This window comes from Raphanus sativus, chromosome 7, assembly GCF_000801105.2.
Source record: "Raphanus sativus cultivar WK10039 chromosome 7, ASM80110v3, whole genome shotgun sequence".
Classification (NCBI taxonomy): domain Eukaryota; kingdom Viridiplantae; phylum Streptophyta; class Magnoliopsida; order Brassicales; family Brassicaceae; genus Raphanus; species Raphanus sativus.
The window spans coordinates 6,793,476-7,063,840 of NC_079517.1; the positions used below are offsets into that span (position 1 = coordinate 6,793,476).

At 34.4% G+C, this 270,365-nt stretch overlaps 51 protein-coding genes, 2 long non-coding RNA genes, 1 other non-coding gene and 1 pseudogene across 71 annotated transcripts; 21 read left to right on the forward strand and 34 right to left on the reverse strand.

Annotated features, from left to right (window-relative positions):
• Window positions 1-191: 191 nt before the first annotated feature.
• On the reverse strand, window positions 192-977 carry LOC108814639 (protein OXIDATIVE STRESS 3 LIKE 1; the record flags this gene model as incomplete). Its single annotated transcript, XM_018587254.2, is given in 2 exon segments — window positions 192-479; window positions 574-977. Coding segments are annotated over 2 exon segments (503 nt in total), but the record flags the coding sequence as incomplete, so codon positions are not given.
• Window positions 978-2,813: 1,836 nt separating this feature from the next.
• On the forward strand, window positions 2,814-5,250 carry LOC130497449 (uncharacterized). Its single transcript, XR_008936435.1, has 2 exons — window positions 2,814-4,955; window positions 5,061-5,250. It is a non-coding gene; the product is annotated as an uncharacterized LOC130497449 (long non-coding RNA).
• Window positions 5,251-7,049: 1,799 nt separating this feature from the next.
• LOC108817141 (ethylene-responsive transcription factor ERF016) lies at window positions 7,050-8,169 on the reverse strand. Its single transcript, XM_018589752.2, has one exon. It carries the CDS (start codon window positions 8,027-8,029, stop codon window positions 7,340-7,342), a length of 690 nt encoding a protein of 229 aa, XP_018445254.1. The 5' UTR covers window positions 8,030-8,169; the 3' UTR covers window positions 7,050-7,339.
• A 1,912-nt stretch (window positions 8,170-10,081) lies between these two features.
• On the forward strand, window positions 10,082-11,979 carry LOC108835065 (protein WHAT'S THIS FACTOR 1 homolog, chloroplastic). Its single transcript, XM_018608369.2, has one exon. The coding sequence runs from the start codon at window positions 10,536-10,538 to the stop codon at window positions 11,874-11,876; it is 1,341 nt and encodes a 446-aa protein (XP_018463871.1). The 5' UTR covers window positions 10,082-10,535; the 3' UTR covers window positions 11,877-11,979.
• Window positions 11,893-13,667, reverse strand: LOC108835066 (uncharacterized). Its single transcript, XM_018608370.2, has 2 exons — window positions 12,615-13,667; window positions 11,893-12,161 (listed from the first exon to the last, which is right to left on the reverse strand). The coding sequence occupies exons 1-2, from the start codon at window positions 13,334-13,336 to the stop codon at window positions 12,092-12,094; spliced, it is 792 nt and encodes a 263-aa protein (XP_018463872.1). The 5' UTR covers window positions 13,337-13,667; the 3' UTR covers window positions 11,893-12,091.
• A 10,363-nt stretch (window positions 13,668-24,030) lies between these two features.
• LOC108817113 (outer envelope protein 61) lies at window positions 24,031-27,476 on the forward strand. The gene is made up of 10 exons (XM_018589719.2): window positions 24,031-24,303; window positions 24,846-25,133; window positions 25,214-25,342; window positions 25,481-25,558; window positions 25,651-25,721; window positions 25,860-25,915; window positions 26,036-26,201; window positions 26,282-26,759; window positions 26,849-26,992; window positions 27,078-27,476. The coding sequence occupies exons 1-10, from the start codon at window positions 24,208-24,210 to the stop codon at window positions 27,222-27,224; spliced, it is 1,653 nt and encodes a 550-aa protein (XP_018445221.1). The 5' UTR covers window positions 24,031-24,207; the 3' UTR covers window positions 27,225-27,476.
• A 348-nt stretch (window positions 27,477-27,824) lies between these two features.
• Window positions 27,825-30,377, forward strand: LOC108817115 (E3 ubiquitin-protein ligase RHF2A). Its single transcript, XM_018589721.2, has 9 exons — window positions 27,825-28,040; window positions 28,146-28,298; window positions 28,379-28,425; window positions 28,573-28,635; window positions 28,727-28,835; window positions 28,933-29,285; window positions 29,357-29,461; window positions 29,550-29,915; window positions 30,030-30,377. Exons 1-8 carry the CDS (start codon window positions 28,035-28,037, stop codon window positions 29,881-29,883), a joined length of 1,170 nt encoding a protein of 389 aa, XP_018445223.1. The 5' UTR covers window positions 27,825-28,034; the 3' UTR covers window positions 29,884-29,915; window positions 30,030-30,377.
• A 79-nt stretch (window positions 30,378-30,456) lies between these two features.
• On the reverse strand, window positions 30,457-32,494 carry LOC108817114 (protein STRICTOSIDINE SYNTHASE-LIKE 3). The gene is made up of 4 exons (XM_018589720.2): window positions 32,070-32,494; window positions 31,451-31,726; window positions 31,176-31,343; window positions 30,457-30,918 (listed from the first exon to the last, which is right to left on the reverse strand). The coding sequence occupies exons 1-4, from the start codon at window positions 32,411-32,413 to the stop codon at window positions 30,519-30,521; spliced, it is 1,188 nt and encodes a 395-aa protein (XP_018445222.1). The 5' UTR covers window positions 32,414-32,494; the 3' UTR covers window positions 30,457-30,518.
• A 144-nt stretch (window positions 32,495-32,638) lies between these two features.
• LOC108817112 (ubiquitin carboxyl-terminal hydrolase 8) lies at window positions 32,639-38,549 on the reverse strand. Its single transcript, XM_018589718.2, has 13 exons — window positions 38,259-38,549; window positions 37,568-37,828; window positions 37,156-37,297; window positions 36,721-36,780; window positions 36,501-36,593; window positions 36,100-36,417; window positions 35,859-35,999; window positions 35,549-35,719; window positions 34,851-35,108; window positions 34,580-34,728; window positions 33,778-34,320; window positions 33,241-33,514; window positions 32,639-33,153 (listed from the first exon to the last, which is right to left on the reverse strand). Exons 1-13 carry the CDS (start codon window positions 38,354-38,356, stop codon window positions 33,034-33,036), a joined length of 2,628 nt encoding a protein of 875 aa, XP_018445220.1. The 5' UTR covers window positions 38,357-38,549; the 3' UTR covers window positions 32,639-33,033.
• A 1,673-nt stretch (window positions 38,550-40,222) lies between these two features.
• Window positions 40,223-42,417, reverse strand: LOC108818166 (chaperone protein dnaJ 2). Its single transcript, XM_018591061.2, has 6 exons — window positions 42,146-42,417; window positions 41,681-41,858; window positions 41,467-41,605; window positions 41,096-41,372; window positions 40,803-41,001; window positions 40,223-40,715 (listed from the first exon to the last, which is right to left on the reverse strand). The coding sequence occupies exons 1-6, from the start codon at window positions 42,296-42,298 to the stop codon at window positions 40,393-40,395; spliced, it is 1,269 nt and encodes a 422-aa protein (XP_018446563.2). The 5' UTR covers window positions 42,299-42,417; the 3' UTR covers window positions 40,223-40,392.
• Window positions 42,418-43,370: 953 nt separating this feature from the next.
• On the reverse strand, window positions 43,371-46,167 carry LOC108814848 (J domain-containing protein spf31). The gene is made up of 9 exons (XM_018587478.2): window positions 45,989-46,167; window positions 45,610-45,700; window positions 45,429-45,489; window positions 45,268-45,345; window positions 45,078-45,151; window positions 44,296-44,409; window positions 44,092-44,199; window positions 43,786-43,824; window positions 43,371-43,688 (listed from the first exon to the last, which is right to left on the reverse strand). The coding sequence occupies exons 1-9, from the start codon at window positions 46,075-46,077 to the stop codon at window positions 43,602-43,604; spliced, it is 741 nt and encodes a 246-aa protein (XP_018442980.2). The 5' UTR covers window positions 46,078-46,167; the 3' UTR covers window positions 43,371-43,601.
• A 2,485-nt stretch (window positions 46,168-48,652) lies between these two features.
• Window positions 48,653-50,578, reverse strand: LOC108816547 (protein FAF-like, chloroplastic). The gene has a single exon (XM_018589118.2). It carries the CDS (start codon window positions 50,357-50,359, stop codon window positions 48,992-48,994), a length of 1,368 nt encoding a protein of 455 aa, XP_018444620.2. The 5' UTR covers window positions 50,360-50,578; the 3' UTR covers window positions 48,653-48,991.
• Window positions 50,579-70,268: 19,690 nt separating this feature from the next.
• Window positions 70,269-72,210, reverse strand: LOC108816881 (uncharacterized). 2 transcript variants are annotated; one of them, XM_018589444.2, is made up of 4 exons: window positions 71,944-72,210; window positions 71,604-71,860; window positions 70,770-71,188; window positions 70,269-70,664 (listed from the first exon to the last, which is right to left on the reverse strand). In XM_018589444.2, the coding sequence occupies exons 1-4, from the start codon at window positions 72,063-72,065 to the stop codon at window positions 70,383-70,385; spliced, it is 1,080 nt and encodes a 359-aa protein (XP_018444946.1). In that variant the 5' UTR covers window positions 72,066-72,210; the 3' UTR covers window positions 70,269-70,382. The 2 variants fall into 2 exon arrangements, with proteins under 2 accessions (XP_018444946.1, XP_018444945.1); XM_018589443.2 differs by having other exon boundaries at window positions 70,737-71,188; window positions 71,944-72,208.
• Window positions 72,211-72,939: 729 nt separating this feature from the next.
• LOC108816542 (uncharacterized) lies at window positions 72,940-75,485 on the forward strand. Its single transcript, XM_018589112.2, has 2 exons — window positions 72,940-73,553; window positions 74,910-75,485. The coding sequence occupies exons 1-2, from the start codon at window positions 73,032-73,034 to the stop codon at window positions 75,366-75,368; spliced, it is 981 nt and encodes a 326-aa protein (XP_018444614.1). The 5' UTR covers window positions 72,940-73,031; the 3' UTR covers window positions 75,369-75,485.
• Window positions 75,486-77,302: 1,817 nt separating this feature from the next.
• Window positions 77,303-78,019, reverse strand: LOC108815101 (uncharacterized). The gene has a single exon (XM_018587760.2). It carries the CDS (start codon window positions 77,956-77,958, stop codon window positions 77,332-77,334), a length of 627 nt encoding a protein of 208 aa, XP_018443262.1. The 5' UTR covers window positions 77,959-78,019; the 3' UTR covers window positions 77,303-77,331.
• Window positions 78,020-78,238: 219 nt separating this feature from the next.
• On the forward strand, window positions 78,239-79,365 carry LOC108817555 (uncharacterized). The gene has a single exon (XM_018590275.2). It carries the CDS (start codon window positions 78,474-78,476, stop codon window positions 79,176-79,178), a length of 705 nt encoding a protein of 234 aa, XP_018445777.1. The 5' UTR covers window positions 78,239-78,473; the 3' UTR covers window positions 79,179-79,365.
• A 710-nt stretch (window positions 79,366-80,075) lies between these two features.
• On the forward strand, window positions 80,076-81,768 carry LOC108816325 (NDR1/HIN1-like protein 12). The gene is made up of 3 exons (XM_018588904.2): window positions 80,076-80,476; window positions 80,809-81,171; window positions 81,415-81,768. The coding sequence occupies exons 1-2, from the start codon at window positions 80,171-80,173 to the stop codon at window positions 81,124-81,126; spliced, it is 624 nt and encodes a 207-aa protein (XP_018444406.1). The 5' UTR covers window positions 80,076-80,170; the 3' UTR covers window positions 81,127-81,171; window positions 81,415-81,768.
• A 413-nt stretch (window positions 81,769-82,181) lies between these two features.
• LOC108817561 (uncharacterized) lies at window positions 82,182-83,188 on the forward strand. Of its 2 annotated transcripts, none has more exons than XM_018590283.2 (2): window positions 82,182-82,336; window positions 82,694-83,188. In XM_018590283.2, the coding sequence occupies exon 2, from the start codon at window positions 82,725-82,727 to the stop codon at window positions 82,965-82,967; it is 243 nt and encodes an 80-aa protein (XP_018445785.1). In that variant the 5' UTR covers window positions 82,182-82,336; window positions 82,694-82,724; the 3' UTR covers window positions 82,968-83,188. The 2 variants fall into 2 exon arrangements, with proteins under 2 accessions (XP_018445785.1, XP_018445787.1); XM_018590285.2 differs by having other exon boundaries at window positions 82,193-82,336; window positions 82,717-83,188.
• A 636-nt stretch (window positions 83,189-83,824) lies between these two features.
• Window positions 83,825-87,634, forward strand: LOC108814955 (transcription factor E2FB). Its single transcript, XM_018587611.2, has 14 exons — window positions 83,825-84,230; window positions 84,631-84,757; window positions 84,944-85,000; window positions 85,091-85,176; window positions 85,262-85,350; window positions 85,441-85,495; window positions 85,970-86,022; window positions 86,092-86,142; window positions 86,222-86,270; window positions 86,369-86,434; window positions 86,517-86,593; window positions 86,673-86,901; window positions 87,060-87,129; window positions 87,251-87,634. The coding sequence occupies exons 1-14, from the start codon at window positions 84,045-84,047 to the stop codon at window positions 87,382-87,384; spliced, it is 1,329 nt and encodes a 442-aa protein (XP_018443113.1). The 5' UTR covers window positions 83,825-84,044; the 3' UTR covers window positions 87,385-87,634.
• A 3,991-nt stretch (window positions 87,635-91,625) lies between these two features.
• On the reverse strand, window positions 91,626-93,553 carry LOC108817556 (agamous-like MADS-box protein AGL62). Its single transcript, XM_018590276.2, has 2 exons — window positions 93,248-93,553; window positions 91,626-92,132 (listed from the first exon to the last, which is right to left on the reverse strand). The coding sequence occupies exons 1-2, from the start codon at window positions 93,551-93,553 to the stop codon at window positions 91,722-91,724; spliced, it is 717 nt and encodes a 238-aa protein (XP_018445778.1). The 3' UTR covers window positions 91,626-91,721.
• A 2,076-nt stretch (window positions 93,554-95,629) lies between these two features.
• LOC108816594 (transcription repressor OFP10) lies at window positions 95,630-96,345 on the forward strand. The gene is given in 3 exon segments (XM_056990229.1): window positions 95,630-95,680; window positions 95,683-96,050; window positions 96,052-96,345. Coding segments are annotated over 3 exon segments (555 nt in total). The 3' UTR covers window positions 96,188-96,345.
• A 436-nt stretch (window positions 96,346-96,781) lies between these two features.
• LOC108817554 (probable CCR4-associated factor 1 homolog 11) lies at window positions 96,782-97,802 on the reverse strand. Its single transcript, XM_018590274.2, has one exon. The coding sequence runs from the start codon at window positions 97,720-97,722 to the stop codon at window positions 96,859-96,861; it is 864 nt and encodes a 287-aa protein (XP_018445776.1). The 5' UTR covers window positions 97,723-97,802; the 3' UTR covers window positions 96,782-96,858.
• Window positions 97,803-100,288: 2,486 nt separating this feature from the next.
• LOC108816305 (PHD finger protein MALE STERILITY 1) lies at window positions 100,289-103,349 on the reverse strand. 2 transcript variants are annotated; one of them, XM_018588882.2, is made up of 3 exons: window positions 102,870-103,349; window positions 102,207-102,489; window positions 100,289-101,763 (listed from the first exon to the last, which is right to left on the reverse strand). In XM_018588882.2, exons 1-3 carry the CDS (start codon window positions 103,168-103,170, stop codon window positions 100,344-100,346), a joined length of 2,004 nt encoding a protein of 667 aa, XP_018444384.1. In that variant the 5' UTR covers window positions 103,171-103,349; the 3' UTR covers window positions 100,289-100,343. The 2 variants fall into 2 exon arrangements, with proteins under 2 accessions (XP_018444384.1, XP_056846144.1); XM_056990164.1 differs by having other exon boundaries at window positions 102,874-103,007.
• Window positions 103,350-105,754: 2,405 nt separating this feature from the next.
• LOC108816366 (protein salt-induced and EIN3/EIL1-dependent 1) lies at window positions 105,755-107,028 on the reverse strand. 3 transcript variants are annotated; one of them, XM_018588937.2, is made up of 2 exons: window positions 106,899-107,028; window positions 105,755-106,194 (listed from the first exon to the last, which is right to left on the reverse strand). In XM_018588937.2, exons 1-2 carry the CDS (start codon window positions 106,981-106,983, stop codon window positions 105,914-105,916), a joined length of 366 nt encoding a protein of 121 aa, XP_018444439.1. In that variant the 5' UTR covers window positions 106,984-107,028; the 3' UTR covers window positions 105,755-105,913. The 3 variants fall into 3 exon arrangements, with proteins under 3 accessions (XP_018444439.1, XP_018444441.1, XP_018444440.1); XM_018588939.2 differs by lacking the exon at window positions 106,899-107,028 and adding an exon at window positions 106,448-106,850 and having other exon boundaries at window positions 105,755-106,217; XM_018588938.2 differs by lacking the exon at window positions 106,899-107,028 and adding an exon at window positions 106,448-106,845.
• A 550-nt stretch (window positions 107,029-107,578) lies between these two features.
• LOC108816131 (NAC domain-containing protein 89) lies at window positions 107,579-110,372 on the reverse strand. The gene is made up of 5 exons (XM_018588703.2): window positions 110,158-110,372; window positions 108,993-109,218; window positions 108,581-108,852; window positions 108,256-108,480; window positions 107,579-108,076 (listed from the first exon to the last, which is right to left on the reverse strand). The coding sequence occupies exons 1-5, from the start codon at window positions 110,236-110,238 to the stop codon at window positions 107,726-107,728; spliced, it is 1,155 nt and encodes a 384-aa protein (XP_018444205.2). The 5' UTR covers window positions 110,239-110,372; the 3' UTR covers window positions 107,579-107,725.
• Window positions 110,373-111,725: 1,353 nt separating this feature from the next.
• Window positions 111,726-114,310, reverse strand: LOC108814776 (uncharacterized). The gene is made up of 3 exons (XM_018587402.2): window positions 113,278-114,310; window positions 113,099-113,191; window positions 111,726-112,785 (listed from the first exon to the last, which is right to left on the reverse strand). Exons 1-3 carry the CDS (start codon window positions 113,692-113,694, stop codon window positions 111,823-111,825), a joined length of 1,473 nt encoding a protein of 490 aa, XP_018442904.2. The 5' UTR covers window positions 113,695-114,310; the 3' UTR covers window positions 111,726-111,822.
• Window positions 114,311-115,443: 1,133 nt separating this feature from the next.
• TRNAQ-CUG (transfer RNA glutamine (anticodon CUG)) lies at window positions 115,444-115,515 on the forward strand. Its single transcript has one exon. It is a non-coding gene; the product is annotated as a tRNA-Gln (tRNA).
• A 143-nt stretch (window positions 115,516-115,658) lies between these two features.
• LOC108814952 (protein phosphatase 1 regulatory subunit SDS22) lies at window positions 115,659-118,061 on the reverse strand. Its single transcript, XM_018587608.2, has 10 exons — window positions 117,906-118,061; window positions 117,754-117,825; window positions 117,586-117,678; window positions 117,418-117,499; window positions 117,279-117,335; window positions 117,129-117,193; window positions 116,945-117,040; window positions 116,772-116,858; window positions 116,589-116,669; window positions 115,659-116,503 (listed from the first exon to the last, which is right to left on the reverse strand). The coding sequence occupies exons 1-10, from the start codon at window positions 118,011-118,013 to the stop codon at window positions 115,865-115,867; spliced, it is 1,380 nt and encodes a 459-aa protein (XP_018443110.1). The 5' UTR covers window positions 118,014-118,061; the 3' UTR covers window positions 115,659-115,864.
• Window positions 118,062-118,299: 238 nt separating this feature from the next.
• LOC108814804 (ruvB-like protein 1) lies at window positions 118,300-121,047 on the reverse strand. Its single transcript, XM_018587436.2, has 11 exons — window positions 120,826-121,047; window positions 120,351-120,539; window positions 120,104-120,235; window positions 119,870-120,019; window positions 119,612-119,767; window positions 119,350-119,484; window positions 119,200-119,265; window positions 119,013-119,119; window positions 118,807-118,906; window positions 118,569-118,730; window positions 118,300-118,485 (listed from the first exon to the last, which is right to left on the reverse strand). Exons 1-11 carry the CDS (start codon window positions 120,913-120,915, stop codon window positions 118,396-118,398), a joined length of 1,377 nt encoding a protein of 458 aa, XP_018442938.1. The 5' UTR covers window positions 120,916-121,047; the 3' UTR covers window positions 118,300-118,395.
• Window positions 121,048-122,722: 1,675 nt separating this feature from the next.
• LOC108818511 (mitochondrial fission protein ELM1) lies at window positions 122,723-128,639 on the reverse strand. Of its 4 annotated transcripts, XM_056990825.1 has the most exons (20): window positions 128,308-128,639; window positions 127,711-127,934; window positions 127,486-127,582; window positions 127,155-127,304; window positions 126,938-127,064; window positions 126,690-126,802; window positions 126,543-126,606; window positions 126,354-126,447; window positions 126,153-126,261; window positions 125,114-125,973; window positions 124,944-125,002; window positions 124,634-124,861; window positions 124,467-124,558; window positions 124,297-124,374; window positions 124,099-124,237; window positions 123,889-123,933; window positions 123,685-123,791; window positions 123,478-123,586; window positions 122,934-123,226; window positions 122,723-122,832 (listed from the first exon to the last, which is right to left on the reverse strand). In XM_056990825.1, the coding sequence occupies exons 1-10, from the start codon at window positions 128,491-128,493 to the stop codon at window positions 125,872-125,874; spliced, it is 1,266 nt and encodes a 421-aa protein (XP_056846805.1). In that variant the 5' UTR covers window positions 128,494-128,639; the 3' UTR covers window positions 122,723-122,832; window positions 122,934-123,226; window positions 123,478-123,586; window positions 123,685-123,791; window positions 123,889-123,933; window positions 124,099-124,237; window positions 124,297-124,374; window positions 124,467-124,558; window positions 124,634-124,861; window positions 124,944-125,002; window positions 125,114-125,871. The 4 variants fall into 4 exon arrangements, with proteins under 4 accessions (XP_056846805.1, XP_056846806.1, XP_056846804.1 ...); XM_056990826.1 differs by having other exon boundaries at window positions 122,723-123,226; window positions 124,099-124,207; XM_056990824.1 differs by having other exon boundaries at window positions 122,723-123,226.
• Window positions 128,640-129,275: 636 nt separating this feature from the next.
• On the reverse strand, window positions 129,276-130,702 carry LOC108818517 (vesicle-associated membrane protein 714-like). Of its 3 annotated transcripts, XM_018591510.2 has the most exons (5): window positions 130,326-130,679; window positions 130,059-130,252; window positions 129,813-129,976; window positions 129,588-129,702; window positions 129,276-129,489 (listed from the first exon to the last, which is right to left on the reverse strand). In XM_018591510.2, exons 1-4 carry the CDS (start codon window positions 130,543-130,545, stop codon window positions 129,612-129,614), a joined length of 669 nt encoding a protein of 222 aa, XP_018447012.1. In that variant the 5' UTR covers window positions 130,546-130,679; the 3' UTR covers window positions 129,276-129,489; window positions 129,588-129,611. The 3 variants fall into 3 exon arrangements, with proteins under 3 accessions (XP_018447012.1, XP_018447013.1, XP_018447011.1); XM_018591511.2 differs by having other exon boundaries at window positions 129,276-129,702; window positions 130,068-130,252; window positions 130,326-130,702; XM_018591509.2 differs by having other exon boundaries at window positions 129,276-129,702; window positions 130,326-130,659.
• Window positions 130,703-132,084: 1,382 nt separating this feature from the next.
• Window positions 132,085-133,372, reverse strand: LOC108816295 (NAC domain-containing protein 90-like). The gene is made up of 3 exons (XM_018588875.2): window positions 133,121-133,372; window positions 132,636-132,922; window positions 132,085-132,543 (listed from the first exon to the last, which is right to left on the reverse strand). The coding sequence occupies exons 1-3, from the start codon at window positions 133,278-133,280 to the stop codon at window positions 132,283-132,285; spliced, it is 708 nt and encodes a 235-aa protein (XP_018444377.1). The 5' UTR covers window positions 133,281-133,372; the 3' UTR covers window positions 132,085-132,282.
• A 4,194-nt stretch (window positions 133,373-137,566) lies between these two features.
• Window positions 137,567-138,531, reverse strand: LOC108816091 (protein FANTASTIC FOUR 1). The gene has a single exon (XM_018588662.2). It carries the CDS (start codon window positions 138,463-138,465, stop codon window positions 137,800-137,802), a length of 666 nt encoding a protein of 221 aa, XP_018444164.1. The 5' UTR covers window positions 138,466-138,531; the 3' UTR covers window positions 137,567-137,799.
• Window positions 138,532-140,457: 1,926 nt separating this feature from the next.
• LOC108816039 (glutamate-1-semialdehyde 2,1-aminomutase 2, chloroplastic-like) lies at window positions 140,458-142,286 on the forward strand. Of its 2 annotated transcripts, XM_056990514.1 has the most exons (4): window positions 140,458-140,753; window positions 140,895-140,996; window positions 141,255-141,399; window positions 141,543-142,286. In XM_056990514.1, the coding sequence occupies exons 1-3, from the start codon at window positions 140,574-140,576 to the stop codon at window positions 141,357-141,359; spliced, it is 387 nt and encodes a 128-aa protein (XP_056846494.1). In that variant the 5' UTR covers window positions 140,458-140,573; the 3' UTR covers window positions 141,360-141,399; window positions 141,543-142,286. The 2 variants fall into 2 exon arrangements, with proteins under 2 accessions (XP_056846494.1, XP_056846493.1); XM_056990513.1 differs by having other exon boundaries at window positions 141,255-142,286.
• An 8,042-nt stretch (window positions 142,287-150,328) lies between these two features.
• On the forward strand, window positions 150,329-157,648 carry LOC108816410 (putative fatty acyl-CoA reductase 7). Its single transcript, XM_018588987.2, has 10 exons — window positions 150,329-150,486; window positions 150,607-150,710; window positions 150,809-151,014; window positions 151,124-151,224; window positions 154,631-154,823; window positions 154,942-155,103; window positions 156,274-156,355; window positions 156,509-156,778; window positions 156,858-156,985; window positions 157,221-157,648. The coding sequence occupies exons 1-10, from the start codon at window positions 150,411-150,413 to the stop codon at window positions 157,372-157,374; spliced, it is 1,476 nt and encodes a 491-aa protein (XP_018444489.1). The 5' UTR covers window positions 150,329-150,410; the 3' UTR covers window positions 157,375-157,648.
• Window positions 157,649-157,788: 140 nt separating this feature from the next.
• On the forward strand, window positions 157,789-160,223 carry LOC108814506 (uncharacterized). The gene is made up of 2 exons (XM_018587093.2): window positions 157,789-159,507; window positions 159,705-160,223. Exons 1-2 carry the CDS (start codon window positions 159,369-159,371, stop codon window positions 160,085-160,087), a joined length of 522 nt encoding a protein of 173 aa, XP_018442595.1. The 5' UTR covers window positions 157,789-159,368; the 3' UTR covers window positions 160,088-160,223.
• Window positions 160,224-160,340: 117 nt separating this feature from the next.
• On the reverse strand, window positions 160,341-161,900 carry LOC108814505 (60S ribosomal protein L10a-3). The gene is made up of 6 exons (XM_018587092.2): window positions 161,783-161,900; window positions 161,663-161,690; window positions 161,170-161,392; window positions 160,926-161,091; window positions 160,622-160,827; window positions 160,341-160,531 (listed from the first exon to the last, which is right to left on the reverse strand). The coding sequence occupies exons 2-6, from the start codon at window positions 161,665-161,667 to the stop codon at window positions 160,478-160,480; spliced, it is 654 nt and encodes a 217-aa protein (XP_018442594.1). The 5' UTR covers window positions 161,668-161,690; window positions 161,783-161,900; the 3' UTR covers window positions 160,341-160,477.
• A 2,803-nt stretch (window positions 161,901-164,703) lies between these two features.
• On the reverse strand, window positions 164,704-171,095 carry LOC108817671 (uncharacterized). 3 transcript variants are annotated; one of them, XM_018590428.2, is made up of 17 exons: window positions 170,918-171,095; window positions 170,262-170,571; window positions 169,926-170,166; window positions 169,455-169,720; window positions 168,840-169,007; window positions 168,597-168,736; window positions 168,002-168,515; window positions 167,797-167,885; window positions 167,424-167,486; window positions 167,257-167,345; window positions 167,103-167,168; window positions 166,387-167,010; window positions 166,221-166,286; window positions 166,073-166,143; window positions 165,936-165,993; window positions 165,574-165,829; window positions 164,704-165,296 (listed from the first exon to the last, which is right to left on the reverse strand). In XM_018590428.2, exons 2-17 carry the CDS (start codon window positions 170,537-170,539, stop codon window positions 164,863-164,865), a joined length of 3,423 nt encoding a protein of 1,140 aa, XP_018445930.2. In that variant the 5' UTR covers window positions 170,540-170,571; window positions 170,918-171,095; the 3' UTR covers window positions 164,704-164,862. The 3 variants fall into 3 exon arrangements, with proteins under 3 accessions (XP_018445930.2, XP_018445929.2, XP_018445926.2); XM_018590427.2 differs by having other exon boundaries at window positions 164,704-165,302; window positions 169,932-170,166; window positions 170,918-171,094; XM_018590424.2 differs by having other exon boundaries at window positions 164,704-165,302; window positions 170,918-171,094.
• Window positions 171,096-171,569: 474 nt separating this feature from the next.
• Window positions 171,570-173,833, reverse strand: LOC108814380 (uncharacterized). The gene is made up of 5 exons (XM_018586937.2): window positions 173,625-173,833; window positions 173,264-173,533; window positions 172,555-172,766; window positions 172,206-172,473; window positions 171,570-171,987 (listed from the first exon to the last, which is right to left on the reverse strand). The coding sequence occupies exons 2-5, from the start codon at window positions 173,516-173,518 to the stop codon at window positions 171,697-171,699; spliced, it is 1,026 nt and encodes a 341-aa protein (XP_018442439.1). The 5' UTR covers window positions 173,519-173,533; window positions 173,625-173,833; the 3' UTR covers window positions 171,570-171,696.
• An 895-nt stretch (window positions 173,834-174,728) lies between these two features.
• On the forward strand, window positions 174,729-178,572 carry LOC108816703 (protein ADP-ribosyltransferase PARP3). Of its 2 annotated transcripts, none has more exons than XM_018589272.2 (15): window positions 174,729-174,861; window positions 174,943-175,175; window positions 175,254-175,452; window positions 175,534-175,644; window positions 175,734-175,861; window positions 175,940-176,114; window positions 176,197-176,568; window positions 176,659-176,786; window positions 176,857-176,933; window positions 177,027-177,187; window positions 177,253-177,462; window positions 177,545-177,647; window positions 177,716-177,798; window positions 177,881-178,207; window positions 178,288-178,572. In XM_018589272.2, the coding sequence occupies exons 1-15, from the start codon at window positions 174,808-174,810 to the stop codon at window positions 178,360-178,362; spliced, it is 2,436 nt and encodes an 811-aa protein (XP_018444774.2). In that variant the 5' UTR covers window positions 174,729-174,807; the 3' UTR covers window positions 178,363-178,572. The 2 variants fall into 2 exon arrangements, with proteins under 2 accessions (XP_018444774.2, XP_056846197.1); XM_056990217.1 differs by having other exon boundaries at window positions 174,733-174,861; window positions 174,946-175,175.
• A 1,684-nt stretch (window positions 178,573-180,256) lies between these two features.
• Window positions 180,257-181,716, forward strand: LOC108815100 (thiol protease SEN102-like). Its single transcript, XM_018587759.2, has 5 exons — window positions 180,257-180,304; window positions 180,482-180,563; window positions 180,906-181,111; window positions 181,220-181,366; window positions 181,456-181,716. Exons 1-5 carry the CDS (start codon window positions 180,257-180,259, stop codon window positions 181,666-181,668), a joined length of 696 nt encoding a protein of 231 aa, XP_018443261.2. The 3' UTR covers window positions 181,669-181,716.
• Window positions 181,717-182,423: 707 nt separating this feature from the next.
• Window positions 182,424-183,716, forward strand: LOC108814600 (uncharacterized). The gene is made up of 4 exons (XM_018587204.2): window positions 182,424-182,849; window positions 182,939-183,106; window positions 183,185-183,391; window positions 183,526-183,716. Exons 1-4 carry the CDS (start codon window positions 182,505-182,507, stop codon window positions 183,559-183,561), a joined length of 756 nt encoding a protein of 251 aa, XP_018442706.1. The 5' UTR covers window positions 182,424-182,504; the 3' UTR covers window positions 183,562-183,716.
• Window positions 183,717-183,906: 190 nt separating this feature from the next.
• Window positions 183,907-188,738, reverse strand: LOC108814675 (uncharacterized). Its single transcript, XM_056990897.1, has 17 exons — window positions 188,608-188,738; window positions 188,149-188,289; window positions 187,677-187,721; window positions 187,428-187,468; window positions 187,214-187,295; window positions 186,977-187,021; window positions 186,765-186,821; window positions 186,503-186,562; window positions 186,292-186,419; window positions 185,924-186,194; window positions 185,780-185,846; window positions 185,625-185,695; window positions 185,452-185,541; window positions 184,865-184,973; window positions 184,595-184,686; window positions 184,396-184,501; window positions 183,907-184,184 (listed from the first exon to the last, which is right to left on the reverse strand). The coding sequence occupies exons 2-17, from the start codon at window positions 188,275-188,277 to the stop codon at window positions 184,090-184,092; spliced, it is 1,488 nt and encodes a 495-aa protein (XP_056846877.1). The 5' UTR covers window positions 188,278-188,289; window positions 188,608-188,738; the 3' UTR covers window positions 183,907-184,089.
• Window positions 188,739-190,065: 1,327 nt separating this feature from the next.
• LOC130497564 (uncharacterized) lies at window positions 190,066-191,948 on the forward strand. The gene is made up of 3 exons (XR_008936541.1): window positions 190,066-190,217; window positions 190,623-190,815; window positions 190,985-191,948. It is a non-coding gene; the product is annotated as an uncharacterized LOC130497564 (long non-coding RNA).
• Window positions 191,949-198,150: 6,202 nt separating this feature from the next.
• On the forward strand, window positions 198,151-202,019 carry LOC108814213 (fatty acyl-CoA reductase 1). The gene is made up of 10 exons (XM_018586732.2): window positions 198,151-198,445; window positions 199,437-199,540; window positions 199,673-199,878; window positions 199,966-200,066; window positions 200,152-200,344; window positions 200,431-200,592; window positions 200,736-200,817; window positions 200,954-201,223; window positions 201,403-201,530; window positions 201,723-202,019. Exons 1-10 carry the CDS (start codon window positions 198,370-198,372, stop codon window positions 201,880-201,882), a joined length of 1,482 nt encoding a protein of 493 aa, XP_018442234.1. The 5' UTR covers window positions 198,151-198,369; the 3' UTR covers window positions 201,883-202,019.
• A 7,774-nt stretch (window positions 202,020-209,793) lies between these two features.
• On the reverse strand, window positions 209,794-210,610 carry LOC130497776 (protein phosphatase 2C 3-like). Its single transcript, XM_056990939.1, has 2 exons — window positions 210,416-210,610; window positions 209,794-210,314 (listed from the first exon to the last, which is right to left on the reverse strand). Exons 1-2 carry the CDS (start codon window positions 210,608-210,610, stop codon window positions 209,814-209,816), a joined length of 696 nt encoding a protein of 231 aa, XP_056846919.1. The 3' UTR covers window positions 209,794-209,813.
• Window positions 210,611-215,306: 4,696 nt separating this feature from the next.
• On the reverse strand, window positions 215,307-217,751 carry LOC108818053 (alkaline/neutral invertase E, chloroplastic). Its single transcript, XM_018590905.2, has 5 exons — window positions 217,063-217,751; window positions 216,813-216,978; window positions 216,021-216,726; window positions 215,890-215,938; window positions 215,307-215,804 (listed from the first exon to the last, which is right to left on the reverse strand). The coding sequence occupies exons 1-5, from the start codon at window positions 217,651-217,653 to the stop codon at window positions 215,478-215,480; spliced, it is 1,839 nt and encodes a 612-aa protein (XP_018446407.1). The 5' UTR covers window positions 217,654-217,751; the 3' UTR covers window positions 215,307-215,477.
• A 1,757-nt stretch (window positions 217,752-219,508) lies between these two features.
• LOC130497777 (protein phosphatase 2C 3-like) lies at window positions 219,509-220,320 on the reverse strand. Its single transcript, XM_056990940.1, has 2 exons — window positions 220,126-220,320; window positions 219,509-220,024 (listed from the first exon to the last, which is right to left on the reverse strand). The coding sequence occupies exons 1-2, from the start codon at window positions 220,318-220,320 to the stop codon at window positions 219,524-219,526; spliced, it is 696 nt and encodes a 231-aa protein (XP_056846920.1). The 3' UTR covers window positions 219,509-219,523.
• A 4,696-nt stretch (window positions 220,321-225,016) lies between these two features.
• LOC108818051 (alkaline/neutral invertase E, chloroplastic) lies at window positions 225,017-227,989 on the reverse strand. 2 transcript variants are annotated; one of them, XM_018590902.2, is made up of 6 exons: window positions 227,846-227,989; window positions 226,773-227,443; window positions 226,523-226,688; window positions 225,731-226,436; window positions 225,600-225,648; window positions 225,017-225,514 (listed from the first exon to the last, which is right to left on the reverse strand). In XM_018590902.2, the coding sequence occupies exons 2-6, from the start codon at window positions 227,361-227,363 to the stop codon at window positions 225,188-225,190; spliced, it is 1,839 nt and encodes a 612-aa protein (XP_018446404.1). In that variant the 5' UTR covers window positions 227,364-227,443; window positions 227,846-227,989; the 3' UTR covers window positions 225,017-225,187. The 2 variants fall into 2 exon arrangements, with proteins under 2 accessions (XP_018446404.1, XP_018446402.1); XM_018590900.2 differs by having other exon boundaries at window positions 226,773-227,430; window positions 227,846-227,982.
• Window positions 227,990-228,776: 787 nt separating this feature from the next.
• Window positions 228,777-229,148, forward strand: LOC108816835 (uncharacterized). The gene has a single exon (XM_018589396.2). The coding sequence runs from the start codon at window positions 228,840-228,842 to the stop codon at window positions 229,146-229,148; it is 309 nt and encodes a 102-aa protein (XP_018444898.1). The 5' UTR covers window positions 228,777-228,839.
• A 2,397-nt stretch (window positions 229,149-231,545) lies between these two features.
• LOC108816430 (UPF0481 protein At3g47200) lies at window positions 231,546-233,060 on the reverse strand. The gene has a single exon (XM_018589001.2). It carries the CDS (start codon window positions 232,927-232,929, stop codon window positions 231,583-231,585), a length of 1,347 nt encoding a protein of 448 aa, XP_018444503.1. The 5' UTR covers window positions 232,930-233,060; the 3' UTR covers window positions 231,546-231,582.
• A 721-nt stretch (window positions 233,061-233,781) lies between these two features.
• LOC108815097 (UPF0481 protein At3g47200-like) lies at window positions 233,782-236,873 on the reverse strand (annotated as a pseudogene).
• A 4,638-nt stretch (window positions 236,874-241,511) lies between these two features.
• Window positions 241,512-242,979, reverse strand: LOC108816235 (probable WRKY transcription factor 38). Its single transcript, XM_018588806.2, has 3 exons — window positions 242,658-242,979; window positions 242,334-242,453; window positions 241,512-242,212 (listed from the first exon to the last, which is right to left on the reverse strand). The coding sequence occupies exons 1-3, from the start codon at window positions 242,918-242,920 to the stop codon at window positions 241,723-241,725; spliced, it is 873 nt and encodes a 290-aa protein (XP_018444308.1). The 5' UTR covers window positions 242,921-242,979; the 3' UTR covers window positions 241,512-241,722.
• A 6,275-nt stretch (window positions 242,980-249,254) lies between these two features.
• LOC130497703 (uncharacterized) lies at window positions 249,255-253,324 on the reverse strand. The gene has a single exon (XM_056990725.1). The coding sequence runs from the start codon at window positions 252,888-252,890 to the stop codon at window positions 249,606-249,608; it is 3,285 nt and encodes a 1,094-aa protein (XP_056846705.1). The 5' UTR covers window positions 252,891-253,324; the 3' UTR covers window positions 249,255-249,605.
• Window positions 253,325-255,148: 1,824 nt separating this feature from the next.
• On the forward strand, window positions 255,149-258,588 carry LOC108827214 (zinc finger BED domain-containing protein RICESLEEPER 2-like). Of its 3 annotated transcripts, none has more exons than XM_056990624.1 (4): window positions 255,149-257,161; window positions 257,251-257,578; window positions 257,673-257,779; window positions 258,429-258,588. In XM_056990624.1, the coding sequence occupies exons 1-3, from the start codon at window positions 255,227-255,229 to the stop codon at window positions 257,747-257,749; spliced, it is 2,340 nt and encodes a 779-aa protein (XP_056846604.1). In that variant the 5' UTR covers window positions 255,149-255,226; the 3' UTR covers window positions 257,750-257,779; window positions 258,429-258,588. The 3 variants fall into 3 exon arrangements, with proteins under 3 accessions (XP_056846604.1, XP_056846602.1, XP_056846603.1); XM_056990622.1 differs by having other exon boundaries at window positions 257,673-257,774; XM_056990623.1 differs by lacking the exon at window positions 258,429-258,588 and having other exon boundaries at window positions 257,673-257,920.
• The last annotated feature ends 11,777 nt before the right edge of the window (window positions 258,589-270,365 follow it).

Sequence of the window (270,365 nt, forward strand, 5' to 3'; positions counted from 1 at the left end):
ACGATCTCCACGCACAAAAACCCGTCGAAGACGACGACGACTTAGTCGACTTCAAGTCCCCAAAAGACTCTCGACTTCTACTAGGATACAGCGGAGGAAGCATCATACTACCATGTCTCTGCCTCGGAGGAGATCCCGATGTCGTCGGGCTCGACGATCCCGGCGAAGAAGACGAATCTCCTCAGGAGGAAGAAGAAGAAGAGCCTTCTCTCGCCATCACACCAGCAGCAACCGCCATGGCCAGCGTCAAAGCGCTCCTGCTCGAGCTCATGACGTGTTTCTTCGAGATCCCGCCACGTGGAGTCGTTTTGCTGTTCTCCCAGATCTGATGGCAGAGGAGGTTCCTCCTCCGACGGCTGTATGGATTCTCCGGCTTCGCCAGGTCTTTCATCGACGAGGAGGAAGTCAACGCCGACGCAGCCGCCGCTAAGTTCGTGAAAGACTTCGACTTTCCGCTGTAATAGTTCGATATCCCTTTCCTACACAACACATTCACACCAAATCAGAAAGTTTCCAAATTTGTACCAGATTCAGACAGGAGTTTCCAAATTTAGAAAGTTTTTGTGAATTTACCTAACGGGCAAGACTTCTTCGAGAGATTCCATCAGATCAAGAGGACCTTTGTAGGAGGACTCAGCTTCGTTGTTCTCTTCTCCGTCGCCGTGAAACTCTTCTTCATTGTCGTCACTGTTCCTCCCAATGGAAGAAGACGCCGAAGAAGAAGAGAAAGACTCAGAAGAAGACTGATCACCGTTGAAATTAAACATATAAGATTCAACTCTATCCATCGCGCAATGACTTAAGCAGAAAACTTTGCAACTTTTGTGATATTACTCTCAAAACTCACAATACATACAGATGGGAAATGAAAGAGAAGAGAAGATGAGATGTTTTTATACTAGGTGCTCTGGTGGTTTTCTTATAAACTTTAAATAATAAAAACAAAAAGCAATAATTATTATTTTATCACGTTGTCATTAATTGTTTGAAAAGATTTTAAAATTGAAAAGAAAAAGTGAGGAAGGAAAGAAGAGGATAAGTTAAGTATTTGAGGGGAAGGACAGAGAGGGGACAGAAGAAACTGTTGGCTTAACCTTATCCTCATCCACGCACTCTGCATGCACTTCTCACATTTTTTTCTTTATTTCCAATTTGGTTCTCCTACTTTTCTTTTTCTCATATTTCCAACCCTAATATTTTTCTTTCTCTAGGAATAGGAATTTCTGGTTATTCAATCATAATAAGTTCTTCGTGTAAACTAGTTTAAGTTCTAAAATTATTTATTTATTTTACGAATAAAATTTCTTGTTTATCTGTGAATTTTTACTCAGAATTTATGTATATCTCATGTTTTGTTTTTAATAATTCAGATTTCAGAATGCATCTTTAATTTATTTTGTTATAAAACATTAACAATAATAATATTTAAAGCCTTAGTCAGTGTTTAATCTTTTTTCTCTTGCATTATTTCTTTTCAAAATATTTTTTCAATAATCAGTACATTTTGATAATGTTAACTGCATAATTTTTTATAGTATAACATATGTTTGGTTTGGCGATTAAATCTCATTTTGACACAGATTTTAACTGAAGAGATTTGGTTTTTCTTTTAATCGATAATTTATTTCTGTTTTTTTATTGAGTTACTGATTGGTTTTGATGTTTTTTTTTCTCTTTTCCTTTATAAACCATTGTAATTTTTTTTATAATCAATCATTTATGTGATGAATAGTGTTTATCAACTCAGTTAATTTTTATGTTAGTTTTTTCCGTCAAAATTAGATGTAATCTATTTTTTCATAAATTTTATTTTGAAACATTTAACATTCGTGTGGATTATGTTCTTTCTAAAGTATATGGTGGATATATTGATTTAAATTTGTCAAAAAATAGAATTTGGTCATTTGATTTATTGATTGTTTAACGAAGGCATTTTATATAAGTATTTAGTTTTAGATATGTAGTTTCGTGCTAATGTGAAATCTTTGTGGGTTATTTTAGATCCAATCTACTTTGTTTATTTTTGTTTGTTTTGTGTTTGTTGATGTCTTTTGCTTAAATTTAATTATTAGGATCCATGATATTTGTTTTTTCACTTATTTATTAAATTTTATTTTATTGTTTGTCAGTTTAAGTATTGTAAAAATGTATTTCATCTTGTTTTTCTTAGATTTTGTATAATAGATTAGATGATGATTGTATTAAATAAATATATTATTTAACTGTTGAATGATTATATTAATTGTGTTGAAAATTAAAAAAATGTAAATTCAGCAGAACCGAATAATTCAATTGATTATAAGGTTAAAATATGGAATTCACATTAATTAGATGATCTTTTGTATCCAATAAAGAAATATTTATGTGTTCCAAGCAGATTTAAAGAAATGAGCTTAGGCAGTTTTTTCTAAAAATAATCAAATAGTGATTGGTATATGAGCAAAAATAGATCATTTGTTTCTCCGAAAAAAAAATAAACTATTTGCAGACATTCCAATTAGTTGGAGGACTATTTGAAAAATTAGCCTCGTGAAATCAACATTGTTATCTAAACGATATTCCATTAGTATTTTTTAATTCGTTGAAGATAGAGCCATGAACCTTGAACACGTGGCTATTTCTTGACCGTTCCCGCTGGATAGGCACTGGGATGAATGTGACGTGTCGATGACGAGATGGGTCATCTTTTCTTGTCTGAAAAACGGTGAGGCTTATCCACATATGAACGAAGAACCACAAAAGAAAATTCTATTTAAGCCGACAGTCTTTCCTCTTCCGCTTGATTTTATTCATTTTTATTAATATTAATTTATTTTTAAAGAATTGTTGATATTTTTCTTGGAAAAAAAGGAACTGCCGAATAGGATGCTTTCAAAGTTACCACTTTTAGAAGATTTTTATGTTTATCTTCTTCTAGATTCCTTCATTATTACATGTCTAAATTTTCAAGATTTTGTCATTAGTACTTTATAGGTAGAACGCCATTTCTCATAAGTACTATACTTATCGCAATAGCTAAAAAGGAAAAAAGATTGTCAAGAACATTTTTGAATTATACAAAATAATTACTAAAAGTAGTACAAATCTCACACTGCACGAGAAAGCTCAACAAAATTAGATCCGAACGTATGAGGTTAATTACTCGGTAATGTCTGTTTAACGTTATTATTTTTTGTTTTAATTTGCTTCCTCCTCCTAGCTTTTCCTCTGATGCCTCTTCTGGCACTGATTGATTATTATTTTCGGTTTTGAGGCACCGTAATTATACGACACTCTTTAAAAGTGAAATTTTACAAAACAACTAGCCAGTATCATAATATAGTTAATTATTACCTTCGTGGTGCATATAATTAAACGTCTAAACAGTAACACAATATACATGTTTGACATGTATAAATACAGATAATTTGGCAAAACAAAAGAAAGAAGACTAGTAGGTTGCGTAGAGCATTAAAATTCAATCAAAACCGCGTATCAACATAGGATCTCATCTCATCAGGAATCAGGATCATTGTCATGGGTCCTCCTTTAGCCCTCTTCTATAGACCCACTCTCATTGCACTTTTCTCTTTTCAATTACATTTCTACGTGTCCGAACCAGTTAACCCCACTCGATGTTGTTGCCTCCCCCCTCATCGAGTGATCCATCCGATCATGTGGCGTTGCTTAATCCCTTCATCCAATCTGCTCCACGTCATTTATGCTATCCATGATCCACTCCGTAGCTATTTACAATTAAATACCTAAAGTAGTTGAGGCAAGTTTGATAATTTGGTTGCTTATATCTTTACACAACCAACTTCATCTTCAACAACAGCTTGAGAAGGAAGCTCTTCTATTAGACATCAAATTTATTTTAACTCTGGTTCTGCCTCATACTTCGTTCCTTATTTCTCAAGTCTTAACACATTTTCGCTACCAATGTTATCCTGGCCATGTCTAATTAAGAAATATATATTTCGGGGGAGTGTATTTGTGAAAGGAGAAAAATTAGTGTTCCCCGTCACTTGGCATAAATCAATTTCTACCATTTGTTGTTAGATAAAAGCCTTCTAACATGTTAAAATTGCGATTATTTTCTTCAATTCACAAGCAAGATTATTAAATATTTACATAAATGTTTTGTGGTTTATCTTTATGAAGTTACTTGTGGCTTTGAGATCAATTTTTTTTTTATATATCCGAACATTCTTGATATTATATTGGATGCTCAAGATGTTTGACAAAATTTATACCCTATTTTAACCTATAAAAGATTGAAAAGAACGAGCATTCATGACATGTACATGCCATAGACATGAAACCACCACAACAATACTGGCATATTAAGCATAACATTTTACATACTTCGGTTTTATGTCATATCAGATATAATTTTTATGTTAAGTAGCTGACTAGCCTTATTTTTTTCATTTGATAGAGGGTTAGACAGTTCCTTTATAAATCTGCATTTGAATTGCAAGAAGAAGAATTCAATGTGTGTTTTCCATTGTCCAGTGTGGTTGTAATTTTAACGTAAGGGTTAAATTTCTTAAGAAGTCATAAATTTGGAAGAATGGAACTATCCGTGCGTAGCACCTTGGGTAATACTAGTAACCTATACTATAGCTGTTTTCGTATCAATTATTGAAAATTGATACCTATGGCCTATCCGCTTGAATCGAGCTCGATCTTCTGTAGCTGCCTAATTGATTCAAACTACTCAGGTCTTGGGCGACTCTGGTCGTATGATTTACTCGATATTAGGTTCTAGAAAGAATTTTTACCAGATAACTTACGCTCACCCATAATTAGTTAGGCACTCTGATAATCACATGGTACTAACTGAAAAGACTTTTGCCGCCTAAACATGCATTTTTCAATGTCTCGAGAAGAGTTTGTTGATATCTTTGAATGTAAAGTTCTGGCCAGACGAAAGGGAGGAATTACAGACGGTTAAGAAGACCTCAACTAGAGTAAGCTCGTTAGTACTGATCTGTCGTATTCTTTTTGATCACGTGGGTTTCATCATTAGCTACAGAAACTATACATGAAGTAAAGAAATTATCCATATATCACAGGGATGCTTTAGCTAATTAGCTTGTGGACCATTTTCACGACGGGTACTACCTTTATCTTTTTCTTTTGTAACCACTATGAGAGAGTAAATGAGATCTTACAGAAGAAACGTAAGAGTATATGCATATCTTAAAATTGCGACGCCGACGTGGGCATTGTATGTTGGATTTTGTAGTAAAATGTTGTTTTTGATTTTCTGGTCGTCAAAACTTGACAATAGATTGTATAGAACTAAAGGGTATGGGAGCAGGCCCGACTCAAAGTAAATCTGGGCCTTGTGTAAGCTTGTTTTTCTAAACCAAATTTAAGGTCCATATATAGCAAACATGAATTTTGGACCTTTTATTACAAAAATCAAAAATTCATGACCCTAAAGTTCGGATCGAATATTTATAATGCATATTAATTTTGTTTTTTCGTATCAGTTTTTTCGGATATTAATTCGGGTTTTCGGTTTTTGGATTTTTCAAGCTGTCTGTTGGGGTTCGGCTAATAAATATTTTATAATGCATGATTCAAATTGTCTAAAAGACATTTCACTAGCAATGTAAAAAAAAAAAAAAACAAACTATATATGATTTTGTAAGCTATTTTTCATTCAAATATGTTTTGTCCCAACTCACCGCAGTGTAACCGATCTCTCTGTACTAGAGGCTCGTAGTCTCCTATGGCCTATCTAAGGATTTTTGTTGGTAAAAAAACGTAAAAAATCACATTTTAAATTTATTTCTCTTTGTTTCCCTCAGAGCATTGGCTTTGGGGATCAAACTTTTAAAAGTTATTTCAGTGACAAAAATTTATATAACTCTATGGTTGCTATTTTCGTCCTTTCAATGCCATTTGCCATAATAATATCAACTGCTCAGTAACAATAACGTGAACAACAAAGACATGGAAACATTCGATCCTAGCACGGGTATTGATATCTGGTTTATGATCTTTTTAAATCAAGTCGATCATAGTTGCGAAGGCTCGACAAAGCGTAAATTATCTGTGCTCTATTCTAATTAGAGGTGTTTAATCCGAATATCGGTTCGGTTTTAAATTTTTCGGTATTTCAGTATTTTGATTAGTAAAATATAACTATCATTCTAAATCCATATGTGCTTCGTTTAGTTTATATATTGTCGGTCTTTTATTTATTCGGTTTTATACCAAAAGTATAATTATTTAATTTGAAATCATATTATATGAATTTTAGAATCATGTTGTCAATGCAGTCATTTATTAAAAATATATTACATGTTCAAATAAATGGACAAAAAAGTAAAAATGCTTCTACCATCAAATAAATAATCAAATATATAGAATTAAATTCAAAGCTCAAATTTAGAAAATAAAAATAAGAAACAAAACAAAAGAATAAAAGAATTTTTTCCCTTCCTCCATATTTAGTATTCTTCAAAATCATTTTTGATTGAATACAAAACTTTGTCATTTATAGATAAGAAAAAGCTGTGAAAAATTCTACTAACTATTTTCCATAAAATTTATAACTTTCACTTCCATTTAGTCAATGCTAAAATAAAGCAAAAAATATTAAAAACAATATTAAGAAAATAAGAAGTCTAGGTTGTGATGTATTGTTATTTAAATATAGTTTAAGTATTTTACAAATTAAAGTTTCTTTATTAATATAAAAATGTGGTAATGGTCATTAACAAAAAAATAACTTATATAACAAATAGATTTTCATGTGTCGTTATAAAATAGATACATACTTACATGTTTCTAATTTTGATCGGTTTTGTTGGATTTAATCGGTTATAAACCAAACCATATCCAAATCATACGGTTTCTGTAAAATCATATACATTCGATTTATATGGTATATACCAAACTAAACCATATTATCTATTTCAGTTGTTTTGCAATATTGAACAGTCTTAGTTATAATGGAACTTAAATTATTAGTTTTGAAACCAGTTGAACTGCTATTAGTGCATTATATAATATATTTTTTTGTTATGAAAATATTACATACAGATCTATAACGAAATATACTGTAACACACACAAATCCCAACAAGACATGAAGCACTTATAGAAAAAAGAATACGGACCAAAGAATAGGGGTCAAGATTGGCTTGTTTCAAATAAATCAAACCAATCCTGAAAAAACTATAATGGAAGTAATGTGCAATGTAATACAAAGCACATAGACACAAACCAAAAAAAAAAAAATGTGAAATAGATTGATTTAAAAATGACTAGTAGCTTAGTGATTCACCTTGAGTAATAATGGAATTTTTGTTCCAAGATCACTGATAAAAATATGGATCTCAGAAATTCCAAAGGTTAATGCTGTAATGAGAGTAATCATCTTCAGCAACATATGCTCCATCGTAGTAAAAATCAGATGAGAGCTCGTGTTGTGGTTCTTGTGCCGACGGGAAATACAAATTCGTATAATCATCGTCCATGAAATAAGTAGGAAACTCTTCCGAAGTTGTAGGAACCATAAGATTTTCTTCCCACATAAACGGCCAATACGGCGTCGTATCGTTACTATTGCTATTGCAATTACCCTCGTGGTTGTTACTATCTCCCCCAACTTGTCCTAACGTAGGCCCACCACTACCACCACTAGTTTCCCCACGTGCTGAAATTTCCCCTTCTTCCTCCTCCATCCTATCGCCATGTGTCGACGGTAGTTGTTCTTCTTGTTGTTGTTGCTGCGGTGGTGGTGGTAACGGTTCCTCGCAGCCGAAACGGTTAGCTACCACCTGAATCTGCTGCGGCGTCAGAGAACGTCCCCCAGGTATCTCCGGAGGATTATCCGGGAAGTTAAAACGTGCACCGGGGCCGCGGAGGCAGTAAAGAGCCGCGTCGAAAGCACGCGCCGCCTTCTCAGCGGAGTCGAAGGAGCCGAGCCAGATCCTCTCGCGGCTGTTGGGGAGACGAATCTCAGCCACCCATTTGCCCCACTTCCTCTTCCTTACACCTGTGTACTTGGGCAGTGATGCTTCCATATCTCTCTATACAAAACCAAATGCACAGGTAACAGTTTTAGTTATTACAGTTTGGTTCAGGTACTTTTTGGAGTTGACAATATAGTGAGAGTGGCGGCTTGTTAGTTTATTTATATGTGTGTTTGATAAGTAGAGTGTGAGAATTACAGCAGAGCTCTCGTGTTGTATGCGCGTTGACGGAGATGATTTCGTGGAAACACGGATGAAGAAGCGGTCATGTTTTTCATTTGCCCCACGTTCCGTAACTCCTCGTTCTTACTTTTTTCTTCTAGATTATTAGTTTTCACTAACCAACAAAATTAGGCTTTAATTCTATACAGTATAATTTTGGCAGGAGATTGGAGCATGTAAGATTAGACTATATATTAATATATGTAGTTTTTAACACGTATTAATTTATAAAGTGTTTGGTTATTACATTTTTGTTTGCCACACGTGCCGTAAATCCTCGTTTATACAACCATGTGCTTACTTTTTTTTCTTTCACTAACCTAAAAAAATTAGGGCTTTAGTCCTGTATACAATTTTGGCAGGATATAGGAGCATATTAAAGTAGACTAACGGATGTAGTTTTTAAAATGAATTTAAATTCTTTGATTTTTACTTTTCTTTTTGCTTATATGGTTTACGTTTTTCAGTCTTTTCATAAATATATTTTTTTCATAAATATTGTAAAGCCAAAAAAATATTGAAGAAAAAAAAATCTAAAACGTTGACAACAAATAAGAATTAAAATTAAAAACCGGTAAATGGAAATGAACTTTCCTAGTTAATGAAGAAACAAATTTATGAGAAATAAAAAAACCAATAACTCTTATAAAACTCAGCTCATTCAATACCTTGATTAGCTCTTTTGCCGCTGTATTATTCGAACTCATCATTATCAAGAAAACTTATAGTTAATTTCTACTTAATTTACTTTCTTTGTTCGCTTTATTTTTGAACTGTTTTCTGGTTAGTTTCTACTTAATTTACTTGTCGATACAAATTATATTTGGTTGGTTTAAAATTTGCATCGACAAGTGTGGTTAACGCACCCAAATATAATTTACACTACACATGTACTTATTTACTAATTGTCAACTGCTTTTAAACTAATTTTACGAGCATTGGCGATATTTAAAACGGACATACTGCTATGTTAGTAGGATTTTACAAAGATGAATAATTTATAATAGTAGAGATCATAAACCACTTCAATTGTAATGGTCATCAAATGGTGTTACCGTGTTAATATAATCGGTAACCCTCTTTTAAATATTTCCCTTGCGTACCGCAAAGCAAAAAAAAAATGAAAGGCATGAAATTTTTAAATGGATAGGTTGCTAGATTTAGAGTCATTTTTTGCCATATATTAAGTATTTTAATTCACTATATTTAATAGATAGACATGTGTTTGGTCAACACCCTATCATATCATTTTGTCGCGTTTCCTGAAAGCTACACTTGTGAAGGAATTTGAGTTCTTCCCCCTTTTCTACGCTATCTATATATGAAAAATATAAATACTTCACTTAATGCTAGTTGGCTATGTTTGTTCATTTGAGAGAAGGAACCAAACTAGGTTCGTGATTTCCTTTATTTACAATAATAATCATTTGTTTTAATGCTAATTGCTTTCATTATTAGCTAGTTTCTGTTCATCTATTAAATATACTTGGGACATTAATTAAATTTTTCGAATCAGCTATTCTCGTGGGGAAAAACTTTCAATATACTGTATACTGTACGTAAATTAATGGATTTATTTTCAGAAAATGGGGAGTATTAAATTCTTTCTTTTTTATTATTTTTTGCTATTCTTTTCAAAGTGTTAGCGCAGATGTTAAAATATACAGACAAAACAAAATTAATTGAGATAAAAGTGCCGCCATCGGATTTAAATTAGAGTCTAATAGTTATCAAAACAAACTTAACTACAAACTACATTCTAAAAAAAAAAGATTGTCTTTTATAGAATATCGTTTTTGATCATAAGCTAGAAAAGACCAAGATAAAGTAATTATCGAAGCGAAAAAATACAAAGAAAATTCGTTTTCACCGTTGCTCGTGTCAACCAACTGTGAGTGACATTGACGAGAGCAACACCAACGGACGGATACATAATGATGGCCGTTTTGTTGGTTTTTACAAAATATCTTCCTCGGACATGACATTGCTCAAATTAAAAGACAAAACAGTTCAAAACCACGAGTCTAAAAAAAAATAACATTAAGACAAACAGTTTATTGCCCACGTGTCCAAAATAAGATTAAGGTTAGTGATCTGAAAATTTGTAGACACAAAAGAAAAAACCCGCAAGAAAACTAAATGGGCTTAATAAAGCCCATTTACAAAACAACAAGAAGACGACACACCTTTTCTTTTTTCTCGTCGCCGTCGGACCTCCGTCGCATGGATTTCTCCTCCTTCCTCCCACTCACCATCCATTTATCGTATTTAAGTCGGCCGAGAAGGAAAAAAAACTGAGCTTTCGTTGCAATACAAACTTCTTCAACGCTTGTTCATGCGTTTCAAAGCTGAGATTTTTATGGGAAGTGTACGAAGTAAGCGTTTCCACGGGAATGCCCACAAGGTGTTCGCGATAATGCCTGAGAGAAGCGTTTTATCTAGAGAGTCCCCTTTCGGGCGGGTGTGGGTGAGGCTAATGACGAGCAGCAAGCGTGTTCAAGATAGGAGCAGGGAGAAGCGTGTCCGAGAGCTCGAAGTAGCGACGGAGAAATGGAAGATAGCTAACAAATTGATGTTCTTGATGGAGCTGCTGAGGAGTGAGCCGGAGATGATCATGAAGGTCAGGCTGTTGGAGCAGTACAGGCGTCAGATCAACTTGCCTAAACCGCATAAGATGAGCGATTTCATCAGAAAGTCTCCGAAGTTGTTTGAACTGTACAAGGATGAGAGGGGAGTGTTGTGGTGTGGAATGACGAAGGAAGGGGAGGACTTGTTGGACGAGCATGATGGGTTGGTCGAGGAGAATGGGGACAAGGCGGCGGAACATGTGACTAGGTGTTTGATGATGTCTGTTGATAAGAAGCTTCGGTTGGATAAGATTGCTCATTTCAGGAGAGATTTTGGGTTGCCTCTTGATTTCAGGGTCAGCTGGGTGCACAAGTTTCCTGATCTTTTTAAAGTTGTCAAGGTTGAGGATGGTGAGGAGTATCTTGAGCTTGTTTCATGGAATCCAGCTTGGGCTATCACAGAGCTGGAGAAAAAGACTATAGGTTTAACAGAGGAGAGTGATCACAAGCCGGGTCTGCTTTCACTGCCTTTCCCTATGAAGTTTCCTCCTTCGTACAAGAAAATGTACCGGTACAGAGGGAAGATTGAGCATTTCCAGAAACGAACTTACTTGTCTCCTTATGCTGATGCAATTGGACTCGAAGCTGGTTCGAAGGAATTCGATAAACGGGCGATCGCGGTTATGCACGAGCTGCTTAGTTTTACGCTCGAGAAGAGACTGGTGACGGATCATCTGACCCATTTCAGGAGAGAGTTTGTGATGCCGCAGAAGCTGATGAGGATATTCTTGAAGCATTGTGGTATCTTCTACGTCTCTGAGAGAGGGAAGAGGTTCAGTGTGTTCTTGACAGAAGGTTACGAAGGGCCGGAGCTGATTGAGAAGTGCCCTTTGATACTTTGGAAAGAGAAGTTGCTGAGGTTTACTGGTTACAGAGGAAGAAAGAGAGTTATTCAAACTTATAGTGATACATTGGAAATGGAAGAGACAGAGTTGCTCTATAGTAGTAGTTCAGGAGATGACGATGATGATATGATATCGGATGGTGATGGTGATGATGATGATGAGATGGACATTGATGAAGTGAATGATGCATATGGGGAGAATTAGCAAAGTCTAGAAATCATTTTTGAGCAAGAAAAGTTTTAGTTTCATTCATTTGTGACTTTTGCCAAACCGAACATCTCTCCGCAGGCATGTTGTTATTCTTAAATTCTTGTGTCTCCAAACAGAAAAAAAAAAAAGGAGAAAAAATAGAAAGAAAACAAATAAATAAGAAAATAACCAAAGAGTTGATTCAACATGTCTGAAAAAAAAAACAGTAATCAATCTTTGTGGCTCAGCCAGGCAAGCCAATCGTCTCCATCCATGCCTTCAATTTCTTTAAACTCCATACTGTAAAATAAATATCATACGTTCGAATTGTTAGGTTAGATAGACAGATAACCAACCGGTTACCACAAAATTCTGAAATTAAAAATATGAAGAGCACTGAAGAAAATGAGTTACTCCCCTAACAAGCAAGCTATTTAATAATTGCATGCAATGATATAACACAACAATATATAATTTTCGGACACTAACATATAATCATTGGACCAAAAAGAAAACAAAAGGGACAGCTTGAGATCATGCAATAAACAGATGTGGATCCTTGTCATTCCACAAGTTTCACTTCTCTCTTCTTCATATTTTTCTAATTAATTAGTCCCATTTAATAATCAGAAAAATATTAGTTAAAAAAAAAATTCTTGTTTTTGTGTTCTGCCGCAACTCAAATCACAGCACCGATAAAAATGTTTTCAGCTAAATATATTGAATAATAAATAAAAAAGAAAATAATTTTACCAGGACAAAGGAGGATTGTGAGGGGAGGAGTAATGAGTAGAGAGATCATACGGATGAAACAGTTCTTCATCTGTTGGATTCAACCACGAAGGAAACTCCATGACGTCACTGAACTTCGGGAAGACGTCATCCTCGACCACCACGGCTTGTTCCTCCTCCGACTTTGTCATCTCCGTCTCCGCCGTCTTCATCATGAGCTCTGACCACCAAGCTGACGTCCCCACGTTGTTCTCCGGTTCCATCACCTGCTTCTTGGGAAGTGGAGGTGAAGGGGAGGAGGAGTAGATATGAAGATTCGTCGTCGGAAACATCGCTGAGGATGATGAAGATGAGTTTGACGACGACGAGGATGATGATGACGACGGCGAGGAGGTTTGGATGAAGTCGTTGAAGTCATGGTAATTGAGGTTTAACCCTAAAGGTTGGTTAGGGAGGAGGAAACTGAGTTGTGGATTCAACCAAGAAAATGGATCCGGAGGTGGAGGAGGAGGCGGTGGAGAAAGAAGATTCTGCGGTGGAGGAGGAGGCGGTGGAATCTTGGCGGCTTGTCTCATGGAAGCGCGATGTTGTTTTAAGGCGGTGACGATTTCGCGGCGAGCTTCGGCCATATTAAGGAGACGTTCTTGGTAAGGACGGCTTGTGTGGAGTCGTCTTCTCACTTGTTTCTTGTGCGTCTGCGTTTGCGTTTTGCCGCCGTTGTTGCTATCTGTGGTTGTAGTCATGGTGGTGGAAGAACCAAGTTGTGGCTTCACGAGAGATTGGATCTAAGTAGCAGATTCTCGCTTGTGTGATCTGACCATCAAAAATAATTATGATTTTTTTTTTCACACTGAGAAGATACTGATATTATTAGGACATGCTTCTTCTTTTGGATTGTTTTTTTTTTTCTTTCTTTCTGAAAGGATTGTTTGAGTAGTTGTGGTTGTTGATGATGAGATCAGACAAATGACTCCGGAAAGAAAACAGATAAGAGGAGAGGTGGTGTTGAAGGAAAAGCAAAGGCTCGTGGGTGGTGATATAAATACTCTGCTCTAGCCCAATATTGTAGACAACTCTTTTATCTTTGTTTATTTTCTGTTCAGAAAGAAATGAACATTTTTATCTTTTTTTAGTTTCTGCATGTGTGTGGGTTTTCCTTTCTTATTTTGGCAAAAAAAAAATTCATTAAACTTTGCCGTAAATGGCTATCTTTGGATGGTTGGCACTTGGCAGTAATTGACCAAAGTGCCCACTAACTCGACAAAACTGAATAACTGATAATGAAAACTGGGGGTTTCTTTTTGTTGTGTGAAGCAACTCTCAAGTAATTGACCGAAGTGTCCACCAACTCAACAAATCTGAATGGAAAATAAATCCTTTTGTTGTGTGAAGCAATATGTTTTAATTTATAAACATTCTAAAATTGTTGAAAATACCATCTTTAGGATAACTTGTATGTTGGTAACTATATTCTTTTAATAAGCATTATCAGACGACTTCCAACAAGACAAAGAGTTTGTTTTCGGCTGATTTTAAATAGACAAAGAAAATGAGGTTAATTAACAATTTGGAAGATTGAGAACAGGAGATTGACTAAAAAATGGGAAAATCAAATAAGATAGAGATCAGAAAGGGGGAGGGTATTTTGGGGAATAACGGAAGAGAATCCATATGACACTAGTCCTCTCTGTTAAAAGCTTTTGTCTGAAGTACAGTGGGGCCTCATCTACATGAAGATCAACAAATGCGTCACTTAAAAACTGCTGCTTTTTTCCTTTTTTTTCAAATCTACTCATAGGATGCAAATGTTCTACCGTTCTCTTTTGATATATTCTATTCACTGACAAGAGAATCAGGTAAGTTTTTTTTATTGCTCGAATAGTTCAATTTGCTTTCAAACTAGCTCGAGGATGGTAAAAAAAGGTAGCCAATTATCTTTCCCATTCTATTATTGCACGTAGAATTCGAATTGTAGTAATAGCTAGTTATGTATTTCACAAAAAGTAGCACTTTACAGATTTAGATTAATAGATTATGACATCACCAGACTATGATAGAAGGAGAGAGGTATGGTGAAAATGTGTTTGCATGCAACAGTGGGGATGCATACGCAGACAGTCCAAATTCGAGGCTTCTTTCAAATTCAGCTATCCCTCTTCTCTCTCCCCTTTCATTGTCAATAAACTCAATACTTATATAAATTTCCAATTTTAGTTTCATACACTAACTCGTTACAAAAAAAAAAAAAAAGTTTCATACACTAACTATTCAAGTGGTAAATATCGAGCGAGAAAATGCAAGTCTCTTATTGATCAAGGATTCAAGATTAAAAATTGGTTTCTCTTTCTTGATTAGAGAGTCTGTCTCACTCTAAACTAGGTTTACTCTTTATTAAGTTTATGGTCTAACCCTGAGTGAATTATAACAGTGTAACTAGACCTTGACCCGCCCGACCGGGCGGGTATTATTTTATGTTTTTAGTTTTTTTATTATACTAAATGATATATTTATAATATTTAGATATAAATTTAGATTAGAAATTAATATTTATAGTTATAATAAAAATTAAGACTAAATGTTTAACAAAACATTTTGATATAAATTTTAAATTTTCTAGTTAAAATAATATAGAGATTGGTCAATAATTTTTTTCAATTCCAAAATCTTAACATTCTTTAAAAAAATATAAATGAATAAAATATAATTTTGCGCTGTTGTTGTTTATGTCTATAGCTTGACCTGTGGCCGTATAAATATTTGTTTTTCACTAAATTTTTTCTTTGTACTACTGATAATATATATATATATATATATATATATATATATGTATTTGTAAATTATATGTATTATATTAATGTTAATATAACATTTTAAACAACAATTTATTTATTACTTAGATATGGAAAAAATATAAAGATAATTTATTATTCACCAAATTTTAGAAGTTAGCGTAATTATAGGATAAGTTTCGGTGTTTTATAGGTATATTAAATATCTGAGAGTGATTATAGGTTAGAACTTATTGTCAGCAAAGATATTTTGTTTAGATATTAAATTTATTTTGGCTAAAGAAAAAAATTAATAATCATCTATTAGTATAGGTGATTTATCTCTATCATTGATTAAGTCACTAAAAATAAAATAAACAACTTCCTTCTTTGTGAAGATGTTGTTTCCGATTTTTAAAGAAAAATCAGAGTGAAAAAAACATGCATTTAATAATCTGAAAAGATAAGATTTTTTTTAGGAATGTTAATTAATAGGTTCAGTAGCATGAAAGTGTAATTAACATTGAAAACTCAGGGACATTTTCTAAATGTACTTCTCTTTTAATAATAGAGATGAATTTCAAAACCGTGTAGTGAATTAATTCATCTTTACATTTCAAAATTAATACATATGGTTGAAAAGTACATATGGGCAACGGGCCACCGATGAAGTCAAATAAAAGAATTGCGGCTTAAAGAAATAAGTGTGGATCATCTTCTACAATATCTCCTAGTCTATATTTGAGAAGTGATTTGCCACATGTCTTTTCTACAATCGTTTTCACAAAAAAAATTGTGACGTGGCTATTAAGATTGATGACATGTCATATGGTTAAATATGACATGGACAATTACATTTAATGCTAATATATATTTTTGGAAATCTTTTTAGAATATGGCAATAACTCATATATTACATTTAATATTGATTTATATTTTTGGTAAACTTTGTAGAATATGGTAATAACTCATAAATCATCACTAAAATAAATATATTCAAATATAACATTTTGAATTTCGAAATATTATATAATCTTACTTTTATAATTATAAAATTTTTATTATCTAAAATTTTCTGAATTTAAAAAAAAATCGTAATATCATTAGTTTCTTTTAGATATCTACAAATTATATAAATATTATTTAGTTTTAATTTTTGATAACTATACAATTTTATATGATTTTTAGTAATTTTGTACAAGTTCATTTAATACATTTAACCAAATGAAATAAATAATTTTTTATCTAAGATTTTAACTTTATATATGTAAATATATATTCTTAAATATAATTTAAAATAAAAAATGTTTTCTCTTAATTTTGTGTCTAACTAATGATATTTATATTAATTATTGGCCAAAATAATAAAATGTATAATATTAATAAATTACATTTTAAAATATAAAATTTAACTTTTAAAAATTCATCACTACACATGGTGTAGAAAAACACCTAGATTAATAATTGTGACTTGACTACTAAAATTGATGACATGTCTTATATATTAATATGACATGGACAATTATATTTAATGTTAATTTATATTTTTGATAATTTTTAAAAATATAGTAATAACTCATATATTATATTTATTATCGATTTATATTTTTGGACTTTTTAAAAATATGGTAATAACTCATAAATCATCATTAAAATAATTATATTCAATTATGGCATTTCAAATTTCGAAATATCGTTTAAACTAAAAATATTTCAAACATTTATACATATTTTTAGAAATTAAAAAAATTAAATCATAAGATCAAATTAAATCGTAAAATCATTATTTTCTTATATATATCTACAGATTTTATAAATATTGTTTGGCTTTAATTTTTGACAGTTATGCAATTTTACATATTTATTTAATATAATTAATTAAAATAAAATATATAAAAAATCTACCTAAGATTATAATTTTAAACTAGATTCTGACCCGCTCGACCGAGCGGGTGTCAATTTTCATTTCTTTATTTTTTTTGTACTAAATGTTACACATGATTTGCAATGTGTATACTAATATAATATTTTGAGAAATAACAGTGTGTTTAATTACATTGATTAATTCTTTTCTGCGTCTACTGTAAATCCTATGAGCGATATTTATTGGACATCATATAAACAATTCCAAAATTTGTATAATTAGATTTATGTATAAATTATCTGAACTAAAATTAATAAAAATAGATAAATATGACTTAGTATGGTATTAAAAATTGATATATTTGTTGTAACATCTGTAAGAAAATAAAAATATTGTAGGAAATTTATTCCATAGAATATCCAATTTGTATAGTTATATCCATAGTTTCAAAATAGAGAAGGTATATGTACTGTAAAAATATTATCATGTTAGGAAAGATCGTAACTGTTTTGGCCGATTGTACATGTCAACTTAATTGATTTATGAGTATGATATTTAATTTTTTATTGTTTCTTGGTTAACTTTTTAAATACTATTGTTATACTAAAGATTATAAAGATACTGAATATATGGATTTAAACTTTGGTAGCAAGATTTTCAAAAAGTATAGTTTTTTGAAAAATTAAATTGCTAAATAGCTAATAACGTGATCTAAATTTGTAATAATTATTTATTTTGCATAAGTGATTTAAAATTTAACAGATTAAATAATTGTTTAATATGACATTTCAAAACACAATAATTTATAGTTTATATTGAATAATTTTTATTTTGTCTTGTAAACCATCATTGATATCATTCATACTATTTAGAATATGACCCGTATATCCGCAAAAATGTATTTTCTTATGGGTCAAACTTTTATGATAATGTATAATAACATTGTTGTATATGTTATTTAAAATAAATGGTGCTGTATATTTTATATTTTCAACATTTATCATACTGGACTTACATAGAAGTATTATTTATATGAAAATCTATGTAAGATTATAAATTTATATATTATATAAATGATTTTTTATCTGACATTTATTTGTTAGTTATTATAAATGATAAAAATGTAAGTACATAAATCTAAAAACAATATTGTTCATTAACTATTTAAAGCTAGGTTTATTAATTATTCTTACCATATATTTTTAGTTAGAATTCGATTTTGGAAATGCACTAATTAAATATAAAAGACAAAGAATCATAAAAGGAAAATTAATTAATAACTTCAGTGGCATACCATTGTAAATAATTGTGAAAACTAAGGGGTAATTTATATTTGTACTCCTGTTTTAATAGATTAGATATATACATGCATATTCTTAAATATAATTCAAAATAAACAAAATTGTTTTGTCTTAATTTTAATGTTCAGTTAAATCAAATTTATATTAAAATATTGATAAGAAAAAGAAAATTTATAATATTAATAAAAAATTAAATATAATTTAAATTTATCTATTAAAAAATATTTTAAAATTCTTTTACTGCACATGGTGCAGGAAAACACCTAGTTGATATACATATCAATAGTTTTAAAACAGGAACATGACTTATTAATATAAGTGTGGTCTAATTATTTTAATATAATTATTAAAGTCTTTTATTAATTATTAAAAAAATATTACAAAAATAAAAACACAAATATAATTAAAAAATAAATATAAAAACTAAAATTTTAGAATAAATATAAAAAGTAAATATGCCTGCTCTTTAAAAGGCGGGTCAAAATCTAGTTTATATTGTTAAAACATAGACTGATTGAGAGAGGTGTGGCAAAGTTTTAACCAAATTCTTTTTTTTTTGTTGGTCAACATTTTTTTAACCAAATTCTTTTCTCCTTTTTTCCGCTTTGGCAGTATTAATTTTTCCAGGCAACAACAAGTATGGAAAGTAATTTCTATATTACAATAATGTTTACTATTCATATTTGCAATCATAATCCACTTTATTTATTTATATATACAAATCGGAATTAATTCTCCGATTTTTAAGTTTGTTTTAAATTGTTATTTATAATTTTGATGTAAGTTTTTCAAACTGATCATTATACATTTGCACCTTATTCGAAGTAATAAAATCGGAAAATTCTTAACACCCTATATAATAACATACTCGAATTTGATTCGGCTACTCAAAATCTGAATACATTTAATAGCAAATGGTTAGATCAAAATTTTAGATCATTCTCCTTGTATGCAGATTAGGTATGTATAAGAGAAAGAAAGAGTCAATGGTATTGGTAATATTGGGACAAAGAAATAATCAACGGTAGACCAAAGAGAAAAAAAGTGTCGTAGTTGGTAAACACGTAAACTTAAGATAGTCAATAATAACTGCTTCGGATGTAGGTATTGGATATAAACCTCTACCTCTCAGTCTCCTATTCATTTAATTAATTGAGTTTTGTCCCGGCGAATATAGACGATTTGATCTTGCGGTAACTAAATAATTAGATCGCAGAACTGTAGCTTTAATTCAAAAAACGAATTTTTGAGTTGTAAATTTGTAATCTGACATATATATATATATATATATATACCGAGGCGATAACTTAGCTATTGAACAAAAATTTGACTTATAGAAATTTATGGCTTTCTGAAGAATAACAGATGGATCTAAACATCATTATAATATTTCACTTCTACTATTTTATACCTTTAAAAAACATATAAGGTGTAAGAATATTAGGAGTTCAACGTGCATGAACTATATAGCACGTGGATATTTACTAAGTGCAACCAAAATTGTGCCTCAGACCCCGATTATTATAAATTTATTTAAAGCTCCAAAATTTAAAATAATTTCTAATCTAATAGCTTAGACTTATTTTAAAAATCTTTTCTACTGATGTTTGACTAACTCACTTTCTGAATTTTTTTTTTTTTTAGTTTTATATAATATAGTTATAGCATTTATCGTGATAAACTTATTCTTTTACAGTTTTAGATTTATATATTTGATAAAAATAATATCTAATTTTTTAAAAATTGTTTCTGTTATAATTGTAAATAAATTTATTTTTAAAACTTGTTTTTCACTTTTAAAATCCTTCATACGACAATGCGTGCAACTACATTACCTTCTTCTCATTCGACTACAGTATCTTGCTGCGCATGAAGTTTGAGTTTTAGGGAAGAGGTAAAACTTATTTTTCCACATGTGGTAATATTATATTGTGATACATTTTATTAGATATTGACGATCATGTAGAAATTAATCATATACTATATAAAAAATATCGAGTCAATTACAGAAAAAAATATTATCATCTTAATAGTAATAGTACAATCTTAGGATAACATCTATCAAGATATTCTCAGGATAAAGAATAATAGGACTCTGGGTCCTCATGGGTTTCCTCCTGATTTTTTCAGAGCTGCTTGGTCGATTTTAGAAAAGGAATTTACGGAAGCTACTTTCCATTTTTTTTGATCATCCTTCATGCCGACTTCTCTAAATTCCTAGTCATTGGTTCTTCTACATAAGAAACCATCGGTTCCGAAAAGATATATGAGCATACATACATTATGGGTTTTCTGTTTTTTTTTTTCCTTTGGTCCCCAATGGTAAATTACTTATACACTATATATGTTTTCAAAATATCTTGCCGTGGGATATTAAAAAGGACGAAGGATACCCCGCTAAAAAGAAAGAAAACAAGATAAAATGCAGATATAGACGAGGGATATGAATAAGTGGATAAAGATGCAAATGATTTTGGTTTTAGTTTTGTTGAGAGGCCACCATTTCATCCAATCAGAGCCTCTTCTAATGGATCCCGTTCACACCAATACAGAAGTGAACATTATTATTTTGGTTGTCACAAATCTGGATTTGCATTTAAATATCTAAGAAAATTCAGTTTTGCTAAACACATAAGCATGCATTTGTGCGTAGTTGCCAACTTGCTATGTAAATACAGAAACAAAATAAAGTTAGACACCACGTTTTACTAATCTATTTAATGTGAAAGTGTGATGTCATATCGACCGTTCCCTCTTCCCTGAATCAAACTTATTAAGAATTCATAATTTAATTCGAAAATGACATTTGATAAACGTCAAATTGATAGTGTATATAGGACCATTCGTTCTAATGTCACAACAGTTTCCGCCAAAATCTATATGAACTGTTCGTTCATTGTATTTGTTGGTGTCACATATGTTTGATATGTGAGCTTCATAGTATGGAATACAAAAACCTACATGCTCCTTTCATTGCTTAGTTCTATGGAGAAAATTTGTTCGCATCGGAGAACATATTCCCCGTAATATATATAAATATATATTTATTTGTTTCCTGGCTATTTGATCTAGACAAGAATCGAGCTCGTGATATGCTTAATTGAAGAACTTGTATTCACAAAACGGCCACACGCACACACACGCTCATCTCAGCTCTGATATCTAGCCTGAATAGAATCGAATTCTCCAACTACTCGTAAATGAGGTTCAGTTTGTTTCTTGTTTTATCTCTTATGTTGTTAAATATTGTCACCATCCTCTTATTTAATCTCAAACCGACATACAACTTAAAGGAACAGAGATATTACACTGGTTTAATTAAATCGTATTAAACAAAAGCTATACGCGATTGATTACGACTGTAATCTTCATATTCCAATAGTAAGGGTTAAACGTGTTGTTAGTTCCTAGTACGAATTCATAGAGATGATCAGTAATCCTATTACTTAGGAGATGATCCTATAGAAACGTTTATTTTATTATTCTATCTAAACCCTTTGCAATGTGTTCAATCAAATATATATAAACAACATGTTGCTAAAAGACCTAAAGAATATAGATGATCTCCAATAAAATGGACATTTGATATGATCTCAAGAAAAACGGAAGAGTGCGTTTTCCCTCAATGGAAAGGTGGTGATGAGAACTGATGGTGACGCATCTTAATAATCAGAACGGCAATCGTACAAGTTGATGGTGTAAGAGAGAGTAAGGTTCTGATGACAAGTGGTATTCCACGTGTGCCGACGATCAAGGAACCAATAAGAGCGAAACTGCCACGTGAGATCTACACGTCCTGCCAACAGTCAAAGCTTTCTGTTTTCTTCCACTATTTCTTCTTTCTCCCTCTTTCTTTTGATAAAGAAAAAATAATTGTAATTATTGAAAAATTAGTAGTTTAGTTGATAAAGTTGAGTTTCACTTCAGGTCGAGAGAACTCGAGAGAACCAGAAAGAGAAAGTAGATCTCTTTTTTGTCTCCGGCGTACGGCCGGCGCGTGAGCGAGCGTGCCGTCACCGGAAACACCATCCTTCCGTCTAATTCCTTTTCCTGCTTCCCCGTCGTCTATTCACATAGATCGCCTTGTCCGAATTCTGGTCCGGACTCACCTATCGTCGGTTGTCTCTTGGAGCGAACCGTCGGTTGCGAGGGTTCTGCGTTTTGGAGTAAGGACGCGGTTGTGTGAAGGGCTTGGTGTTGGGAAGGTAGCCGTCAGTTTCAATAATTTTCGGGAGGCGGAGGCTTAGATAGCTCCGCCGACGCCGGTTCTTGCTTCCGGGAAAAGGAGGCTTCCTCAGATCCTTTGTCGCCGGCGTTTGTTCCTGGGGGGTGAAGGCTTGTTTAGCTTTGCGTCGCCGGTTCTAGTTAGTTTCCTTATCGTTTTGTTGTAGGGTTTGTGGTCTGATTATATATCGGTTCTAGTTCGTGGTTTTTGGCTTTGGGGTTTGCGTTTTGGTCTCTGTGGACAAAGCGTTGAAGTTAAGAGGTGGTTCCTGTGTCTTGAGAGTGGTTCGTGGATTGTCTGTCTAGGGTTTGAAGCTTTGCGTAGTCGGATTAGATCTCGAGTTTCGATGGAGATCTCCGACATGATGACAGTACGGTGATGAACAAAGATGGATTCGGTGGAGGCTTCTCTGAATTGGAGTTCCGAAGGATTGAGTGTACCTGTGGTGATGGTACGGTGGTGTTTAGTGACGGTGACGGTCTGGTGGAGGCAGGAGCAGAGCGTGTCGAGCTGACGGAGATGGTTCTCCCATGTGGCTAGCTTCCTGGACGCGTGGACCGGTCACTATTGCTAGGGTTTTCTTTGAGTGGGCCGATGGACCGTAGTAGCAGTTTTTTTGGTTGGTATATTGGACTTTTGGGTTTTGTCCCTGTATTTGTAGTTTTTGGACCTTGGTCTTTACTGGGCTTGGCCCGATTTATAATCTAAAACTTGACGGAAAAAAAAAAAGTTGATAAAGTATTAGCGTTACTGTGACTATGATGACCCTGAATTATATACAAAGACTGCCTGATCTGCGACTGCCATCATCTCGAGCTCGATCATCTTTATCCTTGACTTTGACTCCGATCACTCGGGCTTCCACGAACTGGGCCTACTTGGACTTTGATTTTGACTCAACAGTCTCTTGTAATACCAGGCTTTTTTGGGCTGAATTTATGTTAATACAGTTCGTATTTTTCTATTTGGGCTGGGTTTATAGTGGAACACCCAACACAAACAATAATGCATGTTTTTTTTGTGTGCGTGGGCGGCAGCAGCAAAAAGCAACTACGAAAAGGAAAAAGAGGTTGACAAGTTTTATTTAAAGAAAGCATTTTAATGAAAAACTAAAAAAAAAATAACATGAGAGATTGGGTTTCTTCACATCGTTGTTCCAACATGGACAAGGACATTGGCCACATAGATTCCATACTTATCGGACGCTAATTAATATTCCAACTAACTGAATTAACTAATACACGTCATTACGTCGTTAGAGGGGAAGGGCAAATATGTAATAAAGCAGCTCGAGGCATATTCCGGTCGGTCAATATGAAGAGGTGGAGGTGGTGGATTTGCGATTGCATTACTTACTATTAATTATAGAAACCCAATTCTCTCTCTCTCTCTCTCTCTCTCAAATTGCAAGGTTGAAACCGATCTGATCCAAGGAACCGCATCGAAGAAGAAGAAGATGTTTAACGGGATGATGGATCCTGAGATGATTCGTCTCGCTCAAGATCAGATGAGTCGTATGACCCCTGCTGATTTCGCCAGAATCCAACAACAGGTCCTTCTTTCTTCCTTTTTCCAATTCTTTGATCCTGATGCTTTAATTCAAAGCGTATTCCTGTGTCCGAATACAATGCACGCTTATTAGGACATAAAGTTAGTTTGTACTTTTTGTTAGGACAGGCATAAGTAGTGTACTTTGTATGTGTTCAAAAAACAAAACAAAGACAGAAGCTAGAAAGAACTGAATACGGCCTTGACAATAATTAAAAAAAGGAAAAGAAAAAGAAAAGAAGAGTTTATTTTGATGTATTTAGTTTTAGTTCTTCAAGGTGATATTCACTCTGTTTTTTTTATTAGGACCTAAAGTTTGTTTGTACTTTCTGTTAGGACAGGCATAAGTAGTGTACTTTGCATGTGTTCAAAAAAAAACAAAACAAAGACAGAAACTAGAAAGTACTGAATACGGTCTTGACAATAATAAGAGAAAAGAGTTTATTTGATGTATTTAGTTTTAGTTCTTCAAGTTGATATTCACTCTGTTTTTTTCTTTTTTTTTTTTTGGTATAATGAGGCTTTATTGTGAATTGTAAATAACAGATGATGTCGAATCCGGATTTGATGAAGATGGCAACGGAGAGTATGCAGAACATGAGGCCTGAAGATTTGAAACAAGCGGCTGAACAGCTCAAGCACACTCGTCCTGAGGATATGGCTCAGATCGGCGAGAAGATGGCCAATGCTTCCCCTGAAGAGATTGCTGCTATGCGTTCCCAAGCTGATGCTCACTTCACTTATCAGATCAACGCTGCTCAGATGCTCAAAAAACAGGGGAATGAGCTTCATAGCGGAGGAAATTTCAGTGATGCTGCAGAGAAATATCTGCGTGTAAAAGAACTACTTAATATTTTGAGTTTCTTTTGTTTATCAACAAAGAGTCTTTATATCTGTACTACTATATATAACAGGCGAAGAACAATCTGAAGGACATTCCATCCTCTAAAGGTGGAGCACTCTTGCTGGCTTGTTCCCTCAATCTCATGTCATGTTATTTGAGGACCAATCAGTATCAAGAGTGCATCAAGGAAGGTTCAGAGGTATGTATATGATACCACCCTTTTGTTTATCTTCCTTTATTTTCTTAACATTCAGCAGATATGCTAACATTGAGTCTAGGAAAAAAGAGCGATCTATTTTAGCTTCGTTTTTGGTTCATGTTCTTCTGATGAATTCAGGTTCTGGCATATGATGCAACAAATGTCAAAGCCCTTTACAGAAGGGGTCAAGCTTACAGAGATCTTGGCCTCTTTCAAGTGAGTTCTTCTGTTTCTTTCTTTATGGAAGTTTCTTGTGAGATTCCTTGTCAGTATATGTTTGCTCATTTGAGTTTCTAAAAAAATATAAGGATGCCGTCTCCGATCTAAGCAAGGCCCATGAAGTTTCCCCTGAAGATGAGACCATTGCCGATGTGCTAAGGTATGCACTTTAAAAAATAGTTATTTCATGCTTATTTCTAAATTTTATGTATAAGCGCATGACTTATCTTTATCTTTATGCATAAAAATAAATAACGAAAAAAATAAATATGACATAATAATCTTTGTCTTTATGCAGAGATGTTAAGGAAAAAAGGGCGGTTGAGGGACCTGGCAAGGCATCAGCAAGAGGAGGTATAATCTTTTCTCTTATGAAGTGTTCGAAATAATTTTCAGTGTATTTTCTCTCAGACCAGACGTTTCTTAGCCTCTGCATCAGTCAATGAAAGTTGTTACCTTTTGTTTGGTTACTAGGTGTGGTGATTGAAGAGATAACTGAAGAGAACAATGTTACTTGTGGAGAAAGCAAAAAACCGATTAAAGAGGTTACCGAGACCCAACGAGAAAGCAACGGTGGTGGTGGTCTAAAGACCGATCTTGATGGATTGCAAGCTCTCAGAGACGACCCCGAAGCAATCAGGTTTCAACACCGTTCCCAAACTACTGTCTAAGATATATTTTGTCTCCCTAAATCATTCACTCCTTTGCCTTCTCCTGCAGAACGTTCCAGAACTTCATATCAAAAACCGATCCCGACACACTCGCTGCTCTGAGCGGAGGAGGAGACATGTCGCCAGACATGTTCAAAACCGCCTCCAGCATGATAGGCAAAATGTCACCCGAAGAGATTCAGAAAATGGTCCAAACAGCCTCATCTTTCAAAGGAGACAACAACCCTGGAGAAAACGGGTTTGCACCAACACCAGACATGCTTAAACTTGCGTCCGATATGATGAGTAAGATGTCGCCAGAAGAGCGGGAGAGGATGTTTAACATGGCGTCGTCTATGAAAGCAAACGCTCCTCCACCAGTTTCGACGTCGTACAGCGATGCGCAAGGGTCTGAACCACCACGGGTTGTAGGAGAGTCTAGTTCCACCTTCGTGGCTCCAAGAAGCAGTATGCCTTCTGCTCCTCCACCACCTGGTGACTTGCAGGAACAGATGAGAAACCAAATGAAAGATCCAGCGATGCGACAGGTTCTCTGGTTTATAATACTATATATATTTTACATGAATGTGATTGTAGAAGATGTGTTCATTTATTGTGAATGCATTTTTACTGGTAGATGTTCACGTCAATGATAAAGAACATGAATCCGGAGATGATGGCAAGCATGAGTGAACAGTTTGGAATGAAGATGACACAAGAAGATGCTGCAAAAGCTCAGGAAGCCATGGCTTCTCTTTCTCCTGAAGCTTTGGAGAAAATGGTAAAGGAAAAAAAAGAATGTTATATATATATATATATAATAAAGTGTCATGTGACAATTAATTCGTATTGTTGTGTTGGTGCAGATGAGATGGGCGGATAGGGCACAAACGGGGATAGAGAAAGCGAAGAAAGCAAAGAAGTGGTTGCTAGGGAAAGGAGGGTTGATCTTTGCGATATGCATGCTCCTTTTAGCAATCATCCTTCATCGTCTGGGCTATATTGGAAGGTAGAAAAAAAGAAAAAAGTAACAATACTTGAACCACTACGTCAAGATCATCAGTCTTTTGGTTTTCGGGGTTCGTAGTTTGCAACACTGTAACATGGACTCTTCTCTCTCTCGGCTTTGTAACCCACCCACGCCACCTTTTTGTCTAGATTTCTTTCCATCATGTTTTTTTTCTTATGACTTTATAATGTTAAAAAAGAAAAGAATACGTTAAACTCTTATTAAGATGGAACTAATCAAAACCGTTACCTCTGAATCTAAAGGTCTTTAGCAAGAAAGAAAGACTTGTGTGTGTGTGTGTTTTAGATGTAGCAACTTTGATGATGCCTGAGACCATGTATGTAATGTATGTATAATTACGTTTCCTGATGAAGAATATGATATGAATGAAACTAGTGTCTCTTATCGAGTTGCTGCGCCCACCCAACTTGGTGTTGAAGCAAAAGCTGGTCCACATTTGTACAGAGATGTTCGAGGGAGAAAATGAACAGTAAGTGTGAACACCGAAAAGTACACGGAGAAAACTCAGAAACAACACGTGTCTGAATCTAAGACCCAGTCGTTGTTTCTTATTACAGTATTATTTAAAATGGGGGTTGCAATAAATAAATAAATAAATAAAAATAGAAAAAAAAGGGAACCCTAGATTTCTTCGATCGTGTCAACAACAGAGACGACGACGACGCGCAGAGAAGAAGAAGAAGAAAAGGAAGAGTCTTTGTAGTATCATATCATGAATCGAGGGTTTCGTTTTCTCTCTCAACCCTAGATTATATATTTCATCGATCGTCCTCTCTTCATCATCGCGATTTCAATGGAGGTTAGGGCTTTGAAATCGAATCGAATCCCTTTTTTAAAAATCTTAATCGTTATGAGACAAAGAGATAAGCTTTTTTTTTTTTTTGTATTTGAATTCAATTTGCAGGGAGTTGGAGGAGATACGACTACGACGACGACGACGACGTCTGAAGGGAATATGATATCAGCAGCAGCGTTTGTGGAAGGGGGAATCCAAGAGGCTTGTGATGATGCTTGTAGCATCTGTCTCGATCCCTTCTGCGATTCCGATCCTTCTACTGTAATGTTCCGTTACAAAAGATTACATTTTTTATTTTTGTAATTATTTTTGTTCATCTCTCTTCTCTCTTCTCTCTGCAGTTGACTAGTTGCAAGCATGAGTATCATCTCCAATGCATCCTTGAGTGGTAAGAAGCAAGCTTTTTTTGAGCCTCTTTCATTTGTACATCATTGAACAAAGAATGTGTAGTGTGTGTGTGTGTGTGTTGCCTTTTGTCACGTTCCCTTTTTATTAGAGCTTATCAGATAGATCCCTTGGCATTTTGCATTTTCAGGTGTCAAAGGAGTTCACAGTGCCCTATGTGTTGGCAATCTATTAGTCTCAAAGACCCCACTGGGTTAGTATTTTAGTTTGTTTTCTCTCCTTTTTAATACGTTTCTTTTTTCTTTGCTGTTGGTTTCATTTTATGTATGTGTGTGTGTGTACAGTCAGGAATTGCTTGAAGCTGTTGTACAGGAGAGGAATCTCCGCTTCAATCCATCTAGAAACGCCACCATATTTCGTCATCCTACTCTCGGTGATTTTGAATTACAGCATGTATGGCGGCGTGACTCTCCTTTATTATCATTTTTTTTTAGTTTGATTACATCTCTTTGAACAAAGTGAATTATATTCCAAACCTCCTTGAATGCAGCTCCCAGCGGGTGTGGATAATGCAGAGATTGAAGAACGCATCATCCAGCACTTGGCTGCTGCTGCTGCTATGGGCCGAGCAAGGCATGGGACTAGAAGGGAAGGCCACAGAAGCAGGTCATCGTCAACTCAAGGTGGTCATCCACAGTTCATGGTGTTCTCTCCTCCTCCGCCTTCTCCTCCTCCTCCCATGCTTTCCTCTCCATCTCAGAGAGACGAGAGTGACACAGTCACAAACCTTGCTCACAATGCTTCTGTAGGGGAGGGTTCTCTTCAGTCAAACATGCAGCCACCAGCAGCAGCTTCTTCTCATCCTCGCCAGGTTTCTCCTTCGGCATCTGATTCAAACAGCAGGTCTGTACCTGAATTCTCGCCTTGTCTCTTTTATAAATAAAGCCAATATGAGCCTTACTTTGTTTTCTTAGGTCTCCTAATCAATCTTCCCCAAGTGATCAAGATAGAGCTGGACCATCCGAACTCCAATCATTTTCAGAATCTTTGAAGTCTCGTCTAACCTCTGTTTCGACGAGGTATCATATCTCTATATAGCTAGCTTTGGTTTGTATCCGTTTTTTCTTTTAAATATCAATTCTAAGTGATTCTTGCTGCAAAATGTAGATACAAAGAGTCGATAACAAAGAACACAAGGAACTGGAAAGATAGGTTTTTTTCTCGCAACACCTCCATGGCAGAACTTGGCTCTGAGGTTAAAAGAGAGGTCAGCGCTGGAATCGCCACTGTGTCCCGCATGATGGAACGTCTAGAAACGAGAGAAAACACTAGTAGTAGTAGTAGACCTGGCACTGCATCTGTATCATCATCAAATGGCTCAGAGAATCAGACTCCTGCTGAAACAAACAATGAGCGTAACAGATCAGAAGCAGGTGATGAACATTCTTCGAATGAAAGAGGTGTGAAAGGAACATGTGCGGCTGGTTCTAGTTCTAGCTAATAAAAACAAGTGCCAGCATCTTGTTGGCAAAGGTATGTTTTGACCCTCCCCTCTTTGATTAACTTAACTGGTTTAACTTGGCTTATCAAGTGGTTTTCCTCAACATCTAAGATCTCGTTTTTGTTGTTTGTTTATTTTCTTTGCAGAGATGGGAAGATGTTTTCTGTTGTGCAATTCTGCCATATATATAATATATTACGGAGTCGGAAGTTCAAAAGTGTGGGAGCAGCATAAGAAGAGTTTCTGATTCTTAAGAAAAGAAAAATAAGAAAGGTTATATGACCAAAAGGAGGCTTGCTTCAGAGATAATAAGCCTTCTTATGTGTTGTGTTATGTCAAAACAAAAACTAAAATGAAAAGAGTAAAGACTGTTGTTGTGCATTGTAAATTGACAGTGTCGTTCACATTACTGTTCTCGACCAGTTCTACTTAATTGCCATTGTTATGTATCTTCAGAAATTTGGCCAAGTAAACCGAATATATTTGATCTAAAATGTGTTGGTGTTAGGTAGAACGAGAAGGCAATTGTGGTACTGATAATGGTGGGCAACTAGTAGCTAACTGATAGAAGGATAAATGAAAACTGCATTCTACTTGCCTTTCTACGCTGTTTTTACGTGTAAGTTTTAATAAAATCAAAGATCAAAGACAGCAACAAAATTCATCAACACACTCCCCAACCAAAGCTTCCCATCTTTTTCTTCCACTTCACTCACTGATCTCACAACTTTCCCTTCACTATCTTCCAGTACCTTCACAAGCCTCCCTTCGGGGCTATACTTCACCACCAATCCGTGCGGCCGCATCCCGATCTGGAACATGTAGTGTATTCTTGCGGTGATTGGGAGTCTCAGTATGAACATCCTTAGCTTAGGGTATCTTGCCATTATGTACGAGTAGTAGTTGCGCCTGCAGTGAAGCGCCACCCAAAATTCACCTTCTTTGTTTGTCCTTACGTTATCAGGATGCCCTGGTAACATTGCAAACACATCTGTCGTTCCAGCTTTCTCTCCTTCTAACCAGTATCTTCGCAGGCTGCATCCCCAAACATTCAAACAAAAAACGAGCATTGAGTTGCCCTTCAATGCTACAAAGAAATGAATCCTTTGATGCATACACACAAACATATATTTACAATCAGTAGGGCTTTAGCTTATTCACATTCCTATTAGTGAAGTGAGGGAACTGATTCAAGTGTCTATTTACAATTCAAGATAAGACTATATGACCAGCATTGGTTACAAGATCAAGATTTTTAAGCAGATTCACTACTAGTACTAGTACTAACTCACCTTCCAATATCACCCTCGCAGAAAACAAAGAAAGAACCGTCTTTGCTGATAGACACACCGTTCGGAAACTGAACATTTGAGACTAGAACAACAGCTTTCTTTGCTATTGGATCATACTTAAGAACCCTCCCGGTATTGTCTCCAGAGAAAACGAGCTGCAAAAAGTTCCTGAAAGATAATATCATAGTTACAAAAAAAAAAGAAAAAAAATCAAAACCATGATGAGCTTAATCGAAACGAAAAGCGTAAAAAAAGAGAATGAAGAGAAGCAAGACCTTCTCTGGTAATTGATGCTGCTATCAGTAAAGTAAACAGTTCCATCATCATCAATGTCAAGGTCGTTAGTAAACCCCAACGGGACGCCTTCAGCTTCGGTTACAAGCGGCATTGCTAAGCCACCTTCAGGACCTACTTTCAACAGTCCCATATATGCGTCGGCTATGTACAAATCACCGGTTCTCTTATCGAAACGGAGTCCCAGAGGACGCCCACATATATGCTCGTTCCTCAAGTAACTCATAGCAGAAGGCTTTGGATCACAAATCTCCGACCTACACTTGTTACCAAACCAAAAACAAAACAAAAACAAGTTAACTAATAGATAAAGAGATACTTAAGTGTTGGTAGTCTAGGGATACTTGTGCCCCCGCCTTCAAGCCAACTAAATTGGTACGGAATGTCATTTTTAAATTGAAATATCTAATTTTTTTTTTTTTTTATATGCTCTTGGTAACTGATAGTCTGTTATGGACCAAGTCGAAAACTAGCCAAATAGATAACTTAGTTACAGCAGTAATATCTAAAATTTTGACTGTATGAGAGATTATGAACGTAAGGTCAGGAACATTCAACAGTGATGAGAAGAGATGAGTCCGAGTCATAGAGTCCACTGACCTATTTCTTGACGTGTATGCGAAGTCAGTCCAGTTGTGGCCATTCCAGAACAAAACCCTACCATCAGCAACGCCGGTGTATGGACCGCGTCCTAGAGGATCAAAGGCGACGCTCTCAGGACCCTGGACTTGGTTCTGAAACAGAATCTCGGATCTCTGGAGCGAGTTCTGTGAGTCTCTCTCCCATGGCACTTGATCGGGGCGTGGAGAGACAACCTCGTGAGCTACGAAGTTTGGGAAGTCCGAGATGGCGCAGTGGTTGAACGGGTCGACGCTGCAGTAGAGGGCGAGGGAGAGGGTGAGGAATAGAAGAGCGGAGGTAGCAGGGGAGAAGTACAAGGCCATGATGGAACCGAGGGTGATGTAGAGAGAAAGTGTTAGGGTTTTAAAGGGAGAAGAAGAAGAAGAAGAAGAAGAAGAGTGGTAGGTGGATCCATTGAGTGGTTGAGCAATGCCAAGATAGCTCTCTCTCTCTCTCTCAACTTCGTTCTAACTCGTACAGATAGATACACAACTTTAAAAGTTTGTTAGGTATAAAATAGATTTGTCGTTATTATTCGGAAAAAAAAAAAGAAAAGTAGACATGTTTTAATAACTTTCTTGGTCAAGAACCAAACAGACACAAACTAAACAGAACGATCAGAAACATATAATCCCACAAGGGTTTTTGTTCAAAGGCATTTCTCTATGTCTTCTATTCTACTAATTGAATATGGTTTTAAATGAAATAATCAGACACCAAACAACTTCTGTAAAAATTAAATGAATCACCCTCCTCCCCCGCAACATGTCCTCTCCTACTTTTGGTTTTCTTCTTCTTCTTCTTCCCTACTCACTCTCCCGTAAACAAAGCCTCAATGCAACTGCTTTGATCTTGTACCGATGAGAATCAAGCCCAACGATGTTTGTAAACAAGCTTCCCTAACATTGGTAAAACTGCACGTACGTCTTTCTCAGCTTCTGGTTCATTTGTCTTCAACTAAACGTTTATAGAACAGAACGTAAGCAGCCGAGGTCTTGATCTTTTCTTGGCTTATCTTGTTCACCTGGCTATCATCAAAGTCGTACCATCGATCACCTCCATGCTGCAGCAAATGAAGAAGAAGAAGATAAAATAGATGAAACGTTTGGTAACATACAAGAGAAATATAGATATGCCTCTTATCACTTACGTGGACATATGCAGTGTAATGCCCACCTCCCATGCTCCCATAGTGATTGCTGATTGCATATAGCATGTAGCGATAAGTCGTCTCACCATTTGTGTAGGAGATGTAGCTTGACAGATCGAGACCATCTATCGGGAAGTCAACATAGGCCTCCAGCTTGTTCTTCATAAACCGGCTATAAGAAAACCTCTTCAGATGAATGACCAGTATCTCTGGCAACCTCCAGAGATCCAATTTCTTTATGGCTTGCCGGTGTTCCTTGCATCCAGGACAATACCTAAATTTTTTCACTCACGTCAGCTACCAAAGATCAAAGTAACCTAGAGAGCTAGTAAAAGAGCAAGCCATGCGCACAAGTCAAGGTAATGAAAAATTCAATGCTAAACGCCCCCAAAATTGCAAAGACAATAAAACAAATCACATATTTTATAACCTCGGAATCTAAACGGAATGAAAAGAAACGAAATCAACTGAACTAGGTGCACTATTGTCATAAGATTTGACGCATCATAAGTCTGAGAAAAGAAACGAGAAACTCACCACATGTCATCAGGACCAAGAGGCTCTTCCTTCAAGAATGCTTCAAGGCACTTGTAAAGCGAAACGGTTTCCTGGGGTCTCTTAGTTCCAAATTTGGAAACCTCAGGTAAGGAGCTCAGAAGACAAGTATCATAAACGTCCAGCTCTTTTACTGGCCAACGTGCAAGCACATTCAACCGCTTGGATTTAATGATAGGCTTTTCTTTCAATATTTCAGATTCTATTGAGCTTCCTCTGTCGTCGGTTAGGTAAAGCCTTAATACAGGGTCTGGATCTGGAAGAGACACAGTAGCCTCCTTCACATTAGTGGAATTTGTATCCTCAACTGAAGTAGTACCATCGGTAACTTCTTTATCAATGGCTTCCTCTTCAATAGGACTTTCAAGATTCTCTGTGAAGAGTTCAGTAGGCATCTTAAATGAACTAAGCAACTTCAGGTACATGTTCTCAACATCAACTCCATTTTCAACATCAGAAAGCCTCGAGACCAAGGGGATTCCAAATGCCTTCCAAGTTGGGCTTGATTTGCCAAGGATAACCTGCCTGGAAAACATTGAAACGGTTACACATTTGGTACCCCAAGACAAAATATCAAACTACAGTACCAGTTATCAATTGACCAATGGCATGTTAGAGATGCATTATACAAAGGCTACAGCTATATACATTTATTGCTGTGCATGTGATGAAATTTAAATTGCGAACATCAACAAACAGATATCTAAAACCCCAGTCAAAGAAAGCCGGGCTGGGCGCAATTTGCATTGATAAGAACCTTACGTAGCATTTAAGTACAACTTACTCTTCCAGCTTCTGATGCATAAATACAATCAAAGGAGAATTGTCAGCATCTTTCTTTAACCGATACACGACAAGTTTGTCACCATCTCTGATCAAGGTTAATGAATCAGTAGGCTCATCCAGGAAGCGAATAATCCGATTGTTGTATACCTACCCAGGTAAATACCAAATGAAGAGAATTTATATTGTATATATTAACAAATGCTCTGCCTAAGCACCAAAATGAGAATCAAATCAATGCATCAATTATAACATACGATATAGAAATATACCTCAGTAACCAGTAAAGTCTCATCCTCTGGTAAAGAACAGGCAGTGACAAGAGCCTTCTGCAGATCTTCAAATTTTCCAAACTTAGGAACGTTTACAGTCAATGAGACGGGCAGACTACCCCCGTTGGCACTCATGACTGTTAAATCCATTGTTCGCATTGACGTGCATGGCAAAGGCAGCGATAGGTACATGAATGGATCAAACATAACAGAAACCTTTTTGCAAATAGGACAAACTAATGTTGACTTGTACTGGCCCTACAACAAGAAAATGCATATTATTAATGTCTCAGTGATCGGTCAATGTCAGGATATTTTCTTAACGAATGCACTGAATCAAAGATGAGGATATCCAGGATGCTAAAAGTTCATGACATAGTCAGATACTTTAGTGCAAAGAGCGTTATACCAAACACAAAGCAATTTTTAAAACAATAGCGTACGGAGGACACTCTCATAACTTGACAAACTTATCAAAAGGGTGATATTTTCCCAATGAAGAAGATAAAATTGCCACTGACCAATCTGATGGAGGAGGTTTCAAACATATGCAGCTTCGATCAAATGATACCTAAAACCTAAAAACACTACCCAGCTTAACCCATCCAACATTTTTCAAGCTGAATTCAAACTAACTAAAGTTTCCTAACGTGCAGTCAAACCCAATCCTTAGATATTTAGGAACCTGAGATATTTACTTGGCAAACATCAACAATTATTGAATCATTGCGAGCCACATGATTTCGCCAATATTCATCCGCCACTTCTTCGTCTGGACGGCCATCTCCATCTTTTGCTTCCACATAAGGCTTGTTCTTTACACGGTTTAAGTCTTCGTGGAGTCCATCCAGCAAGAAAGCTAAGAGTTCCTGCAACCAAAATAAAATAAAACTGAAACACATGAATGGGACATTCCAATATGCGGTCTTTAATGCTGAGAGACCCGAAGAAAAACATCAGGAAGGCTCACTTAATTCAGATTCTATAAACTGAAGTGTATTTCCTGACCTGCGAATCGTGCTGATTAAAGCCAGTAAATTGGGGAGCAAATCGAGCAAGTTTTGCTTTAAATGTCCTTGGGGCCACTGTTGATGCACCTGGAGCCCACAAACTCCTTAACAAATCACCAAAAGCTAATGCGATCTCACCCTGCCAAAATAAAATTTGATTGGTAAGGCTAACCAAGAAGCAAGAACATATATTATTCAGTCACGGAGATATTTATACAGAAAAGCATAGATTAGCATACTTTCATCCCTAATGGGTTCTCGAGATTTATTTCTCTACTATACTCTCCAAGAAAGAAGTCAACAAGCTTTGGTGTGTGAGCCAAGCACTGAAGGGAGCTGTTCATGAAACACGTATTTCCTAGATTCTGTAAGCCTGTCAACCCCAGAGTTCCGGCTTCTCCCGCTTTTCCCAAAAAGCTCAAAGAATTACTCCGTCCAAATCTAAACATTGTGCCACCATTAATGCCATTGGTCTGCTGTGTGGAACCATCTTCCTTTTTCGATTCCTTCAACTTGATGGAGTCTGATAACCCATAAATCTGCAGCTCTAGGAGCATCTGTTGGACCAAAAATAATGATGGATATGAAATAGAGCATCAAGGAAATAGGAGAAAAAGGAAAATGAAGGCGTCACACTTACTTCTTGATCTGTTTGTTGTTGACAATCCTTGGAATTATTCACATCATTTTCGAAAAACAAGGTGGTTTTCCCAGAAATATCCCAAATGCGCAACTACAGAACCAAAAAATACCGGTAGAATTTGTAATTGCACGAATACATATGAAAATATCGCATGTTCGTCATACAACATGCATATCGTGTGCATAATAGGTAAAAGATCATGCATGGAACACATTACCTGCTCAGAATCCAAACTGAATATCTTGCATGCTCTTCTGAAGCACTCAACTGAATTGTCCTGCATGAGGTAAAATTAAACTTTGGAGCCAGAAACAAAGACTGAGAAGTTTAGCAAAAATTCAGTAGATAGGAAGATCAAGAAACTAAGTCGATTCTAGTATTGTTCAAGCATGAATCTTGACTGGAAGACGAAGTTCCGAGTTTAGGACTAGATTCTGTAGATGACAAAATTCAGCAGATGGGAAGTAGATTTTACGGACCTATAGTTATGCAATGTCACATCTGGTAGGTAAATTCAATTATGAAACTTAGTTCTAGGGAAACCAGGAAAACGATCCGATTTAGGTAAAGTCGATCACTGCACTGCTATAGTAGCAAGAAAATATGGGGAGCACCAAGGCACTAGATCAGGCAACTGCGAACTTGAAGATACCTTTTTGCAAATTTTAACCCCCAGTGAATTGGTTTCCTGCACGACGGAGAGCCTGAGTTGTACCGGATAAACATCACCTCGGTCAACTCCTCCAGCCGAGAAGCTTTTTACGCCTTTCTCGTTATTTTTATCATCATGGTGCCTGAGAGCAACGAAGTAATAGGTGACAAGTTAAGGAATCACCTTTATATATTTTTTTTTAAAAGATACAGTGTGCAGGAAACCCAAGTATGTATACTAGGTACCATGATCAGAGATCCTGCATCATAAAAATATTTTGTAATTTGCTCACACATCCTAACACAACTTATACTAAAGGATCTCAACTGACAACACTAAATCGACATGGATAGAGACAGATTGACTCATGTCATTCTAGAAGGAACCACAGAAGACAGACACAACCACTTACCATTTGAGTGCCTGGAGCCACATATCACTGGAGACCAAAGCAAAGTCCCTGCCTGAGACGCTTGCTTCTCCCGCTTCTTCTTCGCCATCACGTAACCCATCTCCATCTCTCCTCAGATCGAACAAGATATCAGAGTTAAAGATGTTATTAATCAACTTCATGGGGCCTCCATAAGACGACCCAGTTGTTGCTGCTGTATACAAGACCTCTCTCTTGTCAGGCGACTCAGAAGGCGTTGACTCTTGCGCATCTTTCCACCACCTGAGAGAAATTTCAAAAAGTTTCAAACATCGCTCACCAGGTCAACTGAAACGTATCCATAGTACTAGCATTTGGAGGAGTAGTTATATGTTGAATCTGGAATGAATGAATGAGAATCTTATTTTTCAGATCTGTCTCAATTCTAGTCTGCTGTCAGCTCAATCATCATCAATCAGCAATAAGAAGAATGGCTCTCATAGCTATTGTGGATGAAGCAAACGAGGACAGTCAATATCTGTTTTAATCAACGTTTAAGCTTACATTTGAAACTATAAGTCCTCTATTCATTGCAAAGGATCCAAGAATCTATAGATCAAAATCAAACTCCTCGGTTACTGCTGGGATGCGGTTCAGATTCGCGGAATATTCGATTTGCAATGAGAATAGGACGAATCGAAAGAGGAGGGATGCGATAGAGAGAGATAGATACCTAAAGGGGACGAAGTAGACGCTCTGCTCGCCGTTGAACGAATCGATCCGCGGAGTTGAATCGGGAGATTCCTCGGGAGATGCGGATGCCACGCTCATTGTTGCTCGGCACAGGCTTGGCGAAAGCAAAAGAAGATGTTATGTAAAGGAGGAGGAGGAGGAGGAGGAGGAGGAGGACCGATGTTTTCTTCACACAGTCAGCATCTCAAAACGCATGAAAACATATAGAGAGATTTGGCCCTCAGGTTCCTCTTTTTTTTTCTTTTTTTTTTTGTCAAAGCTTCGTCCCTCGCGAAGATGATATAGGGAAAGGAGGGAAATTTATATTAATAAACTTTTCTTTTTACAAATGAAAATAAATTGCAGATTAACGATTTATTTATAATTTGTATTACTATTGACTGAGAAAAACGTTATATTTATCAAATTTTTGTTCGCTGATAAACTACTGGTTTTGTATAATCTGGAATGTAATTTATAAATTGTAAAGTACATAATGAAAAAACAGTAATTCTTGTTTTAAACGGTTCAGAAATGAATATTTAATAACAAAAGGGAAGAAAATAGAAGAAATTACGGCTTTGCATTATAGAGTTGATTGAATTGGATGTTGAATCATACAGAACTCATATGGATAATGAACTTGTAATATTATCAATAAAGTAACTTTACTTTTACGAATAAGCATAGCCGTATTATCTTTAATTTGGATGTATCTGCATCCAAACTTTTTTAGGTGGGAGCTCTCTATCATAAGATTTGTCATTTGGGAAGGTTACATTCTTCTTTAACAAAAGAAAGTTGAAACACAACTTAGGACGCTTATTTATACAATGCTCTCATCAAAATAGAAACACAAAAATGAAGAATCTTTGGGCGGATTGTCCAAAACGTTTAACTGATTTATAAAAGCCAGAAACAAAATGTAACAATCCTATGTGGAATATCTTGTCTCTTTCTTGATAGATCTGCTCCTCGCATCTTAATAGCTATTGGGGTCGCAGCTCTCCACTGGTAGTATGAGTATTATTGTTTATTTTTAACATACTGATTAAACTAATAGAGGGAGTGAAAGATGATCAGCTCTTTAACCTCAGCATCACTTGCTAATCTTTAGCAGTAATTATGCACAGATATATTGATCTTTCAGTGAACTCACATAACATCATGCTGGATGAAAACTTCAAACCCTACAGTAAGTTGTAGGCTAGAATCTTATTATAGATAAAACTACTTTTACATAGCCTAAAATCTTCCCCTGATAGATCAGTGTCAAAAGACACACGAACAGAAAACCATCCCAGGACAACAACAAATGAGGCTTGCTCGAAAGGTAAAAACTAATTTTTCTTTTCCGCTTTACTAACGGTTATAAGAACGAGCGCTTCTTCCCTCCAAATCATATGCGGAGGATGTGGAAACGTGATATTCCAACTAGGAGTGTTGCTGCTGGAAGTGACCACCGGACAATCATCATATACTGATCCAGATCACAGTAACAGCTATAAGCTAATCAAAGAACTCCATTGATAAATGATTGATTCTGAACTCGGTTAACAAGTCATAAAGGAACTCCTAAGAGTTCTAGCCGCGGCTCGACTTTGTATAAAACGGACCGAGGTACGAACAACTTCCATTCTCAATGGTATCTACACAAGAAGATGGATGCCGCAACATAGATACTAGTCGTTGATTGTGAATTGAGAAGCTGTCGAAATTCAGATGACATGCGGTTTTATTACAGACGATTTTAAGTGTAGTAACAGCTAATAATGTGGTAGCAGAATAGCACAGTAAGCATGTCTATACATATTTTAAAGCATCATCATCAACGGTATACAACTTGCGAGTTGTGACATAAAAGCATTCTCTATAACTAAGTTGATAACCAATCTATATCTATATTTCGTAGCAATCAGCAACGCTATACAACTTGTGAGTTGGTGTGAGGACGTAAATCTCAAGAACTAGAAAAAAAAGTTTATTCTGAAAGGGACAAGAAAATGAATTAGGACAAGTTTCTTCCAACAGAATCGGGCAAAAGTCTATAGCAAGACCCAAAAATAATACATATAAAATTTAAAAAAAAAAACGCAAATGCTGAATATCACTACAAAGTGCGCATGTTGATAATATCACTGCTGAGCACACTGCACACGCTGAGCACCACCCGGGCCTTCTTCATCATCATCGTCATCATAAGCCTCTCTTTGCGCTTGAGCCTTCCTTCTCATCTCATCCTCCATGTTCACATCGTGCAGCGTCGTCTCCTCGCACTCGTCTATCTCCATGTCGCTCAGAGCCGCCTTCGGCTTCGGCAGAACCGCTTCGATGGCCTTTGTCTGGTCCAGGGTCAGCGATTCAGGGAACTCGACCGTGAAGTGGATGTAAAGCTTACCCTTCATGAACGGCCTTTGGTACATTGGCATTCCCTCGTCGCTTATCGCCCTGTATGAATCTATTCAACAAACCAAACACACACAACGGTGAGAAGGGGAGAAGCAAAAAAAAAAACAATGAAGAGGGACTGGATTTGATCACGTACCTGGCTTCACAACCTCCCCGGGACTGGATTTGATGAGGAGCTGTCTTTTGTCCAAATGAGTCAAGACAAACTGGAAGCCACAGAGGGCTTCGGTAAGAGAGAGGGTGTGCTCGACGAAGAGATCATCTCCCTTTCTCTTGAACTTTGGGTGATCCTTCTGCTGTATGACGAACACTATATCTCCAGTGACTGTATCAGGCTGTTATCCAAATCAACGTATAAAGTCAGCAAATAGAGGAAATAACATAACGATCAGAACTAGGGAATGAAATGAGTTAATCAAATCCACAAACCGCTTCGTCTGCTTGTCCATCGAATGTGATCTTCTGACTATGCTGCATCCCCTTTTCAACAGCTACTTCAAGCACCTTCTTCTCAGAGACAACCTTCTCTCCTTTGCACTGTGGACACCTGTCCCGATCATTGATGGTCTCTCCTGTGCCTTTGCAATCGTGACAAGGATGCTGCATCTGCTGAATCATTCCAGGTCCAAGCTGCCTGATCGAAACCTTCATTCCAGATCCCTGACATCCACCGCATGTCATTGAAGCTCCAGACTTTGAACCCTTTCTGCCATTTACAAAACAAAATAAAAACTCGTCAGTAATAAAACTCTTTAATAGCACTTAGGAGCAGATCTTAAAAGTGTAACTAACTAACTAACCCGTTACACTTGGAGCACAAAGCCTTCCTAGAAAGTGAGAGCTTCTTCGTTGTTCCGAGATAAAGATCCTCTAGTGAAACCTTCAGAGGGTGAACCACATCTTCACCACGCCTCTGCCTCCTTCCACGGCTGCTACCACCTAATAACCAAAAAAATATATAAAAAAAATTAAACCTTTATTATTTGTGAAATGAGAGAATACAAGGACACTAACCACCGAATGGGTGTCCACCACCACCACCACCGAAGAAGGACGAGAAGATATCAAAGGGATCGTGTCCACCGCCTCCACCACCCATTCCCTCCTTGAGTGCATCCTCTCCGTACTGATCGTAGATCTCACGCTTCTCTGGATCGCTTAGAACTTCATAAGCCTGAGCTAGCTCTTTGAACTGCACAATAGACAGAGAGACATCATGGTAAACAAGTCAAACCAATTGACCTAATGCTCGCAACTTTCAGATCGAATCCGACATCCAGACACAACTTTTACGAAGATTCTTACACGACCTCTACACGGTCGGAGAATCCAATTCAAAACTATAAAAAGAACCAACTTTATCGACACAGACTCAATTACACGACATCTACACGGTCGGAGAATCCAATTCAAAACTACAAAAGAACCACACAGACTCAATTACACAGAAGGGGGTGGGGGGGATCGAAAGAAGCGAACCTTCTCGGGATCTCCACCTTTGTCGGGATGGTTTTTGATGGCGGCTTTCTTGTAAGCCTTTTTGAGATCTTCGGGAGAAGCGGTCTTGGGAACGCCGAGGATCTCGTAGAACTTGGTGTTGTCGCTCTTACTCGAAGGTCCTCTTCTGAACATCTTTTCTCAACGTTCTTCAGAAAACCCTAATACTGAGAGAAGGTTAAGGGAAGAGTGCAAGGAGGAGGAGGCTTTTAACGGAGTTTTGTTGTGTGTGGCTGCTGTTGTTCGAAGAAGAGAAGACTAATTGGGTTTTGGTATATGTTCAGGTCTTTTGTAGGGACAGCCGAACACTCTAGAACTTTTTCCCCCTTTTTTATTTATTACTTCTTCTGTGAGAAAATGATAAAAAAATTTAGAAAAAAAAAAAGAAAATTTAGCTAAATAATCAAAGAGAAAAAAAAGAGAAAATAGATTTTTTTTTTTTTTTTTTTTTGATAACCGTGGTGTGATCCCAAAGGCTTTCTAGGCCCAAGGACTAATCACCACGAGGCCCGCAAGATCCGCGTTTTCTTACCACTTAAGGCGCTCCGGGTGGCCAAGTAGAATCGAACCCAGGGCGGAAGCTCCAGCCGGAGCCCCTTTACCACTAGGCCAAGACCACTTGGTTGAAAATAGATGAATCTGAAAAATTACATCAACAAGTTCATGTACTCAGTTAAAAAAAGCGATAGAAAAGATTAAAGGCAGAATTTTTATTTTATTAATATAAATCCAAGTTCGATTAATCTGCATTTATTTTAGAGAAAATAGATGAATTTGAAAACTACAACAAGAAAGGGTTCAAAGTCTGGAGCTGATGGTACTATCCTCCTGACTTTTGTGTTGTTGGATGCTGATGGTACTATCTCCGTAAGTCATTGGCAACATCGTGCAAATTACTGGGAAAAGTCGCAGCTGGGAGTATTCTCAAATGGGAATATTGCTTCTTCTTGGATTGACCTATTTTAAAATAATGGAACATCACTCGTAGCTTATATGAAATACCTGCAGCAAAAACAAAGTATAGTTGAAACATTTTTTCTTTTGGAGCTGGTGATGTAAATAGTTGCTATCTTTTTTCCCCCAAGGTGTGGGGTCTGTACCATTCTGGTTGTGTCGAGGAAATCTATTGAGAGAACATTCTACTTTTCATGGTCTTTCTAGTGAACACCTGTTCACTCTAATAGTTACACCACCAAACACACTGATATAAAAGAAAAGACTAAGTGTATTATATAAAGTCTAACACAATACATAAGGGTAAAAGGTCATAAGCGTTTGAGAAGTGAGATCATAAATCTATATATCTCTTCCATGTTTCTGATGTATTTGGAAAGACAAAGAAGTTGGTGATGTACAAAGAGAAACACAGACATGAGCAGAAACACAGACTCGAGAAGACCAATCTATCAATGGCAACAACAGCAAACCGAGACAGGGATCAGCCTTTCTTGACCGGCCTTTGAACGTATGATTTGTTTGGGTCCTCAGTCTTCAATTTCGGAGGACGTGTCTCTCCCTTTTTGGCCTGAAGGTTTCATGAGATAACAGAAGCTTAGATTGAAATTTGATCAAAGGAAAAAGACATAATTAACGAATGTAGGAGTTTTCCCTAGCTAAGTTACCTTCTTTCCTGCTTTCATGAAGTCTCTCCAGCTTGACACCTGCACATGGAAACCCAAACTTTGATTAAAAAGAAACCACTGACATCAAGGACAAAAAGCAATTGCGTTAAACCTGACTATATCCTGTCATAAATGTTGAATGGTGAAACAGAAAATGAGAAATTGCATATTTTATCAACATATGATGGAACAAGGACTTGCTAACCATACTTCATTGCCTAAAGGTGAGCTAAGTGGTTCTACTTCTAACTAAAGCATTCATAGGCAGGTTCGGAATCAAGACAATGGTTTTAAAGAAGCACAAACCCTGTTTTCTCTCGTTCCTTCCCACTGTTCTTCATGCTCACGCTTTTTCTTCCGTATCTCCTTTTGTTCTTCTTCGTCCTTCTTCAGTCTTCCCTCTTCTTCTGATATCTAAATGTCAAGAAGCAATAACACAAAAAATGAATGAATAATCTTGTGACTTCTTACGGATAAAATATAAGGCAATACTAAAGAAATTCTGCATACCCTCATAGCCATTTTTCGCCTACGCCACTCTTGGTCTGTTAATATCTCTCGGACCTTTAACTTAAGCTCCTTCTGAAACTCTTCAGATTGCTCATATAGTTGTTCATGCTTACCCTGTGTAAATAAAATTGCGTATCAACAGGTTCTGAGGAATATGAACTGGAGGAAAAAAAGACAAATAGGATTGACAAAGAAAAGGGGCATAAATATGAAACTGAAGCTATCAAGGATCTAGAAACATCGAGTTGTGATACATAGCAATCAGACGAAATAAAAGAAGAATAAAAACAAGAGTGGTTTTTCATTAATATATCCTTTCATCTAAGGCATATACATTTGACAAACATGAGCTACGTATTCTGTATCTTAGAATTCTTATGTCATGCGCAAATAATAGACACAAGGTTCTCCGAAGTGTAAGCAGCAAGGGGGTTTACACAACAACAATGTCAGGCCAGTTCATGTCAACATGCATCTTGAAATAACGTAATCTGGCAACTGGCAAACAATTCTTAAGACTTCGCAACATGTCAACAAAACATAGATATTATACTCGCTTAACAAGCAACATCAGTTGGTTCTTTCCAGAATAAGCCCAATTTTGACAAAAGCTAGCGCCCTAAAAAAATCTCGCAGTATCAGAATCGAATAAGTTTTATATCACTCGTTATGATGAGCCATCAATCACCCAACGTAACTGTAGATTCAATCACATTGGAAAAATAGAAAATGTAAAAAAACACCTCGGCTAAACCTCAAAAAAAAAAAAACAAATTCATTACCTCATCAACCAATGACTTTATTTTAGAGGCGGTATCTTTCTTCAACTGTTTCTTTCTCTTCATCTTAAGCTCTTCTGCACAGTTGAGAAAAAAAAAAGTTACTAAACGGTAAGCTGCAGATTCCGGTAAAACTTTTCAAATGATCTAACACAAATTGGTAAAATCCAAGAATTAAGCAATAAAATCTCACGTTTGGCAGCTTGGACTTGAGTGAGAATATAATCTCTTTCTTGGTCGTTCAGCAGCAGCTGCTGCGCCTTTGCCAATGCTGTTCAGTAAATCAAAACCCAAATAAACATGACAAATTCATCAAAAAAAAAAAAGATATCTTGCATTTAGAAAAAAACTAACCTCCAAAAGCCTCCTGTGCTTGAGGATGCTTGCATTTGTCAGGGTGAACCATCAAAGATATCTGGTAAAATGTACAAATTAGTCACAAAGTTTCCAAACGGTAACTAAAATCACTAAGAAGAAACCATAAAGAAAAAAATGAAAGTCTTCGAAGTTCAAGGGACAGAACAGAAGCATATACCTTTCTGTACTGTCTTTTAACGTCATCCGTGGAAGAATCGAAAGATAAGTTAAGATGCTCAAACGGGTTCAGCTTGAAGCATGAGAGAATCCTACAAAAGTTTCAATTTTTTTATAAGATACATATCATAAGAGACATGGCTGGCAACACTAGGAGCATACCGGTTAAACAATTTTAACAGTAAAGCTAAAAGTAATCGCTACTATACATTGATCAAATTTTCACAAGATCCGGTTTGTAATCAAAGTGCATAGTGAAAGTACACCATAACAAAACATTGACTGCAAACTCAATTGTAGAAACCCTAACGCACTATGAATTGGAAGATAACGCTTTCGGATCAGGAATAGGAGCTAAAATTAGGCTTAGAGAAAGAAACCTGACGACTTCGTTGTCCCTCTCAACCTCCCCGACCTCCGCAAGGAAGGATTTTAGAATCGCATCATCGTCTACTTTGACATCTCCCATCACTGATTGCTTCTCTTCCCCCCTCTCTCTCTCTCACCCTTCAAGTGCGGAAGAGTTAGGGAAGGAAGAAGATGGCGATTTCTATGGGAATAAAAGTCGGGTATTCGGGTGGGTTCAATTAGCCATGGCCATTCGAACTTGGTTATAAATTCGGTTTTATTTGGTTCTTTTGGTTTTCAGATTTTTCGGTTCTAAATTTTTTGGACCTGTTGGTTGATTATTTAGAAAATTCGGCTCGATTTCAATTTGGTTAAATTAGGTATCCGTTGATAACCGAGGTTATTTCAGATCTGTTTTAGTTTTGTTTTCTTATAAATTCAGATTAAAAATTAAAATTTATATTTTTGAATTAATATCGAATTCATTTGAATTTTTAGACCTTTTAATATAAATTTTAAATATTTTAAATTGTTTGATTGTAGTTAAACTAAATATAGTTAATATGTATAAATATAAACTATATTTTAAAAATTTCCATTTTAATATTTTGGTTCATTCAATTTTGGGTTCAGTTCCAACTCAAATTTTTATTTTGGTTTTGAAAATATATGATCTATTTAGATAATAGATCCAAACTGAACCGAATCTGTTTGTTTTTTGTTTTTTGGTTCTTGGATTCTGGATATAAATACGGCCAAGATTAATTGTGGATCTAGTCCGAGTTATATTGAGTCAGGTTTCGGGTCAAACACTCGGGTTTGGGTAACGAGAAAGAGAACTTATATTGTGGCCTATAATATATGGGCTTTATGGATTCGGTAAAGCTTAGGATTCTAGAAGAAGAAAGGCTTCGGGCTTTCTCAAAACGAAAACTTTCCATTACATATTTCAATATTTATTATTTGATTACATGAACATATATTTTATGCTGATCAAGAAAAAGAAAGAGAAATACCTTATGATAGTTCCTTTTTTTTTTCCCAAATTGAAATTATAAAACATAAGGTCAAAAGTTCAAAGTACAGAGACAAGCCCATTACAAACAAGCCAGCAAGGCCAAGATCACAACGGGCCCAAACAACCACAAAAACAACCCTCACCCAAAGGCCTAAAAGCACGAGCCCACCAAACCCGACCGACATCATTCCACGTGGTTGCATCCTCCACTCCCAGATTCCACGCGTCGCGCCCACAACGACGAAACACCGTCACCACGCTGTCTCGGCCGACCGTTGCGGCCGGAACTTCGAATCGTCTGGGTCGCCTGAATAAACTCCAAAGATCGCCGGAATCTATGGCCACTCCCTCCTAGACTTCGCATGGCTTGGTTCACGGAACTCTTCAAAGAGTCATACCCTAGATCTCATCCACCGCCATCGAATCCACCAACTTCGTCTTCTTCACCCTCACTTCCTCCGAGAGGAATCTCCGCTCGGCCGTGAGCATCTCCAGAAACGAGACCCCACCCACCGAAACAACCCAGAAACAAAAACCAGAAACAATTAACTACTAACCCTAGCAACGCCGCCGCCGACTATGAACAGGCTAGCCCGGAAACTTGATCCTACCGTTCACCTTTCCGAGAAAGGTGCCACGACGGAGGCCAAAACCGAACGCTCACCACGCGGAGGGTGACTCGCCGGACGCAGGACAAACTACTCAGACACAGCTTGGAAACAACGAGGGAACAACAGCATACTAGATTAGACTAACCGCCAAACTGACGGTGGCTGTGGAAGTCCACGCCGTTGGCCGGAAAGGATGAAAAACTCGATCTACTTTCTCTCTCTTTCTCTCTCTCGACTCTCGAGACCACTTACCTTATGATAGTTCTAAAAAAGCTTTTGTTACAAATATAATTTTTAAGAATTAAAATGATCCAAATTTCTTAGTAAGGAGATAAATATACATTTATATTTCGGATTAATTAATCTAAATTTTATGATTTTGGGATTGTGATTTAAAATGTTATAAAATAAAAGAATAAATATTGAAAATTGAAAATAAAAAATTTAAAATTAGTTTCAAATAGTATTTTCGAATTCCAAAAGGAAAATTTGAAAAAAGTAAAAACAAAATTGAAAATTATAAAAAATCAAATTTGAAAACATATAATTCGAAACTATAAATTTTTATTTATTTATTTATTTATTTGTATTTATATATCTAAGGTATAATGTATTTTAACTATTAAATGAAATATTTTTGTCATTTTTCTTTTTTAAATTTTTTTGTGACAAAAACTTGAAAATTATCTATTTAAGAGAATTGCAAAAAAAAAACATATACTTTAATAAATTTGGCTTAGGACCAACAAGCAAATTCACGTATATTTGGACCGGCAATGGGCATACTCATCCACATATGAATAATAGTTGAGAAAAATAACATGCATGCTGAGCAAATTTACTTCTCTTTTTTTGTGCACGAAGCAAATTTACTTCTCCTAAATTGTTAATATTTTCTAATTTATGGAAAATATTTCCTCTTAACTCTAAAGCTGAGACATGGATCTTATCTTTAACCATAAGTGTTTACACGTTTTTAACATAATGTGATGAAGTATAAATAAATAAAACGAGTTGTCGTCTTATTTGCAAGCAATATGGACCAACAAAAGTTTGCACAGAACATGAACACTTTCATAAATATGTTTTACTCCAACAAGGTTTACAGCCTCGTTAAAAACAATAACATTACTCTGTAATTTTCACTCCTCCTTTCTTCCCTCTCCTAATCTTGACTCTTTATTTTTTTTTCTTTCTTTTTTTACCCACAAACCAAAAGGTAAGTGGTAAAACTTACAGAGGCAGAAAAATAAGGTAGACAAACCATCAACAACAACAATTATTTGGTTAATATGCATATATATTCGAGTATACATATATACTCAGATATATATACACATAGATAGATAGATAGATATCATATGTTTTTGGTCTTGTAAATTACCCCTTTGTGGGTAGTCTGTAACTTATGAAGTGGCAATGCAAAAAGCCTCCATAGACAGAAGAGATCTCCTTCGCTCCTTGCAACCATTAGTCCAACTTTCCTGTCCAACGGTGAACGATTTCTGGACATAGTTTTGGGCTTGGAACTGGTTTTTTATGTTCTGACCGAAAATTTCAGTGTTAGTGGGCTTCCAAGAGTAGTCACATGTGTTGAAGCATGCAGCTCCTACTGTGTCATCCACCGTGGAGGGCGGCTTCATCGACCGAGCGAGCTGAGCCACCCTTGGCCTTGGTGGCAGAGAGTGGACTACGTCGGATTTGGTCTCGAACTCATCCGTCGCAGGCCATCTCGAGTTTCTCTTTGGTACTCCAATAGGCTTATGGGCCGCCACCAACCTATGAACACTTATAGGCTCACTTGACTTTTGTGGCAGCTTGTACTGAAGCCCACTGGGCCTGTAGGCAAACTCATCTTGTGCTTCCTCCTCCTCTTCTTCTTCATCTTCGACCCACTGAAGCTCATCAGTTTCGTCTTCTTCGTCGCTGATTTCTGCGAAAGTGAGGAGGAGGTGCCCGTCTTGGCGCTTGGCGGAGAAGTTGTTATGCGACGGCATAGAGACAGCCTCGAGAACCAATCGGCCATTGTCACGGCGAGTTTTCATGTGCAGAGCAGCCGAACCCGATTGGCTCGCGAGAGAACGAATCGGAGGAGGGAACGATCCTCTAGGCAGCTCCGTGACCGTGATGCATGGTGTGTGATTCGGAACCGTGATTGGTTCTTGTTCAACCTCAACAACCTCAGTCTCTTCTTCCTCTTTGGTCACTGTAACGCTGAGAACTTCGATCTCAGCAGCATCTTCTTCAGTCTCCGACGACGACGCGTGCCAAGAGAAACCTTCGCAACCCGTCTCGGATCCGAGACTCTCGGTGCAAATCTCGAGGCTTTTCTCGCTCAAGGAGCTGGCGCGTTTCATCAGAGGATGAACGTACGGTGGAGGAACAACGCTCGATTCCGACACCTTCTTCTTGTCGGAAAGAATCGAACTCCATACATCGGATTGCCCCGGCTCAATCTCCTCCTCCTTATTCTTGTCATCTTGAATTTGAGCCCAAATATCGAACCCTGATCTTGTCTCTTCCTCGTCGCCGGAGCTCGGCGAGTCAGCACCAAAGGTACGGAGCTTCTCCGAGGAAGAGATCCTCTTCAGCCCATTCTGGGATACCCAATTCTTGGAGGAGAGATCGGCGGAGAAAGTCCGCCTGAGCGAAAGTGCAGATGAAGTGTTCGACGGAATGTTACAGTCACCGGTACCAAGGATGGTCACTATGCCTTGCTGCTGCTTCAAGGAGGAAGAGAACCCAAGGCTCTTGCTTAAGCCACAAGCCATCATCTTTAAAAGATTCAAAACCTTTTATCTCTTACTATTACTGTCGGTGAAGATTGAAGTGTGTTTGTCTTAGGTGGTAGTGTTATTAAGAGAGGAAGATGATTATGTTTTGTGGATTGATGGATGAGAATGAGACATGATGAGAGGGGGAGTGAAGAGGCTCTTTTATATAGAGGTTCTTCCATTATGGAACCATGTACCGTGGGGTCCTCCATCAATTGATTCTTTGCTTACTGTTATTTGGATATTTATTAATGTTTTTAATAAACAAAAGAAAAACCTTTCAAGTTGTAGTAAGATCATTTTCATTTAATAAGTATCTGAAAACTATAATAAAATAATAAAAATATGAAGTAATTATTTTAAACAACATTCACCAATATTATGCAGTGTGAAATACGTATTGGAAACTAAATAACGCTGTTTATTAATTAATTACTCGCTGCAGGAAAATGATTATGTATCTACCTACATTAGAGTACTGACTTTAAACTTTGGGGTTGTGTATTGTATACATTTTGGTATGGTTATTGTGTCAGTTATCATCTCTTTTTCCACTGTTTTCCATTACTATATGTCACTAATTTTGAAAAACTATTAATTGCTCACAGTCTAAAATTTGCCTCTTATGATAGCGATGACAAACAAATATGAGAAGGATTAAGAAATGTGATATATATTCAGTTCTATAAGTTGTAAGTTGTAACTAACGCGTGCGTCGTGAAGAAGAAAGTAACGGATATGAAACTAAACATATATAATTATATAAAGAATGTACATAGTTATGTCAAAAGAAGAAAAATGTTGACGTATGGCATCGATACCGTGTTGAACCAATAACGTGGCACATTGTTGAAGTCACAGTTTTCATCTTTCTTTAGAGTTAAACGATGAGAAAATGTTCCAAAAACGAAAGCTGGATCACATTATTAGCTTTCTACGTACCACTTGGGTTTATTTTATACTGAAAACAACGCCGTTTTGAACCTTATCGTAAACCATGCCATACAAAATTTTATGTAAGATTCATAAATGTTATGTAAATATTCATTTTAATATTACCAATCAAAAGACATTGTATTTGTAGCATATATCTTTGGCGTCTGCGGTTTAATCTAAGCTTTGTTATGCATTTATGATTTAGGGTCCGATTCGTTCAAAAGGCGGCGGTTGCGGATGCGGATGTAGAAGTTTTCAGATACGGATGATTGCGATTTCCAACGTTATTTAGCGTTTTCTATGATTGTACAATGTTTAAAAATTATTTATATTTAAGGAATATTTGTGGTTGATTGATTATTAGATATTACAACTGTTTAAATTATCAATATAATCAATACAATAATTATTAATATAATATGATTAATATTAATAATAATATTTATTTATTTAATTTTTAATTAGTTATAAGTTATAGTTTTAATAATATTTTATGAAGATTCATATTAAGAAACTTTTAAAAGAATATTTTTAATTTTATTTTTATATCTATATATATGTATGTATAATGATTTTCTTAAAAAATCTAATGAATAGCTAGTTTAATTTTTTTATAAAACAAATTATGATACTTTGTGAATGTAAATTAATATATAAAATGTGTATATATTTTTATTTTTAATATTTTTATTTTTAATTTATAATTTTAAGTTTAAAATTTTAAATATTTGAAAATTTAATTTTATATTTATTTTTTGATCCATAATCGCAAATGCTAGCTAGAACCACCTTTTGATTTTAACATGGTCTGAGCGGATTGAAACAATTTGTAGCGGTTTCTATGATTGTTTTGAAACGCTGTCAACCGCTACCAACGGCAAAAACTGCGTTTGCAGATAATAGAGGAAAACTAGCGAGACCCTTAGTTAGTCTCCCTTATAGCATCTCAAAAAGACATTGTATTTTATAGTTTACAAATTTTCATTTTTGAAGTTTAAATTTTTTATTCTCCAAAAACAAAATTTTAAACTTAATTTTAAAATTATTTGTATTTTATATTATGGTTATAATTAATTTAAACTCATAAAACTTTTATAAAGAACTAGCACATATATAAAAATAATACAATAATATTAACTAAAAATGTTATACGAAAATATAAAAATTTACATATAAATATTAAACAAGCAAAATAAAGTTAACAAGTAAACTTTTAAAGAAGTAAAAGAGGTAAATAAAATAATGCTACATCTTCTATTACTAATATTAATACTCATGAATTTATTCCATCTAAACAAAAACAACAACCATCTTTAGTTAGAAAAAAAAATTAGGGGTTTCGTATCAAATTTACCTGACTATTAGTTGCAATATTTAAAATTTTGTAATGATTATTTATTTATATAACTTTAGATTTTTTTTTAAGTTTCCTTTGTGATATTATTGTTATCTAGATCTAGTTTTAAAATATTTGAAATATTATTTTAGTTTTTCATTTACTTTTATGTGTAAAACCTAAATTTATATAATTAATTTAAAATATTAATGATATATAAAAAATCAGGATTAAAATGATAAAAGATAAAATATTTAAGAATCATAAATGTAATGTGTATTTGTAAGGACAAAAATGCAAATAAAAATATAAAAAGAATTCAAATTTAAAGTTTTTAAGATTTTTAGAGCCAAAAACATCATAGTTGAAGTTAGGTTTGGCATTCAGAGTCCCAGTCACGTTTTGGTTTTTGTCAATCGGTGTCGGTTCTTTGGTTTTATCAAAATAGCCTCATTTGGGTTATATGAAAGTCCGGTTGGGGATTGGTTTGGGTTAGGGTCGGGGTTAGTAAATCTTCAAAGAACTAGTATAATACGCATTATTTTTGGGTGCGGGTCACAATCGATTTTTTGGTTTTGAAATATCTAATTTGTACATACCTTGTTACGAAAACATAGACAAAATCGGTTCTTCGATTTTAAAGTACTTGATTTGTATATATTTTGCAACCAAAATAGTAAAATCGGTTTAAAAATAAGAAATGAACATCAAACGTGATCACTCAAAATAAAACGAAAAATAAATATAGTTATTGAAAGAAAAAACCAAATAAATGAAAATATAAAACAAAAATTAAGTTTTCATTTAGGAAACATTATTACTGAAAACAAAACCAAAATTCAAAAACTTCAAGCTAAAACCGGTACATTCAACCATCAACTTTCATGTAATAGATAATTATTTTAGATGTTTAATAATATTTAAATGTATTTTAGATACATATTAGGAATTGATATCATGTTTGGTGAAAATTCTTTTCGGAATTTTGAACATTTTAGGTTCTATCGGATAATCATTTAGCGAGTTCGGTTCGGATAATATCCATAACTTAAAATACCATAATACAAAATCCGTTCGGTATTTATATCGAATTCGGATCGGTTTGAATTTACTTTTATCGGTTCAGGTTTTATTTATTTGCCCTGTCCTATTTGAAGTCATAGAATGTATTTTAGAAATGCTATTAGATAACCAAAAATTAGAACCAATCAAGTTTAGTTGTTTTCAAACAGAACAGTTATGATTCGAACCCATTATGATGTGTAGATGTTATAAACCAATAACTGAAAAATTAAAATATTTTTAAAACACCACAAAACATGCAGAGTATAAATTATTGTTTATCTCGTAATTTGGTGTTTTCATATATATATATATATATATATATATATATACTAGGTGTTTTCCTGCACCATGTGCAGAAATAAAAGTTTTAAAATATAATTTATTTTAAAATACAAATTTTATTATTTTTTTATTTTGTTAATTTTTGATTTTATTATTTGATTACAATATATAATCTTAATTTAATCATATGTAAAACTTTAAGATTAAAAAAATATTTTTATTCAATGTATATTTAGTAATATATATGTATATCTTTTTCTAAAATATATTCAATCAAATTTTGTAAATGTAAGAGAAATTTTTGTTAAGTGTATAATTATCAAAATATAAAACTAAATAATTTTCTAAAAGTTATGGATATTAAAAATAAACTAATAGTATTGGATTAGAAAATTACATTTAAAACTGTATAATTTTGAAGAATTGTTTTACTAATAATAATTATAAAAGATAATTAACTTTTGAAAAATCCAAAATAATATTATATTTCTATTTATAACATTATATTATTTATTGCTAAATTAATGATGATCTATGAGTTATTACCATATTTTCAAAATTTACTAAAAATACAAATCAATAATAAATGTAAATGTCTATGTCACTATTTAAAGAAAATTATATATTTTTTTAAAAATGCATAGTATTTTGAAGAATTTTTTTAGTAATAAAAATTATATACTTATAAAAATATAGCTAAATAATATTTCGAAAATTTAATTATTATTATATTTCTATTTAATTTATTATTTATTGTTATATTAATTATGATATATAAATTATTGCCATATTTTAAAAACTTACCTTAAATATAAATCAATATTAAATGTAAATATGTCATAATTATCTTTAAGTTATTACCATATTTTTAAAAAATTATCTTAAATATAGATCAACACTAAGAGGGGTGTATTGAATCTGAAATTTGAAGTGATTTGATTTCTAATGAGTTTTTAGATGATTGCAGGAGAATTAGAGAATTTGGTGTGATTTTTGTTAAAACACTCTAGAATCTCATCTAAAACAGTGAGATTTGTATTTTTATTTTTATAACTAAGGAACTCTCTTCAAACACTCTAAAAATACTTAAAGCACTCTAAAATCTCTAACTTAAATTTTGTTCAATAACAGTGGATTTCAGAGTGTTTTATAAAATGTTAAGTTCAATAACACTGGATTTTAAAGCGTTTTTTAAAATTCACATTTGAATAATAGTGGATTTGCCATTTTGATACAAATCACTTCAAACCTTTAGTTGAATACAGCCCCCTAAATGTAAATATCTATGTCATAATTTATTTCAAGTCATGTCATTAATGTTGGTGTGCCATGTCATAATTTTTCTTTCAAAATTAATATGGTGATGACACGTGTCAAAATCACTTCTCAAATATAGACTACGGGATATCACTTTATAATAAGAAAAATAATACTACATGGTAAATTTGAAAATAAGACATGCAAAGATACTATTTGAGGTTTTTTGTTTTCTTAAAATAAATCAATAACCCTAGACAAAACTTTGCATAAAATTGAGTCTCAACATCAACGTATATATCACTGAAAGGTGGTTCCAATAAATTGTCTGTAAGAACTGTAACCAAAGACAACTAATTAATGGAGTATAATATTTTTAATATCTAGGCTTATTCATTTTTTAAATATACATAGGCTTATCATCAGTGCATTTGGAAATTGGAAAGTAATCAATGTTACTTTTATCAAAGAAGAAAGTAATCAATGTTTTAAATTTTAAATATATTTCGCAGTTCAAGTACTTTCTAAAAGATTCTTATAAAAATGTTTAAACTACACGAGCATCAAAGTTTAATATAATAAAATTCATTTGGTTCTATTAGTATACGTACAAACTTTCCTAAAATAATATGGGTGTAAATATACTTAACCGAACTTTTTATCAATTTTGTTCGATACAGAAAGAAAAATATGCCGTTTGAATGTTATTTGGGGCAAACAAACAAGTGAACACAAGGTGGTGGGTAGGAGTAAGATACGGTTCGAAAGATAAAGACGTGTGCATGGGGGGCACGAAGACTGAATAATTTTTTGTTCTAAAGTGTACGTGGTTGTATGTTTACGTGCGTATATATTTGTGTATATATCGGTATATTTGATGTTGATTATAATGATGATGATGATATCATTATTGGTCCTATCCACAATACGATAATATGCTTTTAGAAGTATCAAAATGATATCAAGTACCCCTACGTACATACGTGTATATTGTTCTATTGCATTGATCGTAAGAGTTTTTAGTGGTGTTTGATCGCATCATATCTCTAGAATATTGGCCCGCAACGTCTAATCCATGTATTAGAGTAACAAATCAGTGATTTATGTGCTCTGTTCTACTGCAGCAAGGAACAGGCTTTAAAGGTGGGGAATGACTGTACCGGAGGAATGTGTGCTATGCTATGTACTACCAGTGGCGGACCTAGGATTGGTTTTTAGGTGTGTCAGTATTGGGTTTGGCCCAACTTAAAACTAAAATAAAGAGATAAAAACAGCAAATATAAGAGTTGAACTTGGGTTACTTGATTAAAATGGTGTCAGGAGGGGAATAATCAGACCAACTGAACTATGTATCTTTCGGTTACTTGGTGCAAACATGGTACAATATATTTTTAATCTGTGTCAATGTGACACCCCTTTGACCAATGTAGGTCCGACTCTGTGTACTACTGCAGCAGAGATACACCACCATTTATTATTCGAGTGTAGCTTCTCAACAGCTGTTTGGAACTACTTTGCAAGTAAGGTTTGGGAGAATCCGCTGCAAGATATTCATTCTGTAGCTGTCTGGATTAATTTGCCTAGATCATCTGTGCATCATTAGACTTCATTTTCCATCTACTTGATATGGAAAGAGAGGAACAAGAGGATTTTCACTTCTCCATCAAACCATCACCAACCTTCCAGCCTTTTCTCATGTAGTTCTTCTTTGCCTGCACAAGACCGCATTGATTTTTAACTCTATCTCGTTTTGTACCGGGTTGTTTATGTTTGTCTTGTTGCTCTGATAAGTTGTTAAGCAACATGTAAAATTTTAAAAATTGTATGAAATATTTAATATGATGGTCAATAAAAAATGTCAATTAATTGTTAAATAATTTTTTGTAACTTTATTTGTTAAATAATTACCCACTCATTTAGTATGTTTTTTTTTGCATTGTGTAGTTTTTTGTGCGCGCCAAAGTGTGTGTGTATATATATAAGCTATTCAGAAATTTGAACCACCTGCCCTTGGACTTGATTTATATTTTCTGCTCATTGTAGATAATGTTTGGTCATATCCGAAGAGACCTCCCACGGCTTAAACAAAACTGAGTCAATTCAAAAAGACTTTGCAATCACTAATTTGTGTGGATTACCTATTAAAGAATAATAACGCATTTAAAAAGAGATTTAAGTCACATTGTGGTCGAGTTTCAGAGAAAATGGCTTTGGACGCCCAGGACCGGTCCATACATTGTTAGATTTTTTTATGACCCTAAGCCAAAAGAGAAAAAAAATATTTTCATACATGTAAAAAAATAATAATATATACATATATATATTTAAATGTATAAAGGAAAGAAAAGTTTTACATCTCTGTGTACCAATCATTGGCTTTCATCCGCTGTGGGCCGGCGCCAGGGCCGCCAACACGCTAAAAATTCCATCTACATGTTACGTGAAACTAAGTTATACTATTTATGGACATCTATACGGATATGAATCTTTATTTACGCTCCATTTACATATGCAGAGAAAAGATGTAAGATTAGTCTCGAACATTCAATAGATTCAAGATATCCTTAAATTAATAAAAAATAAAAAGAGATTTAACTGAAATATAAAAAATGAAAAATATATAGATCAATTAATCTTTTATTATTTAATTTTGAGTAGACTAATCCATATTTTTAACTGCTACTCGTTAGATGTATGGCATTATTTTGATATCATGAAAAAAATACATTTTATATGTTTTAACATAAATCAATATTATTTAATTTTGGTTCTGACTTCTGACAGGAGAAGCTAATAAAAAAACAAATGTACCACTTATATATTTTTGTAAGAAAAAGTGTAAGGAGTAAAAATATCATACTATTCAGTAAGAGTACCTTCCTAAACCCTTGGAACGTTATGTTTTGAAATTATATTTTAAAATAAAAACATCAGTAATTTGGGAAACAAAACATCAAAATTAATAACTTTAAAAATTACCAAAAGGAGAAAACACAAAGGAAAAAACATCCAAAAGAACAAACATTTCCAATTAGGTTAAAGTAAGATAGCGAGAGACACTCATTGTGGGCAAAACATCGCTTAAGGTGGAAGCAAAGGAATCGCCTTTCTTCTTTATAAAGACCAAATACAATTGGACGGACCAACTAATTCACCCGAAAATAAAGTTGTCAAATTATAATTTGTCATGAGAACATCGGTAAATTTTGATTTTGTGGCAACCGACCAGCGTATCGGACCTTTCAGTTTGGTTTGAGAAGCTTCAAAGATAAAAAGTTTCAGCTCTAAGGGTTTTCTCATTTCATCCAGATTGTTTGCTTCACACAAGTTCCACATCTTGTATATTTAAAAATTCAATCCATCCATTCCTGTCTCAGCTGTTGTAAAAAAAAAAATTTAATCAGAAATGGTATCTTTGGTTAAAAAAAAATAAAGAAAAAAAGAACTACCAACATTTAGGATCCAAGATGACATAAAAGAAAATACCTAAAACGTTAGAGATAATCGCATAAGGGGTTTATTCGACAGATTTGGATTCCTGTTTATCTATTTGTATTGTTTTATTTTGTTATATATTCTAACTTTTTTTTTTTAATATACTCTAACTTCACACCATAAATATTCTTAGAAGTTCCCTCCATGTAGATAAACGTAGCATCATGATGTATAACAGCCACATATATTGCTCAGAACCGATATAGATCAATGTTTATGGAATTTATTCTCAATCAATATAACACAGAAATTCAGTTCAAAAAAAAATATAACACAGAAATTACCAAAACGCTGTTAGATACAATTTTGGATGATTGATTCGTTTCGTTGTGCTTCTAGCTAGAGACGTGTTAAACAATAGCATCGTGATCATAGTAAACAAACTCGCTGATTAGAGAAAGGCGACAAAAAGACAGTAAAAGAAAGAAAAACTAGAGCTTTTTTTTTTTAGAAAAACAAGAGCTTACCCAACATAAGAATCACGAAAGTGGAAAGAAACCGAAAGCTTGTATCTTGTTGTGTGCATGTTGGGTCCTTTTGTCTCGCTTTCTCTCTCTCTACGGATGCGTAGAAGATGCTTCGTATACGTAGCGTCGTTCATCAGAAATTCAGAATAAAAATATTTTTTTTTTCTTGAATAAAAACAATTAACAGTAATTAAACAAAAAAGTTTTCGATGTTGATCCCTTTCTGAGTATTTATAATATATGTATAACGTGGTAATTTTTGTAGAATATAAAAGTAATTATATATAAAAAAAGTTGCATGATCAAGAGAGGCTTTAGGACGTAGACAGAGATAGAGAGCGGGTCGCCACACATGAAGAGAAGGGAAAAGCCTAACGCTAGACATGGATGGTTTTGTCTCTATACCAAAGCAACACCACTCGATCTCAATTCTATCACAAATTACTCACCATAAAAATATCATTTTTCGCCATATATCAAACAACTGAAAAAAATACGCATCCAGTTTTGGCAATTCCAGTTTAATGTAACTTAATTTGACGAGACGCCATTTATTAAAACCATAATACTAATTTATGAAAAATTAAGGGTTTAAAATTTTTAATAATTGGTGATGTACATCGTAATTGAAAATAACTTATGGCACCGCACGTAAATTATCCTTCCAGTTTAGTGTAACATATATATTAAGTTTCGTCTAGTGTATAATATGTTTGTACAAACACGTGAGCATGAAAAAAAACATGTGAGCATGTATTTTTTTGTTTGACAAAGAATGTGAGCATGTACTGTGAATCTTAAGACAACATTAAGCACGTTATATATTCGTAAAAAAAGTGAAGCAATCAAAAAATTTATGTGAACAAATTTCAGATTACAAAAACTATGCCAAGTAATATGTAGTCCTTACCTATCGGAAACTAACGTCAGGTTTAAATTGTATGCATACCTACGTGAAGACTAGTGAGCATCGAACAAATGTATGACTTTATATAACAAAGTTTAAGCTTAAGTGAGAAAATGGAAATTGACGCATAGGCACTTTTCTTGTTTTTGTTTTGCATAACTGGATTTATAAGTTATTCAGAAAAGAATCAAAATTTAAATATACGCATTTTATAGTACCGTACTTAATTTTTAATCGACGCTTTCATAGTGCGATTTACATGTTTCCTGCAGCCACATGGATCGATTCCTTAGCTAGTTGACTCTTGTTTTAGGGCATTTAAAACGATAACACTTTCAAATTGTAAATTATTATTCTTAAAATAATAGTTAATCTTCTACTAATGATATATTAATATATCACTCAAGTAAACCCTTTCTCAAAAAACAAAATTATCTTCATTCTGGTCAACAGTATTCTTGAAAATATTTAGTACTTGGATTCTTTTGACCTATACACTTCAATATATATATATATCCTTTTTGACTAGCTAGTTGCAAGTATATATTATGATATTAAAATTAGTTATATAATCAGGAGATAATTAAAATGAAATTGTAATTTCCCCTTTTCTTGAAATGCATGAAATCCTATGTATAGAATTTAATCAGGGGTTTGTGACTTTTTAAGTTTCCTGTCGACAATGGGTTTTGTCGACACTAAATTCTACATTTAGTATTTAATTAGGGTTTATGCTATTTTAATTATATTTTCAACAATGGGTTCGTGAATCTTTTAAGTGGGGGTCTGAAACTATAAACAAACAAGGAGGCTAGGCATAGGCTAGGATAAAATTCCGAAACAAGTGCGAGGCCAATGAATTGTGAGGTTCCAACTTTTTATTCATTTATTAATGTTTTCTAAATAGAAAAAGATATTCTAAAGAGAGAACACCTATTTGGACGGCGGTATTGTTTTTAATTATAAAAATTCAATAATTATAAAAATATATAACAGAATAACATATATAGTTTCATTATGTGATTTTATCACAATTTCTTGTTACTATGCTATTTTGCTCATCAAAATTAAATTTGAAGATTTTTTTGAGTATGCAATTTATTGATATTTTATTTGATATTTTTATAAACAAAACTGTTCTTGAAACATTTACTTTGAATATTAGTTTCTCACTTTCTCTTTCATTTTATTTTCAAATAACACTGAAACTCTGATATAATATATGTTTTCATATAATATATGTATATTGCTGTCTTAAGACTCTTAACTACAGTTTAAAGTTTTAAACGTTATTTTTAGTGCAAATTATTTTTGTGAGTCCAACGAGTCACACGACCCGTTTCGCGGATAAAGCAGTCAAGTTCACACTAATAAGTAATTTTTTTTGAAAACACTAATAAGTAATTTTACACCGAAAATTTTCAATATATACTTTTATTTTCTTAGTTCATATTCATTACTCAATACTCATATAACATATATTTTTTTGTAGGAAAACTACAAATACATCAATAGCTCCAAAGCGTGAGAAAATACAAGGTCCCGTATCTAACCATGTGTCTTGCATTGCATGTGGATACTGTAATTTATATACTTTTTGCAAGTTTCATATCATTAAAAGTTTTTCGCTTATTTTTAAATATATGACTAAAATGATTGAAAACCCATTTTCAATATTTCTCCTTATAAATGTAGATTTTGTGTAGTGTCTGAAAACCATAGAGAAAGATTGGTTGCATGCACATGTTTTCATGGGATTAGTCGGTTGAGTTTCGGTCCACCGGACATCTTCGAATTATCAAAAAAAATTGGTTGCATGCACTTTATAATTCACAACAATGATGTAATATATTTATTTATTATTATTTTTTGTGCACATTAATATCTTTATATCATATAATAACTTCTAAACAGAAGGGATTTTCTTTCATGATATAACTGGAGTGGATGCTATATCCTGTGGCAGAGAAACAAAGAGATGGATGAAGCAAAAATTAACATTTACGAGCACATGTTTTCTTTATCTAACTTATTATTCATTTGTAGTAGAATAGGCAAATAAAATGCAATGGTGGAAATCAAAAAGCAAAGAAGATTGGGGAGACCTTTTCTTCTTTTGGATGGAATTTTTCCATCTTGTGTTGTCTGTTTCAGCGTAGCAAATTTGACAAATCATAGGATGCCAAGTATATATGCCAAATGAAAAATAACTTAATACGTCTAGGTTATTGTATTTGTAATACATGTTTTTTTTTTTTATCATTTGTTATACATGGTTGTGGACATATAAAATCATTCCATATAATTTTAGCAACCTATAATGCGTTTTCTTTACCAAAACTACCTTTATAATAATGCATTTTGATAGGAAAATTAGCATAAAAACTTTGAAAATGGCATCTATACTAACAGTTTAAACTTTGAAGTTTTTTGAGTAACACTTTAAATCTTCAAAATGATATTTCTTGTCATAAAAATCAATAAAAATTAAATAAATTAAAAAAATAAATTAAAAATCAGATAACTAAATAAAATTAAGAAATTAAATAAAAAATAAAAATATAACAAAATTCAGAAAGTATATAACTTAAAGAAAATTGAATAAAATTTCAAAAATAAGTAAGATTAAATTAAAAATATATAAAATTAATTAAAATTCAGAAAATTAATTAAAAATTAAAGAAAATCACAAAATTGAAATGAAAAAATTCATAATAATTTTTTCAAATCACAAGATTATTTTTAAAGAAAACAAATATAATCGTTGACAATACAAATTTCAAACATATGATTGATGACGATGGCGGTTTCTCACATAACCACTAACAGTGATGTTTTGACATATTTCTAACGATAGTTTCCTATATTATCGTTAAATGATGGTAGACATGTCAATAACTATGTTTTCGACAACCGTCATGTAAAACGTAGATATGTCAAGGTTTTTTAAAAAATGATAGATATTGTTTTAAATGATGGTTGTCAAAAAAATCGTTATGGACATATCTATCGTCATTTTTAACAATGATGTTGGAAACTATCATTTGAGAGATGTCAAAAACGTCATTGTTATTAGTAATGTGAGAAACCACCATCGTTCTCAGTGATATGTTTGAATTTTCTTTTGTCAACGAATATATGCTTATTTTCTTTAAAAATAATCTTGTAATTTTCAAAAATACTATTGTGAATTTTTCAAAATTTTAAATTATTTTTGTGATTTTTTTTTAAAAAAAAATCTGAGTTTTTATTAAATAATTTTTATTTTTATTTATTTTTATTTAATTTTATTTAATTTTTTGTTTTCTGATTTTTTTTTGTTTTCTGAATTTTTATTTAGTTATCTGAGTTTTATTTAATTATCTGTTTTTATTTAATTTTATTGATTTTATTAATTAAAAAATTATTTTTCGAAAAAATTGACACATCGTCACATTTACCTATACAACATGTCAGTTTTTACTTTATGGAAAAATAAGCTAAGTTAAAGGTTTTTTATGATACAAATGTCAGTTTAAAAAATTAAAATGTTATTCGGAAAATTTCAAGATTTAAAATGTGAGCATGTGCCACTCCCCATTCTGATACAAAGAAAAAAGAAAAAATTGCCAAAACGGAATAGAAAAACAAGTGCATTGTCCCTTTGCCATAATTTCATTTTTTGCTTGTTTTTGACTTTCATGTCCCTGATGAACTTTAAAAATTCATAACAATTATTTTAAAAGTCAGAAAAATATGAAAAAATATACAAATCGTACATGAACAAGAGACAATCATATGAAAAATAGTTTTGTTGATTAAATATAAGTAGATCATAATTCTATATTCTGGTCTACGGCTCGTAGACAATCTAATCTACCGTCTACGGGCTCGAAGGTAACTGGTTCTACTAATCACTTACATATCTACGGCCGTAGACGAGCAAATCCACTGTAAAATATAAATCTACGTTCGTAGAATGAACCACCTGCCATGTTAACTTAGTTCTGAACTACGGTAGATTTCATTTGAGCAAATAATCTGCCATTATAGAAGTACTCTACGAAAGTTTAACAAAGTAATCTACGAAAATGTATTTCCCTACCACAGTTGTATTACACAATCTACCCTCTTATCTATATTCTACGGGAGTAGATGGTTCCTTCTACCGACGCGGAAATGTTAATTTTCCTTAAATATCTCCAAAATCTGTTAAGTGTATATTTTTGAATCTAAAACTTCCTAAATTTTAGTGATTTTCATGTTTCCTAAATTAATTTTTTAAAAAAAAATTAAAAAACGTGATCTTCTTCTTCTCACACACGTTATTGAGATTTTTTTTAGAAATCAACCAAAAATTTTGAAGCTATTGTTGAAGATGCATATTTATGCTTCTTGTGAGGTGTGGAAATTCAGTCCCCTTAAAGGATGGGAATTTGCTGTTGATGAGAAGAAACGGGATAGAGTATTGGTTGTGGAGTTGACAAGTTCCTTTGAATATCTAAGGATTTTGGCTTTTGATGATTTTGGAACCAGTTAACGAGCATCGTTTCTTGGTTCGTGGAGATACATTTGACTGCCTGGTTGATTTGGACAGAAGAACTTGCTCATGTGGGAAATATGACCTGCTTAAAATTCCATGTAGACACGCCATCAAAGCAGGTTTAACAGTTGGCCGATCCCCATCCTCACTAACGGATGACATGTACACTACTTCCACATGGAGAACAGCTTATCAAGAAACTATCAATCCAATAGGTGTTCCTGAGGATAGTTGGGTTGTTCCAAATGAAGTTGAAATTGCTAGTGTACTACCGCCTGAATCAAGAAGAGGAGCAGGAAGGAGAAGAAAACGCAGATACGAGACAGTTGAAGACAAGCTTCGTTCGTCCCAACGAGGTCAAGAAAAAAAGAGGCGCAGATGCAGTCGATGTGGCGAAGAGAATCATAACAGGGCTACATGTGACAGAGCTATTTAGCTCTGATTTTCTACTTTTTCTTATTGTTGTTGGCTACTTGATTTACTCGTTTTGTTTGCTTTTGGATTTTCTTGTTCTACTTGATTTACTCGTTTTATCATAATTACTTGATTGCTTTTTGTACTCTACTTCAAACTGCAACTACCTGCGAAGACTCTTGCATAAAGTTGTAAAAAGAAGCTGAATAGAACGACCTATCAATTGTAAACAAGAAGCCAATAATGACCCAGCAAGAAGTTGTAAACAGAAGCTAATTATAATGAGCATCACTAGAACTAGTTCAGACAGTATGAGAAGTCCACATCACTGCGATGGCTCCGACAAGTACCATCGCCACTGTCGCAATCTTTAGCTTCTTTTGTATCTCTTCTTGGACTCTAGCAATCTCCACTATTACCTTCTCATTCATCTTCTCTGTCATCTCATGTTCTACTCTAGCAATCTCCAACATCACCTTCTCATTCATCTTCTGTGTCATCTCGTGTTCAACTCTAGCAAGCCGTCGAGAAACCCTATCATGTTTCGCATCTACTTCTCGTATCTCGTCAAGCAAAGCTTCATCAATCCATTTAAATAGATGATTCTCAGATTTTTTCTACCAGAAACGAAAACAAAAGTGGTTACATAAAGGAAAGCAAAGGAAGGACTGAAATCACATAAAGAAAAGCAAAGTAAGGACTGAATCGAGTTACATGTATTGCGGTAAGAAGCCTCCGAGCATAATGGAACCGCATGGAATTCTTGCATCGCAAATCTGAGAGGCCTCCGAGCATAATGGAACCACAACTCATGACGTTTTGCGGTAAGAAGCTGCTTACAAGCAAAGGTGTGGATCAGTCTCCCCGAATACTGAAGCTTATGCTCATAAATTGCCATAACCTGAGCAAACAGCGGATCAGCCAACACTTCTTTGTACTCTGCCTCAACGTACTTCTCCACCTCCTCAAGTATAGAAGTTCTACAAGTGTTGTTCACCTTCTCAACTTGTGTTTCGGTACCCTCTTTGAATAGGCATTTAGGCAACTGATCCACCGTCATACCTGTGAACAATGAGACAAATACAATATGAGTTCAAAAACATCAAAAAGAATTAAACTTTGATATCATATACAGCTAAATCATTAACACAACATAAATTGAATACCTATCAAACGCAAACTATTTAAAAAAAAATTAAACTTTTAAAAGGCCAGATAATGAACAATTAAAAATTAAACTTTTAAAAGGCCAGAGTTATACAAGCTTTTGAGATGTTAAAAAAAGACAGACAATAACCAATAAACAACAACACAAACGTTAACAGAGTGATACAAGCAATCCGTAACCACAAAAAGTAACTTTTAGCATAGAAAATAATGTAATGAACATGGTCATGTTACTTGGATGGTTTCATTACTCTCACGTTGATTACTCATCGTGCTAGTGCTACCATGTACTAGCAATCTCCAAAACCAAGCATACATTAATAACTTATAAACCCGTAGGAAACCAAAGAAGGTTCCACTCATATAGACTAAACTAAAGTAATCAACATAACATCAATTGTCTTATTTATAAGAAGAAAGTATTTTTTTTTTCAAATGAACAAAGTAGTTTTAGAGAGCAGTTTTTCTTCTTTAACAAAGGCTATGACGGGAGATGTAGACAATCACAACAACAATACAAGAGTTATACAAGCTTTTTAGATGTTAAAAAAAGACAGACAGTGACCAATAAAAAACAACACAAACGTTAACAGAGTGATACAAGCAATCCGTAGCCATAAAGCATGACAGATGCCAAACATGAAAAAGTATAAGAAACTTTGATAGCAAAAAAGAAAATTTCATAACATAGATACCTAAATAATTCTCAGAAACTAGAAACAAAACCTATCACACTAAGATACAAAGACATGCAAAAAATTCCCAAATCCTTATACAAACCTGAAAGTCTCGATTGTTTTGCTTGAAACTAAAGCTGAGTGTGTGAATTGCAGAGCGGTGAGGTAACAACTTCAGTTCCCGGCGAGGTACGAGCTTCTGTGTTCGGCGATTTAATTGACAACGAGACGCGAAGTGAGCCGGAGGTTCGATTAAGAAGAAGAAGACCACCAGCGGAGTGCTAGCGGTCAGAAGAAAGACCGGCGAGGCGGCGACGGCAAGGAGACCTCTGAGAAATCGAGGATCTGAGAATCCTCTTTTGCTCTGTATCGCCAAAGGAGAGAAACGATATTAGGGTTAAAACACGATTTGGGAATTTTCCCCCTTTTGTTTTATTTTCCCTTTTTGTTTTATTTTTTAATTAATTATATTTAAAAAATCGAAATCATTTTAAATCATTTTAGATGAGGGATATAATTGGGTTTTCTAAAAAAATTATACCAAGCGGACAATTTATGTTTCAGATTATGGCATAGGGACAATGTATCAGTTTTTTTGTTCCATATTTCCAATTTTCCCAAGAAAAAACGGCTAATTAGTAACCTAACTTCAACGCGTAGTGTCAAAAAGTTATGTGAACGTCCATCGTCTAGTAAGCCTAACCGTTCCAATGGCGGTGAGAACAATGGCTCATGTTGGTTTTGATTGAAGTGCAGGAATCATTGGAAACTAAGTGAAAGGACCAAACGCAACGTACATATAGCCACAAAGATATGCTAAATGGAGTACAACCTGAACGAATTTCATCTTTTCGTAATATTCTTTATTATCTCTTTGAGAAGAAACTAAAATTAAAGAGATGATATTATCACTTTATTGTTACTCTCAACCATCCAATTAAAACAAGGACATCATCTCATGCAAATTGTACGGTAACGTTTACGATATATTCCCACATGAGCCTTCGTTATGTCTGTAACGAACTCTATTTCAGGGGCTTAGAACCCTTTCTCGTAATGCAATGTTTGTTTGATCAAAAAAAAAAAATCCCACATGAGTCTTGTGGATCCCAAGTCATTTGCCATTTTTTGTGTGTCATGTGTGGATCGTATCTATGTTCTTGAGAGTTATCTTCACCATCTTGCACGATTTAGCTCGAGAGTAGCATAATTCAAATTTGGTATCTTTTTCGTTGCATTTTATTGTCATTTATACACGACTAATATCGTAGGAGTTTATGGTAGAATATATAGGTCTCACCTCTAAAACCAGGAATATAAACTACAGTTAGACATTTAATTTGATTATGTAGACTTTGGCTCGAGTATCTTTTCCTTGGTATCTAAGTTGACAATGGACATGATGACCGTCAAAACTTGTTTTTTCTCAGGCTAAATCGTACAATAATACATTTATGTATTTTAATTTCATCGAATGGTAGAAACCAAGCTTGTACCGAAAATGTATACCGAATTACGGTAATTAAGATGTTGCGTAGTGAAACCAAAAGAAATAGAAAGGTGGCCGACAACAAATAAGGGTTCAGAAGGCACCGATTCATATGAGACTAGGCATACAACAAAAGATGGAAAAGCAGCTTTCATTGTTATAAATGTATTTCGTATGTGGTTACAACTTATTTGTATCGAGAATAAAGGAGCAATGATCAAATTACACCTTACGCAAGTAGCAACAAACAAGAAGTTCCACGTCAGCAGTTTTTAGAACGTTTATTCAGAAAGAAAAACTCTAATAAAAATATTCACATAGGCTCATGATATTGTTTACCGGTTTAATTGCATTTCAGTTGTTAACTCAGTGCAAGGGTTTAACTATTTAATTTAACTGTGTATGCCAAAGAAAAGCTGAATGGAGATTTAAGAGTGACGCAGAGTTCTGCGAACTCTGCATATAGTCTGCATATAAATACATAATCATAACACACCATTCAGTCTATTGTCTGCATATAGCATCGCATTCTGCAAGCATAATAATGATATTTAATTGAGTAAACGCCACAAATGATGAAAGCCAATGTTATACAGGTCTCAGATTCCTTCTTTTGAGTGGGTTGGCGAAGTCTGTAGAGGAAAACAATAAACACATCAATATTTGGCTGTAAAGAACCTCTGTCTGATTAAGATTAAATCCTTCCTGGCTTCACTCGTTGGCAAACGGTTCTTTGATGCACGAGATGAGTGTACTACTGTGGAAAACCCATTAACCATAGACGTTGTCTTCACATTTAAGTTCCTTCCACCAAAATTCAAATTGACAAGTTTCTGTCACTCAAAGAATATCTCGAATATGATTTGAACCTAAGTACTGGTCCAACAATCGAGAGCAGTTAAATATGTGATGCCGCATCTTTTCTGGTCCAACAATCGAGAGAAGTAATGTAAAAGTGATACAAGGAATTTGAATCATGGTCTGCTAACAGTCAATGACACAGTCTACTCTATCCAGACATGAATACGAGGAAAGCTAAATTAAAAGATTGATCTAAAGTAACTAGCCGTTGCAACTCCAGAAGCTAATACTCCTGCACCGATAAGCTCAGGCATGAGAAGTTAACCATCGGAAGAGGAAAGATAACTCCCCAAATCCGACACGCATCATAGTGGTTGGACTCTGTTTCACCGCATCTTCTCAAACAGCCAAAAACGCTCTAAGCGGCTGCTCATTCAGCTCGTAAGCTTTGATTATAAAGTTCCATGAAATCAAATCCGTCACTACCATACTGTCAAAAAAACATTCTGGCAACCCAATCCTTCATGTCACCAGACTCAGCATACATATCAATCAGGTCGTTGGAAACAAACAATTCATAGTCCATCCTGTCAAAATAAATAAAAAAGACAATCCAAGTCCCACATTGTATATTATTGTATATTAGACAGAATAAAATCTAATATATATAGCTGGTCTAATGCCACTTAGTATGAGGCCTTTTGGGAGTAACGACCCAAGAACAGATCCGTGAGGCTTTGCCAGTTGGGCCCAAAACAGACAATATCATAATGAGCGAGGGATTGGACATCTGGTGACGGACGTCTGACTCTAGTTGAGCGTCTGGCCTCCAGCACGGGCATCCGGTCTGGCTCTAGTAAAACGTCTGGCCCAGGAGTGCGTCTGGTCCGTCACAACACATCCCAAGTTTAATAGAGTATAAGTGATACATAACTTCTCTAAATAAAATCGCTGGCCTCTGAGCAAGCTGCAAGGAGACTGGCGAAACTTCGTAAACAAATTTCTACAAGCTTTCAAGGCCGAAGGGAAAGTGTGGAACTTTCCACACGGACATACCAACACTATTAATAGATCATCAGAATCAGATACACAAATAACATAAGTAACAACCACAATCACTCCTCCACACTGAAACAAATGAGAGCAATACATAAACAAACACAAACATGATTACATCTTTGCAAAATATGAAACAAACACTAAGTGACTCAACCTTGTACACGTTTAGGGTTTAGCCCTCTTGTCTTTCTTGTCTTCCCCACAAATAGATCCTTGGACTTGATTAAACCAGGAAGACAACCAATGACTGTCACAAACGGAAACTGAGCCACTGACTCTTTTCTTCCTAATGATACAATGGCCATCTCTGATCCAGGCTTGTAAGTCGACATCTTCTTCTTCTTCTTCTTTTCCCCACCAGACATCATTGCCTTTATGTTCTTCACTGCCACATTAGCATGCATCTCCGCTATATATCCTTGTTTCATCTCCTATCATTAGAACAAAATCATATATAACCAAAACAAGATAATATGTAGAAAAAAAACTGAATAATGTTATACAGGTATATTAGTGATATCTCCAATGGCGAATACATTCTCTCGACCCTTAATCCTCAAGTGCTCATCGACCATGACCCTCCCTTTACCGTCCAAGCTATCTTCTAAAGCGGTTCCATTGAGCCATTGAGAAGACAGAGGCTTTCCAACGCAGAGGAAATGGCAATCTGCGTGTATTGTTTCACCTCTTGAAGTCTTGTACGTTTTGTTTCCATCTGAAGCTGAGTTGAAATCCACCGATTGGTTCAGTATCACTTCTACTTTCTTGGACTTTAACCATTCAAATGCTTTGTCAGCAGCTTTCTCTCCAATAAACTCGAGCAGTCTTGGTCCTTTGTGCACCAATGTGACTTTCTTCTCCGGAAAATCGACTGCGATCTCCGCAGCTAGCTCCACACCAGACGGTCCTCCACCAACAATCAGAACTGATTTAGAAGATCTGATCTTCTCATATTCTGCAACCAAAGATACATTCTTCATTAGTCTGAATCTTAAGTTTCATTACAAGCATTGACCAAATGATGATGATCAGGCCCATATCTAAGATTTTGGAGATTAAATATATATTTTTTTATTTTTTTATTTTTTATAAAAAAATATTCCTCCTTTTTAATATAACTAGTTTAGATTTGGGCATAGATTAAGAAAATAATTAATTTTTTTACATTTTCTAAACAAAAACATCATTATTTAATTGTTTACCTAACCATAATCCAACCACTAATAAAATGAAATATATAAAAAATGGAGAGAGTGTTAATTTATAATTTGGGAGTCTATGCAAATGTAAAAAACTTCAAAAATTTTGGAGGTGGATGCAACGTTTCATTAAGCTGTGACCAGATCCGACTCTGATCATAATAATTTTACCTGTTTGGTATTGTGAGAGCTTCTCTTGTCTGGTTTTGGGGAGCAAGTCGTTGTGACCTGTCGCGATCACTAGATAATCATATCCAATCACATCTCCATCTGCTGTCATTACATCAGTCTCCGTGATGTCGACCACCGGAGAAGTAACAACACGGCCTTTCTTGAAGTAGTTCTTGTGGTTGATAACTGTTCTCTCCGCAAAGGAAGGCTCCACCATCGATCTCAAGCTCGCCCATGTGATCTCAAAGTACTCCTTTCTGAACAATTTCAACAATAACTTGAGCTTGTGATTGATGATGATGATGATCTGAGATTAAAGTCTGTGTGTTTAAGAACTTACGGATCGATGAGGGTGACATCAGCATCGAACTGAAGCAACTTCGCGGCTAGGGAGCCGGCGATTCCGCCGCCGATCACCACCACCCTTCTTCCTTGTTTAGACTCAGATTCTATCCCTGCCATTTTAGTGATTCAGGCTCGAATGATCTTCTTCTTCTACAACTTCTTGTTTGCGCTATGTTTTCTTTTTGTTCTTTAAATCGAATCCAAGAGTCATTTATATATACAGAAAAAGAGTAGAAAGATTGTCAGAGAGGAAAAGGTAATACGTGTTTAGTGACTTCAGAGGAGCTGAAGAATCTCTCATTTGAAGCTTCCTTTGCGCTTACGTCATCGAATGCGTCAATGGCGGCAGAACGATATTTCCAATTTTCCTTCCGTGAGAGAATCTTTGGGCCTTTGACTTTTTTTCTTATTGGGCCGATGACAGACCTATTCATACACTTTTCAATTGACGCATAAATATTATCTAATAAATATTTTTAAACATAAAATATATACATATCCAAAATATTATTTTATGTTTCATAAAAGTATTAGAAAATACTTAACTTTATTTTCTGTATATTTATTTTCATAAATAATATATTATTATATAATAAAATTAATTTATTTAATAACATGCGGTTCATCCGCAATCGAACCGGTAATTCGGTGATCCGGAAAGTCATTAAATTCAATATCCGGATCGAATTTTTAAAAAATTGCTTTCAGCCTATTTGTATACTCAAAGATAGGGTTTATCTGTCGTTGCATCTTCTCTTATGGAGATCAATGATACTCACGTTGATAAATAAATAAAAGCAACAACCAAATTTATAATTATTTATTATTTAAAAGTTTGTTATCACCGCATAAAAACTGATTATATGATTTTTCTTATATCTAAATGATGATTTTCTTTAACTAATTCAATTATAATTGTGGTTACGATATTCTACTCAGGCATATCGTAGATTCGTAACAAACTTTCTTTATTCGCGCAGGCATTTTTATGGAAAAGATATATTAACTCTTAGATAGTCTCTATAATTAATGATAAACAACACCATCAGCATCAATCTTCTCTCTTAAACCAACAAAAACTATATGGATTCCCAAACCACATTCGGGTCTTCCTCCGACACTAGTCGTCGTGGCTGGTGGTCACGACCAATAGTTACAATACCAGCAAGTAATGATCGTGACCCCACTTTCAAGGAATCTGCGGTTGTATATTCACCCTTGCTCGCCGGCTTATCCACAACCGTCGCCATATTCTTGATCTTGTCATTCATCGACAAAGCTCACCCTCACCCGAAATTCTCCATCCAATCCGTCGCTGTCTCTCATTCTACTGCCACATGTCACGTCGACTTCCTCGTAAAAAATCCTAGCTCGAGATATTCTATATATTACGACACTGGTGATGCTTCTCTGAGGCTCGGTCATATAAACATCGATGTTTTTAACGTCACTCGTAAACGTAATTACAGAGACCACACGGCTTTCTCGTTGGACTTCACTGCTGGAGAGGTAAATGGAACCGACGTTGGTTCCCGAGAGCTTCATATCAAACTCGGGGGGAAGCACAAGCGTTGCGTAGCTTGTGATGAAGCTGGGCATTTTGATGTAATATGTCAAAATTTGACCCGAAGCCATGAAAATACTAAGAAGATTAAATGTCAATCATATTTTACACGTTTACAGAAGTTTGTTTAAATTAAGTTGAGCTTTTAGTTTCTTTATCTCCCTGTTTTATTTTATTTGTTTTATAGGTAATTGGTCTATGAAGTTTTATTTGTTCTTCTTTCCTACGTTATGGAGTAAGATTTTATGCGTATTTATCTAATAAATAGTGATATATATACATATATATATATATCACTTATTTTGCAGTTATATATATATTCTTCATAACCGTATCTATAAAATGCTTGATTTATTCGAGCCAAAAAAATAAAATAGGGTTAATTACTGCACAAACGAACTATATCACATAAAGAGTATAACTTGTTAATATTATAAATAAAGCAAACACTCATATAAAAAGTTCTGAAAACAAATATTAATTCTCTGATTTGTTGCTTAATACATTAGTAAATAGAAACAAATATGCTACATCGGTAAATAAAATAGTACACTACATAGAAAGAGAAATACTTTGCTACTCACTATTGTATTTAGCAAACAAAAAAAAAGATCTTTATATTTTTCATGGATTCGTTATGAAATACAAAATGATAGTTTATATGATGAGAAATCTGTACAAAATTGTAATCTTAGGTGGTTGTATGTATTTTCAAACTACAACCCGATGGAACATCTATGTAAACATTAACAAAATGGAACTGTTACACTGGTAAAGAAACAAGGGTATGATATTACGGAAAGTAAAACAAATAGCATGACCATTTTTGTTAATTTCATATGTTTTTGATCGAGTTATCTCATCTAAAATTTCAATAAATATATACAGTTCTAATTTCCTCTGTTTTTTCTGTCAATACAGTTGTAACTTCCTAAGTAGTTCTGATCTCAGTTTTTCCAAAAAGTAGTTCGGATTTTCTTTTGACCATAGTATCTTGCTTTCCGTAAAATATTTTTATAAAAAATAACCAACTAGATAAACAACAACTTCCCGTAGATTTGCTTGCGGATCTTTTATCAACAAAAGATATATTACGATATTAATATAAAAAAACAACATTTAATATACTTATCAAAACCTTAACTCAGTTAATCATTCCATAGAGATTTAAAATCATCATGGCTATTTCTCAATGTACCTCTTGTAGACGCATTCCCCAATATTGCCAATGCGGCCGGCAAGCATCCACCACCACATCCGCCCACCCCTACCATCCGCCCTTTGAGATTACTCCAGTTCGTTACTGTGCTTGCTACTCATGTTGGAGTATTGTATTCGTCCTTGTCTTTTTTCTCTTTTCAGGAAAATTTTTCTGCGATGATGGCTGTTACTTGGAGCTCTTTTCACATTCTGTCTCCGTCTCAAACGCAAAGGTAAATGCAAACATCTCAACCGCTGATTGGAGAATCGGTTTGGTTGCGAGGAGTCCGGTCACTGGCTGCGAAATATCTTTCCATGCAATCAAGTCTCGTCTCCTTCGCGGAGACGAGGTTGTGTCCGAGACATCTCCGTCGTTGGATGACTTCGGACAGCTTGTTACCTCAGAAGAAAACGATGGACCGATCACAAGTGTTGATTTCAAAGCGGTTGTAACGCCGGGAATTATAGGCGAAGTGGTTAGAGGTTACCGGGTGGAGATTGCTGCCGGAGTGAGTTCTGGTTTCTTGATGGTGGTGTGCGACGATCTACCGGTTAAATTCACGGCGGATCCAGCGGGAAATGTTATTGGATCATTACTAGGAAATATGAAACGGTGTGACTTTGTATACGGAGATAACTTGAATATTCGTGTTTAGATCTTAAACTGTTAATCCTCCGCGATCATGAATCTTTGATCTCTATCTACAAGTTATTGGCTTTATGTTATTTGTATTTTTATTTGTTATTTTAGTGATCCTCTATCTCTAGAAATTTTTTAACAGTGTGTTGTTGTATAGTTGTCGCCAGCGACTGCAATTGCTCGTCTTTTCCGTATTTCTATTGCCGCTGCAAATTGCAGCGTCTCCTACTCACGCATTACGTGTCGCTAGCATCCAATTATTGCATCTTCTAATTCTCTAATTTTATTGGTTGCTGAATTGTCATTAAAATTCCTTTGCATTTTCTGATCGATTTTGTTGACGCAGCACGTTCCGGAAACGTACAGTTTTCAGTGTTGCCGTTTGTGCTGTTTCCTTTCTTCCTTCATAACTTCTCTATTGTTTAATATTATTCATTTATTTTTTCTTTTCCATTAAAAAAAACACAATTCTATAACCTATTTTGCTAAAGATCAAAAACCAGCTTTTAAATAGAAAATCTTTTAGCAAACAAAAAAATTAAAAACCAGCAAATTTTACTAGCTAACATAATAATTTATCAAAAAATAACGCAGAAGATTTTTTTTTATAAAATTGCCTTTCGTAAAAATTAATATAATTTGGCTATAGGGTTTTTTAGTATTTAAGAGGATGAGTGAAATTAGAGTTTAGGGTTATTTAGTGGGGGATTAAGGTTTAAGAGTTGGAGTAATTCAGTTTCTTTTTTCTCTTTGTAAAATGAATGTTATTTTTGTAGATTTTTTTGGATAATCTTTTATGATAAACTTTAAGAAGATGTTATTTTAGATATTTCCCCAAAGATCAATCACAAAAATAAAATAATAAGAAAAATATTTTGAGTAAGAAAGAAAAAAACAAATTTAAAAGATAATTCCTGCTTGAAGCCTTATAATAGCTCAATAACTAGCAAAAATATACTGAGGCACGGTGCTAGCTGAAGTTTCTCCCAGGCACGGTGCTCGAGGCACAAACCAGATCTAATTCTCCTCGGCGCCGGCATCGGCTCATCTCGCCGGCGCTGGGTCCTCTGACGATACTACCATTCTCAATCACTCTCGTGGTTCCGTTTCACTGTTCTATGTATTGTTTTTCTGTTCGTGTTAGTTGGATGGTGGGAAGAAGGCAAACCCGACAGATGTTAAGACGGAGACGAGGACTCTTCGTTGCACTTCTTCTGGTGGCCCTCTCTTGCCAACTAGTCCTTCCTCCAGTGATGAGTCGAGAGGATTCTCTCGCCGTCGCTATACGTCGGTCGTTGGGTTCAAACTCCGACGTATTTTCCTCTGTTCGCCGTCAGACAAGTCACGATGTGCACTATGTCCAAGCAGTTCAATCGTTTTCGGAGCATCGATGTCAACTGACGAGCTCAAGCCTCTCGTCTCCGGCGAGACTTGAGTCCCACAAACCACCGCGGGTTGCTCCTATTCTTCAAACCGGCGTCAGATCTAGAAGTTTCACGGGTACAGATCCGGAGGTTCTACCGGGCTCGGTCCTCCTTCGTTCATCCTCCTCTTTTGAGGAGAAACTGTTACCACCATTAGCTTCCTCGGTCTTGTTACCGAGCGTTTGCTTCAGATTCCTCATCGGTTTGTTATCTTGCGTAGCGGTCTCTACGGGACCTGAAGATACAATCGGGATTACTTTGGTTTTTCTCGTAGATGAGGTATGGATCTCAACGTCACATTATGTGACTATTCTCCAGCTATCTGACTTTATCGTGAAGGCTACCTCGACGCATTCAAGCACCGTCTCGAATTCGCTGTCATCTTCGGTTGAAGACCTATCTTGCTTAGTTTATATATGTGTTGTATGCTATGTTTATGGCTATAGAGGATGGATAATTCCCTCTATCTATTGTAGTGTTGAAGTTTGAGTATGAATGAAAGAAAGTCTGTGATCAAAAAAAAAACTAGCAAAAATATAGCTATGAGCCTATGAGTTAGATTCCTTTCAACTTTTTGAAAGACGATTGGCATTTAATCTTGTCATAACCGAGGGTGAGATCCTGACACGTGATATAGAAATGTCCACAAGCATCTTCTCCCAATAAATGTTGTTTCATCCTCGCACTAAGTTTCATGTCCAGTTCGAAAGCCCTAGTAACGTCGGTTTGATTACCCTCCGTAGCTAAATCGACCGAGAAACTCGTGTGCCCAGGTGAACGACGCGTGTGTGAGGTCTTCAAAACGGCTGTGTTCAAGAAACCTAGCTTGGCGTACACGCCATCCGCGTCGTAGTAGACATGGCATGTCGACCTCGGGTGGTTCACGAGAAAATCGACGTGCCAGATGGCGGCGGCGGAAGAGGGAGAAGAAACGGAGATAGATTCCACGGAGAAACTGACGTTGCAAGGACGAAGTGCGTTGGGGAAGAACATGATAACGAAGACGATGGTGCAAAAGAGCACGCTGGTCAAGAGGCCGTGACAAAAGGCATTAATGGCCGATTTTTCTTTTTTTGTGGAAACCTCATGTCCAACAGATGACGACTGTAATTGAGTCCTCCTCCTTAAGGGAAGAGGAGGATCAGTTTCTCTGGTCACTATCTCCGGCAAGCTATTAGCCATTTTCTTTCGTTCTTTTGTGTGTGGGAGAATATATAGAACGAATGATTTAATGTGATCTTAAAATATATTAGTCATTAAAATTTATATTATAAGTACCAGGAAATGGTTGGCTATAATTTTTTCTGATAGTTTAATTATAAGTTATCCTGTTGTGGCTTTTAATTTTTGTGTAGATATGAGACTTTGTTATGATTTTCTGGAGATTATCATGAGAGATAGAATCAAAGTTGAACTAAATTCCAGTCATCAAAATAAAAAAAAATTCTTGTTAGATCATTAATTTTCCTATTTCTTTTATTAGATTATACTTTTTGATAAGGTTGATATACGGTTTCAGATTTTTCAAAGTACGGATCTAGACTGAATACAGTATCAGAAGATTTCTTTAAATAACTTGTAGATATGTGAATATCACATTATTCTTTGGAAAAAAATCTCGTTTATTTGTCCAGACTTATAGCTAGATATTTAACCATAAACTAACTAAGCATTTTCACTAATTTTTGTTTTACTAAATGGCTAGGGCTATTTGTTCCTCCTGTGGCCTACGGAGCCAACACTGCCAATGTCGCCTGGAAGTTTCAACCGCCGGAAACACAAACGGTGATGACGTAGAAAGAGCGTCCAAGCTTTCTCGAGCCTCCTTTTGCAGAATCTACCTCGTCACCGCTATCACGGTCTCAGGATTCTGTATTTCCGTTTTCTTTTGGGTCCAAGCCTTAACCTACGCCCGACCTAGCTGTCACTTGGAGGTCTTAGTCGACTCATTCTCCATCTCAAACGTTTCGAACGCAACCGCAGATTGGAACGTTAGTTTTGTCACGAGGAGCCCAGGTAACAACTGCAAAGTCTCTCTCCATACCATTAAAGCGCGTCTCATCCGCGGTGGCAATCTTATCTCCGAGTCATTCACTCCGGATTATTTCGGGAAACTCGTCAAAGGACAAATGAACGAACCGCTTTCGTATGCCGTTTTCAAAATGGTTGCAACAACGACCCAAGTAAACGGTTTGGTATGGGATCTTCGGGTCAATGTCGTATCTAGATTTTATGTCAGCGGTTTGTCATATCCGGATCAAGGTTTCTTGAACGTGAATTGCGACGGCATACCGGTGAATTTTACGGTGGATTCGACCGGAAGTGTGAAGGGGTCGTTGCTCGGACGTATGAGGCCCTGTGAGTATCTGGTACGGAGTAATTATACGGACACAACCTTTTAGAACTAGTTTTTCTTTCTCCGATCATCCGTCTATATTCTCCTTTTACGAGTTCTATTGGCTTTGATTAGGGTTAGTTGTTTTGTTTTCTTCGTTAAAAAATAAAAAGGTGTTTTGATATCCAGAATCATTTTAAGATAAGATGAGATTATACACACGGTTGTGTTATAAATTTTTTATTACGCCCAAATATTTACACCCAATGCATCAAATATTTTGGAACTTGCATGGGATTTGGAGCTATGCAAAGAGGATGTGTACTGTATCTAAGGACTATCTTGTAATTAGCTAGTACATATCCTTTTGTCATTTGTCAACAGTGAATTAATCAACATTCACATTTAATGCCATGAATAAGTTCTATCTATCTATAGGCATCTAAAGCTTCCATAATTCGTTCCAAAATATTTTATAATCGACACTCACATAATTTATACCATGTACTGTACTATCTTTTTTCCTTGAGCAACTACCATGATACTATCTTTTATATATATTTCAAACAAATTATAAAATGTAGTTGAACATAAAAAGCATACCTTTTATTCGTAATAGTTCAAAAGAGGAAAGCGTATATTGTTATGCGATCTATAATGAATGTAAATATGAAATTTCAATAAACTAGCTATAAGTATTGCTAAATCCTTACCAAAAATAAAGAGAAACGATAATTAATGATGGACTAAAAACAGCTTTTCCGAATTTCTCACAAAGTTTAAAATAACCATATATATTTAAAGAGTCCAGACTTTAGGTTTTTGACAATTTGATAATGTGGTTACAAAATGGAAACATAGGATATGCTTAATAAATTGTTTCGCGGAAAAGGATTAATTGAAAATGACGATATATTTCATTAACATTAATTACAAAGGCTTCATCTCACACAATAAGTAGCCCTCAAAACTCCATTACGGCTTAGTCCAATCTCTTCACCCACCAAACAACACATCTCTCTCTCTCTAACCAAAACTTGAACGCAACCAAACGCTACAATGACGGAAAAAAAGTGCGAGTTCCACTACCGCAAATTTGCGGAGGCGGCAACGAGCCGCGTATTGTACGTATTTCTAGGCCTGGTCGCTACGGTTGCTGTTGTGATTTTCTTGGTATGGGCCATACTTCATCCGCACAAACCGCGTTTTGTCCTGCAAGACGTTACCATTTACGAGTTTAACATCTCACAACCTAATTTTCTCAGTTCAAATCTCCAAGTCACTCTCTCTTCTCGCAACCCAAACGACAAGATCGGAGTTTTCTACGACCGCCTCGACATATATGCCTCGTACCGCAACCAAGAGGTAGCGTCTTCTGTTTTAATGCAATCTTTTGTGTGTCTATTATCTATATATTATTAGTTGCTAAGGAACGACCAATGAGATTATATCGAATTTTCACAATTTACTTAACAAAAAAAAAACAGAATTTTCACAATTTAGTAAATGTGTTAATATTGTTTTTCTATAATTTAGGAAATTATATTTACATAAATTATTGTAAAGTTTTGGTGTCATAGGTGATTGTTTCAGTTGCCTAAGTCCAGAACCGTCTATTAATGGATCAGCAAAATGTATTATATTTTCACGTTAATCCGCAAAACATGAGACACCTTAGAGTATGTTTTATTAATTAGGTGACTTTCGCGAATCTGTTGCCGGAAACGTATCAAGGACATCTGGAAGTGACAGTGTGGTCGCCGGTTCTGATTGGATCCGCCGTGCCAGTGGAGCCTTACCTGTCTCCAGCACTGAACGAAGACATAAACGCCGGGATGGTGCTTCTAAACATCAAGATCGACGGTTGCGTTAAGTGGAAAGTAGGCTCGTGGGTATCTGGATGTTATCGGCTCCTCGTTAACTGTCCGGCGTTCATTCCCTTCTCCGGCCAGTTAGTCGGCGCCGGTCCGGCGATCAAGGACCAGCTTGCTCAGCAATGTGCTGTTGACGTATGAAAAAAAGAAGAGGAATACTTTTTTAGACGAATAAAGGAGTTAAAGGTATGTTAGAGCACTTTACTGCTAATTATTCTTTTAAGATTGTTCAAAGAATGATTATTTTCTTAATTAAAATTTTGATAATTTTGAACTATATACTTTCCAATTAAATACCCCACGTCAAATTTATTTATCACCCGGGTTTTAGCATATTCATAATATATAGAAATAATTGATCAACAAAAATATAGAAATAATTGATCACATGAATATTATCATTAATTAGGTGACATTTTGACTCTGCAGCTTGCACAAGAACTGCCAGGATTGCGCAAAGCTTACAAGGGTGGTTTTATTTTTTAGTTGGATATAAGAGGCACATGAAAACGACTATGTAGCTACTGGATATTTGTGGAATGATTTTTTATTTTATTTTTAAAGTTAGTTAAACAAGTAATTTAAAGCTCATGAAGAATAGTAGGTATAGCCCTTTTTCAAAAAAAAGAAAAGAATCGTAGCTATATTTATCTCCAATATATAGATTGTATTGGATTGGAAATGGTTATTGTACCGAAGGTTTCTTTTAGGATCATGTTTCATGGAAAGGAAAATCATACAGAGTTTACATTGTACTAAATTTAAATATCAGTTCTTTCACTTTTTGTTGTTGTTTTGGATCAATTGTTATGTATATGTCATCGTCACATAATGTTAGTGATATTTGCACGCCTTAGGATATATGTAGCGTGAAACACAATACTTCTTACTTGTCCCTTTTAGTTACATTTTTTCTTTTGTGTGAAATTTTAAAAGTTAATTTTTTTAAAAAAGTTTAGTGTACACAAAAAGAAATTCGATAACTTTAGCTCATCAACAAACTTCTTACTAACACTTACACCAAAAAAAAAAAGACTTCTTACTTGCCGCGTGCTACTGTTGATTTAATCACGTTTGTGAATTGTGAGTAACCAACCTACGCATACACTTGTAAAAACGTGAGAGCTAATGGGCTTTTAAGAAGTTGGGCCTAACCAATAAAACAACATTCAGTTCTGTGTAAAGCCCACACATCTTAACGCAATATTTGTTCGACGAGGCCGTCTGGGTTACTTCTGTTCTCTGGATTAGAGCTAGTGGACAAAGAGAAGACAAGACTCTCTCTTGTGTCTGGTCGGAAATTCTTCAACTTCCACTATCGATTTCTGGATGTTTTCTCTCTAATTGAAAGGTAAACTGTTTAAATTTTCTGTGTTGCTTACTTTTACCTGTTCTTTGAGATTCCCGGTTCTTTGATCAAGCTACGATTAAATCTGCTTGCTAGGTTTTAAATTATCGCTGATTGGACTGTTTAGGACCTTGTTTTCGTACATATTAACAGAAATGAAAGAGCTGTCTTTAACTTGTGGATCACTAATACCATGTGATCTTGTTCAATGCAATCTATTTGAAATTTATAAGCTTTTTCAAAAACAAGATAGTTCTTGATGATTCTGATTTCGTTGTAAAGAAACGACAATTCCATTGATGTTGTTTTTAACCCTGAATTGCATCCTGCTAAAAGGTTGTGTGATAATACTCTATATAGGCCAAGTTATTTTTAATTGGTAGTTTTCAAGATGGGGAACAAAGCTACAACAACGGTGAAAGAAGAACGGGTAGAGATCCACTTGAAGGTTGCACCTTCGTTAGACAGGGCTTTTGTGCGTTGGCTTGCAAGAGATCTACAGAGAGTTCAAGGATTCAAACCGAAGAACACTCGTGCCATCACACCTCCGGATAACTACATCGAGTTCATGAGGTTGAATGGATCGCTTGATGTGGATTTGGATGACCCTGATCTTGCACATTTGTTCAAGTAAAACAAAAAAAAAAAGGTTCTTTCTTTTTCAGTGTCTTAGCGTCCCTGTTGATTACTCATAATTGAGCTTGTGTTTAAAAAAAGAAAAGGGATATAAAAGTGTCTGCAATGTGCATTCAGCTGTCTTGGTTTGTTTAACAAGTGTTTCTTATTAAGCTGTCTTGGTTTGTTTAAATCCACATAACATGTTCATTATATCTATCATTTCCAAAAGTTCCATGAGCTGGTTTTAATTTGGACATTTTATCAAGTCAAAAGCCAAAACATATACTTTCTGGGACAACATGTCAGTAGTGTTCATCTGCTTTGTTTCTTGGTTAGCCTATCACTTTTTATTAATAAAGTTTGACGAAATTAAGATCAATTCAAACTAGATGGGGTGATTCGTGGTTTAACCCCAGTCAGACGGGGTGTAATCAATAAAAAAATGTTGATTCATAAATCAAACCAAAATATTGGTATATTAATGAAACCTACAATGGTTACAGAACCTATAGTTCTTATACTCCTATTACATAACTCATATTCTCATTTTATCTATGTTTATGAATATGATTAGAAAAATGTATATGCTTGATAGTAGATTTTTACGATAACTGATCACGTTTAACGCGTGTAAATGGATGCGATAATTCGATGATAATTGGCTTCATTAAATTACACTTGAACAAAAAGAACCTTTTTAAAAAATTTATAAAACCGGAAATTCAATAATTATTATAATTAAATAATTAAAAAGAGGATTAATTGTAGGGATGGATATTTAGTTAAGAAGCAAAAATAAAAAAGAAGGATTTGTGGGCTTCCCTCCCACATCAGTTATATCTGAACCAAACGCAACTCATTCCCTCGTTTTCTCCTTCTCCTCTTCTACCCTCTCTTTTTTTTTTCCTTCCTCCTCCTCCTCTCCCGCTTTTTTTTTTTTTTATTTCTCGTTTAGCCGATCTCCTCACATCCTCTTCCCGCAATCTCAGCCGCAGATCTGCGTCCAGTAACCTCTCTCCTTTTTCCGGAGATCCGCAATTGTGGAGATTTGACGTTTCGTTTTTGATTTTTCTCTTTTCGAGATTCGCTTCCCATGTCGGACTCTCACCAACAACCCGAGAGGAATCAACCTTATAATCGGCAGCATCACCCTTCCGTGGCTTCTATGAAGCCTCCGTTAGTTGCTCCCGGCGAGTATCACCGCTTCGACTCGGCGGAGACGCACGGAGGCGGAGGTGGTCCTGATCAGGTTTCCGAGGAAATTGTCATTAAGTCTTCCGTAAGTCCACTGGCCAGTTTTCTCTTTGTCTCGGTTGTTGGTTATGATTCTTGTCCTTATTGAGATCATAGCGAAGAGAATTATTGTGCTGGAATCTGATTCCACGGTGTGTGTAATCGCTCGCGTTTGGTCACTCTAATTGCGCATTGCGAGTTATTAGTATAGTCTACGACTAGGTCTAGGGTTTGTTGGTGTTCCTTGTTCTTTGCTAATTTTTGAAGTAGATTTGCTAGGGTTCGCTTTGTTTGTGTTCACTATGCTTTTAGACTCAGTGGAGTGACAGTAGTATGATGGAGCGTGGAGTGTTAGCTTCAGTTCTTCATCTGTTTAAAGCTTTCGTTTTTTTTCTTCCAATTTGATGTGTTTAACTCTCTGTTTTTTTTTTTAATTCATTGAGCAGCTGAAGCGTAAGACAGATTTGGTAGATGAGCCCATTGAATTTAATACCGGTGTTCTCCAGACACCTGTACCAGGGAAAGGAGGGAAGGCCAAGAAATCATCTAGGTCGTATGTCAAGTCTAACGCAGGTGAGTTTTTTCGCCTGAAATTGCTCTGTCTTTCGTATCTACCTACACAGGCAACTAATAATATGTGGTGGTCATCTAAGCTAAACCTTCTTTATTTGATTCATCTAATAATTGTCTGACAATTATGTGAAATTGAATGGGAGGGACCCTTGTAATCTAGTGAGAAGGATCTTTTTGTGTTGGCAGGTTCTCCTGGAAATAACTTGGCACAGGCTGGTGCTTGTCGATATGATAGTTCGCTAGGTAATTACCTTATTGCATCAAAAAGTATTTGTTTTCAGTGATAATCGTTCCTTTTTTTGTTGTAATAATATATGATCTAATGTGCTTCAGCTCTTTTGACAAAGAAATTTATCAATCTGATAAAGCAAGCAGAGGATGGTATTCTTGATCTGAATAAAGCAGCTGATACTTTAGAGGTGGCATATTCATACTCCTACCTACCTACACCTCTTGATTTATTACTTTCTGTCAAATCTTAAACGCATGTTGCTGTTGTTGAAGGTACAAAAGAGGCGGATATACGATATAACCAATGTGTTAGAAGGAATAGGTTTGATAGAGAAGACACTCAAAAACAGAATTAAGTGGAAGTAAGGAATAGCACATCTTAGATTCTTTTGATTTGATGCATCATGTGCTGTTAGTCATGGTTTTCTGTCTTTTTCTTTTGTTTGTCTTAGGGGTCTCGATGTCTCAAACCCAGGCGAGACAATGGAAAACATAGCTAACCTACAGGTATAGAACATACGTATGTGTTGCTTTACCTGCTTTACCTGTCACATGTTCCACTGCAAACTATGTTCTGCATTGCTAAGTATATCACCAGTTTTAATAATCGTTCTTAAATAGTCACATTGTCTTTCTTGAACATCTTATAAATCCGCATTAGTAGAGTTCCTGTTATACCTTTTCTTCGCGATCTTAACTGTTAAGGAGGTAACTAGGATACTAGTAAATACACCACAAAGACAAACATACAGGTAACCAAAAGCTCTGTATTGTACTCCCTCACTAGTACATTTGAATGAGGGGCTTTTATTTTATGTTACTCATGTAGTCTTGTAAGTGAATGCTTGGTTACTGCAATTCCTTGGAAGTGTCAATCACTCGTTTATTTCTTGTTTCGGTTTTCTGTTTAAGAAACTATTTGGACTATTCATACTTCCATGAACTAGTTTGACATTTTGTTATCCTTCAATCCTCAAACAGGATGAATTACAAAACCTTGCATTTGAGGAGGCAAAATTGGATGACCAGATCAGGTATTCTCGATCACTTTCTTTTCCGTTTCTGCTATTTTTGTATTATATTGAGAGTCGACCTGGTTGCAGAGAATCACAAGAAAGATTAACAAGCTTGAGCGAGGATGAAAACAATAAAAGGTAAGCTTCCCGTGCTCTCCTTGCGAAATGTACATAACAATTACAATATCGATATTTGCTCTGACTCTCCACCTTTTAGGCTTCTGTTTGTTACCGAAGACGACATTAAGAACCTACCATGCTTCCAGGTCTGCTCTCCTTCTAGTAATTACTTGTTTCTCTTTCCCTTGCATTCTGTTCACTTGAGAAACAAAACTGATTTTGTGGTGTCTCTCATACCTTTTAGAATAGCACGCTGATCGCTGTAAAGGCACCGCATGGAACAACTCTTGAGGTGCCAGATCCTGATGAGGTAAAGCTTAAGAGCACATAGTACCAAATGAGTGAAACACTATCTGGTAACTATTTCCATAACTTATCCTTCCATTAAACAGGCTGGTGGTTATCCTCAGAGGAGATATAGAATAATTTTGAGAAGCACAATGGGACCAATAGACGTGTACCTCGTTAGGTAAATCCTATCCTCAAGGGTTATCTGCTTGGGTTTTATAAAACTGAATTGAGACTGACATTTTATTTTGTTATACAAGTCAATTCGAAGAGACATTCGAAGACATTCCTAATGCTGATGAACCTTCAAATGTTCCATCAACGTCTGGTCTCCCTGATAACCAAGATGTATCCATGCCAATGAAAGAGGACATCACTGTCAAAAACATGGAAACACAGGAAGTTGATGATACACACAGAGTTTCCTCCGACGTCGAATCTCATGACTTTGTTGATGGTATCATGAAGATTGTTCCTCCAGATTTGGATGTAAGTCTCAACTTCTTCTTCCCAAAAATGGTGTCACTTAATCACAGTCTAGACACTTCATAAGGCAACAATATAGCCAGGAATCGTAAGATCATATGCAAGTGTCAGATTTTCAAAGCTTAATTAATTAATTATCTGAATGTTCCATTATTGCACAGATGGATGTTGATTACTGGCTTCGATCAGAGGTAGGGGAAGTCAGCATCACAGACATGTGGCCAAACGAATGTATCCTTGATCCCGTCACTTTCTTTGCTTTGATCTAAATCTCTCTTTGAGCTGTGGGAGTTTTTTTTTTTCGTCTCCAAATATTAAATCTATTTAGAGCTCCTTGACTTCGAATGATTAGCTGGACCGAACTGGAACCAGATGGTTTCATTTAATCAAGGTGCTGGACCGAGCAACACAACCATGGAACAGGCACAAACTCTATCGAGCCCAACACCAGAACAATCCACTGCTACGAGATCGACAAGTAGCTGAAGTTACCTTACTACATTACAAGCACCACCACATATCTGTATATCCATAGTTGTGTTGTACTTGTATAGTAGCTGGCTGCATGCGTTATCATAGAATTAATTAGACATTGCAAAATAAAACTTGAGAAAGCAACCCTCTGTTTTTTTTTTCATTTTTAGCGTATCGGTTCATGTAGATTAGCCTTAACCCATTAAATTTCTTAAGATTCGTCTTATTCGAGTGAAAATGCCAAACTTTGAAGTGATTTTAATCAGGTCGTAGTAAACTTTCATATCTGCTATCTGAGGTCTATTTAAACGTTACTATGATAACTGTTATATCAATCAGCCTTCTGCAACCAAAAACTCTCCCATAAGAAAAGAAATATTCAAAGCTATTAGATTTTTCTCTTCGGTCCTCTAATTAATCTTATACTATCACTGTAGTAAGCTTGATATATGTTATGGTCTACAAAAGACTAGATCGATAAGATTATTTTATTCGCTTTATGCTTTTTCTGCAAATTTTAAAAGTTTGGATCATCGATCCAATATGACATTTCATCTCATGTTTTTTCTTGAGTATCTTAAAAATAAAACATTTATGCGCATCTTTGTATGATTCTGATTGATCATGTTTTCTACCGCCTTTCTCTTTTCGTTGTTCATACAAATGAATTATTTAACCAGAGATACTTTTCTTATCAGAGACAAGACTCAGAACTGTTTTACGTGGTCCATTTTGTTCTTAATCACTGCTATTAAAATATGAATGTGACCTATTGATATAGTTATATAAGTGTGGTTCAACTATTTTAATATAATTATTAAAAAAATAATAATCATTTTAAAAGTATTATATAAATAAAAACATAATATAAAAATATTTTTTTTAAAAAATGCATAAAAATATATACCGCTCTTTTAAAAACAGATCAGAATATAATACTCTTTAATCTTCTTAACTATATTTTCTGGACACAGAAATATTAAGTGAAATAACAAAGTATCAAATATCTACGAATTATGTCAATATGTCCATGCAATATAGTTCTAGTATTATCTAGTATGTTGTGTTATTTTGATATGTCATCATCCAGATTCAAAATGAATATAATAAATATTGTTGACAAAATAAATGAATTATGAAAATATTTATTCATAAAAACTGACTATGACAAAAAATGGCTTTGAATGAATCTATTTATTTTATGGGATAGTTTGCTAAATCTAAAATATAATTAAGTAAATAACATTGATTTTAACATATTTAGGTAATTATAACTAACAATCAAGACTCAACTCATCCTGTTATATTTTTCTTTGATACAAGTTACCGTGTAGAGAAAATACAAATAACATTGATAAATACTTTGCCAAATCTACAGTATAATTAAGTAAATAACATTGATTTTGACATACAGTATTTAGGTAACCAACAATTAAGACTCAATTCATCCTGTTATGTTTCACTTTTTGATACAAGTTACCGCGCAGATAAAATACAAATAACATCGATAAATACTTATCTGGTCCACAATTTTGGAATCTTACGGAAAAAGAAGCAAAATTATTATTGTATACTATCTAAAATGGAATAGAAACTACTCTTGTGAACATATTTGTGTCGCCAACCCATCTCCAACTAATCCACTTCCAATCCTAAACCCTACACACTTTCAAAACTTAAATACTAAACCCTAAATTCGAATTCTTAAACCCAAATCTAAACGTAAAATATTTTAGATTAAACTAAAATTTAGAAATAATATATAATATTTTGTACTATTAACTGTACTATATCAAATGGAAATGAAAAAAAACTTGCTAGAGAAATACATATCTGTGACTGAAATAGTGATGACGTCAATATCTGTAAATGTGAATAACATTACATCGATCTCTTTAACACAGATGTAAGGTAAGGCGTCGACGTCACATCCTAATTTACCACGAAAAGATTAATTGTGATAAGTACGTGTGCTATCCCATTTATACAAAACAGCATGTCTGCTAGCAATTACATCACCTCTTAATACTAAACGCTAACCCCACATCCAACCCTTAAATACTAAAATCAAACACTAATCACTATACCATAAATCTAAATATAACCCTAAACCCAAATATATTACCATAAATCTAAATATAAACCCTAAATTCAAATAGAATGGAACACAATCCTAAATACTAAATACTAAATCCTAAATCCTAATCACTACACTTAAACCAATCCTAAATACTAAACCTTTTAAGCTCGTCCACCTTCTAAATAATAAACCCTAAATCCCAATCACTAAATCTTAAACCCAAATATATATCATAAATCCAAATATAAACTTTAAATCCAAATAGAATAGAACAAAATAAATAGTATATAGTCCATATTTGTTAAATTACTACACTCAACCAAATCTTATATACTAAACCTTTTAACCTCATCCCACCCTCTAAATACTAAACCCTAAATCCCAATAAGTAAACTCTAAACCCAAATATAAATTCTAATAAATAGAATAATCTCCATTAGTTCATTGTATAAATAGATAAACAGTAAACACTATCATAAATAGTATAGTCTCCACTATCTACTATTTAGTTTTTACTAGTTCACAGTTTTGAACATCTCTGAGCCATGGACTTTCAATAATGTAAACATGATATGTTATCATCCGTAAATGTTTAATTTTGATTAATAATTTATAAACTGATAGTTTCATAAAAATAATACAACAACAAAACATAATAAATATTTATTTATTGTACATCTACATATATATTCTACTTTCATTAAATATAATATAGAACAATACAAATAGTATATTTTTTTTTTGTAAACTACAATACAAATAGTATATTGCGAATGAAATGATCTGATTTGTAAAAGAACTAGTTCTCGAATTGCTGAAGGAGGAGAATAAACCACCACAGAAAATGGAGGAAAAGAAGAAAGCTGAAAATAAGAGAGAAGATGTCGAGGAAGGAAATAGATACGGTGGCAACGATGAAACAAATGATGATAATAGTTGTGTCAGTTGTATATGTAAATGTAATTGAAGCTATATGATAGAGGTTTATGTGTTCATCGTATCAAAAAGAAACAAAAATCTAAGAGGAAGAGGACAAAACATCAAAGAAAAAAGAAGAAAAAGGAGAAGCAAAATTGTGACAGTATACATGACTTTCCAATAGACACGTGATATTTTTGGAACATATATAATAATTATTACTTATTATTATTTTTTGCAGGTTTTGCCGGTTACAATAGAGAGCAATATAGTAATATCACATAAAATACATTAGACACATGAAAAAAATAGGGCTTTTGGTTATAGATTGAGTTATAATTTTTTGGTGGTTATACAATGTAATTTCACTTACTTTACTGCACAAAGTATGTATACTGAGAATCAGTTGTCTCTTTCTCACCAGCTAGAAGCCTTTCCTCTGAAAATGAAGATTGAATCGCCGTAAAAGAATGGTAAGAGATAGACTGAAAGTTTGGCGCAAACTTGGTAACGGGAAATCAGTCAATAGAGGAGACCGACTAATATCTGTCTACAATGGAACCATTTGGTACCTCAGAACACTCGGTCTGCAAAAAACTTCATGAGAATGAGAAGTGAAAGCCAAAGAAGTTTTCAATGAAAAAGTGGGAGATGTAACGATCGGTTTCGGCATATTGATCTCCATTGTTCTGAAGCGTACTCTAGATGGTACGTGAAAGATAAGGTAATGGCATCGGCGGAGGTTTTCAAGGAACCGATTGCTCCATGTGTCGTGAAATTAATTTTATTTTTAGCATAAACCTGAGTCGTGAGGATTAGGTAGGAGGTTTGAGGGGAATACAAATTTCAAGGTTCTCGGTTGATTTTTCTTAAAATTGCATAGATCCATAAGAAGAGGCTGACAGAAAAGTTTTGCAGAGAAATTAATACACTGATTTTTTTTTTTCAAAAAGAAAAAATTAATTAATACACTGATTTTGAAGGTAGGAGTTGAAGCGGCTGGGTGTTCTGGTTTGTCCACTCCATTTTAATATGTCTATATGAGATAAATTAAAGAAAATGAAAGTCCAAACTCGTGAAAAAATACGTTTTGAGAAATGGTGACATGTCACTCTTTCATTCTTTACTTGTTCAGGTGGTAGCATTAGAGAAAACATAATTTATATATAGATATTATATGTATTAAAATTTGGAGATATAATTTTTTATTCATAAGCAAATATCTTATACAAATTAAATTATTGAAAATAGACAAACAAAATAACCAAGTCGAAGGTGATGAAAATCATGATTGGGATTATATTGCAGCTTCCTTCTTCCTTAAGACCTTGGTCTTGTATTGCCCATGGTTCTACTCAGGCATATTCAGATGGGATGTTGGACCGAACGCTTCAGAAACATTGTTGTTAACATTATATCCGAAAATGGGTTCATTATTAGGAATAATCATGTTGGGATTATAGTTGGACGCATTCCCATCGAACATTCTTGTTTGGTCGAAAATATCGACATTGCCACCACCAACAATGTTGTTGTAACTTCCACCATAATAATTCGGAGGATCAATTGCTTGCAAGTGTTGGGACGGTTGACTTACCAACTGCATTTTCAGATTTTCCAGAACACTAATTAGACAAGTGTTTTGACTAAAGTCAAGTTGACTCGGAGGTTTTTCCCACCACTTTTCTGTTTCTTCTCTCTTCTTCTGAATGTCATCCAACTCTTCCTTCCTTTTTTTCTCCATTTCAAGGTTTGTCAACTCCTACAATGAATTTTATCATGTGTAACAGTAAAACCAAACTAAAATATTAAAAACAGTACTATACAGATATAGTCTGATACTGTTCACTGTTTAAACAAAATAAACAACAATCGATTGATTAAAATATAATATATAGTAATAGTCAAACAGAACTATATGTATATTATACAATATCAACAATAATATATATAATAAGATTTCATATTGATATAATTATTATATTTTAATTTTATAACATTTTAACTTTATTGATATCAAATCAATGTAATTGATTATATGAAACATAAATTTCAACAAACATGTTGTTAAAAATAAAATTTTAATATTTTATTTTATTAGTTTATTATTTGCTAAAAGAAAATAATTTTATTGGTGTGATTTGAATACTTGTTTTTGTTGACAACTTATATTTTTGTTAGTTTTTTTTATTTGTTAATATTAAAACATCAGTAAACTTATTCTTATGTGCTAGCAAATAGTCATAATTTTTAATAACTATTTCTTTGTAATTAATAATTATTCGATTAACTAGAGAAAATAATATATTTATAATTTATAGAAATGTTATTATTGTTTTAATGTTTTAACAAACTCAATTTCTAACCATTTAAAATAAATTCAAAATAGTTCATGAAAAAACTAAATATAATAATGGGTTTTGACTAATAAACATATAAAGAAAAAATAAAAAAATATTAAAATCGAACCAAATAAAAAATATTTTTTAATACAGTAAATAAAATTTATTACTAGAAAACTAAACCGAAACAAGAAAAAACATTCAGAAAATCCGTAACAGCAATCAATACTTTGGCCTATGCATACAGAGTAAACCTAGTTTAACAATGATGGAAATTTACAATTAGAACATATCTATGTTTCTAAACATGAGCGAGATTCTTACAAAACATACATCAGTTTTTAATCCTGGCAGTCTAGAAAACTATTTGCTCTTTTTAGTTGTGGATAAAAATAATACAAGAAACTAAATTTCAATGATCGTATATCTTGATACGCGCATTGTGTAAGAAAACATCTAATATATATATATATACTCATTAATCATTATAAACATCTTATAGAAGCGTACAAAGAAGAAAATAATTGATGTTTACCTGAGTGAGTAAGCTGTTGAGATTTTGGATTGTTGGGTTCAAACCGTCTTCAGCATGTATAAGAGGATTATGGTTGTGATTTTTGAAATTATCGATTACAGATCTAATATCTGGATTGCCAAAAGAAAATACTTTTTGACCTGGTGAGAACACAATAACTCCCATTCCTACACCACATAAGGTGCAAAGTTCACTAGCTTTTTTAAAAAGACTTTGTCGTCTCTTTGAAAAAGTAACTTGAAGGTTGGCATCGTTCTCTATTTTCACAATCTGTATTTTTTTACTACCTCTTCTGTTTCTTGCCATTCTCACAAATATTTTTAACAATTAAATAAAAGATGATCTTGGAAATGAAAGAGTATATATTTGTTATTTATAGAGACCTGTTGCCTTTGGGTATTTAGTTTTGAAGTCATTTTAAGTATATATCTTTGACTGTATCAGATTTTATAGAATTTTTTTTATTTCCACTTCAAAACTTTAATAGTTATCCTCATACTTCATATGTAAGATATAATTAAGATATTTTAAATACAATATTATCTGTTACAGCGCACCATTATCCGTCAAAGTATACCCAATTATTTTCCAAGATTGAATTTTTACAAAATTTCCCAAAAAGATTAAAGAAAACTCTCTAAAAATTATCTTATCATGGAAATAAAATTTTACTATAGTTGTTACTTTTCTAATATGAAAATAGTATTTTGTTTAGGCTTGGGCATTCGGGATCCCAATCGGGTTTCGGTTTTTCGGGTTTATCAAAATCAGCCCCATTCGGATTATTTAAAAGTTCGGTTCGGGACCGATTCGGATTATATCGGGTTCGGGTCGGGGTCAGTAAATCTTCAAAGAACCGGTACAACCCAATGTACTTTCGGGTTTGGGTCCCAATCGGTTCTTTGGTTTAAAAATATCTGATTTATACCTACTTTGTAACCAAAACATAAGTAAAATTGGTTTGTTTTGGTTTCGAATACCTAATTTGTACCTTTTTGTAACCAAAACATAAATAAAATCGATTTAAAAATAAGAAAGGAGCATCAACCATGATCATTCAAAATCAAACGAAAAGAAAATCATAAAACGAAAACTACGACCTCATGAAATGAGAAACATTTTTTACTGAAAACAAATCTAAATCTAATCTAAATATTTCAAAATTCAACGGCCACCTTTAATCATCAATCTTCATGTATTAGAACCACCAACCTTTATGTAATAGAAAATATTTCAGATGTTCAATATATCTTAATGTATTTTGAATACATATTATGAATTGAGATTATATTTGATATAGATTTTTTTGAGGTTCTTTCGGATATCCATCTAGATTCGGGTTTGGTTCGGGTAATATACATAACCCGAAATACCAAAAAACAAGATCCATTCGGTATTTATTTCGGGTTCGAATCGGTTGGTTCGGATTTTCGGGTTCGGTTTATTTACCCAGCCCTAATTTTGTTATATGTCAGAAATATTTAATTGAGTAAACAAGTCTTTTTCTGTCAAACGTCTTCCGATTTTTGAATAACATTTTTATGTCTTTAAAAAAAATATGAAAGGATTTAATCTAGATTTCGACCATAACCACATATAAAAGATTTCTAAACCCTACAATAAAGAATGACCTGTCAAAAAAAAGAGGAGTGACCAAATATTCATTGTCGACACAAAAGTAGGTAGGTAGAACGTTGTGCTCCTCCTTTACTAATTGATAAAATACTATGTTTGAGCTTTTCTTTCAGCTTAACTTTATGTTTTATATAGTATCACGAAAAACACATTTTTATTTTACCCTGACAGTTTGACGCTCCAAGAAAGGTAACTAGTATTACATGAGAATGATCGGAAGTGAGCATAAACAATCTTTAGTCACCACAGTCGACAGTGGCATACAATCCCATCTCGATGCCTTACGGAGGCAAGTCATCGAGATGAATTCCAGCAAAGAACACATTAACACTCCCATGGGTGACACCAAAATCATCTTTGAAAATAAAACCTTAAACAAAACAATGAAAAGATATTCCAAACAGTTGAAGCAAAGCGTACAAGAAGCTAACGCGATTTATAGCTAAGAGTATGGTCTCCGAGAAAAAAAAAACTATGCCTTCAATACTACAAGAAGGACATACTACAGATTTCGAACTCGTGTTCAACCCATGCAACCCTTCAATATTTCTTCAGTATTCTAATACTGTTTGGTTTACCAAGTGGTTGTTTTACCAAGAAAAACACAAGATATAGTTTTCTCCAAATGATGTATAGGCAATAGCATGACGTACAAAAGTAACATTGATTTCAGAAATCATATCGAATTAATTTTCTATATAAGGAGCAATTCATCAAAATTGTTAAGCATCTCACAAGCAAAGAGCAATGCTGAATCTTGAAGCTAAGTTAAAAACAAAAAGAAAGGTTCCTCTTTTAAAAAAAGAATTCTCATACCAAACACCTCACTTAGTAATATCAACTTCTTTTTCTCCTCCCGTCTCTGTAATTAAAAAATGTCTTTGAAGAAGAAGATGAAACACTCACTCAAAACCATATTCAAGCCCATTTTTCTGGCTTGCAGTTGCGGCTCTACTACCGTTCGGCCTTCATGTCACAGCTACTACACCCCAGGACCACAAGTTTCTCCCACGGTGTTACGCAGCCCATGCCCTACGATTGACAAGAGCGTCGCAGTGGATAAAGAATCGATCAACCCATTCCAAGATTACAAGAACTCAATGAACCAGATGATTGACGAAAGAGATATCGAAACACAAGATGATCTTAAGGATCTTCTTAGGTGTTTTGGACATAAACCCTCCTCCTCATCACAATCTCATCGTACGTGCTTTTGTGGACGTGTGTTCACATCTTCGGCCACCACACGACCGGCGTGGAAAGTCACTTGGAAGATTGCTCCGTCTTTATGTTACTCCTCTTTGATAATAATGAATCATTATTAATGATGGTTGATTGATACCACTATTAGTGGGGAGAAACTGATCGTCCTCATGATTATATGTTACACTATTGTGAATAATTTAATTTTACATAAGATTCTATTTGTATCCATGTGTTATGATTCAACCACGGAAGACTATGTGCGAACAATTAAACAAAAAAAATCAAATGTGCATTATGCAAGCCGTTTTGCGACTAAATATTAAAAAGTTGTTTTATATTGTAAAATTAAATTGAGTAATAAATAAATCAAATGAAATGAAATACGATACGAGGGAAAGGTAAACGACATCGTAGAGGCCGTAGATACCATACTCCTTAGTGTTTTCATATCCCTTTCTTGTTTCACTAGGCTTGTGTATCATAAGCTTCTTTTTTCTGAGGTAATCCTTAGCTGAATATGAGGATTGTCTCATCGTACTTTATAAAACTTATGGTTTATAAGCTTTTTTTTTTAAGGTAATCCTTAGCTGAATATGAGGATTGTGTCATCGTACTTTATAAAACTTATGGTTTAAAAACTATATCTTGTATCTTTTATGTTTTTAAATTGAAAGCCTTTTTCAAAAAGATAAAAATAAATCAAATGTGTATTAAGCTGTATTATAAAATTTGAAGTTAAATCAGTTTAAATTCCAATAACAGCCTCCTCTTCAAAAAACCTCTAAACCGTACAAAACCCCCGCGTGTTTCTCCGGCCCATCCTCAACGAAGTACAAATCCCTCATCCTCTGAAACGCGTGCCACGTCAGCAAGCTATCCGAACCGGCCTGATGACATTTCCCAACCGCCCGGTTCACCTCAAGCGATCGAGCCAACCGGTCCAAACCGCCGTACAGCCTCCTCCCGCCGCAGAACCTCATCATGTGCTTCACGTCGTACACCCTCTCCCCGAAAAACGCCCTGAGCAGCCGGAGAAACTCTCCCAGCGACCCCGGGAGCTCCCGGCGCGTGAGGATCTTCACCAGGTATCCGAAATCGTACGCGCTGTGAAACGTCACCCAGCTCACCGACACCGACTCGTCGTCGCAGCAGATCAACCCGGACGACATCATCAGCTCCGCGAACCGCTCCGATCCGACGCCTTCGCTGCGGTTGCGCTCGAAATCGATCCCGTGGCGGCGGAGGAGCTCGACCGAGTCCGCCGCGTGGAGGTCGCGATCCACGTCGAAGTCGCGGAAGTTGAACTCCCAGATGAATCGCCGAGAGCCGGCGGTGCCGAGATCGGGGAGGTTTCCGTCGGCGTCGGAGAGGGTGAGGCCGAGTTGGACGAGGCTGAGAGCGTCGACGTTGGATTTGAGAAGCTTGTAGAGGTAACCGGGGTTTCCGCCGCCGCGGCGGAGAAGAGCTGGCTCCGCCTTGAAGATCACGCCGGGGAACTCGGTGTCCATGGAGATGAAGGGGAAGTCTTCGACGATTCGGCTAATCAGCTCGAACTCGGAGTCGAGATTATCAGCCCAGACCGAACGAATCACAATCGATCCGATCGTTGCATCAGGAGGATTGATCATCGTCATCGATTCAAATCGTAGCTGAAGTCTTCTTGATGTGCTTATTATTTCTAAGTTTGGTATCTGCAGTCTATATATATATGTGTGGCATGAAGTGTTGTTGTAGAGTGTGAGAAACGCGTCTTGGAGACGCTTTGACTCTCGTGTTTGTTACAAACGCAACTTCTGTGTATCTAGACTCAGTCCAACTTTTGGCTTTTTTTTCTTTGTATCCAATCATTGCAATTTGCTCACCTAAAGTTATAGTTATAGTTTAGATACATTTCATATCTATTCGTTACGAGTTGCGAAACAAGGGATATATGTCAGTGCGGTTAAGGTTACAAACAATGAATGTCTAACGCATTAAAAATTACATTTTGTAGAAAAGGTAACGTTTGGTATGGTATAATGATCATTCATCTCCTTTTTCTATTTCTAGGATGTACATTATAATAGTTTATAGGCTATGGATAGCGGGTTGGAGTTGAATTAGTTATGCATATAGAATTTTACTCTCTTGTCCAGGTAAAATGTGGTCTCATCATCACACGTTAGGCAGAAACGATCAAGTGGAAGATCTTTCCTAGAGATCCTTGGATTTATCAAAACTAAAAGTAGATTGACCATAGATAATTTACTGTTATATTTGGTTTAGGGGTACGAGTGTTACAAAAAAAAATATAATTATTTTCACATCCATTATAGTGGACGATGATCTTTGGATTACCTTTTGTTTCCCATATCCTCCGGTCAGAGCTCTTATATTTTTGGCTTCCAGGATCGATCTTCCATGTCTTTTAAATTAAGCTTCTACGTCTTCTCAATCATTCACTTTAGCACCAGAAGCCTCCATAATTTTACTAAGCTTCCTTGTATTTTGTTTTCTTTTAGTTCTCTTTCTGCTTTCATTACAGAGGGGTGGACAAAATATTCATAAATTTATTCGATCCAAAATATTTGAATATCCGTAACTTTAAAAATTGAATCAAATATTAAAATTCAATATCTGTCAAATAAAGATCAAATCACAAATAGTATTTAGAATATCCATAACTTTGTAATTCATACCTAGTGCGGTGCCAACATATAAGGATGTACTAAGAAAAAATGAAAAAATGAATCATTAAAGAAATATTTAGAATAACAAACAGTATTATTATATAACAAACAAATAAAGAACTAAACTAACAAAGTGTAATATTTTTGTGTTTATGCTACATTATTCAAAACAAATTTTTCAAAATAAAATTTTAAAATTATTTGTTTTTGTAGATAAAACAATCAAATGACTCAATTCGTTTTAGGGGTTCTTTTATTGACATACTCAAACAAATATAAATGTATTAATATAGAAAAATTAAATAATTGTAGAATGAATAAACCTGCAAATTTGAAGTAAGTAGTGAGCAAAAATATAGTTTTCTAAAAAGGAATAAGGAAAATGTTGAGGATAAGTTTATAACTTGTTAACTAAAGAGTCATGTTTGTCCTAATTATGTAAAGCTTTATTTTTTGGTTAATTATTAGTTGTTCCTCTTTAGCCAAATTGATTTATAACAACAGTATATAAAAATTTAATAGTGGAAATACTAAATGTAGCTAAATATTGCATGTATATGGACAAACTAAAGAATTAAGGACTTAATACATTTTCAGAAAATGATGTTCTAAGCGAAAATTTATTTTGTTACAAGGTAAACATGGATCTGTTCATACCAAAAAAGAGTACCATTTGCTTAGCTTGTATAAGACGTCTAACTTATCTTAATTTGTTTGTTAAGTACGATCCAATTATTCTTTTGGTTCTATTGAATGGAGCAAAAGGTATTGGTTCAGGGTATAGCATTGACATACCACAATATAACAAACAAGATGTTCTTGCCAATATAATACATCATCTCAGAGGTGAAACAATGAATCTTATGGAGCCTTGGTATTGAGACGTTGAATGAGAGATTGGAAAAACTAAGGATGTGGGTGAGAGAGGACAATATACACAACCTATGTAAAGTGTGATGATGGTATAGATGCCACTGTTCGAATTTCAGTGTTACTGCATGCGCTGAAGCCCAAAAATGGTAACCCATTTATCAAGGTAAATACTGGTTTAGTTTGAAACTCTGAAAAGTTATAATTTCATTATCATTTAGCTGAATTCTTTCTGGGATGTTAGTGTACACAATTATGATTCATTAATGGATAAAACGGATCAGATTATGAATACCATCAAAATTTTGGCTATCTGAACCATGCACACTCCTATTCCATTAATGCTCTCTAACTTAAAGAAAATGAATAATTATTTATGAAATTAAAAATGGAATGATAATTAAAACAGAAATTGGATTATTAATGGAATAATGGATTTCATTCTTTTTCTTTTCTTTTCTTAGAAACGATTGATTCAAACAATATTTCATTCATTTCACATATTCATTTATTTTTAAATAAAAAACTACATTTGAATAAAAGGAATAATTTTAAATTAAAAAATATTTATTTTTTCATTCATAAATGAAATATGTGAAATTATTTAAATTTTTGTTCATTGTAAATAATTCTTATCTGGTATATTCCAAACACGTTGAGGTATATAATTATTTTATGAAGTATATAAGAAAAACAAGGTTTATAACATGAATGGTTTAAGGCAAAAAAGAGAGAGGGATAAGATGTTGGTCACAGCTTTGACAAAGAAAAATGCGAGGAACTTCCTCATTATGTTGAACACCAACACACCTTGTGTGTTGCCATACTTCGCAAATATCACAACAAACCATCCTCTCTCCATCTTCCTCCTTTGCTCCACACTCACACTCGATCCTCATCTCCTTCTTCTTACTATCTTCATCATCATAATACTTCATCACTTCAATGTTCATCATCATTCCTACACTCCCATCTAACACCAATCCTTTAGTCCCATTCAATGCCATTTCATCGATACTTGTAGTCATCTCCCTTTGATTATCCACCACGACGTCTCTTAGTTCCCAGTAGATCTCTCTAAACACTCTCTCTGCCACTCTACATAGTTCACTCATTGTTGCATTTTTGTTTACCACTATGCATTCTTGTGGAGGCATCTTTATGTCATTGTTATGATGATGAGATTTCCACGCGATTGTGCAGAATATTCCTAATTTGCCACCTCCATCTAACTGAATTGTTTTCATCGACGTATCTCTGATGTAGTGATACTCTTTGATGAAGTATTTAGCGTCGAGGATTGCCCTTGAAGCCATTCCGATTTGGTTCAGTATGCCTATGGGGCCTAACACTCCCTTGTAGTCCATAAGAATGTGTCTGTAAAAGTAAACTATGTCTTTCATCACTTGACCTCTTGTGATCTTGTTATGTCCGTTCGTTGTCGTAGGCGTCTTCCCCATTTGATATTGATTTTGGAGGGTTGTGAGTTCATGGTTATTATTTGGTAATAAATTTGATATGTCCTCCAAGCAATACTCTAGCACTTTCTTCACCGGATTTAAACTACGTCGAACCAAATAGTTTCCCACCACTTGGTTACCGAGCGACTTCAACACGAAGTCAAGCAAACCTGTGTCCCCGATGTAGTTTCTAGCTGCGTCCCTCACTTCTTGTCTCGATATCCACCGGCATTCGACCCTTTTCAACGACTCTATAACCACTTTGATAGCCATTTGAATCCGTTTCTGAGACCATCTACAGTTGGTACTATCAATGGAGATGATTTGGTTTCGGGAGTTGTTCATATAGTTATCTCTTGGAAGACGCGAATGGAGATGAAGCATGAACATGAAGAGATCACTGAGAGTGATTAATGGCTCGGTGGATAAAGTTTGGTACCTTGACAAGAGGATTGGAGTGTCACGGTTAAGGCTGGCTAGGTGATGGTTAAGCAAACACAAGGGTACGTTGCGGACCGACTCAAGTGCCTTCTCGTAGATCTTTTGAGTTACTCCGTATGTCCCTGACCCGAACCGGTAACCCCAACGACCGAACCACGGCTCTCCTTTTGCCACTCCATGCAGCAGCCTTAGTTCCATCCCTTTCTTGTGCGATGCATCATTCAAGCCTATTTTCCTATATCCAACATATATACCATTAGAAAACATACATACCATAACACAATATAATAAGATACAAACAATTCTTAGCATTTATAATGAATAAGCCAAAATTTGTGAAATTTATAACTAATAACTAAAGATAAAATATATAATCCTAAACTAAAATCCTGTCTAAGTCCCAAGTTCTATATAAAGTCGTGTTTTCTTGAATTTACAAAGTCATTATGATTGAATTGCTCTCAACCATCTAGTGAATCTTCAAACCACATGAATACCATGAATACCGTGAATTGGTTAAAACCCCTTAATTTTATGGCAAGTAATATAATTGTGTTGAATGGTTTATACCATATAATTGTGTTGAATGGTTTATACCATATATATAATATATATCACATGAACATTTCATATATACACGAAGATTAAAGGTGGTAAATATAATCTTAGTACGTATACCTGGCCTTTAAACCAGAGCAGAGGCGATCCCACAACTCCATGACTTGATGACCGGTCAGGTCGGCACCGGACTCGATGCCATTGATAGAGAGCAAGTGGCCAAATCCGTTGGAGTGGAAAAAGCCGTGAAGGACATGGCCCTGAAGCTCCACGAGATGAGATAGACTTTCTTTTTCCGGAGAAGCGCAGACTCCGCCTTCTAGTTTTAGAAAGGCAGCCATTGTTTCCTTTGAGGGGATCACAAAATGGTACTTCTTGTTGCATATCATTTGGTTTCCCCAACCTATAATGTTCCATAAATAAGTGTATAATATATATTTTTGATCTATAAAATGTACATATAATTAAGGGCTCCCTATAATTAATCCATCAAAAATTGACATATGAATTTGATTTGATGAAACTTCATTTTTCTGAACCGGTTGCGCTTTCAACACTAGAATCACCATATAGTTTTTTTCTTTATTATATTTGTTCATAAATATGCAACGAAGAATGCTTTTACTCTTTGAGCTAAATCGTGTCAGTAGTTATTTTTATTGCTACGTTATGCTCGTTGTATCATATTTATGGATGTATCAGCATGCATATGTATATATAGATATGCAAATGTATACATATATAGTAAGAGAAGTGAAGAGAGAAAGAGAGAGATGACTTCACCAACATATTGGCAATGGTTGCAACGTAGGTTAAGAGAGGCTTCAATGGGCTCTTCGACGACAAAGAGAAGAACATAGAGAGGATTTGGGTGACGATGAACCTCGAGCTGAAAGGACCAACTTCCCATGAGACCGGAGCTCTCGAAGTGACCAAACTCAAGAAGCTTCCCAAGGTTGTCTCTAAAAGACAACTGGTTCATCTCAGCTGGATGTCCTGTCTCTCCGAAAGTCTTCAGCCTAAAAACCCTACTTTCTCCTCTCTTCCTCTTCTTGGGAAGATCTGTTCGAATCAGATTCGACATCGTATCGAACTTTAGTTTGATCTTGACAAGAGATACTGGTTGATTTGGATTTATACCATGGGTTTGTTATAATTATAAAGGCCGAGAAGTGTTGAGGACGTGTGTGTGAAGGTTTAGAGATATAGTAGTCATTAAGATGATGATCACACGATTAGTGCTTTATGGTGAAAAGGAAAAGTGAGTGAGAGAAAGAGAAAGGGTAATTAAACTGTGATTTAACAATTGTTACTAATGGATTGGATGTTAGGTCTTGATATGTGCATGACTCTTGTATTCTTACAAACATTAACAACTGTTCTTTCTTAGACAGAATAATTAATTAAAAAACATTCGAACCCACTGTCTCAAATCTATCTTTCATAAAAATATTTATCTGAATGGACTGATAATTTAAGTAGTATCCGCCATTAAATTTAGTATAATATATATCATCCTATATATATTTGTGTGTATACGCATGCAAAAAGATCGAGGGTGAGGAATGTCACGTGACTTGAGAACATGAGAAGATATAATAATAAAATAATGAAGACATGCATTTGAGCTTCCCACTATTTTATAGAATCAGAGTAACTCTGTGTTCCGTCAATTTCTGTCATGAGCTACCTGCACTTACATGCATATATTATTTCTATATGTACATGCAAACACACGTGTGTATAATTGACGCTAGTCTATATATCAGATTTCGTTTCATATGCAAAGCATGCAGCGTAGCATAGAGCTACGGACTTCGGACTTTAATCGATTCTCAGTCTCATCAAATGAGGTTTGAACTGAGTGATTGGTGACGTAAATGAATGTAATTTTTGGCGCCTAGAAAACAAATAAAGCCCTATATATACCTTTCAATTCATAGGAATCTTTTTAATTGGGCCTTATCAGAATCATGAAACCCACCAAACTGTGGGATGACTATACAACAAAAGAGATTGGTGTGTCTAAAATACAAGTATCGATTGCTGACCACACAAAACAATATGGATAAAGAAAGTATTAGAGATCACGTTTTGTTCAACTTTATGAATAGAAAAAATATGTAAGGAAGTATTACGACCTGATGTAGTAAGCAATATCTTTAGTTTTGAAAAGATTTTTGAAGAAATTACTTTGTGTTTGTTTGTTTGGTTTATGCGATTGAAACTGGGTACGTAGTAGACTAGCTAGTGCTGTGGTATATATAATGATAAAAATAAACTTAAACGATACGTGCTGCTTCTTTTGATAGTTGGGAAAGGAACGAAACACACGTAATGCTGAATCCTACATTAATGTGAAAACCAACATGCATTTTCATAGTAAGTTCAGGTGAAGATCCTAAGCAAACAAAAAAAGTTTAGGTGAAGATTTTTTTTTTTAATAAGAACTCTTCGTCGTGATTTTATGGACATTTGATTTGTTAGTTCAACAACTTTGGTGACAAGTAATCAAACCTATTTATTATTTGATGGATGATGTGTATATACATGACTATATGTCCATATACTTATCATTTAATGCTATACTTGGTACAGAAAAAGGAAAAGAAAAATGTCTTTGTTTCCATAATCTTCATGTTAAACACGTAGTTATGTCACGAACATAACTTGCAACAACTAGTAGTTTTCTATTTATAAAATTAAATATTGCAATGGTCAAGAAATGCCAAGCTAGTACCCATTACCCAAAACGGAATACCATCATTGTTTTGACTTTTGAAGATAATACATCCGTCGTTAATATCCATAATCCTATTTTTTAACTTCCGATTAATTATGCATTACATAAAAATATTACATAAACGATTATATACCCGACAATTTTATCATATATGCACCATGTTGAAACTCACTTGTAATATTTTTCTCTACAATCGACATAATTTTATTTTCTGAGATTTGAACTCTGAATCTTTTGATGTAGAAACATTAATCCATAATAGGCATAAATCCATAATCCTATTAGTTTTTTTTTGTAATCTCCTGTTGAAAAGAATTAAATATTTATGGCTTAACTTTAATACAAATAATATTTGGTTTGGTTATTTCAGTTTGTCGGTTAAATCAGATTGAAATTTTTCTACCAAATTAAATAGAAATTAATTATGGTTCAGGTCAGTTCGATTCTGATTTAATTCGGTTTCTATGATTTGTTGCCAAATTAAACCAAAATATTCAATCAGTCCGGTCACTATACCTAAAGTTTTTGAATCACGAGCTATCTTGAATTGATGAGAAAAATATCCGAGACTGATTGTCCACAGACGGAGCATAGTCTAAACAACGGAGGAAGACTTGATAATTACTCTTGCTGGATTTAACATGTGAACCTTTGGATCCAGCTGATGTAGCCGTGTTGATAAAAAAACGTGGATATTGAGAGTGTAGAATCTCAAACGACTCGATTTGTTTCGGTTAACCGTTTGGGATATCTACATACAGATTTGTTTCGGTTAGCCGTTTGGTTTGTCCTACCGAACGACTCGAACCATAAACCGAATACAATTTACATTGTTGCCGATCGGTTTTATCTTATTAGCCGAAGCAAAACTGAATTGACAAAACTTCGTTCGACTCGGTTCGAAAATTTTGGTTTGGATTTAAAATCCCAGGTCTAAACAGAAGTATATAGAATTTCGGTTTTATGAATACATCCGTTCACTAGTTTAAAATATGTGGATGATAAAAAAAAACTATCAATATATGTGGCAATAAATCAAGAAAAGAAAATAAAAAGAAAAGAACATTCTTAGTTGGATATTATTTTAATTAATACTCTTTTTGCTATCGTTTCTTGTGAGAAAATCAAGCAAAACTTGGCTGTTGCATCTAGGGCATCTAGGGTTATTATCCAAAGACATGATGATGTACATGATGCAATTAGGGCAACCAACGACCACCATCGATTTAGTCACTCCTTCTCCACCTTCAGCTTCCTCCGAACACAACGATGAAGATGGGCTCTCAATTGGCAAAGATGAATCCAATATGTCTAGTTTCAGATCAAGTTTAAGAGTACTCGCAGTTTCTTGCTGATTCATGTTTCCTGCATATATATTTTGTAGGAATCTGAATAAGAAACACACGAAAATTAAAACAAAGGTTTGCGCTAGAAAAATTTCGATAGAGATTGATATTGTTTATAAGACAATAAAATACAAGTATCTCTATCTGTCATAAAAAGAAAACACAGTAGAATTATCAATAAAATGGTTTACTTTTCTATATATAGAAAAGCGAATGTTAAAGTAACAATATTTCAAGAACTTAACTAGGATCTTGGTTCAAAGAAAGATTACCTTGGTTAAGACTATTGTTCTTGTTCTTGAGAGTTAAAGAAAAAGTTTGACGTCTTCATGTTATTCGTTGTTGTTATATATAGATAAAGATGCACACACAAGAGGGGAGAGGGTTTCATTGAATTCACATTAAATTAATTAGTTTTATCTAGCTTTCACCATAAATACTCTTGAGAAGTAATTATAAAAATGAGATGTTTTGTAGCAATAAATGTGATTTGAAAATAATATGCAAAAGATTGAGTGTATGAATTGAGCTTTGGAATTGCATTTATTACCAAATAGTATTCGGATAAATACAAACGAGATACTTTGTCCCTTTTCATAATTTTATCATGAAAACTCATCTTCAAACTGGGAGAAATTAGATAGAGAAAGTCGACCATTTATTATCAACATGAAAGGTAATAACATAGTCAAATAGGTGTTGACAAAATACAATAATAGTTACCTGGGTGGATGATACTATAAGATTTTGCCGTGGCATATGAGAACTGAAGAGAAGAAATGTTTTCACGAACAGTAATATTCAACATAAGATTTCTTAGAAATAAATAAAATCTTATATGATGATTATTCAACAAAACATTTTTAAGTAGCATATTCCATTTCTCGTTGAAAACTGATTATTTGATTAATATGATTAACAATGATGTAAATATTGACTCCAAAAAGATGATTAGATGAATGGGCTTTAGTTGTTAAAATTGTTTGACTTTTAGAAAGCGAACAAAAATGTAGAGTGGAAAAGGATTAAAATTCATTCGGATTCGGTTTTGTTTGACTTAGAAAATTGTATGTACAGTGTGGTTGGTGAGATTTAGGCTGTGACTGAAGGAATCATGAAACGTACAAACAAAATTGCATATAGAATAGGAGATTCGTATGACATAAGATTTCCTTTGTCATCTTAGACTTTTGTTACCCTCATTCAAATTCAAAACCAAACAATAAACCAAAGCTTGAATATAAGAACGTACTCTTGTATAGTTTATGTGTATGTTCAGCAACAGTTGCAAAAACTACTCGCAACAAAATACAACCTCCCAAGTAAAGAATCAGCAAGATTTTAACACAATTTTACAACAGTTGCAACTTGCAATGGATGAAAGTCATGAAAATAGTCTTCCACAATATGTTACGGAGTGAGGTGTGATTTGACTAAATTATACCCCCGTCCATTTATGAAAACAACTTTTTTAAAGCGTGACCAATATTGAGTTCAGTTAACAACATCGGTTTGGTTCAAGAAAGCACGATTGCTTCTTAAAACTACTTTCATTGCGTTACTGTAGAAAAAAACAGCATTACAGTGAGAACAACTACTCCTATAATAACGTCCCATCTTGCTCGGTTCACTGTTTTGATCGAGTATAAACCAATAAAACAACTCGACAGTGGTTCAGTGCCGCTGCTCCCTTTTCTTTTATTCTCTTGTGATAGTCTTTGCTCTAAAAATGAAGCCATCTGTCTGTCTATCATGTTTGGTAAAGGAAGTATTCTTATCGCCATTGATGCTGATTCAAGTGTTGGCACTTCGTTTGGTGCCTTCCGCATCATCACCACTTCATCAAGATTGATGATATCGTCCCTAAGGATATCCCCATAGAAATCCTCTTCAGCTTCCACCTAAACACACACACAAAAAAAATCATCTACAAGAACCGTTGCTAATATGTTCTCAGCTAGAAACTAAATGTGAAAAAGTTACTAATATATTCTCACGTAGAAACAAATGTATATAAATGCCTAAAAAGTACATCCATATTCATCAGACAAGAAGTGGAACAAACACAAAAGGGGCAAACCTGTAGATTTTCTGGTGTTTCAGTGACATGGTTGTCCCATGATTCACCTGCAAGGTAAAAATCAACCATGCTTTCCCAATCAGACGGGCTCCCTGAATTAGCGTCACCATTTTGCAAGATCATGTGCATATCGGCTGCTAAATCTGGCTCTAGTGGTGCCTTTTGACTTGTATAAGTACGAAACTCTCTGTTCCTCCTAAGCCGGCAAACAACCAAAGCATCGTCCTACAAGATAATTAACCAACTTAAACCAAAGACCAGAATAGCTCAAGTAGCCAAAGTTAACTCATCTGTAATGGTCAACAATATTATTAAGAAAGTGTACCTTAGAATAGTGTACCATAAATACTCCTCCTTTCATGCAGTACTCGTGCATAAGCCACTCTGTTCTTTGGCCTTTTGGTGCACGACCAATATGGAACACAAGCGTCCTCTTTGTCCCAATCACTTGAGAAGAAGACTTGACATCACGTTCTTTCCCAGTGACTTTCCAGTATCCCATCTTGGTTGTTCTCCTGTTTTGTGAACCATGTGGATACTTCTTGCCACGGGAACAAAAGAAGAACCACTCGGTATCAGATTTAACAATCGACTTATCTGGAAAGAAAATAAATCAAGATTGAATCAATAACAAGAACACAAAACAGGACACTGATTACGGATTAGAAGAGATTAATAATGGATAAAGATGAGCAAAACTTGATGTAGAAGAAGAAGAAAAAAAGTAAAGAACAAACCGGGCAAATCCCAAGGCTCGAAATTGTAGATATCGGTTTCTGGTATAACCTCTACGGACCTCTCCAAGCCGTCCATCTTCCGCTTCAGGTAATACGAGATCAGCTCCACGTCCGTAGGCGAGAACTTGAACCCGGGAAACACCGTCGACGCTTCCACTGATGCTGCCATATCCTTAGAAACTCCCACCGCCACTGCCTCCATGAAAGCCCGCACGTACCAAACATTCTGTTTATATATTAGTTAATTATTTCTCCAACTACTCACGGGAGACTTCATTTCTTAACGACTAATCTTGGCCGGAGAGAAGAAGACAGGTTTTTCTAGTAAGAAACAAAATTTCTGAGATTTTCAGTGTTCAGCTTTGAGGTTTTCAGTGAGTAGGACATTTGCACACACATGGGTTTTGCCCAGGTGTTGCGCGGTTATATTGCGCTATGCATGCATGTCTGATTCCATGTCACCATACCTAGCTAGTTTAAAAATTGTAGGCTTTATTTACGGTTCTCACGTCTCTCTTTTTCTTTTGTGCAACGTTTTCATGTAGTCTCAGTTTAAGGTTTTTGATTTAGTTTACTACTACTAATACTACTACTACAAAGCCCTTGATCAGTGTCCACAAATGTTTTTCTTCTTCTGTTCAGCAAGGTGTATTGACTGTATACTGAACCAATAAGAGACACAGCAAAAGTGTCGTAATGAAGTGAATAATACCGAATATACAAAAAAAAAAATGTATATCTTTATCCGCTGATCTGATCGGTTTTGAGAAGAACACACTTAGTACTATCGAGTAGACTGGATACTATATTGCATAATCTGAATTTGGAATATCTTTCGATTAATATTAAAAGTGTACTGATAGTTTGTTACAGTTCACCATATTAATTACTAAGCCAAAACCTAAACTGACCAAACAAAAAAAAATTTCTAATGAGAATTGAATTCAAGACCAACGTGGATACAAACTGAACCCCTAAAAGTTACGATCAGACTAAGGCTACTACCGCTTGGTTAAAAAGGAGATTGTTTATTTTTGTTGTTAAAGAGCTGTGGAAGACATGAGAACAAAGCAAAACAGTTTCTTCTTCAGCAAGAAGCGCAAATCACCAAGCACTTTAAAACAACCTAATCCGAACACATCATATCTATCAGCATGCATCATACCGCTACCGAGATACGTGATGAAACCTCCATCCTTGTCTGATTCGCCTGATTCGCTCTTCTTAAAAAATTAAGGAGGTGCATAGGATGAGTGAAGGAAAGAGTTATAAATAACTAAGTTGAAAAAGAACTATTAAAAAACATAATAATAATTCGAAATAAAAACACATCAAATTGTAATCCGAAATATTCACCCATGACTAACGATCTGTCCACTGACAGTTGCTATTACTAACATCAATGTCCAAACAATAGTGATTGATAGGTTCACTGAACTTTTCAAAGTTTATAGACAAAGGAGACAACGAGATAAACCACACACACACTTGATAAGATCACACTGACAAGATTTCTACCTGTATTAGGCCAATGTTTTTAGCATTTGACATTTTCCCTAGTGGCTTCCAGTAATGCTTTCACTCTATTGTGGCTTTGAACGGAAACAAAAACAAAAGATTGGATAATTGCAAAGGCCAGTGAATGTAATTTTTTTTTCTTAATAACTATATATAAATAATTATACTTCGTTAACTCTAAATTTACTCTGCATAACTATTTGATTTATATTTACTCTGTTTGATCTGTTTTTTACGTTTGATGCATTTTTTCATAAGCTTTCCCATTTGAAGTATATCCAGGGTTCAACTTTAATGAATTTTTTTCTTTCTTTTTGATCATTTCATTAATTGTTGACGTAATATGGAAATTTTTTAGTTTAAAGGAGTCATATGGAAAATGATGATTTTCTTAAAAAGGAATAATATGAAAAGAAAACGGAGCAAATTGCAAATATCATAAAATTCAAGATATTTACTGCATCTGAATTCCTAAAGCCGACTTTAAAATTCATAGGATTTGAAATAACTACTAAATGATTAATATATAAAATTATTTTGATCAATTTAGGAACCGAATACATATATAACATTTTGGAGACCATAAGTAAAAGGTTTAATCTCGATATGTAACGGTTTTTTAATAGGTTAATTGACTAATAGTTATTACCGATGGAAAATAAAATTGAGACCAAAACAAGGCTGAACCGTAACGGAGAGTTAAGACAAAATCACATGGGAGGATGTCGCGACGCTGTCCACAAAATAATAGAGAAACCCGCTTTGTTTCATTGTTTGATTCAAAATCTTAAAAACTAATCCCTTCTTGCATCAATTATATCTCATTATTGTTCATTGTTCATATTCTAATTGTTGTAATTATTTTCGATTTAATGTACACTGAATCGACGTTTCCCATGTGTGTATCATCAATTATGCCAAAAAGAAAAAGTTATTGAATAATATTTCACAAATGCAAACAAGTATAGTAGTATACAATAATGTATCTTATCCTCCAACACAATCCAAATATGATTCCATTGATATATCCTCATATTTGGCTTGTAAATTACAGCCTAGTCTAATGACTTTTCCTAAAAAAACAGACTCTTTCATGTATGAATTCGAATTGTGACATAATACCTGTATGATAATATCAACTAATCGGTTACAAATCTGTATATCATCAAACCGAATAACTAATAGTGTGTAAACATAAGTTTTTAGTCAAAATAATTGCTTTCTTCAAAAATTAAATTGAATAAAATTACAAATAAGGAAATATAGTATATACATTACAAAAGTTGATACTTTTTTTTTCTTGCTCAGGTGATTACACAAACTCCACACTAGGTAAGTGCCGATGATTCCACTGCTCCGCTGAAGAAGAGCCTATGAATCTCACATTCGAAACAATGTACTCTCTTAGAGTCTTCAAAGATTCGTCTCTCTCCCCATTATCAACAATCACTGATCTCTTCTCCACATGATCATCATCTTCGCCTGAGCCATCCCTCCGGCTTTCAACGTAGCCCCACTTACTAATACTTCCACTCTCCATGTTCAACTCAATGGACTTAAGATCACTCTCCTCATCCTCATCCTCATCCTCATCCTCATCCTCATCCTCATCCTCATCCTCATCATCATCATCATTATCATTATCAGTACTATCTAACATCTCTAAAACCCGGCAAATCTCCGACGACCCTTTCACCTCCTGGCCATCCACGACACGCCGGAGCTCCTTCTTGAGCCTCTCCACGGCGGCGTGTTTCTCCTCGAACTCGTGTCTCGCCTCCGTAAGCTTCATCTGAACTCTCTCTTCCCTCAACACATCAGCTATATGCATCATCTCTCTCTCTTTCTCCATCTCCTTCTTATCGTCTCCGATACCTCTCGCCAGCTCGTCACAAACTTCTTCGAGAACGTCTTTCGCTCTCTTCTCTCTCTCCATCTCCTCCTTCATCTTCCTCTCCGTTTCCTTAGCTTCCGCCAGCTCTCTCCATAATCTTCTGTTCAACTTCTCTGTTCTTAGCCGGAGATTTCTCTCAGCCACGGCCTCTTCTTGAAGCTTCTCTGTTAACCTCCGCTTCTCCTCCTCTTCCGCATTGAATTCACTCATCAGATGCTTCAGAGAAGATCTTGCTCTGTCCAGTTCACAGAGCAGAGCCGAGATCAAACGATTGCTTGCGTTCTTGTGATCATCTCCGAGGTGACCGATCCGTTTTAAGACCTTCACGAGTTCTTTAGACGTAGCTAAACCCTCGCTGACATTCTTGAAACGTGTTTTCACCTGTTGTCCGGCTTTAACTAATCAGAGATTTCTTGTCACGCAATAGAAGTTTTTCCCAAAACAAATATATTATCTCTGTTTCAGAATGATCCATTTTTTTAAAAAAATGATTATAAAAAAATCCATATTTTACATTGAAAAATAATAAAAATTTGTACATTTTAAAAATATTAATTGTATTTAATGAATTTTTGATTGGTTAAAATCATATGAAATAGCTATACACGAAAATAATGTAATCATTGTCAAAATAATGTATAAAAACTCTAGAATATATATTATCTTGAAACCTAGGGAGTATACGCAAACTTACAGAGTTTGTGCCGATGCTTTTGTATTCGATTAGTTGTAGTTTCTGAGGAATTGTTGTTCTTCTACGAACTGTATCATCTCGGAGAAAGATTCTCTGTGAATTTTTTACTATTAAAGACTTGTAATTCAAGAAAAGGATAAAGCAAAAAAAGGAAACTTGAGACGCAAGCAAACCCTAACCTCATGGGAATTCGGATGGGATGGTTTTGGCGGGAAATCAGGGAAAGGGATCTCTGTTGATGTCTTCCTTCTGTTTCTCGGTGGTTTCTTGTTTCTCAAGCAATCTTCGTTGGATACAGGAGGATCTGTATTGCCGTCGCTGATCTCCCATAACGTTGCCGCCAGCTTTCTCGCTGACACGACGCAGCGTTTCTGTGATTGGCCTACAGGAGGTGTTTCCAGAGAAAATGGTAAGAGTACGGGAGTTTTAGCGGCGGAGATGGACTTAACCGGAGTTTCTGAGCCGCCACCGTCTTCTAGTGAGGCTCTTTTCCCGGCGAAAATGGCGCGTTTGAAGCGGTTTCGACGAGCAAGAGAAGAGGAAGAGGAAGAAGAACAACCTCTCTTCCTGATCTTGCACCCTCTCTTCCGATCCATATTTTTTATTATTATATTTAAAAAAAAAACAGAACACAAATCTGTTTCAAATCTTGCCGGAAACTAAAGAAATGAATGAGAAAAGAGTTGGAATTGGTTGGTGCTTTTTATGAGAAGTGGGTCATGAGTTTGATCAAGTAGAAGCTTGAATCAAAAAAAAAGTAGAAGCTTGAAGCAGTTTCTGGAAGATTTTGATTTTGAATCCCTGAGGAAACTTTAAAGTGAGTGATAGAGATAACACAAAAAGAGAAAGTTAATAACTTTCTGTGTTATCTTCTTTTGCTTTTCTCTGAAATTTATTTACTGTAAAATGCTCTCTACCATAAGAAGAAAAAGAGCAAAGTAGTTTTTTATATATACTACAAAAAAAAGAATTAGAGACGATAGATTCTTACTTTCTTTAGACGTTGAAAAAAGAGAAGTTTGAATCTGGGAAATTGTGTTATTTTCTTGGGAGAAGGAAGTGGAGGAAGAGGAAGAATGGGAACAAGGATAGAAAGTGTTTATTTGTGGTGTTTTGTTTGTGTGCGTTGTCTCGTTGGCAATGTTTTTGCAGGGTTCATTGTACACACATTAACCACTGTTATTCAATGTCATTAAAGAAATAGAGTGCTTCCATAACGGTTAAATCTTGTTGCCGGTAACTCATTAATGCAACAACGACTTATAAAAAAAAGGTATACCAGTCCGTGTTAGTACCTACTTTTTGGTAGGAGGACAATAGAACTTTGCTAAAAGTCTAACTAGATATAGGTTTACATCACATGCAGTAAACATGGTTTGATTCAATTAGCTATTGCCTATTGATAGGCTTTATTTGGGAATAATATGATCTATAGTTTTCATGAAGATTAAAGAGAAACTATATTCTCAAAACTAAGGCATCAACCACCATGCTATGACAAAAGTTCAACATTACTTTAGACAAAACAAAACACTTGTATGGTGACATTTTTGGACGAAATGCTGGAAAGAAATAAATTTGAGAAAAGGATATTGGCTACTGAATTATGAAGTTCAATACTCATTGGCTTGAGTATTAGAAAAATGCGATATAAATTTTATTTATTTCTACATAATTTTTAAATCTCAAATTTGGATAGGGTATTAAAAAAATGGATAGAAACTATTTTAATGTTTGAAATAAAGAACAAAGAAAGTTTGTAAATCATAACTAAAATTTCTTTGATATAATCCTCAACGATGACTAATTTACTAATCAATGCCATGAAATGAAATTGAAAAAAAAATGAAAATAAATTTGATTATAGAAGTTCGTATTTTTCTGTTTGACATATTAGAGACGAGCACATGCTGAGTACAATAATATGAAATACTCTAATGGAACATCCCAAGAGATGCCTTCTCTGTCAGTCAAATCAAATCCCTCCTTCAGATCCTAAATCTATATAGTATTCAGTTTAGCTAAGCAATTCAAAATAAAATATTAATTTATTTGTGAGGCCAAGAGGGTCCCACGACCATGCAAGAAAATACAAAGTAGATGAACGGCTCTGATTAATGTGGGTCCTAACTACTCCGACTCTCTCTTTATCCTTTCGAGTATTTGACTACTAGTCGCAAATCACGTGGATAAATTGACAAAATGCTATACTTTTAAATTGCTGCAGGTTGAAGTAAATAATTTCAGAATCCTATAACATTTTTTATAATTTTCACTGTTTTCTAAGATAATAAATCGCTCTATTTGTTATTTTCAGAATAACGGATGACTGGCATAACCAAATCGGTCCCATGGTCTAGTGGTCAGGACATTGGACTCTGAATCCAGTAACCCGAGTTCAAGTGTCGGTGGGACCTTATTTATTTTTTAAGTTATGAAGAGCTTTAGCGAATAATCCCACTTCAGGTTGGGCCTCTTTCGTCACTAGTTATTTATCCTCGAGTCGTTCCCAATTTGGTTCGACTCAAAAACAAGAATATGAACCTTACATGTCCAACACTTCACCAGAACACATGACAGAGCTTTTCCATAAATAGGTAATAAAAAAAAAACTGTATAACAGAGTGCATCTCACAACAAAATTAAACCCTTCTCAACGCTGCAAAAACTTTTCTCAAACAAGATCACTAAACATCTGTTTTCACCAACACAACTATCCCCTTCTCTCTGAAATGCGAGCACCATCTGAATTTTAAGTTTTCCGGTTCACTCCCACTTTGACTCTCCTCCCAACCCGATTTCAACTTCCCCAGGAAGCTCAACCACTGCACTCTTGCTCTGCTTATTTCCTGTTTTCTTCTTCTTCTTGTTACCTTGAGTATCTACCACTCTCACCACACCCGTCTCTTGCACACTGCTCCTCTTGTTCTTCTTCTCAACACCATCTCCAGAATCTTTCGATACGTCTTCCCTGGAAAAGACTTCAGCCAAAGAGGTTTCAGCATCGTCGATAGCATCGATTAACTTCTTAGGACTAGTGGTAGCCTTTTTCTGTTTCTTCTCAGTAGCATCATCGTCCATGTTACCCAGACTTCTCTTCTGCCTATCTTCTTCTTGAATTTGATCTATATCTGGATTGCTCTTAGACTTCTTCTTCTTCTTGCTCTTGCTACCTTCATTATCAGCTTCTTCTTCTTCCTCCTCCGACTTGTTTCTCTTAGAGCTCTTCTTGCTCTTTCGATCCACTTTGGATTCTTCCTCTTCTTCTTCTTCTGCTGATTTGCTGTGACGACTATCAAAGGTCACATCTTCGGTATCAAATCTAACATGCTTTGCATTCCTGGAGTTTTTATCCAAGGGTTTAGCGTTAAAGACATTCACTGAAGGAGGGAGCAACTTTCTCACCTGCGAACATTGAAGTACACACATTCTCATTCTTGTTTGATCTATACACATAGCAAACACTAAGTACAAAGAAAGTGGTTGTCACCTTCTTAGCTGACTTCTCGTTGTCAGAGATTGGGTTTCCTCGAATATTCAAGTTTCGCAAGCAAGATAGTGTACCCAAAACCTATCAACATTTGGGTACAACAACAACAACTTTAGATCAATGCAAAAAAAGCATGTCACGAGCTAGATAAGGCGAAAAGTTTGCTTTAACTTATATATATACCTCTAAACCAGAGAGACTAGTGATCATATTGTTTCCCACATCCAGATTCAGGAGTCTCTTGTTGAGTGCAAGTTCTGCTGGCAGAGCCTGAACGTGTTAAGCGTTAAGGAAACAACAGTCATTAGCAATATAAATAAAAGTGTGCATATCAATGGAAGAGAGAGAGACCTAACCTTAATCTCATTGTGAGCGAGTCGTAGCTCTTTCAAATCAGAGCATGACTTGAGAGAAGACCCGATAGCTTTTATTCTGCATTCAGACAAAGAAACCTGAAACAAGGGATTAGTCAAGGATCAACTTTAGTTTTGAACTTTTTTGATTACGAAACATGAGAAGGAAAAAACTCAAAAGCTTTACTTTTGTGAGTTTTTTCAGCTTTGAAAGTGAGTCACCGATTTCACTGATAGGGTTCCTAGACAGCACTGCATCAAATCCACAAACAAAACTTCAAGTAGATGAAACTAGAGAGAGAGTAAGAACATGTTGATCTGATGTTAAGAAACATACCGAGACTGTTCAAGTCTTTCAATAGATCTAGCTTGCAAAGAGAGGAGATTTCATTATCTGCAAGAAGTGAATACAATTCATCAGTATTAGCTTGTGGTGGATACAAGAGACAAAAATAAAATTGTGTAGTTCAACGGACCGTTCAAAATCAAGGCACACAAATTGACAAGGGAAGAGATCTCATTCATAGACTTGAGCTTATTCTTTCCAGCATTCAACACCTGAACGCAACACCAAGTTTCATCTTTAATAGCAACGAAGTTGCAAACATTTTAGAAAAAAAACAAATGAAATGAATTGAACGTACTGTAAGCTTAGTTAATCCTTCAATACCACTCAAGCTCTGTAATTTATTTTCCACAACTGACAGCCACTTCAAATTCAGACAGGACTTGAGTCCCTAAGACCAATAAAACATGAACCCTTCAGCTTAGAGTAGACTAAATATGTCTGTTTTAAAGTCTCTTGGTTTTACCTGGAGATCAGTGAGATTGTTGAAGCGGAGGTCGAGCTTCTCCAAGTTTTTGAACTTGCTCAAACAAGACACCTGAATCAAATATCACACAATTAGGGTTTTCGTTTCAATTTTGGGGAACAGAGTTTTGCAGAAAGGAGGGTTAAACTCACGTCGGTGAGAGCTCTGTGGCCAAGGTTAAGTTCCTTGACGGAATCGAGGTCATGTGTTTTCTTCTCTTTTAGAACTTCTTCAACTGTCAATGACTTCTTCGTCGCCATCTTCCTCTCCGTAGCGAAAAACCCTAGCCTTTTGGTTCAGTCTCTCACCTTAAAACCCCGTTATCGAAAGTTTTATAAATACACCCCACAACTTCTTATTATTTATAAAATTGGCCCATATATTATTGTAGAAAGCAGGGACGCCCTCTTTCTCTACTGTTTCTGTTTTATAATTCACAAGTTGTTGAAGAATTGTTCCAAGTTTGTAATGGAACTGGGAAACTCAACATGAAGAAACACAACTAAAGTAGGTAACAACCAAATCAAGTAACTGGTTCAAGTAGAATGTTATGATGGAACAAACTCTATCCCATTAAATTTAGATTTCTCCATTACATAATTCGCTTAAAGAGAAGCAAAAACATTCGATTAGTGTGTTCTCTCATGAGATATATTTTTCTTGCTGCTCGTGCAAAAGCTTTGCTGAAGATTTGGCGTCAAGGTAGAGTGATGTTACTTCCTCTATATCAGCCTGTCAAAAAGTACCAAGTGATTAACAACAACAACCGTAATACTCATTTTTAGACTGCTTATAGTTCCAAGATTCACAAGTACCTTGCATATATTGTCACGTCCACTCATTTTCGCCACGATGCTGGCAGGAGACAGAAGCTGAACTGCGTGCCTTAGGGATGTTCTCTGCCCAATGTCCCCAAGTAGGACCAAGCATTCTTCATCTACTGTTAGCTCTTCTACTTGCGCACGAATTGCTATAATCTGATGACATAACCAAATCTATTAGAATGTGTTAATTAACTGGATTGCAAAAAACTTTAAGTGAGAACCGAGTAACCTGTATCATTTCAGAGGGGTTGTAGATCTGGGTCCGGATAATAACCAACCGATCCAACAAGTCAATAGGGACTCCATGGGGACTCGGAATATCAGTCCCTCTGCAAACAAAGTTAATTATAACCACTAAGTTAAACCCAAGTTCACATGATTTCCAAAGGCAGAAACTGATAAATTTTCTACCAAGGTCTAGCGTTTTATCCTCACCTTACGTTGCAAACTCCTCTATTTGTTGCGAATATCACTATTGGAGATAACGAGCTCTCAAGAGCACGGTTTAAGTAGGAAAAGCACTCCATATCAAGCATATGAACCTGAAGTTAAGTTAAGTCAGATTACTGCTCCTGAGTCCTGAGCAACAATGAGGAATGAGAGAATATATTTAGGAAAATACTTCATCGATAAATAGAACTCCGGGAACAAGCTCTGCAACACCTTTATCTATATAACGGTTCACCACCTGCAATAATCATTCACTACATGCTATTAGTCCTGAAGCAAAATATAAACAAGAATCATTTAGGTCTTCAGTGAAGAAGATCACCTTGTTGATTTCTTGCCGCAGCTTATCAGTGATCTCAGTCTTCCTGGGTTTCATCATTTGGCCCATCAAGGAAAGTATATCCTGCCCACCTTGAGGTCGAGCATTTGCTGCGTCCAGATCTTGAAGCGTGACATCCTAACCAAATTCAAGAAAGCTTTTTAGAGGCCACCTCTTTACATTAACTTAGTGACAAGATGAAAATTACAACAACACAGAAGGGATAGCTCTTGGGATAAGCAAAGGTCATAGAAGGTAAGTAAACCTGCACTATCTCTTTCTTTTTGTGAACCTCTCCTTTGGGAAGTGGAACATATTCTTCTGCTTCCAGATCGAATTCAGTGGCAAAAGCATCACTTCTACCCACCCGCTTGACAGCTCCACTGTTTGCTTCAATGTATATAACATCTCCTACAGCTACCTGAGAGCCAAATAGCAAATATAAGAACCTCCGGACATAATGAACAAGACAGAACCAAACAGATGAATACAATGTCAGGCGCAACGAAATCGAACAACTAACCTTCTCCTTGATCAAGGCATCGTAGATAGTGGGATCCAACTTAAGTTGTTTGGTTCCTTTGACTGTCTTGAGCCCAATGATAACATGGCTGATGCTTTTGCCGTAACCTCCGGTAAGACTTTCAGTTTCTTCTGGGGAAAGCTCTGTAACCTGGAAACTCAAGGACAACATGTTAAGAATCTGACAGCCATATATTACACAATACAAGAAACTGAAAAATAGCAGCACACACACCTCTCCTTCGTAGACGTCTTTGGTTTCCTTGATACGTAGCCCAATGGCACGTCTAAAATTCTCCATGAGAACCTCAGTTTTCTTAACCTCGGATGAGTAAACCTCAGATCCAACCATTGGACAGAATGGAACCTGCAAACAGCATTAAGCTAAACGTGAATAAAAATGCCTTTCATACCATATCTAACGTAGCCATGTGGGAAAAATGGAACATAAAAGATTCAAGATAAAGACATCTGAGATTAACCTTACTTCCCAGCTCTTGGGATATTCCAAGAGCCAGTGCAGTTTTCCCGGTACCAGGAGGTCCAGCGAGCAAAAGAGCCTTGCCAGCCATTTTCTTCTGCTTGATCATGTCAACTACAAGACCAGCTGCCTCTCTCGCCTCAAGCTGACCGACGAATCCAGCCGCCAGTTGTATAGGGATTCCGGTTGGCTAGAAACGGAGACATTGAATCAGCTAACGAAACTATATTCCCAAAGGGATCACACTAATGCTTTGGGACATTACTGTCAGTAAAAGAAACCTTTAAAAGCCTACAAATTTAAACCCTAAAGAACATTGAGCTTTAAACCCTAAACCCTAATACGAGCATAGAGAAACCTAACTGCAAGTTACATCTAGAAACACTATTGAGTCTCTTGAGCGCAGCAAACAAAGCAGTGAGCTTTAAATCCCTAGATAACGGATACAGTGTAGAGAGGAGGAGAAGAAGAAGAACCTCGAGGCCAAGACCCTTGATGTGAGTGTGAGTAGCAATCCGCTGTTTCTTCGCGGTGGACTGAATCTCTTCGATCTTTACTTTCTCCATCTCCCCCAACTGAGTCGCGTCTGAGATGTATAGGACTTTTACTGTATTCTCCGACGACGACGACGAAGGCGGCGGAAGAGTTGGAGCTCTCTCTCCTTTTTTTTTTTTGATGCTTCTTCTCTGAATTGCCAAAACCTCTTCTTTTCTACTGTTTTTAGTATATGTTAATGGGATTTGTTGCGGCATAGCCCTTATATTCCTTTTTCTTTACAAAATTACCCCAACATTTTAAAATTGAGTAACAATTGGAAAGTTGTCTCTGTTTTTTTACTTTTTACAAAGTTTTTATTTTGGTTTATGCTTTGTTTTCACATTTTATTGACAACTAGATTGTTTTTCCGCGCTACGCGCGGTTATGTATTCTGAAGTTTGTTTATTTACTTATTTCTTATATTTTGTTTAATTTTTGTATTCACAATTTTATAAATGTGTGATTTTATTTTAAAATTTATGAGATTGTATTTTTGATATTAAGCTTATTTTATTGCAAACATATTTCCACGGTATGAAACAAAAAATGTAATATGATTAACACAATGAAGATGGAGGTAGTTTGGAGGTTTTTTGTAAACGTAGTATATCACTTGTGTATACAGATTAAATCATATTAGTTCATAATTTTATCATAAGTAAATGCGTGAGGAAAAACCAAGTTATTTTTCTAAAAGCAAGTAGCATAAAAATAAGATATTAATTGTTATTATTTAATATTCATATATAACATGTTAGGTTATATATTGATGTATTATTATATTTAAAAAAAAACAAATTGATGTTGTTTTTATGTTTCTTTAACCCACATCAACAAAAATTTGTAAATAAGATATTAATTGTTACTATTTTCCTTTTTATTACCACCAAAATTTAGGCGAAGCCAAAAAAATAATAGAAAGCCATAATGTATTGTTGTTAGCTATGAATATTATTTATGAAGCATTTAATATAATTTTAATATACATGATTCAAATGTTAAAAGTGTGAATTTATCATAAATTTTAAATTTTACATTGACATGTCATGTTTTCGTTGTTGAGGTGACAGTAAATTAATGTCTGAACTTATAATAGTTTTTTTATCTGGAACAATATATGAAGTAATGAATGAAAGATATATATATATAAGTATATTCCACATTTTCAAAAACAATCATGAAAACATAATAGTTTTAAATATTATTCTATTTTATTACGATAGTAAGTAGAAGATTATTAATAAAACTTTACAAATGCAAAATAAAGATTATTTTCGATTTTGTGTCACTAATAAAACTGCAATCTTGAGTTGGTTAGGCATTACGAAAAACCTAAAATTATAAAAACTGCAATCTTGAGTTGGTTAGACATTACGAAAAACCTTAATAGTTTTCAGTTATTTTTTAATTTTTGGATGGAGTGTATGTGATCTTCATGCTGTATGTTTTTATAATTTTGAACTCGTAATTGATTAGTTAAATTGGGCTTGGAAGAATGGAATTGTGAGTCTTATGATTAACACTTGTATGAAAAGTTTAGGCTGTAGAGGATTGCATTTGGTTGAGATAGGATATCCATAAATAATATGTTTGTTGTTGGTTATTATACAAAAGAACTAACTACAGCTTTATGTGGTTATCATCAGTTACTCGTGATAAAAATAAAACTAATAGTTCTACAGATTGAAACACATAAACTCACGATGATGGGACAGAAGAAAAGAAAAACCTAATATCAATAACATATCGAGAGATTAGATATAACTCCATCATCATTTGAGCTCGTCTCCTAAAATCATCATCAAAAGGATAGTCATTGGCCCCAAAAACTTTGGATATCTTAAAAAAACTTCATGTTCCCCAGAATAGAAGTCAATAAATACATTTTTTATTTATTTCAGCAGTATTCTGGATCCTAAGTCAATCTCTAGAAAGCATGCAAACTCCTGCAATAGAAAAAGGCTGCACTTTTAATGTCTAGGAGAAGCTAAGAGTAGAACATAAGAAGCTAACGCTCTCTACAAAGTTGGGATCAATGACGACGAACTGCTCAATGAGGAAGTAGGGTCCTCTCGAAAACCATAGACTTTAGCATGGTAAGGCACCAGCCCAGTGAGGAATCCAAGCTTTACTTGCTTTGTTGGATCAACAGACTGTTCCTGTTAAAAAAAGGCAACTTGTAAAACTATTTGGATAATACAATTTGAAGAAGTAAAACAATAGCATATTTCGTAGTTCCTGGAGGAAAAGAGCCTTGAAGGCGTCTTCCCCAATTCTCGTGATTCTATTTCACTCTGTTGAGCGGTAGGAATTCTGGCTGAAGCAAAAAAAACCACCAGCCTAAAAAGACACACAACAGACACATGAATGCATGAGATACATACCAGCGATTTAAGATAACAGTTTAAATGAGCAATTCACACTGTGGAAAGTTATGTACATTCATCAATTGTGTTGACCCAAGATCATTTATAATAGTATATTGAACAGAACCACAAAGTTGTTAAATTAGTTACAAACAAATTCATGAATCTCTGTGTAATAATAAGGTGAAGCATCTACAAAGACTGAGGAAAATGACAACATATTACCTTTGGCAAGAAGGAGCTTGTACTCCACAGGTTCATTGTAAAAACGCTGCAGCTTGTCATAATTAGCATTGATTTCAGAAAGTCCATCTACTAATTCTCCAAGCTTGACCTGAAAAGGTGAAAGGAATAAATCAAGCATGGGGCTGAAGAAATGGGAAGCAATGGCTGTCCCAGAAATTAAATCCCAAATTAGGCATATGGGTTCACCTTAACATCATCCAAATATATATCAAGTTCTTTGTATAGGAGAACTCTTTGACATTGGTCTTTTAAGAAACGTATCGTTCATGCCCTCTCTCCACATTTTTTTTTATCTTCATACATGTTAACAAGAGTGAGGAGAGTTATCCACTAAATGTAAGCTATACTTTCTTTCAACATACATAACATCTGAAAGAGATACGAACTTACCTGAGAAGCATATGTCCTTTGAAATGGGCTCTTCTCAGAATTAAGCTGCGATAAAATTACAAACGATCAAAAAGCTCAAATCAGTTCACAATTGAAGATCAAAGTTTCGAAGACAGACTTCAAACAGAAACTGATTACAATGGACAATCAGATAGCTTGTAGAGATATCAAAGAGAGAGGAAGAGACTCCAAGAATCTAAGAAATCTCACTTCCACGGTGGATTCATTGTGGCCAGTGTAATATATGAATCTTCATCGGCCATAGTCTGAACTGCACTTTATATATGCGGCGGCTCTATGCTTTGTTCGTTTGACATTCCTGGCATGTCAACCTAACCTCAACCGTGGCCTGGATCGGACTTCTAATCAGAAACCACTAACTCGTAATAGCTTTTACCAAAAGTTTACCTCATAGGATTTCTGCTTGCTTCTAAGGTTGCAGTCTCGGTACTTCCCGGGGAAACACCAAAGACACAGAACAGATTGCTGGATAGAGCAGTGAGTATAAATGGAGTCTCATAGTCATTTTGATAATGCTAATAACAAAAAGAAACATCATCTGCTTTCTGGGGCATTACCTGTAAGAACCTGTAGCTGCTCCCAGTCCATTGCCACTTATACAACACTCGAACTTGTCAAATATGGAATCGTTTTCATATAAATCACAGAGCTGTAAATTGGCCAAGGGAAAGAGAGTGCCAATCAGCAAAGCACCAGCTAAAAGATAAAACTATTGGAAACTTACCTTGGGTTTCAGATACTCATGATCCTGGAAAGTTGATACTGGACCTGAATCCATGTTGATGTCCCATAACTGAAATGCAATAAAAGATGCAATAAAAGAGGAGGCGACATCTTGTGGCTGGTCCTACGGACGCTGGATACGGAACATGATTTGAAGTGATTGATCAGTTCACTCTTGATTTCACCCCTAGGTCGGTTGTGGTTGAATCCTTCAACAGACATCCTAACCCTAATTCGCAGGAGATACAAAAAAAATATTAACACATACAAATATATCTTCTTACAAAATAAATAAAGCATCAATCAATTACCAGGAACTTTGGTAATTCTCCAAGAAGCGTTTCATATCACCCACACGTTCTAACGGTTCCTAAAATACAACATATGTAATCAGATATTTTTCTTAGTTTCCGAATATAACAAATCTTTAATAGAGAAAAGAGATCCGAGTTAGAAGAATTCACGATGAGAAGAAGATTACCTCGACGGTGGATCCCTGGCTAGCGTACGTATCCATCGAGAGATGTTGTTATAACTCCCTAGGGGTAGGCGGCCGCTTTGCGATATCTTTTCAGATTAGGGATTTTAGAGAATGAGGAGGAGGGTTCCGTCGGGATGAGTGGCTAAGAATATCTTTTCAACTTCGATGGAGGAATAAGCAAGGAAGAGAGGAATAAGCAGCGAAAGAGACATATATAGAGAGAAACATCTAAGAAGCTGAAAGGAATCAATTGATGACACCAATTAGTGGTGAAGTTACTCCTCGAAACGGATCGGTAGAGAAGAGAAATGGAAGAAGCAAGAGGGGGAAGTCGAAAAGAGAAGTACGATTTCGGTTTACGAAAAGCAAAAGACATCACACCGCGCGTAGATCACGAAGCCAAGAAATGGGCTTAAGCCCACAAATAATCAACGCGAAAAACAACTAAAGCCCGATCAAATTGACAAATCATTTAACGACATGGACAAAAACAGTAATTCTATTGGCTGAATTTCCTATCCGACGTGGACAGCTTAAGAAAGCTTTATAAGCCCCTTTTAGTATAGTTTTGATTTTGATTCTTCTTCTTTTTTTAGGGTACAAGAAATGTGAATAAAATCCATTCAAAATGGTGTAGTCACCTTTTCTTTCTTTCTGCACATCCATTATTGTGTTAGGCTTCTCTTTCTCTATAGCTTTCGAGAAATATGTTGATTCCCGAAATAAATTGTACAAACAAAAAAAACGTATGATAGTTTTCAAGAGCGTAGACTCCATCCACGTGTAGCTAATGCACTCCGTACTCTCGTTGCTGCTTCTGCTGTGTCATTCAATGGCGGATAACTCCAACTTTCCGACATCTGTAACAAAACCATTGATACCAAACAAGGTCAAAGAAGAGCAGGAAGACATGTAGGATAGGTATATCAGAACTCTCACCAGAGGCACCTCTACTCGTTAACAAGATCCATCGACATAGAAAATGATAAAAGGGAGAAAAGAAAGCTTCAATGCTCTAAGAAAATGTTGAGATACTTACGTCTTCGAGACCTGTAAATGGGCGAACGACTCCTCGTTCCCTCAAAGACTTGTGGAAATCTGCAATCTTCCATTTACAGTGATCGGCTCCAATCACATACACTGGTTTCCTGCAGAGGAGAGGGAGTACTCAGATTATATGGTTTAAGTTGTACGAAAGAATAAGAAAATTGAAAGGGTTGTCTCAGTGCGTTATCTCTACCCGGTGCTGCAGGCTTCGCTTATGAGACTGACAGAATCTGCTGTCACTACAAAGGCATCACCCCATGCTAAATGTCCCATGTAAGGATTTGGTTCTGGATTAGAATTTTTACAACAATTGTTAGAATCTATTTCATTGCATTGTGTTTGTGCACAAAGCTGAAGCAAGATATGCTGTGGATCTCAGTACCTTGTCCATTCCAAATAAAGACTTTTGGGTTATCTCCTAGTTCTTTGAAAACTACTCTTGAAACCTGCTTGCGTAGTAAAATACCAGGTGAAACTCATGAACATCAGCTATAACTGTTCTAGTTAATAGAAACATGTGTTAAGAGACCTTTTCAGGGGTTTTGTAAGAGAGAGCAATTCTGACACTTCCACAGCTATCAAGGACACTAAGAAGGGCATCTGTTAGCTGCTTTGCGAGGTCTGCTCCATAGCGGCAGTTGCCTGTTCATAAAGCCAAGAAAAACAACGGCAATAAGGTCTAAGCATCAGTTTTCAGAAGAAAAAGGGGCTCATGTGTTAATATGCTGCAAGTGTAAGAACGCCATATGGTAACTTAATAGAGCAACAGAACTTTACGTCTAGGCCAGCCAATGTTAACCACAACTAAGGGCTTTGGAAGAGCAGCAAACTCATCATGCCAGGCACTAGCTGATTTACGGAGTGTGGCATAATCGATCCCGTGTAAAGCTCCAGTAGTCAAGACCTGTGAATGGGTGTGCGTGTGCAAAATGAAATCTCCACAACAAGTTTCATCCACGGTAATAGAGAATGGAGCAAAAAACATGGCACTTACTACATGATCTTGAGGTGGTTCACGTGGAGTTATCCAACTACGCATAAATCTAGGAACTTGCTCTTGCGCTTCGAGGGTTATAGGATAGTAGTCGTGACGAGGTGTGATCACCATGTCAAACCTATTCAAGTGTGATCTAGGATGTTGTATCTACAAAAACGAAGACCAAAGACCAATAATTAGGATTCAAAGAATCATGGAACACAACTTCTTTTAGATGATCACAGAATTCAGGAACATCATTCTTCCCTCTAGGTCTTTAACTAAAACTTATATCTCGAATAGTAGTATTTGAAAGCGAAGCCTGGAGCGTCAAAGTAACATAACAAACCTGAACAACGAAGACGTTTTCAGAAGCCAGACGCCTTATGGAACTAGCAATAGAAACTGTATCTCTCCCACAAGCAATCACTACCAACGGGCCATCCCTGTGAAAAAAGGAATTAAACTCACTTAGCTAGATGGAATAGAAGGGGCATACGTGTCGTCAGGCTAAGCTTCCCCCTTGCAATTCAATTAAAAAAAACACACAGTAATGTCACATTAAGGGGCATACTTTTCATAGGTGTCACGAGCCATGGACACAATACTCTTCACGTCAGCCTCTAGAATAGACGACAAGCCTACATTCTCAGACGCGATGTATTTACTCTGTTTGGAACCAAGCATCAATCTGGAGTAGAGGTAGATATGCCTGAGGATAAAGTCCAACTTCTTGTGAAAACCAACAGGGAGCCAGTGTAGCCACTCATTGATCCCTCCTTTCGGCCTTGTAACTCGCTAGTTGCATCACAAAAAAAAAAAAAAAAAAAAAGAGAGACATTAAAGAAACCAAAAAACCATTGCTTATACTAAATATTTTCCAGAATTTAAGATTATCAAATGTATGTAAGAGCTCCCCTCTTCTGTAACATTCAGACTAGCAAATTAAGTAACACCACCTACCCCTACACATGAACATCACTTCATGCTAAATAAGTAGTACGACTGCAACATAAAATACATGACGACAACAACCAAGTATAACAGACAATAATCCACTGTGTGAGCAATCATTAATCTTACTACCAAACTATCGCTAAATTGGAGATTAAGTGCTAAAACCGAAATGAAAAAAATGTACAAAGAAGCGTGAATCGAATTGGAAGCTCACGTAGAGGAGGTGATTTTGGGCCAAGCCGAGGGCACGAACGAGACCGATGCACTGATTCTCGGAGCCAGGGAAGCCGTTTCCGATGACGACGGCGCGTCGGACGACGTTCTGGGAACCGCCTTGTTCGAAAATCTCGGGTACGCCGGTAGATAGACTGGGCGGATCCGGCAACAGGATCGGCCTCATGCCGAGTTCTGATTATCGATAGCAAAAAGAAAAACCCTAGAGGAACCGCGCCGAGATTGAGGATTTGATCTCTCTCTCAAATCCAACTCTGTGAGAAGACGCGAAAGAGAAAGGCGTGCCTTTGACAACTTGCGGAAGGTTTTATAATAACTAAAATAAAACTGCTAAATATTTTAAAAGGTAAATAATGTACAGGTCTCTCTTTCTGCAAAGTTTCGCGGGTATGCCTGTTGGGCTTTTTCTTAGGCCCAATATTTCCTATGGGCCGTTATTGTTCCTCACTCCGTCCACAGTTCTCTGCCCTTGGTGATCTCTACGTTTGTTCAGATGACTGTGCAATAATATAATCCCACTATCAATACAGTTATAGATCTAATTTCATTCAGTAGATTTTCTTAGTTTCTGGATATATGTAAAGTAAGAGTCTTCTTCCCAAACTTCAAACATGTAATAGAGAAGGAACAAGTTGTAACCATTTTCTTGTAGACTGCCATTGCTTTTGTAAACTGGCTTGAAGCTAATTTACATTTTAGTGTTTGGTACTGTGTTTAGCTTAAGTTCATCGGTAGCGTAAGGATTGAATTTTCGATTCAGGTATAGAAGAGAATCAGGCGGTTTGAATGGCTTGGATCGTCTATAAGCTTTGGTGGCATAGTCCTACAACATTATTGCAGTTTTGCAATAATGTTTGTAGTATCAAACAAACATTGCAACATATATATAAACGAATACGAGATATTTATGACAAATTTGCTAAACAAGTTTGCTGAAAACAGAGACAGGATGAATAGAAAGAAATCATAAAACTAGAAATGCTGTGTATATGACAAACCGGACACAGTTTTGGAAATACGGAGAACAAAAACTCACTCAAGTGACCAAAACTCAAAAAGGGAAGGTACAATGTTTTAGGAAACTCTGTATCATTTTCACATTTACAAGAGTGTTACATAAGCTAGGAGGACCATGCCATGTAACCTCAAAACTCACTGCAATCTTCATGACAAAAAAAAATCAAGACCGAAAACTGAAAGGATGCGACTGAGTTGATTTACAAAAAAAAAAAACAGTGGTCTGTCCCGGTTAACCATTACCTTCAAGAGAGCGAGCCTCTGAGATCAAGATCTGCAGGAGGGTAATGTGATGCCACCACAGAAAGATGCGATGATTATGTACAGCATGAGAACTATCAAGCACGTCAACATTACCCTGTCCAACACACACAAAACAATAATAACAGATTCGTAAAAACTCTGCTGTTAGATAGAATGTTCCTAGACATTATCACCAAAGCCAAAGAGAGAAAGAGAGATACTTACAAGAGCTTAGCGTTTTTCATCCAGAGAGCTCGGCGTAATCGCTTCGATTGTTTCCTAAAGTGAAACGCGTTATCTTGCATCGTAGCTGTTTTATCAACAAGAAGCTCAATCCTATCACCTCTCTCCATTATCTTCTCAATATTCTCCACCATCACCGCTCGAATCTAGTTTTAACAACACAATGAGAGAGAGAAAACAAATAAAAGTTTCAAACTATCTCAATGATTCAAAAACCAAAGTTTTAACCTCACTGACTTCTCCTCTGACACGATTGAGAGTATCAACACTCTGATGATTACTAGAGAAGAACTCCATCTGCTGATGCAAAACCCTCGAGAACTCATCATTCATCGCGTAAGCTGGAGCACTACGCGCCACTCTCCCGTAGTTTTTCATGAACCTCATGTGAATGTCTTCCAGATACGAGAACGGGATCCTCCCTTCACAATTCAATCACCAACACATCAAATAAAATCAAAGTTTCGTTCATCAGAAAGAAACATGCTTACTTACTTCCAAAGGTATCGTTGGCCATGCAGAGAAAGGTAAGCCCATCGGATCTGAGGATGTGGAAGATGTAACGGTCTTGGGAGAAACAGAGTCTCTCGTCTGCGGTTTCCGGCGAAAGCTTCTCGAGGATTCGTCGTACCACGGCGCCTGTGTTTCCCGTTACGGCGCTGAACTCTGCTAACACCACCGTGCCCCTTGCCACTACCGCGTAGATAATCGCCATCGCTTTTTTTTGTTGTTAGGTATTGTGGATCACGCGCTCCGGCGAGCAGACAGAAGTCTTTGAAAGTTACGAAGTTTATTAAATAAAAGTGCAAAGGTTTCGAATATAACCTCTTGTTTTATTGTTATGTCTTAAATAGTCACCTAGATAATCTTTTCTGACATTTTAAACCCTAAAGCAATTGAACCATACTCAAGGTTTGGATCCTAAGATCTAATCACAGATCCTGAAGAAATTATTATGTGAAATTGAGATGGTTGACAAGTCTGTTAGTCTTGAGTTATTTAGAAAATTGAGGTGGTTGACTAGTGTGGTGGACACATGCGGAAGAGTTATTAGTTTATCAACAATTTGAAGGTCTTACCGGTTCCGTGTATGATGTCCTAATCAATATGATAACGGTTTTAGTATGTTGAATTGTATAACTTCTGAAAATCAAAGAAGAAACGAGACTTGTAAATTATTTTGTGCGTAAGAAAAAACTATGTAATAGTTTGTTGGATAAGGACAAGCAATCCACACCCAAAAAAACCTTTTAGTCTTGGTCAATTTGTCAACCTTTAATAGTGTGGCAAGTATACAAATATAACAAAATCAGTAGTGATTTTCGTGTTGGCTCTTTTCCTGGGGATTGCGTGTTGTCGCCTTGACGGAATATGTCATCGTTATTTCATTAATGTTGCTGAGCATGGTTAAGGAGGGTTGACCTCTTTCTAGAGACGAACTTAATAGCGTACGGTACCAACTTTTTTTTTTTTGGGCAACTACGGTACCAACTTTTTCAAAATAACACTTTACCAGTCATGCGATTTACTCATCTCTTACGTACGTGCACACGCATGGTGTATACGTAAAACGACCATTTAAACTGACGGATAAATATCGTTTTTTTTTTGGGCTTGATGCAAAAATATCGTTATTTGACTTGTTTACCTACTACGTACTCTGAATCACAACTTTCATCACGTCGAGCGCGCATAATGGAATAGTTTTCTACGGGCTTTTATATTGCACAGGTTTGAAGGAATATAACAACAGATGACATATTCACGATTACTTGGTTTCAATTGGTAATGTTTATGTCCATAACTATATGATAATTTTAGTTATATGTAAGAGAACCAAAACTTGTGTTTTTCTTTAAAGACAAACTATCGACGACCAAAAGTTCTTTTAGTCGTCATCCACTTTCAACCTTTATAGTCATAAGTCATAAACACGCTTATATACAAAACAAATATGTCCTTTTGGCTCTTTTCGTTTATTTAAAGTTTATATTTGGTATCGTAACAGATCAAGTAAATTGTTTTTTTCTACTTTCTGCCTATCAAAACTTACCTGTTATATACAGTAATACTCTTTTGGTAATTTAATCCTTGGTTTGTTTCTGTCCCTTTTTTTCCTCTTTGTTGACTTTTTCGTCTTAATTAAGCTAATTTCAAGGTTTTTTTTTGTCAACTAATTAATTTCAAGGTTTTGACATTTGAGTTTCTAAAATTCTTAATGCTCGATGACTTTACATACTCTAAGAAAACGAAATAAAAGAAAGTTACCTTTTGTCATTTATTCTTGCTCAAACTATACGAGGAAAGCAACAAATTTTTTTTTTTTTTAAGGCTTAAAAAAAAAGAATCTTTCTGCTCGTAAATTCAACTACGTAATAATGTAGTACATAACCCTCTTTTTTTTTACTACATAACTTCAGTGTGCTTGATTATGAATCTCACTCTGCAAGCTTCAAGGCCAGTTCAGCTGTTCCCATTCCCAAATTGGTTCAGTTAAACCATCAACAATCTCTCCATTCATAGAGAGATAACCATGTTCTCCTCCCGACATCGAAGCTTCTGGTGAGCTTTCCACGCGAACTGATGTCTCACCAACTGCAACATCACGTATAAGCATTCTCTCTGCCTGAAAATTTCCCATTGGGCGTCTATCAAAAGCTCTTGAGCTTCCTGATGTTATGTAGACCCGACATAAGCTGAATTCATGTCTCAACTACATTGAAACAAAACAAAAATCTCGTTAAATTAAAAAATATATATGATCAAGAATATTTTATTTAAGTATCAAGAAAAACCTTTTTCTACCTTAGGGATTGTGGAAACGTTGAATGTTTTGTCAACGGCTTTGTACTCATTCATCTTCCATTTTGTTTTTCTTCCTGTTGGTGCTCTTCCTGTGTAGAACACCATAGTTTTCTTGACTCCAATCATTCGGTTATCTTTGGAAAAGACTGGACCAGGTGATCCAGTTGCTTTCCAGTACCCTGAACCAATGGTTCTGCTCGGTCTGCCTCCTCTTGCTTCGCGTTCTTGTCTTGGCACGAAGAAGAACCATTGCTCAGCATCTCCTAGACATCTCTCTCCCGCCATATCTGAAAAAAAAAATGAAAAAAACCCACAAAGAGAGAGAGGACGAGTAAGTTTCACAAACCACGAACTATACACCACAGTAATGAAACAATTCTACGTGCTATAAGACCTAACGTGTATTATTCCCTTAATTATGACTCGAGAAGTAACATGATGGTGATTTTGACGCCATAGTGGAGGTAAAAGTGAGGCTCACGTACTTGGAAGATGACTAGGCTCGACCTCAAAGACATCTAGAACGGGAATGACACGGTGCATTGTGTCACCACTCCTTCCTTCGAGCTGGTTTCGTAGGTAGAACGCAATCAGTTCGTCTTCCGTGGGATAGAAGCGAAACCCAATTGTAAGCTCCTCGGTCATTGTTGTAAGTGATAAAAATAGATGTGCTACAAAAGGAACCCTTTTTTTTTATGGATATGTTATGACAAAACTGACTTGCTTTTTAAACTTAGAGGTTGTGGACTCGTTGTCGTTGGCATTAATAAGTTGTTGAATAAGTAGCTATTGGTATCTCCGAGTGAAATGAGAAAAGTGTTACGCGTTTTAAGTTTTTTTGTTTGTTTATTATACCTTTTCGTACGGATATTAGGAAACAGAAGAATGTTTTGATTAATGATTTTTTTTCGCTGTGATGTGTTTATTTAAGTGATGTTTTTAGGAGCCACGTAATTGAACGAGTCAAGCCTTTTGTCTTTGGCGTCAAATTTCGGTTCTTTTCCCTAGGCTGCCAAAAATGACATTTTGTAGTTTTTTTTAGGGGAATTTTCAAAAATACCACTTTCAATGTACCATTATTCATCTTTACCACCACTAAAGACACATTTTCAAAAATACCTTATTTATTAAAATGGTAAAAACTCTTATATCTTTGTTTTTATATACTTTTCAAAATTCTAATCCCAAATTCTAAATCATAAACCTCCAATTCTAAACCCTAAACCCAAAATCTTCTAACTCTAAACCCTAAACCCTAAACTATATACCCTAAATTCAATATCCTAAACCCTAAACCCTAAAGTCTAAACTATAAACCCTAAATCCTCAACTCTAAACCCTAAATCCTCAACTCTAAACCCTAAACTATATACCTTAAACCCTAAAACATCAAATCTTAATCCTAAATCCTAAACCTTCAAATCTAAACCCTTCATTAAAAGTAGTGGTAAAAGTGGTTAGTGTAAACATGAAAAGTGGTACTATGAAAATGGTATTTTTGGCAATTTCTCTTTTTTTTATCAGCGAGACTCCTATAAATTTTGCAAACCAAACTTTTAACTCTACCCATATGAAAAACCATTCTCGGTTACTTTCTTACACTACGCAGTGCGAGATTATCTGCCCTTTAATTTTGCGTCGATGGTATATGAATGAGTTCTGAACTGGTAAAACTTCTCTTTAACATTTTTATATTTTCTAAATAACTTGCGAAGATTGATCATTTTTTTGGTTATGAAACCATCTTCACCGACTAAGAACAATCCGTTGCAAATGAAACACTGAATTGTTGTAGATTTCTCATGTATTTCATTGTTCAAATGAAAGCATCTATCTCGGAGTGAAGTGACGACTGACTCGCTCTTGTATTTCTCGCGCTCATTAAACCATCAAAACCTTCGAGTGTACTATATCAACTTTATCCCGAATAGGTTTCCTGAGATTTCCATGATCCATCCGTGAAACACCATTTACTAAGAATAGACGGTACTAATGCTTTTACGGGTAATCGAGATTGATCGATTCTCCGTGTAAGTGAATTTTGTGCTTCAGCCCAAAATAATGACTATGATTCTGTCAATTTAAGAGTATCTCTAGAATCAATATCAAAATTACTAAAGACTTTATTGTTTCTTCCTTTCCATATATATCATAAAATACACATAAATTGATGATTTTCAATTCCAGCGAAATCCTCCAAAATAAATAATCAATGTTTGCAAAAAATGATTAAATAGGAAAAATATATGGATCTGGTGGAATTCATGAGAATACTCAAATCAAATCTGAATACATGTTATTATATATCTATATGTTTTTGTAATTATTAGATGCATGTTTCGCTATTGTCTCGTATGTTGTTTTGTATTCTTAGTTGGATATTTATTTTGGTTTTAAATGATAATCATTAAAAAAATTAGAAATAAAAATGAAATGAATGAAAAAAAAAATAAGAGGGAAATATGTTCCTCTTCTATTTTGATAAAGAATAATTGTAATCTATTATTCTTTAAATGTTAAAGAATATAAAGAAGAAATCAAGATAACAATTTTTTTTTTTGTAAATGGTGTAAATTTTACAGAATTCACTATTTCCATTATTTTCTTGGTCAACATTTAGAGCCATTGTGTATTAGAGCCATTGTGAGAAAATTTAGATGGGTTTTTCACAAAATTTTGGACTCCACACGTACATACACATATATAATATATATGTATAGGTACATATATATATATATATAATATATATATATATATATATATATATATATATAAAGTTGACTTTTTTGGCAGCTAGCAACAAAGGTAGGGGTTTTTGATGCCACCTGTCACCTTAAAAGAAAAAGCTTCGAGATTTTTGTTTCTCCTTTCCTTGGGTTCTCTGATTTGGCATTTTGTAATACGTTCTTGGGCTTTTATGTGTGTGTTTTTTTTTTGGGAACACTTAATCCGCCTCCAATGAAGATCCTGAAACGTCTTTGTTTCCATTAATTTGGTTCTTCAATCCGAGCATTAACATGCTTCATCTCACTTGTGCCACTACGCTGCATTTAATAAAGCTCAAACTCTTCATATGCAACCGGCCAAAGCTCTTCTATAAATTGGCATCCTTGCATCCGAATGAAGTCGCCGCATCATTCGCCTCCACTCGCCCAGATCAATTCACAGGATTTGCGAGGCTCTCCATCTGCAACGCCGGCGAGAAGACCCTAAGACGACATTAACCTGAAGCTTCACAACTACAACCTCATCTCCCATCTCCAACAAGATCTCCACCCCAATACGCCAAATCGCTGAAACGAGTCAAAGCTTCTAAGTCGCCATAGATTACGGCGACCAATCTCGACTAGAGGAGTTACCATCCTCCACTGGCGCTCTTGTCACGAACCAAACCCAACCCGACTAAGAGACGCCTATGACTAATCATTGTTCCTCCTCACCGTACTTGAGTGAAGATAACAACGGGGAGAGCTCTGACAGCTGTAATCGGCGAGCTGCATCTTCCGTGTACTTGCAGATCTGGAGTAAGCACAATTGAAGAGAATTAGATCTGGAAAAATATGTCTGCGAGAGGAGATAGAGAAAGAATAGGCGTAATTGGGCCTTTTTGTAGGTTTTTAAGACATCATTGGACTCAATTTAATCACAATCAGTAGTTCATTTAAAAAACATCTTCTTTTTTTTTTTGTAAAAATGGAAATCTCTAACTGTTAAGTGACCGACAAAATACATAAAGGCCCATATCCTGGAGTACATATATCATTTTTATATAGCTGCTTTTACGGAAAAAGGGACATACTGTATGTTGCTTTGATACATATATCAACAATATCAATGGGACGCAAAAGTATTTTGAATCCATGGACTTGCTCTTTTTCATCTTCTTTAGAAAATTCTTATGTCCCATTTTGTTCAATATGACATACAAAATTTTTCAGCAAAAGATACTAAGTATTATAGGATAAAATGTAGTTTATGTGTTGGTGCGAGGTCACTAAAACAATGCAGTTAGTATGTTAAATTTTTATTGTTTACTTCACCTTTTTACAAATGATTATTACTCCCCTACGTATTGAAACTACTATCAATTTTCTGTTGAAAATAAAACCCTAGAAGGTAAATTAATGTACTCATCAGTACATACGAACCATGGAACAATTAGTTGTAAGAAAAAAGATTTTATTCCATCAGTAAAACATCTACCATTATAACTCAGCAGGAGAAAATAATGCAATAAAATAAGTTGCATTATTTTATTTTATTTGTTTTTGCATTATTCTTTAAACTCAACAAAAAAATATAACGTCTGAACCCGGCGCGTAGCGTCGGAATACCCCTAGTGAGTACATAAAACTCCAATCGTTAGATACTTCCATTGAAAGTGCTCTTACACTATCAATTAAATGAGGTCATTGCTTATTCTATTAACTCCGTAATTTATTATTATTTATTTCAAATAACTTAGAATGATTATTTAATCAAGTATATAAAAAAAAGAAAAATATTGTTGTTTTGTTAAAGAACGAATACGAATATAATTTGGCAAATACAAGATAAAAAGAATATAAAAATACTGATTACAAAATATATGATGATATACAAGAAAAGTCTGAGACTTTTAGGATTAGAAGTCATGAGAAACTATGCCAAAAAAATAAATATAATTCACGAATATTGTGAGAGATGCTCATGTTAGGCTTTATAGCTTTAGGCCTATCTCTGGCCTGTTTATGATAGTCACGTTCAAAACAATGTTTGGATTATGCGTTGTTTCTGCGTTGGCCTTAGAAATAGCAACGTTAAAAATTTAATTATATTTTCTGAACGTAAAAAACCATACAAAAAATCATGAAAAATTAAAAACATTACATATATGTGTAGGTTCCCTATTCCTTATTTTGTTGATAAATTTCTAAAAATATTCTCCAAGTGGCACATAACATGCTTCCTCTGAATTAATTTTAAGATTTTCAAAACCTTTGATAAAATAAAACAACTACGATCTTTGAAAAAGAATATTCCTTGGCATTGATAAAATTATAGAACGGCAGAGATTAAGCGATAAAAGCTCAAATTAACAACAAGACTTGCATAACAAAGGTTTTAACATTTACAAGTTTATAACGGGCACCGATCTTGTGGAATAGGGAGTCAAGGATACGAATCAGACCGGTTTATCATTCTTCCCGTCTTCATCCTCATCCTCGGATTGAACCAGCTTCAATTTGAGTCTACCGTCTTCACGGCTGGCTCTAAGAAACTCTCTCCTCGGAATCCTAACCTCTTCCAACACAAGCCTCCCTTCTTCTCTATACGTCTTGAAGCTCATCCTCTTCATCGCCGGAGGATACTCTCTCCGTTCCCTTTTCAGTGGTCCACACTCCTCATCGCTGCTTCCGTTATCATCTTTACCATTTACATCATTATCTTCTACGTTTTTGTTACGGTTGACTTTTCCATCTTCCAAGTCGTAATAACTCTCTGACCCTAGACCTTCGGTACACAGCTGCAGACTGCTGTTCTCGGCTGAGGATGATTCCCTGAAATGGAGCTCACCGAATATCTCTGTAAACGGTGGCGTTTCGTTGTGCTCGGTGACGTGGAGCCCTTTTATGGGGATTGGGTTCCAAGGTGAAGGAGAGGAGAGAGCATCAAGAAGAGACTTTGGAGTTTTGTTTTGTCTTGGGTGCTCGAATATTTGATGAAAGCTTCTATAGGCTGACATTGGTGGAGGAAGAAAGAGAAAAAGAGTTTGCTCTCTTCTTCGTGTGTGTGTGTGGGTTTTTGAGGTTGCAAGAGAGGTAGAAAGGAGAGGACACGAGATGGGCATGAACGGGTGGATGGTATTGTCAAATATATATTCGTTAGGAGGAACATCCTCGAATAAAATGAAAAATATATATGTTATATTCTAAAGCTCAGATGGAATCGGATTAGTGGTTTAATATGTATTTTTTTTTTGTTTTCCATTTAATTTGACGATGGTGATAACACTGGTCTAGATCCTTTTTTTTTGTGCACATACACTGGTCTAGATCATTCTGTAACACTGATAATAATAATGTTGAAATTGAGTTCTGTTGTTTTTTTTTCTTTTAGTAATCGTAATGATTTGATATTTTCCTTTGCATGTAATAAGTTCTATAGGTTTATGCATAACATGTAATAAGCTATAGTTGTTGAAGTATAAATAATTAGATTTAAGATACCTAATTAATTAGATATCTTAACTTTGGTTACGTTGCAGGTTGTTTATATGTATAATAACTGCATTAATTAGGCATCTTAAATCTAATTATTTATACTTCAACAACTATAGTTTATTACATGTTAGAGCACCCGTAACCCAGAACCGACGGCTCAATCATCAAAGACAATTTTTAGAATATTTTATTTCTTTTCTTTTTTTCGTCCGAATTAAAAAAAAACTTAAAAAAAAACTGACCAAACGCGGGCCGTCACGAAAAGACTGACCAATCGCGGGTCGCCATTACACGTGACGCCCCGCGAACAGTAAAAAACTTGCTTGCGCATGAATCGGTTCTTATTTACGGTCTGCAATAGATTTATAGGGTACACAAACCTAAAAAACAGAATATTACTATAATATTTTTTTTCTAAAAAACATTGCTAAGGACTCCCACTAACCTAGCGTTGGATTGTAAACCTATAGAACTTATACTGATAATCTATTCTTAAGTGAAACAGTTTGGTATTATACTACAAAAATGGCAGAATATTGCAAATGATAGCGCAGACATAGACAGCATGCATGATGCATCTATATGTTTGTTTCGTTAAATGTTAACCGCACCGCTGAAATCACATTTCTAGGAGCTTGTTACGTATAATTTTTTTTTTGAACTGTGCTTGTTATGTATATTGCAGATGCTTAACCAAGATGCTTGTGATGGTGTCAAAATGACTGAAGAAGCTTAACCAAGATGTTTATGTATTATATAGGAAAAAACTGTGTTACTATTTTTTACTACTATAGCTAGGTCGTAAACAAACGCTGGTTGTTATGGTATTCTAAATATATACTGTATTTGTTTTGTGGTAAATTAAGAGTTTACTTGAGTCTCCAAAAAGCAACTTTTTGTAATAAAAAGGTTTACTATTTAAAGCATGAGAAATAAGAATTTATAGTATCAAACACAGTAGACCAAGTGGTCTTTTGCATAATTTAAAAACAAACTAGTAAACTTCCAATGGCTAGAATTGTGACGATTTGGACTTTAACCAGAGAACCATAGCTGAAGCAAAGTAGATGAGAACTTCGGCCTATCGTGTCTCATGCTTGAGATTCTGTTTTTACCGTATGTTTGATCTGCCTGAGGAGCAACTTTATATGGTTATTATAATTTGTTTCTTCGAATAATTATTAGTATGAGTTATGTAGTTAATGATATTTTATTTTATTTTATTTTTGTAACATTTATTAGTCAACTAATCTGTCTGATAAAATATATGTTGTGATGTGTGACGAACATCCACATAAGAGCACCCGCAACGCGGGATGTTAACTAATCCTTATTGCTGGTCCTTAAGTTAAATTGATTTAAAAAATAATAAAATAGTTCCTGTAGCTAAGAATGAATCCTTAGCTAAGGATATTAAGAGCATCATTATTGGAGGGCACCAGGGAAAAGCCCTTAGCTTTAATTTTTTTTTTTTTTTTTTTGTGGTCATGAAAGCTTAGGGCAGCCTTAAGGGCAGCTCTAATTTAAGGGCTTTTCTCTGTTTTTTCTCCTCGATCCTCTCCCTTTCACCCTTAAGGGCTGCCTTAAGGACTTCCCAATAATGATGGTCTAAGGATTTGATCCTTAAGCTTGTTTGTGTCTTCATGAATTCATCGCCATCTTCTTTTTCTTCTCTCAAAGAAGCCCACCCGCTGCTGGGATTACTGCCACCAACTCCTTTTGTCTCTGAGCAAAGATGTCGGCGACGCTAACGGGATCAGGAACTGCCTTGGGCTTCTCATGCTCCTCGAAGATCTCGAAGAGAGTCTCCTCCTCTCCGTCCACTCGCTGCTCCGTCAAGATGTCAGTCTCCGTCGACGAGAAGAAGAAGAGCTTCACCCTTCAGAAATCCAAAGAAGCTTTCAACGCCGCCAAGGTCACTGCCTTTACCCTAATTCCTTAAAATCGAAACTTTGATTGAATTGTTTATTAGATAGAGTTGAAGAATCTAATGCCTGGAGGTGTGGACTCCCCTGTTCTGAAATTTGGTGTTCTTGATTTTGATTGATTGGTCCAGGTCAGTGAAGCTGATAATTCATTGCCTTTGGACATACACAATCAAGTGTTTCAACTTGTAGAGAAGGGAAACGATGCATTCAAAGAATCTCGCTTTGAAGAGGTTAATGAATCAATCTCTCTCTCTCTCTCTCTCTCTCTCTCTCTTGTAGCTTCTTGATGTTGTTTGCTTTTGAATCAGTTTCTTGGTGAAGATGATAATAATAATGATAGCCATCTGATACATTTGTTTATCAACCTTTTTCACCAAATAGAATATTCTTGCAAGTTTAAAGCTTTGACTCTTAAACCCAAATGAAACTCTCTAATATCTTCTTGCCAACACAGTGTTTGATTTTGACTTGGCTGTTTGTTCACTTAGGTAAGAGAGATGCGGAAGTTGATCCGGACATCAAAAATAATTCTAAGAAGCAGAAGAAAGAGTTGGTTAAAGCTGAGAAAAAGGCACCACCTCCAAAGAAGGTAGAGACCAGCACTAGTTCTGATTCTGAGGAAGAAGTCAAGAGGTATAACTTCAGTTCACTTGATTTGTAGTTTTGTTTTAAGTTGAACTTTTGTTGATATGCTTAGGACTTTTATAAGGTTGACTTGAAATTACTAATAGTTTTATTTGAGTACTCACGTTAACTGTATTGCTTTTAATCTGGAGGCTGCCCCTGTGAAGAAGCAACCAGCAATCCCTAAAAAAAACAAGGCAGAGAGCAGCTCTTGTTTTATTTTCATTGATATAATGCCCAAGTAAATCAAGTCGTGAGTGGGGCATTAGATCGTTTGCACTATGAGCGGGACCCTTGTGTACAATTCGATGCTGATAGGAAGCTGTGGGTGTATCTACACAGAGACAGAGAAGAAGAAGATTTTGAAGATGATGGTACTTCATCCACTAAGAAATGGAAGAGGCCGAAGAAGGAAGCAGCAGAGCAAACAGAGGAACAAGAAGCTGTTACTGGAGCGTTTAATGGGGATGAAGAGCAAACCGGAAATGAGATGGGTTCAGAAAAGAAGACTGTCGAGCCTGCTGGTGTAGACTGGGATCAAGGAGCAGCGGACCAACTTTGTAATGGGGCTGGACAAGCTGCAGAGGAGGAGCAAGATGTTGAGAACACTGCGCAGGGTAATGAGACAACGATGTGGGAGCCTGTTGTTTCAAATCGTGTTGAGGATAACACATTTATCTGCCAAGAGAACTCAGTGGCTGATGATTTTGACGATGAAACATGATTGCTGAGATGCATTGATACCAAGTAGGTTTCGAACTCTTTTTTCTTTTTTTATTTTGTTGGATTGATCAGATCATCATACATAGTCCAAGAGAACTCAGTGGCTGAGATGCATTGATACCAAGTAGGTTTAGACTTGTGTGAATATAGTATAACAAAGTTTAAATTCCTAAGGACTCTATATTGAATTACACCATTGGACAACATTTTAAAGTAAAATCCTTAACTATTCAAAAAGCAAAAAAAAAAAATATTCTATTCCTAAGGATTCCAATGGTGGGTAACACCATTGGAGTTGCTCTAACGGTGGTCCTTGTAGCCCTGTCAGAACCTTTTCCACTTGGTCAATGACCACTAACATCTGCCTCGATACCTCATTTATCTCTATCTTTATTATATACCCCAACACACAGAGACAATAAAGTTTTGCGAATATTTTTGTACGAATTGTTATTAATGTCCAGAATATGATTTAATCGTTAGCGACTAACCAATGCCCTATCCATTGAGTGGACCCTTGAGAGATGTCTCCTACTCTATACGAATCCGAATCATCCAAATACGTATAGGAATTCATATTACTCCTTGCATAAAAGACACAACGATTAGAAATATCACTGGACCGAAAGAATATTATTGTGAAAATTCAAGAGAATCGATTAGAAAACACTGACAATGTTTATGAAACTTTAAATTAATAAATTCTAAGTTAAACCATATTCATTGATAGATGTTACATATTCTGATTCTTGCTGTATATGTTACTACTAACTACTCGCCCCACTTACATATTTGCTTGAAATTAGCACAGCCCGACGTTCGTTGGAAACCATTCAATAAATTACAATGTCATAAATGAATAACACTTAAAATATGTTATAAGGTCCAGTTATTATCAGCATTATAGCCAAAATCTTTCATGAAAAAGCTATATATTACCATAACAGAAACTAGTTTGTAAGAAATCATAACAAAAACTAAAACCAACGTGAGAAAATACCAAGTACCAACAAACAAGCACGATCAAGAGTAAAAATCATAAATCACGGTTACAACTTTGAAGATATTGATTCCAATATATATAGTGCATGATTTTAAATAGACGTTATCGCTATTCTTTTTCTTCAAACATGGTATAAAGATTAAAAGTTTACAACATCAAGCGATTCAAGCCAGACCTGTGGCGAGGAACCCAAATATGTGGAGAAATACTAACCTGTGGAATAGTTTATAATGAGCGATGAAAGACGTAACACTTTATATAAACACAAAGCTCAAACTTTAGATATGTAGAATGTTGTAGACTGTATTCAATTTTTGATAAATTGTTTTCTATAGATTGACTGTTATTCAATTTTTTTGGTGTAAAGACTGTATTCAATTTTTGATAAATTGTTTGATATAAACACAGTTCCGTTTAGGGTGGACACTTTACCCGATACCTGAAGCCGCACATAAACCCGACTCAAAAAACTTGAACCGAAATCCGAACCGAAATAATAGAATACCCGAACGGGTAATACCCAAACCCGAATGGATATCCGAAGATAACTGAAAATATGTAAACTTACCCTTATATTTCTAGTTTACATCGTTCATTTTATTAAAAATATTTATATTGGTGTTACATATACTTTAAGATCATATAGTTTATATATAGTTATGGAGAAAATAATTTGATATTCATTTAAAATGCATGTTAAACTTTTTGTTTCATGTATTAACAAAAGTTATACATCCAAAGTTTAAAAATAATAGCCAAATTAATATATATATATATATATATATATAGAAATATTATCTCTAAATCTATTAATCATTCAATTTATAAAAATAAAAAAAAATCAGTTAAGTGAAATCTATATTTTTAAATATAAGAAACTTAAAAACTGCAATTTTTTTTAAATCTAAATATCCGAACCTGATCCGAAATAACCGAAACCGAACTAAAAATAACCGAACCCTACCCAAAACACAGAAATACCCGAACGGCTTCTACATCCGTATAACAAATTTGATATATAAATTTTTTTTAATAATGTAAATAATAACAAAAATTAAACGCTATTAAAAATATTTAATTGCAAATAGAAAAATGCTATTGTAGCGGATGAAAAAATAGCAACGCTAAAAAATCGCTATGTAATGTCCTTTACCTATTATGACGGGCGATGATACAGCGTTTTACTTCAAAAATCGTTATTGTATCGTTATATAGCGTTTTTCGTCCGCTAATAAAACTCATTTTTCTTGTAGTGTTCTAAAATAATATACAAAAATATTGTAGAAATTTTCAACAATGAATCTCAATGAGACATTTTTGTATTATCATTTGGTGCATCCCATAGATAAATGAATTTTATGGTATTAGTTCTTTGTGTTATGGTTTGTTCTTTGTTTTGTTATGAAAATACTCATTTTTATCTTCATAGTACGTCGTGACAGATTTTTATCAGTCTTGTTTTCATTGACATTTTGTTTTTTTCTTGAGACACCATTCTTACAAACGAAAGATATGTTTGAACACACCACATACGAAATTAACCTACAAATAGATCTTCTGGAAATCACAGGTCAAACAAGAAAAATATATCATATGGTACGTAAATGTGTTTATTACTAAGCAGATTTCAAAAATGTTATGAGTAGGCTTGATATTTTCAAAGTCTAGTTTTATGAGTAAAATTTAGATCTCAATAACCATAGAATTTAATAGAATGGCAAAATCAATAAAAACTAAAGTTTTTGAATAACTAAAGATTTGAATAGAATTTAAAAGTTTTAAACCAATAATAATAGATTTTGGAAATATTTTAAAAATCTATAAACTAATAACAGTGGATTCATAAAATTTTATAAGAATTTTTAGACCAATAACCCCCATCCCCCTCTTAGTGTTTTGAAATTTTAAAGTTTTCAAACCAATAACAATTGATTTTGAAAATATTTTAAAAATCTATAAACCAATAACAGTAGATTCTTAAAATTTTATTAGAACTCTTACACCAATAACACCCTCCCCCCCCCCCTCCCCCAATGGAATTATATTGACGTTATCTCTAGATATTGATCACCACGATATGTGAGACTCGGTTTGGATATTTCGATTAAAAGTTATTATCTAGTCGTGTATTTTCATATCCGGATTTGGCTTCGGTTTGGTAAATTTTAGGTTCAGGTATTTTTGGATATACTGAATATCTGAACCATATATTAAATATTCATATATTTTGATGTTTTTTCATCTAAACTTATATTTGTATCAAAAACGTAAATACTACAAAATAAATTAAAATAATCAAAAGAATAAAATATCAACACAAGACACATGCTTGGGCTTAAGAAAAATATGTTTTAAGAAATATTTTTACAATTTCGGATACATTCAGATTAACTTCAGATATTAGATATTATCCGATGGTGTTCGGACAATCAATTTCCTATAATTCAATACCCCAGTTGAATATTTTTATATATTAGATTGAGTTTGAGTTTAGGTTTCTTGGATCGGAATGAGGTGAAAATTTCAGATCGGAGGATGTTATGCACAATCCTGTATACGAGTATCAGTGAAGCCTATTTTACTGGTGCGAGCTTTTTCTTTTCTTTTTATGATTTTTGTTCAGTCATTTTAAAGTGATTATTAACTAAATCATTTGAGACTTGTGTGGCAATCATACGTAAGTATTTTGTTTCTTTTAGAGTGGTGGAATTTTTAGGCACCGGTACCTTTCAACATTGCTTGCAATGGGACAAAAAGTTAGATATGAAACTCCTTTTTTTTGATCAAAAGTTAGATATGAAACTATATTTTGAAAAAGGAGTAATTATGTAGGTAGTACTTGGTTGTTATTGTTGATGCTGAAGTTGTCGTCACAGCGTAAGCCCTCGACTTGACTTACCCGCCGATGTAGCATATGTAGCCCAGCTTACTTCGAATGGAATCCTTCTTACAAAACTCCGAAAGGAATTATTTACAAATTAGTTTCAATCTTGATTTTATTCTCCAAGTTACTGCGGAAGGAACTTGAGTATTTCTCTACTTCCATATGATATGAGGTATATCAATGTTAATTTCTTGCAACAAAAAAATATCAATGTTAATTTTAGTATATTTTTGGAAACCTTAAAATTTAAATATACATATCAACAGTAAATTTTATGTATGCATATTAGAGTTTCATTCAAAGAAAATTTAGATAAGTTTTTTTTACTATAAAAGAAAAAGAAAATAAAAGAGAGCGAGAACCATATATTATATATATTTTTTGAAAGCAAAACATAGTTGTAACTTGTAACAATTTAGCCCACAAAACCGTTTAGCTACGGTTCTATCTGAGCGAGAACCATATCTCCAGTAACAAACATTAAAATCTTATAAAACGCATATACCACTAGCATCTTTTGCAATTGATACAGTTTTTTTTAATTCTATTTTGTTATTTATTTAGCTATATTGAATACTAGATTGATCAGAGTTAAAACTGATCTGCACATTTATATGGAACTGTGAACCGAACTGTATTAAACTGAAAGAAATTGAAATCAAAATTAAACTAAATTTCATAAATAATTGAGTAGATCATATATTTTTGGAACTGAAAAAATTAAAAAGAACCAAAAATCAAAAGGGTATCTGAATTTTTGAAATACAAATTATATACTTACAAATATTAATTGTATTTAATTTCTAAATAACAAAATATCTTAAAATATTATTTATAAACCAATATTACCTGAAAACCTGAATTACCCAAATATTGAAATATCTAAACTATCCGATATTTTTTATCTGAACAATCCAAATTTCCTGATATTTATATTGAAAACCCCAAATTTCCGATATTTTATCTATAAATCCATAACTAGTTGAAAAACCAGAACTGAATTGGACCCAAATTTCTTTTTCATATTAGCCAGTTCTAATTTTGCTACTGAACCGAACAGAAAAACAAAATTATCCAACTGAAACCAAACAAAATTTTGTAAATACCTAAACGGTTCCTAAATTTCTAGAACCAAAAAACCAAAAAAAAAAACAAAATATTGAATCGAAACCGAATGCTAGGGACTAATAATGCATATACGATTAATTTTTTGAAGAAAACATTCTACCTTTACAAATTATTAACTTATTTTAGTAGAGTATATACTCGTTGTAGAAGACTTACAAAAAAGTTTTCTTTCAAAAAGATCCGGAAAAAAATTCAAAAATCATTGTGAAATCCAATGATGCTCATGTTTATCTTCTCCAAGCACACACCACTTCTTAATGAAAGTTACTCACTCGTTCTTGACTAAGAATCATGAACTTGAGTAACTCTAGTAAGCTCATAAAATTTGAAATAAAAAATGAGATTTTGGAATGAAATAAAAAAGAAGTGAAAGGAAAAATGTTTGTGTAAGTAAGAAATAAGAATATGAAGATGTAGACGATGATTTTAGGTGCATTTAGAGCTTGAAATTATTTGTCATGGTGGTTGAGGCATTGATGATAATGATAATGTTGTAAATAAAAGAGAAAAATGAGCATGATTAAGTAAAGTAATCATTTTCGGAAAAAGATAAAGTAATGGTATTTTCGTGAAAATCCAAAATTTTGGAGTGAAAAGAGCAAAACAAAATTCCAAAAAATCGTAGGTTTGTTTTGTATTTGACTTTGAGTTTTGAATCATTTTTGCAAAGAGGCCTATATAAAATATTTAGAAATATAAATTACTTAATTAAAATTAATGAGGCCATATATTTAAATAGAATTTTATAAAAAAAATTATCTTATTATTTTATTGATTTATGTCATATTTTGAACATGTTCAACTTGAAACCGGATAAATTTATTAATTTATAGTATTTATTAATTTATCAAATAATTTATTGAGTTTCTACTATATATTGATTTCGTTGTATAAACATAAAGGTAAATTATATATTCACTGTTTAGGTCTATAGGGTTGGGTTAATCCACTAATATGTGTAGTTAAATACAAATGTGGTACTGTAAGAAAATGGGTCATGGTTTACATTTCTTTGTCAATGGGCATGCAGTACTTTTTTCTTAAAGTTAGAAAAAAACTCAGAAATACCTCTATTTTAATAGTATAGATGCAGTAGAGCTATGTATTAATTATATATCTCACTGTTGTTTTATAGAAATAAGTTTCTTTTCCTCCAAACTATAAAATTAAATTCATTGGTCGTATATTATTATTATTATTATTATTATTTTTTTTTTAATTATTATTATTATGAAATTTCATTAGTGCCCCACATAAACTGTTTTGGATCCGGTTAAAACTGTATTATTTTTCATCTTTTAATTTAAAACAAACTAAAACGAATTTTATTTAAGAAATCAAATTTCAGTATTTTTATTGGTTAGACATCGAAGGGTACTAAGCCTACTTGCTGTTGCTATGTGGATAGAGAATTACATTCGTTTGAAAACGATCAAGAAATAAAAATCACTTGATTCAAGTACAATATGGATTCTGATCTGCCAAAAATGCATGTGCTGATCGACATCATAATTAAGATGTGGTTTCCTCTACCGAAAAAGGATCCAGATATCCACATACATCTTAATGTTTATACGGATATCTAATAACCATATATACATAAACCACATATCTGTTTAAATGGTATAATTAGATATTCAACAGAATTGAATCCGGATATGTCTAATTTTTTATATTCGAATCTGTTCCAAATGTAGTTTCGAGTTACTTTCTAAAAGTTGGATATAGAGATGTTCATAAATCAAATTATACAAATGTTTATTAACTTCTATATGATTTTTATGGTATTTTTTTCATTAATTTAGGGATATCCTAAATCTACGGAATGACCGAGACTAATATCCAAAAAAAGATGCAGTCAAATATTTTTATAACATGTTAATGTGGTAACCATAAGAAAATAAGACATTTGTAAACATTTTCATAGATTGGAAAAGGTTTTCATGAACCATATAAATATATTTCCTCTATTTTATATTAAGTATCATTTTAACATTTTTTATTACAAAAAACTGTCGTTTTAGAGTTCTAATGCAGCTTTCAGCTCAATATTAATTACAAATGTATTCATTTTATTAATAATTTTATTTATCTCAAATATTATTGGTTGAATATGTATAATTAATAATAATTTAAATACATTTCAATCATTTTTTTAATCTGTGTAAAAAATTTCAAAATGATATTTTTTTATAAAACAGAGGGAAAATTATCTTTGAAATACATTTTAGTAGGTATGGATTCTCTTCCCACTTGTATCATCAAATAGTGAACCAGATCTGCCTTTTTCTAGTGTTTTGAAAACTAGAACCGGACCGGCCATCAAACCGGTCAGACCGTAATTTTTTGAAAAAGTAGAGTTCGGTTCAATTTAAAATCCGGATATAAAAAACCGGTACAACCGATGATCTGGTTCAACTTCAAAACCTGTCTCTAAGAAAATCAACATATAATTAATATATTTTCAATTATTATTAAAAATATAATATTTCACGATCAATGTTTAACTATCAATATTTAATTAATTGTCTATTTAGTTATATTTTATTAAGAAAAATGTAAAATAATACTTTTTGGTTCTTATATACTATTTTTATTTTGTCATATACATATAATTTACGAGTTTAATTGTAAGAATAAATAAATTCAGTAATTTAAACGGTTAATCATTTAGTTTTATTAATTTCAATTTACATAATATTCACTTGTTTAGTTTATATATAATTAGATTTATCTTTATCATTTATTTTTCTAGTTAATAAAATAGAACGTATAACGTATTATATATGTAAATCAATTTTGGGTACATATAGTGTAAATATATGATTATATATATCTAATTTTCTTTTTTAAAAAATAGAAAACCTAGTCAAACCGATCTAAATAGCTATTACAAGTCGGTATCCGGATCTGCACTTTTCTCACGTTTTGGCTGTTTTCCTTCGGTGATTCAGCAGTTCTTCCAGGCGGTAGTGGGCTTCTATTTCTATGTGAATTTAGGCTGCACTTTCAGTGAAAATATGGGGTATAATGAGATTTTTTGTTAGGTTTTATTTCAGTTTTTTTTTGGTATGTAAATTCGTATCTGTTTATACATTGTAAACCAAAACAAAATAAAAAATTGATATAGAAACCTTATTAAAAGTATTTTTGAAAAGTAGGCGTATTATCACCATTTTCCTATAAATACAAGTGTTTAGTGCTGGGTTCAAACATTCTCACCAAACTAACAACCAAACATTTCACTTCTTTGTTCTTCACATAGGTTTTTGATTTTCAACTATGGAACCAAATCGTGTTCAGTTTCTTGAGAACAAGACCTTGCTCGTTACTGGCGCTTCCGGTTTCCTCTCTAAAGGTAATTCTTAAGTTGTAGTCTCCTGTACTGCAAGAAATTAACTGAGTACATGTTGGAGCAACTTTATTGTAATAAATCAATTCGGCGTAGTTCATGAGTATTATTAATATCTGAACATAGTTTTCGTGGAGCGAGTTCTGAGTTTGCAACCAAATGTGAAGAAGCTTTACCTTCTCGTAAGAGCATCTGATAATAAATCCGCGGAACAACGGTTACACGAAGAGGTATAGTTACATACGTACATGCCAAAATGTCTGAACCACATTTTGCGTTAAAGATTTCGTACGAAAATGAATTTCTGATTTTTATTACTTTGAAACAGGTTTTCGAGAAAGATTTGTTTAAGGTGTTAAGAAAGAATATTGGTGATGAAGGTTTAAAGGCCTTGATATCGGAAAAAGTTGTTCCTGTTCCAGGCGACGTAACATTAAGCAAAATGGGAGTGACTGACTCCAACCTTTTGCAAGATATGATGCAAGAGATTGACATTGTTTTCCATGCAGCTGCCACCACAAGATTCGACGAAAGGTTGTAGTACATTCGTTTTTTTTTTTTTTGGACAACGTACACTCGTTTATATATAGTTAGATATTGGTAACCATATTAATTAGATTTTGGTTCGCTTGTATGTGAATAGATACGATGTTGCACTTCGGATCAACACATTTGGAGCGCTCAATGTCCTTAACTTTGCTAAGAAGTCTGTGAAAGCACAATTGCTTCTCCATGTATCAACTGGTGAATCATTTAAACTTAGTTTTTTAATAACCTAAGGATATTTCAAATCTCAGGGTAATTCCGAGGCCTTTGCTAAAAAGGCCAGATCTTCTTTTCATTTAAAGTGTTTGTACTTTGTAATGACCAGCCTTGATTGAAACATCATCAAGGTTATTCATTTAAACCTTTTTAATCAAATTCATTCATATACATGCCCAACCTAGAGTTAAGTAGCTAACCAATTAAGACATTGATATAAGACATTCAATATGAAAATTATTTTGTTTAAGTATTTTATACTAGACTTTTAACGTTTATATCTAAACAAAGTTTTCAAGCTTTAAAAAAAAAGTTTTCAAGCTTATTAATAACAGTAATATTTATAGATGTTCAACATTCTTTATCTATATTTTATATTATTAAAAGAGAAATACAAAAATAAAACACCTTTTAGTTTTTCAGTTTATTTACAATGGCATGCTAGTAAAGTTATTAGTTAACTTACCTTTAATTAACTTTATCTTTACTTGAATTATTAATGCATTTTTCTAATTCGAATTTTAACTAAAATATTACCTATATTTGTGCTAACCAATTTATTCTATACACAGAATGTATAGTGAAATTAAATTCACGATATTTTATAGAATTACTGGATATAATCTAATTATATAATTACTGGATTTTTAGATGATATCTAGGTGACACAATAAACGGTAAATCACAAACAAATAAAACTAATCAATATAATCTAGATTATAAAAATTATGTAATACGACTAAATATACAAATATAATATTTAGTACAAACAAAAATTAGAAAATTAAAAAATGATTGCCCACACGATTATAGTGCTACTGAAATAATTAATAGTCTATTTTAAATATTCTCTGTTTTCATAATTTAACAAAAATATATAACGATTATTTAATACGAATAAACTTTAAAATATATAAAACATTAATTAGTTTTAAAATAAATTTAAGTTTGTTTTAATGTTTTATATATTTAAAGTCTATCTGTATTAAATAATTTTAAAATATAACATTTTTTTGTTAAATTATGAAAAACAAAGAATGTTTAAAATAGACTTATTAATGACTTCAATAGTATTACAATCATGATATAAAATATATGGCAACTAATTTTAAATGTATTTAAAACAATTTTCTTATACACTATCATGATATTTTGATCTACAATTAAAAAATAAAAATACATTTATGCGGATGTACATATCATACTCTAAAAATGTGGATGATACAATTGCGGCTTACAAGATAAAATAAAATTATTCAATATAAACTATAAAATTATTATGTTTATAAATTTTATATTATATGATTATTTATTATGGATAAAATTTAAAATACATATATATCGTCACTTAGGAAAAAAAATATCTATTTATAAAAGTTAAAATTATGTACTCACGCGGATGCGCAGGTCAAGATGTAGTAGAATTTTATTAACAAAGCTACTGTTGATTAAGTGAATGGTCAAATATGTTATTTTTAATGCAGTATTTCCAGTTCATATTACCTTTTTACTAGATTTTATTTTGCCAATTAACCTCTAATATTATATCACTGCCATGCATTTATTATGTTGTTGTTATGTATTTCAGAGTTAAAGTTTTAATATTTATAACACACAAACTAGAAAAATGAAGGAAAAATGAAGGAAAATGTGAATTTGTGATGAATAAGTACCCTTCTATCTAAAAACGTATGTTTTAAAAAAATTACGCTTATTAAAATATTTAAATTAAAATTAGAAATATTTTATTTTCTTTTATGTGATTAAATATTTTTCATAATTTTAACCATTTAAAATTCAATAAATATAATTAAGCTTTTTGAAGTTCATAATTTATAGCTATTACCTGATAAAAAGTGTATTAAAAATGTAAAAATATATCTTTATGAACAATTTTTTTTTCTGAGACAAGGATAAATTCAAAACGGGACAAATATATAAGATTAGTTATAGTTATGCATTAATTATAACATATATTATTTTTAATTTCCTTTGGTAATATACATGTATCGTTTATAAGGTTTTAATATAATTTATATTATTATATAGTATTAGAAATATATAAAAGACTTATTTTGAAAATTAGCATAGAGGCATCATTCTGAACCTAAAATCGAAAACGCTCCATAATCTTGGATCGGTATTAAAAAAAGAACTTGGATTGGTATATCATTATATCTCCTATACTATATTTGAGAAGTGATTTGTACATGTGTCATCACTACAATTGTTCTCAACAAAAAAAAGATGACATGGCTTAAAAAAAAGATGACATGGTATCGATTTAATTGTGACATGTAAAATTTTATATATTAAGATTTATGTTTTTGGTAAGATTTCTTAAATATGGTAATGACTATTTTCTATATATGGATTCATATTTTTGCACTGTTTCGTAATATAGTAATAACTAATAAATTTTATATCAAAAATATTATTTTTCTACAAGTATCCAATTTGGTAAGATTTTAGAAATATGGTAATACTAATAAGTAATTACTTTTCTATATCTATTAAAATAATATAATTATATATATAAATAATAATTCCGATTTTTTTTTTTATCAATTTATGAATCATTTTTTAATTATCAAAATAAGTGTAGTTATAATTATATATTTATCAACTTATATATGTTATTTATATTAATGTATATATATTTATTATAAATAAATATGAGATGACATCTATCAAATTGTGACATGTAAAATTTTCTATATTAAAATTTATGTTTTTGGTAAAATTTCTTAAATATGGTAATGACTATTTTCTATATACGAATTGATATTTTTGGCAAAGTTTTGAAATATAATAATAACTAATAAATTTTATATCAAAAGTATTATTTTCTACAAGTATCCAATTTGGTAAGATTTTAGAAATATGGTAATACTAATAAATAATAACTTTTCTATATCTATTAAAATAATATAATTTTATATATAAATAATAATTCCGAATTTATTTTTTTCATCAATTTATGAATCATATTTTTATGATCAAAATAAGTGTAGTTATAATTGTATATTTATCAACTTGTATATTATTTATATTACTGTATATATTTATTAGAAATAATTAAAAATAAAACTTAACTGAATAAAATATAATATGAATAAAATAACTCTATAAATTTTTAATTATTATTATTACAATTTAAATAAAATAAAATTATAAAGTTAAAGTAAACTTGAGTAAATCAAACTAGAAAAATTACATTATAGTTTTACTTTTTAACTAATAAAATTTAAATACTGAAAATTGATAATTTGTTTATATAAAATATTTTTAAAATTTTTATATCTGCGCATGACGCAGGAAAACTCCTAGTTGTATATATCGCCACTAGTTATAATATTCATGTATACATATTTCTTTTCTTTTCTAGCTTATGTTTGTGGGGAAAAAACGGGACTTATACAAGAGATACCTTTTGCAATGGGAGACACTCTTCACGGGAAAAACAAGGTAGATATCAATACCGAAAAGCAACTGGTAGAGCAGAGATTGAAACAACTCGTTGAACAAGGTTGTTCAGAAGAAGAAACTAAACATGCCATGAGAGATCTTGGGTTGAAAAGGTTTGTGTTCATATGCCAAAATTATAAATACTATGAAGTAACTTTTTTTTCTTTGGCACAAATGTTCAGAAACTACAAAGTAACGTGAGGCATGTTGTTTACATATAATGTTAATTAGGGCAAAGCTTTTCGGATTGCCAAACACATATGCCTTCACCAAAGTAATGGGAGAGATGTTTCTTGGACACTATAGAGAAAATATGCCTATTGTAGTAATACGTCCCTCAGTTATCACAAGCACTTTCTTGGACCCATTTCCCGGTTGGATTGAAGGCGTAAAGTAAGCTACAATTTGATTGTTTTTTGAATGAATGTTATGACTTATTCATCTAAAAGAATTTTCTTACAAAAACCACGTGAGCATTGATGTTATTGTTCAATTAAGGACTAACTAGATCTTGACCCGCCCAACCGGGCGGGTATTTATTTTATGTTTTTAATTTTTTTATTTATAAATGATATATTTAAAATATTTAAACATAAAGTTAGATTGAAAATTAACATTTGTAGTTATAATAAAAATTAAAAGTTAAAAAAATATTTTGATATAAATTTTAAATTCCGAATTAAAATAATATAGAGATGGGTCATAATTTTTTCAAATTCTAAAATCTTAGCATTATTGATAAAAAATCAAATAATTTATAAATAAATAAAATATGTAACATATTTGAAATTAAAATAAATTTGTTAAAAAAAAATCTTACGCCATTGTTGTTTATTTTTATAGTTTGACCTGTGGCTGTATAAATATTTGCTTTCACTTCAATTTTTTTCTTTCTTCTAATGATAATATCTATATATATATAAATTAATATGTATTACATAATTGTTAGTATAACATTTTAAAACAAAAAAAATATTTATTACTTTAAATAATTATACTATATGATTTTAGTCGTCTATTATATCACAGTGTATCATATAAAAATCTAATATTTATAACTAATTGGATTTATATTATAAAAGTGTTATACTAACAATTTATAAATAAAATATTTTATATTTTATTTATATGATATATAAATTGATTTTGATGTGTGATTTTATTTTATTATTTTTATTAATAAGTATTGAAAAATATTTAATGTTAACAAAAAAATTATAAGGAAATTTATTTTGGTTAAGATTCATTCTATTAAAGAAATCTATTATTTAAATTAGGAAAAAACATTAAATACTTAAATCTATCATTTAAATAAGGAAAATACAAAATTCTCTACTATCATTGTTACCAAACAAATTTTTTATTTTTAAACTCCTATCCCTATTACCAAACAAAAGCTTAAAGTACTTTTACTTTAATAAGATAGATAAACTAATCAAGAAAGTAAATAACTTTGCTCAGAAGAGATCTAAGTGTATAGGGAGCCAAACCAAGCTGCCATCAAATCCAATTATATAATTTCTCTCTGGCTCAATTTATTTTGTGGTTATTGTATATATGAAGAACCATAGACGCTGGGATCGTATCATACGGGAAGGGAATGCTTAAGTGTTTACTCGTTGATCAAAAAACAGCATGTGATATTGTAAGTTCACTAGTAACGTTACCAATATTGTAAAAAATATTTTAGCAAAAAAAAAAAAATATATATAGATATATATATATATATATTGTAAAAATTAAATTAAGACTCCATTTTTTACTATCTTGATTCTAACATATGTATGTCCATAACAAGATACCCGTCGACATGGTGGCAAATGCAATGATCGCGACAGCAGCTGAACACTTCCATGATTCAGGAAGCCATACCGTTTACCACGTGGCCTCATCTTACCGGAATCCAATAATATTTAAGCAAATTGCTGAATTTATGATTCGTTATTTCAAGAAAAGCCCTCTGCTCGGTCGCAGTGGTATTCCTATAGTCCCAAAACCTCCAGTATTTTTATCCACAATGACTATGTTCCGTCTCTACACGGGCCTTCACTTTAAAATACCTTTAAAGGTAGATTTTTCTCTACGAGTGTTATTCAAACTTAAATGCATTATATCACATTTTCTCTGTTTTTTTTTTGTTTCTTCAGATATTGGGATTACTTAGCAAATTTTTGCCATCGCAATTTGGAGATATATATCAACGTCAAAACCGTAAATTCGAGATGACCATGAGATTGGTTGAACTTTATGAACCTTATTTACTCTTCAAGGGCGTGTATGTCTCTCTTATCTCTCACATTTCTTCATACGTTTCTTTTAGTTTCATTTATTGTCTTCTATTTTTATAGGTGCAGTGTCTATTAGATCTTTTTTTTTAATACATGCATGTCTAGATACGTAGTAGAGATAAGAGAGTGAAAGCCGTCTTATATATATGATCTACAGTTCATTTTGCCATGCCTTGAGTCACAGTCTATCTATAAATTAGTTTGAATTTATATTGTATGTAGATTCGACGATAAAAACCTGGAAATATTACGAATCAAGAATGAGGCCGAAGAGACAAACGACTTGCCCGGATTCAGCCCCAAATGCATTGATTGGGAAGATTATTTTATCAATACTCATTTCCCTGGCCTCGTTACACACGTACTCAATAAGTAAACTCCGAATACAAGTATTATATGAAGTATCTATTAAAAAAGGTATTGTATGAAGTGAAATAAAAAGATATTTGATTGTGTGAATTAAGCCTACAATATAAAATAACTAATTAATAATTAGTCTATATAAGTTGTCTTTGTTTTCACTCCCCTCCTCTATGTAATATCGTTGCTTAAAAATGTATGATCCCTCTTAGTCAAAAGATAAAATAATGTATGATACCATATTTGTAATATTTCTACTACAGACTACAGATTTAATTTGTTTGGTTTATTTATACATATAGTTTTATGCAAAGATTATATCATTATGCGACTGAATCCCACACTTCTTTGGTTGTTGTAATACAAATTAAATCTATCACCGCAGGGTTGATACGAAATAACGTATTCACCCATTTATTAAAAAATCAGGCTTAAAGTTGATGGCAAACGGTAGGATATAAGTTATCGCTTATAAATGATTCAACACTGAATGTTTTTCTCTCTCTTTTTTTAAAGTATTTTTCTGTACAAAACTTTGTCACTGTTTTTTATTTACTAAATACTTATCAAATTAAAAACGTAAACAAGTACACAATAAGAAGATGAGTCTTATAGTTGGATAAAATTTGCATGAAACAAGTTACATAACTGATTGAATCCCAACCTATGAAACAATAAATATAAAAATTAGAATAACAAACAATACAATGAAAGACAGTAGCTACTGATAAGAACTATATATGTCGCGGTCAACCATGTTTTAGTCTCTCTCGAATTGTCTTTCATTCCATGTGATATCGTGATATCATAAAAATTAGCCTATAAGCAATTCTAGAATTTGTATGAGGCATTAACAAATTATTGATTTATTTTATATTTAAATATTTTAGTTTTTAAATTTAGTTATAAAATTATATTAATGTATTATAAAATTACCTATACAAAAAGTAATATTATTGCTTAATTTAACATTTTAGACTAATTTAGATTACTTAGACCGATTTATACCATTTACACCAAATTTATGGTTTGTATAAACTGGATTTTCTAAAATAAGTTTCGGAAATGGCCACCTAGGCGCCGCACAAAATGATTTTAATATGATAGGAACATTTTTTAAGAACATAAGAGTCTTTAAATTTGGAAATATTCAAGTATCATCTTTTGTTATGGATGTTTGCTAGTGAATATTGAATGTCTGACTTAATCGAGAAAATATCATTTTCTGTGCATAGCTTTTTTATCCTGGTATATGACAATTTTATGACTAAAAACATCATTATCCCTAAAATCCCATTTGGAGTTTTTATTATTTTTTTTGTCTGATTGAAAAAAAAGTTAAAAACTAACTAATCGCAGACCGCTACATAGTGGAGTCTGCGAACAGTACAAGAACTCCAGCAAACTCACCTTGCAAAAAATGAGGAAAATGTGGATTTTAACAAAATTGTGGGACCAATTTCTTAAAACCCCACTTAAGAGGTGGTGATAATGATGCTCTAAGATCCATACATCACTAGTTACTTTTCTATCCATACATCAGATGTTAAATGAAGAACAAAACAGCCAAACATATAGTATTAAGGAACTGAAATATAAAACGAAGAGTAAATGTGTTCATTGATAACACAAATTAAAGTAAATGGTGATTTATATGTAAAAAATGTTAGGTCACTCTCTGATAAGCTTGTCCTTCTCTTTTGTAACATGGCAAGCTTGTCTACTTGTGGTGTTCGAGCGTATATAAATTATTTGAAATCTAAAAAGTTACGGCAGAAGTAAAGGCAGATGAATTAAAGAGCCGTTGATAAAACAGCAGAAGTACAATATCTATGTGTGTAAAGCCAACCACAAAGATCAACGCATGTTGGTCTCTTTAATTACATTTTACTAGTTTAGTTTAGTATAAAGCTTACATACATACGTTCCCCATTGTTCACTCAGACAATAAGGTATCTAACGCCATCAAAATCTCATAAACTCTTTTGTTTTTGAATTGAGGTTTATTCAATGGCGAATCATCAAGCAGTTCTTGCAGCATTCTTCCTATTCGTTTTGGCCGTCATCTCCAACTTCGAGCTCTCCGCTTCTTCGCTTGTTCGTGGCAGGGTCTCTTGCCTTGACTGCCACCGTGATTTCGACTTCTCAGGTGTACTCTCTTCACTAGTTGAGCTATTGGTTGCATTTTGTGAATCAGTTACACCGTTGATCACATTTTTATATATGTAACGTTTTATTAAAATACGGTTATAGTATTGCCATCTTTTGATTGTTTTTATTCAAATGGCGCGTATCTACACATCTTTGTATAATAATTTTGTATTGTAAACAATCTCTTTTTTTCAGGCATTAAGATTCTCCTGAAGTGTGATGGAGAGAAGAAACCTATGACCGCCATGGCGGCTTCAGATGGATCTTTCCAGTCAGTGCTTCCAACCGCCAATAAAAAAGTCTCTATGAAATGTCTTGCAAAGATATTGGGCGGTCCTGAGCAACTCTATGCTCACAAACACAACTTGGTCTCTGAACTGATCAAGTCCAAACACGAGTCCGAAGTGTTGACTACATCAAACCCACTTTCGTTCTCTCTCTCATGCCCAAAACCAACCGGAGATAACGTCGGAATCACGATTGGAGATTCGAAGCCGGTTGATTTTCCGGGAATGGGAGGTTTTGGATTCCCACCTGCTAGCTTCTTCCCTTTCTTACCAATCATTGGCATCCCGTGATTTAGTTAAATGTGCTTTGATAAAACATGCAGACGTATTTGTTGGGTACGTCAAATCTTAAACGAATTAAAGAGAATCAAGATTTAAAAAAATTACTAGAAAATTATAAAGTCTTAATTTTCTTTCGTGAGATAAAATTTTGTTTATTGTTTTCTTGTTTTAGTTTATAATCGGTTTGCTTTGTACAAGTTTGTGATAATAATAAGATTGAGTAGACAAATAGAGAACACCAAAATAAAAAGAGCAGTAACAATAGTAGAAATAAAAATGTCTTTAAACAAAATCTTGATCATCCTACAGAGTTCTGGAAGTAATCCAAGAAGAAGAAGAAGGCTCATGACAAAAGAAAATCAAATTTCTTATGATACCTTAAAAGATAAAACAAAAATCTTAGAAAACACGGGTGGGTGGACTCATTGTGCTCTTCAAGTACAAGCACCTCACCTGCAGATAAAAATTCCATGCAACAATTTAGAGACTGGTAAATAAATGTACTTGAGGATGATGATCAAGAAGAAAGATTTGTCCACTAACATTTTGCCAGTTTTTCTTCAAGAGGGAAACAAGGAAGTTGACGCTCATCTGAACATTCTGGAAGATTTGCTTCTCTTCCATGCCGAGATTACCAACAGCGACACCCATGCAAAGAACCTTCTTGAGCTGGAACTTCACTGTTGCCTTTGTCTCATTCACTTTGGATTCCAAAGACTCTTGGTGGCTGACCAGAGTTGGGAACTTTCCTGTAATTGTTTTTTTTTCTCAAAAAATGTCAAAAGGGATAATAAAATCATATGGAGAATATGATGATTAAAAAGTAATGGGGAAGATTTAAACATGCCTGCCTTGTTGAGACCAGGACCAAGAAGACGTGGAATCTGTTTAATAACAGATTCAGAAGCAAGGAAAGCATGGAACTTTTTAGCTAGCTTCTTAACAAGCTTCTTGTTCTTGTTCAGCTTCTTAAGAGCTTCCACATCCATAGACTCTAACCCAATCTTCTCAGCCTGTAAGTCAAAAAACCAAAACTCAAGTTTACAATCACAAGAGAAGAAACATGTACTCTCTAAGAAAAAAGCTTTTACCTCTTCAACGTGCTGGGCGTCACCGAGCATGCAAATCTTCATCTTAGGCCTAGGAATGTGAGGCAGCTTAACGGAACCGCTAAACCTCTTGTCCTTTTGAGGGTCATAGTTCTTAAGACCAATCTGGAGCTCGATTGTCTCGGTGAACTTGCGAGGCTTCGTCTCCTTGCAGTGAGTGATGATGGACGATATCGCCTCTCTCACGGCTTCACTCTGGAGCTTACTGCCATCATTTCAAATAAAAAAACCCAAACTTTCAAATTTAGAAATCAATTAACCTTATCAAATGTGATGACTTTACACACAGACAACAACAAAAGGAACATAAAGGTCAATACTTTAATTGTATTGAAGAATCACTTTCAGCTACGATTATACCAATTAGGGTTCAGAAGTAATCTATCTATCTACTAATCATTTTGATTCCAGAGACAGCTGAATCATTACTATAGCAATTGTATATACATAATCATACTGAGTTGAGCATACGAACCTCATTTTGGCACTTCCTCTATTCTCTCCTGAAAATCAAGGAACGTTCAGAATCGATGAAGAGTAATAAATAACCGTGACCTAAGTGATGAAAAAGAACTGAAGAAGGAAAAGTATATACCTTTGTGATAGATAGATCGGAGACAGAGAGAGAGAACGGCCAGGCAAGTGTTTGTGTAACTCTTATATGAGCAAGTGGAAATGAAACCCTAGCCCATTTTACTTGTACCAGTTATAAGCCCATTATCATATCAAGGCCCATACTAATTTAGTCCACTTAATTCAGAAAACCTTGGGCAATGCAACTATTTAAACCCATCCCACGATCTAAATGTCAAATGTTCTAATCCCTCGACAATATTTTTAAAAAAAAAATTATCTAGCCACAAAACAACGTCGTTTTAGCTATTTTAACGGTCAACTAACTATTTATTAGTCAAAGTAGTATTTTAAGTTATTGAAATAAGTTCGGGAAGGAAAGTTTAATTTTAATTAAGTTTAAGTAGTAGTGTTTGGCACGATCAAAATTATTTGGGTTGAAACACGCTATTTTACCTAAAAACTCATATGAAAATTGTTCCAAACATTATCCACAAACCCGAAATCATGATTTGATGCACACTTTTTAAGACATGAAAACTAGAGTAGATAGAATCCAGTTCTAAGGATTCACCGAGCATCCTAAGAATAGGCAAATCAAGCCTATAAGATGACTATGAGAGTAGAAGAGTCATCTCGAAGAACAATGATCTGATGATGTGGTGATGATGGTTGATGATGTTTATGATAAATGATGATGATGATAGAAAGAAGAAGATTAGGAGATCAGGTTTAATATTTGATTGATTGATTCCCGTAAAAAAGGTAAAGCCATACATATAAGTGTTTGTACTAAACCAATTAGATAAACCGAAATGCATAAATGAAATTATTAAATCGATATTGACTAAACCGGGTTTATACTTGATATTCCTGTCATACTTTTAGTTAAAATTATTTTGCAGTGTTAAGACTTCCTTAAAAAGAAAAACACGCTTCGCTCCCTTCGCACTCGTTTATCCGGGAATTGACTCTCGTACTGAACACCGAATAGGTGGAATCAAAGAATTCCGACGACGAATTTCCGACACCGAATAGGTGGAATCAAATAATTCCGACACCGAATAGGTGGAATCATGTAGTCGTCGGCCTTCTTCCCCAGCCTCTGTCGTCGGGAACCGAGTGGTAAGGCCATAATCTGCAGGGGAACGGAATGAGATGAAACATAAAAAACGTCATACGAAGTGTAGGTTTTTTTTACTTTCCACTTTGTAGTGCATACTTCTATACTACAAAACTTTGGATACTTGTACATTTGATTTGAATGACCACCAAGTAATCATAATGATAGTCCCACAATATCTATACTCCTGTTTGGACGGGTTCTTTTACTCTGTAACTATATCACATAAAAATAAGCATTATTTTGTATATGTTTATCATCACTATTAAACACAAAATCAATAAAAGAGCTAAATATAAAATCAATAAACGTCAAATTCAAAATATACACAATCCTAAAGAAAAACATAAAATAAATTTGAAAAAAATAAAGAAAACTAAAAGCAAATTAAAAGTAAAAGTAAAAGAAAAAGAAAAGAAAAAAGACATTAATAAAAATGAATTTGGATTGTTGCAAAAGAATGGTAAAAAAAATTATGGGCTGCAACATTGGCTACATAGAAAAGATTATCAGTAAAATCGTTGAATTTATGAATTTAGTATTTTTTTTAAAAATCATATTTTTAATGATATATTTTTTTGTTTAACAGTGTATATTTTATCTTTACTTTCAAAGATTATGGTGTGTTTAATGATTTTCCATGCAACATCACTCATTTTAAAAACCAACTTTAGTTTTCATTGATACTAAAAGTTTATCAGTGCATCCGCACGGCTGTTAATTTTTTAACTTTTTATAAATTTAGATTTGTTTTCATTTTATTGTTAATATTTTAGATGTGTTACTGTATATGAAAAAATATTGTATAATGTAAACGGGATAATTTAGTTTCATGTCTCAAATTGACAGATATATATATATATATACAAAGATGCCTAGAGTTATGTTTAACCTAATAAGAATACTTATTTTGATACTTATTTTTAAACCCTCATTTATGTTAATGTAATGTGTTATGATATAATTATGTTAATATATTTTTCAATTAGTTTATATTCAATTAATATATTTGTTCAAATAACCTGTAAAAGCTATACTCGTAAAAAATAGCAATAATAACATGTTCCATCATATACTAAATATTAATAATATCTAAATATTAATATTTATCTTATCATATATATATATATATATATATATATATATATATATATATATATAATTTTAATACTCTAAATATAAGAATTATATTTTTAAGTATTTGATGAGAGTCTTGAAGAATTTTTTTCTTGCATTTGGATTAAGATAAAGTTGTATATATGAATTAGTAGGCATATATCATTGCTTTTTATATTAATAAAATAAAACATAATTAATTAGTTACTTAAATTTAGTATTAATATAAATTAAATTATTAAATTAATTAGTTTGAAAAGTAATAAATTAGTTATTTAGTTTCTTAATTTTAGGCTAGAGTATATATTTAATAATAATTAAGTTATATATTAGTAGAAATGATAGGAAATCTAGTTAAATGTAATGATTCAACATATACAATTTGTAAGTAGATAAAATTATTTCTGTTTTAATAGTATTGACTCTTTTTTTCAACAACATAGAAAAGTACAAAAAGATAAAACACATGATTTACATCAAAACCAAACGAGACCAAGACCACAACTGGATCCAAACCAAATACAAGAATAGTAAAATACATTCGCCTAACAGTCCCAGTACCATAGTTCTTATCCGGAACTGGACTAAATATTCAAATGCCCAGGCCTGGCAAATCTCCAAGAAGTTAGTCACTACACACATCACATTACAATTAAGCTTGAGCTTTCTCAGTCAAATGGTTTTCCAAATAAAAACTTTTGAAATGGAAATCACATATATATTAATATATTAAATCATAGTTCAATACACGCCACTTCAAGGCAGACAATTCATTACAAATCTCTTTATATACAGCTTAAGAAATTAATCATACTTGTGGTGGGTCAGACCCAATTCATCTCTCTGTAATATAATTTCTTCCTTTACCCAAACATAAAAGATAGATCATCCATGGGAACCTCATCAAGCCCTGCTGTATCGATATCCTGTAGACCCTCAAACCAGTTTCCAATATCTGCCTGCTCATCTATCTCCTCTAGATCATGGAACGCTAGCTTCGAGAAATCTATAGGAGCTTCCTCATCTACTGCACCATCTCCAGAGGCACCTCCTCGGCCTCTGCTTGCTGGACCTGTCGGGTGGGTTGTTGTCGTCGATCTTGTTTGGTTTTCGTTGCTATTCTTTTCTTTGGGTTTCGGTTTGTTCTTGTTCCTGAAACTGTCTTCTCTCTCGCTTCTCTTACCTCTAGCAGCACCTCCTGCATTAAGAACCGCGCTATCTATGCTCGTTGTCACTTTGGATGAAGCACATCCGATAACATCGTCTATCAGTGCTTCTCTCCTCTTCGTACTAGACACTGCACCTACATACAAAACCCAATTAGCTCAGGTATCCGACAAAAAGGTTTAAAGTGTAGCCAGAGTCTGTAACAGTTTCATCAAAGAGACTTGAACACCAGTAACTATCTAATAAATGCGTTCATGGAGTTGGTGAAGAGAGGAAAGCAAAATGATAATCTCATACACGTGTGTGCGCCGTTGAATGCTTTCGCATTATTCTAAGATAATCATGTAGCAGAAGAAACTATTTGTATAGATCAACTTTGGAATCAACATAGTTCTGATTTTGCGTACCTGAACCCTTGGCCTCAGCCTGTTGATTAGAAGGCTCATTGAGCGTGTTACTGGCTGTTCCAGACCCGCCATTTTCTGATGATTTTGCATCGTTGCTGGGTGATGAAAACAAGATGTCTCGAAGTGCAGGATCCGCAAAACAGCTGAGACCTGTATCATCAAACTTTTGACACCTGGCAAGTGTCCGCCGGGTGAACGCCAGCGCCGCTTGTCTTGTGACCTTGTGGACTTTATATGCTTTATTTCCACGGGATGCCTGTTTTCAGAATAACATCCATAAGACAACCTCGTATATATATCTCTATCCCACAACCATTCACCCAAGTTTATTATGTAAAATGTTTGCATCACTAGTTTATTACCATTCTTTTCTTGTGTGCTGTTTCCACAAGGTGGTCCATAGCAAGATGCTCGATTTTCCTGCATGTAAGCATGAAATCTTAGCAAATATAACAGTATAACTTGAAAAATAATGAATTGGAAAAAGCCAAGACCCAACCTTTTCTCATCATCTTTCCCCTTCTGGATGGTAATATTTAGCTTCTCCAGCTTTTCCTTCTTGTTTCGGATCTGTCAAACATAGAATATGAGAATGGTTACTACCGCGTCAAATGATATAAAGCGTGAATTATTTGTTTTTCGTTTACCTGCTGATAAATGCCTTCCTTTAACTCCATAACATCTGTGCTCATAGTTTCTTCGGCCAGATCAGGCTGCAAATAGATTAAAATGAAAATAGGTGAAAAAGTTCAAAGAGTAATACGTTTTTTTTTCTTTATCTCATGTTCTTGACAGACTGGAGACAAAACCTACCATTGCCTCAGGAAACACACCAATGCTCTGTAATTCCAGAAGAAGTCGCTCATCCAAAGACATAAGTTGATACTGGGTGTCAGATACTTGGAAGTTGGGAATGTTCACTTCCCTAGCTTGCAATTGACCCACGCCGTTTGAAAATGTCTCACCGCCGAGTGGCGCATCCGAATGTGCAAGATCATCATCCATCCACTGTTCATGGCTAAGCGCAGATATAGACATGCTACCGTTTCTGAAAGGGTTAGACACAACACTCCTCTCACTGGAAAATCTGTCAAACAAACAACTCTTGGGTGTCTGAAAATCCCCGCTTGACTCTACTTCGAATTCCATTCTGTCTCTCTCTCTGAACTCGGTGTCAATAAAGGTACACGAGCCACTGTGAGAATCATCACTAGCATAATGAAGGGACAGATTCTTCCCTCCATTGAATTGTACAACTTCTCCATCATCTTCCTCAATTAACGCAGAAAGTACCCTCTTATACAACGGCGTACTCTCATTCAACTTTCTCATGTCTAATCTCTCAAATGAAAGATCAGATATACATGATGACGCTGCACCTGAATAGTCAACAATTCCCTCACCAGTGCGATGTGGTGCTTTCTGCAATTTGATACCCTGATACAGAAGGAGTCTCATTTATTCATGCAACATTCAGATAAAGGACAATAAAAATAGACATTGCTGCATACGCTTACAATGCAACTTACCATGATGTTATAGCCATCTAAGATTGTCTCTGACAGAGATTTATCGAGTTCTTCCGCAAAATTCAGCTGTTTTTTTGACAGCCACAAGTTAACGAGAGTTTGAGTTGGCACACTAAGTCACATATATGATATATTATGGTATCTTGATTATTACCTGATCATTTATGTTTTGCATGTCATCTGCATTGATGGCAGCAAAGATGTGGTCCATCTTCTTCCAAAACTTGCCAGAACAAGCAAGATCTACAAAAACATATTTGGATTAGAAGGAAACTAATGGCAATAAAACTTGAAAGACAAGACATATGGAAGTATGAGTACTCGCTGCCTTTCGTGCTGAATTGGCTGCTGCAAAAATATCTTCACGATCATCATCTGATTCACCTGAATAACCAAAAACAACAATGCTCAGGAACTGACACCAACGTAAATATGAGGTGCTCTTTGGGGTCATACAGCTTATATGCAGCGATTACACCTCCAACTACCACCACTATCCTACCTTAGAAAATACTTTCCCTTTGTACAAATGAAAACCACTGCACGAGATCTAATATTTACCGAACCTCAAATTTTCAGGGTAAATCCTGTTAGAATGTATGTAGCACTTCCCAGAAAATAGTTCGATGATACAATATGTAAACCGTGAATATGGAAAAGACTGAAACTCGAAATGCCAAAAGAAAACAAATACCTGTAATATTTGAAGGAGTGGAATTCGAATTGGAGGCAAGACGAGGCTTACGATCTTTAACCTTCTTCGCTGGTGGACGCCCATATTTGCTGTCCAGAGAGAGAGAGGTAGAACAATTGGTCTCTCGTATTTTAAGCTTTATAGATAATAAAAATAGTTATAAGGTTTACGGGAAAAATAAAGAACTAAGTTAGCAGTAAATCACCTTCGATTCTTATCTGACGCGATCTTAACATTGTGCAGAGGCTTCTCTACTGATAGATTCTCTGATTTAACCATCACAGGATGAAAGCCATGAACATTTTCACTCTTTCCTTGCTTCCACGCACCACCTCCTTTATGACTAGTTTGAAACTTATTTTTCCTTACAGGTAATAACGGCGACCCTGTTTTAGGAGTTGTGAACAAGTCACCACTAGCAAGAGCACGCTCCCTTGTTTTGTTGTCACCCGCACCGGAGTCCTCACTTTCGGATAACCCATACGGTGATGAAGCATTCTTCAGCTCCCTTTTCACTTTTAAAGGGCTACTATCAACAACTGAGAGTGACCCGGTGGTTCCAGGGGATGCTCTAGGACTGAAATCAGATGTTGTAAGACCTTGAGCTGAGAACTTGCTTTCAGCATGTCTGATAACAGGCGAAACTACATTTGTTCTTCTGGTTCGAGAATTCTTAGGTCTCTGACCACCCCATTGAGTCATTGCATGTGCAGATGAACCTGCTCGCAAACGAAGCTTTAGATTATTTCTCATAAACATAACAGATAGTGTATTTAGACAACACTTAGATTGCCTCTAACCTTGTAATACTCCAGATGGGGACTCGACTTTGGATGAAGAATCAACACCTATAACGGCTGCTGTTCTTGGAGCCCTAGAAATCTTTCCTTTCAGTATTGCAGTAGAGATATTTGTGGGACTATCATCTTGTAAATTTCTCCTGGATAAGAACATTAATGCATTTATCAGTTAAGATCAGTCACAAACAATTTGATGTTATATTCAAGTAAAGTCTATAACAAAAAGCTTAGGTATCTGCTCACTTATTGTTTCCCTTAGCCATAAGCCTTTGCTCAGCAAGTACTGACCGGTCCCTTGCAAGTGAAGCAGTCTCCAACTCATTCCTGGATAATGCACCCATACCTGGACTGTCTGGCTCAAATGAAGACTCAAGTCTGTTAATCCCACTGACCCCGGTGGAAGATTTCAATCTGTAACAAATGCGCCACATTATGTTTTCTTTGAGAGTAAAAGATACAAAGGAGGGATCAATCCGGAAAACTATGTACACAACAGTGTGTTACAAAAAAAATTGAACGGTATCCAACAGAGTAAAATCAATTTGCTAAAGTAAGGTCTACTGAAACAAATTCAAGATAAAGTCCTGTTTAAGTGAACAACTTGAAAAATCATGGCAATAACTTATGAAACTCAAGGACAATATAAACATGTAGAATATCATATAAGTCAATTGGGTAGCAGGGTAGGATTCCCCACTTTCACATCATAAAACCTCTCTTTTAGGCCCACTTAAGGTTCTCGGACTAGGAAATCCTCAAACGGTGTTCACTGCTACGTCTGGATTTCTTTTAAGTGTCACTTAACTAACCAACAGGGGTAACTACCAGTTTTACAAATCTTATATCTTCAAAGCATACCTGAAGCTTTGGGTGTCACAAGAACGCAACTTAGAGTCAACTATCGGCTTTGGCTGCATGACACGTTGATCAGGATTCATAACTCTGTTGCCCAGAGTTGCAACAGACCGTTTTCTTTTCATTCTTGCTTCCCATCCTTCACCACCAACAGGCAATCTGCGTATCTTCTCCTCTATTCGCACTGTTTCTCCAGAAACACTTGGAGGTGAATCAGATCCCCTCTCTATAACCTGCTGCCTTGCAAGAGTAGAAACTCTACCATCCGCCTGAAAGCAATAACAGGCGAAAACGATTAGAACACTGAAATTGAGAAAAGCTTTCGGAACACACTAATTGAACATGCATTTTTAAAGAAAACAAAAAGTCGTGTAACATGGAGTGATAGATGAACAGATGCAAAGGAAAATCAAACAATTTCAAAAACATTTATAAGCATAATATTAATCTAAAAAGTGAGATTGAGATACAAACCCGCACATCTCCAACCGTGGTACGAGCACGCTTATTCAATCCAAGCATCTTTTTTCTTTCCTCGGGTCTTTGAGTCATACTGTCTAGCGTTCTCGGAACCTGGTTTCTGACCTTGTCAAAGTTCGCTGCGTCCATTCTCTCACCAGTGGGTGTATCATTTCGCCGTCGTTTCTTTGAACTTAATGTCTCTGCATATTTGTCCAACTTGAATATGGATTCACTTAGTTTCTTTGCTAGATCCCTACAAGGAACCTCGTATTTTAGTAAAGCTCAACAAACTCCTCTACTGTACTGTGAAGAAACGAATACAATTACGAAGAAAACAAAAGTCCATACCCAGCCTCTCTGGAAGTATCTTGCACACTTTCTTTGAAGTGCTTGAGCTCCTCCGTTGCTCCAGGAGGAGAAGGTTTCGGATGAGACACTCCAAAAGAATTTTCTTCTGATGAGGCCCTGCTACTAGGGACGCCGAGAACCCTTCTAAGCTCTCCAGAACGAGTATAGCTAGGATTGCCTAATCTAATCGGCTCCAATGTTAAGACTTGCGACAAATTGGGAGCATCAGATGACAATCCAACGGTTCCCCTGCTCAAACTGTTACCAGACCCTAGCATGATGTCTTCGTCTACCTGCTTCACTCTAGAACCTGAAACCAGAAATCAGAAAAGTTACAAACTTTCCATCAACTAGCAATTCAGGTATCCTTAGTATCACTCTCACACAACGCAAGCAATGTAATGAGAGATCTAATAGCTACATTCACACTTTTTTTTAGTAGCTAAATCACTTCACAACACACAAACAAAATAGCTGAAGAACTTTTTTTTTAAATCCCTAATCTCGAGAAACTGATTGCAAGTTCAATTCCACCTCCGCATCTAACCCCAGACCATGAATCAAGACGTATAACACGAAAACCCTAAAATTCACCCACCGCCGCGGCGAGAAATTGGAAAACCCTAGAACCACGGAGAGGAATCAAAATCACGGACCTGAGCTGGCGAAAACTCCGAGGAATTGAAGCGTGGTTTGGACAGGAGCAAAGCTTTTGAGTATCTTCTTCGCACGAATTTTTTTTTTTTTCCGAGGAAGTCAAGGCCTTTGGATCAGAGAGGCGAAAAGGAAAATCGCTTCTGTGTTGTTTCCTACGTCCATTGACATAAAAATTATAATTTACACATTCCGTGTGCCTTTGTAGATGATGATGTCACTAGCTTTGACCGGTTTGGTATTCCGGTTCGATTTACTATAGGATGTTTAGTTTTTATATGGTTTCTGATAGATTTAGTCCAGTTTACTTTATTTTTGCTGAACCTGGTTAGAGAATCATATTTTAATATACATTATATATTTATATGAAAACAGTTTGTGTTAATTTTTCTAACAAGTTTTGCCTCAACTGTTCAACATAAAACACATGTAAAAGTAGTCTCTCACAAATTTAGAGTTGTCCTCACTTGACTATTATGCTCCTTGTTTATTTCAATTAGTTCGATGTAGTTTTAGCTTCATGTATGTTATCCTTTGTTGGTATTACTTGGTAAAATCCGGTTAGTTAAACCTAAACGTTTGTCAATCATAAGGTCCCACAATACCCATACCTTTAGATTTTGATTTCTGACACTAAATAGCTTTATACGATGATGACGTTTAAGTGGCTCGCATTTGTCACCAATTTTGCAACAATAACATATTTCTTACTCATGACTCATGAGACCTTCAACATTAGTGTACGTAGAAGGCTAAGATAGCTTGCGTTGATACATGATCATCACTCCACAAGAAGCGCCGTGATAATGTCTTCACATTTCTGCTCCTCGGCGCTTAGAAGATGTCCATAACCCGAGACTTCGTGGTACTTAATCCATGGAAGCTTCTTTGATATATATTCATTCACTTCGCCTGGAACAAATCTATCTTCGGTACCTACCCACATGTGGACTGATCCTACACCTTCAGTAAACGGGTTTTCCAGTTCAGTCGGATCGAACTCCCATGTCGCAAATCCAGCGATCATGTCACGGTGAAGACATTCATGGTCTCCCTGTTGCCGGACTTTTTCCTGGGGTCCAAATAGTTCATTCAAATAAAATACGGGGTCTAACTGTAATACCTTTCAAAATAAAAAACACATATGGATACAAAACATGTCAAGTCCCATTGTCTGATCAGATTTTCAATTATCCCCATGAGCTTTTTCATTAGTTGAACAAGTCATGCAACCAATTTTCAGTCAGCTCTTTGATCTTCATAAAATTGCAAAGAGGTTTAGGTTCTTACCATATGAGGACTAGGATTCTCCGACATCTTCTTTACAATGACCAAATCTTTGTCGCTGAGTAACGCACTGTTCCCAGAGATTATACTCGAAGATGGAAACAATTTTTGGGTCAACCACCAATATAAAAGCCAAGGAACATAATGAGCCACTCTAAACGTCCACTTGATATCTTCTGGTAATAGCTTGAACGCTTTACTCAATATGTTCTCCGGTACTTTAGTCCACCAATAGTTGACAAACGGAACCACTAAGATTGCTCCAGCTAATCTATGCATCACCGAAAAGAAATTAAATATAAGAGATAGAAAATGTATAAGTATATAGAACATAATACTTTCAAACTTTTACCTATGGGGAATGTATTTGAGGCAGCTATAGACCGAGTACGCACCGACTGATAACCCTAGAACGTAGAACTTTGGTCCGATCTCGAGTTTATCAGCGAGTTCTTGAATGTCATATGCTTCGCTTTTGACCGTACGTGTGGGGTGTGGATCACTTTCTCCATACCCTGCTCTGTCGAAAAACAGAAAATATATCCCTAGTTCCTCAATAAGATCCTGCAACCAAAAAAGAAAAAAACTAATAGTTCATTGCAATTAAGGTAGGGGTTTTTTTCAAAAATAAATTTTGAATTTTTGTCTACATATAAAATGTGAATAGTTGTTTATCTTTTCAGATTCTCACCAATTATTTTTCTCGAATAAATGCAAACCGAGTTTTTAGCTTTTATTTGCGTTTGGTATGCCTTTACAGGTAAGTGATATTTTTTCCAAACAAAGTTCACGTTATAAGAGAGTGAACTCATTTTTTTCTCATTTTCTCACTAAACATCGTTGTAGATCAAAGACAAACAGAGAATTACCTTCTATCATTACGTTTTACACATATAATGTTTTTCTCCATAAATCATATTAAAAAGAAAATAAAACATTGTCAAGTTTCACAAAAATATTTCGTATAGCTTAATAAAACATTGTCAAGTCTTACCCTTAACAAAAGGAATTTGCATAAACGTGGAACCAATTAAGCAAATAAAAACCAGAGCGTACCATACCTTAGAGATGGGAAGTTCCATGTCTTTGGAGTTGTTAAATCCATGAGCAACAATGATCTTGTGATTAGCATTGGCTCTATCAACGCCAGATTCTCTATAAGCAAGATATCTTCCATCACTGAGCTTGATTCTCGGAGAAGTAATCGGAGGACCGTGAGGAACGCCGCAGACTCGCGGCTGGGGAGGCTTCAATGATCGGTAAATGTAGCTTGCAAGGCAGACAAGGATTGCAACGATCAGTGGAAGCATCATCATTATTGTTACATAAACCTGAAACAAAATGAGGATTGAGTTAAAAAATGCATAGTCTTGAACTTGACTGAAGTTGATGAACTAGAAATATTAGGAGAAAGAGAGAAACCTTGAGGAATGGTGCTTTTAGTCTTTAGGATGGGTTTTAGATGAAACTACAGATCTCATAGTTATACCAGAAAATCCATGTATGGGAATACTTACAGAGTCCTATCGATTACTCTTTTTCTCTGAAATTACGAATTTATCACAAAAAGAGTAACATAGAGAGATGAGTGATGAGAATGAAAACAGACACAATCACCGTTAGATTGGAACCCACTTGTTGCGCAGCAGACAGTAGGAGGCATGGTGGTCTAGCCACGCATTATTGTGACGTTGACATGCATAATTGCTGTCTCATTAAATTTTAATCTCTTGTAACTGTTGTCGTGAATCTTACGGAGTGGTGTGGTGGAATACATGTTAAAAATAGTCAAAACTGAATAGTTATACATATAAAACTACCAATAATTTTAAGGTCCTAATTTTAACAGTAAGATATTATCTACTACTAAAATGTTTCCAGCTACAAAATTTTACCATCTAGAAAAATATTCTTTATAAACAAGGCCGAAATTTTACCATCTAGAAAAATATTCTTTATAAACAAGGCCCAGTCCAGACGAAGGTCCAAAATAAAATCCATTGCCAGGAACATTGACACTTCCTCACATAAAAGACTTCTGTTTTCCTTTTCTTTTTAGTTCTCCGGTCAATTCGGACTGAAACGATAAGAAATTATAACCTGCTTTATGAACTTTTAAGAAGAAATTAAAACTCAATTGAACCCCAAACCGAATTAACCGGCCGAATTAACCGAAGCGCTATAGAACGACCATAGAAATTATAACCGGCTTTAAGAATTTTTGAGAAGAAATTAAAACTCAATTGAACCCCAAACCGAATTAACCGAAGCGGCTACTGAACGACCATAGAAACAGTGACAGGGTGGTACACATTATAGATCGAAGATGGCAACATGCAGAGATTTAAAGAGATAGGAAACAAAGAAACAACTCGAAACCAAAACCACCTGTCCAGAGAAAGACACCCACTACGACACGTGTCGAATCCCTACATGGTCCCAAACACCTGTTTATCCTCGGAGCAGACAGAGCAGCATTCTCCCTTTCACACTGCACCGTTAAAAGACAGAGGACCTCTCGTCTTCTATATTATCTTTTTGCATCCTGAAAAAAACACTCATAATCACACTTTGGTCTTTCTTAAAATCAAACACTTTAAAAGAGATGAAGGTGCACGAGACGAGATCTCACGCTCACATGTCCAGCGACGAGCAGAAGGTAGGGTTTTCACATCAAAACGTTCTTGTGGTTTATATTATAACGTTTATGTAATATAATACGCTCCACTCTTTTCTTCAGAAGGGAAACTTGAGGAAGCACAAAGCAGAAGGGAAGCTTCCAGAAGCAGAACAGTCTCCAAAGAAGGCAAAGTCAGAAAACGAATCCCCCAACGGCTCCGGAGATGCTGCGTCGGAGTATAAAGATTTTTGCAAAGCGGTTGAGGAGAACCTTTCGATTGATCAGATTAAAGAAGTTCTTGAAACCAACGGTCAGGATTGCTCGTCTCCGGAAGAGACGTTACTAGCTCAATGGTCAGTCTCATAACTAGTTTTTGTAACAACTTCTTTGTTTTGTAAATGTTTTCATATTTTTTTTTTGTTCTTGAGCAGCCAAGATTTGCTGTTTTATGGGGCTTTAGCTGAATGTCCTTTATGCGGAGGTACTCTGATATGCGATAATAATAAGAGATTCGTATGTGGAGGTGAGATTAGTGAGTGGTGTAGTTGCGTGTTCAGCACGAAAAGTCCTCCTAGGAAAGAGGAGCCGATTAAACTTCCTGATTCCGTCTTAAAATCTGCTATATCTGATGTAAGCTAGCTCAATCCATAAAGCATCTCTTCACAGAAACTTTTTTTTGGTTGGCTTATATGTTGTTGTTTTAATGTATAGTTACTCAAGAAACACCAGGACCCGAAAACTAGACCTAAAAGGGAGTTGAGCTCAGATAAACCATTCGCAGGAATGATGATCTCTCTCATGGGACGTCTCACGAGAACACATGTAACGTAGCCTGACTCTTTAGGGTTCTTTATTTCGTGTAAAACACGCTTAATATATATATATAACTCTCTCTCTGTTAACTGTTGCAGCAATATTGGAAAAATAAGGTTGAGAAATGTGGTGGGAAAGTCTCGAACTCTATTAAGGGGGTAACGTGTTTGGTGGTTTCACCGGCTGAAAGAGAAAGAGGTGGTTCCTCAAAACTGGTGGAAGCGATGTAAGGGTTCAGAAACTTGTTTGGTTCTGTTTTTCTCAAGTCTTTTTAACTTGGTGTTGTTACTTTTCCCCTTGCTAGGGAACAAGGTCTACCGGTTGTGAGCGAAGCGTGGTTGATTGATAGCATTGAGAAACAAGAAGCTCAGCCACTCGAAGCATATGACGTGGTCAGTGATCTCTCAGTGGAAGGGAAAGGAATCCCATGGGACAAGCAAGATCCAAGCGAGGAAGCAATTGAGTCCTTATCAGCCGAGGTATTCACTGTTGATACTAGTTTCAAATGAGATGTAGTGTGGTATAACTATAATCTGATTTTGTTTTTCTCGATGATTTCAGCTAAAAATGTTTGGGAAGAGAGGAGTCTACAAGGACACAAAGCTCGAGGAGAGTGGTGGAAAGATCTTTGAAAAAGACGGGCTCTTATACAACTGCGCGTTCTCACTATGTGACTTGGGGAAAGGGCGTAACGAGTATTGTATCATGCAGCTAATCACTGTACCCGAGAGCAACCTGAACATGTACTTCAAGAGAGGGAAAGTAGGAGACGACCCTAACGCGGAAGAGCGGCTTGAGGAGTGGGAGGATGAAGAAGATGCGATCAAAGAGTTCGCAAGGCTTTTCGAGGAGATAACGGGGAATGAGTTCGAGCCATGGGAACGTGAGAAGAAAATTCAAAAGAAACCTCATAAGTTTTTCCCCATTGATATGGTATGACCTTTGTACCTTGCTCCTCAAGGTTTACCGATCTTTGGTAACGTATTGGATTAGTGTTCAGATATTTTTTTTTTGATTCTGTAGGATGATGGAATCGATGTGAGAAGTGGAGCACTTGGACTAAGGCAGCTCGGTGTTGCTTCAGCTCATTGCAAGCTTGATTCTTTTGTTGCCAACTTCCTTAAAGTTCTTTGTGGTCAAGAGATCTACAAGTAAAGTTTCTTACCACAAACTTTACACTACTTGCGAAGAATGTTCTGATCTTCGTTTTTTTTCTTTCAGATATGCATTGATGGAGCTTGGTTTGGATCCACCTGATCTGCCTATGGGAATGCTGACTGATATCCACTTGAAACGATGCAGGGCACCAAAATCTTGTGTATTAATAACATTATAGCTAGCTGTCATGTTTTGACTTTGTGTGTTGTGGCTCTGTTTTTGTTTTCTTCCAGGCGAGGAGGTGTTACTTGAGTTTGTTGAGAAGCTCAAGGCAACAAAGGAGACTGGTCAGAAAGCTGAAGCAATGTGGGCGGATTTTAGCTCACGGTGGTTCTCTTTGATGCACAGCACAAGACCAATGCGACTCCACGACTTTAATGAACTCGCAGACCATGTAAGTTAAACTAATGTTTTGTCTTCCTTACTCCCATTGTTTACACTGAGATTTTATTTTTGCAGGCTGCGTCTGCTTTTGAGACGGTGAGGGACATAAACACAGCCTCTCGTCTGATAGGGGACATGCGAGGAGACACGCTTGATGACCCCTTGTCTGATCGGTACACCAAACTTGGCTGTAAAATCTCAGTGGTTGACAAAGAGTCCGAAGATTATAAGATGATTGTGAAGTACCTGGAAACTACTTATGAGCCAGTGAAAGTCTCTGACGTTGTAAGCTCCCGTCTCCTACGCACGGGACTTGAAAATACTAATCTTGCGGACCTGCACTGATGTTTTGTTTTGTTGGTTTCAGGAGTATGGTGCAACGGTGGTGAATGTTTTTGCAGTTGAATCAAAAGCAATACCTTCGTTAGATGACATCAAGAAGCTACCAAACAAAGTCCTCTTATGGTGTGGTAAGGAGGAAGAGTACTGTTTGTTCACCTTTCAAAACTCTTTATTGATGTTTTTTCTTTCACTTCAGGGTCTAGAAGCTCGAATCTCTTGCGACACATCTACAAAGGGTTCTTACCAGCGGTTTGCTCTCTTCCAGTCCCTGGTTACATGGTAATAAACTTCTTTGGCCTTTTTCTCCATACACTAGGATCTCAATATAACTTAAGTGGTACGTACCTTTTTTTTTCTTTAGTTTGGGAGAGCAATAGTATGCTCAGATGCGGCTGCAGAAGCAGCAAGGTACGGCTTCACAGCAGTGGATAGACCAGAAGGGTTTCTTGTGTTGGCTGTGGCATCCCTTGGAGAAGAAGTTACTGAATTCACGAGCCCACCTGAGGACACAAAGGCACTGGAAGAAAAGAAGGTTGGAGTGAAAGGGTTAGGAAGGAAGAAGACTGAAGAATCAGAGCATTTCATGTGGAGAGATGACATCAAAGTTCCTTGCGGAAGATTAGTTCCGTCTGAACACAAGGACAGCCCACTCGAGTACAACGAGTACGCAGTGTATGATCCGAAACAGGTACAAACAGGACAAAAACAAAGTCTGTTTATACAATTAACTACGTTGTGACTTATTAGCGTATTGTTTTTTCATGTCAGACGAGTATAAGATTCTTGGTGGAAGTCAAGTATGAGGAGAAGGGAACGGAGATAGTTGATGTGGAACCAGAGTAGTAGATTCAGATGGTTGTTGCGGTTTTTTGGTGGCAACGGGAACAGAGGCAGTTGTTGGTTTTTTCATGTTTTTCGTATTAGGTTTATCAGTGGCGAATGTAGTAGTTTTTTTTTTCTTGGTTGTAAGGAAAATATTTTGACTATATGTAACTCTGCTATGCTGTGTAAAGCTTTTTGCTATGTATATGAAAGTTACACAGTTGCTAAATACTTCATAGTGAGTTTGTGTGTGGCTCACGACTGTGGAAGCTACTTGATGCGCTTAAGATACAAGCTGTTTTGATGCTTTGGACACAGGAGTATGCCGTGTATAATCCCGAAACACGTAAATATGCCCCAAGATTAATGTGTATACACTGACACGTTCAAAACATTTTAGGTTCTTTGGCTCATTAGTGTAGGGCCCACATCGATTAGTATGTTTTTTTTCTGCTTGACAGACAAGTATAAGATCTCTATCTCGATGCTGACACACACTAGATGCAGAGCTACTTTGGTGGCGAGAAGCGATGGAAGACGGTTTTGGTGTGTTCTTTATTAGGTTATTGCAGCGACGAATGCAAAAGGGACTTACTTTCTTGGGTTGGAAGGAAACTATTAAATAACTGCTCTGCTATGTGAAACTTCTTGCTACTATATATTTACACCGTTACTAACTAATTTATACTGTTAAGAATGGTCTTAGCTGTGTTTTTTTTTAGTTTACTGAGGTTGAAAACAGGTTGTTAACTTGCGCATTACATGTTAATAAACCTAGCTAGAAGCGTATTGATTTATTTTTGGATGTTTCTTGATCTTCTTCTTTTGTTGACAAAAAATACATTTCTGTATTTTTTCACATTTTTGTTTGGCTTATCAGCGTATTGATTGTTTGGTCTGTTTCCTTATCTCGAACTATGTGTCTGATTTTGGCCTTCAAGATTGGAATCAGTGGGGTGAAGCCATTAAGTGTATCGTGGGTTATTTTTGAAATTGGGAACTTGGAGATTCAAGTTAAACCAAACTATGTTCTCGGCGATAGTACATTACAGTCTGTAGTCTCTGCATGCGTATTGAATCCTATTGTTTGACCGGATGAATTGAACAACACACGCTATGTATCCAAATTTCCAACAGTGTTATGCTTTTGGTGGGGCCCACATACCGTACATGATACAAGCCGCCTACTCTGTTTAGTAAAGTTTCTTTTTGTCTCTTTACTTTAAGTTTGTGTAGAGATACATTAAATGTGCAGCTACACAAATCGTATCTCACAGAGCATTGTAGCTAAGTTGTAGTAGTATATGTGCCTTAATATGCGTGATGTTACGATCTAAACTATACAATTTGTAACTACTGAGATGCTTGATTATGGTAACATAACAATTACATAAAAGAAAGCATATCAAAGAAATAATAATTCATGAGTTTGGGATCCGATTCCATGTAGAAGACACTAGACCTTCACTGGGCGAAGGATAACTCACGCATGCATAGTTTACAAATACACATGTACGTTCAAACAGTATTCACACAAAGCGGTTAAGTCATTGTGAAAAAGACCATCTTTGAAAATATAGCCATAAATCTTGAGCTTCTGAATTTATCATTTATGATTGGGAAACCTATACACTGTTTTCCACATTTACTCTTGATCAACAACGGCCAAAAAAACAAAATAAGAAAACAAATATAGTTAGCAAAAGAAAAAGAAAACAAATTTATTTTTCTCTTTATAAACTCTCTTACTCTGGTCTCACTTTTATCAAATCTCTCTCAACCAAGTCTCAAGGTTATGCTTCTTTCTCTTATTTTCTTATTTGTTTTAGGTTATCTTACTTATACATAATGAAAAAAGTATACAAGTTTTCATTGCAACATCTTGTAATTTTTTGATACATCTTTTTCAGGAAAAATGGAAGAACATCGACGTGGAATTGGTGCCGGATCAAACAAAAAGAAGGTTCGTAGCAAAACAACTCAAGAGCAACGACGTCAAAAACAAGAAAGTGCAAAAAAATCCAAAAACAGAGAGCAAGAAGAAAGGATAGGAGCGGTAGTCGTTTAACTGTCTCATTTAGGCATAAAGAAAACAAAATATAAAATTTCTTAACACTTTTATGTTCAAATTTTCTTTCAGGATTTTGGTGATGGCAGCATAATAGAAAAAGATTGGAGTTTGGTGTATGGAATGGTCTGCAAGGTTATCAAACAAAAAGGAGGTACAGCTTAGTTTAAGCTTAATTAGTTTATCTGATTTAAAAAGACAGATACTTTTTCTAAAATAAAAAGACAGATGCTCGTGATGTTTTGGGTTTTGTAATTGTTATTTCATTATGACCCCATCTTTTTTTCACTTGTATAACGAAAATTAGGAAGATAGAACTAAACGGGTTTATGAAATGAGTTTGATAACCATTTTTGTCTTTGTCACTTGTGATTCATGCGTGACCCATTGCACTGAAACTTAAGAATACTTTACCCCGTTACTCATAAGAAGAACCTAAGTTCTTAATCATCATTAATAAATGTTGAGTAACTTGTCTTTGTATGTTGTGTGACAGCTGCATGTTGGAGTCGTTGTCTAACTTGTCTTTTAGAGGCAGCATTCAACAAAGGGAGACCTCCTGCAGATGTTTATTTTTTCTCACATGAAGAACTTGTACAAGCTATAAAGACGGATACAACCACACATCTTGAAGTGGGTAGCATCAACACTGCAGTGAAGCGTATTGAAAAGAAAGGATTGGTGAAGCTAAATTCCAAAAACGTAACTAGCTACCATAGTACCATCTTTTGCACTGCAAATGATTTTTTTTTAAATAAAATTTTTCTTTAATGACCAAGTGTTGATAAATGTGATGTGTGTATTGTGCAGTCATGGGATGAAGATGGGTACAGAGCAAGGTGGAAATTTGAAGTGAAGCCAAACGTGAACTGTGCATTTGTTAGACAACAAGTGCTATTGCAACCTGTTGGTATTATAATCGAAGTTGATTCTGAGTTTCTTGATGGAACAGGCAAGGTGAGAATATACAAAACGCACGATTTCTCATTATATAAATATATGTATATGGAAAAGAGATGAGAAAAAGTAACTAGTTATTGTTACAGGATTTTTACCGAGTAAGAGCTATCGGAAGAGGAGCTGAAAGACATTCACTCATCCTCATTGGTTCTGGTCACACCAAAGATGGACAGTTGTTCTTCATATGTCAGAATAGTTGGGGAAAGAAATGGGGTTTCAATGGTTTGGGAAGACTCATCATCGATGACACTTGTCCTGTCTTCATCTTTTATCCCACGGGTGATCAACTACATGGATGATGAAGATCATCTACTCTACTCTACATGAATGCATGGTGTTGATCTAGTTTCCTTCGAGCTATCTAGTTTGTTTGTGTGTTAACTATGTATTCAGGTTTCTTGAGACAGAAGTAATGTTATGTTATGAGACTATTTTCGTTTTTCGAACTTAAGAGTTTCACAACTAAAATGATTATTCTCTTTTCTCTTATGACTTAAAAGAAGGTTTTGGGTTTCATTCTTTTTTTTGAACAACTTAAATTTATTAATTATAGTGTTAAAAGTTAATACAAACATAAAACATAAGATGAAACTAGCATCGCAGTGGTCTTATCCACCACATAGATGAAAAATATCTGAATGGAATTCCCATAGAAATGCTCTACCCCGACATTGTAAATTTGTAATAGAATTCAAGTAACTTGTTATGTACGTGATGAGCCGCATGTCTTGTTGAGGATGCTTCAACTGAACCCAAATATAAAAGTGCTACCGGATGCGTTTGTGTACAAGGACCATTGTCAACAATATCATCTTATTGATCCAAGGATCGGAAGAGTATCACGAAAACACTCTTGATGCCTTGAATCAGAGCAAGAATTCGATCAAAGGAAAAGGGAATGCAATCGCATCTTTGATCCCCAACTAACCGCTCCACACTTGGTTTATTTTTGTTTTTGGGTTTCATTGTTTATTGGGCTAGAAAGGCCTCTCAACGTTTCAGAAAAAAAGAACTAAAAAAAACAAAATGTAGTATTATTAGAAAAGAAAGCTTTCCCCTTTCTCCATGGAAAGTAACAAATTAAAGGTTCAAAAAAAAAGGACAAGACTCGTTTTCTAGGGTTTGGTTTTTGATCATGTTTCCCGATTCAAACGATGTTGCAGAGGTCAAAGAAGATGTTTTGACGGCGACGAAAATTGCTGACTCGTCGTGCCTCGGAAAGCGCAAGGCGGAGGAGGATTGTGAGTCGAGTATGGAGGAGACGGACGATGGAGGAAGCGACTCGAGTATGGTGGAGAGCGAAGAAGAAGAAGAAGAAGAAGAAGAAAGCGAACCTGAAACCGAACCGGTGTGGGGTTACGATAGCTTCGAAGACAGAGACTACTTCTCCTTCTCCGAAGGCGAACTTGCTGAGGATTTCTCCGACCAAGAGTATTTAAAGCCTTACCTTGACTACAGGCGCCAGATTCACTTGACCAGGGTTAAGAGTTATATATATATATATATGTATATAGTCCTTAAAAAAGATCTCTTTTTTTTTTTATGATACTCCGATTTTAATGTAAGTAGGGTTTTGAGGTGGATCCGGATAGCATTCCTGAGGACATGATTACTGGTTACTTCCCTATTGACTTGAATGATACACGCTTTGGCTGGCCCAAATCACCAGATGGAACCGCTCGTTGCTACATGGAACGTATGGTCCAAATGTGTCTCGATAAGTACAACAAAACACAGGCTAGTTTTGGTCCTTCCTCAGTCTTTGTTTTTGGGGGTCAATGTCGTCAATGTCTTTTGAATTTTTTATGTTTTTAGGGATTGGATGTGAAAATGGATCATGTTGTGAGGGCGATCGCAATGAAATCTGCCGGAATCAAGTGCTATATCACCTTTATGGCACAAGAGATTCCAACTGGGCCTTTGGTAGAGTACCAAGCTAAAACCGAGTGGAAGATTCGTCAAGTTCACACTTATCCTATCTTTTGCAGACCCTCTCCTCCACCAGTCGATCTTAAGGACAAGGTACTGTAGATGAATAAAAATTGTTACTTTTTTTAGTCTAGCTTCTCACTTTAGCTGTAGATTTGTGTTGCAAATACAGTAGGCCACCAAAGAGCTTCTGTCTCACCGTGGTGTGTTTTTTTTTTTAATTGCAGGCACGCAAAAGCACCAGGGTCAGGCCAAGAAAATAATTAAATTAACTTAAATTTCGCTTTGGGATTCTTACATACATATATATATATATATATCAACTCTAGAAACAAAAAAGTTATGCTATTATGTAAATATCGTTGACTTCTTATTGTTTGGATTATCAGTATGATTAAATCGATTTTGTGTTTATAGATTCCTGTTAAAAGTAAGATTTTTTTTTGTTGAGATCAGGGAGAATTAGACATGTAAGTTGATTCAAAGAGTAGGGAAGCATCATATGATTATATGAACAAATAAACCGCCGGAGAATTGACCATAGAGATGTGTAGTGATCAAATGCCAAAGCGAAATTTAAATTATAAGAAGTATCCAACTTTCGACGATTACCAAGTATCTTTTTGTCAATCATTTGATTGATATATAAGCATACAATTCAGATGTTACCATAGATTTGTGAGTAGAACGTTGTTTTTAAAAAGATGAGCAGGTTGATTCTTGGATTGTTTAACCATACAACAAAAGACATACATATCCATCCCAAAATCAAATTATCCAGCCAACTTTCTCTATGTAGATCCATAAGCAGCATCAGCTGAAGAAGTATCTATGTCGTTGAGACCCAACTCCTCGTTTTGCTCCCATGACCTCTCGAACTCTTCATCTGTAGTTCAAACATAACAATACATGTTATTCAGAAGAACACACTGAGTCCTGTCTTAGTCGATTTCATAATGCTATCTCTACAGAATTCAACAAAATTTCATATCCATCTTTTCAAGACAGAAGTTGCTCATGTCTATATTCTGTAATGTCTGGAATTTAAGCATTTGTGAGTGGATACGAAACTTAGTCAGGGGAAACGAGGAACTTACATGTGAGTTGATCATCATCTTTGATATCATCTGTTACTGGTGAAATAAAGGAGTTTGCTAATTCATCATCAAGGATCAAAGTCCATGGCTGTTCTAAGCTTAGGAGCTGCAACAAAAGGAAAATAAAAAATCATTGTTTTAAGCCATGTATATTGTTCCTTTGCTTTTTCCTGCTCATCAAGAACAACAAATATACTACCTTAGTTAGCCTGGATCCAAATTCTCTCCACTTGTTCTTCTTACTCTCATCTAGACTGTCACCAAATGTGAACCCATGAACTCTCGCTAGGCCTGTGAGAACACATACGACACTTGGATCAGTACCTAAGAGCTACGATACTTGGACTTCACGTACTGAGTTATGCTATGGTTTAGTATTATATGTTCCACAATACCTGGACCAATTAAAAATGATAAAGGCATGTGATTCGGACTTGAAAAGGAAAAAAAAGAGAGAGATAACACTCACTTTCTCTGATCTGTGTGACCAACCCTTCCACTGTTGTTACCATTCCACCAAGTGTACCACCAGCTAGCTCCAGATCAAGTTCTGGGATTTTCACTCCCGCAGTGTCTGACTAATACATGCGATAAACAAAAAAATTCACCATTAATAACATGCTAGAATGTATTGCTCCAAGAATACAAACTATTAGAACCCATTTACTGGCTGAACTAGTGATCCATAAGGTTGTTCACTCTAATATTTACCATCAGATGTGTTATATAGCTATACCAAAGGCTCAGAAAGATCAGAAAAGCCGGTTTCACATATGATTTGCCACTTATCTGTCACTTCTGTAACACCTTCCACTATCTAAATATTTTATTTTGTGCCAGAACATAAGGATATACCATACAGTTGAATGAAAAGTATGATGATTTTTCACAGTACTAAATAAATATAGCAGTGAGGCTGATTAATGGAAAACGTTTACTCGGCTTAAACTACATACATTCTGTTAAAGTTTAACCTTACTCAACTACTTAAAAGATACAACAGAATAATGCAAACCCTACAGTATATACAAACAAACTCAAGTAAGAAGAACAAACCTTAATAACATCTCGGCTAAGGTCAGTGATGTTCTTCACAGAGAGAGTAATTTTCTTTCCCTTTTCAGGAATAGCACCACCAGGCTTCAACTGTTCACGATTACCCCCCCCCAAAAAAAAAGTTAATAACCTGCAGCATACCTCTGACAAAACCAAACAAAAGGGAAACCAACCTCAGAATTGCGATAGCCGCAATCCTCACATGTGGATGCCATGACAATAACCTCCTGAAAGTAGGGGATTTCTATTTTCTGTCAAGTGCTAAACAACATCTACAAATTCATCAACAGACTAAAATATATAGAAACTTTGTTTCTGAAAAGGATACTAGTCACGAACATCCGTGTCTCACACTGCTTCATGCATGCTCCGCAGGTTGAAGGGAAAGTCATCACCTGTTATAACAATTGTAACCTGATATGAAATATCTACACACAACATTCAAAATGTTATTATAGAATCAGAAGTTAACCTCTTCAGGCGCAGAGTATCTGAACAAGTTATCAGAAATATCAGTGCTGTTACTCTGAGCAATCGCTCGATGACCACCTGTTGCTCCAATAGCACCATGAGGTATAGAAGAAGCTGTTGTTGCAGCAGTAGCAGAAGGCGCGCCAAGGCCTCCTTCTGTTTCTGATTGACCAGCCTGCGATGGGTCAGCAAGGTATCCAAGTGTTGCTTGTTGCTCTGGTGTTCTCTCATAGAACTTGATGGTTAAAGAGGGATCTGGTGATGGAGCATGTCTGCCATGTTTGCAAAACTCGTCATAATCAAAATAAAAGAAACACTACTTTTCTTTTATTTTTTGGTGTATTTTTCTCCTATTGGATACACTCTTACGGGTTTTCAATGAAACTGTTTCCGGCAGGATCATCCAAAACGAAGGTGAAGGATGTCTCTGCTTTAGCACAAGCTCTCAGTTTGGACAAGAATTGGTCTATCGCTTCAGCAGTTTTTGGATCAACTTTCTGCGATCAGCAAAAAAGATTTAAGTTAAAAGATTGTTTAGTGTAAAACAATTAAACTGTTAAAACATATATGTGAACTTTACCTTGCGTTCTTCTTGAAGGGCACTCAGTTCATCAGCAGCCCGTGCTAATATCCCTTCTACCTGCATATTAAAAACACACAAAAACAAAGAATTGGAAAACTGAAACCGGAAACGAAATTTAATAGCACAGTTAGGAGCTCTCAGGACAATTATGAAAGCTAACAAAGTAACACATATAGAGAGCTCTCAGGACAATATTTCCATTTAATCTTTTCATTGAATAAGTGAAATGTCGATGGTAAATAAGACTTTAAGGACTTACAGTAGACAAGCTTCCGCGTTGGGCCTCTGGTGGAATCTCAAAATCCAGTTCAGGAATCTGAATGAGTACAATTTTTCATAATATAAGAAGCAGGCTAAATCCACAGCTTTCATAAAGATTAGGGGAAGTAATTTCTTATAAATACTCAGGAAGGAAGCGGTACGACTTTGCAAAAATAAGAGTGCACTTTGATTCCAGAGAAACACACTCACCTTAATAGTGGCTGATTCAGATTTCACAACTTGCCGATCAAATATCTAAATTCACACACAAACAAAAGAAGACGGTAAAATTAGCTTTAAGGAGCGAGAGACAGTTAAAACAAGATATTCATGTTTCTTGTAATAAGCATGGATTGCTACATGGTAGATGCATCGCCAAATGAATACAAAAAAAGACGAAAATGAATAGAAAATAACAGATATATAGAATTGAATCAATGAACCAACCTTCGCATCACCAGCTGGAATAGCTAGATGGTAACAGCATCCTCGGGGTTGAATCTCGCCCGCAAACTGAACTTCATTATTCCTACAAAACGGACAAGAGATTAAAAAAAAAATGAAAGGCTTTATCTTTTTTTCAACTGAGAAAAAACAGAAAATATCTAGTGATTGAGAAGCCTGAGTTTAAAGAATTCTCAAAATCGTTAAAAAGTTGTACCTTTCTCCGCAATGCGGACACTCAAATGCAGATATTAAGACCTGTAAGCAATAGTATAGTTTAGCAGTACGCTTTCAGCTAACACAAGGTATAAACAGAACGTAACTATCAAGAAATACAAGTTCCTTTGAAGCAACTAATAAAACTTTGTATTATAACACTTGAGAAGGTAGTCAATAATTTACAATAAGTATCTGAGTTTTAGAAAGTGAACAAAAAATGGTCCTCTACAAGCAGAGTACGACATACCTTTCTAAAGTGGGGAATCAAAGTTAATAGAAATCTACTTGTTCCCTGCAAAAAAAAAAAAAACTATTTTATGCGCAGAAGAAATCTAGATCATTCATTACACCTTGAAGAAGTAAATGAAAAGTTAACCATAAAGCGATTATTTTTTTTCAATCAACAGCCACTGAAACACAATAATCAATATCTCTCGCCTCAAGTTTCTAAGTCTATCACCAAAATATAGCCAGCAAGTTGCATTCATCCAGCTACATTCCATTAACTATCTCAAGAACCACTGGATTGCAGAAAAAAAAACTAATGATATCGCTACATCTATGTGCAATTACAGTTAATAAACTAAGCAGAAAAGGCTAAACAGAAACTAGCTGACTCCTTAATAACTAGACCCTACATTGGTTACCAAAGGTTTCATCAAAGTATATATAACTCTTGTCTTAAGAAGACAATGCGTGTGTAAGAGGGAGAGAGGTACATTTTCACTGCAGCGCATGCACATGCTCTCAACCACATAGAGGGGAGCACCAAAGGAGTGATCCGCGGAAACAGCTTCAACCACCGATCTAACATCAATTTTCTCATCTTCTCCGTTGTCCATCATCATCTCTGACGTTTTCTTCAAACAATCCCAAGAAGGAAAACAAAAGATTAGCTTAAAGGTAATGAATGATATGATAATCAGAGGGTTCCAAAACCAATTCCTAAGCTAAGAATCTATAAAAGGGTCTCTAAAGAATTCATTTTTGAAGTTTAAGAAGATGTAGCCATTGCAATATTTCGTTTTTTTTTAAAGATTTGCTGGGAAAGGAAGTAACTTTATTATAGTATTGGAAAAGTTTCAGATATACATAAGGGCTAAACCGTAGAATGCAAAAGCAGAGGTGATAAGACAGAAGAATGAGTAGAGAGACACGGAAACAGAGAGCTTTGTTACCTCGACTAGGTTCGGGACGGGACAGAAACAGAAACAGAGAGAGAGAGAGAGAGAGAGAGAGAGAGAGAGAGCCGCCGGGAGAGTGACGAATTTAGGGTTCGTTTCTTTTCTTTGCGACGATGTCGTTTCTGGTGTTTCCAATATTTTGAAACGTTCTACAGTATTTTGGGGCTAAAACATACAGGCCCATTAGCCCAACTAGCCCTATAAGGTAGTGGACTCGAGCACAAGTAAATTGAGGCCAGTTTCTTTTTTTTTTGGAGATTTAACTTATAGATGCTACTACGCCATGATGTCACTGGTATGAGTGAGTTTATTTTTAACTACCTAGTTTGGAGTAAGTGAAATTTCATTTCTAGTCATAATATTATAACCTAAACAAAATGATTATATAATTTTTAAAAATGGAATAAAAGACAACACAAGGTGAACGTTTAGGTGCACTGTTCTGATATGAACTTTTAAAAATGGAATAAAAGACAACTCAAGGTGAAAGTTTAGGTGCACTGTTCTGATATGAAGTATTTAATAAGTTCAGATGGATCTGAGATGAGATATAAAAATAAATAGTAGTTCTCATTTCTCAAGGCTGTGTAAATTCGAGTTTGGCCACTAATGTAGTTTTGCATAATAGTAAGTTCAAATGGTCGTTAAATATATATCATTAAAATTGTTGTGCGACTTCGCACGACTGCACTTACCATCCTAACTCTTATGGTTTTGAGTCTTTTGACCCGAAACTGAAGCATCTTTTGGTTTTTTATTTTATAGTAAATAATAAGCTAAACAATGGGTCTTGTAAGGTCGGTTTCTAATAAGTCAGCCATAGATAAACTATATTATAAAGTCACAGAATGTATCCGCGTAACGGTGGGGATATTGGCAGGTATGGGTTCAGAAGTTTTTAAGGGTGCTCCCTTAAACTCACGTTCCACATGACACCCATATCCAGACTTGTAACAAAGGGAGATAATGCATTGAGCTAGACATCGTTCATGTGCTATACAGTTAGCAAGTGTCTTAATCTCTCAATAAAATGTCTCCGTAAGTCCACTACACCGGTTCCACACCTATCTATTTCTTATTCTTTTATTTTGGGGGGGGGGGGGGGGGGGGGGGGACAAAGATATGTAGCTGAATAGTTTGAGTTGATGTTGATGCTGATGCTGTGATTAATTATATCCAAATTCAAACACGATATAATTCACATTACGTAACAAAAGGAAATTCCATTCATGTATTATTGAGAAGATGTTGACAAAATATGCCATAGTATATGTTTGTGTCGATTAGCAATAATCTAGTGAAAGCTTTGTCTGCTCAAAATAATTGTATATATAACTTCAGTTTTAGTTAACATGTTATAAACATGCCATATATTTATACTTAGAAATTCCAAGTAGTTGGTTTAAATTTTAAAACGATTTGGTTCGTGCTACTAGTAGCTTCAGTATGCTTCCAGTTTTATTGATTTGGAAGTATTCGACCTGTTAATGTTATATACTTTCAAAGTTACAAGCTATGCTCAAAACTTAGTACTTTTTCTTTAACAAAAAAAATATACTTTCAAAGTTGTAACATACATATACGAACTAAACAGCTGTCGTGCGGTAGGCATATTTTTACGCGGTAGTCTATAGATTCTTCTTTGCTGTTGACCTGTTGTGATGTAGATTTTTAATTCGTGATGTATAGTTTAGCTATTTCATTTTAGTCTTAGAATATCAGTTACAGTTGAGATGGTGTTTAGTTTTTTTTAAGTAAACCATAGGAGCCTAAAAATATAGCAACCTTGTTTCGAGTTTCCATAAGCCATAGGAGATAAAAACCACAATAATAACCTTGCTTTTGAGTTTACATGAAATGTTAATTTGTATTCCATAGTGTTCTATATATGAGAAGTGGATTTTACACAATAGTTCTCACAGAAACTAAGTAGTTTGTTAAAGGAAATACATGTTGAGTTTTGTTGAGTATTGCAAGATTGATTTGTTGTAAACCCATCTCTTATGCAGATTAATATGGAGTTAATCTTAGAACTCTAAAGAGATGAATTTAAGACTTATGTAACTAAATGCTGAGTGAGCCTTGCCGAACATTTGTGGGGTTTGGACCAAACAGATTATTGTATATCAAAGGCACTCTTTCTAATGAGAAAACCTCATATTAGCTTCATACGAAATACTCCAATAATGAGCTATCTCAAAGGTACGTATACACTATTGGTCGATGTTATTTTACATGTCTACTTTTTAAATCTGATTATAGTATTTCATTGATTTTCATATTATATATTTTTATACTTCGTCTGTATGTTTCTGAATTCTGTTGTTCATCCGCTCTTCTTTGATCTCTTTTCTTTGTGTGAAAATTATAGATAAGGTAAAATGGTGGATGTGTATGTAATGAACTTGAAGACCAGTGGAGAGGAGATCATCCCGTGGAACACTCTGGCTTTGTTTCCACACTCGGGCTTTGATTGGTAACCTTGCAGAATGGTAAAATGTAGTTTACGCAATTCCGCAAGTATTTTACCAATTAAAAAAGTTTGTAGAATGATAAAAAAATACAAACTAATAATAATTTTCATTAAGTGGAAACGTGAGTTATAGTAGATTATAGTGGAAAGAATTATAAATTCAACACTTTCATATTACTAAATTATATGTTAATACCATTTTAAATTTTTAAACAAATAATATTATTTTTATGATAAATAGTTATGTTAAAAATAAAGTTATATTATAATTTGTTTATAGTATTATGAAATGTCAATCTATTATCAAATATCATATTAAAACATAAGCTAAATATTTATAATAAGATCTGAAGTAATTTTAATAAATATTAGTTATTTTCATATTATGTAATAATTAGTTTTATTATTGATATTTATTTTTATTATAAAAGTTGAATACCATATAAAATATTTTGATCAATTAAACATTTATTCTATCATTCCGTAAATTTTGAATTTTCCGCAACTTAATTAATTTTTCCTCAGTTTAACTATTTTTTCTGCGATTAATCGATTGTTACCAATCAGAGTCACTCTTAAAGAAATAATGGTGAGTTAAGAGGAGATTAGCAAATAGCCAAATAATCTGTGCATTAATTATTGCTACATAAAAACATCTTTTTATTCATTATTATGGAGATCAACCCCTTGTATAGAGGGTCGATTACTTATCCTCCGTTCTTAGAAATTTGAAAGAATAAAATGTATAAAAACTAGGTAGGATTATATAAAACTTATAAGTATATTTTATTATATAAAGCTTGGGTTTTCAAAGTTACTAATTAACATGATCGCGACACATGGCAATTAAAACTTTAAGATTGTGACATGTGTTAATCTATCTCTGTGGCAACACGTGACTAGTCTTGACCACTTCTGTGGGGTCAGGATACCCCTGTATAATTCAAAAAAAAAAAATCTATCTCATAATTAAAAACCTTATTATAAATATTATTAATAGTAATTTTCCATTTTTAAAATTCTACACAGAAGATATAAGATTGTGATGTATGTTAATATATCTCATAATTAAAAACCTTATTACAAATATTATTAATAGTATTTTTCCATTTTCAAAATTTTAAACAAAAGATAATTGTAAAAAAAAATTTTGATAGTAATTTTCCTTCTAATATTTTACATGTGTTTAGATATATAATGATTAAAATATATTTACTTATATAATAAAAACAAATTTTGAATAATCTAATTGTAAATATTTTTAATAGTTAAAAATTATTTAATATTATTTTTCAGAATTTTTCCTTCTTTAAGATTGTGGCATGTGTTAATCTATCTCATAATTGAAAATCTTATTATAAATATTGTGACATGTGTTAATCTATCTCATAATTAAAAACCTTATTATAAATATTATTAATAGTAATTTTCCATTTTTAAAATTCTACACAAAAGATATAAGATTGTGACATGTGTTAATATATCTCATAATTAAAAACCTTATTACAAATATTATTAATATTAATTTTCCATTTTCAAAATTCTAAACAAAAGATTATTGTAAAAGATTATTTGATAGTAATTTTCCTTCTAATATTTTACATGTGTTTAGATATATAATGATTAAAAATATTTTACTTATATAATAAAAACGAATTTTGTATAATCTAATTGTAAATATTTTTTAATAGTTAAAAATTATTTAATATTATTTTTTTTCAGAATTTTTCCTTCTTTAAGATTGTGGCATGTGTTAATTTATCTCATAATTAAAAACCTTATTATAAATATTATTAATAGTAATTTTTCATTTTTAAAATTCTAAATAAAAGATAGAAATCATTTTTGTTATCTTAGTATATATTTATTTTTTTTCTGAGATAGTTTAACTCATATCACATTTTTAAATATATAATTGTAATGTGTTACCTATTAATTTTGAAAAACTAGGCTCAATATAGTATTTTATGATAAGATTTCATTACAATTTTAGAAAAAGAAATTTAGTATTAAATAAATTATTTTTCAAATCTGTTTTGTTCTGTTAATTGAAAAGGAAAATTTCTTCATATTACTATTAAATAATTTTAAAATTGTTTTTTTAACATTAAATAATTTTTAAAATTAGTTGTTTCAAACTTCGTTTATTTTATTTTCAAGGTACATATATTTTTAATCATTACATATTTAAAACACATGCCACAATATTAGAAAACAAATTGTTATCAAATAATATTTTGCAATTATATTTTGGTTAGGGTTTCAAAAATGGAAAATTACTATTAAATAATATTAATAATTACTTCCTCAAAATTTTGTTTTGGTTATTATCATAGTATATATTATTTTAATTATGAGATATATTAGAACAAGTCACATTTTAAATATATAATTGCCATCATATTAATTATCAACTTTGAAGAACCAAGCAAGTTAAAAAAAAATTATTAAACAAAATTAAATTATAAAATTCAACAATATAATAAATTATTTAATAAAAATCATGAATAAAAACTATCTATTAAATAAATAAATAAAATTTATTTATGTATCATGATTATAAAATAATTTTTTTAACTTGAACTTATGTAAAAATAATAATTATAAAATAAATCTCACACAACATATGCAAATCAATCATAAAACTATAATAAAATTATTATTACTTTATGTTCTTTATTAAATTAAAACATTAAAAATTCCGTTGCAACGCAACGGGCTTATATCTAGTTTTATAATAAAACACCCTTTAACAAATATTAAAATACCTCAAATAACTAGATACATATTTGTTGTTATTTTAGGCTAAGCTGGTATTTGATGCATTTTTTTATATGGGTGTTCTTGATCTACATAGTACATGCTCAGATTTGAAAAGAGTATGACGTACGTTATGGTAAGATATGCACGATTACGTGAAAACTTTTGTGTTTATTTACGTAAATTTAAAGAAATTATAAACTAAATTATAGAAAGTTTGGGGAAAATTTAAGAGCAAAGTTATTCTATAGTAAATCAACCCAAACTCGTTATTTTTTCTCATCACTAAAATGTACACTAACGTTTAACAATTTCAGCATTTGGTCTATGACGATTTAGGATGTAAAGCCATTGTCAAAAGTTCAAGACTGGTCCATCCCCACTTATATTGTAACTCAGCTATGTAAAAAGTGTATAGTCAAATGGATGAAAAATATATATGATACATAAAAATAATGGGAAGCATTTACATAAAAATAAACCTTAAATCTACTGATTATTTGTTCATTTTTGTAATGAAAGAATAGAAGGAACGGCTCACAGCTCAAAATGTCAAACATCTTTGGAATTGTCAAAGACACGCAAATGGTTGCCGTTCATATTTGCCAAACCTGTGTTTTCTTTTTATATGTAGTAAATTGCCAAATTTCTTCTTGATATACAATATTTTACCAAATTATTAAATAAATTGTTGACAAAAAGTTATTAAATGAATTATGAATTATATACTTTATAGTACCAAACTTTATTGACTACACATGTAACTAACTAATTGCAAACCCTTATAAATTGACGGCAAAGGAAGAATAATTATCGGCAGCTTTTCAGCTTCCAACGTCTAATTGCGTAGTATTCCCTAGGTAGGACTGGGTATAATATCCGATATGCGAAGTATATACCCGAACCGATCTAACATAGGATACCCTACTTTGTAGGATCCTGTCTAAATATCCGAAAGGAACCATTTTCAAAAATTCGGAAAATCAAAACCGAATCTTACTTACCGAGAACCGAATGAATATCCAAACACATCCAAGCAAAAATATATATACACATATAGCATTATTTTAAATTATATTTATAATAGTATTAATACCTAAAGTTTAAATCATAAATCAAATATATTAGTTATTTTAGGTATTTATAGATAAAGATAGATGTTTTAGATAAAAAAAAACTCAAATAACATTATATATGGTTACTTTCAGAAAAAAATAACAAATACTATATAAATTAGATATTTTCGGAGTTTTAAGTTGTTTTAGATAACTTTGAATAGTTTTGATATAAAATATCTGAGTCAAATCAAATAATTTGGTTATTTCGGATAAAATCTAAACCCACCCGGATCCGATTAGAACCCGACACAATTTTTTGTGATACTCGAATGGGACCATTTTCCAAAATCCAAAAAACGATACCCAAATGGATAGTATTTATACGCGAAGGGATACTCGAATGCCCATGCCTATTCATAGGGATGATAATTTTATCTGAAATCTGAATCTTTATTTGAACCCGATTAGAAAAATCTGAACCGCAATCTGAACTGAAGTAGCAAAATAACCAAATAGATATTAAATTATAAAATATTAGATATTCAAATCATAACGGGTAATATCTGAATACGAATAAAATCCTAAAATATTCAAACATATACTATTTATATATATATATATATATAACCATAGATTTCTAAATTCCTTCTCTCATTTTATTCAAAATATTTATATTAATTATGCACATATCTCAAAATCAAATAATATTACATATAAATGTAAAATAAGTGATTTGATACTCAATTAAAATATATGTCAAATTTTTTGTTTCATGCATTAACAAAAAATGCATCTAAAATTTCCAAACAACAGCTAGATTGATGTTTTTCTATTTTCAAAGTTTTATTGTCAAACTTATTAATCGTCTAACCTATTAAAAATTAGAAACTCAGTTAAGTTAATATTAAATTTGAAGTACAAGAAAATTGAATAATAAAGAATTTGAATTTTTGTTTTAAAAATCTAAATATTCAAACCCGATTTGAAATAACGAACATAAACAAAAGTATATTAGAATACGATCCGATATGTAAAATATCTAAACAGGTACTAAACCCCAATACTGAAATATCTGTATACTATCGTATACTTGAATTCCCAGACATAGCATATGTTAGGTATTGTCCACATGTTTTTTTCCTGAATCTGTGTAGTCCACATGTTCCACAAGATTAATCATTAGATTAACTAAAACGAGTTGATTTTGTTAATTGAAAGCTATACGAACAATTAGTGTTTCGAAAATAATTTATTACTTACCAAAATAACCTAACGTCCTATAGTTATGTTTCCAAATGTTGTGGCCATAGAAAACCAGCATATAAAATTAGCAGATGGAATTTCATTGGTGCAGTATATATGCTGTCAAAATAAAATGATTAAAAACATTATTGATTGTTTTCCTATATATCACGAGTCACGACCATTAGGAAAACATTATTAAAAACATTATTGATTTTTGCCCAAAAAACCGAGCATTAGGAAAAAACTAAAAATGGAGTACTGTTAACACAGTAGATAGGATGAGAATCAACTGTGGCACATGGGCCATAAAATATCTTCATCATTGTAGTCATAGTCCCTGTTCAAAACTACGCTAGGCGCTAGTCGGACGGCAAGTTCGGGCCTAGCGAGTTACCGAAAAATCGGGAAGTACTCGGAGATTACGCGGAGCCTAATTTTAAATACAATTTAATATATTTATAATATGTTTAGTTAATTTTAAACATGATGACACAAGTTCTTATACATAATTATAATTTTTTTAGATAATTTTTTGAAACAATCTCCTTTAAATTTATCGAACATTTAGATTTGGGCGTGTTTGATACGAGAAAATCCCTAATGTAGTATATATGTGTTTGTTTTGGGTTAGATAACTAATTGTAACTATGTAGTATATATGTGTTTGTTTTGGGTTAGATAACTAATTAAAACAATCTCCTTTAAATTTATCGAAAAATAATCAATCGTATTTCAGCTTTAAAAGAAAAAAAAAAAACTTAGGCGGTCAACGCGGGATTAGGCGAGAATTAAGCGGTCAACGCGGGAATTAAACACGGGTCAACGCCTGAATTGACCGATTTGGCCTAACTCGTCGTGGTCACCCACCGAATAGCGCCCAGGCGGTCGACTAGGCGGCCGCGTTTTTGAACAGGGGTCATAGCAGCTCTAATAACAAATACCAAATTATCTCCAGTGGCATTAATAATTATTTTAACAGGATTTTGCGGTTTAGTGATAATTAACTTGAAAATAAAGTTTAATAAGCTGAAACTACCAGGATTCGAGTGACCGATCCCGGTCACTGGAAAACGAACATTTTGGTATTGTCAGAAATAACGACATGTGATAACATATGATTAGTCTGGATCATTTATGTAAAACCAGAATACTCTTGTATAATTCAGAAAAAAATCATGTTACTTGATATTTAACCGACGGATTTTTCACGTTAGATCGCGTTAGCTGTTAATTTAGCTGTTAATTTTCAACCAAATTCTTTAGATTTGGAGCTTGTTCTTGAGTGATAGTTGCTCGTGATTCCTTGGTGGAGTGGTTCTAAAACCATCTCATCCCAAATAAATGCAACTTTGATGTTTTCTCTTTCATTCTGGCATCTGGTATCTTCTTGCTTTGTCTTTTTGATGATCACATGTTTGTACTAGGAGTTTTTAGTATTATTGCTAGTCTTTGTCGTTTGTATTCTGTTTCGGTTTCATCTTAGTCTCTAGGGAGTAATGCGTACCTCGTCAGTTTATGGCTCTGGAAGAATTACAATCTAGCCGTTTAATATAATTTTTAGATGATAAAAAAAACCTTGCACCACTCTATCTACTATCAACTGTCAGTAGTTTAATCGATTAAATACTTTTTTTTAGTTAGTATGAATTTCCGTGAAAGATTTCCTTTTTGTAATGATGCGGCTTAAGATACATAGTTTTATTGTGAAAATCTATTTTGGGTATGTTGTCGACCAGATCTCTAAACGTCCGATAGAACGTTAACGTTGTACGAACATGTCTCATGTTTACGAATGATGAGAAACCTTATGTATAATTCTAAGCATAATTTATGTAATGACATCTAGTAATTATAGGTGTTATGTCATCGTACAACTATGCTTATTACCACAAGTAATAAATGATTTCAAAGGGAGGACTGAGATAATGAGATGATGGGTCGGCATGTAGTTACGTTTCATAAATGAAGAGATGTGATATTTATTATTCTGAAAATATTTATTTAGTAATTAGAATTACATTTACAATATTTTCTGTAATTAATGGGTAGGTTGGTACTTGGTAGATGAAGGAATTGTAAATACGTCAGGCAACAATAAGGATCTCAATGTTTTACGAGTCTATATATAGTAACCTTGACTCAGAAAGCTTTAAGTCATCCAATACAATCAAGTTTTGTCTGTTTGTCTTAAGTTGATTAATTGAGTATAATTTGTTCAATATGGAATCCAACTGTGTTCAATTTCTTGGGGACAAGACGATTCTCATCACCGGTGCTCCTGGTTTTCTTGCCAAGGGTACGTTCTCTCTACATCTTTCTGCAATTCGAGTCTGGTTTTTATGCCATAAGATTTTATCATTCAAAAACGTCATCAAAATATCGTAATCGGTTAAATGTTTCATACTATTATCTTTCAGAAAATGCTACAGTAATGTGCTTCATATTATCTTTGTAGTTATAGAGATTCTTACGATTTTAATTTTCTTCCGCGTGGAATTGGCTATTTTATTGTGTGATTGCCATCAATGTAACTTTCTTGTATTGTGTATATAGTGACAAGTTTTTGAAGATATACAGATGAATGTTTCATGATTAATTATCCATTTCATTTAATGTCACACAATAGATTTATGTGGCCCATTCATATTACATATATCTTCAACATATTCAACGTGTTTCTATGTTTATCGGTATAATATTTAATTTTAACTTTTATTTCCTTATATATTATAGAATTTGTTGCGACGGTGAAATATATATATATATATATATATATATGCTTCATAGATTCTGCGTTTCCGATTGAAAAACAAACTTCCTACGCAAATTATATATATGTATATATATACCTAATTGAATATATAATCGAATTTTAACTTCTAGTGCCTTTTGTATCATAGAATTTGTTGCGATGGTGAAATATATATTTTTATGCTTCATAGATTCTGCGTTTCCGATTGAAAAACAAACTTCCTATATCTTGATGAAGATTAAGTTTATAAATCTTCACATATATTTTTGGAAATCTGGGAATGTATGTATGAGAGTTGTAGACGAATACTAGTATTTAAATTTTACATTCTGTTGATTTTAGTTATTAGTACATCGAAAAAGGTAAATATGTCTTGAAACATCAACTTTGAGAAAAAGGGAAAAAGAAACCTCATTAAACAAACAGAAAAATCAATTTTCATGAACTGAGTCTTTAAATTAAGATATATTTTTGGAAAGTCATAATTTTAGATACAAGAATTACATCAATGTCTTGTGTATTTTTCTTTTCTTAGTTCTAGTAGAGAAAATTCTGAGGTTGCAACCCAATGTGAAGAAGATGTACCTTCTGTTGAGAGCTTCCGACGATAAAGCAGCCATGCAACGCTTACGTAGTGAGGTATGCATAAATTGATTAAATCTCATAACCAAAACACTTCTTTACGTAAATAATTACTCTAGAGGTGGTCAGTTACTAATTAACTAAAATGACATTGACAATATATTTGCTTTGTTTACAATGATACAACAGGTTGTGGAGATTGACCTGTTTAGGGTGTTGAGGAAAGATTTAGGTGAAGAGAATCTGAATGCATTAGTACGTGAAAAAATCGTGCCAGTTCCCGGTGATATATCGGTCCATAATCTGGGATTGAAAGACTCTGATCTCTTGCAACGTATGTGGAGTGAGATTGATATCATCATCAATATCGCAGCCACAACTAATTTCGATGAAAGGTATTACCCAAAAAAGTTGTTATAGTTATATATACTTGTATAATGGTTAAGCGTTATAACATGTGGTTGTTGACGACAACTTTATAGATATGATATTGGTCTTGGCATCAATACATTTGGAGCTCTCAATGTTCTCAACTTCGCCAAAAAGTGTGTTAAAGCACAATTGCTTCTCCATGTCTCAACCGGTGAGTTCAATGTTTCCACAAAACCCACCATATATGTACCGACTACCAGCCGTGGCTTATACCTGCATTTGCAATTTTGTTTTAGCATATGTTTGCGGAGAAAACACAGGGTTACTCCTAGAGAAACCATTCAAGATGGGGGAGAGTCTCAGCGGGGACAAGAAACTAGACATCAATGTAGAATTCGAGTTGATGAAGCAGAAACTGAAAGAGCTAGAGCATCAAGATTGTTCTGAAGAAGAGATCTCTCAGTCGATGAAAGATCTTGGAATGTCAAGGTTTGTAGCCTAACCATACCCTGTATGTTCTTATAAATTTACTTCCATCATCTGTTAATTCTTATTACGAAACAATTTTCATATAGGGCAAAGCTTCATGGATGGCCAAATACATATGTATTCACCAAAGCAATGGGAGAGATGCTAATCGGAAACTCTCGGGAAAATTTACCACTTGTTATCATTCGTCCAACAATGATTACTAGTACTCTCGCCGAGCCGTTTCCTGGCTGGATCGAAGGATTGAGGTGCGTACCGGTCAATATCATAATTCTTTTCTTTTAAAATAAGTCAAATGACTATGTCACAAAAAAAGACTATGTCACAAGTTATATTATAACGTGTTAACTCAAGATTCATATTTAATAACTTTTTATTTATGTACGTGCAGAACAATAGATAGTGTGATTGTTGCATATGGCAAAGGAAGGCTCAAGTGTTTTCTTGCGGATTCAAACTCAGTCTTTGACCTTGTAAGCACGACTGCACGAGTCTAAGCATAACTCTACACCTAATTAAATTTATAGCATATTAAATAACACACATATTACTTATTTAACTTAAATACATATAATCACAAACTTATGGAAAGTGCTACATCCTTTTCAGATACCAGCAGACATGGTGGTAAACGCGATGATTGCAACCGCAACAGCTCACTCTGGAGAAACCGGGATCCAGACCATATACCATGTCGGCTCTTCTTTTCAGAATCCCATCACGTTTGGACAACTCCATGAGAACGCGGCTCGTTACTTCACTAAAAAGCCTCTGGTTGCTCGCAATGGCTCACCAATCATAGTGTCAAAAGGAACGATTCTACCCACCATGGCTCAATTCAGCCTCTACATGACCCTTCGTTACAAGCTTCCTCTACAGGTACGTTACTTATAAAATAAGATTATAATTTTGATTGAGATATACATACGTTGTATAATTAAGTGTTCTGTATATATTAAGTTTAAAATATTAACATCTAATGAACTTTAGTTTAAAATATTATTATTTAATAATTTGATCAACATTATTTTTGTTTTGTCTTTTTTTTTTAATTACAGATACTTCGATTGATTAATATAATTTATCCATGGAGTGAAGGAGATAAATACAATGACCTTAGCCGCAAACTCAAGCTAGCTATGCGACTCGTTGAGCTTTACGAGCCTTACTTACTCTTCAAGGGCATGTATGTGTTTTACTCATAAACTTTCACTAAACTTAAGATTACGACACTAATTAACAAGTAATAATCATTAGTTATACCGCGAATAAGGTTTAATCATATCATTATGTCGCCACTGCAGCTTAATCAGTTTTGACATTATAAATTCTTTTTTTTTTTTTTGAGAAAAACATTATAAATTCTTGTTATGTGCAGATTTGATGATTTAAATACCGAAAGACTGCGAAAAAGAAGAAAAGAGAACATCAAAGAGATGGATGGATCGTTTGAATTTGATCCCAAGTCCATCAACTGGGACGATTATATCGCAAACATACACATTCCTGGTCTCATCACCTATGTCCTTAAACAATAAATTTATAATAATTATGTGCTTGAATACTAGTAAAATCGTATTGTGATGAAGTATTGAAAGGAGACTCGTGTGTAATATGTTTATATACCAACGCATTGTATGAATATGATTATATGTCACTATAACTGAATTCTGTTTCCTGGCTTCATTAAATATTACAGTGAGATCTACAGATATTAATACAATGTGCTTTGCCTTGTATGTACTAATTATCAACTATTCCACGAAGGATGAGTTACTCATGACACTTCATTGTCGTGCTAGATGTCTTTTTCCCACCATCGTTAATTTGTACCATGGTAGCATGCCCCAGTTACGAGAAAATCAATCCGAATCTAATGATATATATAAAGATATGAGAAGAAAAATCAAACCCTTGAACTGTTGCATATAAATGACAAATTGTACACTCTTGAGTCCCTACCGACAAATTGTGCTCATTTTGTTTATCGACGTGTTTATGGACCTTTTCTCTGCCAACTTGCTATCGAATTTTTTTTTTTTAATATTTCCATTTTGTTCTTTTTTGACTACTTTTTTACTCACTCCCAATCGGGTTTCGGTTTTATCCAATCGGATTTCGGTTATTCGGGTTTATCAAAATCAGTCTCATTCGGATTATTTAAAAATTCGGTTCGGGACCGGTTCGGGTTCTATCGGGTTCGGGTCGGGGTTAGTAAATCTTCCAAGAACCGGTACAACCCAATGTACTTTCGGGTTTGGGTCCCAATCAGGTCTTCGGTTTAAAAATATCTAATTTTTACCTACTTTGTAACCAAAACATAAGAAAATTCGGTTCTTCGGATTTGAAATACCTAATTTGTAATTTTTTGTAACCAAAACATAAGTAAAATCGATTTAAAAATAAGAAATGAATATCAACCGTGATCATTCAAAATCAAATAAAAAGGAAACATATTTATTGATAAAAAGAAAACCAAATAAACGAAAGCAGAAAACGAAAACCACGTTCTCATGAAATGATAAATATTGTTTAGTGAAAACAAAATGTAAATCTAAATATTTCAAGATCCAATAGCCACATTTAACCATCAATCTTCATGTAATAGTACCACCAACTTTCATATAATAGATAAGTATTTTAAATATTCAATATATATTAATGTATTTTGAATACATATTAGGAATTGAGATCATATTTGGTACAAGATTTTTTTGGGGTTTTGAATGTTTCGGGTTCTATCGGATATCCATTTAGATTCGGGTTCGGTTCGGATAATACCCATAACCCGTAATACCATAAAACAAGATCCATTCGGTTTTTATGTCGGGTTTAGATCGATTCGGATTCATTTTTATCGGATCGGATTCGGTTCGGATTTTTGGGTTCGGTTTATTTGCCCAGCTCTACCTCTGCCACAAATAATGATGCAGTTTTCCCACCACTTAAGGAGACCTTACGCTATGAGCATTTCCAACTCTATGCTGCATAGCAGAATAAAAAATAATAATTGTGATTACTCCATAGATAGAACTTTTTTTGTTTACAACTGCGTTTTTCAACTCTATTTTACACTAAATTATGCAGCGAGGTTAAAAATATTCTAAACACCTCTCTTTAGTACAATGGAGATCAGTATCCAAAACCGTTTTCATTACATAGAAGGATATAAAATATCATAGATATTATTAGCAAATATTGTATATTTATTACATATATTTGCTAACTAGGTAGTAACCCGCGCCTTGCGCGGGATGAGATGGTTAGATCAGCAATTTTTCGAAAATATTAGAAAGTATATAAATATAGTTTGGAATTTGGATTTTGTGTGTTTTTTTTTTGTGTTTAATTTTGGTGGTGCTGATTTTACAGTATAGACGTCACTGAGATAGAAACATATATAAATCATTTACTTGAGTAACATGTAAAAATTTACTGGAACATAAGAGTAAACACAAAACATGTTACCTGGCAACTGCGAAAGCATGTAATCATTTATTTTATCAACTTCATCATTTGTGGGAGTGAGAATGGCTCGATGTCTATACAAATCCTTAACTGTTGAGGTTTGAAAAGCTTGTCCATAAACCTCTTTTTCCATAGTCTCAATAGTTTATACATATCACCGGTGTGATTTATCTTACTCTGATTCATTTGCAAGAACTTGCATATAAATATATAATTATTATTATACAATTTGATTTTCATATGCATGATTTTTGTATAATAACATACCTTCCTCGTAGGTCATTGACTTCAAACATGTAAGGATTCCACAGAACTTGGCTGTATTCTTTGAACCATGTAAGAAGAACTGATTTTGTGTATAATATCTAATTCGAGTAAGATAAATATTATTAATATCTAATCAAATTATATGTACGTAAATATTTATGTAATCACACTTTTTGCATAGGTTTTATGTATAAATATTATTAATATATAATCAAATTATTATGTATGTAAATTTTTGTGTAATCAAACTTGTTCTATATTTCTTTCTTTGCATCTTACTCTCGAACTCATTTTGTTTATCTCTCTATGGCTCTCTCTCTCTCTCTCTCTCTCTCTCTCTCTCTCTCTCTCTCTCTCTCTCTCTCTCTCTCTCTCTCTCTCTCTCTCTCTCTCTCTCTCTCTCGGTATCCCCTCATCGTAAACCTTTTTTTTTAGAAATATAAAAATGTAAACATTCTTTTAATTCATCGATTATCTTTTAACTACCACAATTTTGTTTTATATAGGAGTGTTTCCTAGTTTAATATTTTATCATGAATTTTTCTTGGGTGAATTACCAACTAATCATAGTTTGTCAATTAATGTACAGTTTTATAAAATTTAAATAAATAAAATAATAATAATTTGTGTTAAGTTTTTTAAATAAATGAAAAATATTAGTAGCTGCCAAAAGATGAATTTTTTTTAACAATTTTAAAACCGTCACAAAAGAGTAAATCATAAATATTAAACACTATACCCTAAACCCATGGACAAAACTTAAACCCTTGGGTACAAATCCAAACACTAAACCCTAAATTCTTGGATATACCCTAAACCCTTGGGTAAATCCTAAACACTAAATTGTAAACTCTTGGGTATACCCTAAACACACACTCTCTCTCTCTCTCTCTCTCTCTCTCTCTCTCTCTCTCTCTCTCTCTCTCTCTCTCTCTCTCTCTCTCTCTCTCTCTCTCTCTCTCTCTCGGTATCTCCCTCATCGTAAACCTTTTTTATTTGAAAAATATAAAAATGTAACATTCTTTTAACATCGATTATCTTTTAACTAACACAATTTTGATCTATATGGGAATGTTTCCTAGTTTAATATTTTATCATGATTTTTTGGGTGAATTACCAACTAATCATAGTTTGCCAATTAATGTACAATTATTTAAAATATAATAATAAAATAATAATAATTTATGTTAAGTTTTTAAATAAATGAAAAATATTATTAAAAAGATGAATTTTTTAACAATTTAAAACCATCACAAAAAATTAAATCATAAACACTAAACTATACCCTAAACCCATGGGTAACAATCCAAACACTAAACCCTAAATTCTTGGATATACCCTTGGGTAAATCCTAAACACTAAATTGTAAACTCTTGGGTATTACCCTAAACACACTCTCTCTCTCTCTCTCTCTCTCTCTCTCTCTCTCTCTCTCTCTCTCTTCTCTCTCTCTCTCTCTCTCTCTTCTCTCTCTCTCTCTCGGTATCCCCTTCATCGTAAACCTTTTTTTTTAAAAAATATAAAAATGTAAACATTCTTTAATTCATCGGTTATCTTTTAACTACCACAATTTTATTATATATGGAAATGATTCCTAGTTTAATATTTATGCGTGGCGCTGATTCATAGATATTGACCGGACTCTGGAAGGATCTCCCAGAGAAGATCCACCACAAGGTCTCGGAGAATGGATCAGCGCCACTCTCCTCTCACTCCTGTCCTCGGTACCTACTGGTAACTCTCTCTCTCTCTCTCTCTCTCTCTCTCTCTCTCTCCTCTCGCTCTCTCTCTCATCGTAAACCCTTTTTTTAAAAATATAAAAATGTAAACATTCTTTTAATTCATCGATTATCTTTTAACTACCACAATTTTTATTTATATGGAAATGATTCCTAGTTTAATATTTTATCATGAATTTTTCTTGGGTGAATTACCAACTAATCATAGTTTGCCAATTAATGTACAATTTTATTTTAAATATAATAAATAAAATAATATTATTTGTGTTAAGTTTTTAAAATAAAAGAAAAATATTATTAGCTGCAAAAAGATGAATTTTTTTAACAATTTAAAAACCATCACAAATATTAAATCATAAACACCAAACACTATACCCTAAACCCATGGACAAAGTTTAAACCCATGGGTAAAAATCCAAACACTAAACCCTAAACACTCTCTCTCTCTCTCTCTCTCTCTCTCTCTCTCTCTCTCTCTCTCTCTCTCTCTCTCTCTCTCTCTCTCTCTCTCTCGGTATCTCCCTCATCGTAAACCTTTTTTATTTGAAAAATATAAAAATGTAAACATTCTTTTAACATCGATTATCTTTTAACTAACACAATTTTGATCTATATGGGAATGTTTCCTAGTTTAATATTTTATCATGATTTTTTTGGGTGAATTACCAACTAATCATAGTTTGCCAATTAATGTACAATTATTTAAAATATAATAAATAAAATAATAATAATTTATGTTAAGTTTTTTAAATAAATGAAAAATATTAGTAGCTGCCAAAAGATGAAATTTTTTTAACAATTTAAAAACAGTCACAAAAGAGTAAATCATAAACACTAAACACTATACCTTAAACCCTTGGATAAAACTTAAACCTTTGGGTAAAAATCCAAACACTAAACCCTAAATTCTTGGATATACCCTAAATCTTTGGGTAAATCTTACACACTAAACTGTAAACCCTTGGGTATACTCTAAACACCAAATCTCTCTCTCTCTCTATCTCTCTCTCTCTCTCTTTTGGTATCCCCTTCATCCTAAACCTTTTTTCTAAATATAAAAATGTAAACATTCTTTTAATTCATTGATTATCTTTTAGCTACCACAATTTTTATTTATATGGGAATGTTTTCTAGTTTAATATTTTTTTATAATTTTTTCTTGGGTGAATTACCAACTAATCATAGTTTGCAAATTAATGTACAAATTATTTTTAAATATAATAAATAAAATAATAATAATAATTTGTGAAGTTTTTAAAATAAATAAAAAATATTAGTAGTGCCAAAAGATGAAATTTTTTTAACAATTTTAAAACCGTCAGAAAAAAATAAATCATAAACACTAAACACTATACCCTAAACCTTTCGACAAAGCTTAAATCCTTGGGTAAAAATCCAAACACTAAACCCTAAATTCTTGGATATACCCTAAACCCTTGGATAAATCCTAAACACTAAACTGTAAACCTTTGAGTATACCCTAAACACTAAATCTCTCTATCTCTCTCTCTCTCTCTCTATACATGGATGGGAAGGTCACATTTTCTTCTCTTTTTTTTTGCAGGGTCTGGTCTGGTGGTGTAAGCCATGTTTTTATTGTTGAAGAAAGAAGAAAGGCTTGTTGCCTTGTTTGTGCGTTATCTCTTAGTTTAAAGAAAAGAGCTCACACCTGAAATTCTGAACTATTTATTTATTTCCTGTTTCTTCTATATATATTTTTTAACAAATGAAAGTTTATTTTTAAATTAAAATGAAAGTTTTAATTTTTAAATTAAAATTAATTAAATATAAAATATACTTAGTCATTACAAAATATTTTTTTAAATAATGACAATTAAATTATATACATAAATTGTTGTATAAAAATATATACATAAACAATAACATTAATATATCTACACATTGAACCTGCTGAGTTTAATTCTTACAATGTATTAAACATAAGGCCAATGAATTTTAACAATCAAGCATTATGTTTTAACATTTATTTTTCAATTTGGTCTGCGTAAAACATCTTCACAACCTACGAAAAAAAAAAACTTGAAACTTAGACATGTTTAAATAAAGAAAACGAAATTTATAAAATGTATTCAGGTGAAGAGTAAAGATGCCTACATTGGAGTCGATAAAAACCATTTCAATAGTTAGATCACTACCAGCAGAATATTGCTTCCACAAATAAAGGATCTTAACCATAATCTTCCACATTGACTTGAATAGTTTCAAATCAGACACATAAGTTACCGCAACCATTATAGGAGAATGAGATAAACTTGTTAAGGTTTCGAGTGTAGTGAATAAATAAAATTATGTGGAGCAGTGAGTCTTATATAGGTTTACTAAACCTAATTCAATAAATGTGGTATCTTGGTATAATATCGTATTAAATGAAAAATATTTTTACCTTACCAATCACTCTTAGATATATAAATTTCCATAACAAAAAATGTGAAATATATGACATTTAGTATCATCAATTTACCTTGCTAATCACTCATAAAATATAAATATTGTCCAAACGTTAATGCTAGCCGGTCTAATTCGGGATGGGTAGAATTCATTGATATCGGTTTAAAAATCTTAACCATATTATTAAAATTCATGTGTAATAGAATTGTAGTATTTCATTCGCTTAAAAATTTACGTGTACTACATGAGAATGACTCGTAAAGCATACTTGACAATGGGAGACTGTAGTAAGAACTCTTATAGTTTGTATAGAATGTGTTATCGCTTGTGTCAAACTGTTATTGTTTGTGAAAACAAATGCTACAATGTCTCGAGACCCGTACTTCGCTAAATGCAGAGACTGTCGGGTCAAGAACAGAGTCTGCGGGTTCAACACAACCCACCCGAATCAAGACTTCATCTGTTACTCCTCTCAAAGAGAGACAACAACAACAACGACGTCCCGGTGATATGCCTCATCTTCGCTTTAACATGTATCCTCTTCGCCATCTCCGTAGCGGTAGCCATCTTCCGATCAAGAAGAGCGAGCTTATATTAGTTATTTTTTATGAAATTTTCTTCTTTTCGTAGATATTTGAAACTTGTTAAGCAAGAAAATAAATATTGTTATCTCTACTTAAAAAAATTGTTAATTTTAATTAATAAAAAGGTCCTCAAATAAATCCCACACAAAACGCCAAAAATACCAAAAATACCAAGGACGAAGATTAATAAAAGGGTTAGATATATACAAAGTTCATAACGTAAACAATTGTTCTCGATCTTCTTCTTCTTCTTCATCTGTATACCATGGAGTTCTTTATTTCGTTCTGATATACCATCTGAAGATTATGTTATTCAAACATAGACGGTCGTCACGATAATGTCCATGTTATTAAATAAAAAATATGTTTGAAGATTATGTTATTCTAACAGACCAAACTCATCAATTAACAAAATCGTTCTTGCATGAATTAAAAAGGCAAAGGAACGTGCATGAATTGATAACAAAAACAGATTGTATGAAGTCATTATCTCTTCATTTTATATAGTTGATCATTAACATAATCTTCGCAAGAGAGACCTCGACCAACCAACCTCGCAACTCATCAACTGACCGCAAAACTATATATTTACGTGAAAAAACAGAGAAGATACTGAGAAGAAACTGAGAAAAAACTAAGACGATGCGGAGAAGAAACATAGGCAATTGCGCGAGGTTTATATATATAACTCATCAACACGATTGTTATGATCTTGCTCATGTCTCTTTCTTTTTTTGTTTGTCGATTACACAACTAAAAAAGGCAAAAACGATGGTCCAGAACAAAAAAAAGAAAACAACCATACCCCGATTTAACCGGTTTAACGAAACCGAGATTTTTTTTTCAACTAATGCTTTTTTCCCTTTAGGGTTTGGAGATGAACCGAGGTGCCTTCGTCCCAGTGAAACCTCCACACACTTGACTTGACCCAATGAAAAAAAAACAAAAGAATCATATTTAAAAAAAAAAGATGGTGGAGTAATGAGATAGATTAGTGTCAGCTCAAGCAACGTGTCTTTTTCTTCTTCTTCTGAGATCAACGACCACGACGCTTACGTTGTCGCTACTATGCTTAGCCAACGCCAGCTTCGTCAACAACACTGACGCCTCCGTGCATGCTTTGTTCGTGATCTCTCCTTTCTTCCCGCTCTTGCTCGACCCCACCACCACCTTCTCATCCTCTTTCCCGTCACTACACTCGTCCTGAGTTTCTCGTCGCCTTCCACGGCCACCACCTCTTTTGTTAAGATACATGTGCACCATCGCGCACACCGCCTCGTTCGTCACCACGTCCCATAATCCGTCGCTCGCTAGAATAAGAAACTCATCTTCTTCGGTCCGGTCCGTCACAGTAACTTCCGGCTCCGAACTCACGTATGGTTTCAAGTAATTATCACCTATGGCTCGTGACATGGCTAACACGCCTAAGACTCTTGGACCATCCCAGTATATCACTCTCCCCCCTGCTTTATGGATCCGATCCAACTCGTCAGGACGATCCGGCTGTTTATTTAAAACACAAAACAAAACAAAAATTAACACCACAAAAAAATAAACAAATTAAGAAAGATATGTTTCTCTCTAGAGAGAGCAGAGACGCTGACCTTGTGATCTGTGGATAGAGGAACTGGTTTTCCATTCCTACAGAGAACTGCTCTGGAATCGCCGCAGTTAGCTACAACGATCTTCTCCGTCGGGCATGCTCCTAGCTTCTGGGGACATTTATCCAAAGCTCGAGTACGGTCCGTGCGCCGTTTTTCTTCTCTACCATGACGAATCAATTGATTCAATGTAGGCATTATTCTCTTTCCTTTCTTTCCCCCCCCCCCATTTTTTGCCCTATCACTTTACTCCCGATCCGAAGCACCCCTTTTCCATTCATAGAGAAATCCAATCGTCAAGTCCTTTGGAAGAATGCGGAAGCACCACCAATGGCCAGGCACAAGGCTACGTCTGGCACTCTTGCAAGTAGGGAGTCCTATGCCTTTTTATATAAACAGATAAAAGCTCGAGAAGATCTTTCCTCATGTGGATTCAAAAAGCAAGGATCTGTCCAATGGATTTGCCTTGAAAACAAAGTCGTTGATCTTCTCCGGAGTAACGACGGAGACAACGGCGGTGGATCCGACAGCGTCGCAATCTGGCGTTTGAAGCTCGCAACTGCAGTTAGCGCTCATCACGGTTTCGCCCCAACTAACAACCTCATTGTCCATGCGCGCGAAGCTACGCTCCATTGGCAATGACACACAAGAATCCTCAAAGTGTTTCGCATGAAAACATTGGCAGAAGACGGCAAGAATGACTCAGATCCATTGGCAATATGCTGCACTCGGATCCTCAAAGTGTTTCGCATGAATGAAAAAAAAATGGGTTACGTTTCTTCTTATGGAACCAAATAAGGAAACAAAGCAAAGAATTAAATGTTCCGTTTTTCTTAAACTCCCTCACAGAGTGACACGTGGATCCGAGCCTTCTCATGCATTCTCACCAAAATCGTTTAAGGAAAGCCTTAAAAATGCTTCTCCTTTAATATATAGGGGATAGTATCTATTACGCTAATCCTTTTATATATTCTTCTTGATCACGAGTTTGACTAGGGGTGGGCATTTTATCCGATACCCGAACCCGTACCCGAATCCGACCGAAAAAACCCGAACCGAAACCGAACCGAAGTAGCAAAATACCCGAACAGGTATTGAATTAGGAGAGATTGGATATCCGAACCCGAACGGATAATACCCGAACCCGAATGGATATCCGAAGATAACCGAACATATGTATACTTAGGTCTATATTCCTAGTTTACTTCTTTAATTTTATTCAAAATTTTTATTTTTATTATGTACATAGTTCAAAATTAGATAATTTACATATAATTGGAAAAAGGTGAATTTTTACTCACTTAAAATGCATGTCAAGATTTTTATTTCATGCATTAACAAAAGTTACATCCAAAATTTAAAAATAATAATCAATTTATTATCTTTTATTTGTAAAATGTTATCTTCAAATTTATTAATCATTCAATTATTAGAAAATAAAAAATCAGTTAAGTGAAATTTATATTTTTTAAATACAAAAAAACTTGAGAAATGAAAAATTTAATTTTTTTTTCCAAAATCTAAATATCCGAAAACCCGACCCGAAATACCCGAACCCGAACTAAAAATACCCGAACCCGACCCGAAATAAAGAAATACCCGAACGGGTATTACACTCCTATACCGAAATACCCGAAAATCCGAAATACCCGATCCGAACCCGAACGGGTACCCGAACTCCCACCCCTAAGTTTGACTCTATACAGGTGTAAAATGGATTAGTTTGCAAAATACTCTAATCTTTTGGATTGTTTGATCAATAATATATTTTCACAAATTTTCCGCTGCTATTTTAACAGTAAATATAATATATCTTGTGTAGTCATTTCTATAATATTATTTGAAAAATTAATTTCTTATGTATTATTTTTATACATTAATTTTTAAAATGATCAATTATAGACATAAATTTTTAAAATATTATTCATATTCATCATATTAACAAAAAAGGTTTTTTATTATGTTTCTCTTTTCTTAATAATATTTTAAATTTTGTTTTTAATTTTTTATCACGAACCATATACATATAAAAATGGAAACGTCTTTAATTTTTTTCAAATAGACTACATATAATACGTGAATTCAAAAGCATATTTCACAAAAAGAACAAAGGAGTAGATTTCACCAAAAATCATTTATTTATATACTTTAAGAGGTTCCATTTGACAACAATTATCTCAAATAACATAATCATCTTATATTTTATTTTGGTACAAATAAATTTCAAAATAAATTTTACATTATACAAGTTAAAAATAAAATATTAACTAATTGTTATTATGCCTCAATCATTTTATAAATATTCATAATAATGCATGAGACACTAAATAACTATTAATTATGTTAGCTAATGTCACTCTGTATCAAACATCATTTTAATTTATTACCACCTGATTTAAACATACAAAATTTCACTACGATTAGAGCATGAATTATCCATAAAATTGATCACAGATCATTAAACTGATCTAAATTCTACTAAAATCAGAAGTTTAATTAAGTCAAAACATCTTATTGTTTAAAATAATTTTATATTTTATACATTTAAATTATAAAATAACTTAAATTTATAAATAAAACATAAGATTTATTCATTATTGTTTAATTTTTATAATATTTAAATTTGTATATTTCAAAAATATTAGTTATTTTACTATTTGTTTTCCAAAACTACATCTATTAAATTATACATAAATTTATGTGTATATATATAACACAAATTCAACTAAATACAATTAACAAAATTAATCAAATATAAAACACAAAAAAAATTATGATTTAGTTCAGAATGAAAATATAAAAACTCAGTTTACGTAAAATAAGTATTTATACAAATCATATTTTGTATATCATAATCATATGTTTAATTAAGATATTAACATTAAAATATTGAAAATGATTTTTTTTACTTATTTTCCTTACATGTATTATAAACCAATTTAAATTATAAAATAAAATTAGAATAGTGGAGAATTATTATAATTTTTATTATATATTCATGCATGGAAGAATCACCTACACCTAGTATCAACATAAATGGTCACTCTCAATCAGCTTGAATAGAGCCAATGATGATAAAATAGGTATACAAGTATTTTCTCTCATTTGCGCAAATAAATCAGATTAACACTATAAACAACGTAACTAATTCCTTTCTTTTTGTTTCTTTCATGTTTACTTTAAGTTACTCCAGTTGTTATATCATCACACCCAAAGTGTCATTGAGTGGCTCGGTCCGTGACGGAAGAACGACCGCGTAGGGGCCAAACCTTTTTCCAATTTTTCTAAGCTAATTTTTTTTTTGTTTTTTTTTTTAAATTCACACAACTAAAATCCAAATTTTGTGTAGAGCCTTCAAAACTGCTGGACCAGCGCTGCTAATCCCATACTCATCCACTTGAGAGTATTGTTTGAATAAATAGAGACACATGGCCTCTGACCTGAGTCACATAACTATATATAGTTTCGATTAAAATGCATGCATCTACCGGGGGCCAAGGTCACAGACAGATATCACCCAGCCAGCAAATGTCATAGGCCAAAACATAGCCTTGTCAGTTGAATTTAGTTCGATGGGACGAAACACACAAGTGGTAATAAAATAAAATAAATTTCGATGTTGATAATAGCACTTTCATCAGTTAATCCATCAAAGTTTCTAGAGTAAAAAAAGTACTAATATTAAAATTACTCATTTATGTTTCTTTTTTGTCACCGGAAAAGTACATTTTATTTCAGGAAATACTAAATATACAGAATTTGATATATAAACTAGCGGATGAAAGAACAATCTTTAGACACAAGAACCTACATAAAAGCAGCAACTAAAATCTACTCCGAAATAACTTTCGGTAACAAACAAACATGCCTACTTAAAACTAAACGACTTATCAAATTAAATAAACAAATTTGAACAATGACATCTATTTTTTTATTAGATAGACAGTTTTTAAAATTCTTTTAGTTTAGAACTTTTATTGTTTCTCTTTTTAGTTTTTTTTTTCTTTAAATAGTTAGAATTCCTAATAATGCTGTTGGAAATACTCTAAATATTCTTTTTGTTTTGCTCAAACATCAACTTTTCATTTACCAAATAGAAAATTATATGATTTTAACCATAAAAATTTTCAACCGCATTTAAATAAAAAATGATTCAGTATCATCAGAAGAGCACTAGATTGGATCATAGAGTATCAAATCTCATACTTCGATGTAACTAAACCTACTGAAAACAAGCTTTGTCACAGACAAAGAGTTTTCTTTCACCTCTAACATTCTACCACACCAGTGAAAAACATAAACCCGTATGTAAGCTATTTCGGTATTCCTAATCAAGATTAACCTATTGAACATAAGTAGTCACCAAGAGATAACTAGCACTCGACACCGAAACGATGCATTCCTGACAGGAACAACTTCACCAGCGACCATACCTTACTCCTTCAGTTATTGTCATGTCAATTCTCCGGCCTCTCATCATCGCACTTCCCACAGGAAAATAGAAACGAGGCGGATGATGCTTCCCACTGAGTCACGCACCACCACCAAAGAAGAGAAGCCATAGATCTAGAAAGGAGAAACCCTAGGATCTGATTCTCACTCCAGTCCTAAAAACTAACCTTTCCCACCTCTGTTGCTCTGTAGCCTCGCCATTGCTCTAAAAACGCCGGTTTGAAACCGTCTTCGTCCGCTAGAACCGACAGTCTCAAAACAACATGCATGTCAGTCTCAAAACAACATGCATGTCGACTATGGAGAAGAGAACACGTACCTCGCCGGACCAGAGTTAGGTTTCAACTTTTTCGGTGGACAGAGTTTAGGGAGAGAGTATAGCTTTTTTTTAGTGATAGGGTTGCTTCTAAGGGCATTCAGTTTTGTCGGACTAGATGCAACAAAATCAAAGCACTCACTTATATCCTAGATAAAAATACCATTATCTTTTATGATTAGTTTCTAAGAGACTATTTACACAAGAATTCTGTATCATTCTTTTGAAGGGACATAACAGTGGAGGAGTCCTTAGTCCATTGCTCACATTTTAAAAAAAGAAAGATCTGTGAGCTTTTCATACAATAAATGGTTGTTGAGTCTTCTTGCGACCTCGTGTCCTTCTAGGGTTGGCGCTGATCATGCAAGAGAAGGCATTTCTCAAATCAGAATCCTCTTCACTAGTAAGGAACTTTGCTGCAGATGGATTTGCCAAGAGGAGCTTGGCCACGAGGTAGCCTGCGATGGACCACGTCTGGTAAAGCCGTGCCTGTTTACCTATGAATCTTGCCCTCTTGGTATCGTAGTACTCTGGCCATTTGTCAATAGCAATCCGTCTCTCGGCTAACTCAACCGCCTTCTCTGCAATCTCTGGTCTACCCATTTTGATGCTTGCTACCGTCAGCTGAAAAAAAAAACACCAACAAGGGCCCAAGATAAATACAATACCCAACATTACGTTAAGGGAAAGAGAAAAAGACTCAACAAACCTGCCATAACAGAGTTGGCCAGGAACCTCCATTGTGATAAGACCAAGGACTGCAACAAAACCAATATGCCTTTAGCATGAAAATATAATAAAACAATGTATTGAAAATCATATGAAAGAGACAAAATTTACGTGTTCTTTGGATCACTTCCGGTTATAATCCTCCATTCTTCACCTTCCATAGCAGGGTAACAGATCTTAAACGGCATGTCCGCTACAAGTTCTGCCCATTTTGCTTCGACCAAATCAAGAATTGCGTGCGACTGATCATTAGTAGCCAAACTGCTCACAATAGACCAAAGATTCCCCAAGGAAAAGAATCTGAAATCCATGTGAGCGGGCTGAAGGTTTCCAATCAAATAACCTCCTCTGTTAGGCATAAAGTCCACCAACCACGAAGGGATCTGATCTGGATAGATGTTGAACTTATTGACCGCGTCGTAAGAGTACTCTTCGGTCTGGTACCGGTAAATCTCGTTAATCTTTTTCATGTCCAGCCAGTAGTATTCCCTGATGTGGAAAGATAATGCAACGAGGCGGTTGTTGAGAGCTCGGATTAGATCAGCTGATCCATCCTCTGGTGTAAGCATCTCACGTGCACAAACCAAAGCTGAGTAAAACAGTGCCTGAATCTCAAGGGGGTGACCGTGGATACCCATACGACGGTCTATCATGCAGGATCCATCAGTGACTAGTAAAGTAGGGAACATATCGAAACCATCAGCGAGACAGAGCTTTAAGATCATCTTGATTCCGGTCTGCACATCAACTCTCTCCTGCACGGACACATCGCCTGTGCATTTTCCGTACGCTCTCAGCAATATAATCCACCACAAGCCTGTGAGTTCCCAAATCAAAAATGAAGAACATGATTATCCTTTTTCCACATTGGTTTGTAAGATATAGAAGTTAGCTTTGTCTTACCAGAATCAACCGGAGCAACACGTCCGATTGCAGCTTCCCCAAAATCAGGATCTAAGACTTCCTCTGTCATCGAATCATCGCCGTCAAGAGGAACGGTTTTCACCTTGAAGCTAGCAGGCATCAATCCTTGACCTGGACTATGGCAATCCATGGTTTTCTCCCAACTCTAAGTCAAGAATAAGCCATTAAATCATCAGCGCATAACAACTAAGATAGTGGAAAAAATAAAGAGAGAGAGAGATTCTATCACCTGTAATTGGAGGGTGTAAAGGATGAAGTCACGGACAATGTCATACTCTCCTTTAAGAAGAAAGGCGATCCCGGAAGGTATGAAGTCACGAATGAAGACCTGATCATAGTTGAGGACGCTGGTAGAGTTGGGGTCATTAGCAGCGATAGTTCCAATAGGACTACCACAGTAGTAAACAATGGACTGTCTCAACAGATCCCAAGCTTCATCCTCTATAGAGTTCGTCCCAGTAGCTGACTGTACGTTCCCGTTAGATGAAAGACTCCCGTTTACAGGTAGAGGCATTTCGTCCAAGTCGCTTTTCAACCCGTCGGAAGGAAGTAAGGTGGAGGATCTGATGTTCTTCTCCTCAACATCGTTTCTTTGGCATCTGCATCTCGTGGACTGCAGCTTCTTGAAAACAAAGTTTGAAGGACTGTGAAACGAGTTTCCCCTGGCTATAGAGTTGGTACACTTTAAGCCGCTTCGTTTTCTACTAGAGGAGGGTTTAAACGAGAGGAGCGGGGTGGAGGTAAGGAAGGAGGAAGAGAGATGAGAAGATGGAGATAAAGATCCCAATGGAAGACGTAAACCCGTTTCTGAAGCCGCCATTTTTGTTCGACTCTATATACTCAGAGAAATGGGTAGAACAACTGATAAAAAGCTTTAAAAACGACACCTGCAAGAGGAAACTGAATAAGACCAACATGAATGAAAATCCAGCAGAAAGAACTAAGACTTTACATCGGGAGAGTTTAACATGATCATTTTCAAAGGAACGATCTTTACAAGGAGAATTAACGTGATCATCTTCAAAACTGAAACTTTTAAAATACCCAAAATAACCAAATGTCATTTTTCATAACAGAATTATACAAAGACTCAACTCAATAAATGAGCAGACTTTAGATATATAAATTTCCATAACAAAAAATGTGAAATATATGACATTTAGTATCATCAATTTACCTTGCTAATCACTCATAAAATATAAATATTGTCCAAACGTTAATGCTAGCCGGTCTAATTCGGGATGGGTAGAATTCATTGATATCGGTTTAAAAATCTTAACCATATTATTAAAATTCATGTGTAATAGAATTGTAGTATTTCATTCGCTTAAAAATTTACGTGTACTACATGAGAATGACTCGTAAAGCATACTTGACAATGGGAGACTGTAGTAAGAACTCTTATAGTTTGTATAGAATGTGTTATCGCTTGTGTCAAACTGTTATTGTTTGTGAAAACAAATGCTACAATGTCTCGAGACCCGTACTTCGCTAAATGCAGAGACTGTCGGGTCAAGAACAGAGTCTGCGGGTTCAACACAACCCACCCGAATCAAGACTTCATCTGTTACTCCTCTCAAAGAGAGACAACAACAACAACGACGTCCCGGTGATATGCCTCATCTTCGCTTTAACATGTATCCTCTTCGCCATCTCCGTAGCGGTAGCCATCTTCCGATCAAGAAGAGCGAGCTTATATTAGTTATTTTTTATGAAATTTTCTTCTTTTCGTAGATATTTGAAACTTGTTAAGCAAGAAAATAAATATTGTTATCTCTACTTAAAAAAATTGTTAATTTTAATTAATAAAAAGGTCCTCAAATAAATCCCACACAAAACGCCAAAAATACCAAAAATACCAAGGACGAAGATTAATAAAAGGGTTAGATATATACAAAGTTCATAACGTAAACAATTGTTCTCGATCTTCTTCTTCTTCTTCATCTGTATACCATGGAGTTCTTTATTTCGTTCTGATATACCATCTGAAGATTATGTTATTCAAACATAGACGGTCGTCACGATAATGTCCATGTTATTAAATAAAAAATATGTTTGAAGATTATGTTATTCTAACAGACCAAACTCATCAATTAACAAAATCGTTCTTGCATGAATTAAAAAGGCAAAGGAACGTGCATGAATTGATAACAAAAACAGATTGTATGAAGTCATTATCTCTTCATTTTATATAGTTGATCATTAACATAATCTTCGCAAGAGAGACCTCGACCAACCAACCTCGCAACTCATCAACTGACCGCAAAACTATATATTTACGTGAAAAAACAGAGAAGATACTGAGAAGAAACTGAGAAAAAACTAAGACGATGCGGAGAAGAAACATAGGCAATTGCGCGAGGTTTATATATATAACTCATCAACACGATTGTTATGATCTTGCTCATGTCTCTTTCTTTTTTTGTTTGTCGATTACACAACTAAAAAAGGCAAAAACGATGGTCCAGAACAAAAAAAAGAAAACAACCATACCCCGATTTAACCGGTTTAACGAAACCGAGATTTTTTTTTCAACTAATGCTTTTTTCCCTTTAGGGTTTGGAGATGAACCGAGGTGCCTTCGTCCCAGTGAAACCTCCACACACTTGACTTGACCCAATGAAAAAAAAACAAAAGAATCATATTTAAAAAAAAAAGATGGTGGAGTAATGAGATAGATTAGTGTCAGCTCAAGCAACGTGTCTTTTTCTTCTTCTTCTGAGATCAACGACCACGACGCTTACGTTGTCGCTACTATGCTTAGCCAACGCCAGCTTCGTCAACAACACTGACGCCTCCGTGCATGCTTTGTTCGTGATCTCTCCTTTCTTCCCGCTCTTGCTCGACCCCACCACCACCTTCTCATCCTCTTTCCCGTCACTACACTCGTCCTGAGTTTCTCGTCGCCTTCCACGGCCACCACCTCTTTTGTTAAGATACATGTGCACCATCGCGCACACCGCCTCGTTCGTCACCACGTCCCATAATCCGTCGCTCGCTAGAATAAGAAACTCATCTTCTTCGGTCCGGTCCGTCACAGTAACTTCCGGCTCCGAACTCACGTATGGTTTCAAGTAATTATCACCTATGGCTCGTGACATGGCTAACACGCCTAAGACTCTTGGACCATCCCAGTATATCACTCTCCCCCCTGCTTTATGGATCCGATCCAACTCGTCAGGACGATCCGGCTGTTTATTTAAAACACAAAACAAAACAAAAATTAACACCACAAAAAAATAAACAAATTAAGAAAGATATGTTTCTCTCTAGAGAGAGCAGAGACGCTGACCTTGTGATCTGTGGATAGAGGAACTGGTTTTCCATTCCTACAGAGAACTGCTCTGGAATCGCCGCAGTTAGCTACAACGATCTTCTCCGTCGGGCATGCTCCTAGCTTCTGGGGACATTTATCCAAAGCTCGAGTACGGTCCGTGCGCCGTTTTTCTTCTCTACCATGACGAATCAATTGATTCAATGTAGGCATTATTCTCTTTCCTTTCTTTCCCCCCCCCCCATTTTTTGCCCTATCACTTTACTCCCGATCCGAAGCACCCCTTTTCCATTCATAGAGAAATCCAATCGTCAAGTCCTTTGGAAGAATGCGGAAGCACCACCAATGGCCAGGCACAAGGCTACGTCTGGCACTCTTGCAAGTAGGGAGTCCTATGCCTTTTTATATAAACAGATAAAAGCTCGAGAAGATCTTTCCTCATGTGGATTCAAAAAGCAAGGATCTGTCCAATGGATTTGCCTTGAAAACAAAGTCGTTGATCTTCTCCGGAGTAACGACGGAGACAACGGCGGTGGATCCGACAGCGTCGCAATCTGGCGTTTGAAGCTCGCAACTGCAGTTAGCGCTCATCACGGTTTCGCCCCAACTAACAACCTCATTGTCCATGCGCGCGAAGCTACGCTCCATTGGCAATGACACACAAGAATCCTCAAAGTGTTTCGCATGAAAACATTGGCAGAAGACGGCAAGAATGACTCAGATCCATTGGCAATATGCTGCACTCGGATCCTCAAAGTGTTTCGCATGAATGAAAAAAAAATGGGTTACGTTTCTTCTTATGGAACCAAATAAGGAAACAAAGCAAAGAATTAAATGTTCTGTTTTTCTTAAACTCCCTCACAGAGTGACACGTGGATCCGAGCCTTCTCATGCATTCTCACCAAAATCGTTTAAGGAAAGCCTTAAAAATGCTTCTCCTTTAATATATAGGGGATAGTATCTATTACGCTAATCCTTTTATATATTCTTCTTGATCACGAGTTTGACTAGGGGTGGGCATTTTATCCGATACCCGAACCCGTACCCGAATCCGACCGAAAAAACCCGAACCGAAACCGAACCGAAGTAGCAAAATACCCGAACAGGTATTGAATTAGGAGAGATTGGATATCCGAACCCGAACGGATAATACCCGAACCCGAATGGATATCCGAAGATAACCGAACATATGTATACTTAGGTCTATATTCCTAGTTTACTTCTTTAATTTTATTCAAAATTTTTATTTTTATTATGTACATAGTTCAAAATTAGATAATTTACATATAATTGGAAAAAGGTGAATTTTTACTCACTTAAAATGCATGTCAAGATTTTTATTTCATGCATTAACAAAAGTTACATCCAAAATTTAAAAATAATAATCAATTTATTATCTTTTATTTGTAAAATGTTATCTTCAAATTTATTAATCATTCAATTATTAGAAAATAAAAAATCAGTTAAGTGAAATTTATATTTTTTAAATACAAAAAAACTTGAGAAATGAAAAATTTAATTTTTTTTTCCAAAATCTAAATATCCGAAAACCCGACCCGAAATACCCGAACCCGAACTAAAAATACCCGAACCCGACCCGAAATAAAGAAATACCCGAACGGGTATTACACTCCTATACCGAAATACCCGAAAATCCGAAATACCCGATCCGAACCCGAACGGGTACCCGAACTCCCACCCCTAAGTTTGACTCTATACAGGTGTAAAATGGATTAGTTTGCAAAATACTCTAATCTTTTGGATTGTTTGATCAATAATATATTTTCACAAATTTTCCGCTGCTATTTTAACAGTAAATATAATATATCTTGTGTAGTCATTTCTATAATATTATTTGAAAAATTAATTTCTTATGTATTATTTTTATACATTAATTTTTAAAATGATCAATTATAGACATAAATTTTTAAAATATTATTCATATTCATCATATTAACAAAAAAGGTTTTTTATTATGTTTCTCTTTTCTTAATAATATTTTAAATTTTGTTTTTAATTTTTTATCACGAACCATATACATATAAAAATGGAAACGTCTTTAATTTTTTTCAAATAGACTACATATAATACGTGAATTCAAAAGCATATTTCACAAAAAGAACAAAGGAGTAGATTTCACCAAAAATCATTTATTTATATACTTTAAGAGGTTCCATTTGACAACAATTATCTCAAATAACATAATCATCTTATATTTTATTTTGGTACAAATAAATTTCAAAATAAATTTTACATTATACAAGTTAAAAATAAAATATTAACTAATTGTTATTATGCCTCAATCATTTTATAAATATTCATAATAATGCATGAGACACTAAATAACTATTAATTATGTTAGCTAATGTCACTCTGTATCAAACATCATTTTAATTTATTACCACCTGATTTAAACATACAAAATTTCACTACGATTAGAGCATGAATTATCCATAAAATTGATCACAGATCATTAAACTGATCTAAATTCTACTAAAATCAGAAGTTTAATTAAGTCAAAACATCTTATTGTTTAAAATAATTTTATATTTTATACATTTAAATTATAAAATAACTTAAATTTATAAATAAAACATAAGATTTATTCATTATTGTTTAATTTTTATAATATTTAAATTTGTATATTTCAAAAATATTAGTTATTTTACTATTTGTTTTCCAAAACTACATCTATTAAATTATACATAAATTTATGTGTATATATATAACACAAATTCAACTAAATACAATTAACAAAATTAATCAAATATAAAACACAAAAAAAATTATGATTTAGTTCAGAATGAAAATATAAAAACTCAGTTTACGTAAAATAAGTATTTATACAAATCATATTTTGTATATCATAATCATATGTTTAATTAAGATATTAACATTAAAATATTGAAAATGATTTTTTTTACTTATTTTCCTTACATGTATTATAAACCAATTTAAATTATAAAATAAAATTAGAATAGTGGAGAATTATTATAATTTTTATTATATATTCATGCATGGAAGAATCACCTACACCTAGTATCAACATAAATGGTCACTCTCAATCAGCTTGAATAGAGCCAATGATGATAAAATAGGTATACAAGTATTTTCTCTCATTTGCGCAAATAAATCAGATTAACACTATAAACAACGTAACTAATTCCTTTCTTTTTGTTTCTTTCATGTTTACTTTAAGTTACTCCAGTTGTTATATCATCACACCCAAAGTGTCATTGAGTGGCTCGGTCCGTGACGGAAGAACGACCGCGTAGGGGCCAAACCTTTTTCCAATTTTTCTAAGCTAATTTTTTTTTTGTTTTTTTTTTTAAATTCACACAACTAAAATCCAAATTTTGTGTAGAGCCTTCAAAACTGCTGGACCAGCGCTGCTAATCCCATACTCATCCACTTGAGAGTATTGTTTGAATAAATAGAGACACATGGCCTCTGACCTGAGTCACATAACTATATATAGTTTCGATTAAAATGCATGCATCTACCGGGGGCCAAGGTCACAGACAGATATCACCCAGCCAGCAAATGTCATAGGCCAAAACATAGCCTTGTCAGTTGAATTTAGTTCGATGGGACGAAACACACAAGTGGTAATAAAATAAAATAAATTTCGATGTTGATAATAGCACTTTCATCAGTTAATCCATCAAAGTTTCTAGAGTAAAAAAAGTACTAATATTAAAATTACTCATTTATGTTTCTTTTTTGTCACCGGAAAAGTACATTTTATTTCAGGAAATACTAAATATACAGAATTTGATATATAAACTAGCGGATGAAAGAACAATCTTTAGACACAAGAACCTACATAAAAGCAGCAACTAAAATCTACTCCGAAATAACTTTCGGTAACAAACAAACATGCCTACTTAAAACTAAACGACTTATCAAATTAAATAAACAAATTTGAACAATGACATCTATTTTTTTATTAGATAGACAGTTTTTAAAATTCTTTTAGTTTAGAACTTTTATTGTTTCTCTTTTTAGTTTTTTTTTTCTTTAAATAGTTAGAATTCCTAATAATGCTGTTGGAAATACTCTAAATATTCTTTTTGTTTTGCTCAAACATCAACTTTTCATTTACCAAATAGAAAATTATATGATTTTAACCATAAAAATTTTCAACCGCATTTAAATAAAAAATGATTCAGTATCATCAGAAGAGCACTAGATTGGATCATAGAGTATCAAATCTCATACTTCGATGTAACTAAACCTACTGAAAACAAGCTTTGTCACAGACAAAGAGTTTTCTTTCACCTCTAACATTCTACCACACCAGTGAAAAACATAAACCCGTATGTAAGCTATTTCGGTATTCCTAATCAAGATTAACCTATTGAACATAAGTAGTCACCAAGAGATAACTAGCACTCGACACCGAAACGATGCATTCCTGACAGGAACAACTTCACCAGCGACCATACCTTACTCCTTCAGTTATTGTCATGTCAATTCTCCGGCCTCTCATCATCGCACTTCCCACAGGAAAATAGAAACGAGGCGGATGATGCTTCCCACTGAGTCACGCACCACCACCAAAGAAGAGAAGCCATAGATCTAGAAAGGAGAAACCCTAGGATCTGATTCTCACTCCAGTCCTAAAAACTAACCTTTCCCACCTCTGTTGCTCTGTAGCCTCGCCATTGCTCTAAAAACGCCGGTTTGAAACCGTCTTCGTCCGCTAGAACCGACAGTCTCAAAACAACATGCATGTCAGTCTCAAAACAACATGCATGTCGACTATGGAGAAGAGAACACGTACCTCGCCGGACCAGAGTTAGGTTTCAACTTTTTCGGTGGACAGAGTTTAGGGAGAGAGTATAGCTTTTTTTTAGTGATAGGGTTGCTTCTAAGGGCATTCAGTTTTGTCGGACTAGATGCAACAAAATCAAAGCACTCACTTATATCCTAGATAAAAATACCATTATCTTTTATGATTAGTTTCTAAGAGACTATTTACACAAGAATTCTGTATCATTCTTTTGAAGGGACATAACAGTGGAGGAGTCCTTAGTCCATTGCTCACATTTTAAAAAAAGAAAGATCTGTGAGCTTTTCATACAATAAATGGTTGTTGAGTCTTCTTGCGACCTCGTGTCCTTCTAGGGTTGGCGCTGATCATGCAAGAGAAGGCATTTCTCAAATCAGAATCCTCTTCACTAGTAAGGAACTTTGCTGCAGATGGATTTGCCAAGAGGAGCTTGGCCACGAGGTAGCCTGCGATGGACCACGTCTGGTAAAGCCGTGCCTGTTTACCTATGAATCTTGCCCTCTTGGTATCGTAGTACTCTGGCCATTTGTCAATAGCAATCCGTCTCTCGGCTAACTCAACCGCCTTCTCTGCAATCTCTGGTCTACCCATTTTGATGCTTGCTACCGTCAGCTGAAAAAAAAAACACCAACAAGGGCCCAAGATAAATACAATACCCAACATTACGTTAAGGGAAAGAGAAAAAGACTCAACAAACCTGCCATAACAGAGTTGGCCAGGAACCTCCATTGTGATAAGACCAAGGACTGCAACAAAACCAATATGCCTTTAGCATGAAAATATAATAAAACAATGTATTGAAAATCATATGAAAGAGACAAAATTTACGTGTTCTTTGGATCACTTCCGGTTATAATCCTCCATTCTTCACCTTCCATAGCAGGGTAACAGATCTTAAACGGCATGTCCGCTACAAGTTCTGCCCATTTTGCTTCGACCAAATCAAGAATTGCGTGCGACTGATCATTAGTAGCCAAACTGCTCACAATAGACCAAAGATTCCCCAAGGAAAAGAATCTGAAATCCATGTGAGCGGGCTGAAGGTTTCCAATCAAATAACCTCCTCTGTTAGGCATAAAGTCCACCAACCACGAAGGGATCTGATCTGGATAGATGTTGAACTTATTGACCGCGTCGTAAGAGTACTCTTCGGTCTGGTACCGGTAAATCTCGTTAATCTTTTTCATGTCCAGCCAGTAGTATTCCCTGATGTGGAAAGATAATGCAACGAGGCGGTTGTTGAGAGCTCGGATTAGATCAGCTGATCCATCCTCTGGTGTAAGCATCTCACGTGCACAAACCAAAGCTGAGTAAAACAGTGCCTGAATCTCAAGGGGGTGACCGTGGATACCCATACGACGGTCTATCATGCAGGATCCATCAGTGACTAGTAAAGTAGGGAACATATCGAAACCATCAGCGAGACAGAGCTTTAAGATCATCTTGATTCCGGTCTGCACATCAACTCTCTCCTGCACGGACACATCGCCTGTGCATTTTCCGTACGCTCTCAGCAATATAATCCACCACAAGCCTGTGAGTTCCCAAATCAAAAATGAAGAACATGATTATCCTTTTTCCACATTGGTTTGTAAGATATAGAAGTTAGCTTTGTCTTACCAGAATCAACCGGAGCAACACGTCCGATTGCAGCTTCCCCAAAATCAGGATCTAAGACTTCCTCTGTCATCGAATCATCGCCGTCAAGAGGAACGGTTTTCACCTTGAAGCTAGCAGGCATCAATCCTTGACCTGGACTATGGCAATCCATGGTTTTCTCCCAACTCTAAGTCAAGAATAAGCCATTAAATCATCAGCGCATAACAACTAAGATAGTGGAAAAAATAAAGAGAGAGAGAGATTCTATCACCTGTAATTGGAGGGTGTAAAGGATGAAGTCACGGACAATGTCATACTCTCCTTTAAGAAGAAAGGCGATCCCGGAAGGTATGAAGTCACGAATGAAGACCTGATCATAGTTGAGGACGCTGGTAGAGTTGGGGTCATTAGCAGCGATAGTTCCAATAGGACTACCACAGTAGTAAACAATGGACTGTCTCAACAGATCCCAAGCTTCATCCTCTATAGAGTTCGTCCCAGTAGCTGACTGTACGTTCCCGTTAGATGAAAGACTCCCGTTTACAGGTAGAGGCATTTCGTCCAAGTCGCTTTTCAACCCGTCGGAAGGAAGTAAGGTGGAGGATCTGATGTTCTTCTCCTCAACATCGTTTCTTTGGCATCTGCATCTCGTGGACTGCAGCTTCTTGAAAACAAAGTTTGAAGGACTGTGAAACGAGTTTCCCCTGGCTATAGAGTTGGTACACTTTAAGCCGCTTCGTTTTCTACTAGAGGAGGGTTTAAACGAGAGGAGCGGGGTGGAGGTAAGGAAGGAGGAAGAGAGATGAGAAGATGGAGATAAAGATCCCAATGGAAGACGTAAACCCGTTTCTGAAGCCGCCATTTTTGTTCGACTCTATATACTCAGAGAAATGGGTAGAACAACTGATAAAAAGCTTTAAAAACGACACCTGCAAGAGGAAACTGAATAAGACCAACATGAATGAAAATCCAGCAGAAAGAACTAAGACTTTACATCGGGAGAGTTTAACATGATCATTTTCAAAGGAACGATCTTTACAAGGAGAATTAACGTGATCATCTTCAAAACTGAAACTTTTAAAATACCCAAATAACCAATTCATTCATTATTCCCAAAGCCTAAAATCTAAACTTGTCAGAGTTTATGTAACAGCTTGAATCGAAATCATGTAATGAGGTCACTGAAACAAAGCATGGAAGCATAACGAAATGAATCAGAGACTCCGTAATCACAGAAAACCTTTCTAAATGAAATTCAATTTCATTGCTTTCGTCAGTTGCATCCGACTCGACTACATATCAAAACATCGTCGTAAAGAAGAGAGATAAACGATATGAACTTACCTTGGTGATTCAGATTCAGCTTTCCGGAGAATGAGAGGAACTTTTGAAAGGAAAAGAGATGAAAACTCAATCCTCGGGGGGAGAGAGGAAAAAAAATCTGCGTAGGTCACACGTGTTAACACGAACAATTATCGAGTCCATCAACCACGAGTTAACACGTGCAAAACTATGACGTGTCTAAACTCTATTCACTATTTATGTATTTTTCTTAATTGGTTTATTTCTTGGTTTTGTTTTTTTTTAAATATATAAAAATGTTCAAAATAAATGATAATTTATTTCATTAAAATAAAAACATAACATATTGATAAATGTTATGTTCAACTATATATTTTATTTATTTTAAAAATTATTATATCAAATCAATATTAAATATAAATATAACTACAAAAATATAAAAAAATATTTTTTTTCAAAATAAAATTAAAACAAAATTTTAAGGGATTATTTTATCAAATTAATATCAAATATAGATATAACTACAATTTGCTAAGTTTATTGAACAAGTGGCTGAAGCAGCAGTGAATGCTAAACTTACATATGACTATAGTAGTACTATAGTAGTAGTAGTACCAGTTACTGGAGAAAGAAGAGAATGCCACCAGTTACCGCCGGATCTTTGTTTCTTCCGTTGGTTAAGCGCGAAAGCTGAGCAAAGGGAAGGGACAGGAGGACTCTGCACGGCTCAACGGCGAACGCTATGAGTTTGAATGCTATGAGTGTATTTTTTTTCATTTTTACTGAGGTAGTTTCCTAGCACGTGAGTGGTGGAGTAAGTGGAAGCTTCGTGGAGTCAACTTAATTAAGGCAGCTCTCAAGAGTCAGGAAGTCAAGAAAAAAACGCTTATTTTAATCAGCAACCAAAAACGAATCTCGTCTCTTCCTCTTGAACTATATATGTTTAAATATCTTCAATGAATATAATGTTCAACACGCAAGCATATTGTTTGAAACAAAAGTTTCATTCATCTACCACTTCACTCTTCATTAGAAAATGTCTATAGGATGTCTTTATTGTTTCATGAATAAACACAGCAAGAAAGAAGACAAACCCCTGAAAGCAGAAGGTTTGACAAAGGTTGGAGAAAAAGATGCAAAAAGCAACGCAGAGAAGAAAAAATCAGAGACATGCAAGGAACCTGTGTATCGCCTTATAGAATGTAGCTCCAGTGTAGGTAGCAACATGGAAGAGTACGAGTCTGAAGGTTTTTATGTCGGTGTCTCTTCCTCACCAATGACTAATGATTTCAACAGAGTGAAAACCTTTGATTTTCGTGAAGTCGCAAAAGCCACGGCAAAATGAAGAACAAGTATTTGAGAGATAACTGTTCTGTATTTGATTACATGTTCATATGTTACCAATGCAACCATATTAAGATCATAAATCAAAATATTAAAGAAAAAGGATTTATTTATTAGACTCAAAAGAGTTATAACTATTAGAGTATTGTGGATAACTCCTATATTACTTTAGATAATGATGTATATATTGTAGTCCTTATCTTTAGGATTCACTTCATGTATATATATGAGGCAATTGCCTTCGTAATGAATAACACAAATCTTCTATTCTATTCTCTAAGTTCTCTGTGATTTCATGGTATCAGAGCAAACAAACTAAAAACCCTAATTTTTTTTTCTTTTCATAACATGTTTCTTATCTAACAAGAAACATGGCTGCAACTTCAGCAGCTTTAACCACTACATCTCTACCTAGTATTACTCCTCCTCCTGCACCTCCAGCTTCGCCTGATGAAGTGCACGCCACGTCTCCTGGAATTCCAGAGATCTTAGGTCGTGGTCACAGGTGCAAGAACCCGTCTGTGTTACTCAAGGACTTCGTGACACACTCTGCTACTCTACACCCCCCTCTCGCTCACTCTACATCTGATCATGGGTCTCCGCAAACGGTCATAGGTAACACACCTTACCCTATCTCCAGTTATATTTCTGATCATGTTTTCTCAGAATCACATAAGGTGTTTATGGCTGCAATTATTAACAATGATGTTCCAAAGAGTTTTAAGGAAGCAGTAAAGCATAAAATTTGGAATGATGCGATGCATACGGAGGTTGATGCGTTTGAAGCTAATGATACGTGGGATGTGACTACACTTCCGCCAGGCAAGAAGGCGCTTACTAACCAGTGGCTTTACTCTAACAAGTACAATGCAAATGGAACTATCGAACGTCGTAAAGCCCGACTGGTGGTACGCGGTAATCATCAAATTGAGGGAGAGGATTTTACAGATACTTTTGCACCGGTCGCCAAGATGTCTACTGTCCGTATTATACTCAAGCTTGCAGCAACTAAGAACTGGCATGTCCATCAAATGGATGTGAGTAATGCGTTTCTTCACGGTGATCTTGACGAAGAAATATATATGAGGCTCCCTCAGGGATTTACTGCCTCTGATCCTAATATGGTGTGTCGTCTAAAGAAGTCTCTTTATGGTCTCCGCCAAGCACCAAGGTGTTGGTACTCTAAACTAACGACAGCACTTGAGGAGTTTGGTTTCTCTCATGAATATGCTGATCACTCGTTATTTTCTAAAGTCCGTGGGTCTACATGTCTCCATATCCTTGTCTACGTGGATGACTTTATCATTGCCAGTAATGATGCTACAACACTTCAGGAGTTTAAAGACTACCTCCATCGTTGCTTCCGAATGAAGGACTTGCGTAAATTAAAGTTCTTCCTTGGCTTTGAGGTGGCTCGCAACGCCTCTGGTTTCTATCTCTCGCAACGGAAATATGCTCTGGATATTATAGCGGAAACTGGCTTATTAGGTGCGAAACCATCACCAGTTCCTATGGAACTCAATCATCAACTCGCCCGAGCAGAGGGTCCATTGGCAAATGCTGCTCAATACCGCCGTCTTGTTGGTCGGTTAATCTATCTTACTAATACACGTCCTGATCTTGGTTACTCTATTCACATTCTTGCTCAGTTCATGCAAAAGCCTCTCTTACCTCATTGGGAAGCAGCTTTGAAAGTGGTTCGTTACTTTAAGGGCAGTGCTGGTCAAGGAATTTTCTTAAAGGCGGATGACTCTCTTGATATAAGCATCTACTGTGATGCAGATTGGGGAGCATGTCCTCTCAGTCGACGTTCCCTGAGTGCATACATCACTTTTCTTGGTGAGACACCGGTTACTTGGCAAACTAAGAAGCAGGATACCGTGTCTTTATCTTCGGCTGAATTTGAGTACAGGGCTATGTCAGTGGCTGTTAAGGAACTTAAGTGGTTTAAGAATCTCTTTGACTCGTTTGGCATTCCGCCTCTTCTGCCTATGAAACTATACTGTGATAGTAAATCTGCTCTGCATATAGCTGCAAATCCTGTCTTTCATGAAAGGACTAAACATGTTGAACGAGATTGTCATCATGTGAGCGATGCTCTCAAGTCCAAGTTTATCTCTACAGAACATGTTACCTCTAAGAATCAATTGTCGGACATTCTTACCAAGCCTCTACCGCGTCCTCTGTTCGAGAATATCTTGTCCAAGTTGGCTGTTCGAAATCTTACACTTCCAACTTGAGGGGGAGTATTGGAGTATTGTGGATAACTCCTATATTACTTTAGATAATGATGTATATATTGTAGTCCTTATCTTTAGGATTCACTTCATGTATATATATGAGGCAATTGCCTTCGTAATGAATAACACAAATCTTCTATTCTATTCTCTACGTTCTCTGTGATTTCAATAACAAGTAAATTACAATTACCTCTCTCACTTTCCTTTTGGAGGTTTGAAATAACTATAAGCTGCAAAGAAGACCTGTAAAGCCGCAAACATAAGAAGCAACAAAGCTGCAAAGGATGATGCAAATGTCCATGGACTATCAAAATGCGTGTGAACAAAATCTGCGCAGTGAACATGGAACCCTTTAGAACTATACTCGTTAACCCCTTCAAACACCTTCGCTAAGTAACTCCTCTCTAAGTCCAGTGCAACATCTTTGCCAATGCTTTTATAAAACCTAGACACTTCTTCCTCTGTTCCAAAATAGTTCTCAAGAATCCTTCTCTCGCTAAGGAACGCTGCATCACTCTCTTCGTTTATTAGACAAGCCATGAACGCTACGTAGCTCGTTATGTGGTTCGACGAATCTGCATATAACTGCTCAAATGCCACACAGTTCAAGAACACCGTGGCGGTGAAATCATCCATGACTACCGGAGGAATATGAAGTACACCGTTACTAAACCTTATGTCTAAGATTGAATCTGTGTTCATCCTCGGTTTGAATTTGATTCCTCGAAGATGAAGCTTCTTGGCTGATAAAACAAACCCAAGAAAACCACTATCTTCTTTTTTGCTTTTTTGACAAGGAACAGGGACAAAAGTCTTGCGTATCAAGTCAAGAAGGTGTTTAGCTTCAAGACTATAATGTTTTGCCCAAAACTCATCTTGTTTTTGTAACGAGTAGTCGAAGAACTCAAACACTAGCTGGTTTAAACAACTCGAAGTATCTAACTTGGATGTCTCGAAAAGCGTTTGAAGAAGAACATAAGGAACCTGGTTCTCCAAGAGAAGAAGATCGGCTCGAATCGACGGCAAGATCCATGGCATTCTGAAAATGGGATCATCAAGATTAGTGTAAACAACATTACCGGAAACTACTAAGAACAACGTGAGGATAAAGCAACCATCAAGAACCATCATCTCGACCAACTTTTCAGAATCTGAACCTAGATCCTCTGAGTAAGAGCCTCTTATATCTCCTTCTAAGCTTGACACAGCGTTGACTAATTCTTGGGGATCGGTTCCATTTTCTTGCACTTTTGTCACCAAGAACCTCAAGAACCTGCGTTTATGCTGCTGGGCCATTTTGAGATGTTCTTTGCCGTGGTGGTAAGGGCCAATGGAGACGATCTTGGGTTCGTATGCTTTGAGGTTGATCAGCGCGAGGCTGTGTGGAATTCTCACGATGCAACATGACTCTGAACCAGCTGATTCTCTCAGAAGCTTAGGATCATTATCTTCTGAAACTAAGCGATGTATGTCTACTACGACTGATGTCGGAATGAGATGATGGCTGTTCTGTCCGGCGTTCTGTTGTGTCTGTGGATCCATTAAACCAAACTTTCAAAGTTCAAACCCAACTTAGATCCTCTTCTGGTTAGGTAGAACTGTAGAAGACTTCAAATATTTTTGTTTTTTGTTTGTTTTCTTGATTAAGTCTTCATATAACTTTTTGTGATATATTCTTTTTGAAGTGAAACTAAGAATATGATGAATCCTTACGAAGGATTTTATCCCAAAAAAGTGAGAAGTTTCACAGTTGCAAAATGTTGACAAGTCTCCACGTTCGGTCGGCAAAGGGACAAAAGTATCTTTCCAGCCAAAAGACTTTTCCTCCTTGCAAAAGATGACCACTTTTATGAATTTAAAGAACTTTTATTATTGATCAAGTGTGTCACTGGATCAAATATAATAGTAGGGCAACTAGTCTATCAAAATTTACAATGCAGGATGCAAATTTGTCTTTTAAAAATATAGAAAATGCTCTGTTCATACTTCATACTCTTGATGAAGTTGAAATAGTCTGGAGCGAGACGCTATGTAACTTAGTTGTTATATTAGTTAGGGAAACTGTATTATAATCCATGGATTATAAAGTCAAACGTTTGTTGATAAATTTTGAAAATTCCCCATTCTTCAAACTAACCAGAATTTTTATTGATGTAAAAAAACCCAGAAATTTTTTACAGTAACGCATTAATGAACACCCTATAATCTCCACTTCGATTTTATGAAACTTTAAGTGGTGATAATGGTGAAAGTGACACCATGAAAAAGAAAACGTATTAGCAATGGCCATGTGGGACAAAATATGCTAAGTTTATGGGTTTGGATCTCACCGAGGCAGAGTTGATAAGTTACGTTAAGAAGTGAAAACAAATTTGCATTATGTTACATAGTTGGTAGTAGCAAACAGCGACAAGAAAATGTGAAGATGAGATGAAAGCTTCATGCATTTGGAAACGAAGACAAACGTGCGACACTAGTGAGTGTCAATCCAATAGTATGTTTATGAAGCCAGAGTTAGCAGCAAGCACTTAACTCGTCTTTTACTTGGGAGGACGAAAATAAGGATAGGCTGTGAAGAAAGCTTGGAGCATGGTGAGCATAAGAAGTACCAAAGCAGCACAAGATGATAGAAATGCCCACGGACTGTTGAAATGAGTGTACTTGAATCCTGCCCATTGTACGTGGCATCCTTGTGAAGTGTAGTCGTTCACCCCCTCGAACACACTTGACAAAAAACTTTTTGATATGGAAAACGCAACGTTTTTGCCAGTGTTCTTGAAGAACAAAGATACTTGTTCTCCAGTCCCGAAGTAGTTTTCTATAATCCCTTTCTCGCTTAAGAACGTTGCATCCTCTTCAGTGTTTATGAGGCAGCCCATGAAAGCAACATAGCTTGTCATTTCGGTTGAGCATTTCATATTAAACTGCTCAAAAGCCACACAGTTGATCAAAAGAGAGCTGAAAAAGTCATCAAATGTTAGTTTTGGTATTTCAAGCACACCGCTCTTTAAAGTTATGTCTAGAGGTGTCTCAAATTTTTCTTTTTGCTTAAATTGTATTCCTCTGAGCTGAAGTTTTCTAGCTGAGCCAATCAAACTTGGTGGCTCTGCTTGAACATTCTTTTTGGTACGACTCAGTATATTGAACCATGTGTTTCCGCTGGAACAACAAAACGTATCGGTGAATATTTTTTCTTGTGTTTGCTGCGTTACATAAGGTATGTAAGAGCATGATTAACCCTAAGAGCCTAAATTGGTCTCTTAATGATTTTTAGTAATTAATTATAGTTAAGAGGTTGTACTTAAGAGACACCTATTTTTTTTGCTCCAATGGTAAGTTCTTAATTGGGGGTTTTTAAGAAAAAAAAATGGAAACATCAAAGATCAATCGCATGGCCTGGGAATATTCCGTTCACTGCTATAACCTGCAACAAACAGAATCCAATCGTGATTTTATGTAAAAGACCAATCTGATACACTATAGCGAATCATCACTAGAAACAAGCTTGAGAATCATAATGCATGAGCCGCCTAAAAAAGATCGGATTAGAGCGAGACGAGACCTGTTGAGGAACACTGAGAGAAGAAGCAGTGACGTAAGAGAGTTCGTAGACGTGGTTGACGGAAGGATCAGTCGGCGTTTCGTCGAGCAGCCACGGAGAGAGAATCACCGTTTTCGTCGCAAAGAAGAGAGAAAGAAGAGAACCAGACGACGACAAGACACACCTCTCCTTTGTCCTCTCATTTCTTGACACGTGGCCAGTAAGAGTCACCCCTTTCAAACCTTGCGTAAGAGGCGAGTCTTGGGCTTTCTTCTTCTTTTATATTTTTTTTAATTATATTTATCCTAAGAGTCTAGTTAAAAGTTAGCAGGGCCGTCTCAAACTTTAGACGGACCCTGTTCAAAATAAAAAAGATAAGACATTTTTTAACAATCTGAAATAATTTTGTTTTTGTACAAAATATTAGTATAATATAAAATAAATCTATCAATTTAATTATTTTATATCTAAATAACACTATTTTCTAGTTTAATGCAAAATCATTGATCAAATCATCGAACATGATAATTTGGCATTTTTCAATGCAAAATCATCGATCAAATCATCAAATTTGATCATTTTTCTAACTTTTTCATTTTTTATGTTTATTATTTGCATAATCAAAAATCATAATCTATAAATATAGCAGAAAAACAAAATTTGAATAGCAAGCTATATACTTTTTGATTGGACAAATCACTTTTTTTTTTGTCAACAGAAGTTGTAGGCTAGTTTTTTTTCTTTGTGTTTGCTATTTCTAATTAAAAATGGTGAAAATATATTTTGTTATCCGTATTTATAATCACTAATTAATAATGGTTTCCAAAATATAATCAATTAGAATGTTAACTTTATAGACTACCATTGAATATTTAAACACACATTAACAACAATTTCTTACTTTTCAAAATATATAATTGATATAAATATTAGTTACGTCCTAATTTATTGCATTTTTGGTTGGTTATATAAAAAAAATTAAAAATTGTAATTTACAATTATTGGTTATAAATACTGAACCTAAATTCAAATATAGTTATTCTGATTTTTTTAATAAAAATATGATTTTAAATTTATAACTATTAATAAAACAAAAAAGAAATTATGGACCTCCAAAATTTTGGACCCTGTTCGACCGCTCCATTTGCACGTGCTAAAAGACGGCCCTGAAAGTTAGCGATAATAATGCTCTAAGTTTTGCGGATGAGATCTAGAAGATGACTTGCATCGAGATTCTTTTTTTCTTCCCAATTTTTTTTGGTCTTCTTATTGAGTAACTAAAGAATGCAAAGATCATTTCGTTTAGGCTAGAGGAAGGAAATAACCTTGACGCCTTAAGGATATCTTGAAGAACAAAAAGTGGAACCTGATTTTCAAGGAGGAGTAGATCACTTCGAAGAGTTGGTAGAACCCACCTCATCGTGAAAATAGGGTCATCAGCGTAATTTATACGCCAAGTACTCTTCTTTGAAACTACAATTAGCAACGTGAGGATGAAGCAACCGTCAAGAATCATCATATCAATCAGCTTTTCTCGATCAAACTTTAGATCCTCGGAGTATGAACCTCTGATCCTCTCTTCCATCTCCGAGACCACTTCGCGCAAATGCGTCATGTACACATCCTTTTTATTTGTCTTGGACAAAAAGAAAGCAAGATATCTTTGTTTGTGCTCCTGGATCATCTGAAGATGATCTTTATCAACTCCACCATCACAATGGTGGTAAGGACCGATTGAGACAATCTTTGGTTTGTAGGCTGTTTCATTGGCTTGGACGAGAGTGTGAGGGATTCTGAAAATGCAACAATCTTGACCACCGGCTGATTTCTTCAGACGTTTGGGGGAATATATAGGGTTCTCGATTTGTATGATGCAGCAAGAGGAATCGTCTTCTATCCCTGAGATTGTTGTGCTTCTTCCAGTGGCTTGGCTAGAAGAATTCATGTCTATCTAGTTCTTGATTTTTTTTGTTTCTCTTGACAAGAAAATGTTATGTTATATGGTATAGTTGAACACTAGAACGAAAATGGAATTATTATTGTTAGACCTGCTTTTTTTTGTTTGACATCGACCTTAATGTCAAGACAGCATGCAAAGTAACTTTCTTATGATAAGTTCGGAACGAATTATGCACCTCTATTATAAATAGGGGTTATTTTTTTTTTTTTTTGCTAAATTATATTAGGGGTTAGTTATTAACTTATTATGTAAGAAACTTAATTTTGGTTCTTTAAACTCGTCGGAAACATTTGTCTTTCAGAAAATTGCTACGACGTGATGAATTCACCTAGGGTGTTTTAACTTTCAATTCTATTTATTTTAGTTAGTAGAGGCATCTTCTTCAAAAAAATTCCTAGTAAAAATATATAGTAGGATAATCATCATATATGTATCTGAATAAAAATTATTTCCGTAAATAACTTAAGTGGCAGGATCCGAATAAATGAATCATATGACTAGAACATTTTGGTTTCATAACCAAGATACCCTTTTTTTTTTGATAAACGATACCCTATGTTTTAAACATATTATTATTTTAAAGAGCAGGCTACTTAATTAATTGTGTTCCTTGCTGATTCCGAAAATATATTAAACAGAACATGTTAGTTTTCAGTTAAATAGCACTAATACAGTTAATTTTAATACTATAAACATGTTAAGTCACATGCATGCACAAGTTAACACAATAATATAACTATGTTATGTAAATAGATCTTGTTACAAAAACAAAAAAGTTATGTAAACAGATTAAGAGATAGTATTAAAATTACGCTCTATTTTGTAAAATAACGAATACCTTACGAACCAAAAAGGTTTAATTGTCATGTCTATCTAGTTCTTGGTTTTTTTTCCTTAACAAGAACTAGATTTTGACCCGCGCTTTTGAAGCGCGGGATATTTTACGATTGAAAATTTCACTAATAATTTAACAAATATTTTGATAATTTTTAAAGAGTGTGTATTTAAAATATTTTTGCATTTAAATCAGTGTTTTTAAATTCAACCCGATTATGATTATACCGGTTAATCCGGAGATCGGACAATTCAATTTATGTTTTTAAAATATTCATATTAAAAAATCACTAAACCCCAAGACTAACCGATTGAACTAATGGATGACCGATATGTAATCTAATTGGATTTAAATTGTAATAGTTTCATAATTTATAATTTTATCATCGAAATTTTAAAGTTTACTATTTTACAATTTATGAAATTACGACGATTCTACAAATTTTAAAGAGAAAATGATAGATATAAAATAACGAAGATTAATTATTGTATTATTTGGAAATATTGATAGTAGTATAAAAACTATATTGTTTGGAAACATTGATAGTAGTATAAAGAAATAAGTATATTGTTTGGAAACATGGATAGTAGCAAGAAACATTAGTGATTTAATGTATGTTTAACTATAAAGTATAAAAGTGTATTTAATTTAAAAACTTACAAAACAAATGTTAGGTCCAACATAATGTTTCTGTTTTAATAAGATAGAAGTGTCATCTAGTATGGCATATTAGCTGTACATTAATTCTTTTTTTTTAATATAGCTGTTCAAATTAACTTCATACGACGACCATTTTCATAGTCTCATTGAAACTGTCACAAACTAAACATTAAATTTTAAAATTTAATAAAATTATACAACTTATTTTTTAGATGGATAACAATCTGCACATTTAATATTTCTTTTTTGGATCTGTTTTTATGTAATAAAGGATCTTCACCAAATCTGTTTACTGCTGATACTTCGATTTTAATAACGGCATGAACAATGGCATTAGGTTGGTTCAAACATCGACGTCATTAAGTGGCATCCTCCTTGTGGAATCTTACATGTGTTTTGACATTTTGGTAAACCTAAAGATCTTATAATATTCCATCTATTTTATTTATTTTATAAATAACATTCTTTTGAATTTTACATATTTTGTTTATATTAATCCGCAGTATAAATTAAATGCAATACATTTTTGCTATATTTATATTTGCTGTACTTAATGCATTATGCATACTATTAAATATAACTTCAGGTCCAAAAGCTAATACTAAATTAAGCAAAAATCAAAGATTAAGAAGCATAATGAATCTATATTATTAAAAGAGAAGTACCCATATAAAATACCCCTTAGTTTTCACTTTTAATTACAATGATATGCCACTGACATTAAATAATATTTCCTATTTTAATGTTGTCTTTTCCACTTAGATTAATGTGTTTTCCAAAATTATATTTAAATTAAATACACAATTAAATGATACTTCCTATTTTAATGTTTTGTCTTTTCCACTTAGATTAATGTGTTTTCCAAAATTAAATTTGAATTTAATACACTTCATTAACTTCTCAATTAAATCAATGTCAAATTCAAAAAAAAATATGTTTTTATTAGACAAACAATTCTGGAATTTATAATATCAACTTTTCATTTAAAAAATCTGAACGAAAAAAGTATTAGTAAATTTGAACCGAAACTAGATAATATCCAAACTTGTATCTAGAGAACCATAACCAAACCTTATCCGAACGAAATATTTTGGATATTCAAATGTATTTAAATCATATTTATATACTTCAATATGCTAGCTATTTTTCGAATTAATATCCAAGATATAAGCTATTTTAAGTTGTTTAAAATATTTGAAATATAAAAAATAATCAAAAGTTAACATTTAAAGTAGATAAACAATAATCAAAACATCAAAAATATTTTAAATATATATTTATTCTTCATATAAATATTCAAGTTAAACCTATTTTTAATTTTTAATTTAGGTACTTTGGCTTTAGATTTAGAGAAATTTAAAGATATATAAATTTTGAAAATTTAAAAATAGTTTAAACGGGTTATCAAATCCGCAAAGATCTGAATCAAACCGGAACCAAAGGTTATAAATACTCGAATAGAGTTAGAATCTTTAAACTCAAAAAACTCAAATCCGAATAAATTTTAACCGAATTCGAGTGGATACCCAAATATTCACCTCTAGCTTAGTCAATATAAAACGATCAGATATTACAAATATACTATTTAGTATAAAAAAATAAAAAATAAAACTAAAAATTAATATCCGTGCGGTCGCACGGGTCAAGATCTAGTAGGATTGTTAAAGTTGAAGATACAAGACAAAGCTAAATAGCGAACTCATATCATTTAAATAAGATTATTTTGAAATAATAAAATCTATTAAACTATATTTAATTCATATTTAGTTATATTTATTAAATTTATCTAATTGAAATATTATTTTATATTAATTTAAAATTGATAGTATTTATTATTTTTAAACATAAACATATTTGATATTATTAAGTAAAATAAAATTAATTATATAATTAAAAAGAAACATTTTAAATCTCTTAAGAGTTGGTTTTTTACCAAAATGTCAAATGTATATAAAACATATAGGAATGAATATTTAAGAGATCATCCTCACTTTAAAAAAAATTAACCATTATTAGTTGAATAATAGAATTTAATGCTCTTCTAATCTAAAGGTCTATCTATCAAGGTTTAATGGGGTTTAACATTGCTGAAACAAAAATAAACAGATTTTAGCCCAATTACATTGATTTGTTAGAAAACTCTTGCGAAGAAAATATACCACTAGTTTTGGCCTAAGCTTGGTTCATTACTTCATTTGTTAAAAAATAAAAGTCTAGGTTTAGATAGCTTTCTTTGAAGGCCAGCTCTATCTGTATTACCAGTTGCCATTGTTTTTTTTGTTGAAAGTGTATTAGATCTTCCCAGTCTAGTCTAGGTACGCCAAACGTTCTCTCTCGGATTAATTCCCTCTTTGAGATTAGCTGGACGACTCCATTGTCTTCTAGTTCACTTATGTATAACTCCATATCTCTGCGCAGATCGTGCCATAGTTAGCAACCATTAGTATTCTAGTCCTGCATTGTTCACAATTTATTGTGTTACTTTCATTGTGCCGACATACAAATGCAGGGGAAGAGTGGTTGGAAAGAGAAGTGGACATGACTATCTATTGACTGATAACAAGAGCTTCACCATATCCACTTATTTCCCCATCTGTCTCCTTTGCGTATAGACGCAAATCCGAGAAAATACTATTCATCTTGTTCCCCCAAACGGGGCGTTGTTTGAAATTACACCGAAGGTCTTTGTTTCTGCAGAGTGCAGACTCTTCACAAACTACTTGTGCGGCCTGGCTTGTCGGTCGAGGAATGAAGTCTGGATTAACGTTCCTTCCTAGGACTGTAAACCACAGCATGAAAGGTGATTTTGCAAAGTGCGGATTGTTGTACATCTAAAAATTATAATATGTGGCCTAAAAAATAAACTTGATAAAGACTTTCTAACGTTGGAATGGAGAATTCACATCACACCTTTTCCTTTAGGATAAAATTGTTTTTATGCTTGGCTTTTATTTATCTGATTTTCAAAATTGTATTACATGGTCATGCAGCTAGTCTAATTTTCCTTTACGTATTTGGCTGCACAAGTAAAAAAAATACGCAAAAAGATAAATGACAGGATGACGATGGAGGAAGTTTCTTTTGATCGAGCAAGGAGCCAAAAACTAACGTTGACTTGCACCCCAAAGTTGGCTAAATTTGTTTTATAAGTTATTTCCTGGTTTGGTGGATATATGTATTACACTTTGTCTCTAGCAAATGATTTCTTACAACAACCCACTTCAAATATTCTAGTTATGCTCGACAAGATGGTACCTAGAAACTAGAAATTATTCAATAACATACATACGCGTAATTCTCATTAATCTCGTCAAAGGAGATTCTTTAGTTGAAAAAATTCTACTGAACTCCAAAGTCAAACAAACCATAACGATCCCACGAGTCTAAGTTGTTCAATAACAGATCTGTATCAAACATGTCAGTTTCACTCACAGATGACGACGGAGGAGTATAAGAACTTGATAGTGATGACTGATTCTCATCCATCACATGTTGACAATCTTTATCATCACCGGTTATCTCACGGTAATGGTCAGTGGTTTCCTCTTTGATGATTGATTCTTCATGCTTAACCGATAAAGGAAAATCGGTCAAGCAACTTCCCTTCTCCTGGTCAAGCTCTTTCCCGAATTGTATAATCCGGGAACTTCCCACAACATCAACCTGATCTCGAACCGCAGTGAAAACAGAATCATGGTTATTGTTAATCTTGCAAGTGTGGTGGCCAAAGTAAGTGGTTCGGTAAACCGGAGGGTTGTCTTTGATCTGCTGTTCATGCTTTCTTGCTCCACAGGCATGATCTATGTTGTAAGTACATCTATAGTAGCTCCTGTATCAACATTAATGCTTGCTCATTAGTATCCAGTGATCAAAACGAAAATGATTTAGTCAAAAAAAAAATGAAAGTGATTGTGGTTGATGGAATATGATTTAACTGTTTCTTATGTTACCTTTCGTGTTTAGTGTTTTTAATAGACTTTTGGCCGTATTTCCTCCAAAGAAACCCGTCGTAGTAGGGATCCGGTGAATCGTCCCTCCAGTTCTTGGTTGAATTTGTACTATTTATCTTTCTGAAAAAATATGACGGTATATAAAGATTAGCATATAAATCCATATATTCCATTAGTTAACTAGTCACACATTAATCTATGTGATGACATTGTGTTTATAAATATAAAAAAAATCAACAAAATATTAAAAAATATAGTTTTCTTTGAAATCATTTTTTGAAGCAATGAAACATTAATTGAGGGCTAAATGTTAATCATCAGTACCTTTTCTTGGAGTGGTTTCTCTGGAGAAGAGGAGGAGAAGAATCCATTGAAGATAAATCAGAAACCTGATCATCCTCGGATATTGGTTTATCAGATAAGACTGAGATAGCACTTGAAAAACAATGGACGATCGATGTAGCAAGGTCATAGCCTGAAATCGATCTGTCATCAGCCATTGGATCCTCAAGCCAGAGCTTCAACCGCTTGGCGCAGCTATGTCCGTAAAGGATAGCTTGAACCGCCTTTTCGTGGGGAGAATTCATTTTCAAAAAGTAAGAGTGTGCTTTGTGTGTATGTTTCTTAGCCGTTTTATTTTTCTTCTTTATGCTATTATTTTGAAGGGATAGAGAGATCATACAAATATATATAGGGCAAGTGCAAAGTGGTGCAAACACGTTAGCAGATGAGGGCATCAGAAATAAATAATTGATAAGAAAGTATTAGGAAAGTACAACATGTTATAGTTGAATCATATATATTCGCAATAAACCCACATTTACGTATATTTTACATATACACTAGGGTGTATTTTAGTAGTATAAAATAGTAAAATAAAAATTGGGATTTAGGACATGTGCTCGGCTCCACCAGGTAGTTATTTTTTGTTCTTTAGCAGACACCAAATTTGGGAGTACTAGATTAGGGGAAATAGAAAAGAAATTACGTGTTGACTTTAGCATTTGATCTGTCATGTAATGGAAACCAACATTTCGTTTTATATGATCTTTCATTTTTTGTTAAGTTTAAGAGAAAAATTAATGGTTAGTCATGTGTGAAAGACAGAAGGAATCTACCAGAAAATGTGTTTTTAGTTTTTACAGGTCAGATAAGTTGGAGAGACTTAAGAGTTAGAACTTTTCCTGAAATTTATGGTTTAATTTTTTTTTTAGAATTTTTATGTCAAAATCAAATCACCTAAATCCTATAATATTCATATTTATCATCAAATTTTGTATTATGATTGATATTAAAAAATCTAAAAACTGTTATGTGGGAATTGTTTATGAGAACATGTTAAATTTAAAAGAATAATAGGAATGCTAGAGCAGAGACTATAGGATAATACTAATATATGGTTGAAAGAGACGCAACCAACTGTTGAGATAGGAGTCCATTGATATATCATTCTTTTGCGTCCGGGAAAGAGAATCCAACTTTACATGAACAGTTCAGTTTGTTTTCTTTATGAGCTACTTTGAGAGACCCCCGTGCTTAGAAAGTCTAAAGTCTTGTGTTAGGTTAATTCCCTTTGGTATAGACTATAGAGTATAGACTGAAGCCATAGTATGAGCAATTTTAGTTTATTATTAGCATTAGCTAACGAATTTATTAGCTACTCCCACATTAATTTCACAAATTTCACATAGTGTCATTTAGATACTTGTGACACTCTGTCATTAACTTTAGGGTTTCTAGAAACACAACACACATAAATGATTTGGTACAATATTAGTTCTTTATACATTAAAAGAGATTAATAATAATAATAAAAAGAGATTAATAATTTCCAAGTAGCTGGCAATTGGCGACCAATGCACCGACGAAAACGCCATTAACTCCGATCCACATCGACGTTAGCACACATGACGTAGTTTAATCGGAGGTGGCTGACTTCAGAAAGATGACGTCAGAAACAACAACAACTACTAGTCAACTATGATGTGGGATTCATTTGTTGGCTTCTCAGTCAATTTTTTTACTGTTTTAATACTCTAATTATTTTGACTACTAATTAATAATCATGGTTTTGTTGTTAAACAGGAAATTGTACTATAAAGACTTCAATGGTGGTATGTTTTACTGTTTTAATCCTTTTTTGTAACCATGCTCGTCTTGTTTCCATGTATACGCAATTTATCTGAGTGGTATGTTTCGAACACTGGGTGTTTATCACATTTCAAATTCATCGTACAACCCGACCATTATATATGTCCTCACACTAATTATTCCAAACACAATTAAATAAAAAATTGAAAATGTTTAAATTACAGGTAAAGAATTAACACAACCTTATGAAAGTGTCCAAGTAATCACAACTATTTAGAATATTAAGCTTTGTTTTTACTATCAATTATAAGTTTATAACGACAAGCCTAATTTCTTACAATAAAATCTCTATAAACGTTTAAGCATCTTAACTTGAAGTCTTAACTTTTCTCAAAAAAAAAAAAAACTCGAAGTCTTAACTATACACGAGAGGATTTAACTTCTTCTCCGGGTGGATAGTTTTTAATTTAATTTATTCATCTGAAAAACATTACAATATTTTAAATTATGACACGTTTAAACGGATTTTTAACACTAAAACCCCTCAACTAAGTTTGTTTTGGGTAAAAACTCTTAAACTAAGTATTTAACGTAATAACCCCAAACTAACTTTATTTAATGAATTAAACTCTCTCAGGTCATAATTACCAGTACTACTGGTAAATCTTTAGTCTAGAGATTTATACATTAAGTAAACATAGTTGGAAGTTTTATCATTAAAATAAAAAATAAAAAAAATCCAAAATATAATAATATTATCTAAAAATTAATAATTTAAATTTTTAAAATTAGCATTTTTTTACTTTATATAGATATATGTGTCTGATTTTTTAAAATCAACACTATATATGTATAAATTAAAAATGTAAAAACCCAAAAATAGAAAAAATATAAAAAATTATCTAAAGATTTACCTGTAATAAAAATTATCTAAAAATTAAATATGTAAAAGACAAGAAAATATACCAAAATTATATATTATCTAGTAACTTTAATTTTCAAAATTAGAATTTTTTAAAAAATTCCATAAATATATGAGTCTGATTTTTTTTTTAAAATCAACATCATATATGTATAAATAAAAAATGTATAATTAAAGTTATACATATATAATGTTGATTTTTTTTAAACAAAAAATCAGACTCATATATTTATAGAAATTTTTTAAAATGCTAATTTTGAAAATTAAAGTTACTAGATAATATATAATTTTGGTATATTTTCTTGTCTTTTACATATTTCATTTTTAGATAATTTTTATTACAGGTAAATCTTTAGATAATTTTTTCTATTTTTTCTATTTTTGGGTTTTTACATTTTTAATTTATACATATATAGTTTTGATTTAAAAAAAAAATCAGACTCACATATCTATATAAATTAAAAAATGCTAATTTTAAAAATTAAAATTACTAATTTTTAGATAATGTTATTATATTTTGGATTTTTTATTTTTTTTGTTTTAATGATAAAACCCCCCAACTATGTTTACTTAATGTACAAATTCATAGACTAAAGATTTATCAGTAGTATTGGTAATTATGACCCGAGAGAGTTTAATTCATTAAATAAAGTTAATTTGAGGGTTATTTCGTTAAATACTTAGTTTAGGGATTTTTACCCAAAACAAACTTAGTTGAGGGGTTTTAGTGTTAAAAATCCTTTAAACATTTAACTTTTACGTTTAAGCATCCCCTAGACTATATTTGAGAAGTGATTTTGCCACATGTCCTCTCTACAATCATTCTCACAAAAATAATATGACATGGCTACTAAAATTGATGACATGTCTTATAAATTAATATGACATGGACAATTATATTTAATGTTAATTTATATTTTTGGTAAAACTTTTAAAATATGGTAATAACTCATATATTACATTTATTGTCGATTTACATTTTTAGATTTTTTTAGAATATGGTAATAACTCATAAATCATCATTAAAATAAATATATTCAACTATGGCATTTCAAAATTCGAAATATCATTTAAATTATAAAATTTTCAAAAATGCATACATTTTCAGAAAATTATAAAAATTAAATGAGAAGTGATTTTGCCACATATCTCTCTACAATCATTCTCACAAAAATAATATGACATGGCTACTAAAATTGATGACATGTCTTATAGATTAATATGACATGGATAATTATATTTAATGTTAATTTATATTTTTGGTAAAAAATTTCAAATATGGTAATTACTCATATATTACATTTATTGTCGATTTACATTTTTAAATTTTTTAGAATACGATAATAACTCATAAATCATCATTAAAATAAATATATTCAACTATGGCATTTCAAATTTCGAAATATCATTTAAATTATAAAATTTTCAAAAATGTATACATTTCATAAAATTATAAAAAATTAATTCGTAAAATAAAATTAAATCGTAAAATCATTATTTTCTTATATATATCTATAATTTTTATAAATATTGTTTAATTTTACATTTTGACAATTATGAAAATTTTACTTATTTATTTAATATACTTAATTAAAATAAATAGATAGAAAAATCTACCTAAGATTAAAATTTTAAATGTATACATGCACATTCTTAAATATAATTTAATAGAAACAAAATTATTTTTATCTTAGTTATAAAATTTATTTAAATCAAATTTATATTAAAATATTGATAAGAAAAAAAATTACAATAATAATTAAAAAAATAAATATAATTTATATTTATCTATTAAAAATATTTTAAAAAATTTTAACTGCACATGGTGCAGGAAAACACCTAGTCTTATCTTGAAGTCTTGAACTATACACGAGAGGATTTAACTTCTTCTCCGGGTGGATAATTTTTAATTGATTTGTTCATCTGAGAAACACTATATTTTAAACTATGACACATGTAAACATTAGAATGATTCTAATAGTCTTTATAAAAATAAATTGATCCATTTAATAATATACTATACATCTCGTTAAACTAACTTTAAATTAATTATTAGTGTACAAATTTTTTTTTCTTTCCTGAAGTAAAAACTATAGATTTGTCTAATGTGATTAAAATATATAATAATTAATTATTTCGAATAATAAACTTTTGATTACAATTTTTAACTTAATTTTATATTCTTAAAATAAATTAAACAATTACGTTGACCATATAAGAAAAATTTAGATCTTTATATTTATTTTTATTTAAAGATGATAAATTACTAAAGTTACTAAAAATCTAACACTGACTTTTGTGATATTTTGTAATCAACAGTTTAATTTTTAGTTATAATAAGATATGAATGATCATAGAACCACGTGAATAGCACGTGTTATTATGCACGTGTTATTTAATATATACTAAAATTAAAATATATTTTATTTTAATATCATTTAAATTAAACAATACTCCATATAAAAATACGTAAATATTTTAATTTCAATTTTTGCAGTGAAAGAAATATTTAGAACTTAATATTTTAACTTCAGAAATTTTATTGAATTTTAAAAATGATTAAAAATTATTAAGTTATTAAAGTCTCACATTTAGAATTTGTTATCAAAGCTTTAATTTTTTTTGTTATTTATTATTATAAAATTATATGAGTAAAAAGACTTATTGAATATATAGTCATATTAAAATATTATATATATACCTTTATATTTATTAAGTTTTAAATATCATATTAAAAAGTAAAATGATTTTTAAAATTTATTTACCATAAAATAATTGAAATAATAAGAATGATTGTTTAGATTTATGTGCTTACACTAATTTAATTATATGTAATATATATTAGATTCTTAATTATCCTACATGTATTTATTAGTTTAATATTTTATAATATGTAAAAGATATAAAATTAGTAATTGTTTGTTAAAATAATTTTCATACATAATGTTTTTTTTTTCATACACAATGTTTATTTCGCGTAAGACGTGAATGCTAAACTAGATAACTATTTAGATATGGTAGACGTGGATGTTCGCTTTTGACTTTAATCTGATGATTCTGATCTGTGAAACCCGCTGCTCGCATGTGTTTTAAGCTTGTTATAAGCGATTTGTCTACCGGATCTTGATTTTTGCTACCTTATTTACTATTATTCTATTATTTTTATACATCGACTAGAGAAATGAGATATATATACTGTATATAGCGTATTAAGACCATCTTCAATATATTTCTCTATTTAAACCTCTAAAACAATAGCATTCATCTATTATAAAAGTGGAAATAGAGATGGAATAGAGCACTTTTTTCTCTATTATAGCATATAGAGGTGAAAATAGCTATGGATTGAAGATGCTCTGTCAGTACTGAAACTAGAGTTTAGAGGCTATAACTGTAAACATTTTTGGTCTAATATAACTATAAACATTTCTTAAGAAGTTCCGCAGAAAAAAGATTTTCATAAGTTGGGATCTATAACTATATAAAACTTTTGAAACAAAAATTAAGAGACTGTGTTAACATTTCGTGACAAAATCCGGCTTTGATATTTTACCAAAAAAAAATCCTGCTTTGCATAAAGCGAAACTATGGGTCAAGTCATATGTTCGCAACTTCTCATGTTTGTGAACGTGTGTGAAAACGTGAATGTGAATCTGAATGTGAATGTGAACACGACTTCATTGACAATTATTGAGATAATATTTTTAAAATAATATAAAACATTAGTATTAAACAAAGTAGTTGGTGGCACGTAGCTCACATGTCTTCTTTTCTTGACAAGGACTTCAACCACATTTTCCCAATTTCAATGATCCTAATTAAAACTGTTTTTGGAATTTAAAATTCAAGATACAGTACTTTCTTTTGACAGAGGGTTTTCAATTAATTTTTTTTTGACTAGTGGCTTTCATATATATTAATAGAGAAATTAAAAAACGTTTTACAAGCCATGTTTATATAGCATCTATATAACTGTAGTCCCACCCAAAGTTCTAGCCCAAGCCCATAATAAAAGATCAGATATCAGGCCTGAAGCCATAGCATATAGAATCACAAACAATTTTAATAAGAAGTCCTTCTCTTATTAATCACTCAATGCTTTAGAAAACTAACTCAAAAACTAAAGCTCTCAATCTCACAACTCATATGTTATACCACATATCGGCATCTCCATATATATATGATTCTAAAGTCCTAATCACGATAGACATTAGTATTTTAGATAACTCCTAGGACTTTCCTTATCTCCTATTTCAATCTTATCTCAACATTCTCCCCCTTAAGCTTGAAATCATTTTCGACAAGTCTTCATCAATATCTCTCATCTCCTTAAGCTTCAATTTCCCGAATGCTGTCATCAAGTTATCTCTTCTCTGTTCACGCCGATGTAAGTTTCGAAGCCATATAGCTTGTTCCATAGCTTCCGTCCCTGCCATGTCTTTAGCTTTACATGATGGTAAAAAAACAGTCTCTAGTTTGCTTGAACCCCACGTAGTTGATCTTCCACCACTATAAAATATATGTCCTGACACGCTCTTGCCATCATCCAGATCAGTTCGATGACCTCTACCAATATCTCCAATAATTGGTACCTCAACAGTTGCATGTATCGTCATCACCGTTCTGCGAAACCCCTCAAATCTTTGCATATCTTGTCTCGTCATCCTCACACAGCAAGATAGCTCCGGTCTGATCTTACAACAGCCGACATTCCTCAGGCATCTTGTAGTATCGCTGTCACTTTGCTGTTCCATCAGTGTATGTATCATACTATAATTCTCCATTCCACTTTCTTCCTTATTACTCATGTTGAAACGCACTGCTATCTTCCATTTAAATAATGCAACGTTCAGATTTTCTAACCTCTTAAGTTCTACTTGGACGTGTTCTGTCTTTGCTAATTTCAGAAACTGTATATGCTCCTCTTCCAACTTCTTCTCTTGCTCTAAAAACTTATCTCTCTCCCTTGAAGAGGTTACAAGTTCTTCTCGTTTGTCAATAATACAATACCCCAGCTCTTTTTTCTGCGTCTCAATGCCCAAACAGAGGTCAACTCGTCCGTGCCGTACCTTACTACACCACTTTGAATCCTCCTTCTCCGTTTTATTCACAGTTTCTTCATGCTCTCGGTTTAGCACTTCCACATCAGTTTTGTGTTGACTCCTCAATGCAACCCTTTCCTCCTTTCTGACATTAACAGAAGTTAAGCTTACTTTCCGGAAAGATCTTTTAGCTTTCAACAGATTCTCTAGATCAGTTTGAACTTCCTTAGGTTCAAGCTCAGAAAGATAACCCAAATGCACCATTGATTTTTTTACTTGGACATGTTGCTTTGTGTTTTCACATTTTTTATCAGTCAGTTTCCAGAGCTTCTTCTCAACGGTATCGTAGACCTTCCGTATGATAAAAACAGAGTTAACTTTGTGTTTCTGGGTAATGTCAAAATACACCAGGCATCTGTGCATTACCGTTTCTGCTAGCACCTCATCACGATGGAAACTGTATAACAGTTCTCTTGTGTCACTTGATTGCCAGTTTCCGCAACACTTTTTCTCTGCTTCTCCTGGTCTGTAAAACAACTGTTCCAGAACCATCATGCTTCCATCTTTTGTTTGCATGATACCCTTGATAAAGACAACATATTTTTTGTGATTTTTGTCTGCTGAAACAAGTAGCATCGGACCCTCTAGTTTGTATCTGTTGCCGTCAAACTCGAAGTGGGTCCTTCTCTGTTTGCCTTTAACTGTAACCTTAACTGATTTTCCATCATCTTCATTACTCTGTAATTCTGAGTCCTCACCTCCGTAGTAAATATAATCAGAAATAGCTTTTAGCATCTTATCATACTCCTTCGTCTCTTTTCCACATCCAATTTGTAACATCACAACACACATTTTAAACGTACCTAATCGCAACGCTTCTTCAACCTCAGTGTCATCTCCAGTTTTACCAATCTTCCATAGCACAGAAACCAAATATTTCTTACCGGACTCTGAAATCTTCACTATCTTGTTCACCAGTTCGTTTCCTCTCACTATCGTCCTCCATTTGGTACATTCGCAAATTGCGTCTAGAACCAGTAATGTTTTCTCACAAACGCTATTCTCTGAGTCAACAAGCATATCCACCGTTGAATTAACCAGACATATTTCCATAAATCTTGAGGTTTTCTCTGGTTTTCCAGAGAAAAAACGATCAATGATGTTCAGGGTGAGGTCAAACGTTTCAGGGTTTGGCTTCAAGAATCTGATACGTACATCTACCAACCATTCAACCAGAATCATTCTCATCTTCTCGTTAATCTCATTATGAGACCTCATGTAATCGCTTGGACGCCATTTACTCTCGACAGACTCGTAAAATCTATAGATATCTTCCACATATTCCACAGCTGCAAGATCATCCTTATCATAAGCAGAGTCGATATCAACAATCTCTTCTTTCTGTTTCTTCTCGGAACAGCAAGCAACCTTGTTTCTCGTGGTAAGAACAAATGTGTAAGAAACAGTATATAAGTGCTTCTGCAGGTTGACCAGCTTCTCAGAGGTACACGAGAAGCCTATTTTTCTACAGTTAGACGGTAGGTGGTCTTTCACCGGGTTCTTGATTACCCGCATAAGCTTCTCACTCCTCCCAGCTGCACTAATGTCAAGCTTCTGAAGCAATTGCAACATGATTCCAGCAAAACGTTTGTAAGTTCTTGGTATACAAACATGTGTCTTAACTTCAAAAAGAACACCTTGCTCTGTTCTAATGTACACCGCTTTTAATCTCCCAGCCTTATTGACCGGACTATCCAAGATCATCAAAATAGCCTGATGAGTGATGTCTGGTCTGTAATGAGCAGAATATCTGCCATTCTTCCTCAAGAAATTAGCATGATCGTCAGGGTTTAGCTGGTAAGTCTTTCCAACTTTGGCAACTTCGAGAGAGGTCTTCTCAAGTATAAGAACAACGCCAGTCTTGTTCTTGTTATTTTCAGACACGACAACAGGTATTCCCACATCAAGCTCAGCTTCTGCTTCCTCAGCTATCTCATTCTCTTCATCTTCTCCAACAACAACTTTCTTCTTCTTCTTTACTCTCCGGTCTCCCATAGTTTTGTTGGCTTTTACAAAGCGTTTTATTGTTTCCTCATGAAGCTTACTGATTTCATTATGAGCTATCAACCACTCTTCCGTCTGTTTCTTTGGGTTAGCTTCTTGAATCTTAAGCAATCGATCAAGACAATCTGATGCATAATGTCTGAGCTTATTACATTGATAATACAGAAGAAGAAATATAGCTCTCTCTTTATCAATGTACGCATATCTCTCTTTATCATGCCTTTGCTTGTATGAACCGCTCTTATAGCTACCGGATCGTCCACTACCTCTTGCTTCAACTTGTTCTTCCTCCTCTTCATTGATTCTCTCAAATTCATCCATCGGGTTTTGCGACCTAGATTCCTTTACTTGTTCAGTTCCAGCGTGTATTGTAGTAACGGCATCCCGAACAGGTTTTATCTCAAATTGTTCTTCCTTCTCATCATCAACCATGGTCATCTTCTTCTTCGTAACTTCAATGATCTTCAAGCTTCTCCTCTGATCACACGAACAGCAACGAACATCAATAATCTTTATGGCTCTGATACCAAATATAGAATCACAAACAATTTTAATAAGAAGTCCTTCTCTTATTAATCACTCAATGCTTTAGAAAACTAACTCAAAAACTAAAGCTCTCAATCTCACAACTCATATGTTATACCACATATCGGCATCTCCATATATATATGATTCTAAAGTCCTAATCACGATAGACATTAGTATTTTAGATAACTCCTAGGACTTTCCTTATCTCCTATTTCAATCTTATCTCAACATAGCAGTACGAAGATCAATCGGTTCTCCGTCAAATTTGCGTAGAGAGCCAAAATTGCATGTATCTCGAGACAGTAACCAGAGAGAGTCAAGTCTGAAACTAGAGATTCGATCAGTGATAGCATCAGAAGATCTAAACTGCTGGTTATGGAGCCGTTTGTTTCTCTCCCGCCATATCCAATAGTTTGTTGATTGCCAACAGAGAAGAGTAAGCCTCCTTGTGTATTTGTCTCCATGAATCGATTGCAACTGAGTTAGTGTCTGTTTGTTTCAAAAACCGCACTTTGTATGTCTGTTTTGTGCTGTTCAAACAGATTGTCTTGTACTTAAGTTTTTGTGTGTTTGTTATGTCAGTTTTATTTGGTCGATCATTAATTATCTAATTTGTCAGTTTCAAGACCTCTGAAAGAGGTCATTAACACAGTATGTGATCAATGGGAATATATTCAAATAAAAAGTTTGATAAGCAATTGGCTTAAAAAAAGCCCTAGAGTCTCAAACGACAGTCCTAATAACATGAGATGGGGATTTCCAAGAATATCTCAGTCAGCTGAGTAAAGCTGGTACTATGGTAATCTATCGCAAAGGTTCAAGTTCGGGAAAACTCCTCGGAGCTAAATAAAAGCAGAGATGGAAAAGGCTTCTATCTCATAAAGATAGGGTCCAAGCACAAAGGGAAGCTAAAGAGAGAGTTGTGGGAAAGAAAAGAAGAGGAGGAAAATACTGATCAAGTAACCGAAAGCTGCGATTACTTTTGCAAAATGAACTATTGCTAGCCTTTTTCAGCCATTGAAGCTTTGCAACCAAGTCAGTGTATTGCGCCTGATAAAAGAACGATGCTACAATGCTAGACTTGTATTGTGGATGTGGAGCCAACGAACCCTACAATGCTAGACTTGTATTGTGGATCTTGAGCCATGTCAACTGGCTTATGCATGAGAGCTCAGCTGTCACGGCTGAAACTTGTCACGGTGAGGCCTTTCCATTGCTAATGAGTTAATAACTTATCATTTTTGTAGTTAGCATCTCTTAAATGTTACCTTTGTTTTGTTTTTTTTCTATGATTTCTCAAGAAATGGGCTGTTGCCACCACGAACATGTTTGTATGCAGTTCAACGAATACTATATAAGTAGGGATCTGATCCCTAAAATTTAATATCGGTAAAAAAAAACAGAGCATTCACAAATACTAATACCTTCAAAATTTATCCAATTTGATCGGCTATATATATATATATATATATATATATTATTATAAATATATATCTCTATATAAAATTTATAATATTTTAAGTCATTAAATTATTTTTTAGTTCTTAAATTTTCTAAACTTATGTCATGCTTAAAATTTTTGTAATGAAACACTATTATTTCACATTGAATATTTTTGATTATTTTTTAGATTACTTTTACAGATCGAATTGAATATTTGGTAAAAGTACAAAAAAATCGAATATCCAAATATACGAAAATTACTAATTGAAAAATCGATTATATGTACCGAGTGAAATGAATCACATATATTTTTAAAATTTGGATATCCGCAGTACAATGACAAAAACATAACCCAAAAGTGATGGTGTTCCTTAGAGATGTCAGCCCAACCCGTAACCCGCGGGTCTGGCCCATTTAGGCCCATCACGGGGCGGGTCTGGACAAGTAAATAGTTGCCCATGAATTAGCGGGTCATGCGGGTTGAGCCCAAACGGGTTGCGGGTAGTTGGACCATAACCCGTCATGGGTTCGCGGGTTCGCGGGTTGACCGCATAAGTATATACGATGTCTAGCTATTAAAATTTGAATTCAAAACATTTAGTCTTGAAACTTGAAAGCTTCTGTACTAACTAGAGGGTTGGACTCATTAGTATTTTCTAATGACTAATTAATTAATTAATCATTAATTCATTAAATGTCTGCAGCCTTTTTAACCTAGTAGTTACGTAACCAAGTCTAAAGCAAAAAACTGCTCGTGAGTTTTGACTGCAACACGATCTCAAAAGCTGATTCAAAAAGGAGCTATGGATTCTGGGGGTTTCCCAAACTTGTTGTCAGTAGATTTTGAGACACAAGGTTTTATTGATGCTGCAAACGCTGGACAGGATCGTACCAGATATGATGGATCACAAGCATCTCAGTCTCGTAGGAGAAGAATCATTGAAGTTGAAGAAGAATCAGATGAGGATGCAATGGAAGATGATTATGAACCAGTAAGAGTGAGGGTTTCTGCCAATGCTGGGAGAAAGAAACAGCATGTTCAGGCCGAGGATGATAATGGCAAAGGGATGTCATCTAAGGCACATGAGAGAAAGAAACAGAAGGGAAAGGGTGATCATGGTGGCAAAGGGAAGCCGCAAAAGAAGAAACAGAAGACTGCTGATTCTGAGGACGAGTCAGGTGATGATGATGGTGGAAAGTCATCGACTCAAAAACAGAGGAGACAATACTCACCTGTGTGGCAAGATTTTGTAGTGGTTACTAAGAAAGATGGTTCTCAAAAGGCACAATGCAAGCACTGCAAAATTGAATATGCACATGACTCCCACAAGAACGGGACTAATGTTATGAGACGCCATCTACTGAAATGTAATCTTAAGGCTACGACGGGTGACATTCGTCAAATGGCGCTCAATGCAGAAGCAAAACTGCAAGCAAGGAAGTATGATCACACTGTTTTCCGTCTGATGGTAGCAAAGTGTATCATCCAGCATGATTTACCATTTTCATACGTTGAATATGAGAGGGTCAGATCTACTTGGAAGTACTTGAATGCAGATGTGAAGTTTATCAGTCGCAACACAGCTGCAAAAGATGTTTACAAGTTCTATCAGACTGAGACAAATATTCTGAAAACAGAATTGGCTAGTCTTCCGGGAAGGATTAGCTTTACTTCTGATTTGTGGACGGCAATCACACATGAAGGTTACATGTGTTTGACTGCACACTATGTAGACAGAGACTGGAAATTGAAGAACAAGATTCTTGTGTTTTGTGCTCTACCGCCTCCACATACAGGTTTTCAGTTAGCTATGAAGATTCTTGATGAAATGAAAGAATGGGGTATTGATAAAAAAGTGTTTTCAGTCACACTTGACAATGCTACAAATAATGATTCTATGCAATATATCTTGAAATCTCAACTTGTGCTGCGAAATGATTTGGTCTGTGGTGGAGAATTCTTTCATGTCAGATGTTCTGCGCATATCCTCAACCTTATTGTTCAAGATGGACTCAAAGTAATCGGCAGTTCATTGCATAAGATCAGAGAGAGTATCAAGTTTGTCACAGCATCTGAATCTCGCGAGCTGCTCTTTGCTAAGTGTGTTGAATCTGTATGTATTACAGAGAAGGCTGGGTTGCTTTTGGATGTTACCACACGATGGAATTCAACATATAAAATGATTGACATAGCCCTGAAGTATCGAGCAGCATTTGGTCATCTCAAAATTATTGATGGGAAGAACTACAAGTTTCACCCAAGCGAGGATGAATGGAGAAGACTGCGGGAGATGAGTGATTTCTTGAAGCCCTTTGATGAGATTACTCGCCTCATGTCAGGATCGACATATCCTACTTCCAACTTGTATTTCATGCAAGTATGGAAGATTCAAGACTGGCTGACATTAAATGAAACAAGTAGAGATGATGTTGTCCGAAGAATGGTCATACCGATGCAGGAAAAGTTTCGAAAGTATTGGGAAGAAGTCAGCGACATCTTTGCTATTGCTACAGTTTTTGATCCACGTCTGAAACTAAAACTTGCAGAGTTTTGTTTCGGTAAGGTTGACAAGAGTTCTTTGGAAGGAAAGATGAAACATTTGCGTGATAAACTGAAAACCTTGTTTAGCGCATACGAGAACAAGGACAAATCGACTTCTCCTTCTGCAGAAACACATGAAGCTGCTCAAGACCAAGTTGCAGAGGATGAACAAAGTGGAAATTTCAGCAACTATGATGTGAGTTTGTTTTTGATTCTGACTTTTTTAACTCACTTTAAATATTGATTTAATCAACTCTTGAAGAACATTTAATACACAATTTTCAGGACTTCTTTTCATTCTGCAAAGCAAATGTTGTTGTCAGTGGGAAATCACCACTTGAGATGTACCTTGAAGAACCACCTATAGACGGGAAGGTGTTTGCGAGTTTGGATATCCTGGATTATTGGAAAGACAACTCGAAACGTTTTGGTGCTTTGGCTTTAATGGCGTGTGACCTTCTTAGCATTCCTATCACAACTGTGGCGTCTGAATCGTCTTTCAGCATTGGGGCTCGAGTGTTGAATAAATACAGAAGTCGTCTGCTACCTAAACATGTTCAAGCACTGATATGTAGTCGGAATTGGTTAAAGGGATTTGAAGCTTACGAAAACGGTAATAACCTTTGCGAAAACAGCTAATTACGTATACTATCATGCTTTCTGATCTTCATTATAGTTAGCTAACTCATTTTGGATCATATATGTAGAGGAAGATGAAGAACATGTTGATGATGAGACATTACCATCCTTTGAATCCATTGTTGATGAAGAAGATGACGATTGATGAGAATCATTTCATTAGTGTTTCAGTTGAGTTCGTTGGTTTTCTTATTTTCATTTAAAATTTAAGTTTGTTGACTTTCAGCTTGGAATTTTTTTGGTGTTACTTTTGAACTATTACAATTTGTTGCTTTCATGCTCTTTTCTTTGATTTATTGGATTTATGTTTAGAGAACTTACGTAACCTGCAAATCAAATGTCATGAGAATATACAGGGGCTTCTTTCTTACGAGTGGACAAAAAACTTAGATTTGTCTTTAGAAATAAGCATGTGCGTTAGGTGGAAGAAACATGAACGTTTATTAATATACTTATACTAGTATGTGTATCGTTAGGTGGACAAATATTTGTAGAATGTGTAGCTTTTCCTCACGTACACAACTCTAGTATAACCAAGAAAGATATGAGCAAATGTCAAAACAGAGATACACATGTCTTTTTTTATGTTTCTGAAAATATTCTACGTTTTCATGTGTAGTTTTTTCTCACGTACAAAACTATAATATAAACAAGAAAGATATGACTCAAAGGTCAAAACAGAAATCTACATGTATTTTTATGTTTCTGAAAAAGTTTTTTCCTTTCTCTCCATCTTATTAGTATTTGTATTAGTAAATGTTTATGTTCTGAGACAATATTTGTAACTTGAATGTGTTTGAGAACCATGTAATGTTTTAATGTAGGTAACCCGCGGGTCAACCCGCGAAGAAAGTAAACTAGGTTAGACGGGCTTGGACATGACATTTCTGGCCGCAACCCGCCACGGGCCAACCCGCACGGGCTAATGAACTGACTGAACCGCTGCGGGTCCGTCCATATGGACGCGGGTCAACCCGTTTGACAACTCTAGTGTTCCTCAAGTTTTTTTTTTGTTTGGGCTTTTTTGATTAATGGGTTACATGTTAATTGGGCCTTCAGGTGTTTACTATTATCTTCTTAGACTAGGATGTTTACAAAATCCATTTTTTTCAAATTTCTTATTTTAAAAAGCCGTAAGTTGCTCGTTGAGATTAAGATTCTTGATTAGTGAAATAGATCCCAGAACTTTTCAGTCCATCGTCCTTGTTATCAGTACTCATCTCGAACAAACGATATTTAATAAACCTCTTTTGAATGGCCATTCAAGATCAATGAATGAAAAGCTTGCGCCTATCAAATCAAGAAAAGGTCTAAGAAGTAAGAAGTAAGAACTATGGATCAGGAATTTATATAGTTTGCATGTAACTGAAGAGTTTGATCGATATACTTCGAACTCACTGAAAGAATCCAAGGTTTGTGGAGGATAGTCATTGCTGCCAGCCTGCCAGAGATTAAGTGGTGGATACTTTCAGAGATGATTCAGCTATTACCAGATAACCAAGTTTGAAGGAGGTTCCATGCTAGCCATGGTTGTTTATCTTTGTGAGCCACTGCCTTGGAATTATATATCTTGCTAGTCAACTGTCAAATTATCGAAGATAACTTGCAGAGAAAAATGTGTTTGTTTCGGACCGCTTACTATCTACTTTATTAAAACAGAAGTACACATATGAAAATACCCATAAACTTACAAAATATTTACAATTCATTGCCATTGAAAAAATTCACTAAATTAAACAAACCTATTATTTAGTTATGGGGAAATCGGCCAAACAAACACTGAACTTTGCAGGAATTGCCAAAACAAACCTGGACATATGGGCTGGCCAAAAAAACACCGAACTTTCATTGACTCTTTAAGTTTATTATAAAACTTACCATTGACTTACCAAATTAACACACCGTTAACTGAGTTAACAGAAAATTTATACGACGTTAAATCTTGGTGTTAAACTATACGACGTCGTTTCATGTCTTTGGGTGATTAAAGAGAAATGAGCGAAACGACGTCGGTTTCTAATAGCTCCGTAATTAGAAAAAATGGGTTTTACATGGGCTCGAACTCGTGCACTCGAGTATAATGGGAAGGGTGTTTGCCACTGAGCTAGTGGACTTTGCAATAGATTTACGAACATGATTGTTTATATTCTCTTCGAATACGAGTTAAATGAAACAAAAAAAAAACGACGCCGTTTTCCCTGAGATTGGTATAAACCCTAAATTCCCAAATCGAGAACATCATCATCACTTCGCGATTCAAGCTCGATCTCCCATCACCACCATCTTCTCCCTTCTGCGTCGATCTCCCATCACCACCATCTTCTCCCTTCTTCGTCGATCTCCCATCACCACCACTTTCGTTATCGAAATTCCTCATCCCTCCAAAAATCACAACCTCCTTTCCATTTCTTGTGAACATCGTCTTCACCATCTCCTGTCACCACTCTCCAATGGATCTTTGAAAAATCCTCAATTTCGATTTGGAAAATTAGGGTTACGATAGATTGATTTAGATCAAACATCGGGGTTGTATCAATAAAACCAAATAGTTATGGTATTCTTTCGAAAAGTCCACTAGTCCAGTGGCAAAATCCCCCTATAATGACCACGAGTGCACGAGTTCGAAACCACCTAACAACAATTTTAATTAAACTAAACTAAACCACATCGTTAGATCAATAAAAATAAATATGTATGATATTATATCGAAAAGTCCACTAGCCCAGTGGCAAAAGCCCCCTATAATGACCCCGAGTGCACGAGTTCGAAACCACCTAACAACATTTTTAATTAAACTAAACGACGTCGTCTTGAACCTACAATTAAACAAAATAGTTGGATGAAACGATGTCGTTTCAATAAACGGCCGTAATTAACGGTGAGTTAACACTGTCTTAACTCTCAGTTAACGGTGTGTTAATATGGCAAGTCAGTGGTATGTGTTTTAATAAATGTAAAAAGTCAATAAAAGTTTGGTGTTTTTTTGGTCAAGTTCGAGTACAGGTTTGTTTTGGCAATTCCTGTGAAGTTCGGTGTTTTTTTGGCCGATTTCCCTTTAGTTATGTTTGTCTTTTTCGTGTATTTATTAGTTTCCTAAATAAATTACAATTACAAAAGATTACGTTACCAAACTGATTCACGTACAATATGGAATAAATTGCTTATAATCTGAATCCCATCCTTAGCTTATTTGACCTGTACGAACATCGAGTTAAATAAACTCTATAAGTAATTAAACTCATAGAAAAATAAAAAGCAACAGCATTCTTCATAGTACTCGAACAATTTACTTTCAAACTTTATTTTCTTCAATTCTTATAATATTTGTAACCACCTTATTATATTTCACTCGACTATTATATACAATTCTTAACTTCTTTGGCCGACTTCCAAATGTCCAAATAATTAACAATATCATCTATTATATTAAAACAGAAGTCATGATTTCTAATTCATGTGTGATTTTCTTAAAAATGAACTATCTACTAGACTTGGTCACACTATATTTTTAATCATTATTAATCTTTGAACTACTTTAATCATAATATCTTTTGATATCTTTTCATTTAAATTTTAAATATATATATTTTAAATTTCGAAAAATCTTTTAAAAAGATCTTAATTTTCAAAATTATATGTAAATATTTTAACAAATTCCGTAATTAGTTTTGAAAATTATTATACATTAATATATTCAGCTATTTTTATAAAATGAAAAATAAAATATTATATCTTATTTTTATCTGTTATATAATCACAATCAATCATGTTAATTTTTTTATCATATTGAACTTAATATGATAAAATTATATTAAATTGATAAAATTTTAAATTTTATTTTCATAAATAGAAAATATTTATGTTAAAAATATAATATGACAGAGCGGCTTAACATTAGCAGACTATATACTACATGTATAAAATTAACATATCTTTCATTTTTGTAGATATAATAATATATATTGTGTAAAATGAATAAACATAGAAAATACTGCTAAAAAATCCAGCTTTAAAAGATGGGTAAAAATTTAACATCAATTAAATAAAAATAATTATCAAATATGTTTTTCATGCACATATTAATATGTTTAATAACTAAATGCAAATACAATAAGATAAATATATAATAAGAAGCAACAAATACGTACGACGGTTTAAACAGTTGATTATTTATAACATGCAAACTATATATTATTGTATTTGAAATAGCTTTATAAATATTTAAATATATGATTAAAATTTAAAATGTATACTACTAATGATCTAAATAAATATATATACATATAAAAATGAAAATAAAACCCGCACGGTTGTGCGGGTCAAAATCTAGTAACCATTAAAATCAAATGAAATCCATGAAATCTAAACCAAAATTTAAACTGAAGTATATTATTTTTCTTGATAAAAAAACTGAAGTATATTATTGTAATTCTATTTAGACTGGTTAATTTCGACATATATTATAAAATTTTATGTAAATTTTTTGTGTATATATAATTCTCATGTAATTTATTAAGACACATAATAATAATAATATATTCATTCTATAATATTTCACACAACAACAAAAAATTAAGAAAACATGTGAGTACTTTTACACCGAAACCGACCAACCTGACCAATTCCCATCTTTAACACCGAAACACGATCCCAAGTCTAAAGTCTCTTTTGACAAATTTCCAGATCGTATCTAACCATTCATAACCCCTATTTATTTTACCCTTACAAAGTTCAATACTGCTTCTGATTACATACAAATGTATACGTCTAATTCTAATTATTTAACTTTCAAAAAAAAATTGTCAAACTAAATTAATAAAAGGTGATATAGTATAAAAGCCGCGGAAGACTTGGCTCAATTTTAGAAAAGGAAAATTAGCATAATCTAACATATGGCTAAGAGATATATAGATGTCACCTATGTCATGCTTAAAAAACAAAAAAACAAACTTCAGAAATCCAGTATAGAACTTCACATGCTATGCTCTATACACATGAGGTAAAACATACACGAATCATGAAGTTAACAAATCTTAAGCATATAAATATGTTTTGAGAGACGTTAATTTTTTTTTTTTTAGAGATATAGGATTTGAACTAGACATTCCAGTTGAAATCTCCTCCACATTTTGTTTCTCTTAAAGTAGTACCAATAATGTTAGGCAACGGGTCGATATGATGTCATTTTCAGTGGGAATTGATTTAAGAGCACGACCACATGCTACTTTAATCATATCTATATGAAGGAAATAATGAAGAACTTACAATTGTGGGTCCAATTTTCATGTGACTTGAGAAGAAGGAAAGAAAGCGCAAGAAGGATTATGGAAAATGGTATGGCTGAATCAAACTTTTTTGATAAAGTAGTTCACAAAAGACATTGAGATGACTCAAATCCATGCACCATGTTTCTCTTTCCATTGGATTCTTTTGATTTCTTCTCAGATCTTGTTCCTAAAAAAGAATGATATATTTTGTATCCCTTATTAGGGTTGAGTGATTATGATATTCAAATCCAAGGCCAATGGTTCATTTTACTTTGTATTAATATAGAAAATCGAACAAGCCTCCGTTTGGTTTGATATCGGTTTTGGTAGGAAACTAAAATCAATTAAGTCATGTACGTATAGTATTTATAAAGCCAAACGTATAGAGAGCTCGCGTCGAGTACATGTTTGAATATTGAGAAAATTACAAACAAACAAAAACGTGTGGTTACTTTCAGCTCTTGTTGGTACGCATTTGTAGGAAATTTCAAATGTAACTTGAAAGTGCCAGAAGGAATCATTTCTCGTAGTCAGAACTGAGATAAATACTATAAGACAATAACATCACCACGGCTTAATATTTTATGCCGCATAATCTTGTATATGTTTCCAAATTAAAAATGACATTATATGGCAATAGACAACGATGTAACCTCAACCAACCGGTCACTCACTCTTTTGTCACCATCGATCAGAAAGGTTAACATACTATCGCATTTTGTTGTCACAAAATATTATGATAGGATTATTAGGATGGGGATATTATTGAAGTATATGAATTTCAAGAAAAATTCGATTGCAAAAATGTTTAGTAGAGCTAAACCAGGTTAATGAAGTTTGCTTTAGTTTGATTTTTAACATGCACATAAAATGGAATCAGTTGTTGGAAATGTGAAAAGTGAAAACTTGATAACAGTTTCAAATGGCAATAAATAGCTTCATGACTATATAATTAATCGCCAAAAGGTTAGAAACTTTTAATTCGATAAGTTATTAACAGATTTACAGCTTTTAAACCAAAAAAATAACTATATATGCTTTTTTACAAAACAAAAAAAAAACTATAGGGAGAATTACCAATTGTGACTCAAAACTTGGAGTCAAACCCAAAAGAGTACCCCAACTTGGGTCAAAGGCAAAAGTAACTTAAAAGGCTATTGAAATTACAACTATCTCCTTGTGAACAAACAAAAAAACGGATTTTTTTTTACGTTTCTACCCCTCGCAAGTCGTCTGTAAACAGACGACTTGAAAATAAGTCGTCCAGACGACTTTAAGTTAAGTCGTCTGGACAGTTATTCTTAAACATAATTTAAAAATTTTGTAAAAAATATTTTGATAAGTGAAAAATTGGAATTATGTAATTAACATATGTCTTAAGAGATATAAATTAATATATAACAAATTTCAATTGTTTTCAGCCCAGATGAGTGAAAGTAGTGAGTCATGATATTCTTTAGTTTATGTTTCATCAACATATGTTGTAGTATTGTATGTGTTCTTAGGGTTAGATTTTGGAAAGCATTAAAACCGTTTTTGAAAATTTTTAAAATTACCTAGGCGTGTTCGTTTCTGTGTATAGTAAACACTATTGAAGTATAATTTGATTTTATAACGTGGTTAGTAAGTTAATTTAGTCATTTTAGTTTAGGGGTTCATTTTAGGGTATTGGACGACTTAATATTTAGTCTTCTGTTCCCAGACGACTAAATATTAGGTCGTCTGATGTACATTATCAGCCAGAATAAGTCGTCTAAACCGGACCAAACCTTAAAGTTTACCAATGTACTTTTAAAGCTAACCGGATTATTTACCCAATATATAAGGTGATTTTTTTTTTTTTTTTTTCATTTTCCGCGAACAGAAACCCTAACAGTTCTCTCTCACCGGCGATATCAAAGGCGATTCGAATTCCCACTATTTCCGAACAACCATCGTTCTCAACGTCGGCTATCTATCTCACTTCATTCTCACCGTTGTCGCCGCAGCTTCTTCTAACCCTAGCGCCGCCGATTCCTCTAAACCCTAGCGCCCCCGCTTCCACTATTTCCGAACAAACCGTCGCCCTCGCCACCGTGCTCACCAACGTTCTCACCGCCGCTTACTCTAAACACTAGCTAGCACCGCCGTTTCTTCTAAACCCTAGCGCCGCCGCTTCTTCTAAACCCTAGCGCCGCCGCTTCTTCTCTGTAAACCGTAGCGCCGTTTCTCTGTAAACCCTAACGCCGGTAAGTCATCAAACTCGTGGAAAAGATGAACATAAAACGTTGTCTCTTTCAATTTACTCATTCTCACCGTTTCACGTTTATTTTTTCAGATCTATAACCACAATGACGAGTACTCGAACTCCTTCTGCGACTAATCAGGTCCGCTTGAAATTTTTCTACTGGAAGACTTGTAAGTAAGTCGTCTGGAAAGTCTTCAACCTGGACGACTTAGTACGTCCATTTGGAAGACTTTCCAGACGACTTAAATATAAGTCGTCAACTAAGTCGTCCAGTTGGACGACTTTCTAGACGACTTATATTTAAGTCGTCTACTAAGTCGTCTGGAGTAACAATTAAGGCGTGATTGATTTAGCTTGTGTTCTGACTTCTATTGTTGTCTTTGATTATTTTGCAGACAAAAAGGATGGATATTCCAGAACTCCCCCGTAGGTTATACACATTAGGGGAAGAGCCAGAACCCCACAATAGCATTTCGTATCATACGGATAACACGAAGTTGCATACTGCTCTTAGGGAAGCTCTCACTGATGCTGAATTTGAAGAGCTCAAGGAGTCGAGATTGGGAGTTTTCATCAAGTTCAAGGAGCAGGGATTTGGTTGGGCTTCAAGGCTGGTTCACCACTTGCTCGGTTTAAAGCTGGACATTAAGAAGAAGTACGAGATGTGGTGTCTCGTTGGTCCAGAACCTGCGAGGTTTTCACTGTTAGAGTTTGAAAACATCACTGGTCTAAACTGCGACTACATCGAGGACCTTGAGACACCAGAATGTGAAGTTACCCCACAGATGGTTTCTTTCTGGGAGATGATGGGAGTTCATCGGGAAGCTGGGCCAAGTACTGATCAGATAATAGCAGCACTGAAGAGATGCGGGGATTGGTCCAGGGAAGATCGCAAGCGACTCGCGTACCTTTCCATCTTCACTGGATTCATTGAAGGGAAAAAGTTCTCAAGCGCTACACGAGCTACTCTCGCAAGGCTAGTGATGGATTTAGAAAGGTTTGAGAATTATCCATGGGGGAGAGTCGCGTTTAAGGTGCTGATGGACTCTTTGTGGAACAAAGATATTACTGGCTGTTACACCGTGGATGGCTTTATACAAGTTCTTCAGGTCTGGGCGTACGAAGCTATTCCGGGATTGGGTGCTAGTATTGGTCTACCCAGAGCAAACAGTCCGTCTCCACCGATTCTGGCTTACGACGGCAGCAGAGGCCGCAGATTCATGAAAGCTGCTATCTTGAGTCAGGTACCTTTCCATCTTCACTTAATTAAGTCGTCCGGAAGGTCTTCCAGCTGGACGACTTAGTAGACGACTTATTATAAGTCGTCTGGAAGGTCTTCCAGCTGGACGACTTAGTAGACGACTTATTATAAGTCGTCTGGAAGGTCTTCCAGCTGGACGACTTAGTAGACGACTTATTATAAGTCGTCTGGAAGGTCTTCCAGCTGGACGACTTAGTAGACGACTTATTATAAGTCGTCTGGAAGGTCTTCCAGCTGGACGACTTAGTAGACGACTTATTATAAGTCGTCTGGAAGGTCGTCCAGCTGGACGACTTAGTAGACGACTTATAATAAGTCGTCTGGAAGGTCGTCCAGCTGGACGACTTAGTTGACGACTTATAATTAAGTCGTCTATTTAGTATTTTGTTTCAAATATCTAACTCGATTCTTCTTCTATTTACTGCAGACCCGCGTGATCAACTTTGTTGAGAAGGACATTAGTGAAATGTGGCCAAAATGGGACTCTGAGGTTGATGACGTGCCCGCGGAGAACATCATTAAAGTGATGTATGATCGGAGACCGTGGAAGTGGACCATGGATTGCTGGGAAGTCACTGGTACAAAACCCAAGTTTGTGACTCCATCGAAAAGAGCCAAAGAGATGGTTGTGGAGGAGGTGGAGGAAGACAATCAGAGACCTCGGAAGAAAGCTCGTAAAGAGGCTCCTAAAGAGGCTCCTAAAGAGGCTAGAGAAGAGGCTCCTACAGAGGCTACAGAAGAGGCTACAGAAGAGGCTAGAGAAGAGGCTAGTTGGGTGACCAGAGAGGAGTTAGAAAACATGTTCAAGGACTTAGGTGACATGATGAAAGAGGGGTTTAAGAAGTGCATCAGGGAGATTAGGAAGATCTCCGATAGATTGGAAGCTGTGGAGAAGAAGGTTGGTGTCACCAATCAGGCTACCCCTCAAGCCCCAGAAACCGGGGTTAGTAAAAAACACCCTACCCCACAAGCCCCAGAAACCGGGGCTAGTAACAAACAGACTACTCCTCAAAAGGATCAGCCTCCACTTCAAACCAATCATCCTACTCCTCCCACCAGACAGCCTGCTCCTCAAAAGGCAAAGCCTACTCCTCAAAAGGCGAAACAGCCTGCTCCTCAAACTAAACAGCCTGCTCCTCAAACTAAACAGCCTGCTCCTCAAACGAAACAGCCTGCTCCTCAAACTAAACAGCCTGCTCCTCAGACGAAACAGCCTGCTCCTCAAACGAAAAAGCCTTCTCCACAAAAGAAACAGCCTTCTCCTCTGCCCAAAGAGGTTAATATCAAATCTTTAAGTCGTCTGGTCTTTGTATAGATTTGTAAATATATAAGTCGTCTGGAAGGTTTTCCAGCTGGACGACTTACAAATAAGTCGTCTGGAAGGTTTTCCAGCTGGAAAACCTTCCAGACGACTTATTTGTAAGTCGTCCAGCTGGAAAACCTTCCAGAAGACTTACAAATAAGTCGTCTGAACTCCAGCTGGAACCAAATCCTCTCCCAACTTTTATTTAAGTCGTCCAGGGTTAACTTGTTCTCTTTTATTGCAGAGATTGTTGCCGGAGGATACAGCAGATGAGGCGATCTCGGTATATAAGATCTTGCCGGAGGATAAAGCAGATGGTGTCACCTCCAAAGAGATTGTTCCTCTCACTTCCACTGACCAACCGAGCTTCGCTTCCAACGATCAACAACCGAGCTTCGCTTCCACCGATCCAGCTTCAGCTTCAGAACCGAGCCTGGTTGTATTGGACCAAACAGCTCCCACTGCTTCTGTGCGTGCAAGGAGTGAACGAACGAAGAAACCTGCTCCCACGCAGATATCTCCTTATACGGCAGAGAGAAGGAAACTCCTTAGAGTGGGAAAGTATAATCCATTTCCCACACTAAACAGACCTAAGATGAAGGAGCTCGCTGATTGGTTGAAAACTGATCCGTAAGTGATTGCTTTACCCATAATAGCTTGATTTAGTCTACCAAAACTGATTGCTTTTTTGTTTGCAGTGATTATTTCACTAAGGAAGAGGACAAACCACGTACATCACCAACTTGGTGGTATCAAAAACTCCGGACATCCAAAGCATGGCTGGAAGACGTAGTAAGTCTTCTGCTTATCTTTAAGTCGTCTGGTAACTTGTCTTTGTATAGATTTGTAAATATATAAGTCGTCTGGAAGGTTTTCCAGCTGGACGACTTATTTGTAAGTCGTCCAGCTGGAAAACCTTCCAGAAGACTTACAAATAAGTCGTCTGGTAACTTGTCTTTGTATAGATTTGTAAATATATAAGTCGTCTGGAAGGTTTTCCAGCTGGACGACTTACAAATAAGTCGTCTGGAAGGTTTTCGAGCTGGAAAACCTTCCAGACGACTTATTTGTAAGTCGTCCAGCTGGAAAACCTTCCAGACGACTTATTTGTAAGTCGTCTGGAAGGTTCTAACTTGTATTATTTTATATGCAGCATATAGATGCTTGGATGAATGTGCTGAGGCAGAGGTATAAGGAGAACCCACAATGTTTCCGGAGCGAGCGAATGTGCTTCCTGGATCACAACTTTACCCAGTCTTGGAGAGAACAGTATCTGGTCTTCAAAACATCGTCGTCTGATCACAATGGTTTAGGAAAAATGCTACCTAGTGGGGCGGCGAGTTTGTATGACGGATCAATGCCTTCATTTTGCCAATCAAACAAGAAGTGGGGGGAGGACATTGATGATATCTATGCGCCACTGAACTTGGACAACAAACATTGGGTGGCTATTTGGATATCGATCCCTAAGAGGCACATAGTCGTCTGGGACAGCATACCTTCAACTACCATACCAGAAAGATGGGATGAGATAATGGAGCCTTTTCTCGAGATGGTCCCTTATCTGATTGTGGAGTGCGGAGACCAGATGCATGGGTTGGAGCGATACACTTATGAGAGACTCCTCAAAGATGTACCCACGGCCAACAATGGTGATTGTGGCGTGTACGCTGCAAAGTACATTGAATGTCATGCTCTTGGGGTCCCCTTTAGCCCTAAAGACTTTGCTAGGTCCAATGCGAAGACTATGAGGGATACTATGGCTTTGGCTATATGGACGGAGCTTGTTGATCAGCATCTGAAAGATAATGAGGATGGTGGTATGTTTGTAGGCATGTATGATTAGATACACAAATCAATTTGTATAGATTTTTTAACTTGTATAGATTTTTTAACTTGTATAGATTTTTTAACTTGTATAGATACACAAATCAATTTGTATATTTGAACTATTTGTATACACAAATCTATTTGTATATTTGAACTATTTGTTTACACAAATCTATTTGTATGTTTGTGGGCATGTATGATTTATTTGATTTTCTAACTTGTATAGATTTTCTAACTTACAAATAAGTCGTCTGGAAGGTTTTCCAGCTGGACGACTTACAAATAAGTCGTCTGGAAGGTTTTCCAGCTGGACGACTTACAAATAAGTCGTCTGGAAGGTTTTCCAGCTGGACGACTTACAAATAAGTCGTCTGGAAGGTTTTCCAGCTGGACGACTTACAAATAAGGTCGTCTAAAAAAAATAAGGTAGTCTAAAAATAAAATACACTGGACGACTTACAAATAAGGTCGTCTAAAAAAAATAAGGTAGTCTAAAAATAAAATACACTGGACGACTTCGTAAAAGGTCGTCTAAAAAAAAATACACTTGAAGGGATAGTAGAAGGTAGTCTAAACACTGGACGACTTAAATACACTGGACGACTTAAATACACTGGACGACTTCGTAAAAGGTCGTCTAAAAAAATACACTTGAAGGGATAGTAGAAGGTAGTCTAATACACTGGACGACTTCGTAGAAGGTAGACGAAACACTGGACGACTTAGAAATTAGTCGTCTGGACGGGTAATCAAGACTGGACGACTTATATTTAGGTCGTCTGGACAACTAGTCAACTGGTTGTGTACATTGTGGTTTCGTATGGCCAGTTTCCTTGCAGTTTGAGCATCTCCGTGCCCTGTGTTTCTTCCTGG

What these genes read in the sequence shown, in the direction of transcription:
- LOC108817141 (XM_018589752.2), bottom strand. Translation starts at nt 8,029, where the DNA reads ATGGAAGCATCACTGCCCAAGTACACAGGTGTAAGGAAGAGGAAGTGG.
- LOC108835065 (XM_018608369.2), top strand. Translation starts at nt 10,536, where the DNA reads ATGCGTTTCAAAGCTGAGATTTTTATGGGAAGTGTACGAAGTAAGCGT.
- LOC108835066 (XM_018608370.2), bottom strand. Translation starts at nt 13,336, where the DNA reads ATGACTACAACCACAGATAGCAACAACGGCGGCAAAACGCAAACGCAG. An exon ending in CACAATCCTCCTTTGTCCTG is followed by an intron (nt 12,162 to 12,614) that starts GTAAAATTATTT and finishes TTTATTTTACAG; the next exon opens with TATGGAGTTTAAAGAAATTG.
- LOC108817113 (XM_018589719.2), top strand. Translation starts at nt 24,208, where the DNA reads ATGTTTAACGGGATGATGGATCCTGAGATGATTCGTCTCGCTCAAGAT. An exon ending in GCATCAAGGAAGGTTCAGAG is followed by an intron (nt 25,343 to 25,480) that starts GTATGTATATGA and finishes TGATGAATTCAG; the next exon opens with GTTCTGGCATATGATGCAAC. An exon ending in AAGATCCAGCGATGCGACAG is followed by an intron (nt 26,760 to 26,848) that starts GTTCTCTGGTTT and finishes TTTTACTGGTAG; the next exon opens with ATGTTCACGTCAATGATAAA.
- LOC108817115 (XM_018589721.2), top strand. An exon ending in GTGATTTTGAATTACAGCAT is followed by an intron (nt 28,836 to 28,932) that starts GTATGGCGGCGT and finishes CCTTGAATGCAG; the next exon opens with CTCCCAGCGGGTGTGGATAA. An exon ending in GCATCTGATTCAAACAGCAG is followed by an intron (nt 29,286 to 29,356) that starts GTCTGTACCTGA and finishes TTGTTTTCTTAG; the next exon opens with GTCTCCTAATCAATCTTCCC.
- LOC108817114 (XM_018589720.2), bottom strand. Translation starts at nt 32,413, where the DNA reads ATGGCCTTGTACTTCTCCCCTGCTACCTCCGCTCTTCTATTCCTCACC. An exon ending in GCATACACGTCAAGAAATAG is followed by an intron (nt 31,727 to 32,069) that starts GTCAGTGGACTC and finishes TAACAAGTGTAG; the next exon opens with GTCGGAGATTTGTGATCCAA. An exon ending in TGCGAGGGTGATATTGGAAG is followed by an intron (nt 30,919 to 31,175) that starts GTGAGTTAGTAC and finishes TTGGGGATGCAG; the next exon opens with CCTGCGAAGATACTGGTTAG.
- LOC108817112 (XM_018589718.2), bottom strand. Translation starts at nt 38,356, where the DNA reads ATGAGCGTGGCATCCGCATCTCCCGAGGAATCTCCCGATTCAACTCCG. An exon ending in AACAACAAACAGATCAAGAA is followed by an intron (nt 36,418 to 36,500) that starts GTAAGTGTGACG and finishes TTGGTCCAACAG; the next exon opens with ATGCTCCTAGAGCTGCAGAT. An exon ending in ATTACACTGCATATGTCCAC is followed by an intron (nt 33,154 to 33,240) that starts GTAAGTGATAAG and finishes CATTTGCTGCAG; the next exon opens with CATGGAGGTGATCGATGGTA.
- LOC108818166 (XM_018591061.2), bottom strand. Translation starts at nt 42,298, where the DNA reads ATGTTCAGAAGAGGACCTTCGAGTAAGAGCGACAACACCAAGTTCTAC. An exon ending in TGGTGGACACCCATTCGGTG is followed by an intron (nt 41,606 to 41,680) that starts GTTAGTGTCCTT and finishes TTTGGTTATTAG; the next exon opens with GTGGTAGCAGCCGTGGAAGG. An exon ending in ATGGACAAGCAGACGAAGCG is followed by an intron (nt 41,002 to 41,095) that starts GTTTGTGGATTT and finishes TTTGGATAACAG; the next exon opens with CCTGATACAGTCACTGGAGA.
- LOC108814848 (XM_018587478.2), bottom strand. Translation starts at nt 46,077, where the DNA reads ATGGGAGATGTCAAAGTAGACGATGATGCGATTCTAAAATCCTTCCTT. An exon ending in AGCACAGGAGGCTTTTGGAG is followed by an intron (nt 45,346 to 45,428) that starts GTTAGTTTTTTT and finishes TTTACTGAACAG; the next exon opens with CATTGGCAAAGGCGCAGCAG. An exon ending in TCATGAAAGCAGGAAAGAAG is followed by an intron (nt 43,689 to 43,785) that starts GTAACTTAGCTA and finishes TGAAACCTTCAG; the next exon opens with GCCAAAAAGGGAGAGACACG.
- LOC108816547 (XM_018589118.2), bottom strand. Translation starts at nt 50,359, where the DNA reads ATGATGGCTTGTGGCTTAAGCAAGAGCCTTGGGTTCTCTTCCTCCTTG.
- LOC108816881 (XM_018589443.2), bottom strand. Translation starts at nt 72,065, where the DNA reads ATGGCAGGGATAGAATCTGAGTCTAAACAAGGAAGAAGGGTGGTGGTG. An exon ending in GCTCTCACAATACCAAACAG is followed by an intron (nt 71,189 to 71,603) that starts GTAAAATTATTA and finishes CTTTGGTTGCAG; the next exon opens with AATATGAGAAGATCAGATCT. An exon ending in GAGATATCACTAATATACCT is followed by an intron (nt 70,665 to 70,736) that starts GTATAACATTAT and finishes TTCTAATGATAG; the next exon opens with GAGATGAAACAAGGATATAT.
- LOC108816542 (XM_018589112.2), top strand. Translation starts at nt 73,032, where the DNA reads ATGGATTCCCAAACCACATTCGGGTCTTCCTCCGACACTAGTCGTCGT. An exon ending in ATGAAGCTGGGCATTTTGAT is followed by an intron (nt 73,554 to 74,909) that starts GTAATATGTCAA and finishes TGTTACTTGGAG; the next exon opens with CTCTTTTCACATTCTGTCTC.
- LOC108815101 (XM_018587760.2), bottom strand. Translation starts at nt 77,958, where the DNA reads ATGGCTAATAGCTTGCCGGAGATAGTGACCAGAGAAACTGATCCTCCT.
- LOC108817555 (XM_018590275.2), top strand. Translation starts at nt 78,474, where the DNA reads ATGGCTAGGGCTATTTGTTCCTCCTGTGGCCTACGGAGCCAACACTGC.
- LOC108816325 (XM_018588904.2), top strand. Translation starts at nt 80,171, where the DNA reads ATGACGGAAAAAAAGTGCGAGTTCCACTACCGCAAATTTGCGGAGGCG. An exon ending in CCTCGTACCGCAACCAAGAG is followed by an intron (nt 80,477 to 80,808) that starts GTAGCGTCTTCT and finishes TTTATTAATTAG; the next exon opens with GTGACTTTCGCGAATCTGTT.
- LOC108817561 (XM_018590283.2), top strand. Translation starts at nt 82,725, where the DNA reads ATGGGGAACAAAGCTACAACAACGGTGAAAGAAGAACGGGTAGAGATC.
- LOC108814955 (XM_018587611.2), top strand. Translation starts at nt 84,045, where the DNA reads ATGTCGGACTCTCACCAACAACCCGAGAGGAATCAACCTTATAATCGG. An exon ending in AAGCAGCTGATACTTTAGAG is followed by an intron (nt 85,177 to 85,261) that starts GTGGCATATTCA and finishes CTGTTGTTGAAG; the next exon opens with GTACAAAAGAGGCGGATATA. An exon ending in AGGTGCCAGATCCTGATGAG is followed by an intron (nt 86,435 to 86,516) that starts GTAAAGCTTAAG and finishes TCCATTAAACAG; the next exon opens with GCTGGTGGTTATCCTCAGAG.
- LOC108817556 (XM_018590276.2), bottom strand. Translation starts at nt 93,553, where the DNA reads ATGGCAAGAAACAGAAGAGGTAGTAAAAAAATACAGATTGTGAAAATA. An exon ending in TCAACAGCTTACTCACTCAG is followed by an intron (nt 92,133 to 93,247) that starts GTAAACATCAAT and finishes AATTCATTGTAG; the next exon opens with GAGTTGACAAACCTTGAAAT.
- LOC108817554 (XM_018590274.2), bottom strand. Translation starts at nt 97,722, where the DNA reads ATGACGATGATCAATCCTCCTGATGCAACGATCGGATCGATTGTGATT.
- LOC108816305 (XM_018588882.2), bottom strand. Translation starts at nt 103,170, where the DNA reads ATGTCGAATCTGATTCGAACAGATCTTCCCAAGAAGAGGAAGAGAGGA. An exon ending in CAACCATTGCCAATATGTTG is followed by an intron (nt 102,490 to 102,869) that starts GTGAAGTCATCT and finishes GGAACATTATAG; the next exon opens with GTTGGGGAAACCAAATGATA. An exon ending in TGCTCTGGTTTAAAGGCCAG is followed by an intron (nt 101,764 to 102,206) that starts GTATACGTACTA and finishes TGTTGGATATAG; the next exon opens with GAAAATAGGCTTGAATGATG.
- LOC108816366 (XM_018588937.2), bottom strand. Translation starts at nt 106,983, where the DNA reads ATGTTGAATATTACTGTTCGTGAAAACATTTCTTCTCTTCAGTTCTCA. An exon ending in TTATAGTATCATCCACCCAG is followed by an intron (nt 106,195 to 106,898) that starts GTAACTATTATT and finishes ATATATATGCAG; the next exon opens with GAAACATGAATCAGCAAGAA.
- LOC108816131 (XM_018588703.2), bottom strand. Translation starts at nt 110,238, where the DNA reads ATGCACCTCCTTAATTTTTTAAGAAGAGCGAATCAGGCGAATCAGACA. An exon ending in CATCACGTATCTCGGTAGCG is followed by an intron (nt 109,219 to 110,157) that starts GTATGATGCATG and finishes ATATATAAACAG; the next exon opens with AATGTTTGGTACGTGCGGGC. An exon ending in TTATGGTACACTATTCTAAG is followed by an intron (nt 108,481 to 108,580) that starts GTACACTTTCTT and finishes ATTATCTTGTAG; the next exon opens with GACGATGCTTTGGTTGTTTG.
- LOC108814776 (XM_018587402.2), bottom strand. Translation starts at nt 113,694, where the DNA reads ATGGATCGGAAGAGAGGGTGCAAGATCAGGAAGAGAGGTTGTTCTTCT. An exon ending in CCCATCCGAATTCCCATGAG is followed by an intron (nt 113,192 to 113,277) that starts GTTAGGGTTTGC and finishes AAAAATTCACAG; the next exon opens with AGAATCTTTCTCCGAGATGA. An exon ending in AAAGCATCGGCACAAACTCT is followed by an intron (nt 112,786 to 113,098) that starts GTAAGTTTGCGT and finishes GCCGGACAACAG; the next exon opens with GTGAAAACACGTTTCAAGAA.
- LOC108814952 (XM_018587608.2), bottom strand. Translation starts at nt 118,013, where the DNA reads ATGGCGACGAAGAAGTCATTGACAGTTGAAGAAGTTCTAAAAGAGAAG. An exon ending in GTGTGCCTTGATTTTGAACG is followed by an intron (nt 117,336 to 117,417) that starts GTCCGTTGAACT and finishes CACTTCTTGCAG; the next exon opens with ATAATGAAATCTCCTCTCTT. An exon ending in TCGCTCACAATGAGATTAAG is followed by an intron (nt 116,859 to 116,944) that starts GTTAGGTCTCTC and finishes TAACACGTTCAG; the next exon opens with GCTCTGCCAGCAGAACTTGC.
- LOC108814804 (XM_018587436.2), bottom strand. Translation starts at nt 120,915, where the DNA reads ATGGAGAAAGTAAAGATCGAAGAGATTCAGTCCACCGCGAAGAAACAG. An exon ending in TCAAGGGTCTTGGCCTCGAG is followed by an intron (nt 120,540 to 120,825) that starts GTTCTTCTTCTT and finishes CTCCGTTTCTAG; the next exon opens with CCAACCGGAATCCCTATACA. An exon ending in ACCCCTCTGAAATGATACAG is followed by an intron (nt 118,731 to 118,806) that starts GTTACTCGGTTC and finishes TTATGTCATCAG; the next exon opens with ATTATAGCAATTCGTGCGCA.
- LOC108818511 (XM_018591499.2), bottom strand. Translation starts at nt 128,493, where the DNA reads ATGAGGCCGATCCTGTTGCCGGATCCGCCCAGTCTATCTACCGGCGTA. An exon ending in CTTACAAAACCCCTGAAAAG is followed by an intron (nt 126,607 to 126,689) that starts GTCTCTTAACAC and finishes CTACGCAAGCAG; the next exon opens with GTTTCAAGAGTAGTTTTCAA. An exon ending in AGCGAAGCCTGCAGCACCGG is followed by an intron (nt 126,262 to 126,353) that starts GTAGAGATAACG and finishes TCTCCTCTGCAG; the next exon opens with GAAACCAGTGTATGTGATTG.
- LOC108818517 (XM_018591510.2), bottom strand. Translation starts at nt 130,545, where the DNA reads ATGGCGATTATCTACGCGGTAGTGGCAAGGGGCACGGTGGTGTTAGCA. An exon ending in GGCCAACGATACCTTTGGAA is followed by an intron (nt 130,253 to 130,325) that starts GTAAGTAAGCAT and finishes TGAATTGTGAAG; the next exon opens with GGAGGATCCCGTTCTCGTAT. An exon ending in ATGAAAAACGCTAAGCTCTT is followed by an intron (nt 129,703 to 129,812) that starts GTAAGTATCTCT and finishes TGTGTTGGACAG; the next exon opens with GGTAATGTTGACGTGCTTGA.
- LOC108816295 (XM_018588875.2), bottom strand. Translation starts at nt 133,280, where the DNA reads ATGACCGAGGAGCTTACAATTGGGTTTCGCTTCTATCCCACGGAAGAC. An exon ending in CGAGCCTAGTCATCTTCCAA is followed by an intron (nt 132,923 to 133,120) that starts GTACGTGAGCCT and finishes TTTTTTTTTCAG; the next exon opens with ATATGGCGGGAGAGAGATGT. An exon ending in ACGTTTCCACAATCCCTAAG is followed by an intron (nt 132,544 to 132,635) that starts GTAGAAAAAGGT and finishes GTTTCAATGTAG; the next exon opens with TTGAGACATGAATTCAGCTT.
- LOC108816091 (XM_018588662.2), bottom strand. Translation starts at nt 138,465, where the DNA reads ATGCCCATCTCGTGTCCTCTCCTTTCTACCTCTCTTGCAACCTCAAAA.
- LOC108816039 (XM_056990513.1), top strand. Translation starts at nt 140,574, where the DNA reads ATGTCGGCGACGCTAACGGGATCAGGAACTGCCTTGGGCTTCTCATGC. An exon ending in AAGCTTTCAACGCCGCCAAG is followed by an intron (nt 140,754 to 140,894) that starts GTCACTGCCTTT and finishes TGATTGGTCCAG; the next exon opens with GTCAGTGAAGCTGATAATTC. An exon ending in AAGAATCTCGCTTTGAAGAG is followed by an intron (nt 140,997 to 141,254) that starts GTTAATGAATCA and finishes TTGTTCACTTAG; the next exon opens with GTAAGAGAGATGCGGAAGTT.
- LOC108816410 (XM_018588987.2), top strand. Translation starts at nt 150,411, where the DNA reads ATGGAACCAAATCGTGTTCAGTTTCTTGAGAACAAGACCTTGCTCGTT. An exon ending in AGAGATCTTGGGTTGAAAAG is followed by an intron (nt 154,824 to 154,941) that starts GTTTGTGTTCAT and finishes AATGTTAATTAG; the next exon opens with GGCAAAGCTTTTCGGATTGC. An exon ending in AAAAAACAGCATGTGATATT is followed by an intron (nt 156,356 to 156,508) that starts GTAAGTTCACTA and finishes GTCCATAACAAG; the next exon opens with ATACCCGTCGACATGGTGGC.
- LOC108814506 (XM_018587093.2), top strand. Translation starts at nt 159,369, where the DNA reads ATGGCGAATCATCAAGCAGTTCTTGCAGCATTCTTCCTATTCGTTTTG. An exon ending in CCGTGATTTCGACTTCTCAG is followed by an intron (nt 159,508 to 159,704) that starts GTGTACTCTCTT and finishes TCTTTTTTTCAG; the next exon opens with GCATTAAGATTCTCCTGAAG.
- LOC108814505 (XM_018587092.2), bottom strand. An exon ending in ACGCCCAGCACGTTGAAGAG is followed by an intron (nt 161,092 to 161,169) that starts GTAAAAGCTTTT and finishes TTTGACTTACAG; the next exon opens with GCTGAGAAGATTGGGTTAGA. An exon ending in TGAAGAAAAACTGGCAAAAT is followed by an intron (nt 160,532 to 160,621) that starts GTTAGTGGACAA and finishes TTTTATCTGCAG; the next exon opens with GTGAGGTGCTTGTACTTGAA.
- LOC108817671 (XM_018590424.2), bottom strand. Translation starts at nt 170,539, where the DNA reads ATGCTAGGGTCTGGTAACAGTTTGAGCAGGGGAACCGTTGGATTGTCA. An exon ending in GCGTCAGATAAGAATCGAAG is followed by an intron (nt 167,886 to 168,001) that starts GTGATTTACTGC and finishes CTCTCTGGACAG; the next exon opens with CAAATATGGGCGTCCACCAG. An exon ending in GTGTGTTTCCTGAGGCAATG is followed by an intron (nt 166,287 to 166,386) that starts GTAGGTTTTGTC and finishes ATCTATTTGCAG; the next exon opens with CCTGATCTGGCCGAAGAAAC.
- LOC108814380 (XM_018586937.2), bottom strand. Translation starts at nt 173,518, where the DNA reads ATGATGATGCTTCCACTGATCGTTGCAATCCTTGTCTGCCTTGCAAGC. An exon ending in CTCAAATACATTCCCCATAG is followed by an intron (nt 172,474 to 172,554) that starts GTAAAAGTTTGA and finishes GGTGATGCATAG; the next exon opens with ATTAGCTGGAGCAATCTTAG. An exon ending in AGAATCCTAGTCCTCATATG is followed by an intron (nt 171,988 to 172,205) that starts GTAAGAACCTAA and finishes TTTGGACCCCAG; the next exon opens with GAAAAAGTCCGGCAACAGGG.
- LOC108816703 (XM_018589272.2), top strand. Translation starts at nt 174,808, where the DNA reads ATGAAGGTGCACGAGACGAGATCTCACGCTCACATGTCCAGCGACGAG. An exon ending in TAAAATCTGCTATATCTGAT is followed by an intron (nt 175,453 to 175,533) that starts GTAAGCTAGCTC and finishes TTTAATGTATAG; the next exon opens with TTACTCAAGAAACACCAGGA. An exon ending in TGTGGTCAAGAGATCTACAA is followed by an intron (nt 176,787 to 176,856) that starts GTAAAGTTTCTT and finishes TTTTTCTTTCAG; the next exon opens with ATATGCATTGATGGAGCTTG.
- LOC108815100 (XM_018587759.2), top strand. Translation starts at nt 180,257, where the DNA reads ATGGAAGAACATCGACGTGGAATTGGTGCCGGATCAAACAAAAAGAAG. An exon ending in CCGGATCAAACAAAAAGAAG is followed by an intron (nt 180,305 to 180,481) that starts GTTCGTAGCAAA and finishes ATTTTCTTTCAG; the next exon opens with GATTTTGGTGATGGCAGCAT. An exon ending in TTCTTGATGGAACAGGCAAG is followed by an intron (nt 181,367 to 181,455) that starts GTGAGAATATAC and finishes TTATTGTTACAG; the next exon opens with GATTTTTACCGAGTAAGAGC.
- LOC108814600 (XM_018587204.2), top strand. Translation starts at nt 182,505, where the DNA reads ATGTTTCCCGATTCAAACGATGTTGCAGAGGTCAAAGAAGATGTTTTG. An exon ending in GCCAGATTCACTTGACCAGG is followed by an intron (nt 182,850 to 182,938) that starts GTTAAGAGTTAT and finishes TAATGTAAGTAG; the next exon opens with GGTTTTGAGGTGGATCCGGA. An exon ending in ATAAGTACAACAAAACACAG is followed by an intron (nt 183,107 to 183,184) that starts GCTAGTTTTGGT and finishes TTATGTTTTTAG; the next exon opens with GGATTGGATGTGAAAATGGA.
- LOC108814675 (XM_056990897.1), bottom strand. Translation starts at nt 188,277, where the DNA reads ATGATGATGGACAACGGAGAAGATGAGAAAATTGATGTTAGATCGGTG. An exon ending in CTGAATCAGCCACTATTAAG is followed by an intron (nt 186,822 to 186,976) that starts GTGAGTGTGTTT and finishes GTACTCATTCAG; the next exon opens with ATTCCTGAACTGGATTTTGA. An exon ending in AACGCGGAAGCTTGTCTACT is followed by an intron (nt 186,563 to 186,764) that starts GTAAGTCCTTAA and finishes TTTAATATGCAG; the next exon opens with GTAGAAGGGATATTAGCACG.
- LOC108814213 (XM_018586732.2), top strand. Translation starts at nt 198,370, where the DNA reads ATGGAATCCAACTGTGTTCAATTTCTTGGGGACAAGACGATTCTCATC. An exon ending in GCTTCTCCATGTCTCAACCG is followed by an intron (nt 200,067 to 200,151) that starts GTGAGTTCAATG and finishes ATTTTGTTTTAG; the next exon opens with CATATGTTTGCGGAGAAAAC. An exon ending in GGCTGGATCGAAGGATTGAG is followed by an intron (nt 200,593 to 200,735) that starts GTGCGTACCGGT and finishes ATGTACGTGCAG; the next exon opens with AACAATAGATAGTGTGATTG.
- LOC130497776 (XM_056990939.1), bottom strand. Translation starts at nt 210,610, where the DNA reads ATGCCTACATTGAATCAATTGATTCGTCATGGTAGAGAAGAAAAACGG. An exon ending in CTCTATCCACAGATCACAAG is followed by an intron (nt 210,315 to 210,415) that starts GTCAGCGTCTCT and finishes TTAAATAAACAG; the next exon opens with CCGGATCGTCCTGACGAGTT.
- LOC108818053 (XM_018590905.2), bottom strand. Translation starts at nt 217,653, where the DNA reads ATGGCGGCTTCAGAAACGGGTTTACGTCTTCCATTGGGATCTTTATCT. An exon ending in TTTACACCCTCCAATTACAG is followed by an intron (nt 216,979 to 217,062) that starts GTGATAGAATCT and finishes TTCTTGACTTAG; the next exon opens with AGTTGGGAGAAAACCATGGA. An exon ending in TGTTGCTCCGGTTGATTCTG is followed by an intron (nt 216,727 to 216,812) that starts GTAAGACAAAGC and finishes GGGAACTCACAG; the next exon opens with GCTTGTGGTGGATTATATTG.
- LOC130497777 (XM_056990940.1), bottom strand. Translation starts at nt 220,320, where the DNA reads ATGCCTACATTGAATCAATTGATTCGTCATGGTAGAGAAGAAAAACGG. An exon ending in CTCTATCCACAGATCACAAG is followed by an intron (nt 220,025 to 220,125) that starts GTCAGCGTCTCT and finishes TTAAATAAACAG; the next exon opens with CCGGATCGTCCTGACGAGTT.
- LOC108818051 (XM_018590902.2), bottom strand. Translation starts at nt 227,363, where the DNA reads ATGGCGGCTTCAGAAACGGGTTTACGTCTTCCATTGGGATCTTTATCT. An exon ending in TTTACACCCTCCAATTACAG is followed by an intron (nt 226,689 to 226,772) that starts GTGATAGAATCT and finishes TTCTTGACTTAG; the next exon opens with AGTTGGGAGAAAACCATGGA. An exon ending in GGCCAACTCTGTTATGGCAG is followed by an intron (nt 225,515 to 225,599) that starts GTTTGTTGAGTC and finishes TTTTTTTTTCAG; the next exon opens with CTGACGGTAGCAAGCATCAA.
- LOC108816835 (XM_018589396.2), top strand. Translation starts at nt 228,840, where the DNA reads ATGTCTATAGGATGTCTTTATTGTTTCATGAATAAACACAGCAAGAAA.
- LOC108816430 (XM_018589001.2), bottom strand. Translation starts at nt 232,929, where the DNA reads ATGGATCCACAGACACAACAGAACGCCGGACAGAACAGCCATCATCTC.
- LOC108816235 (XM_018588806.2), bottom strand. Translation starts at nt 242,920, where the DNA reads ATGAATTCTCCCCACGAAAAGGCGGTTCAAGCTATCCTTTACGGACAT. An exon ending in AGAAACCACTCCAAGAAAAG is followed by an intron (nt 242,454 to 242,657) that starts GTACTGATGATT and finishes ATATTTTTTCAG; the next exon opens with AAAGATAAATAGTACAAATT. An exon ending in AAAAACACTAAACACGAAAG is followed by an intron (nt 242,213 to 242,333) that starts GTAACATAAGAA and finishes ATGTTGATACAG; the next exon opens with GAGCTACTATAGATGTACTT.
- LOC130497703 (XM_056990725.1), bottom strand. Translation starts at nt 252,890, where the DNA reads ATGACCATGGTTGATGATGAGAAGGAAGAACAATTTGAGATAAAACCT.
- LOC108827214 (XM_056990624.1), top strand. Translation starts at nt 255,227, where the DNA reads ATGGATTCTGGGGGTTTCCCAAACTTGTTGTCAGTAGATTTTGAGACA. An exon ending in GAAATTTCAGCAACTATGAT is followed by an intron (nt 257,162 to 257,250) that starts GTGAGTTTGTTT and finishes CACAATTTTCAG; the next exon opens with GACTTCTTTTCATTCTGCAA. An exon ending in ATTTGAAGCTTACGAAAACG is followed by an intron (nt 257,579 to 257,672) that starts GTAATAACCTTT and finishes TCATATATGTAG; the next exon opens with AGGAAGATGAAGAACATGTT.